Here is a 243,793-nt window from a genome sequence, read left to right on the forward strand (position 1 = left end):
TTCACTTTATGAAAATTTAAAAATTAAAAAAATTTAAAATTTCTATGCATCCCAAATAATTTCCAAAGTGTTAATCATAAGTAATTTGGTTGGTCTCGTGAAAGTCCTTCACCCAGAAAATTTGAATTTAAATTATTTCTAAAATATTTTTCAGCTACAGTAAAACCTCCCAACACCGAACACCGACGGGGAACCATTAATTATCCGTTGTGGAGAGGTGTCAATAAATGGGAGGTGGAAATTTTAATGTAGGTTTTGTTACGTTCTTACAAAAATGTCCGTTGTGAAGAGGTGTCCGTTATTCGGAGGTGTTCATTCGGAATTTTTTTCTAATCTGGTCTAGACTATCAGCTTTTTTATCGTCCTAAAGCCTTAATTATTAGACTTGAATTGAATTACAATAAATTTATTGCAAGTTATGAATATTTTGATTTCGAGGTGAGGAAAATAAATTGGACTAGCAAAATGATCCTTTTGACGCAGCAGCAGCATCTCCTGTGTGTGCGCTCTCGGCGCCTGCTTTTGCAAAGTAATTAAAACCCATTCCGTCAATTCTCTTTTGATTAATTGTGAACACAAGCGACTCCGAGGGGTCCGGTAGCGACCGGGGACGCAGGTCTATCTCCAGGCCCACTCAGAGAGCGCTGTTTATCTCTGTGGACCAGCTGGAGCAATTTCCATCTCAATCGTTACTTTTAATAGCACACCGAATTGTTTCCTTGATTGCAGTGACACGTTCAATCACTTTTCATTTAGTAAGATGACTCGTTAATTGAGTTTTAGGGAAATCACTGTTCGTTTTGTCTCCACCAAGTCGCTACCACTGCTACACCAGAGATAACGCCCAATTTAGGCAAACTTTTCCAACGACGGCCAAATGACGACTCAATACTTCTAGTATTAATTTGTCAACTCGACTCGGTTTCCTTAAAAATTATTCGAAACAGAGGCAGTAATTGAGATATTTATTCAACACATGGTGGAAATGGGCGCATTGGCGCCAACAGGAACACCACCTCGTTTTGTTTTTTATAAAAATTCTGTTGCAGACAAACGACTCCATTTATAAACTAGTGTAAAAATGTGTTTTTCTCATTTCGTAAATTCGCGCTCGGCGATGAGCGATGGATGGATGGAAGGCGGGGACTTTGATACGGTTCTTTGAACAGCGTTTCTCGCCTAATAAACTGGAAAATATTTACTTTCGACAAATAAAATATTTAGAGTAAACATTAGTTAGGTCGGTCCTTATTAGCCGTCTTTGAGTCCGCGGCCGGATGTCGCACAGCACTGACAAACGCGTCGTCGTTTATCATCGTAAAGTGGCATCAAAGAGGACGACGTTTCAACTTGTCCTAAAAATGTTATCGAGAGAAATGATGCGCAGGAAACGCCTGACAAATGCTTGCTTAATTATTTTTCACGCAGACATATTGATGTCGCGCGATCTAGGGCCAACACAGGTAATTAATGAATGGACTGTCGAAGTTAAGGTGCCTCCTAATGGCGCATCGCCGTTATTTATCGACGACATAAAACGCAATTACCTGGGCACGGTATCCATAAGACTAGAGGCGATATACAATTTATTAACTCTTCATTGCGTGATTAACGATATGATTAGGGCGCTCTTCACGGCTTATCGGCGACAAATCGAACAGAAGGTAAGGCAAATACGCCGTATTTGGCTTTGAAAAAAGTCGAAGCAACAAAGTTGTAGAGCATTTAATTTGTTTCAAACATTCCAAGATACTATTCCTTTTAATATCTTCAATACTTTACTGACTTATTATCATTGGCTTGTCTTCCAAGGCCGCAAAGTAACAACTTCTCTCAAAAAAGAAAAAACCAAAAAGACCCAGAGAAAAAATTACAAAATTTATTAGTATAACCGGACGTTGGCCGACAAAAGTGACAAGACTCTTAGTTAAATCACCTACTCATTGATCGATCACACTAACAGAAGATTTTAACAATTAATTGAATTTGAGTAAGTTTTCACTTCGCCAAATTCAAGTCGTTCCAGTATCACAGTTCTTGAACTCTTTGCAAGAAGTGATCATGTTTTTGTTAATTTGATAACCAAAGATTTGGGGAATCTTCTCAACTCAAGCATTTTTATAAGTAGCCTTTTCTACAAAGTTTTATATTGTTTCCTGTTTTTATAAAAACTGCTAAAATTGTTTCCTTTATGATGTTTTCGTGTATCAATTTCTAGTGTAATTTACAATTTGTTAAAAGATATTCTTTTCAGAATGCTATACCTATAGAAAGGATAAGTTTTACTACAACGATCTTCTCTACTCGACTCGATCTACTTGATCTTTTTTTTTCCGAAAAAAAGAAACAACAGTATTTTTTACGACAAAGAGCTCATAAAAATTCCTTGGAATGATGTAATAAAATATAGGGTGTTGTATTTGAAAAAATTAAGTTATTGCCATTTGTAAAAGTTTAGCAAAAATGCGCTAAAACCTAAGAAATCGACTGAAAAAAATTTTAAGTTATCTTAAACAGTTTTAAAGTTAGAAATTTTTCTGTGTACAATGTGAACAAGAATGGCTGTAAGTTACTTATGAAATTTGAACGTAATGTGCCGCTTAGTTTAAATTGTGAATGCCGTCAGTGGCAGATCTGTCAAAATAATGCAAAAATGCTTCGAATGTAAAAACGAAAAAATACAAGTGAAGAAAAGTCACGGAAATATGTATAAAACACAGATCAAGACAAACCCTACACTTGAAATAACTTTGACGCTAAATTCAAAAAAATTAATAAAAAGTTAATTCAAAGATTTGATAGAAATGTACAACGCTATTTTCACACATAAATTAACATAAGTATAAAACTTTGACAAATAAGTCTAAGAAACGCGGGTGCGTTGTATCAACAATTTAGTCGCAAAAATTTAGTTTCAAAAATGTAACAGAAATTTGGAGTTTTATTAAAAAAACAGAACCTATTTGGGTATTTTTATTTTAGGACACCTGTATACAAATTGAAATATTTTTAGAATGCGCCTTATTGTAAAACGTATCGTTTAAAAAAATCAAATTGAACGCTTGCACAGAAAAAGAGTTATGGAACTTGAACATATCCCTGGATCATCCTGTATGTTGATAATAATCCCCAAGAAAATCGATGTTCTTTTGATTGCCGTTTAGGAATTAGGAACTTTACCTTTGAAAAAATTGGATTATAGCTTTTTCTGACCTTCATCTTCTAAAAATCATATTAGCCTTGAATTTTGACATTTGACAATCTTGGATATTCTAGAAGACTCTTCGAACTTTTGCTTACGAAGGGCAAAAAAAAACATATTCACTTAGATATTGCAAGGTGTTCCAGAACTGTAATGTTTTAATGAATCCCTGAATTAACAATTTTGGGTACATTTTACTTGGCTTGAGAAAGCGAATTCAAAAGTGCAACAAAAATGGGTGGTTATCATTTAAAAATTCGAAGTTGATGATAAGGCCAGTCTCTCGTAGTTGTTTCCAGATGAGTTCAGTTATTTTGAAAATAATATTTTGGAAGTTAAATTATTGTATCTCCAAAAAAAATCACTTTGCCTGCGAAAGTCGAATAGAAGAAAGCAGTAGATTTTATAGACGTAAAGGACTCCAGCCATCCCTTTGAAGATTAACCTATTTTGGAAGTGTCTCAAAATTATTCGAAACCTATCCTATCTGATTTGATTTTGATGCGCTCTTACAATATAACAAGATTTTTACTTCTAACTCTTTTAGATTCGATCAAAAAAAATTTTGGGGTACTTATCGCCTTAAAACCTGCCATTTTGAAAAGCTTTTAAGAGCTCCAATAGTTAGCTCCAATAGTTTTGCTGTAATCGATGCTTAAGAAGTGAAAATTACAACATATTTTTTACTAATGATCTAGGTTTTTTTGGATTAGACCGCGTTAATTTAGAGAATAATGGACATTTTTCTAATATGGGCCTAACCCAAAAAGACCTAGATCTTCATTTGACCCTAGCCGCAAAAGCTTAGTTCTTACATAGTTTTTACGTTTTTCGTGAAAGAAAAGCAAGAACCGAGGCAAAATCCAAAAAAGCATCAGAATGCTCCTAAAATGAATTGTTTCCTTGTGAAAGTCCGTGCAGCGACTCCGGTGGTTACTAAAAAAATTGATAACTCGATAACGAAAAGTGTTAGAACGAAACGATTTGTTCCCGCGATTCATTTTACCTAATTATATCTGTTAATCTAGTTTCAATCTAGAATTCTGATTGAAGTCAAAAATTGTATTTCCAAGTTTCCAACCACGCAAACATTCGAAGTTGGTCTAATAATGCAAGCTACCTATCGAAAAGCTCTTGTTAGCTTGCAGTTTTAGATTCATTTGAAAAACAGATTTATTAAAACCATATCAAACATATTCCGCCTCTTGGTGTTCTTTGTTGAGGTTTGTTGTTTTCACTCGCGTCCACCAAATAAATTAATTATTCATTCGTGTCTGCGTGGTAATTTTTCAAGTGCAGCAAACTTGTTCTACACATTTTTTCTCAGCGTTCTATCAATTAAAAATTCTGTTGAAGAATGAAAGAGAGCAAAGCGATCTTCTTGTGACCGTATTCACATCATAATACCTGTTCTAGTAATTTGATAAACATGGTTTTGGTTTTAAGTCTGGCATCCTTTTAGCATAAATGAATTACATAAGGTAGGTAGTAGCGTTAATCATCGCATATTACAGAAAGTTGTGTTAAAAGGCAATGTAACGGTTAAACATTATGTGAATAATTTTGTTAAAACGCTGTTTCCATTAGGAATACTCGATATTCGAGATTAGTGTTAATGAGTTTGATTAGAAAATTTTAAAGCCGGTAGCTCGATCCAGTCATTAAGCGAAGGTCAATGCACATGATTTATTTAGTGTAGGTAAAGAGGTCAGGGGCGGCAAAAATCGTCTTATCAATCAATTACAATGTCCGGAAGCAAATTTGCATGCAACCTTAATGAATTTTCCAATAGTGATAGACGATTTTTTTGGCGACTGAACCAAGTGGGGATGCAATCGGATGAGTTACGATTTCCGCTTAGTTTTGTTCTTTACTGTAAGAAATAAACCTGTCAGTGGCGTACACGGCTGTCCTATAACGTAGAAACTATGATCCGAACTCGACTAGATCCCACTTCGATAAAGTTCAGAAATATAAATTTCAAAACGCTGGCTAAGTAGGTTCGTGCCTTGGTACGAGTACATTTTAATAAGAGTTTGAGGGTGTGTCGAGATATAAACACACACATGTAATGTGTTTTTGTTTGTAGGAACGTCCGTTGTGCCAATATAGGGAGTCGTTTACACGGGTAGATATTAACATTCGCGCCGTATAAGTTGGAATGATCGTATTTTGAGTTAAAATAAAGGCGAGATTTAAAATATCGCAACGCTCCCGCGGCTTGAGACAATTTAATGCAACCCAGGGCCCATAAAGTCCCGCTTCACAAATGTATACCTGCGTATATTTATATATTTATGTTCTACAATATGGAAATATATAATACAAGCCTGGAAAATATATTTCATGCCGTCTTCGCGAATATGACGTAGTGCTTTGTCATGTTATCAGAATGTATCACTGGTATAACAGAAACTTTATGCAGGTATCTGAGGAGCGGATCTTCCAAAATGATAGCGCGTGGGTGGGGCGCATCTGCCTCCACTTCAAGATTTATGCTTAATAGAACGCCAAATATTACTTTTTTTTGAATGCAAAGACGACTTTCATCATCATCAAGGGATGAATACAGCTGATTCTTTTAAAAACTTTTTAACTTCTAATACAGCTAAAGCTTTAAAGTTTTGATCCAAACTTCCGGAACTATGACAAATTGGTGCCAACTTTGAAATGTGAAATGGTTGCCACCTATTTTTATCGAATTTTTGAGTTTGCTTTTTGAAACTGACTACGCTAGTTGTTAGTAACATGAAATCGAAAACAAACGGAATTAGAGCAGGCCGTGCCACATGTCAAAAATTGACAGATCAAGATTTTTCATAAATTAAATTATTCCTAATGGTGTTTACCACCTAACAAAAAGCCTACGCTGTAGAAAACTATTTTAACAAGTAAAAAAATTGGGAGTGGAAATATTCAATAGGTGAATGATTCGGAAAAAATGTCTAATAATTTTTTAACGGTTATTTGCTAATATAGAAACACTATTTCTGGACATCCTGTTTTGAAAAAAAATGTGGCCAAAGTTACACTTCCCTTTCAAGGCTTGCTTTAATTCAGTATGTTTTCGATGCCATGGTACAACTTATCTATCGTATTTTTTGACGTTTATCAGTTTTTTTTACAAATTTTTATTTGCATGGGTTCATTTAAAATATCACATCTCTTGAGCCCATTACGCAGTAAGTGAATATTTTTTTTGCATTTGATAACCAGAGGTTCGAAGGATCTTCTAATATTTTCAGAATTGTCAACTGTCAAATTGCAAAGCTGCTATGATTTCTTGAAAACGATGATCAAAAATGGTTATTGTAAAATTTATGAATTATAACACAGATTTGCAAATTGAATGACGCTGATTTTTCAGTGGCAATCAAAAGAACATCGATTGTCATGGCGACTTTTATCAACATCTTTGATATCCATCTACATTCTAGCTCATTATTTTCATTTTAAATTGAGTAAACTTTCGAAAAATACGATAATTTTCTTTTAATTAAAAGAAATATTTGCTTTAACCAACATTTTCATTCAAAAAGTTCAATATTCGGGAGCAGACTGACTTTATTTTATATGATTCACTAAGTTATAATAAACTATAATTAAATACAGGCTGTTCACAAAGATGAGACGTTCCTTTTAAAACGAGGTACTATCCATTATTCTTAATAGTTTTAGCCTCAATCATCGTAATAAAATGTTTTCAGTAACGGAGATGATTTTAAGTTTGTCTAAAATTTTGAGTCCGATTTTTGAATTTCATGAGATTTGTAAGATTGTTATTATTGTAATAATGAGCCTTTCCAACTAATTAGATGACGATTGTAACAATTTTTGTTGATTCCGCCAATGGTCCTTTGATTTTTCTTATCTGAGTAGGATCGGCTTTCAAATTTTCAAAAAAAAAGTTATTGTATCTTTGTTACTAACATTTTACTAAGGTGTTTTAGGCTAGAACTCTTAAGAACATGCTAACACCTCTTAAAAGGAACGCCTCAACTTCGCGAACATCCTGTATAATTTTATTACTGCTTATTCGATGAACCATTTAAAATCTAATTAAAATGTTGAAGTTCGACAATTGGGGAAATTATTGATCATTTTACAAGGGCTACTTGATTAACGATGTAAATTATGAAGTAAAATCTGTTTTTTGTTATTATTTCAAAAACTGTAAAAAATAGGTACATACTGGCTAAAATTCTAAAATGCGTAACTCCTTGATACAAAAGGATTACAAAGGTGAATTGGAGAATTTCCATTTCAATGTTATTAATGAATTAAACGTGTTTGAAATTTAGCCAAAGTTCTGCGGTACGCCACTGAGATAAACTTCTTGAAATAAACAAGGTGAGTCTCGACAAAAAAATCTTTGCAAAAAAGACGATTTGTCACTGAAATATCTATACTTTTTTATCGCCGCTTACCAGTTGATAAGGTCAGTGTGTCTTTCCGGGGTAGTGTATGAACTTGGTACCGTGTCTTGTGTCGTAAAAATGGTCCAATTTTACAAATGCCGTGCGGAATCTATTGATTTAGACATTATTTTAATCGGTCTGTTCTTAATTCGCGTACGTTTCCATCTGATGTGTCACGGTACCTTTGGACCTCAAATGCTAAAGACGGGAAGAACTGCATATCTATTAGATAAAAATAATCCGACCTTTGTTACCGCAAGATTTATACTGACGTGTAATTTAGTGTGAGTGCTTGGTGCAAAAATCTCGTCAAAAACCAAATTTCACGAATTGTGCAATAGTCACGACACCTTTTTTCAATGTAAGGTACGTCAAGTTCAAGTTTTTTTCGTTTTTTTGTGGGTACTGTCTCTTCGTACCTGTGCTGATACAGACTGATCCAGAAATACTGAGTGTGTTGGCAATACTGGATTAAAATTTTAAAGGATACTAATGGAGTTACTCTTCCAGTTAACAACTATTTAACAATCTTGTGGAGTTGTACGTGAAATAATTGTAAAAAAAATTGAATTCGAAAATCGAAAAATACTTTCAATAGCCAAAAGACTTAGTTTTTCTGGATCAGTCTGCAGTTATCTAAGTGCCATAGGCGTCGTAATTGGGATACCTGAAGGGGACTTAGCCCCACTTGCAAGGACAACTAAACTAACATGCGAAAAATTAGGAAACATACTGTCACTGTGCTCACGATTAAATATGTGTAGTGAATTCTATTTCACCCTGTATATGACGTGTTGAATGTCACCATAAATGTCGCTGTTATTTCGATTGCCATTAAGAAAATAGCATCGTTTCGTTTGAAAAAACTAAGTGTTTTTTGTTTTTTGATAACCATTTTGAAAAAATTATACTAGCCTTGAATTTTGACAATTAACAATTTTGAAAATTCTAGAAGGTTCTTCGAATCTTCGTTTATCGAATGAAAAAAGAATATTCTCCTATCGCAAAGAGCTCATAGGCTGTGACATTCTAAATAAACCCCTGTAAATGAAAATTGACATATGTCAAGACCTATGACAGATAAGTCGATAAGTACAAATAACTAAAGTAAATTCATCGTTCCGGAAGTTCAACCATTTTGAAAATAATTTAGTTGAACTCAGATTAGTTGTAGGTCGTATACAAAATTTTAAAACCCAAGCTAAGCTTATTAGAACTTGAAAAGTTTCTAATAATGTAAGGGTGCATTTGATAGTTTGGCATCTACCTATTTTAAAGGGTGACAGAATAGCTCAAAAAAATATTGCTTTAGCCGAATATTTATGTTTTTGAGATATGGACCGTGAAACCTCCACTTAAGCGTCGAAATATTCGTCAAAAAAAGCGATCTAAACGAAGTTTACGTATTTTGAGTAAGTCGACATGGTTATTAGTCGGTCGTACCTATTTGAAGGAATCAAATTTGGTCGCATCTTCTACAAAAAAATAATGCAATTTTTTCCTTTTTTTATTTTTACTTTTTTTTAATTTGAGGACCATTTTCTAAGATTGTTTTTGCAAATTTTGGCGCAATTTCTTTAATGCAATGTATACTAGGTTTCGGAGAAGTTATTTTGACTTATTTTGAGCTCTACTATCACCCCTTAAAATATATGGAAAACGATCAAATTCACTATGTATAATTGTTTGCTATCGGTGGTGTTGGCAGCTTAGTTGAGCAACACGTGATCGGCGTAAAGGTTTAATTAGGAAGTAATAAAGCCATGTTTAAGAAGCTTCCCTTTATCCTGGTGGCTCATATGATACATGCACCGTTAAGCCTGTAGCGAAGAGTCATCTGTTCCTCGGCGAGCACATGCAAATTGCGCGAGTTAGGACGCCTAATAGACTTAATCTTGTCGTTTATGTTCAACACTCACGCGGGATAATTAGTAGCGACGCAGATCTTTGCACAATGAGGTAGGCTGCCGCTATTGAATCCTGGTGTTTGCGAGTTCTAATTACGAGCCCGCAAGCGACGCGAAATTAAACTTTCATCAGCTATTACCATATGAGAGAACTCTAATTAAGGTGAAGTACGCAGCCATTGTTACTAAGCTTCCCTCTTGTTACCATATACTTGGCTACAACTTGGAAACAAAATACCGCTTGATGAGAACATCAATACTGATATGGAGGAGCAGGAGCGCAATTCACAACAATAATAACGAAAGCAACCGAATAAGACATCAGTTGCATCGCAAAACGTCAACTCATGTAAGAAGCATCATCTGTAAACCTGCTCACAAACAAATCAAACTTAATTGTTTTTCTGTTCTTTTCATCCGTTCGTGTTCTTACCATGTTGGAATGGCCAGCGCACTCATAATAAACATGGCAAAAAGCGAAATTATTGTTGACAATCGATGGCTTTATTGGCCTGCGACTTCACATCGGAAAGATAATTATTCGACAAGATTCAACAAACCAACGAAATCGAACCGAAAACCCTAACATATATACAAAAAAAAATTATCTTGAAATCTGTTGATTGTTCTGTTGATCTGTTGTTGAAATTTCATGGCTGTTACCCTTTTTAAATATTTTTCGAAATCCTCTAAGGTTAAAAGGAATTCATACATTTACTTTTTTCTCTTGAATTTTGAAACACTCAAAATTTTGCTAAAGTCCTTATTTTGGGTTACAATGACAAGGTCAATGATTCGTTGCTTCTTTATACGAGGTGACCAAGTGAGTTTTATTTCAGTCTGGGGGTAAACTCCAACGAAATCATTTTAAAAAATCAGGAGAAATCTTAAAAAAATCATAGGAAATCACTGGAAATCTTAGAAAATCACAGGAAATCATGAAAAAAATACAAGAAATTATGAGGAAATGTGGTGTAGGTACAAAATTTGGGCCTTGTTTTCAAGTATACATAGTGGTTCCAGAAATAATTAAACAATAAATTAAATCCGATTACCATAAACAATAGGGCAACAATTAAAACGGGTCCTAAGGAAAAAAACAATAAAAATTAAGTTAACTTTCATGTTCTCTCCGGGTATTATTCGTCCTTTACTAGGACAAAACAGCTCAAATTTTAATATTTATGGCGGGTGTTCTAAAAATCACAACAAATGATCCGAGGTGAAGAAACAAAACCAACAAATAGAAAAAATTCCATTTACATTTAATTTTTTTTATTTCTTTGTTGCAGTGCGCAGACTCTCTACAATAAAAACTTATGTTCTTACGTCCACAAACCGTTTGACAAATTAGTAAATTCGGTAATAAATTAAATTTGACCATAATTTTGAGACGACATTAATGCCCTTGAAAATTATGATTATCACCAGAAAACATTATTGGTTATTTAGGGCAGGGAGTAAGAAAAATTTATATTTTTTGCGACGTTTCGATTTTTTATTAAATCTTCATCAGGCTACAAGGTTACCTTATGGAGACCATAATGGAGACAAAATTGCAACAATAATAAAGACTGGAAAAAATAATTAAAACATTGTTAAAAATTAGGTTGCAAGGAAATATTTTTATTCGTAGCTAAACGCCTTTTAGCACCGTTCGAAAATTTTGGTTCAACACTTTTGAATTACCCTGTATATTTTTTGTATTTCTGAATAAAATTATTAATTGGCATTAATGCTTTAAAGCTAAACTTTTATTGGGCGATTTTGCTCAGCTTTAATACGTTTTGTATATTTTGGCGTTTAAAAAATTAAAAAAATTAAAAAATTTTTAAAAACCCATTACGAAAACTCAAAAATAATAAAAAAATTAAAGTGAGCTAGCCCTAAAACAAGTATGAGCTTTAGGGCTTGTTGTTAGTTTGAGAAGTTGAAAAATGAAGTTTCTTAAAAAAATAATAATAATTTCTAAATGGAACACCCTATTCTCTATTTTACATCTAAAAGGATTTAAACCGACTTTCTAAAAAAACAAACATTTAGCTTAATGTCTCTTATGATAGATACAAAAATGATAGGTATTTTTCGTTGTCCGGGTGTTAATATAGGTATTTTTCGTTGTCCGGGTGTTAATACAGAGTGCTCAAAAACTGGCGCACTAACTCAGTGGTACGTTATTGAGAAGCAAGTGCAGATTACGGGAAAAATGTTGAAAAAATTCCTAAAGTTATATTTTTTAAAAACCTGGAGCTACAAACTTATTGTGTTAACTTCTTTAGTTTTCATTATTTTTTTATATTTTTATGTTTCATACCAGGTAATCGTTCCGTAACAAAACGGAATAATTATTTTAAAATTTTACAACTCAATGGTATGTGTAGATTACGGAAAAAATGTTTAAAAAAAAAGTCATATTATAAAACATCTGGAGCTACAAATTTATTTTCTAAACTTTTTCAGTTTTCATTATTTTTTAATGTTTCTGTTCCACACTAAGTAATCGTTCCCTAACAAAACTATTAATAATTATTTTTAAATTTCCAATCGAACTTTAGCAGTTTTTTTAATTTAAAAAAATTAAAATTCATCCAAAAAAATCACAATGTGTAGATGTGCCAACACTGGGAATTATTTCCTAGGAAACCGTTTCAAAAATAATTTATTTTTATTGTTGCTCAAATTCTATTGCGATCATGACTGTTAGACAACGTTGCCACATATCATTTATCTAAATTCCGTTATTTATCAATAACTTTAATACAAAGAATTTTTTTACTATTTTTACCTTGATGTGTAAGCAGTTCTCTATCACATTCCATTGAGTTGGTGCGCCAGTTTTTGAGCACGCTGTATAGGTAGGTAGGTACTAACGATTTTATGTAATAAATTATGTATTTAATGGACGTCATTAATGCACTCTTTTTCATTACTGCTCTCATTGTAATTTTGACGTTTAAAAATTTACCTAATTCCTACTTTATGGGACTTCTGAGGCTTAAAGAAAGCTTCACAAATCATCTCCTATCCCTTCAAAGTTAAAAAGTGTGCATAAACTGTACACAAAACGGTCCGTTGAGGTAAAATTTCTGTGGCTTCTGGCGGCCAGTTTTTAGACACAAGCCTTGATACTCCTAAAAATCAGAGAGAAACTTATTCTTAGTTGTTTAAACTTTGAAATATTTTATCAAGACTTGTTAATAATAGATTTTTGTGGCCGCAAATCTGGTCGTTTCACTTATAAACGCATAAAATCCTTTAATTCGTTTACTGCCGTGCCAATTACGCTCATAAAAAAGGAAGAGTTCACCCTTGCTTTTAGGCTTAATTAAAACGAATGACAATAAATTAGCTGATTTCTTTATTATCTCGTCTCAAGCTCGGGGATCAATTTTAATGTTTCGGGTGGAAGCAAGTCTTCCAGATTTGAGACGTGTGAGGTCCCGCATGGGACCCGTCCGCCCGCCGTGGTCTAGCCCCCGTACAAAAACTGACTTCATAAATCGCTGCATATAGATTGATATAAGAAAGTTTGTGTCTTCATTATGCCGGTGGGTCGCGGCCTTATAGGGCTAAATTGGTCTCGTCTGACAACCGATGACAACATCATCAGCAGACTCCCCATTCGAGACATAGTTTTTGAGCGCATGAAACATTCATCGCGGTCGCATTGTGACGTATGCCGCCGTCGGGCGGTCATAATTAATCGCTGATAATAAATGCAGTTAGTAGAACATGTGCAGACATGTGCAGGGCGCCGCATTCCGCCGAAGAGGACGCTCCATAGCACATATCTCACTCGGCTAATTGGAGAGCGTTTTCACGGTTGACGCGGCTGTCAAACAACGGCTCTACCGACAGTTTATTTTATCTCTTGCCGAGACCGTTTTAGAAACGATAAAAAATACTCACAGGAATGACGACTTTCTCGCCGTCTGATACAATTATTTTAGCCATTTGCCAGAGGACTAAAAATACTAGCATTGAACCCAAAACTGCAACGAGGAAGGACATCTGCTCACATGCAGACTCACATGGTAATAATTAGGCGCGTTTTTTACAACAGACAAACGCACACGAGATGCGACAAACAGGGGCCAATAACGCACAAAATTTAAATGATACGTCAATCACTTGGTATATGATACATTGATATGAGTGATATGTAAACCCAAAGCCTAAAAATTAAAAAACTCTTCCTTTTCTGCATTGTTGTAAGGTCTACAAAAAAACTAATAACAATTGGTGCTCCAGATAAATGAACAATTAAAATTTTAATAATCTAGAGATGTTCATTTGCTAATTTGAATTATCAAAGGTTTGATTTACCATAGTTCTCATGTAATAAAGGAGTAGAAATGTCGAAAACAATAATTAGAAGCATATTTTAGGTAAAAATATTGTAGAACACTGCAATAATACTGGGATAAAAGATAAAAAAATTGATATGTATCTAAAAATTCACGATTCAAAAATCTAAGACAAAGAATAAGAAAGAAGACGAGGCAAGGACCTACAGATAATTTTATTTTTTTAGCTAAGGGAGCTTAGAAGCAATTAATATGAATTTAAATCTGACACAGAGGATCAAAGGATTTCAATAAAAACTAAAAAAATTATATTATTGTAATAGGAAAGATCTGAAGATCTCTAAATAATAAACACTTTTTTTTAAATAACACAAAATAGATGTAAAAATCTAAAGATCAAGACTATTACGTATTAGGAGCAAATAAGTACCTACATGATAACAATTAGACTGGAAAAACCTTTCCAAAACATTAAAATCTAAAAGAAAGCAGCAATGATGGTGAAATAAAAGATTAAGAATTTGGTACTATGTTGAAAGTGTCGTAGAAATCAGAAAAATAGAAAATTTCGTACTTTTTCTGCAGTATAGTATCTTCGTAGAATTTTTATTTAGAAAAAAAACCTACTACTCAAAACACTCAAATGTAAAACAAAAGAAGAAACACAAAGAAAACAGAAGAACTACAGAAAATTCGTTTTTAAAAATTAATAAAAATTTAAGCAAGCTTGATGGAGTAGGAACAAAAAAGAGATGAAGAAGAAACAGACTTATTGAAATAGCAAACACAATAACAACAATAAAATTGAAAAAATGCCAAAATCTGAAGAAAACTGGAAGTATTAAGAAAAAAGATTTAAAAAAACCAATACAATAAAGGCATTTGCAACTTAAAAAACAACTTTATCTAAAATATTAGTACTGAAAACGGTTATTTCACAGTGAAAACCGTTTCTCTCTCTAAGTCAAGTTATATAGATTTAAAGTTGAAATTATGACGTCATAACCGCCTATCGAGCATTTGGTCAAATATTAAGATCATTTTTTTTGTTTTTAATTGGCACTGACAGAGTTTATCAAAACTTAAGAAACGGTCTCAAATGTTTTCGCGAAGTTCAAGACAAAATTTGTAACAGAAATTAGTCCAAGAAATAGTTAATGTTTGACTTTGTAGAAGATATATGAAAAATATTTAAATATCTGTCATGTTTTTGATGATTAAGAGGGTTCGGTGATAAGATGATTCTATGATAAGAGGCGGTTGTGATGTCAGGATTTTTTTTTTTTTTTGGAAGCGATTATCGCGCTTATTTTTCATCGTAAGAAATTTTGAAAAGAACCTACTAATACAGAACGAACGATATTTTCAATTTTCGTTAAGGGCAGGTAACTTAAAAAACAACTTCGTCTTAAATGACAAAATGGAAACCGTTTCTCTGTTTCTACTCTAACTCAAGTTATTCGATTTAAATTTGAAATTCTGACGTCGTAACCGCCCATCGAGCATTTGATCCAATATCAAGATAAAAGGGTTTTTGACAAAATTTTGCAATGTTTTCGTTAAGTTCAAGACAAAATGTAGAACAGAAAGAGTTGAGAAAGTAGTTAATTTTTGATTTTGTGGAAGATGTGTTTCAGTGATAAGATGAGAGGCGGTTATGACGTCACGATTTCTTCCTTTCGAAGCGATCATCTTGCTTATTTCTCATCGCAGAAATTTTTGAAAAGAACCTACTGGTACAGAACGAACGATATTTTCAAATTCCGTTAAAACATAAAACAGGTAAAATAAGTTAGCTAATGCCTTTACTTAATTTAAAGATAATAATAGCGAATTGCCATGTATTGTTATAAAAATAGAACCAAAAATGGTATTCTTGTAAGGTCTTTTAGAAATATTGAGTTGTAGGACGCGAAATTTTCGTATTTTGTGAAAATCGACAAGTGTGAATAATCCATTTTAAGGATAGAGCTGTTTGTGTGGAAGCCGTTGCTGATTTATATGTGGAATTTGAGTGGTAAAAATGTTGTCTGCACTTTATCCGTAATATATTTTAGTGCGATGGAGTGGGTAATTCAAAAGTTTATTGTTTTTCTCCAAACCGGCACTGTACTAAAACTTTTATACGAAATTTAAGTCTGTTTATTAAAGTTTATAATGCAAAAAATGTCAAACAGTTTACAACACTCCAATAAAAATTTATCACCACTTAGTAAAAAGTACCATAAACGCCTCGCGTTGTTGTGGATACCTTTGGTGGCGCCCTGCGGAGCTAGATCTCCTGGCATAGTAATAAAAGAATAAAACGGCTCCTATCTGTCTTTTATCTGACCTCATTAGAGCAAGATTCGTTAGATGCGAATACCAAAGTTGGAAATTACCGGCGTCAAGTGCGCGCGCTTGGAAAAACTCCACTCGTGTCTGGCATAATAATTTCGGTTTTGTCAAACATTCGTGGACTCTTAATTTCGTGCACGGTTTGATGCATTGCAACTCCGCTCCAAATCGCTGTCCTCGACTGGTGGTCCGGCGGAGATTTGCACCGGGGACATACCTCTATTGTCAGCGCATTCGGAACTTGATGCCGGGGACCGCACAAACAGACGGGATGGCTAAATAAAACAATCTAATAAATAATGAACGATTTACTTTATTGCAGCGTCAACACACGACCGGGTAAATTGGAAATATAAATACATTGTTTAAACTGCTGATATGTCTGCTGGAAAAAATACTCGTGTGTGGTGATTTGCACAGGCCGTTCCCTCCAACTCCACATTGCAATCATTGACTGACTGTTCTAACACGATATTCATCCAAAAACTTGGACACAGACATAATCAGTTCAGTCCTGCCCAGGAAAATACTTTCAGATTTTCTACACTTTTCTAATTTTTTTTTTTGGATTTACACTTGTTACTACAATACATTGTGAGTTTTTAAACGAGCTTTGTCAATAAACAATGACCTGCTTTGGAATTTTCATATTTTTCCGTTATTTTCTGTAACATTAAATTTGCACGTTTTAAAAAATCACCTTGTGAATCTATGTTTAAACATTTTAGAAATAACCAAAAGTACCAAAAGTAAAGCATAAAATACAGGTTGTTCGTTCCATCTAAAGCCCATATTACAAAAATTGAACGCTCTGACAATGATATATTTATCTGAAAATTGATGTACAGCCATAACCCATTGGGTCCTTTTGAATGAAAATATTTTTGAAGACGCTATCAACTTTCTTATTTTAAATGGTAAGATGTGTTTTTAACTGCGTTTCTGGATTTCTCGAGTTACTTCAAAGGGATTTTCGTCAGTTTTCACTATACCTGAGTTTAGCCATTTTCGAAATATTCAGGATTTTTCGAAAATTTTTGGATTTGCATCTTTCACTTCATGGTAATTGGTAATACTGCTATTTTCAGTGTTGTAGAAATCGTATTTGGACAATCAAAAAAGAAAGCCTATAGCTTTCCTTCAGTGTGTTCAGAATTAAAAAAAAGTTAACAAACTCCAAAATCTTAACGTTATTTTTGAACAACAAACGATAACTCAATTTTTTCCAGTGGAATGCCCCAATTTTTAATTCACTAGATGGACGTACTGTTTGTGATAACTTTGAAGTTGTGCTTTTTTTTGTATTTTTCTGGGAATACTTTACTGCGATAGCTATTTTTGTAGAGTTTGACAAAAAAAACATTTCTGATTGAATAAACAATAAGTTTTCTTCAAAATCTTGGTTTCCTTTTCGTTAAAACATTATAAATTCATTAAATTTGGATTTGAAAAACTTTGATTTATTATACTTTACTTACATTTGCACGGCAACTTTTGCGAAAAGAGATATGGCTAATAAATTTCTTAATGGCAACAAACAAAAAGTTCGTATAACTTGAAAACAATAAATATAAAATAAATTAAGCACAGGGAATGCTAATACAGATCAAAAATTATGGCATTTCATTTGAAAATTTTGGGTAAAGGTTAATGTTTGCAAAAATTTTGGGTTTGCTAACTTTTTTAGTAATTTGAAAACACCAGAGAAAACATCTTAATCTTCTCTTTTAAATAATACAAAAAGGATATCAAAATTTTTATAAACGGTAGAGTTATCGATTTTTGGAGTCAAAGATGCAAATCCAAAATTAATAAAAAATTCTAAATATTTCGAAAATGACTAAATTTAGGTAGGTATAGGGAAAGCTGATAAAAACCCTCTCAAAAAAATCGAGTAATCCAAAAATGCAGTACAAAACATAACTTTCCATTTAAAATAAGAATCAATCAAAGGATTATGATTCAATTTTCAGATGACTATCATTGTCAGAACTCCCAATAATTTTAATGTGGAGTTTAGACGGAACAGTCTGATATACTTTTATGGTGCTATAACTCAAAAACCAACAACATTACAACTGTTGTTATGGTGTCAAAAGGTAACATTTACCAATATAAAACCAACCTGTTCAAGAGTTTTTTTGAAAAGTGTCCATAGCTCACATAAATTTTGGACGTTTTTTCAGTTGGACTTAGACCTGCCTTTTCAAAAATCAATAACTGAGTATGATGAAATCATATACAGGCATTAAAGGCATTTGGAAAAAAAATAAATATTTCCTTTGGTAGGTACACTCACAATTGAGAAAATTAGTTAACAATCTTCCAAACATTTTGGACAAATTCTAAACTTTTAAAAAAATATGACTTTCTACTTAAAAGAACAAAAGATTGCGACCATCTTAAAATATTTCCATTAAAACGGACTTATTTATATGAATTAAGCCCGTATGCAAGTTTTGAGATGAATCAATTTTTTTGTTAGACTTACCACCATAGTTGTAATGTGCGGTGTAGAGGGAAGATCCTGTAGTACAATGAATACAGTATAGTTAATTTCCACGTACGGTTTTGAATGTATATTGTTCTTAATAGTACACATTATAATAACAAATATCTGCTTATGGGTCTAGGCTAGGTACATACATAGATACAAGTTTTTATACTGCTGCCGATGGCAGTCACTTTATTTACAAGAGAACGAACTAAGGCGCCGGAACGGTCCAGCGCCTCTAGAGACTGGGACCAAAAGAGAGCAAAAATCCTAGAATTTCAACATCTAAAGACCCTGGACCGTAAACTAAGGAACCGAAAGGTATATATCACATTGACTGTACAGCACACTACGGGAATTTGCGTCCGTTATTGTCCACATTGGTCATCATGCACACTGCCGAGGTAGATCAGGGCCACAAACCCGCCACAACGGTCGTAGGTCAAGCCTTATTCAGCGCCACCGGCTTCAAGGGCGTCTCCGAGCCGGACGACAGCGACGACGTCGACGACGGCGACAGCCGCGAACTCGTGGTCAGCCCCAAGGGGCCATTGCTCGCAATGGACGTGGCCGTCGCCAGATTCGCCTTCGTCAGCACCGACTGCCCGGCGAGGGTCCTGGAGTACGTTTCGAGGAGAGAGGCGTCGGGAGAGCCGCTGCCGGCCATCCCAGGCCCGTACAGACTCCGGTAGAAGTCGTGCGGGCGGGCGTAGGGGGCGGTGTGGAGGCCCGGGGGCGGCAAGCGGAGGCGGCTCGCCGCCGTGGAGTATAGCGAGGAGGCGGTAGACGGCGGCGGACCGTCGCTCTCCTTGCTGGCCATGTCGGCCAACGACCAAATCCGGGGCTTGGAGCTCACGGACGCCGAGATCTGCGGCGGAGAGCCGGACGAGCGCGGCGGCAGGAAGGCGGGGTGAGGGGGGCGCTCGTAGCACTCGGGGCTGTCCGGGCCGCTATCGGGGCGCGATTCGCTCCATTCGCTCGCTGTGTCCGGAGCGAGACGCGAATGCGGTGGTCGGTCGCCGTCTTCGCTGGACGCGGTGCCCGAATCTTTAGAATCTAGAAAGAAAACAAGAAATTTCGTCACGATTACTCGGCTAAAGAGGACGTTGGAGTTAAACCAAATGTGCTATAAGGACAAACATTTTTCTTTTGACTGAACTGATTTCATAATGAGTCTTCCACATAGAGCGGAGAATTGTATTTTTCAGCCAGACAACACTGATCGACAAAATTATCACAGCACATGAGAAAATTGATTTTTATTGGAATAATGCTTAAAATACAAAATAAATTAATCAAAAATCAGTTCTTTGCCTTGGATAATACGAGCCTGGATAACTGCCTCCATTCTACATGACATGCTATGAATGAGTCTTTGGAGAACTTGTTAATCCATTTGTTCCCATTCTACATTTTTAAGGTCTCGACTAGCCTATTAAGTGTCTCAGGACGATTTACACGTGCCTTGCCTTTTGACAAGCTTATCGATAGGGTTATAATCGGGGCTCCTAGCTGGCCAAATTAACGTGTTTTATTCTCTTAAAATCTGCTAAAGACTATAACTCCTAACATTCAATAGCTAATAGAGTTCTATAAATAAATTCCTCAAAGTCCTTATAAATTCTAACAAAATTGATATTCTCTAAGCCTTTCTGGAAACATCCAAGTCATAGCTCTATAATTACCCATAATTATTGACGCTCTATAGATTGAGTAGATGCTCCGCCACATTAAATTAAATTTAAATTAAATTATAGTGGTTCTGGCTTCGTTTTGTCCACCTAGTCGGAAGTATGGATAAACAATTTATTTGACGTTCGTAATAAATAATTTGTAGAAATTTATCAAATGAAAAAACAACACTAGGGCAAAATATAGACGACTTAAGGTCGTCAGTTAAAACTGGCGGTGGCGAAGGAGAAAAAATAAAATTGGCTCTTCAAGAAGAAATAGAAGTTGCTGTAACTAGAGTTCCTATATTGGGATTTTAGGAATTTGTCTATGCATTTATAAAATACGTAGATACTTGAACCCAAAATTGGTTCTAATTTTTAAGAAAGTTGAACCTGTAGCTGCTTGGCCGCCTTTAGCATCTACGTGAACTTTAGATTCTGTTTCAAATTATGAAGTTATTGGGAATTCACGATTTTGTTACGTTTTTCATACGAGAACACCTTCAATGTCATTTTTTAGAAAATTTAGAAAGACGACAGGAAATATGAAGGGTTCTTGATGACCAATTTTTGGGACGAGATGTTTAACTAAAAATTGGGACTGAAAGAAAAGCATTTTTAGCATTGAAGTATGTTTTAAGTTATGTATTTAATACATATCGAAAAATTTCATAAATGTGAACATTAATATTGGTAGGTATTCAATTATTTTCTTTTTTTAAATAGTATTCCCAAAATTTATACGTTTTCTACGTCCCTGGTTAAATTTGACGTAAAATTATGTCATTTTATGCATTTCACAAAAATTATAACCTTGAAATTATTTTCGACAAAAACCTCTGTAATAATTTACTAACAAAAATTTTAATAAAAATGGATAGAAATATACACTTTATCCACATAATACAAAATTGGCTCGGTTTGACGTTCAAGAGTTCCCAACTCTCCCAATAAAGCAATTCTAGCTGTAACTGGTTTCTGTAGAGTTCCAGAAGGATTTCGATAATTTAGCATTTAATCAGCAAACAACGATTCAACGATTTTTTTTGAAAAATCCATAGCCATCTAAGGTACTTGAGAATGCTGCCACTCTATATCATCAATTTGAATACATATTTTCAGAACTCTTAAGCTACAAAACCTTCCAATTTACGTGATGCAATAATTTTGATTTTGAGTTGAATTTGTCATACCACACTTGGTTTGTAAATAAGTAGTAAATAAATTAGATTAGAGTTAGGACAGTACCTAGAATGTCTTTGCCGTCTGTGCTCTTGTGGTCGTCATCGTCGTTGTTGTTGTCCTCATCTTCGACTCTGTTTCGCGGCTCCCACGTCATCTTGTTCTCCTTCTTGAGTCGCCTCCGCGCGTTCGCGAACCACGTCGAGACCTGCGTCAAGGTCATTTTTGTAATAATGGCCAACATAATTTTTTCGCCTTTGGTTGGATACGGGTTCTTTTTGTGTTCGTTAAGCCATGCCTTGAGTGTACTGGTCGTTTCTCTGGTGGCGTTTTTTCGACGCGCACCATTGAGATCCATCCCATATCTGGAACAAAAATTTAATAGTCTTAAATCGTGGAAATGTTACAGGGCATTACATGTCCATACAACAATGCCTATTCACATATTACAATACGAACAGCTTGTGAATATCAATTTACCTTTATTGTCAAACACGTCGGTTGATTAAGCGTAGGCCATCGATCAAGATTCAGTTTTTTATGTCTTCAAAACACATTAATATGTACGTTATGTATCAGCGATAGCTGAAAAAGTCGCGGTTATGACCAGAGGGCTCCAGTTTTGGAAGAAATGGCACTGTGACTATCATTTCTAAGGAGTTGTGACGTATTAAAGTTTTCGCAGAAAACGATTGCATTAGACAGTGCCTACAAAACGCCTAATTTCCTAAAGTTCGCAAGCAGTTCAACTTTTTTTATGAGTAAAGAATTACGGTTAATAACAAGGAGATGCCGTGATTTTTTTATTTAGAAAAACTAAAATACAATCAGTTCAAAAGTCAAAGGTGTCAATTCGTATGTATTGAGTAAAGAATGCAATTATTTTCGGGAAAGTCTTTTGATCATGAACCAATAGAAGTCGATTTTGACGTATGGTTTACTACCTGATTCAAATATCTAATTCGAAAATGTCAAGAAGTTTTAATAAAATTATCATTTCGAGCTTGGTTACGCCAAAAGTTCCACTAAAATGTCAAAAAAAGCGAACGCAATAGACGAGTGCAGACCATTTCATTGGAAAAAATGACATTTTTTGTGGGACAATTTTTTTTCCTTTGTGGGATCTTATGTCGGATTAGGTAATTCAATTGAATCCAAATTGTATCATTCTGTGAAGGAATTAACTTATTTATAGGGAAAACTGAAGGCAGATACACAATTACGAAGAAACAAAATTAATACTAAAAGATAAAAAATGTAGTTTGAAATAAATAATAGATACAAATTTAAAAATCTTTGTTTTATTTTCACGGAATGATGTACTAAAATGAAGAGACCACAATGCTAAATTTTTTATTATTACAAATTTCGCGTACCTGCCGATTTTTAAATAGTGCTCATTACCACAGATCACCTTGTAACATTTTGGATTAGTATGCTTCATTCTAAGCTTCTAGTTTTATTCCACTATCACACTTTTAAAACAATTTTTTGTTAATTTGATAAAACATCGCAAAAATTCACTAGTCATCACTGTCACTGTTTATGGTGAAAATTTTGCGCTGTTATTTAACAGAGAATGTTAATGTAGAAATGTTGCTAGTAGAGGGTAACAGAAGTTTACGGAATAGAAATTTAGATAATAGCTGTAATTTTTACAGTAATAGAGTAATGGAGCTTATTCCAAATCTGGTGGCGAACTGACATTGTCAAAAATGACTGAATCTTGGCATTAAACATATGTCTACTATTGAAAAAAAAAATTGCCCACAGGCGTCGTAATAAAATGATTTTTAAATCCACTGATAGTCTTTAAAAATTATAATGAGAGACATAAGATGAAGAATAATGAACAAATTATTAACAATAATAGTAATTTTTCTATGTATCCTCGTCCTCAAAATTTATTAATGTTAAAATGACAATTTAGTAAATTTTAGCGAAATAAATGCACGCTCATGTATTTCATTATATTAACGAAGTGAGGGCATTTCAAGAGACTATTATGTCACTGTCAGTTCACCACCAGATATGGAACCACATCTGCCAATCCAAGTGATTTTTTAAAATTTTGATCTAGATATCCATGACAGTTATCTCAGCAGTGAAATGTATTGCGTAAATAACTTCAGCATCGCTTTATCTGTCAATATGTTCAAAATATTCACCGAAGAACATAAAAAATGTATGTTGGAATCTTATTTTCGTAATGGACATCGGGTATACGTAATCGTCATGGCTAACTAGATTAGAATTTTAGAAAATCGCATAGTAGTAACGGAAGTTAGAGAATAGTACCATTAATATTGTAGTTTTTTAATGTTAACAAGACAGCATTACATTTTTCGACAAAGATAGTTCTGGAGGCAAGACTACTGATTTCCGACTAGAGATTTATTTCCAAAAAAAAATCTATATTAGAGACCGCTATAACACTCTAAAGCTTGCTCTTTTTAGAACACCGTTGTATACGAGTAGTTTAGTGGTTTAGATAAAGTGTGTCTTTAAAACGTTTCAAAACCTGGAGGATTTCAAAACTACATTTAGATTCGGCGTCAGCCGAAATCGATGTCAAACAAAAAAAACATTTTTGAAAAAATTTACGAAATATCCAGTATACCTATCATTGACATTTGCGTTTTTTGAACAAAAGCCCACAATTTTTTTGGATTTTTGGAGATTGTGTTTTTCATGTGATTTTTTTTTATCCTAACTACACAAAACCTTAAAATCAAAATTCTGTTTTTTAACCCTTTTTTGGGCGTTTAATAGGGCTTAGGGTCGTGTGTGATCCAGTCTGTTGAAATTTGTCTAAATCTCCCTCGACGGCGTTAAAGTCTTTCAGACAAAGGTGTCATTCCTGTTAATAATATGACGTCGGGTATGAATAAAGGGCGTCGCAATCCGGCAATATCACCGCGACATCCGCGGGGATCTGCAGACAGGTAATCGATGATACGTTGTCGGACATGGCATTCGCATTTCACACTCGAAAGATAGCTGCTGTTTTATTCATCCATGATTGTGAGTTTTGCAAGTTTTAAAAGCTGCCCTGGCCGCTATTTAGCATCGCCAATTGGCAAAACGGTAGTGAAAAGTGCCCATTTCGTCGGTGGTCGCGCGCGCATCGGCGTCGCGACGCCGTTCATTGGCACTTTTCCGAGCGGAAGCAATCCGCATGGCGCACTCCGATTAGCAATTGCTATGGAAACAAACTGATAATGCGATCAGGGAGCGACGAAACCTGGCATGCCACTCGGATTTTTAAAACCATCATCCATCCCTCGTTGTGCATTTTAAAATGAACGTCATTTGCGTCTGCAAACATCACGCTCTCTCGCAGCCTCATCAGATTGAAATGTTCCGCACGGATGCGTCGCTCCGCTGATAACTGACAGCTTTATTAATTTCCCATCTATAACCCTCCCCTTTTCACGACATGTCTGCCTCTTGTTTGATGCAAAAAAATAATCAAATGCGTCGTGTTCCTTTTTTCATATCGCCTGACAGCTTGTTTCAATTTTCAACCGTTCGCTCGCTCAAGATGCCTCCATCAAACGCACGAGGTACCTACACTTCCAGACTGTCAATTTGTTTCGTGTTTTCGCCGATTTTTCATCGCCGGTAAATTGATAGATCCCTTCCTTCGCAGCGCTCCTGCGAGCAAGTCCTTTGCGTAAGCCGGCTTGGCTTGTGGCAGTAGGTAGCCGCTATTCCCTGTTCTACAAACCCGTAGTTATAAAATCATGAAGTAAGTAGTTGCGGAATCCATTAAACGATTAAGCCAACTCCGTTTATCTAGAATTTATGTTTGCACTAGCGGTAATCCCTGAGTTGCACGCCGTCTAACTGGAATCAATCACGTATGCAATAACACTAAATCTGCATGCTGGTCGTGGGCCATGACTCACTCCTAATAGACATTCAACATGCAGCCGCAATGAGAGCCTGTAAGGAGAAGAATCGGCTTGTCCGCTTGTCGTTACTGTAGTTCCCGGTGTGACAATGCCGTGTAATTGGTAGTCTTTTCCGTCCACGTGCGAGGGCACGGACCTCGCGACCACCAAATCCACCGATGGCCACCAGGAAGTGACAAATGCCGCTTCCGAAACGGACCATTGAATAGCAATCACGACCCCTTCGAACTTACACTCTTTACTTTATCAGTAAAGACTTGACAATTCATTGGCTGGCTTACAAAAACTACTAGAATTTTTTTCTATTTCTGTATCTGTTACGAGTATTTGTGGTCAAAATAGAGTCCAGTTAAATAATAAGCCTTCAAATTAAAAATAATGTTTAATTTTTGTTATAATTACTAGTATGTATTTTTTAAGTGTTTAAAATCAACGATTAGATAGGTAGTGTTCTATTTTTATAATTTTCAAGTTTGTTTTTACGTTGTTCTAATATTCTACATTAAAATTCTTGATTGTTTATTTTAACGACTGCTTTTGGAGTCGCTTCAAACTTTGTTGCATCAGTTACTCTCAAAGAAGCCATAATTGCGGCATGCGTCCTTGAAGAATTAATTTTCAAAGAAATGTTGCATTTGCAGATTTACTTGTAAACGATTGGTTGTTTATATTTTTTTTAATGGGAAGTACGTACATTTTTACGAAATGTAACAGAATTAAGAAATATTTGACTGTTCCTGAAAGAAGTAGTAGTCTGTCAATTGAATTAAAAGTGCTAGCAGCCCTTAAATTTTATGCATTTGTAATTACCACACCGACATATTTTTTCACGACATTTCCCAATTTTGTCAAGAAATTTTTTCAAAAACAAATCAAACGCTGGACCTGACTTCCTTTACTAAAATTCCTACGAATGAATTGGCTATGGTGCCAATGTTAGATCAATGTTAGAAATAGCTAAGGGAAGTTGGAGTGAGTCGTTGGACGGTATGAAGAATTTTGAAAGAACCTCTTCTTTATCCGTACCATTTACAAAGAGTTCTGTTTATTTTGTAGGTCATGAATTTATTAAAACTTATTGTTTCAATGCACAGTTTGATATAAATAAATAAAAAGCTTGATCTTCGAATAGTCTTTAGCAGGAAATAATCTGTGTTGTTTAATATTTGGTCAATAGGTACGTAAATTTTATAAAAGCTGCAGTCATAGTTCAATTCTTCACAAAGCACCTTGATTGCTTACATAGCGACTGTTTCAGTAAAAATGCAAATTTGGAAAATTTTGATGAATTCTGCACGGGAATTTAAAAAAACAGAAACGTGACATTACTCGCGAAAGTCTGTCAGAAAATGATTGTTCGTTTTTTCGTTGCTAAGTAACAAACTTTTCTCAACAAAACGATTGCATTTATTCATTAACTCAACAATAAAATTATACAGAAGCTGTCAGTGGGGCCGATTTTAAATTATTTATTTTTGAGAAAACCATTCATGTAAGGAAAAAAATGGTATAAAGGTTTTCGTATAGACTCACCCTAAAATTCTTGGAAAACCACTCCCTAACACCTGTATTTAACATGGTTAAAAAAACATCCGTTACGTAATATTTTCTGCACCCTGTTACTATTTTTAAAATTAAAAAATATTTAAAAAATAAAAAATACTTCATTATTAGTTTTGTTTTAATTCGTATTCATTAAAATTTCATTAAATTCAAAATGTGTAACAAGGAAAATAAACGTCCTACCAAATTTTTCGATTTTAAAAGGAGTTCGCAAAGGGAAAGGATCCTATTAGAAAATTTTCCTATCAGTTAGAGAATCATAACCTTCGAGTGTATATTGCAGTACTTTTAAATTGCAATAACTTCAGTACCTTACTTAAGTGCTACAGATATCGAAAAAGTAGTATTTGAACTATTAGCTTCATTTTTTCATCTCGATTATGAAGAAGTTTTTCTTTTAAACTAAAAAAATTCTCGAATCTCAAAAATTTCCGTACATAAACTTAACAAGTTACAACAAGACTGTAATTTTCTCAGTTTTTTTTGTTAAAAGTAATGCTCGTGTATATATAAAATCTACATTCATTGAGGTATCTTTAGAAGTTTCTAACTTTATCTAGAAGGATGTAGATATGAGAATGTAAACACAAAATTTTCCCAAAATCCCAAAATTAGAAACGATTTACATATTGCATTCAGCTGAAAATTTTATAATTTTATTCAATGATTTTTCCAAGTTAGCAATGTTATTCCTTTACTTCTAAACACTCTAACTCTATTGATTGTAATAATACCTACCAAAAAAGTCAGTAGTCAAAAGCACATTTTTTCGTAAAGTTTTATGCTTTACAATTTTTATTAGGAACTATTTTCCTAGTTCTCACCTGTATTATTAAATAATCTTTAAAAAAAAAATTAACCCTTTCTGGCTGATAATTTTTTTTATGTGGATTATTAGCATCATACCTCAGATCATTTCATAATTATTATTCACCTAGTTTTTCTTAGATTTTTCACGTTACAATTTTCACTGTCTTCCGTTCTATCCTCGATCAAAAGTAGCTTTTAGGCACAAAACACTTTTAGTTTTTGGTGAAAACTAATTTGTTTCTTTGATAACGATAGTAGTTTACTACTATTATTACTATTATTTAAATAATTATAAAATACTGAGTGAAATTGAATTCACAACACATATTAAAAGGCGTAACTCCTTGACATAAAAAGGATACAAAGCTGGATTGGAAAACTATTTCAATGTTATTAATGTTTTATATTTAGTCAAAATTCTACCGCGCGCCACTGATATAAAGTTGTGGAAATAAACACGCTGCGCCTCGACAAAAAAATCTTTACAAAAAAGACGATTTGTCATTGAAATATCTACCTTTTTTCATTGCTTACTAATAGATAAAGTCAGTGTGTCTTTGCGGGGTGGTGTGTGAACATGGTATCGTGCTTTGTGCTTTTACAAATACTGAAAACTTTGGCTTTGGCCCTCAAGTACAAGATAACCCCGATGTTTGGTGCCCAATATGGTTAAGTGTCGAATTTTCAGAATTGCGTAATAGTCACGACACCTTTTTTCTATACGGTAGGTGAAGAAAGTTTTTGTTTTTTGTGGGTACTGACATACTGATAACAGTGATAAGTAATAACTCTTTGCGCGTTGATATTTTTGATATTTTCGTACGTGCGAAGGGGGCTTTGCCCCACTCTTGCATACAATTAACATGCGAAAAATTAAGATACACATGGTGTCAAAAATTCAATCCTCGAAAATTTTGCTTTGGAGGCGAATTTGCCCGGTCTTGCAAGCGATGACCTCAAGGCCACTTTGCTCTCCCACGTCCGTAAACCAAGCTGGCAGAGCAATGACAATCGGCAACGACACGTTATGTATAAGGTAACATTAAGCTCTTTGGCGATGGTCGCGATAAGGCCGATCCGCGCACCGATAAGCGAGTTGGCTGTTAACGAGGCCCGTGGATCGCCGCCAGGTGCAATCCGAGCCACGCATTTCTACACGAATAAACATACGGACCCATCTGCCGTCCGCCGCCGAACTGGATAACATTTACATACATCCGCCCCGCGTGACGGATTATCCACTGTGTTGGAAAAATCCCGATAGAAAATACCCAAAAATGTAATTAAATATCGATGCATCACTGCTAATTTACATGGGGCGACACCAACGGAAATATAATTACTATACGATGACGAGGAACGACAGAAACGCACTAATGATGCGTGGAGGAGCCTAATTGTGTGAGGTTTCTTCCAATGTACATAAATTTAAGCTTGATTAGGACGAGATCAGCCTTTTTACATTTATTTCGACGCGACCGAATTTAATGCAAGACTTAACATGACATGTGGCTGCTACTTTCCGATTCGATTTATGGACCCAACTACGATTATGTAAGTGTGGACTTTCTGCAGGTGACACTGACAAAAACAATGACTTCTCATATGGGACGTGTTTCCGGTCTTGGAAGCTCATGCCACTGTCGTAATTAATTTGGCGCTCGTTGAAGCACACGAATCGGCAAAAATAAATAGTAAACAAAAATGTCGAAAAAATGAAAAAATAAACTCAAAAATGTCAACAAAAACTACACAAACACAATTATCAAACGTTTTTCTGAAACAAACACGACAATGATAGTATCAGTGGCGCACTCAGAAATTTTTTGGAGGGAGGCAAAAATTTTATGTTTTAAATACAGCGTGACCCAGCAGTGTGTAATCGGTCTATAACTTTTTTGCTATTTGAAATATTACCATTCTGTTTTTATTATCCGATAGATCGACTTAAAGTCCACAAACTAAAAATATTTTTATTATGCACAGGGTGTTGTATACAGAGTGGTGAAGCAAAGTTATATTTATTTAAATGGAACACTCTATATATTTTTACGTAATTGGAATCTACGCCAAAAAATACTGTAATTTTATATAAACCATTATGGGTCTATCCCTTTTCGTTACGGAATTATTCAACTTTTCGTTATAAAAAAGACCGATTTTCTAAAAGTTACTGTAAAGTCGCTTATGAACATTTTCCAATAAATTTGCAACAGAAAAATTCAGAATACCTTGTAGTTTTAGTAAATAGACAACTTTTAGTTAAAGCACGCAGATAATATACAGGCTGTGTCAAAACGCAAAAAGGTGAATCTCATTTTTTTCAAATGAAACACCCTGTATTTTATTAAATGTGTCGATAGCATTTTTGATAAACTTTCTAACGGTATAGGGCTTGCATAACAAATTTAAAATATTTTTCGAGATTTTTCAAAAAAATTTATTTTATTACAAGACAATTTGTTAGCCTAGAATCTGATAGTCAAATGGTAATTAATTTTTTGACATGTACTAATGTGACTAATTACACAACTAATTTAATTATTACCTGATACATAAATGAATTTCACCCATCAAGAATTATTAATAAAATAAATAAAAAATAATTTTTTTTGAACACTAAGAAATATTGTAAATTTGCTATAAAAACCGTATATCAATAAAATGCTTATGAAAAATGCTGTCGATACGTGTAAAGAAATACATGGTGTTCCATTTAAAAAAATAAGTTATTCAACTTTTTGCATTTTGGCACACCCTGTACATTATTTCCGTGTGACAAGTAAAAGTGGACTATTTCCTAAAACTACAAGGTATTCTGAATTTTTCTGTTGCAAATTTGTCAAGAAATATTCATAGGCGACTTTGCAGCGATTTTTCAAAAATTGGTCTTTTCTATAACAAAAAGTTGAATAATTCCGAAACGAAAAAAGATAGACCCATAATAGTTTATACAAAGTTACATTATTTTTTTGCGTAGAATCTAATCATGCAAAAATATATAGGCTGTTCCATTTAAAAAAATGTAACTTTGGTTCACCACCCTGTATACAACACTCTGTGTACAATAAAAACATTTTTAGTTTATGGACTTTAAGTCGCTCTATCGGATAATAAAAACAGAATCGCACTATTTTAAATAATAAAAAAGTTATAGACCGATTATGCACCCCTGGGTCAAACTAAAAACAACTGATTTGTCACATAAAAAAATTCAAATTCATGCAAAAATTAAAAAATTAACAATTAGTCTGTTTTTATTTTTTTATAAACACATTTATGGTCCCTTGGGTACGCCACTGGATAATATTACAAATATAAAACCTATAGACAGTGGAGTGGGTTGGCGGCACCAAGGAATTGCTGTTAGAATTCGTCTAGGAAACAGCTAGCTGCTTATTAGGCCTATCGTAACTCCTGGCCATAATTGCGTTCGTTGATGAGACATTGTTGCACTTACGACGGACATATAAGCTGTAATTAGCCATTTGTTGTGACGTTATATATCCATCCATAAGTCGCAATCGCGTGGTTGTAAAGTTGCCTTTTGAAACTAATTCAATAGTGATTTTATGGCACCAATAAAAATTGCTTCTGGTATCGTCTTGACTCGTCAAAAAATAGGAACATAAAATTGTTTATTTATGATGTCGTGACGACTCTTGATCTAGCAGTAAATAAAACAAATTTCCTAGTTATAAAATTACAATCATGCAATGTGTGAATAACTGCCACTTGATCATAGGATTTTATCCCTACGTTTCGATTGTCAGCAGTTTTGCTCATTTAGTAAGACAATGTTTCAGCACAACTGTCCAACACTGTGTTACTCTATGGTTAAATTAGCGGATGTTGGAGTTGGGCCAGGTTTGGGGTAACAAATGTAGTGATTGATTGCCCCAACATCAAAGAACTTGTTCATCTTCTATGTTTAAAAGCGTAGGATTTTTTCTTTGATGTGTCGATTGTTTTTGCGAAGGTCGCTGAAAATTGCATGAAAAAAGCCATAATGAACCGGGCAGGGTGGAGCGATTTCCATAAACATTTCACCAAATGTTTTTCGGCACGCATGGTGAAGCTGCTCTTTAAAAAACTGTCCCTCGTTACGGACACGAAATTTCAGTACATTAGCAGAAAACAAACAGTCTAACACGACATAAACAACGTCGGTGATAACCCTACAAGTGACCCGAACCGGATCATAGTTGAAATAAATTTCAATTAGTAGTGGAAAAGGAAACATCCAAGTCGAGAGAACACACAGAGAGCTAGCTTCAGCATCATTTTTGCCCCTTCATATTGCTCAATTAGACAAATCGTTTTTCGAAATAAATCTTGCGTAAAAATTCAACTTAATTGACTGAGTTAATTTTGTAATTATTTAAAATGTAAACAAAAATGTGTTTATTGAATATGTACTTATTCTGATCAATGGTAGCGATTTAGAACTCGATAAGAAATTGTTGAGCTTCGTTTTCTCGTTTTAATGAGATATAAAACAACCAAAATTTCATTGAAAAAGCTTTTTTTACAAAATTTCAAACTGAAAAAACACCCTCGCATCTCAAAAAAGACAAATGTATTTTTGTTATATTTTATAATATAGAATGTTTTTACTTTTATACCGGGTGTTTCAGTTTCTTATTCGCACCCTTGTAACTTTTCTATTTTTATAGGAAGGCTTAACAAAAGGGATACTAGTAGAATATTCGGGTAAATATTTTGGAAAAATTTCAACTTACTTCCTACACTGTATATTTTTTGTACCATTTAAAAAGATAGAACTAAGTACTTCTAACTTTGAAGATGTGGCACAATATGACAAAATAATAGTAAAACAATCAGAAGAAATAATACATAAAGTTCATGTCATTGTTCAAAATATTCAGGTTGAATTTATTTTGTGTTAACATAACATTTTTATATGTATTTACTCCAAAATTTAGTACGATACTGAGCTATGACGTCATTTTACTTTTTTAAATGGCAACCAAAAATTTTGTCTTGTTTACAGTCCTTTATTTGCCTGGTAAAAAAGTAAAAAATATCATCGATGGTTATACATCGCTATCTCTGTCTTTGCCTAACTTTGAAAAGGTTGTATTTTATTGTACTATTTTATTATCTAAATTTTGTGTTTGAATATTATATCGAAAAATATTATATGAAAAAAGAAAAAAATTACCTTCGTGTGCAGTTATTATTATAAACTTCTTTATAGTATTATTTCATAATTTTATTTGTATGTATTTAGTATTGACAATAAAAATAAAACAATGTAGGGGAAACTAGGGACAAAAGTAACAATTTGCCCATTTATGATAATATTTTTTTTATTAATATAAATATTAATTTAATTTGCGTAATATCAATAACTCATTGTTTGTCTTTCTCGTGAACTAAAGTAAAATTAAAAGTACAATACGAATTTACAAAAATATTAAGTTCCAAATGTTCCTACCCCTAGAGTTAGTAGTGACAAGTAAGAAAGAATTTCAGTAAGTAACAAATTAAATCAACATAAAAAAGCATTCTAACAAATTAACAAAATATTGGAAAAAAAAAACAGTGAAAGCAACCAGTGACGACACTGTACATACCTACTGCTCATTTGGTCTGCGGTTGAAAAACGATTCTAAACTAACAGAAATATTCTTGGTAGTCTTCTTCAGAACAGTCGTTTTCACCTTTCTTGTTGTTTTTTCTTTAGTATATTTTTTCCTTTTTTTTCGACTACATGTATTCTTTTTTTCTAAATTGTTTATTCATTGCCTTGAATTAATTTTTGACTAACTTTGGTTTATATTTTCGTTCTTCTTTTCCTATTTCTAATTTCGTTGGCATTCTCGAAGAGTCAGAGAAACACTCAATAGTACTTTGAATAGTGAATAAGTTGAAATTAAACTCTACTGAGGTGGTAGAGGGGTAGAAAAGGTGATAAACAGTGGTGTGCATGGTTGCATATGTAAAATAGATTATTATAAATTATCGTGGTTGTTATGTTTGTCCCGTGATACTTTTGTCCCTAGTCTCCCCTACTATCGAAACAGTAAAAAAATGTTGGTTGCCATAAAAAAATAAAATAACAAATAACGTCATAATTTTTAGAATAATGTTGAAATGTAGAATTTACAAAAACAAAATCGACCTATTAGAAAAAAAATTTGAAAAATGACCAATAATAAAAGCGTTATTTTAAATTCATTCTACGAGGACATGCTTTATAAAGTTTAAATAAAATTCCATTTTTAAAAATGTGTCTTTTTTAAAAAGGAAACGTTTCCATGTCGAGAGAACACACAAAGTGCTAGTTGCAACATCATGTAGATTGAGACAGTCATATGCTTCGCAATAAGACCAAACCGAGATTATGATTTTATGTGACGTATGAATCTCTCTAAACACACATAAATCGCGCTGTGTGTGTGGCGGATTCTCAGAAGCTCGTCAATTAATTATGGAATTTGTTGGTGCTATCTAATCGTTATTACTAAGATAGTGGATTCAATTAGCGAAAAAAATAAACAAATTGCTCCTCTCTTGGAAACAAACAACAGAAGCACTCTCCGGCATAAATCCAATAAATTTCTTCAGCAGCGGTTAACGACCTTAAGCTGGTAGATTTTTCTCTGATGCACTAAATGGGTTTAAAAGTGGAGGTTGCATTTCAATTAAAAGAATCTAATCTGATAATGTTTTATTCAGTAGTCTGACTGAGTGCTCTAGGGATTAGCCGAGGCGATAGCTGGGGTGTCCCACTCGTTATCGCTCTAAATAATAAATGACATACGTCAGGGTGCTGGCCACGGCCGGAGGATTCGTGGCCAACCCAAGACATTAACGCGTCGTTACTCACATCCGACCCAAAGCGAAAAACCATCGATCGTCCGCAAAATTGCAAAAAACGCCGAATTTTTGGTAAATTTCGGAGGAAAACAATTCCATTATGCCGCGATAACTCACCCATTAAATGGATATCCTGCGAAGGCGGTATCATAGGGATGATAAACGGAAGGGTAGGGCCATGTCGCAGCCCCCGCTGCCAAGTTTTCTTTCAATTCTAAACCGGCAGCCTGTAAAAAACAGAATCATTGTTATGATGCGATAAGAGTGCCTATGTTATGTCAGCACTTGAAAATAAATTTATTATCAATTATTGAAGTGCTAATAAGTCATTATTTATGGAGCTGTCAACAATTATTTCAATGAAATGTGGCATTTTTATCGCTGGTTGGTCACTCTGAACCTGAACCTTTGAACTACATCGCTAATTATGCTATCGGAGAAAACAGCCATACTTCAAATCCGATGCGAAATTATTAATAAATAATTTATCAATATTGTTGTGATTGCTGCTTAAGTACCCTTTCCGGGAATTGAATTTGTAAGGAATTACAAGTAATTGACTTAATGAATGGAGGCAACTAGAAAACTTGTTCTGTGGCTTTTAGCTCTAAGTAGACTTATACATAAATGTGTAAAAGTAAATCGTTTGCTATAAAATCGCTAAAGGATGGTTATTTACACGGAGCGACTTAATTGCTTGAATTAGCGTTAATTTCGTACATATTTTTTAACAAATTTGTTTAATTTTGACATAAAAAGCAACGAGCGGAACTGCTAAGCAAGTCATCGCGATTGATATTTACATTCATATCTTAATGTGTTTCGCTAATTACGAAATTAAATTTCATATTAACTGGAATCGAATCTGCATTAGTTCTTTGTTCCCGTTCCATTAAAGAGCTTTGACATTTAACACGCTGTGATAATTAAGAAATTGCGAAATCCGATTCAATTTTTGCATGTTGTCACTGGACTGTTGAAATTTTAATGACTTTTGTAAAACCACGAGATTATAGATCTGTTCATAATATTATAGTTGAAACATTTAATCGACGAAATGCCTTTGCGTGTTTTCAGCCGTACAACACACCGGAATAGTGTCAATTTGCGTGTTACGTCAAAGTTAAGTCGCTAAATATTTATTTATCGAATGTTCTGCATATTTGATAATGTGTAAAAACTGCAAAAATTTGCTCTGCGTTATAATCCATGTTTCAAATGCCACTCGGTAATTTATTCCGGGTTCGTGCTAGGCCGGGTACTAATACGGCTTTTTTTAATCAATAATACCGCCATGTGAAGAAATTTCAATAAATAAGGCCACATTTGCAAACAATGTAAATTACTAAAGAAATGACCAGGATAAGAATTGGCCTCCGAGCCATTTTTCCTTTGCAAATATTTTGGAACCCAAAAACAGTAAATAATCGCAAAATCAGTTTATTTACGCATGAAATTAACCCGACTTTTTTCGGCGAATCTTTTCGAAATCGTTGTTTCTGCTTCAAAGATTACTAAATCACGAGGAAATCGCATGAATAGGAATTTTATTTTATTTTACATTCATGTGTGCTCTATTAATTTTCCGTTTTTATAAAAAAAAATTAAATAGGTTGATCAAAGTGAGTTTCTATCAAAAAAGCTCGACAAGCGAAACTCAGACTTAGTTTGGTATGACTTTACCATTTCGCTAAAATTTTGCAAAATAAGTGAGATTCTCACTCAGAATTGTCTAAAATAACGTAATTTTCTCGGAATTTGGTTTTGGGCGTCGTAATCTAATGAAAAAAAAAATCGCTTATATTTCGCAATAGAGCGACTTTTCAAAGATAATCAACCGAGACTTTAGCAACTAAAATTTTTTAATTTTAATTTTAAAACACGAAATTACACAAAAACGATTAATTGTGAATTTTGTATTCTTCGCTTTTTCGGGAGTTATAAGATTAACAAGTTTCGGATTTTGAACAAAATTTTAACCCGAAAAATGAAAGAATTCTTATTTTACACAAATATTTATGTATAATTTTTTCAAATTAATTTCGACACACATTTCAAGGCGAGTCTTTTTACTATACAGGGTGTTATGGAATAGTTGGCTTAGCCATATTTCGTATGTGATCAGACGAGTTAAAAACCGTTATATTATTTTTCCAAAAAGCGCGTTCTTTCTTCAGAAAATTTTATTAACCCACCTATTGAGAGCCACTGTGTGGCTTATGGTAGTTTATTAGCAGTTAATTTTTTTATTAAACAAAATGTAGAAGGTGGTCCATGGGCGTTTTGAGAATTTTTCAAAATTGTGACTAACATGTTCATTTGTGTAGAAAAATTCTAATCCCGGTCCTGGCAAAAAAAAATTTTTTATTAAAGCTTAACTAAACACAAATTGAAATAGAAGAATAATGTAGTGGACCAAGAAGTTAAATTACTGTTTTGTCAATAATATTAAAATTTACGCTAATTTGTATAATTCTAGTTCAGCAGTTCCCAAAATTTAATTTCAGAACGATTTTTTTAAAACTATGTATTTTTGATTTACATAAATTTTGTTTAATAGACTTGTCTTGCCATTCTCTATCTAAACCATTACCTAACACGCTGTATATCTCAAAAACTAATAATAGTCACAAAGAAATCAGTCTCTTAAAGGGGCCATGCTTTTGAATTTTTTGAAAATTTTTCTACATTTCCTTATGGTATTTATGCAAGAAATTATTATTAGTAACGTTAGTTTAGGAAAACTAATAATAGTCACAAAGAAATCAGTCTCTTAAAGGGGCCATGCTTTTGAATTTTTTGAAAATTTTTCTACATTTCCTTATGGTATTTATGCAAGAAATTATTATTAGTAACGTTAGTTTAGGACAAGCTTTGCTTGAAAGTTGTTTCACATGCATGGAGAAAGACATGAAATCTTAAATAACAAACACTGACTTCTGTTTATTAAATTTTGGGATATGGTAGGTAAAAAATAATACGTTAGAGATTGTCTTCGAACGGCCTGTATATTTTGGCATCCGAATCTGAAAGTTCCAAATACGAAGTTTTGCTTTTCGATTTTCGTCAGTTTTTCTGACTGTGAAATGAGTTTATGAGTTTGAATTTAGTCAATTTTCCCTTGGATAAGAGTTCTTAACTTTCTCCTAGAGTTTGGTTTTCGCGTTGTTTCCTCATCGCGTCTCTTGCACTCGATAATTATTTGTTTCTAATTAATCCTTTTTAAATCCGCTTATCTGTTGGAGCTCTCATCTAATTAATTTGTTGCGTGCCTAAGAAATCCCAATTAACATCCATCTCCAACTACCGTTAATTATAAGTCAATAGCAGCGAACTGTACCCGTGTATAATTTTAAGTAAACAACAGTACGTTCCATAAAAGAATAGCTTCCCGCGTGGACATAAAAGTGTAATTAAGGCGTCTCTTAACTGAATCTTGAGTCTGTGTGAGAACGGACAAAACGGAATAATTTAGTTAACATGACAGTTAAAATTTAATTATGTGTCCAAGCTCGCTCTATGAATATGAATGTGTTCATTGTAAATCTTGGCCCAAGGGATTAACCGCGAGAGGAGTCTTGTATATAAACACGCCTGAAGATTATACAAAATGAAATGTGTTTTGTCATAAATCAGGATTGGGACGTGTCTATATAACTTCATTACGGATTATTATATTAATCACGAGATGCTTGTGGTTTAACAATGGCCCTGACAGCTCTCCTCTTTATAGCCAACCGTACGAAGCGTTATGTGTTTGGCCTTTAAATTATTTTAAATGTTGTTCGTTACCTTGCTTTGACTGCTGTTAATCACAGAGAATGTCTTGTTTGTGGTTGCGTCAATACAAAAATACATGTCAACATTTTTGCTCCAAAAGGGAGGATAATGAGTTGGCAAAGTGGATAGATATCAGGACATGATGTCTGCCACTAATCACCAACTCTAGCAAGGCTAGACCCAATCAAACTTTCAGGACGGAACACATGTTTACATGCTATTTGGATTGTCTTTAAACCCACTCGCTGCTGGTATATTAATACTGTTTCATTTAGAACTTGTGTTGTGGTCACCCCGTTTGCGCTAGAGAGATCTACAACAAACGCTGCCACATTCTCGAGCCAAAAGCTCATTTCTGCTGCATTTTTTATTTTAAAATCGATGATTAGCTATTTTTTTATTTCTTCTCTAAACAACCTTATGAATTGTTGTCGGATTTAATTTATTGTCAGATTTGCAAATTTGTTAATTGTTTTACCACAAGACACAAATTAGCGATTTTTTTTGTTAATTATACAAAATCCACCATTTCCGGAATTAAATTCAAAAAAATATATTGTGAAGGGGCAAAAGTTAACCCAAAATTTAGGCTTTGAAGAACTAAATCTCGTGAAAAAAGGCGCAAACAATTTTTTGTCAGAAATATTTACCGCAGCTAAATTTTTTTAAAATAAGACGGGTCCTAACATTGCAATTTCCTGTAAAAAAAAAACTTTCTAAAATGATCATTTTTCAGCTCGTTTTTGACATATCAGCTAGAAGAAGGCAAAAATTTGTTTTTCGGTCTTGTTTTGACAAAATCTTTCAAGTTGTACAAACACTTTCCAAATTAAGCAGTTTTTCTCATTGGAAAATATTTTCGATCCATAAAAACAAGAAAAATAACACATTAGCATTACAGATCCACTTTTACACTTTTTTTTCTGTGTAAAATACGTTTTACATTTTCGAAAAATTCATTTTTAAAAGCTTTTATTCAACTTGCTTTGTTGTCTGTCTGTCTGTTTCATATTTTTGGAGCCAAATTTGAAAGGGTTTCTGTTGTCCAAACAAATTGAAATTTTGCATATTTACTTGATCTTCGTGACAATGCAATCCTATGTGGTTAAATGCCACCTAAAAAGGTTAAATGGGGTTTTGAAGTTGTGGTTATTTTTGCAAATGGGTTTTCGATGTATACATACCGTAACTTATACCAATATTAATAACGGTATGTTGGTCATTGGAAAATATATTAATACGTAATTATTTTTTTATGTTTTGTTACAAACAAATGTCGCTATTTTTTTTAAAATTCATTTATCTTAAACGATAGAGTATAGACATCGAACAAAGGTTAGGATGTGCTTTCAATGCTAACAACTGTTTTCTATCACATACACTAAACAAGTTTGCACAAATCAGCAAAACAATAATTCGGGGAAACTAAATCACAGAGGAAAAGACGTTTAGAATAAGTAAAAATTAAAAAACAATAAATAAAAAATCAAAAAAAATTAAAAAAGCTTTTAATTGAAAGATGCACTAAAAAATTATGTTTTTCTATCAGAGGAGAATATTTTTGCTTACAAATTAGGATTTTAAAATTTATAAAAGTTTTGGGAACGGTCATGTCATAACAATATGGCATTACATTACCGATGGTAAATCATTGTTCATTTGAAGCAAAACAATGTGACTTTGTATGTATTATTTATCTAATTACGAACTGTGCATAACAACCAAACTATTTAATCAATTTTGTTTCTGTTTATATTACAACCGTTGACTGTCCAATCAATTACAACTGATCCAAACATCAAAAATATTTTTGCAGAACGTAACAACACACCGTACTTCAGTACAGAAAATAACTCAATAACAGAGTTGGTAATCAGATTTAGAAGTCCAACAAATAGGTTAATCGCGGCATTAACTAGTGAACAAATTAATCTTAGTAACACCAGACTAGGTCGCCAATACGTTGTTGCAAAAGTGAATTAAACCGTTCCATTCAATGCAAAAATTTTCGCCGATATGATTTGTTCGAGAAGTCTTGTTTACACTTCTGTTGTAATTGAATTCGGAATTTGGCAAATTAGCATTTCGTGTCCTTATTAAATTTGGCATTCTTGAAGCTTAGCATGCTTTACATTGAATCGCCGAAAATTATGTTAATTGTTAATTACCATACAAAGTAAGAATCGTATAAGCCAACAGTTCCTTTATTGTCCAGTTTTGACCCAGTTACGGTTCCGCCGTTGATTATTCACGGTGTTAGAAAAACAACCCATATGCCCATTTTAAACATCCATTAGCGCCACATTTACTGCATTATTAAGTGGTAATAAATTTAATCGACGGATTAAGTTTAGTGGCGAAATTTTTCCATAAATTTGCGGCAGCTGTCTGACTTACCGTCGAAGTGTAGAAGGGGGCTTGGTCGGCCCCCAGCGCTGGGAAGTAGGCCGCCATTCCTTCGGGATAGGGCGCGCTGTACATGGAGAGGGCCGGGAGGCCCGGGACTCCGCCGGCTAATCTTTGATATCCTAAAAGTTCATACTGACACGAGCACACACTTTGACCGGTTAGCGGGTCGGTGAAAAGAGGTCTGCCGGTATCACAGCATCTTTGAGACGGAGCGGGCGGACTTCCCGGAGTTGGAGCCGAAGAGGTTACTGCCATGCTTGAAGGAGGAGGTGAAGGCTGACTAGGTCCCGACGATACTGCACTCTGCAACAATATACTCAGCTCAGGATTTTTATCCAAAGCGGAAATCTAACAGATATGTACGGCTGACTTGGAACACGCATAGAGATAGGTCGACGGGTTCCACGAAATTCAAAATCGATCAGTACACTGAAATAACACTGGCTGATTCAAATTGGCGATCTGTTCAGTAACTAGAGGTCAAAAAAATGAGAAAATGACAATTCGGGGTCACTTTATGAATGAATTACAGTATAACTAGGGTTCCTAGTTCAAGGTATAAGCGCCCAGGTTTGCTGTAAATAGCACATTATAGCAAAAATATGTGTCGTAGAACATTTTAACCGATTGTATCGTGTATGGCTTTTGATTTTAGATCAAGCACATTTCGGCGTTGAACACGTTTACTATTTTTGAGAAATTTAAAACTTTTTTTGTAACTTGTAAGAGTGCCAAAAAGTCATTTGCGCCATATTAGAATTTTTTATTTATTCAAAATTGTGGGCGATTTCTGTTATCTGGAAATTATACGCCAATAATTCGGGGATTATTAATAGTAACTCCAATAAGTTTCGTTTGAAAAAACATTCTTCTCCGAGTAACAGTTTTCGAGAAAATTGGTAGGTAAGTGGGATAGAATAACAACGAAACGCCATATAAAATAAAAAAATGTTTTTATTCTTGTCTTAGTATTGTCAAGAATTAAGACAAAAGCTGAGTTAATAATTTCAAGTCAAGACAAGAAGCAATGATCAAGAATCAAGATTTCTTGTCAAGAAGACTTGAAATCTTCACTCTTTTTAGAATTTGTGAGTTGTGGTTATAGTGTAATGTTGAATATCGCTATAAAAACTACTTCACATACACTAAATTTAATAATTAATTGCAAATAACTTTTATTTTGTGAATAAAATTTATATTTTGACATTTTTTTATTATAAATGATATTAATTAACTGTTTATTTTAATTTTCGTCGTCATATTTAATCACGTAGTATATATTGCTCAATTAATTTTTCTCCAAATGTTTTCGTCATCTATTCTACCACAAACAAGAATAATAATAATTTAAATTATGTTCATTTTCTTAGTCGTCATAATTGTTGTTTTTTGTAAAACTCTAAGTAAATCTTCTATTTCTGCATTAGCTTATAATAAAAGTTTATATGAACTATTACCAAATCACTAATTGCCCTCTTATTCATAGTTTTTCTACACTCAGGTGGTTTATTAAATGTTACATTTTTATGCCGAGAATTAATACGATACAGTTGGAGTTTTCATAACCTTTTAAAATTATATCTCTTGCTCAAATCATTTCCGTAGAATTGATCAAATAAAAGACCTTCGAATTAAAATTTTCATCAAAATTAAAGTAAAATCAAATAACATGATGGTAGTCTAAAGTGACCTAGGAATGTGACGTTTTTCATTGACGTGCTTACGACATTCTTATTTGTTGTTACAATTAAATTTTATTTAACAGAGAAATTATTCTAGTGTTTTTCAAATCTTATTCTACTATTTCGGAGTTAAAAATATACCTACTTATAATAGTAACAATTTTTTTGCAATTACATTACTCTGTTTCTACACTGTTTACGTAAAAACAGGTAAATTTATATTTTTTTATAGATTCCCCAGATCATTCTACGTAGGTGTGCATTAAAATAATACATAGTTCCATTTTTTGAATAGTTTAAGTAAGTAGCTAACTAAAAAAAATAGAAAAAATTGAAATTTTATAAGGTTAAAAAAACCTTCGATTGAAATCCCTTTTATGTGATAGACTGATAGATTTTGATATGCTCTTTACGATGGAAAAACTTTTTGTCTTATAAATCTTTTATTTTCGACATAATCGGCGTTCAAACAGTGAAAACTTTTTGCACGTTTTAGTGCATTTTTTTTCGGAAACTATAAGACTTAAAGAAAAACTAAAAAAAAATATTACATTGCGCTTCAAATTATCTCCAAGAGGAAATCCGGAGCTGCTCCGGACAACAGAAGAAGCATGTTAAAAGTAAAAGAACAGAACAGTTTGTTCTCCGGTTCAATCCACAAATTCTGTCTTCTAATTTTTTAAATCACGTCTGTTTTTGATTTTTTGCCATAAATTATAATGGTCCAAAAATAAAAAAATAAAAAACTCGTTGTAGGCCTTTAAAACACTTTATAGTTCCTAAAACGGCAACAAAACGTCAATAGATTTTAAAATGTTTGATTTTTCCAATTTTTGATTTTCAGTAGCAATAACTCCACAATTTTTAAACATAATCCCATTAAGTTGTGCAACATCGCTGGAAAGCCCTTTTATTTTCTTTTTTCCATTGCCTTTCTATTTTTTATTTTCTTTTGCAACAAAGATCGTTGTGCTGTGATTGATAATTTTCGAAAGACAAAATTTATTTAATTTTTTTTTCAAAATTTTTATTTGTTTCAGGCACCCAGAGATTCGTCAACAGTGTGGATGGAACAACGTGTCGTAGCCCCCTTCGCAGTTTTTGCTACAATGGGGTGAGTCAAAAACAATACAAGCGCTGGATATAAATATTTTGATTGTATTAATCTAAAATGCGGAATAAAAAATTAGCAAAAAGGACTAATTAAACTCTGTAGCAGATTTATGATGTTTCATCAACGCAATTTTTTGCCAATAAAATCTCCTAGTTATGCACATAAAACCTCATGTTTATGTACCGAAACAAATTATTCTTCTACCAAGTTTATTTAATTACCAGCTAATGTACGAGCGTTGCTACTGTATGGATTGGTAATTAACGTAATTACAAGTTTAGTACAAAAACGATATGAATACTTGTGCAGTGATACCACCACAGAAAACAAAATCGCTGTTTATTTTCCCATTCCTTTTGAAGCAAAATTCCCGATCAAATTAATTAGCGATGACTCTCTACAAATGTAAATATTTTTACTAGTTCAAATGTGCACATCCTGCAAAAGATAAATGGTTCATTTAGCCGCTATTAATAATCCGTGGGAACGACTTGAAAATTTCATCAATAAATTAATAAACACATTACGTCGCCGGGTGGGAGGAGGGCAGAGCCAGGCCCAAAAAGCAGATTTATTTTTAATAATGGCGAACGAATACGAGATCGCATGAGTGCACATCCCCGGGGTAAATAAATAATGCGGTTATTACAGCTCACCGAGTATCACACAGTACCGAGTTGAGGCGCAACCGACACGCCATTTTGACTCTTGTAACGTTTTGTAGAAAGGCGCAAATCATAAACCAAACACCGAATAACACGTTAGTGTAATTTGAGATAATTTAACGTCTACTCTCATCCAGTTGGGTAAGATGCTTTAGGGTAGATAGGATGACGCTTTAACGATAGGTGAAAGGGAGCGTCGAGGGGAGATTTCGCACAATCGACGGGGCCGTGCCCGCCTTTATTTCCACCGACGTGTTTTGGAAACTATTACGACCTCTTCAGGGACAGCTGCCCGAATTCAAAATATGGATTCCAAAGCCCAGAGACATTTGTCATTCATTTCTAGTGAACGATTCAATTTTGAACATTCTTGGACGCACTGTGTCTATTTAGAGTGAATTAATCTGCGTTAGCCACCTACTTAAAAATTTCTTTAGAAAATAAAAACACAAAACCAAAATATTAACGGAAAATATTTCCCTATACCTATTCTTCTATTTAGTTTAACTTAAAAGAAAACTCCTTAATTTTTACTCTTTTGAGAAGTTGGCCCAACGTTGTCAACACCTAATTTTTTGTAGAAAATTTCGAAATTGTGATAAATAAAGAGATTTTAAGCAAAAATGTTAAGTATCTAGGAGTTTAATTAAAACCCGTTTAAAAGCTTAACGTTAAAATATTAGTTGTTTCAAAACTATAAAAACGCCAACATCGCGTTTTCTCGCAAAATTAGATGAAAGATATAATCATTAATAACTATTTTACAATTTTGTCAGTCTTATTTAAAAAATAATTCAATAAAATGTGACGTCGTTTTAAACAGGTAATAAGTACCACAAAAAAGTTGGCAGTTCCAGTCTTTCATTTATTTTGGAAAAAATGCCATTAAAAGTCAACAAAATAATCGTCTAAAAAAGTTTAGATAAAACACAAAGACAGAGAGGAATTTTGGTACCGCTAAGAATTTTTGTTTTGGAGATGGAATGTGTGGTCGTAAAGTGTTGGAATTAAATACTAAGAATAAGAAATGCAGATTTGCAATATCTATCTTCTCTGATTTTTATCAAGAAGTTGACGAGAATACAAAATAATCATAGGAGATGAAAATAAAGCAATTAAATAAGGGTGTCTGGTTGTGGAACATGTTAAAAGTGACAATTTTTAAATTAAAGCTGAAAATGCTCTTAATATCAAAGAAATTACACACATTTTTAACAATTGTTTATAACTTTTTTTAGACATATTTTTTGTTAAATTATTATTTTTTGTAATATTGGATTTCATTTTCATTCTATTTTACTTACTTCTTAGATACAATATAATATCTATCCTACCTATTCAAAAACAACACTTTCAAGGGAAAGAAATGCCACACAACTCATAAAAGAAAAAAAATCAACAAAAACCCATACTTTTGCCCTGCAAATCATTTTTGTCTAAATTACTATTAACTGTAAATAGTTAGTACATTATCAAATCCCTTAAAATGTGATAATGTTTTGGAACTCCTTTTAATTACCGAGTTGTGCAAAATTTTAATTTTTGGAATGCCACCCTACTATGAAAAAAATTTGTGAAGAGCTCGGAACACTACTTTTATTAAAAAACACACTGGTTTTAAAGATAAGATTATTTAGTTAGTTAAACAATTTTTACAGCATAAAAAAATTAAAAAAGTGGTGCCATTAAACAAAATTGCAGGAATCCTGTTTAGATTTTCAACAAATTACAGAGATAAAAACTAAAAACTCATAAAAACTAAGTATTTTCTCAATCAAATTTTGACATTTAATTAAAAACGAGCTTTTTTCAAAATATGAATACAGACCGAACATCAAACTTTTGCTTTTAATTTAAAAAGTTCTAATTTAAAAGTAAAAAAATCACAGGTAATTAATTATAATTGGATTCATCAAATCTAAAAATATCTGATATAATAACGATTCTTTAGACATTTGTAATTTTTAGAAACAGGTTTACAAAATAAAAATCCCAAGTCTTCTGTATTTTCCATTTATTAAAAACCCATTGTATAATATTCGGCGGATTTTATATCAAAATAACATTATAAGTTGTGCAAAAAATATGAATAATTATCGAGTTAAAATTTTAACATTTGAAATGGCACCCTGCTGTAGAAAATTTTTGTGAGGAGCTCGGAACGCTACTTTTATAAAACAAGACACTGGTTTCAAAGACAATATTATTTAGTTAGAAATCATTTTTATAGCAAAAAAAACCTAAAAAAACACCATTAATCAAAATTCCATAACTAAAAAATTAGGATTTTCAAAAAATGTTACTCTTTTTAATGGACTTGTTAAATATTCTTTTTGTAAAATAAATATAGTTTAGACAAATATGCATGATTCCATTACTTCTGCCTGACCCTTAACAAAAAAAATATTTTTTTAACAAAATTTATAGACAAAAACAAAGAAACACAAAAAACAATTTTTAGATTAGTTAAAAATTTTTTTTCAAAATATGAAAACAGACTTAAATTCGAACTTTTGCTTTTAATTTAAAGAGTTCTAAATAAAAAGTAAAAAATCACAGATACATAATTAGAATTGAATTCGCTAAAACTAATAATACCTAATACCTAATTCTTGGACATTTATTAGTATTAAAAACCTAATTTTATAATATTTATAAGGTCCCTCAAAATAGCATTAAAAGTTGCGCAAAAATACTAGTAAACATTTGAAATTGTGTCTAAATAAATTTTTGATTTCTGCAAAACATTTTTGTAGTTTTTTTTTTGGTCAAGAATATCTAAACATTTACCACAATCCCCAGTAGTTAATTCTTTCACTTGTCTTCATAACCACAAAAATACAGTTTCTAAGCAGTTTTCGAGAAAAAATAAACATGTTAATAAAGATTTGTTCTGGTTTCATAAGTAATTTGCTCCATATATTTAATTATTTAATTACATTTAAATTAGTAACAAATTCGAATGAGATTCAAATTTAACTTTCTTGTTCTCATCCAGTTCATTTAACTAGAATATAAGAATCACTTGTTTTTTCCGAGTTAATTATCAGTCAAATTCCTCCTCCTCCTATCAGCCCACGATCGTATTTCACAGACAGTCGCGTGAGAGTAAAAAGTGCTCCTCCGGTGTCATAATTCACGAAACACGTATAAATTTAGTTATGGTAACGTGATTCAAACTGCAGATCAAACGGTAGCAATGACGGAGAATGATTTATCGCCGGATTATACGCGATTTCACCAGTCTGAAAAAGCTCTCGTGGCATGATTTAGGATCAGTGACATTTATTCGATCTTGTTTCGTAAAATTAATTCTTCGCCTAATGTTTAACACCTTTAGATGGAATGCCTCGCTGTGTGTATTTGTATAAAATGTTTGAAATATATTAGATTACACTGTTCTATCCTTATTAACATTATTTATAGCTTCCTCCGGCTAAGAAAGCATACATAATGTGCTTAGAATGAATTATTCAAATTTTTAATTTAACTGGAAGGGAACTAATAAAGTCGTAGCTGCGATGGTTTACCTTGGTATACGCGTCTAGACTTTGGCAATCAATATTCATACGAATTCCTGCATTTGACACACTTATTTCGCGACCAATTGAAGATCCATCAACTTCTCATTACCAAAAAAATGCCATTGCCTTATTAATTAATCGGTTTTTTATGCAAATGCCGGAATTTGATAATTATAACCGGCGGATACATATTTGTAATGAGGTTTCACACTACGTTAATTTAATTAAATGCAGCGATCAGCAAATGGTCACTTGTGTTTTTTGTTAAGAAAAATTCCAAAAACTACAACCGTGACGCGCGTTAAATTTGCAAATGTATTCGCGATATTTGCATTATTACATTTTTATTGTCTCGCTTGTATTACTTGTGTAAATAGTATTTTTCGTTATGTTTCACAGTTAGTTTAAATAAAAACCCTTATCAAGCCGTGTTTCAGTTATGAAATTAACATATCTGCTGTGAATTTTTAATTTTGAAGCGCAAACAATGGGAATAACATCACAGGTTTAATTTATTTTCACATTTATCATGCCCGGGACGAACTAAATACGTAATAAGTTTTTTGTGTGTGAATTTGAATTTTCGCCCAGAAAATAATTCGGGTCCTGTTGTAACAACGCTGTGGCATTGACACGTGCCAGATATTCGGCATTGCTAATATTAATGAGCGCTTAAAACCGCATGCGATTACCTAAATTTGGCGAATGCGAGATTTAGTGTCTCATAGAAAAGCAGTAAAAAGCAATTCGTCTGACAAAAGGCAAGTGCGCGAGCGAGAGCGGCCCTTGTGGCCCTCGGCGGAAGGCCGTTCCCGTCCCTGCCATTAAATATAATTCAGCAGATGGTTGAACCCTCCGTGAGTGTTAGTAACGCCGAATTTCACCCATCAAAATAAATATTAAATCGTTATAAATCACGCAGGCTGGGGGCCCATGATCGATTGTTTTTGGGCATATTTGGTGGATGGTCGTGCGTTGGCCATTGCGACGGCAAAAAACGTCCCCGAAGAACAAGTTTGGAAAACTGCTCGCGATCATAAATATTGAATGCAATGTGGAGCGTTTTTATATTTTAATTAATGGTAACAAGGACGTTTTACAACAAAATGATAATTAATTTTAAAACTGTCTACGTGACATGGTATTAGTGATGACTTGGCTGTAACCCAGTGGTAACTTTGTTGTTACATTAATTGCTACCGTTTTTCTTGCATTTAATTAATCTAAAATGAAAATGAACTCGCTTTACAGTTGGCTTTAATTAGGGATTTTTTCGCTGCCAAACATGGACGCGCCAAACCGTCGAAAATCGCTTATGATTCACGTGCTGGGTTATTTACTACTTAAAACGGTCGCAATCAGTGTTACAACTAGCCAAACTAATAGCCGATAATTAATGCTACATTTATATTTATTGACTTACTTATAAATCATTATAATCCGCAAATTTATTAGCCGCTTGATTGGATTTGAAGCACGCACGCACATTAATATTAATTCCCTTTTTCTCCACTCAACAAAAACCTATTTGTTCAGTGTTGTTGTCTCAAGACAAATACACACATTTAAATAGGAGCGACAAGCAATAGGTAAACACCACTTCACAAGTTTATACTTTTGCGCCACGTACTAAAATCATTGAATGAAATTAACGCCAGCTCACGTCTCTGAACTAATTGGCAGCTAAACACAACCATCAAAAATTGCGTTTTTCCCGCTTTCGTCCACATTTTTCGAATCGTAATAAGCATAATATATCAACGTGAGCTTATCGGTATTTTGATCGCAGGAAATGCTTTTTAAACGCGCTGCTTACAATAATACCTGACGTGAAACCTAACTCGCCACAGCTGTATTTCTTTAATTCCCCTTCGGTTCTAATTAATCAAAATTTTGCACAATTCGAAGCTGTTTTGTAGGCGTTTAGCGGAAAGTGTCGGAAGTTAAAAGGCGTTTTCCACCTGACTCATCAACTTCTATTAACAAAACCGCCTACTCTTTCCAATTGAGATAAACTCTTGCCAACAATACATTTCCAACGTTTTGATACCGTTTTCTCACAAGTGTTTACACACGTCGGTGAGGCGCAAGTCGTTGTCGAACTAATTATGGCCATTCTGCAGCAGGATAATTGCGGACAATGATGACGGTCGTTAAAAAATAATAAGATGATAATTTTGAGTTGATTTTAATTGGGTTAATGGCGCTGCAATCTGCTCTTTTCTTATCACGTCACCAGCGTTTGTGAAACGAAATAAAATGGAACACGTCATTTTAGAAACTATTCCTAGAGCTTATAGAGTTTAGAACAATTTTGGTAATTTTGTTATACCTACCTATAACGAAATCAATCATTGCTGTTTAAACTCTATAAAGTAGATACATATTTTACACTGATTAAAAAATTTGATTTATTAATTTGTGTAGATATAAAAATACACCACATATTATTTTTATACACTCATTAAATGTATTGCCAATGATTATTAAAGTTATGAAAAAAAAATCTAGTAAAACTTTTAACCATACCTTTTGTTTAGCTATAGATGTCAAACAAAGTATGAAAGTTACCTTGACTTTCTGACGTTTACCTATTGACTGACTGACATATTTTGCTAATCATTTACCTAATTTTATAAAGTCAAATTTGCTTCATCTAAATACACTTCTGTTCATTGAAAAAGCGTAGGTACAGTTTCATTTTGGTTGTGTAATTTAATCTTTAATTGTTGATTTGGCAAAAAATTGTTAGTATTGTCACTGTCACAAAATATGTTTTGATTTTGAATTTGAACAATGATTTTTGAAGTTCGAAATTCCATCTCAATTAACTAGTATTCAAAAAGCACAAATTGTGGCCAAACTTAAATGCGAATGGTCAATGCGAAGGTTGACGGCAGATTTAGTTGTAAATAAGTTTAGAAATCAGTCATCATACTCTAAAATACCGGCAACATAGTAGCAATAATAAAAAATCAGTTTCACAAAAAAAAATTGCAAAATTGGCATTCACCTCTTATACGCTTTTTCAGTGAAGTGTACTTCAAGTTTAAAACCATTTTAAAAAATATCATTTTTAAAGTAGGAGGTTCAATTACAAAATTACCTCTCGTCTTGTTTTTGCAATTTAAATATCTGGTTGAATTAATATTGTCCAGAGATAGTTTATAGTTTAAAGTATCTAAAAGTGTTTTTTGCAACAGTTACATATTATTTGCAAAAATTGTTTAGAAATTGCATTTATATGCAGATTGCAGTTTTATGCATTTGGTTAGATCTCATTTTTTTTAAATACAGCATAACTGATTCCGCCTGTATGTACCTACTTAAAAATGCCTTGAACATTGAACATTTACTTAATAACTTAGGAGTTTGGACGCTAAGAAAAAACTTAATAAGTTAGGAAAGCAAAGACTATTTTCAGGGTGTAACTTTTGGATTGTCATAGAAGACAAAAATTGACAAGAATTTATTAATAACACCCGTTAAAAATCATTGATTGCAATATCAATCAAACTTGACTTATAATATATTATATGTAAATAATTATAATTTTTATAAGCCTATTTGTAAAAAACTAAATTCTTCCGATGTGAACTTGTGATTTTTCAACTCATACAAACTGTTATTTGGTAAAGTTTAGTTCAACTGCATACATAATATACACTAAAAATTGATGTTTTTTTATAAAATAATTTTATATTTAATTATGCGCTAAAAGAGACTTTATTGTTACATGAACACTGTGTTGTAAACACTTGTCTCTCACATCTCACTACATTTTTAGACACCACTGTATTTTCATGAAACTTTGTTTTATTTTCAAAAATATGTTAGTGGTGTGTTATTTAAAAATTTGGTAAAAAATATGAACCAACTCGACATAAATCTTTTTCTAATTAAAATCCCTGTAACCAGATTGAATTATAATTTAATGTCGGCATATCATACAAAATCTAATTTTTAATTTATAGGTACATAACCAACCATACAACTGAACATTCTTAAAAATTGTAACATTTCCTTGTTCTGAACACTTCATGGAGTTTATTTTTGGAGCCACAAATAGCATTTACACCACTAGAGGCGACAAATTTGCGATTTTTTAAATAACAAGTAGGAAAAAAACGACATTTCTGCTCTATCAAAGCTTGTTTTATTTTCAAAAGACAGGGACCTATTCACAAACAGATTTGTTCATAAAAAATGAGACATTTTTCTGTTAAAGAATTGGATATATTACCTACACTTCTTATATTTTTGTAGTTGTTATAGAACAAAAAGTCTCGTATGGTGGTTTATTTAATAGTTTCAAAATATTTTGGATTTATTGTTTGTTATTATCATTTTTAGTTCGTATTAGTTCCTGATGGGGTTGTTATTGTTGTTGTTGTAATTAGTCTGAAATTTTGCGTTTCGGGGAATCCCCGGCGGTTGGTCGTGAATATCTGCAAGTTTGTCTTGTCCCGATGCAAATTTATGTAAAGCTCTGTAGTTGGGTTAAATTGGTGTGGTCCGGGTGCCGACTTAAGTGCGTTGGTATTAAGGTCATCGTTAGGTGTAATTAGTAGTAGCAAAGCGTGGTAGTAGGTGGTGGCGTTGCGGGGTGTGCGCAGACACCCCCGTGAGAAGAGAAATAGTACCTGAGTATTCGGCGATGCTCGGAAGCCAAACTGGGACATGGTGTGTGTCCCAGTCGCTGCTGCACTCACTGAGTCGTCGCCAAAGGAAGCATGGCTTCCTGCACACCCGCACTAGGTCACAGCAACAAGAAGAAATAGATTCGGTGGTCGTCCGTCCGTCCTCACCACTCACATCAACTAGCGCCACGTGTCCGCGTCGCGAAAAATCCGGTAGCGCCGCTACCGTAACGTCGGTGCACCAGGTGATAATTGCGGTCGGCCTGGGCTTCTTTCGGTCGGATTTTTGCGAGTCTGCCCAGTGGGTGGAGCGGAGTGGGGCAGTGGGAGGGGGCTGCGGTCGGCGTCTCCGACGAGTCCTGTTTTTGCCACCGACAGAACGCGACTACTGATGTCACGGAATTCTTTTAACGGCGACAAATTGTCGCGATCACACAACACAAGCGCAGTAGTCGCGGCGATCCGTTAAAAATTGTCGCGAGTGGGGACTGAGCAGAGCGCTCTTTCTGAGATACATTTTTGTGGGGCCTCCCCTCGGCCACCGATTCATCCACCACCACTAAAAATCGCGCCCTACTTCTTTTTCTGTCCCCTCCTGCGGCGCATTTTTCCCCTCTGGAGGGCGAGCCGGCGGCGGATTGAAGAGCACCAAGCTCCGCCCTCCAGTCTCGCCCAATCCCTGCGACCGCGTGATGGATCGACCGCGTGCAAAGCACACACAAACCGACGTGGTGTGTTTGCACCTACAGACACCGCCGGAACGCCGACGACGACGACGCCGCCGCCACCAAACATCAAACATTACTACGTCAACCGATACTTCTTTTCGCAACTCAATTCATTTATTATTACTTGATTTAATTAACTAATTATATATTCTCCGTTTGAAACTTATTAAGTAAAGTTAGCAAAAATTTGTTTATTATTCAAAATTATTTTGACTCAGATTTGCTGAAAATAATTTATGTCTACTTAATTTTATTCGTTTCTAACGAGACGTACAGTGGGTCAAAACCATAGTGTCGTGTCTCTCAGAGTAAAGACCGCAACCAGAATACAGTGTTTCAATTTTAAGCTTAGAATGTGAACTGGAGCGGATGTGGACGAGTGTAGTAGATCACACTGTTCACATTCGACTTACAGTTGAAACTCTGTAGTGCGATCTTTACTACAAGGAAACACGACATTATATTGTTGATCCACCGTACACAACTCATTTATGGGTGAACCTTAAAAATGACAGAAGTATAACTAAAAGCATGACTCAGGAAAAAAGACCATTGGTACTCAGAACAATGCATTGATTATTTTTTTTATTTACCTATAGGTACTTGCTACAATAAGTCCATCGCACCTACAGGGAGATTCACAAGATGTCAGACAATCTCACTGGTGGTGATAAAGTATATCAAACTTAATTAAAAGTTCTTATGACAAAAAAAAACGTTTGGGTCTTTTTTCACGAAATATATAGCTCTTCAAAATAAATTTTTGAATTCAGTTTTTGGACATTCCAAAATTTAATAATTTTTGTACGGATACATGTTGATAAAATTTACCAATTAATGTCTTCTAATGTGTACAAAAGAATAAAAAAATAAAAAACTTGACAATTCGACAATGAATAAATTTCGACATCATATGAAATAAAAGTGCACTGTTGCTAATGAAAACAAATTAAAAATCGTACTATAAGTATAAAAAATCAAGAATGAAGTTGGCATGATATATACTATGAGACTAGAGATAGGACATTGCGGACTTGTTAGCGATTCTAACAACAATATTTAATTAATTAATAAGCAGCACACAAGTTCTTGTTTTACGGACAAAAAAACGGGTTGTTTCTCGTCAATGTTTATGTGTCGATATATTCAGTTGCAATAATTACAACAACAAAACTCTTTTACCATAAATTGGTTTGGAATTTTTACCGCAATATTGCACCAAAATTTACCAAACAAAAAAATTATTCCATCTTCATTTTACATTACAAATTTTTGCTCTACACCGTAAAGTAAAAACACAACTACAGAAGCACAGTTGCAGGCAGGATATCTAGTTTTTGAAATATTACGAATTATGTTCTACAAAGACGATTTTCGGATATTAGATTTATTATTTTCCTCTCGCAAATGGTTTGCTTATAACTATAACAGCAGTTAAGTCAGGTCAGGTCAGGTGAGGTCGGTTTATGGACACGACATTTTTAATTCTTTCAACTGTACTATAAAAATTACCGCGTGTAATAAGTTATAAACTTATAATACATATTTAATGAACCGATTTAGGACTTTTTACTAACTGACTAATCCACACAAAAACATTTTACATTGAATTCAAAATTTAAATAAGAAGGTCTTCTAAGCAAAATCGTATTGAGCTAGTTTGGTTTAGTGTGTTTAATGGATTTCTTTCAAGTTTTTGAATATGAACTAATACAAACAGTAAATAACAAATTGGTTGTCATTATGACTTACGGCGAAAAACAAAAGTAACGCAGCAGTTTGCAAAAAATAATATAAAATGAATTACCCACCTATTTATTGTTGACAAGTTGATACAATTAAATACTACATCCTAGATCGATTTCTATTAGTTTCTGCTATATCGTTAAAATTTCTTCCTTAAAATTATAATCACCTATACAGGGTGCTCAAAAACTGGCGCACTAACTCAGTGGTACGTTATTGAGAAGCAAGTGCAGATTACGGGAAAAATGTTAAAAAAATTCCTAAAGTTATATTTTAAAAAATCTGGAGCTACAAACTTATTGTGTTAACTTCTTTAGTTTTCATTATTTTTTTATATTTCTATGTTTCATACTAGGTAATAGTTCCGTAACAAAACGATGAATAATTATTTTAAAATTTATTTAAATCAGATTTTAGTAGTTTTTTTAATTTAAAAAAAAATAAAATTCATCCAAAAATTCACAATGTGTAGATGTGCCAACACTGGGAATTATTTCCTAGGAATCTGTTTCAAAAATAATTTATTTTTATTGTTGCTCAATTTCTATTGCGATTATGACTGTTAGACAACGTTGCCACATATCATTTACCTAAAATTACTTATTTATCAATAACTTTAATACAAAGATTTTTTTAACTATTTTTACCATTATATGTAACCACTTCTCTACCACACACCATTGAGTTGGTGCGCCAGTTTTTGAGCACGCTGTATAATAAATATTACAATTTATTCATAATATAAAAAACATTTTTACACCGTTAACAGCAATAAGTATGTGTTCAATGTATGATTATTTGACACCTATACCTCTAATAATTATATTTCGTATCAAAACATAAAATTAGAAAGAAAGATCAAAAAATCAAGATTAAATCAAATTTAATTTCAGTTCACCGAAACTAAGGCACGATTACTGTCCAACTTTAAAAAATTATAAATAATTAGACACAAAGAAAAAAAAATAAAGGAAAGACAAACAATTGTTTCTGTTTGCATAAGACCATTTATACAATGTCATTTCAAACGGTTATGAATTTACCTTTTAATATGTAAGTAACTAATTAATCAGCTTTTTACGAATATTATTAGAATATCTACCTGCTTCGTATAAGTAAAATTAAAATTAACAAAATTTATCAGTCTAACAATCTCTCGATGAAAAAATCTATCTCCACTTGAATATGCATTTAGAACAGAAAAATTCAAATTTATGTTATTGCTGTTGTTAGCAATTTTTAAAATACCAAATTAAGAAGAATTTTCTCAATTTTGATAATTTTATTTATAATTATTCTGCTATTGCAAATTTTAATCCCATTTTGTTCTCCTATTAGGAGTAGGTCATTGAAATATTATTAATAATTTATTATTATTATTATGTTTAGAGAAAGCCTTGTTTATTATTTAGTAGGTAAATATTATTTATATTTGTATACCTACTTATACATTTTGTCTTTCTTGGAAAGGAATCAGAAATTATTAAGTAGGTACATTAAAAAACAAGAGTTTGTGGTAAAACTAATACAAAACGTTAAACCGCAAATCTTACACAACTTCAAACCACTGAATATAATAGATCTACATTACATCGATTTGTGCAATAGGTAGATTAAATGATTTAGAATATTGTTTATGTACACCATAACTTTCCACCGAGATAATTTAAATCGAAACCGAAATAATTTGATTTTTGTAAGCTTTTCGTGATTGTTTTTTTTATCAGATTTTTGAACTACGGATCCAAAATTGGCATTGTTTTTTTCATTTGACACAGTCAAGTATGCGTTAAACATCTGCCAAGTCAAGCATTTGTTTATCTCCGTTGAATTGAATGTCTTGCAGCAAGTGCAGCACGGCTGAATGAGCGCTCTTGTTGCGTTAATTAAAAACAATATCAAGACATTCTCCGTAATGGAGTCAAACCGTTTGTACAGCGTCGGCTTCTCTCTTTATCGAACGAAATAAACACACAACTAATCTCTGAAACGGTTCAACCGTACGTGAGAAACGCAGATTAAAACTCTTTGCGTTCGTGTTAATAAAATAAGTTGCGTCGATTTCCGCTGATAATCGCGCCAGGAGCAGCACCGTACAGTCAAGGTATAGAAAGAGGGGGGCAAAGTGCCCGGAATGGGGGTACACTTTTTGTTCTCAGCTAGTTAGCGGAACCGCCGCTTAGCGTCGTACGCTAGAACAAGTCGACACGCTCTCCAACTTGATAGAACAATGTCAGATGTGCGATCTACTTCATGCTCAAGTTTTAACATTAATCTTTGGAAGATTGATGAGCTTCAGCTCGCTCGACTCGAGCTGAAAACGAATTTTCAGTTGACACGGACAGGATACGACGCCAGGACGAAAATAGGAGCGATTATGACACGTTTGATTTGTAAAGTAGGCAACCAAAAAAACGAAATGTACCTGAGCGAACACGTGGACGGTGCACGTGGGTTACTACTCGCCAAATCTATTGTAAACAAGTAAACATCTAATTACAATGTTTCCTCCAAAAACTCTTTTTCATATCATGGTTTATCACTTTCAGTAACTACACCTTTTTCAACCGTATTTCAGCTGATAACAGCAAATGAATTTCAGAAAAGGTCAGCTGTAATTCAGTGTAACAAATATGATTTAAGAAAACATATTTCAGAAAAGGCCAGCTTTAGTTTCAAAATGCATAAACTGCTGGCTATTAAATATCCTTTATTTTAAAATAAAGCTGTTACATAAGCTAAGAAAGAAGAAAAAAGCAAAAATAAAGAACATCAAGAACGGTGACCAGAAAATAGCCCACAAACATAAATGCCCACAAGAAAAAAAACCCACACAGAATAAAGCCCACATCAAAAAAACTCACACGAAAAAAAGCGCACAGTAAAAAGAACCCACATGGAAAAAACTTACACCAAAAGCTCACAGGGAAGAAAGTTCACACAGAAAGATACCCACTTACAAAAAACCCACAGAAAAAGAAAATCAGTATAGGCTGTATTGATCTACATTTCTTCTCTAGTTTTTTTTTCGTTGATAAACTTTTTTATTGTCTTTCTCTACTTAAAGTCTGCTATTTTTTTAACTTTCAAGCCAGTTTTTAACTTTTAAAATGTAATATTCATTTTCCATTTGTTATGTAGGTAATTTTAAAAAAAAAATTATCACCTATTGCTGACGATGATTTAATTAATTAAATTGTAACTAGTCTTTATTTTAATTTTTTATCCCAGTTGAATCACCGTAGTTGGCGTAGTTATACGAGTGATAAAAATTTAAAGAAAAAAATACAAATGATCAGTTTTTCAACTACTTAAAACCGCTTTTTATTTTGGTAGATATGTTATATAATTTCTGAGATATTTAGATAATCAAATTTTTTCGAGAAAGTAGAGCTAGCTTGTTTTTTCCCTGTAAGTTAATTTTGTATGAGCTTTTTGACACTTGGGCTTTTTTTTCTGGGTGGGCTTTTTTCATTGTGGGTTTTTTCTTTCCGTGTGGCCATTTTTCTTATGGGCTTTTTTGTGCGCATTTTTCGTGTGGGCTTATTTCATGGAATCATCAAAAACATTTATATTTATATTTATAAAAAATATATTAATTTCAAATAACGCGGTCTGAAAAACACCTTACAATTCAAAATTATTATAGTACAGTCACGATCAAGAAAAATGAAACCCCCAGCAACCGGACCAGATAGCAAAAGAACGACTAAAATCTATTAGGTCATAAATTTTAACAAATAGGCTAGTTTACAATCTGTCCAGCTAGTTTAAACAATGTCCAGCTAGTTTATAAACGAACACATTAACTGTATCATGTCGAAAAGATTTGTGGCTGCGGTTTAAGGGTGTCATTCTTCTTGATCGTGACTGTACATACTGTAGGCCCGGTTTCAGCAATGCGACTTAAGAACAAATTCCCAAGGAAATGAATAAAAAAAAACTATACACAAGCATTAGACAAAACACACTTTATGGACAGTTTTATAAATTTTTCAGACTATATTTTGAGTTATTTTATTGATTTTTTCGTTCACTGTTCGGACGGTTTCTACAAAATCAATTTTGTATTATGTCTAACTACTTCAAATTCCAGTTTCTTAAAAAAGTAGTTTATTAAATACTCAAACGAAATAATATGTGGTGTATCTGCTAAAAATATATTTTTACTGCAATAGCCCGGAAAACTTATCACACACAATTCAGCATTTGCTATTAAATACTTTACCTATATTTTTCTATACGCTTCTCAATGTTTTTTTCAGAATTGTTTCTACAATTTGTTATTGGCAAAATTAATTAATTTGTGTTACATTTCTGAACAAAAAAAAATTCTTATGTAATTCTGAAACAAACGATGTTTTGTATAAAAAAAAGAAAACATTGACATTAGCCCTCAAAATTAATTAGTTAGATAAAAATTAAAAATTCAAACAATTTTTTTCACATATTTTTCACAAAACGTTTTTTAAGCATCGTTTGTTTTAATTTCTTCAACTGTATCAAATATCTCTCACACGTGGTAAAGTGATGAAAGACGGTTTCAATTGCATTTTACAAAAAATGTAATATCTTTTTGAAAAATTTTAAGCGAAAATTCACGACTCAGCAGATGCGAATGTGATGTGAGACGAAAAGTGCGTATCGATTTTAACTAGTGACACCGATATTTACATCCAACAATCCTAAAACCCTTGAGTTGAGTGTAAACACGAAACCTTAAAAGCTCACTTTTCGCCACTAAATTTATGTGTTTTTTTTGTCTAAAAAAACTCTAAACAAGAAATGGAATGTTTGGCTTTGAATCCGCTTTGCTTCTAAATTTTCTATCGGTATTAAATAACAGTTTATAAACAAAGTAAATGATTCAACCACTTGTTTACAATAGAAGCAATAACAAAGCAAGTTGTAATTCTTGTTTCATGTTGTTATTTACTGCTGATTATGGTTACACACACCTAAACAATACATAAACGTCCTCTATTCTATATACTGTGAGCATGATTTCTATTAAGCGAATTATTCTTGCAAGCAAACACAAATTTGTTTGACTTTAGAGAATTACTAAACCGTCAAGGAGTAAAACTAATTTATTGGTCATTGTTCTGTGCAAAGAAATGAAGAATAACATTTGCAAACACATCGCAGTTAAGTAATTTGTGTAAATTTGTAATATAACCACCGCTTTGATTCGAAATATGCGAACAATGGTCGGTGCCTCAACACAATGTGTTTTAATAATAAATTGTTTTTTATATTCACTTTTAAGTACCTTGCTGGCTAGTACCATCCTCGTGGACTTGGCTCATATTCGAACTCCAAATGAATAAAAACTGTCACAATTTCACTCGGAACAAAGCACTTGCTTCCAAATGAATGTAAAGCAATAAACTGCTTCGTAACAATCAACCATGCAGGTACTTAATCATGCGATAATAAGTGCTAATAACCTTATAGGTTACAGTCACAATGTATATCATTACTGTTTTAATTTTCAGTGTGTCAACTAATATGAAATATTAATACCCATTGTAGTTAACATTCATAGAACCGTTGCATTAATGTAAACAAATGGAAAGTTTGTAGAATGCAAAAATCATTGTTTTTATTCGTGTCAATTTGAATGCATTTAGTCGCTGGAACGAATTAACTCGTTCCTTGCTTCAGTTCGAGCAATTATCTTTTATCATAAAGGCCCCAAATGTAAACAATATGTGAATGTATAATGTCGCCTCGCTGTATCTCTGTTGTTTCACTCATGTTTCGTCGATTACTAAATAAGGCAACCCGCTCTCTAATGATACTGTTCCAAACACTGTAACGAAGTACACGCTCTGTAAATAATGGACAGCTCACGATTTAAAGTTAGGATTCCAGGTTAAATGTAAAAGGGAATCAAGAGAATCTAAACATGGTACAAGTTCAGCATGGGACGTCTATTTTTTTTTAACATAACTAAAGTGTAGTGGAGTCGGGTCTGGACCAATGAGAGAAGAGTTGAAGGCAATGGGAGGCCTCTTCTCATTAGGATGCACTTTCTGTAAACGCCTCTTTCTGATTACACGTCAGGTGTGACTGATTACCTGGACTCAGCGCCGGAAGTACACAGGGATCTAGTACTGGTCCTGATAATCCGGTTTTCAGATTTGTTTCAGTCGAGAGATGGGCTCTGCGTGCGTGAAAGGCTGCCTATAGGTGGAAGGCATTTCACCAACAAAACCAAAACCAACAAACGGGCGGTAATAAGCATTTTGAGATGGTTAGATAGTTAAAAAAGCGAGAATGAAACAATAAAAATGGTTTTATAGCGATTTTTTTCAAAAATCGTTACTAAATTTGATGGAAATCTAAAAGAGCAAAAATTGGAACAGTAATTTGAAACGTCAATTCAACATTCTACAAAATAGAGCTCTTAGAGTTTCGTTGCGTAGGCGATTTTCCAAAGTTTTCTATTTAAAGTATTTTTTATTAAAGCCCAAAGTACCATTAACAACATTAAAATAGAAACCCGTCTTTGATCTTGGGATAGAGACGATGATTTTGAGTCATTTGTAAATGAACGTTGTGTTTTTGTGTAATTTCTCAAGCTTTATTATTTAAATGTGTTATTGATTAGCGATTAAGAGTTCTTAGAGTTATTTTTTTGAGTTTAAATTTTAAATTTTCACGAGGGTTTTAACTAATTACTTTTTCATTTTTGTTTTATAACAGTTAAATAACAGTTTTATGTAGAAACAAATTTTAGGTACACATGTTGCTCCAGCCAGTTGGTAAAGTAGCCTTTATTCATATTTAATAATGTACTGGTTGCAATTAAGCACGTAAAAAATTAAGTTTGCCAAACCTTAAATAACTTAAATAACTTTAAGAGACACTTAAATGTTAATGTTTTTGCAAAGACAATTTAAAATCCTTTTAAAAGATTCAAAAATAAAAAATATCGTTATTCAACTTTTAAGAGACTTCATCACATTTTTTAACTTTCCGACTGCAACTCTAAACAATATAGATATATCTATTGAAGCACTAAAGCTTATATACCTACTTTACATTAGCTGACTGAATTATTATTATTTTTTTTATGTTGGGATAACAATGGATCAGTGGATTTTCTTCAAAAAATCTATCCAAAAACTTAGCAAAATTGGCCAATAAATGTTTAATTTAAAAATATTAGTATTTAAAGTTGCATACAGCAGAAAATGGAAAAAATATATAGGGTATTTCATTAAAAAAACACAGTTTGTACTAATAATACACTCTGTATATTTTAAATAGTTTTAGATGCTGCATTTGTAGAAATTGTACAAATACATTTAAATGTGTTAGTGGACTTTTCTAGCTTTATGGGACACAAAGCAAAACAATTTCGAAAATACTGACTTGATATAACAAGAAAAAAATATTCAAATTATTGCTTTTTAACTTTTACATTTGGTTTGGTATAAAAAGATTATTTTGTGTATTATCTTTTTTCTCTTTTGTATTGCTTTTCTCCGATTTGAAAAGTATTTTTTATAGAGTAATTTTTTGACGCAGATAAAGTCTAGTAAAGTAACTAGTTTTCAAAACATTTTTTTTTCTTTAAAGAATTTTGGGGTGTATACGACAAAAGAACCCCAAAAAGCTATATAAAATAAAAATTTACATAAAACAAAAAATCATTCAGTTTACATTATTTGTTTGCGACCTGCTGCTTCTAATACAACTTTAACAAAAAGTAATCAAACAGAAGAGCTCTGAATTTAAATTTTAGTCACTAAAAGCTAAAGTAAAGCCAAATAAAATGATGACAGTGTCAAAAAAGTGTTGTTTCTCACTGGCGTGCTAAGATAATCTTCTTGCAACAATTATTTTTTTTAACAGAGAAATTATTCCATTGACCCTTAAACCTCGTACCAATACTTCGAAGTTAAATAATAGCGGAATGTTACAATTTCGTGAGATTTTTTTACAGTTAGCCTTTTTCTACACTCTTCTAAGATCAGGACAATTTTCAACATCAAGACCGTAAACATCCTGTATGTACCCAAAAGTACTATTTTAAATTCGAAGGTACCATTTTTTCTAAGTACGGAATAGACAAAAGAAAACGAAGATAATATCTTTTATATCATCAAAAAGATAACTTTCTCTTCTCTTGTTATATAAATAACTACTTCGCAACAAATGGTAAGAATTTTAAGAATCAACGATTGATAATTTCAAGTTAAAACAAAAGCTACTTTATTCTCAAAAATCTAAGTGCCAAGAGTTCGTTATTTTCATTTTAAGAATCACAGATATCGGAAATAATGTTCAAAGAGCACCAATTTTTAATCAGTTTTCAGTATTTTTCCCCAATTAAATAAAGCACTGATTGCATTTTAAAAGACTTTCGCTTGTACAGTCCAGGTTGAAGACTGTACCCTCTAAAAAAGTTTCGAAAATGATATTGTAAACGGCTGTAAAACTTTTCCGCAAATTTCTGTTTTAAGAATCTTTTGTGTCTTTATAATTAGTACAATGTGTTCAAAAATGATTGTTTATCCAGTCGACTATGGAATTTAAATGCAAAGTGCCGCTTCGTTCAAATGACTATTGAAATCTCAATATTGTTATTTCTGTCAATTCGTTTTTTCCTCACTTTTTTGCATTTTTCGGCAAAGTTGGGTTTGTATTCATTTGTATTTTATGTTTCCGTGATTTTTGTTGTTATGTACTCTTTATAGTTATTTTATAGTATAGTTATTCGAAGCCTTTTTGCATCATTTTGACGGATCTGTCACTTTGACGGCATTCACAGTTTAAATTAAGCGGCAAATAACGTTCAAAGTTCATAGATGACTTGATGAACAACAATTTTTGAACCCATTGTATTTAAAAAACTTTTAACTTTACCAACAATTTTTAATGGGCATTTTTAAAAATGTCCAAAAAGGGAACGGAAAACATACATTAGCATTATTGTTAAGATAATGCAAAAAAATACTTTTTAAAATGCCTAAAAAATATTTCAAGATATTGAAAAATAGATAAGAAAAACGTGAAGAATATTTTATTTAAAATATTCGATTCTCTTCGTTCAGCTCTCGAGCTTTAGGTACAGGTTCAAAATTTTAAGAACTAAAAGATTGTATGGGTGGCTTGATTAGTGGATTGTCGACCCAAGTCGCGGGTAGGCCTGCTCTTGACACGACGCAAAAAATAAAATCCAATTAGGGTCGTAAAAGTCGTTTTGCAGTGATTAAATTTGAGGCGTGGATTGAAGGTGAGGCCATAAAATTTAATATTCCATAAAGTTAAACAAATTCATAAGCGAAACAAGAGTCGGCAAAGGCCAAGTTTTGATTTATTCGTAAGATTTCCCAGGCGCGACAGTTTTGCCGTCGAGCACAGGGGAAGGGTTGGATTTTATTAAAACAACTTGTTAATTCAGAACGTCGAGTGTTTAGAACTTTGCACGAGACATATTGCTATAGTGTGGAGAGAAAACTTACTACAACTTTACGATTACTTGTTGGGAATCAGGCTGGCAAGCAGGCGTCGTCGAGCGAAACGAGACGACTCTATATAGCGTTAGGGAGAACTTCCCGGAGTACCCTTCTTGCGCAATAACTTACACTAATTAATATACATCAACGCATAAACGCATTAATTAAATAGCAGCTAATAATTATCGAACCAAGTGTCGCCTACGCTCGCCTGCCTCAGATATCGTAATTATGCGCTGCAGCGACACTATGGGGATCTCTCTTATTTTACGGCTTATCGCAACACGCCTAGGTGAAAATTTTATTGCTACTACTAGTTGTACATAAATTATTACACCATTTAAGCGAATAGATGTACCATAAAATTGATTATTGGCCCAAAGTCGATCGCGCAAAGCGAAAAATTATAAACAGTTAATCCCAACAAGACATTTAAATTTAGTACTTTTATTAACTCTGATTGAAATCACCAAGAAATGCGCAATCTTCTCTGCTTCAGCAAGCAGCAAGAATCTGCTGTTAAACTACTGCTTTCCGCCCAAACCTATCAGCATATCAGGAAACTATTATGATAGTAGCAAATCGACATTTTTCGAATTGCTTGAAGTGGGTCTAGCTTTTAATTATAAAAATTGATACTAATAAATGTTCACATTTAGATATTTACATTTATTTAGGGATAAACTTTGATTGCACTATTGGTATACCTAGTTGGTGGAATTATTGATTATTAATTTTGGAAACACATATTTGGAATTATATTTAGAATTATTTATTGTTTGCTGCATCCAATGAAGCATATTTTCTTATTGACAAATATTATACCGACTGTTTATAAAAAAGTGTAGGATCTCAGGTGGTTCTGGAATTTGAATTTATCGCATTTAATTATTTTATTTCTATGAAATTTCTGAAAAGTACCAATTTTTATCAATTCAAGCAACCAGACCAAATTTTTCATAAAGATACTAACATTGTTTGTTTTGTCTTAAATGAAGCGGCAAACTTTTAATACCTACTACGATCCTTCGTCATTTATAGACAGATTGTATTAGTTGTTGAATTGACAAATAAAAATTACTATACCCATCTACCTATTGAAAAAAATGGATAAAGAAAATGTTTATTCATAAGAAAGTTGACAGTAAAAAATATAAAGTTAGTCTAAATTGGGAGAAAGAAATGCAATTAAAAGGCTTTTTTGTTGATCGTTTGTTAATGTGAATATTAATGAATAAGTACAAGATGGTTTTAAATTAAATCATTGTAATAGTAGTAATATGAGGATCAAAACAATTTTTGTAATAGGTAGGTATTATTTATTAATATTGCTTTTTAGATTTTATGTATTAGTTAGTTTTATTTAGATTTCTATGACTTTATTTGACAACGCATTTTCAAAATATTCTTTTGTGTCTGACTGTGTTTACTTTCTTTGATATACCTACCGAAAATTACAAAACAAAAACAGCATTTGACAAAAGATTTAAATTTAACAAAAAAATTATTACAATTAGAGAAATTTTTATTATTTTAATAGGGAATATAGGTACTCCTACAGTAATTAATTTACGCAAATACGAAAAAATAATACAGTAAAACCTCATTTAGTGAACACCTCCGTATAACGGACACCTCTTCACAACAGACATTTTTGTAGGAATGCACCAATAGCCTTGGAAAATAATGTAAGAAAACCTCTCTACAACGGACCCTCCGTATAGCGGACACGGAGAAAAATATCTCTAATTACAATAATATCAAACAAATCTATCTCTTACAACGGACAGACCGATAGAGTGGTGATTCAAACAACGAACATTTTTTTCAAGAACCCTGTAGAAATGGATGAAAAATTCTATACCGAAAATCCAGAATTAAATAGCTATCAGTGTATGATTTTTTTTTTTAGAAAAGATTGATGAAGACGATTGTGATAAAAGGAAAACTTGCCTTAAAACCACATTAAACTCATGCAGTTTGAATATTTTGAACCTGTTAAAAAATAGCTAAATTGTGTCACGTACAAAATTATTTTAAAAAACAGGGCTCCTAAAAACTACCAAATAAAAACTAAAGATTTTAAGTTAAAAATCTGTTTGTTTCCATTTTAAATAATTTTTTAACTTTATTTTGAAAAGATTTTTAGATATAATATACCTAAGAATAAAAAGTTTAAAAACAAAATGTTTTTACTGTTAAAGTTCTTACAGATATCAAAATGGTCATACAATTGAAAAAATTAATACACCTGAAGCTCTACTAAAGAATATTTAATCTATGTAACATACATACTTCATTTTTTGAATACGTTTGGCGCATAGCTTATGGAATGATACTTAAAAGTATTTATTTAACATTGCCCACATCTCATTAGTGGACACCTCTCCACAACAGACAGTTAAACGTTCTCCACCGGTGTCCGTTGTTGACAGGTTTCACTGTATTAGAATATATTATTTAATGTAATACAGACCATAGATATCAGATAATTTACTTTTATTGTTAATGTGAAATTGTGTAGATGTTTGTAAAATTATTTGATACTAATAATTATGGATAATCGAGATTCTACTGTATATATCAGTTGACTCACGTGATAAGATAACGCGCTTTACAAAAGTAAAATACAAAACAAGACTTATTACCTTAAAAATCCGATTTTGAAAATTATGCACAGAGAAAAATGATCGTCGCCAGCTGATAGTCGACTGGCGTTAAAACCGCTCAGGATCAATATTATAAATAAATGTTGGTCTATTCCATACTAACAAGGTATAATGAACCAGGCGGTGTATTATCACGTGCGCGAATCTTCCTTAAAGACCACCCTTCCGGTCCTCGCAACAATGTGACTTCCTGCATTACGTGCAATTTTGTCACCATGTTTACATCTGTAATATGTGGCTTCCGTTACTTGCGACAATCCACAAAACATTGTGTTATTTCTGTCCAACCACCTGCAATATCATTTCTAGATGCATAAAAATGCGATAATACCTGCTTTAATTAACTTTATTTATATCGTTTTACATGCACGCGCTTGTTTTGACGCTGATTATTTATGTATATTTACTGTTTAGACTAAATTCAATTAAATTAATTGCGCTTTGCTCCAGGGAGCTTATGGAAATTTTACTACACACTCTGACCTATTTTTGTGATGCGAGACAAGGTAAATACGATAAGTTTTAATTATTACACTGCGACATAGATTACTTGTGTTCAAGTTAATTAATAGCCGCGGTTGTGCGGCTTTTGCGGACACCGAACAAGGGCGGATAAAAATAACCCCGAACACACTTTCAAGCGTTCATTTTACACAGAGTGAACCAAAATCTGCGCTACAACTATGTGCCCCGACCCACGAAAAATGTCGATATTGTTAATTCCTTTTAGTAAAAAAACACTTTACCTTTGTTAATAGTTAGTTAAGTTATGAACGTAATTTGTACCCAAGACACGATCTGCTGAGGTAAAATTTTCGTGGCTCCTGGCGGCCCATAACTAATTATTACCTAATTTCTTCAGTCGCTCGTTCGTGCTTAAAACAATATCGATTATTAATCGGCTTCAACAAATTAGCTCATTAAAAATAACTACTGACAAAATAAAATGTACAGGATATTTTTAAGTTTTGAATGCTCTGCAGGTATTAAAAAATATGTTCGTCTCAAAACTAAATGAATAAAGCAGTGACTTTAATTTTGAATTTGGCTCATTTAGGTGATTTGGTATACATTTATGTATTTCTTGTGTTGTCAGCGCCGTGTTAAAGTGCTGAATATTTGAAATATGTCAGCAAGGCGCGAGTCCTTCGTCGAATATTTACAACTTTTGGAAAATTAATATTACACGTTCTGACACGAATTAACATCAGTTTCTGTGGCAATTATTTCCGTCAAATCAAAGTCTGTCGGAACGTAGTCCGTTGATTTACACGCTGAAGGGAAGAATGTTTTTGAGCTTTTCGAGATGTGCGAGCTTTGGGTTAAAAAAAATCCATTCGCATTCTAAACGTGACAAAACATAAATACTGAATATGTACGAGCGCGGTTTCTTTTTACGTTTAAACATTTGACAAATATTCAAAACATATTTGCCTACACTGGTTTTACAAGTCGTGTTTTCATAAGGCAACAAAAGTCAAAGTCGTGTGCGTTTCATGTTGACAGTGTAGATGCGCTGTAGTAAAACATTCCTCGAGACAAGAAATATTAAGAAATCCCGATGTACTAATTTAGTGAATCATCATCTCCCGGCAGGTGGCTCTCCACTCGGATATTTCGGAATATTAATTTCGGTAAATGTGCAAGACCGTTTTCAGCTGCAGCTCTTCCGCTGTTATAAATTCAGCAGCAATTCTTGACAAATTCCGAATATTACCTCTGGGTTCTATTCTTATTCCGACGCTTGTGCACGTTTTTTCCTCTCATTTAACCTTAATTGCGTTACAACGTAAAAAGCAAAAGACACGACTCGGATTTATTACCCCCCATTACATCCCCAAATAATTCTTTTTGGGGACATGTGCTCCAGCCTGGAAGTCTTGTGTGATTTTTTCCGTTAAGTTTTTTACTCGCACTGTTGTGGATTGAAACATTCATATAAACAAGCGAGTGAGTTCGTGTGGTGACAGAATTATGAGGTACGCAGGCAGTGAGCTATGGAAGTAGCGGATATCTCCGTTGGCAGCGCCACACGGCCTCTGCGGCGACGGCACCAACTTCATAAATATGTATACCTCGGGAAATTATACGTGTAGATGTGCGATAGATATCAATATGCATGTAAACATTCTGCGCCCCATGTTAGAACTGAATTATTGGACTCCTAGATGGGCATGTATCATTCTGAAATGTGACCGTTTACACCCAGCTTGTACCTTTGTCCATTATGCAGGCAACGGGGACCCAATGAAATTTTAACGAGTGCCGCACCACGCTCGTTCGCTCGCTTATTCGCAACAATTAACTATTGACAAGTTTATTCGCACTACTCGCGCGCTTTTTATTCGCTCATTCGCTTAGTTTCTATCTAAAAGTCAAGTTAAATCAAGCAAACAAAATGAAATACTACTTTGAATAAAGACAATAACTTTTAATGAATCTATTATTTTCTTAAAAAAAATTGTTCGCTTAGTCACTTCTATCATTTGTTGTATAAATAAAATTATACGCCTCATGTATCCAATTTGCTCATTTTTACTCTTATTTTCTTCAAGTAGCTAAATGGTCGATAAATTGTTCAGTAAGTGGTTTGTATAAATCAGTAAATGAATTCGTAGAAAAATACTTGTTTTATAAGTAGCTTCATGTTCTAACTAAATCATTTTCACGATTTTATCAACGATAAATAAATTGTCAGTTATTTGTCCAATATTTGTTTTTGTTTTAATTAAAAAAATTTTCACCAAACTTCTTTTATAGTTATTATAGTTAGTTACTTAAATACAATATCTTTAGTAGGAGTACAAAAAGTGTTAAATTTGAGATTTGTGCCGTTAAGTTGTTGAAAAGAATAACTAAATTGAGTCAAAATTGCAAAAGAAAGAGCAAAAAGAATACAACTTTTTGGAAGAAGCAAAGGAATTTTAGTAATTACAAAATAAAAGTGTCAAAAATTGGTCAGTTAAGGTACTTGATAACTAAACTCTAACTTAAATTGGTGAAACACAAGTCCTACATTTATCTTAAGTTAATTAAATTAAATTTAAATTTATTTAAAGACATTTATTTTATTTAACTGGGTGAAAGCAACCCTTAGGGCCGGTTTATACAAAGTTTTGAGAAAATTTAATCCGGTGTTAAAAGTTAACACCAATCACATTTGTTCAATTTGGTCACGTGATCACGCATTTAATTGCGAATTAGATTAATCACGCTTCTGTAAACCGGTCCATAGTTTTTACATTGGGTAAATCAATGGCTTTCTACTGCTATTTTTGTTATAGAATTTTTTCGTTTCATTCGCTTTTTTGCTCAAGTTTTTTTTACGAATCAAATTAACTTTTCCAAGTTATATATTTCGTTTTAAAATTAAGTAATGACAATAATTTCTTCATATTGTGTATTTTGATAAATCGTTTAGTGGCTTCTATAATTCGCTGTGAAAAAGTCAAGATTGCAATAGAAAGTTGAGTTCACTTTATTTATTTCAATTTTTATTTTTTTTACAACTGCTCAGTTTGTTACTATATTTTTTAAACGCTGGTTTGCATCATTTTTGACCAATGACTACTGATAAAAAATATTTTCTCGGATTGCATTAACATTTTTGATGTTATAGGGTTATAATTTATAATATATAAATAAAAATCCGTATCATACGATAAGTGATTTTTTTCCAACCCAGGTTTCCACCCTATTTAAAAGTTATCTTCAGGGGGCTACAGACAGTATCCATAAGATTTTTTTTACATAATTAACAGTCCTTACCTAACAGAAGTTGTCAAAAGTTATACTGAATACCTACATTGTAGACATTACGACAAACAATTAAATTAAAAAAATGTTTGTTATATTTTTCAATTGTAAAAATGGACGAAAATATGTTCTGAAGGAAGAATTTCTTCTAATTAGTGGCTTAAAAGGCGATTGATCTGACTTTATTAACTTCGCTATTCGGACTTGCTAAATAATTAGAATAATTTTTTTGTTCTTGAGATTCTACAGATTTAAGTAATATGTATTCAAAGCTAATGTAATTATTATTCGACTTGAACAAAGTTCCACCTTTCTATTCGCTCGTTAATCGCTTCTCGAGGTACGAGTAAATTGCTTATTATTATCAGTTTCCTCAGTCCCACTAATTTTTCTTGCTATTACTTAATATTTTTACTTTTTTAATTTTATCTTCAATTTCTATTCGTATCCATTTTTTTCATTAAAAAGGCCCCAAATGTGGATTCGACTCAGGTTTTGAATTTTATTACCTTCTAAATCGTTGTTCGCACTTCTCTACTAATAAATGCTACCTGACTTTACTTATCATTTCTCGTAATCTATTATCTAATTGGTTATTTTCTCTATAGCTTTCATTCGCGCGATTATTCGCTGAATCGCGTTATTCGCCCATTCGCCTAAAACCACACACATTTTCCTGCCTGATGTATTAATCCACACACTCACATTACATGAATTACCTTGTAAGTTGTAGCTCGAGTACAGTTGTCTTATTTATTGTCTACCCTTTGTTTTATTAAGGAATGGTAATAAATTTCTCTGTGACCATATAAGAAACCCCAAGAATAGAATAATAACTGTACAGCATGACACAATACGTTTTGAATATTAAACGAAAAGGAAGTGTAGGGTGTATGTCCGGTAGTAAAAGGTGGTATCTAGCGGTTTACACGTGTCGAGCATGTCTGTGCAACCGGAAATTAGCTGTGAATACAAAACACGACGTGTGTTGATTCCAGCTTCCAACAATTACCATTATACCGAGCGTAATATTTGATAATCATCGAGTCAGACAGAAAAATGCTCAATCCGGGCTGTTTTTACGCGATTCACATTCAATTAGCTGGGTTATTAGTGTTTGTAATGAGATTTCCGCTGGTGTTAGTTTGACGCGTTTGACAAGTGGGTAATTAGTCGAGGTTTTATAAAATAAACACTCAGTATATATGTATTGGATAGTTTACGGCGGAGTCTATAAAAGTTTATAGCAAGTGTAGCGGTTGTTTGTCTTCTATTTGGTCGATCTGAATACCACACGAGCACTTACATTTATGTTTAATTAAAAATTATTACATTCTTACAAGATTTCTTGAGTAAGAAACATGACAAGTCGCTGGTTTACAACAAGCTGGAAGGGAAAATAAACAACGAGTAAGATGTATAGTGACACTTCCTTTTTGTACGTTTCTCAGCTGAAATATTGGAAAATTCAGTGTGGGGGCAAAATTGGCCTTGCCGTTTTAATCACTTCGAAACAATCTTAATGAGGCAGAGATTCCTTGATTCCTCATTAAGCCCGTCGGAAATAAGGAACACAGGACAAATAAACATTTTAACGATCAATAAATTCTACTATTTGTGAAAAGTGAATCCACGCAAGGATTTATCAATGAACCTTCTCTCGGCAAATTAACATTTTCGGGATGACAATGCCTCGGCTATTTATTGTCGGAGCTGTTTAGTGAAATGTATGACGCGTTTCTTGACCGAGGCTGGGTGGTCTTGGCCAACAATTAGGGGGCTTGTCATTGTGAATGCACAGATACGGACTTTGTCGAGATTTACAGATGTTTTTATTAGACACAAAGCGGGATGTTCTGGGAGTTTCTTTCACAAGTGGGAAGGAAGAATCGACTGTCATGTTTAGGCCGTTTAAGGACAATTCAATACGGGGTGGCTTCTTTGACATATCTTTTTTTTTTTAAAGAATTATCCACAAAACTGACAGATTTGCAAAATCAATCTCAATAAAGAAATTATCTCAGATTAGAGTAAGTTATAAGTTTTTCTCCAAATTCTCCAAGGTGAGTCACTGTATCTTTAAATAATAATCATAATAAAATCAGCATTTACACTTAAAAATTTTAAATATTTTACTTTTTGCATCTGTTTTTTTTTCAGTATTTTTCTACAATTCCCTGGAATCAAAATTATTTAATTGACTAATATTAATTATCCAAAATAATCTTACCTATTTTTTTTAGAAATACCTACTTACTATGTCAAAAAATTGCCACTTGCCCAAAAATATTTAAATAAACGTCAAAAATTCAAGCAAACGTAAATTTGGGACTGATGACAATTGTTTTACGTTAAGCAATTTAACTTGCTTTGTTGTGTGTCTGTCTGTTTCATATTTTCTGATCCAAATTTGAAAGGGTTCCTATTGTCGGAATGAACTTAAATTTTGCACACTTACGTAATCTGCTTGACAATGCAGTCCTTAGAAAGTTAAATGGGGTGTTAGAGTTTTAGGTTAGGCTAAAAAGGGATTTTCGAGTTAAATAAACCGCATCTTATACCAACATACCGGGTACTCAAAAACTGGCGCACTAACTCAATGGTGTGTAGTAGAGAATTGCTTACATATAAAGGTAAAAATAATAAAAAAATTCTTTGTATTAAGGTTATCGATAAATAACTAATTCAAAAAAATTATATGTGGCAACACTGTCTAACAGTCGTGATCGCAATAGAATTTGATCAACAATAAAAATAAATTATTTTTGAAACGGTTTCCTAGGAAATAATTCCCAGTGTTGGCACATCTACATACTGTGATTTTTTTGATGAATTTTAATTTTTCAAATTCAAAAAACTGCTAAAGTCTAATAGTAAATTTAAAAATAATTATTCATCGTTTTCTCTGGGAACGATTACTTACTGTGAAATATGACAATATTAAAAAATATTGAAAAATGAAGAAGTTAACAAAATAAGTTTGTAGCTCCAGATTTTTTTATATATGACTTTTTGTAGGAATGTTTTCAAGATTTTTTCCGTAATCTGCACTTGCTTCTCAACAACGTATCACTGAATTGGTGCGCCAGTTTTTGAGCACCCTGTATAAGCTGTATCAAAACTATAAAAAAACCAATGTTGCATTTTACTAACTATTTTTTTAAATTAAGATTGATTATTAAATAGCTATTAGATTTGTCGTTGAAACTAAGCTATTAATTTTTTAAAGACTACAAAATAAATAATAATAATTATTTTATTATTACTATTATTATTATTATTTTCCACTTTTTGCAGCATCTTTTAAATAAATGCTTCTCTAATAGTAAGTATATTATTATACGAGTTTTACAAGACGTTCTACAGCAGCACGAATGGTTTTGGAGCACGACGAAGGAGTGCTTTAATAAAATGAGTGCCACAATTAAGTCTTATAGAACGAGTGTAATATACTATTTTTTCTACTTTCAATTTTTGTTATTTGTTTTTGTTTTGTTTAACTTATCAAAATCTGTTTAATTTATTTCCCCTTAATTTTGTTTATTATTCGGACTCTATCCATAAACGACTTGACGCTGTTGACAGATCACACAACTCTTAAAAATTTACTAAAAGGAGATGAACAATTTGTGAAAGCAATGTAAAAAAACATTCTTTCATATATTTTTTTATTTGTATTACAATTGTACTCGAAATCATAAGGAAAATTTTTGTGTAGCTTAGGTTTTCCTAATTCTAAATTTTTCTGTTTCACTACGTTTTTTCAATCTAGGAAAAATATCAATGGCCTGGAAGGAACTTAAATTTAGAATTAAATCAAAATAAATTAATTTGAAAAAAATTATAACGGTTATAATTAAAACGAGTGGTTCGGAAACCCACCGCTCATTAATTATGAAAATGAGTGTATTGTTGGTTGAGGTGCTAGCAACAATGGATCGTAAAATATGCAAAATAACAAATTGGAATTGTTTGAAAAATGAGTGCTTCTGTGCCGTTTCTTGTCGCTTTCCTCTCCTTATTTGTGCAATTGCAGGGTTTGGTGCGCGTAAATTTATGTAATTTATTTGGCCGCGCACTTTTATCTGGAATTAGCTGTACGTGTCATCATCCGCAAGTTTAAAATATTTCGAGATACTTATGTTGGATTTTTCTTGTCGTAATCGTCCGATTAGTTCGAAGAATCTAATTCCAATAATTTATACACTTACCTTTAATGTTGAAAAACAGATCATTAAAGCTCTCACTAAAAGCTTTTACTGTGCCATCGCGGTTATCATTATCTCCTTTGGGCAATAAAAATAGTGTTCACATATGTTAAATTTATTATGTTATTAACTCAAAAGTGGCAGTAAAACGCTGGCCATATGAAACCAGATTCTCCAATATAAAGCTTTACTATCAACATCAACACCGAACGCATTTAATCACCGTTCTTTTACACAAAAGAGATGATGTTTTTGCACTTTGATAACTTTGCAATAAGCGTTTGATGCGAGCCATTCACTACCTATGACTTGTTTTTGATAGCACGAGGTTTGTTGCCTCGATAACTATCAAACTGACTTCATGTCAGCCTCGAGTTTTATTACTGGCAATAATGTTAGGTGTTTCGATATCGAAATTAAGAACATCTTGTTAATGGACGATTATCATTTCAGTGGAATTCGAAATTAGTGTTCAATGGAAAAATCAAAATTGTCTCGTTTATATATACAGGACGATTAGACAAAATCCAGCCATCAATTACACTGACAGCCCGTCACGTCTCGATGAAATTTCTCCCGAATTTCCCCCCACGTTTCGGTTTCATAGCCAATATATTAAAGCAGTCGAATGTAAAAAACAGAGTTCCCCAAAAGTTGCCTAATTGATGTGTTGTTTTTGTTTTGCTTAATACGAGACCAGAACATGGTTTGGCCATTAAAACGTCCGGTATATCGCAGTCCGATCTGTACTAGATAGATGATGGGCCATAAGACAAATGAAGCGCGACTCCGACCATTGCCTAAGTACCACAATGACCATAGTGGCATTTTATTAAAGAAATTCTTCTTTTTGTAAACGTGCTAAATTATGCCAACCGTTTCCGATTCCTGTCACGTGTGGAATCTTTCTGCAAGTTTATTGCCTATTTGCCTGCGTAAAGCACATAAACTATTCCAAGTGCGTTTATTAATTGCTAAATGCGCGATTTAAATCACAAGGGCTGGCTTATTAGACCGATTTCGCCTCAATAAACTTCAAGAAATATCAAAACATGTTACACAGACATCTACAAATAACATAAAAAGACGCAGTAGCAAGGAAATCGCTGTTGAAGAAATTTGTAGTTTCTTGGTTAATTAATTTATTTATGCAAGGTGAGTCTGCTGTGTCTAAAAACTATGAATCACATAGAAATTAGCGTTTGCTTGGTCAGTAGTAAATTTATTTTTTCCCGATTTATCTTATTTTTTCAGAATTGTTTTACTTATTTTTAAAAATTATAATTAATGAAAATAGTTTTACCTAAAAATTGCTTTCCAAACAAGTTAGGTACAAGATTTTTTGTTACGAATCTCTTAAAAAAAATAAAAATTAATATTTTTTATAATTTAGTTCTTTTTTCTAATGGGTTGGTATTGGTAGCAGGTCAAGTATCAAGTATAACTGTCAAGTATCTTAAAAAAAATAATCGTTTCCATCTCAATACTAACGATCACGATTAACTGATCACGTGACCAAATTGAAGCAATATGATTGGTTTTGATTCGCGTTGTTACCTTTGAACAATGAATTAAATTTTAATAGAGCTTTTTATAAACTGCACTTTTAAAAATTGTTTATTAAATTCATGGTAAATTTCACTGAAACTTTCATTTTAATAGTCTATCGTTTTGTGAACATTTTCTTATTCGCTTGGTCGCTCCAATCGCTTCAGTTATTCATTTATTATTTTCTTTTCTTATTTATTTTTATGTAGTTGATAAATTGCTATTTGATATGTTTTCAAATCATCAAATCAAACATTTACTTTATTGACAAATTTAACGAGAAATGCAATTTTTTAAAATCGCTTTGCTTCCAGGTTATCCAATACAGTCTTTAAGTTTCTACCTTTTTTAATTTTGCTTTCTTATTCGCTTGATTTGTGCTATTTTGTAATAGATTTTTTAAGTTAAATTAAATTTTATAGTAAAAATTCTTAACGTAAATTAAACATATTCTTTTCGTTTAAACTTAGTCCTTAGTCGTTCATTTGTAGTTAAAAATTAATTGCAGTAGAGAAAGTTTAATAATTTACCAATTTTCGTTTAAATTTGGAATAAAGCTACAACATAAAGCATCAGCTTTGTACTGCTTTTTTTTCCCTTTATTTCAATGCGATTTTACGATTTAGGTATTTTTTCAACTGTATTTACTGTTTCAGTCCTATACAGGGTGAGTCTGCTAAAAGTGTTTTTTGCTGTATCTCATAAAGTACAAATCACTTAGAAATCAGCGTTTACTATTAGGTGAACACTCAATTTTCTTCTCTATGCCATTGAATTTTGTCAGAATTTTCTACAATTCTTTATAATTAAAATATTCATTAAAAATAGTAGTGTTAATAAAATTAAAAATATTAAAATATTCATTATTCGAAATTTTATATCATAACTACACGTATAAAACAAACGATACTTTAGAGAAATACTGTAGTGTGATAATTAGTTAGTAACTACTGCTTATTGTATTGTACAATACAAGGTAAATCTGCTTAAAGTACCTAGTAGTTATACCTATATTATATTTTTCAGTAATCAGTCCATTGCATTGTTCGCTTCTTTTTTATTTATTTCTAATCATATTTGAAAACATACAATGTGTTTTGAAATGATTCTTATCTAGTTAACTTTGAAATTGTTGTACATGTAAAAAAAATTGTGCCAATCTGCTCAATTAAATTCTCTGTCAACAAATGTCAGTTGTGAAATTTACCAATTGTCAATTAATAATTTTTTTAAATTTCGTTAAAATGCAATTAAAGTACTACACTGTGCAGGAAAACACTTTTATTGTCGAAGCTTATTTCTTAATTAGACACTTAATAAATTAATAAATTAATTCGATAAAGTGGCATTTCTGATTTTACATGGGAAATTCACAGACGACAAAATGAGAATCATTTAAAAACACAATATATTTTGGTAATTACGTTTTTTAAATCAAGGTATTGGAAATATCTGTAATATTTGTGGGTTGGAATTGCTTCAATAAATTATAAGAAATTACAAAAAACAAGTTATGTAGACTTTTGAGTAAATATTTAAAAAAATTGTCAAGAAAACTGTTGTTGGAAAAATTGCTTAGTAGGTATTTTTTTGTAGTAGGGTGTTACATTTTTAGTTTATCTTTGAATGCGATTCAGTAAAAACCTGCCGCTGGAAGACACAAACTTTTACAATGAATGAGTTAGTTATACCAAGAGGGGAATGTTTGTGTAGAATAATTGTGACACAAATTAAGCGTAATTAAAGCATACATTTGTAATGAATTCAACTTGGCGATTAAAAATCAGTGCCTGAAAAATGGCAAAATGAAAATCCATTAGCGTTATTGAATAATTCCAGATCGACAGATTGTGATTTTGTAAAAGTGTGAATAAACACGTGATGTGCATAATTTGCCATGTCTGTCGGAGTAGTTTTGATTGAAATATTGATGATCTCCTGGTAGGTGATAATATTCATACCAAGTGTCAATATGTAAAACACAAAACGCCACAATTCGAAACAAAACTATCACAAAACGATAGGCGAGAGTTGCTGGTGCAGTCGATTTATTTCTGTCCGCCCCCAAAGTGAAATAACGTCCTAGCAAATTTATTTGAAAACAGAATGAAGCAACCCGTCATTATTCATGGCCGGTATGTGACTGTACGTATAACAGATGGGGTTATAAATTTTACAATTTCTTAATGACTCCAGCTGAAATATGTGTTACTCGCATCTTTCACGAGGAAGTTTCCGATCCATTTTTCACGCCGCTATTAAACTAAATATTTATAATGAGCGCGGGAGACTTCATTAGTTGGCAAACTCGAAACGGGGCTAAGGTTATTGTGTTATAATCGCAAAGTGTACAAATTTGCCATCGCAAGAGAGCGAATATTTTCTTGTCGCGTCGAGATACAGTGACAAATTACGTGATGTATAACAGCCATTAAAAATATAATGCAGCGCATTACGGGCATTTACAACTAAAAGAGCTCCTATCTCGTGAAAGTCGCAAACACGAACAAGGAAGTTCAAAAGTTGAACTCGTTATCTGTGATATTTTGATGATAAATCTGCGCCATTACCGGCCAACAATAAAAATTCGCCTGACTGGAGTGAGTTCCAAATTCGACACGGAGTTTGACAGTTTTAGGAAATGCCATGTCAGTGTTATCTTATCAGCTCGCTGGACTGTCAAATTAATTACGTCCACATAATGATGCCAGTATTGGGCATGATCCTGTGGGGTGGCAGGTATAATAACCTGGTCCGTGGTGGCGCCAGACTGGAGTATTAATGAAGGTCCGGCTACCATACCCGAGTCCGGTGCGGTTCCGGTTATTACAGTCAGCGAACCGCGAGTCCCATAAACTATGGACAACGAAAAGGTGTATTGTAACCGGACTCCAAAGCGATGAGCTACGGTCGTAACTGGGTTTATTGGCGTTATTACAGAAGGCTGCTCGCATTTATTCCGCCAACAAAGGACCAAATCAAGTGCCTCTCGAAATTGTTTTTTTTTAATTAATCCAACTAAATAAATACTACTACTAAGCGGAAAAACTATTTTTATAATAACTTTATTGTAAAACAAAAATTTCCAAATAGGCATTTTGAATTACGTTGAGCCTCTTGTTTCCAAAGTATTTCTGTTTAAACAAAATCGAAAAGGCTGGCTTATCACCTAATTTTTTCACAATACAAAATTTGCTAAAAAAGATAATAATACTACTTGTAAAACGCTATACCTACCTAAGCATTTAACACTCACTTCCTAAACTACTAGACATTGGACTAACAACAATTTTTAACGTGAAGATTCGGTTAAAATCCATGTATTTAAAATATACTACGTTTTTTCTCAAAGAGCTTAAAGGATAGACTAATCTATAATGGCGTATTTAGTGATAGCGAATATAATTTTATAATTTTTACCTTTACATAGCATTTACGATTTATACTTAGGAAGTGTACTCAGCGTTTAATGACAATAACTTAGCGTTTATTTTTTCGCTTAGAGATATGAGAATATGAAAATTAGAAGCAAAAACTAGTTTCATTCTAATGTTTCAATTTGCTTTCAATTCCAAATAAGAATAATAATAATCTAAAATCTAAAATCTCCCAAAAAGTTTTTATTTAGTTTCCTTAATCTACAACACATTTATACGACAAACGTTGTACCTACTTACACATAAAAATTTATATAAAATTCTATAAAAATATAAATGGAGTATAGTGTTACTTTCTGACTTTAATTTTTTTTGTTTAAATATAAAAAAATCGTAGGTAGGTGATTTTATTATAGTTTAGATTATAGAAAATCTTGACCAATTTGTAAAATGTTTACTTGTAGTATAATAAGAGAAAAATATAAAGTTTTACCGAATTACATGTGATTACTAGCTTTTAAGGTACGATAAAATTGCCCTTTTGGTATGCATACTATATCTAATGACAGAGCAGTGGCGCATTTGGGTCAATTGTCGGCCCAGAGCTAGTTAGTTTTGCCGTCCCTGCCTATGATATTTCTAAAAAAACATTATTAGTTAATTCAGAAAATACAATACAATATATAAAAATACAAACCCTGAACATAGACAATTTTTATTGACAGGGGGACTTTTTTCTTGTATTTTGAAAATTTGTAGCATTTAACTTCTTTGTAATAAAAATCACCCTTTAAAATTTTAAAAGGTAGATTCTAGATACCACCCCTTCTCCCTTGTGCCATTTTTTAATAGAATTGTTATACCTCCTGCTCAAAAAATGTTAGGAATATTGGTCTTTTAACATGCTCTGCTCTAGAATAGTTTACAGAAGTCTAATAATTATTATTCTAACATCAAACACATTCTATCAATTTTCGAGCATTGGAATCTGATAAAAACAAATAAATACATATATATGTAGTTATCTGCTTTTAACTTCATTCTTTTTATCAGTTGATTTTCTCTAAAATCCATTAATTATTGCCTTAATTTTTTTTTAATCAGTGTATTTGAATGAAATAGCAAACACAAGTTTTCTACAAATGCAATATAGTAGACCTAAAAATTAAACTAAAAACCCAAAAAAGTTGTTTGTAATGTCCCCAAACATGCACTGGATTTTTAAATGTCTTCTTTATGTTCTAAGATATCCATTAAAATTAAAAAATCAGCCTGTATTTAATTAAAAAGTATTTGTTTTCCATAAAACGTAGAAATTTTTATACTTTTTTTGACTTTTTTCAAATACATTTTTCTGTGTTGTATACTACACAGGCTTTTATAGTATTACTCGTCGGGAATTTTGTTCTACTAAACTACTAAAAACTTCTAAAAACTCATTAATCAAACAATTAAGATTATTTAAAAAAATACTACGAAAACTAAATCTGATCAGTTGGTTTAAAAAGAGTTATTTATTCAACGAGTGATAACGAGAGGTTTACCATCCACGTGGTGAAATAAATGAACCGATTTACACGTAAACAAGTTGAATACAACATTTTATTCTTCGAATTAGACTCAACAAGGCTTAAAATTGCTTAAAATCTGTTAAGAATAATCTGACGTTTCGTATTGAGAAATGCCAAACAGTTGTCAAAACTGTCTTACACAGGAGAAAAATCCGAAATTTTGACAGTGTCGAAGAATAATAGTGATTTATTATACAAGTAAAGAAAAGTTGTTTATTATCTGTGAGTGATGTGAAAGGAATCATGAGCAGATAATGCTAACTTTTCTTTACGTGTATAACATAACGTTTTCTCTTATAGGTACATTGATAAATTTTTGTAAAATTTTTTTCACTGATAGAATAAAAAAATCACCAATAAAATAAAGAAATCACCAAATGACTATAACAGAAAATATATTTACTATTGTTTTAATGAAATTAAAACATATATTTGCTGCCCCGAAAATTCTGCCATACTGGCTATAGCTCATCTATCCCATAATAATATGTAAATGTGTCACTGACAAGAAGGCATGACAAAAAACAAGTCTGAAAAAAATTTCAAATTATATCATCTTTACATAAAGAAGAATCTTTTGTTTCCAAACTGAATATTGTAAAATTAAATTATGTATAAAAGTATAATGAATTAAAAAACCTTCAGTTCATATTTTGACAATTTTTGTAGTTATTGTCTCATGGTTTGTTTTGGAATTTTTGGGAATTTGTGGGCGTGTAGGGAGACAATGTGTTCCAGGTTTAAGTTCGGCTGTAATGCGGGCAGCTGGCACATTTCGTGTAAGATGTGAAATAAATCAAATTTGAAATTAGTCATTGCCTAAACAAAATCTTGACAAGATCGATATACGTCAATGCACAGATGCAAGCCCGTGAATAATTATGTGAGAATCAATTATAGCAACGATTTATCATGCATTTCTGGAGTTAGCGCGTCACCCTAATGTCGCAACATCAATCATAACCTGTTTTAATCACGTTTATAATTTTGTATCAAGTTTATGAAATATTTAAATAGCATCTGCTATAAATTTATAAAGTCTTGAAGAAATTAATCGGCCCACTTAGCGATAATTTAATTAGAAATCGTCGCGTCACCTGCTCCAATAAATCCTCGCCACAAAATTTCAACAACCAATAGCTAAATAAAAACATCCCGAACATCGTCTCTCTCGAAATAGTTCCTTTGGGTCAGCTCGATTGTGTGAAACAGGGACCCCATGCGGCGAGGCCACCGTGAAATTTCTGTAGGAAAATGTTTGTCAACAGAGATTTCTTGTGTAAATACACAGACAATAATGTCGAGCCGGACGGCCAGTCTCAAGAATAATAGCGCAAGTGACAGAGAATGATGACTTCGTGTAACTAAATGGGATGACAACCTAATTTCAATAAACTTGGCACAAAAATCGCGTAATCCGGCGGCTTGTATACGTATGACGTGTTATTATTATCATGGTGGTGCACTTTGGTGTCAGTTTGCATGATGATGTTTCCAAGTGGGCGGCAAATAGTCGTGTAGTTGAACTGGTCGTTATCTTTGCAACTGCTGCACGCCAGGAAGTCTCTCTTGCTCCACCCTCTGTCTATTTGGCTAATTTCACTGAAACCGTATATTTTACAAAATCATGTGGCTCAAGCTACCAAAAAACTGACACCGGGGGAAGATTTAGTGGCTTCCACGAAAAGGACGCATAAATTTAACGTCAATTTGTACTACAACGAAAAGAAAGGAATTTTTGAGTGGGAAAAGCCAGAAATGCTGATAGAAATCTAAACGAGTAATGAGCCCAAACCCTATTTTAACCACCAACTAGAACACCATTACCAAAACCCCATTGAATGAAGAAATTTATTCACAAATGGAATTATGTGACCTAAGCTTTCCTATTTTCATTATGTTCAGTGTGAAATATGTAGTAGTTAACTCAAAATGAGAAAATCAACGTTTGAAACATACAGGGTGACCCATAACTTTTTGTCTAGGCAAGCTATCAATTTAATTTTTTTTTAAACGATAGACCTTAAAATAAGACAGGTTTTAAAAATTTTTTAATCAATATACAGAGTGTTTCAAAATAAAATTCTCAACTAAGTTCTGTTTTTTTTAATGAAAACCCCAATTTTTTATTATATTTTTGAAGTCGTGACTAAATTGTCGATATAATATACCCGGGGTTTGTAGACTTATCTGTCATAGTTTTTGACTTATGATTATGACATATAATGTATGAAAATTGCGTCGTGCATAAACCCACAAAAAAATTATAACTTCAGAACCATTTAAGATAATTTAACAATTTTTTTCCAGTCGATTTTTTAAGCTTTAGCGTATCTTCTGCAATAAAAGCGAACTCGAAGTTAATATTCCAGCGCCTACTAGGATTTTCTGAAAATGACAAACTTCAAATTGCAATGACTCGATTTTTTCAAATGCAATACCCGTTATTTTATTGCACCATTGCATGGCATTTTCTATGCGGTTTTTGCGGATATAATAAGATTTGTGAGATCTAATTTGTAAAATATGTAAGATTTTTGCGAAATGAAAAATATTGATGTTTTTTTCGGAAAAAAATCGAGTAGGCCGTTGTTAAATTTATTACTCTCACACCAGAAAAAGCTGAACAAAAGTATTACGAATATTTCTGTCATTACTTTTGCAGCTGAGTGGTGATTGATTGTAGGTATTATAAAAAAATCAAATAAAAAAAGATGTTTAGTGTTATTGTACATTATTATTATTATTAATTATTAGTTATTACATAAAAATTTTAAATAAAATGATATGAAAGAAACACTTCTTCATTGCATCACTTGTTTTGCAATTACTTTAAAACATAAAATTTGGATTAATTCATATTTTAACATTTCAATAGTTATTAATAATACGAGTGCGAAAGCACAAGCTTAAAGTTCGAGGGCTGTCGTTATGCAACGAGCGTATGCGAGTTGCATACTTAGACACCTGAAAATTTTAAGCGTTTTCGCATGAATGTTATTTAAAATGTTTTTTGTTGGAACATTTAAATTTAAAACACGTTGTTATGGAAAGCGTGTTTTAAAATAGTGTTTATATTCTAGGATTCAGATATTAAAACGAAGGCTTAAAATGTTACCAACAAAAAATTGTGTTAATATTACAATTTTTAATTAATTAACATTTGCAATAAGGAATTTTAGAATAATTCTAAAAAAAAATCACAGGGAAAAAATAAAATAGTTGCTTCCTATTCAAAATCGACTTTTTTAGATTGATGTGTGGCTCATTGCGCGACTTCCCCCAGGTTTTGAATACCGAGCCTTCATAAAATCGAAATGATTTATATTTACGAGTCCGAGCGGCGGGCGGGAAGAATTTGAGAGAAATTTTTTGTAAATTCATGAAATGCTGAAAATTCCTGTAAAACCCTTAGCGTAAAATAAGACCCTCGCGCATCAATCTGCAGGAGCGGGCAGGCAGGCAGGCAGCAGCAGGACATGCACGCCAACAATTATACGGAATAAACAAAGTGATGTCGCCGTGTTTTATTTCCCCCATTGTTTCATTGTTTGTGCGATCGTGAGACGCCTAGCGGGGGCTCTGTGATTTATCGGGGCACGTGGGGAATGCAGCCGGCGCCACCGGGGGCGCCGCGGTCCCTGAGACTGCCTTATTGTATTTGTTACATGTTCTGATGGACTATTTCGGAATTTCTATTGTTTCACCACTTCACTCTTCATTATTTTACTAGAGTTGGGATACGGTTTTTTGCTGCCGCCGCCACAGCCGATGGCGTGCCCTGAATTTTACCAATTCGGTTTTATTAGCGGTGGGCATTTTCAGCATCGGGAGGACCACTGCAAGCAAGCTAAATGGCATTATTTGGTTTTATGGCCTTGCTGCGACATGAAAGGGGATAGGTACGGCAACATGCTGATGGGAGATTTCGATCCAATTTTTAGCGACAAGTCCACTTCAGAGACTATTTCAACAAATTATTACAAACAACATAGTAAAACAAAAATTTTGTTAAAAAAATGTTTACAGTTTTAGGTTGATTATGAAGAAATGACCTTCTTTATTTTGTTTCCTTTTAAAAACAATCAATTTATCCTATGGTTTCGATGACAATAATTACGAAATGTGATAAGAAAAGCTTAGTTCTTATTTAATAAACTAATTTCTTAATGAATGCGATTAAACATCGATACTCTTTAAAGCATAAACGAGCGATACCGCTGAGTTCCTTTAGTGAATAAAGTGTCCAAGGGGCCTACCTTACCTAGATTACCTATTACAGATTATCTTAGCACGTAATGTAGACACCGTTTTTTTTAATGTTTCCGTCCTCTTAGTAGGACAAAACCCGTTTCAACAGATTTTTGTTACTGTTGTGTAAGTCTCGATTTGTTAGGACCAATAGCAACTAAGTTAAATGAATATATTTATTTGTCATTATAAGTTTCTTTAGTACAGTGGCGGGTCATAGTCAATAAATGTGACATGGGAATTTACTCTAGAAAATTGCCCTTTTATTCGACGATTGTAAAATCCAACCTTACTAAGACTACAAGTTTTGACGACAAATCGAATTTTAATAAATAGTGTAAAGCAGATTTGGTAATAATAATTATTTGAATGTGATATACAGGTTTTTCAAAAACTGGCGCAAGTCATATTTTAAGAAATATGGAGCTACAAACTTATTTTGTTAACTTCTTTAATTTTCATTATTTTTTAATGTTTTTATGTTTCACACTATGTAATCGTTCGCCAACATAATGATGAATAATTATTTTTTAATTTTCTATCAGACTTAAGCAGTTTTTTTAATTTAAAAATCCGCCAAAAAAGCACGATTTGTAGATGTGCCAACATTGGAAATCATTTCCTAGGAAACCATTTCAAGAATAATTTATTTTTATTTTTGATCAAATTCTATTCGGAAATAAAATTAACTAGACGCCCTCTGGTGATGACTTTTGAACTATGTCGAAAACAGTAAAGAAATTTTCGTAATGCCACATTTAACTGACATTTAATGAATTGTTCAACAATTTTGCGTGTATAATGTTAATTACTTACAATAGAAAGAATTACTTTAAAAGTACGTGGTGGTAAATACTAGCGTTGACTTTGGTTCTGTAGTTTTTCGTGATATAAAGTGTTTATTGTTGGAACTTGAAAGTGGATAAAAAGTGAAAAATATTTAAATTTTGATTACAAAGTGTTATCAAACAGTTGTCTAATTAAAGATTATAAGTAATGGATCACAGCGAACACAAAGTTTGGCTCAAGAAACCAATAAATTAGTGAAGTGTTATGAATTTTAGGTTATAATTTTCCACTGAAAAAATCATGAAATGCTGCGGTAAATCTACAAAACTACAATAAAGATTAACAACTGCTGATACATTTAAACGTAAATTATGCCAAAAGGTAGGCTTTTCAATGTCTTTGTAATAATTTTCCAATAAAGAAAGTGAACCAAACAGTCATTCGTTATTCGTGTTTTCCTCGTCATCTCTCATTTGTCAACATAAGTTTCTTGCATCAAAGATGCAATAATCATTCCGCATAGGCAATGTAATAATTGTGAAGCCTCAAAATTCGTACAACGCTCAAAATATCCGAATAAACATTTTCCCGCCATTTATGGTTACTGTTTTCGACCTAGCTCAGTGGCGCCCCCAACGGTAATTTTATTTCCGAATTGCGATTACGACTGTTACACAAGTTGCCACATTCGTTATTTATTAATAACTTTAATAAAAAGATTTTTTTTATTACTTTTATATGTAGGCAATTCTGTACCACACACTACTGAGGTGGTGCGCAGGTTTTTAAGCACCCGGTACAAAGGAACTTTAACAAAAACTAACTTCGTTATGTTAATGTAAACTAGAATTATTAAATTCAACCCAGTAGCTAATTTTGTATATCATTCGTAGATTCATTAAAAAAACACAAACATACCTACTAAGTAGGTATAATAAAAAAAGCAAAATAATTTTTTACCATTATGCTTTTGTTTTAATTGCACCCTATAATGTCTATTTGAAGTTAATAATCTTTAATTAGATATATACTATTATTTTCGTATACTGTGCCCATGGAATTTAATTTTGTACTGCCACTTGCCAGTTGTCAGAAGCGTCCTGCTGACAGGACAGTACCATTTAAAAGTTTCGTCTATTTAGCTGTCCTGCCGAGAGGACGAAAAAGCGTCCTTCTGGCAGAACAAGTGCCTGGACGTTCTATCGTTAGGTAGGTAATACAGGGTTTTTGAGGATTACGCTCACGTATTCTAACCACTAATAAAAGAATGGGTTATGAGAAGTAAATGTGAAGACCAAACAAATTCTGTATTCAATTTTTTTTGCATTACCCTTTCATGAATTTCGCGAGTTAGGTGCAAGTAAAAATATCAGGGAGCATATACACACCAGAAATGTCTAGAGATATTGGTAATTTTTCTGAATTGTTGTAAGAAATGCAATTTTTGCATTCTTTTAATTTGGAATTATTAATTTATTAGTATAACTTTCTAAGATGCTGTGGAAATGATATATAAAATGATATTTGTGGTAAATAATGTGTAACCTTCTTTACTGGTTACTACAGCTCTACATCCACATCGCCGTTGCAAAAACATTTTTTCTACGTTGCACTGGAAATAACTTCTGGTGATTTTTTGTGGAACATTTGTCCGTAAAACTCTTCTTTGGTGTGTATCCTAAACATGTTCAAGTCAGAAGATTGTTCTGACCACAGTAAAACAGAAATTTCTTCCTCAAACGCACTTGAAGTGTGCGGTTGGCAATATCTTGCATAAAAATCATACTATCACCGTAATTTCCAAACAAGAGGTTAAGAAATAAGATCCTTGTACCAATTTGTGGTTAAAAATGGTTTAAGCGAAACGCTAAGCCAGACTTTCATGGTCTCAGGAATGTGATGCCTCTAATTTGCAACAGTAGGCTAATGTTTTGTTGACGGATGAATTCCGGTTGGAATCCACCCGGATTTAAAAAGAATACGTATTTAAAAAAAATCTGACAGAAAAAATCTTTTCCAACATGTCCAGGAAGTGAGTACTTGCTTCAGTGACACAAACATGGTCTAGGGTGGAATACAAACCGGACGAAGATCCGATCTCGTTTTAATTAAAGCATTTTCAACCGCTTGTCTTGCCTTACACCAAAAATTAACGTAATGGTTTGATTTTTATGCAAAATATTGCCAACCGCACACTTCAAGTGATTAAAACAAATGTTTCACAAAAAAATCGACAGGAGGTATATGAAACGAAGCCCTAAGTGCAGAATGACAAGAAATCTTCCAAGAAGAGACAGAGAAGTTTATCACGGCGATGTTGAGTTGAAGTAAACAGTAGGGCAGGCCACATTCTACATTATTTACGAAAAATAGTATTTTATTTTTGTTTTTTTTTAATTGCAAGAACGTCACACAAAATCAAGGTATTTATTAACAACTGTTTTTATTTTTGATTTTTTTTACTTGAAAATGTAACAACGGCAATCAACAAATCTTTAAAATTTACGCTAATAAATAATAATTTGTTTAAAGAAAAATGCTAAAAATTTCATTTATTGCATCACTATTTAGAAAAATGATTAATCCCTAGACTTGTGGTGCGTGTAAATTGCATTGAACGTTCACCTTGGAAGTTTTTATGCACAAAAAAGGGATATTTTTGTGCATCAAAAAAATTATCTGGTGTTTACCACACGTCCGGTTAGTCAGTTGCAATTGCGCTTTCGAGTGAATTCAAGCATTTCAATTTGAAATTAAATCATTATGCCCAATTATTCAAACGCCGAATTGTGTGATTTGACTGATATGGTTCTAGTGTACATGGTAGTGAAAAAATCCTCTTCACACACACTTTTACGGCTGTGGTCCAACACTTACGTAAGTTTGAGAGAGAAAAGTTGTTTTTTTTTTAATTTGTGAGCGGTATCCACAAACACCCTGTAAATTGAGAGTATATTTCCACATAGACAGCTACTACGTATATTATTAAAATGTTCCGTGAATTAAATACAAGGAAAACGGTAAAAATTTGGTAATAATGAGTTGTGGGTGATTCAATACAGTTGACTAGTGGAAAAGGTAGTTGATGAACTGTAAAGCGTTTTCAAGCAGGTGTTAAAATTTTGAATGTTAAAATCACAAAAAGAGGTCCAGTCTGGTAACATACTTAACAGAGATAAATATAAACCGCGGTTAAAATATAGTAACACCTTACTAACTGACAAATAAAATTAATTGTAGTTTAATCGTAACAGAAACTCTGCCATAATGAAGAAATAAAGTGTACTTCCATAAATACAACCTTTTTTAGACAAATCTAATTTTAAACTTTTGCAATTTTTGCCAGTTTTTCGAATTTTTGCTTATTATTGTTATTTCGTAATTAACCAGTCATCATGTTCTGAATACATAGTCGGTAATTAATATAGATATTCCAATAGTCTTTTAGAAAATAATAAAAGATTTGTTGCTTTTTAAAGCTTTTTAGTAAAAATTACTTAAATATCAGTTAATATTATTTTTATTTAAGACGAAAGAAGTTATATCTACAAGAGATTCTAATTATTCTTTGTAACTTTAGGCTTTTTATTAACTTAAACAATAACGCTTTGGTTGTTTGTTCAAAAAGCAGCGTTTTTATTTTGTTGTGTTACAAAAAACGTTGCACGAAATAACTCAAACTTTTGTATTTTCACCTTTTCTAGCTTTGCTTTAAGAATTTGAAGTAAAATTTCGGTGTTTTGTAGGCATTTTTGAATGTCAAGTAAATTAATCATTTTTGTTCCTATTGTATGGAAAAGTGAGATCAAACGCAACTGGTATTTCATTATTTCCGCACAAGTAAAACTCTGATCTGACTTCATATGTACAATTTGGCTATACTTAGATCACAGATATTAAAAAAAAACATATTTTAAAAAGTAATGTAAGGTCTGCTCTTTAACCTTGTTTCAATTTTATACTCAAATTGTTTAATAATGACCAAACATTTGAGAAGTAAACGAAATGGTATAGAGAGGTTAAAAACTAGGTTTCTTTACACTTTTAGATTTTCTATTGACGGACTAATAATACGAGTACCTAAATAATTGAAAAAATAAAAAATAATGTACTTAAAATATCTCTAAATTTTTATTCTTTCTAGTTTTGTTTTTGAATATGAACTCAGTTTTAATTTTTTGAAAATAACATTGCAATTTCAACATCTAATTTCAGTTTGTTCAGTTTTTAATTCTTTAATGCACTTAAAAAGTGTCAATATTTTTTTAATGGCTAAAGTAAATTTATCGCAAATGTCTAAGATTTCTCTATCTGTTTCTTCTTTTCTGTTCAAAATGTGAGCTACGAATATTTTCATGTTTTTGAAGGTATTGCAAAATCCACCTTCCTTACCTATCGACTTGTTACAACATAAGATAAAAATCCTTCTCTTCTGGAAAGTGAAGACCACAAATGTTCACTTTCAGCTTTTCCCTTGACAAAATATTAAGATTTGTTTGTCTGGCAATAAAATATAAAACGCCGATTTGCTATTTTTTAAAAACCAGGACCATGTTAAATAAAAAAGCACAATTTTTAAATATATCGCACCAAATCAGGGATGAAATAAACCTAGGGTTCATATTTTCAGCTCTGTGTTGAGCATTTTAAACACTAAGTTTGATTTTTTCTGAAATGTATTCGACATCAATGAAAGCTAAGTATTCTAGTTATTATTTTGGTTTCTCAACTTCGAAGTTTAAATAAAAAAAAGACTAAATAAATCAAATTTCACAAACAAAAAAATTTCACAACTGTTTATTTTATTATTTATTACCTACTGAGCAAAGGGGATTTTAAATTTTTGAAAATGAAGAAAAAAGCGTAGACTATGGCAAAGATTTAATTATGCTTTAACTTCGGTTACTCCTTCTACCGGGTGCTCAAAAACCGGCGCACCAACTAATTGGAGTGTGGTAGAGAATTGCTTAAAGGTAAAAATAGTAAAAAATTTCTTTGTATTAAAGTTATTGATAAATAACGAATTTTAATTAAATGATATGTAGCAACGTTGTCTAACAGTCGTGATGGCAATAGAACTTGATCAACAATAAAAATAAATTATTTTTGAAACGGTTTCGTAGGAAATAATTCCCAGTGTTGACACATCTACAAATTGTGAATTTTTTGATGAATTTTATTTTTTTTAATTAAAAAATCTGCTAAAGTCTGATAGGAAATTTAAAAATAATTATTCATTGTTGTGTTAGGAAACGATTACTTAGTGTGAAACATAAAACCATTAAAAAATAATGAAAACTAAAGAAGTTTACAAAATAAGTTTGTAGCTCCATATTTTTTAAAATATGACTTAAGGAATTTTTTCAAGATATTTTCCGTGATCTACACATGCTTCTCAACAGCGTACCACTGAGTTGGTGCGCCAGTTTTTGAGCACCTTGTATACTAGACTTACCAACCCAAAGTTCAGTCCTTATGACAACACAAAATTATCTTTTTTGTCAATTTTTTAAAATTTTGAGGATTGACATTTAAAATTGTACTTTTAATGAAGACTTTAGCCGGTGTTGAAGTAAACCACTGTAGGTAAATTATTTCCACCATTGCATTTGTCCAGATCCTGGCTGTGTGGAAACAGACAATTGCAACAATGGTACATTGCCCATCTGGTCGGTAAATACAGTGTTCCACGTCTTGGAAGTAAACTGTACCACGACTGTGGCATTCTTCGAAGAATTCCCGTGGCGGCCCCCTGTGGTAGGAAGGAAGTGCCCCCCACTGCTAGCCCCTTTGCTCTAAAATAAGCCATAAAATACGAAAAATGTCAATGCAAACATAACCCACCAAATTAAGATTTAGACCGATCACGATATTTATTATAATACACTCTGTCTGTAAACACTCCAGGTTATCAATTGTAGCGCGGTTCGGACGCAGTCGGCGGCCTCATCGTAAACAGAAAATAACGAGTATGGCTGTCTTAGCCAATAATTATTTAACTTTTTCACGGTACCTTGGGGCCTGCTTATAAATTAACGTAATTAATAACAATGCACGCGCAAATTATTGCTTTGTTTATCAATTTAACACGTGCGGAGCTCGATCCGAAAACAGCAATAAATCGTTTGTCTAATTTGATGATAACAAGTAATTATGAGCGAAATTTATGGTCAAACTGTTGATAACCGGCAAGTAGTGTTCACCCTTTAAACCCGCAAGGATTATCCCCTCTGACAGATTATGTCGTCACCGTAATGCATTTTAAACTCAGATCAAATGAACTGGATAATAGTTTCCAAAGAGTAAAAGACGAAGGCCGGTGATAAAATCTCAATTAATTCTTCATTCTTAACCTGTTTATGATAATTTGTCAGAACTGACGGCTCATTAAGCTTGCCATTTATGCATATTGGATTTAATAGAGTTGATCTACAATTTTTGCGCGATTCCGCAGGTAATTGCCCTAAATAGACCAGGTGATTAATGGCCAAGTCTCAAGTGGCACACTAACTTGAAATCTCTTCTAAAAAATTCAACTTGTCAGATCTGGCCGTAAACACGTCTCTCAGCCAGGAATATGAAGCGTCGTCTATTGAAACGTGTTATCTTCATTTCATCAATGTTTTTTCATTTCATCAACTTTGTGGATGTTGTTGGGAAGCATTAACGCCAACAATTAGCTCAAATTAGTCTCTCTTCAAATAACTCAATTAACTTAATTATTAAGCTGATTTGTGATTGTCATAACGCGCCAAGGACTTTTTTATAATTCTTTCGCTTAATGGCTTACGAAAATAATGAGTTTCCATTGTCTGTTTAAAGATCATAGACTAGCAACCAATAATATTGTTATGGTAATATTAATTGTTCTTTGTCAATATTGCTAAACGTTTGAACTATTATGAACAACTGATTCATATCGTAATGGTTTTGGAGGTTGGAAATTAAATAAAGAATTTATCGCAAATTAATCTCGAGGTTTGCCTAGACCTACGGGCGGGCATAAAAATTAAAAAATAATTTTTGTATGAATTGATTTTGTGCCACTTGACAAATTATATTGGCAAAATCAGTGCTTTTTACTTGACTTGACCTGTCCTGACCTAACCTGACAACTCTATCGAACGGTATCTACAAATGTCTAAAGAATTACTAAAGAATTGCAGTTCCTGACATTTAACAAAATAAAAAGAATCTCTAAAAAAATCCAATTAAACGAATCTAGCGAAAATTTCAAAGCAAATTTTTGTGTACATTGAACTTTTTTTTCAAATAATTTTTAAATAATTTCAATGTATGTTACAAAATAAGTTTAGCCAACAAATAAACTTAGAAACGTATAAACAAGAAAATAAAGATTTTCTTAAAAAAAGAAACATTTTTATTTAACAAAAAAAAGCCACTCATTAAAAATTCTAGAATGAGCTTAACTCTGTCACAAAGTCTACAATTTTTTGCATAAATTAACTTGTTTTATAACAGATCGATTTTTTTCAAAAAGTAAGCTAAATGTGAATTTAAAAAAAAATAAATTTCTTCGATTTAATAACGTTCTCGTATAATAAGCGACTTTTTCTTTCAAAGATGGCTTATTGTAGGTGTGAGTGATATCTATTTTTGCATAAATTCTAAACTAAATCGCAGAACAGATTAATACTCGCTAATGTACAGACAGGATCAAAAGTAACGCACAAAACACATTTTTGTTACGAGTCATCCTTCAAAAAAATCCTAGACAGATCGATTTTATTTTTTTTTAATGCTTCATTTTGACTCTAGGTGTAGGTCATAACATTTCTGTCGTATTGAGTAATCAGGTCATTTTTAACTTTTTCAGTAACAACTAACATTTTTGTTAGTGAGTTAGTACACATTTTTATCTTTCTGGTAAGCATAAACAAATTTAAAAATATTAAACAAAAAAAATTTAAAAATCCAAAAAAATTAGAAAGTTATAAGTAAAAGTTAATGAGACTATTATACAAAGAGCTTTATCTTTTCGTTCTTTCTTTATTTTATACGAGGAGCATGTTTTTTGTTAATTTTTTGTGTTTAGGTGTCATTATGTGTTTTTATGCTAATTATACAAAAAAAGATCGTATAAAAACAATTGCCCATATAAAATAAGAACAAAAAGATAAAGCCCATTATGTTTAATTGTCAATATTTTTTTATTTTATTTAAGTTTTAAAAGCTTTTATTTAACTTGCTTTGTTGTATGTCTGTCTGTTTCATATTTTTGGACTCAAAGTTGAAAGGGTTCCTGTTGTCCCAATGTGTACCGTAACTTATACCAACTTTAACGGTATGTGTTGGTCATTGAGAAATATATTAATACCTAACCATTTTTATTACGTTTCGTTACAAACAAATGTCGCTATTTTGTTTAAATTTATTTATTTTAGAATATTTTTGCTTACAAATTAGGATTTTAAAATTTATAAAATCTTTGGGAACGGTCATCATAAGTTATAACAATACGGCAATACAGAATTACTTTCTTAAATTGAGCACTGTTCTCAAAGCTTTTATAAATTTCAACATTCTAATTTGTATGCAAAACTATTCTCCTCTAACAGAAAAACATTATTTTTGACTTTTTAGTGCATCTTTTAAATAAAAGCTTTTTTCAAAAAAACATTTTTTTATTTTTTTTTTTTAATTTTAATTACATTATTTTATTAATTTTTTCCCATTACTAGAAAGATAAAGGTATGTACTATTTAAAATAGTGAACAAAAATGTCGAATGCTAAAAACAAAATTAAAAATAACGTCACAACTTAAAAACGTATGACATAAATGTCACTATAACATCAAAATGTATATCACTTAAAAGAATAAAATCGACCTGTTCGAGAATTTTTATGAAATAACAGAGATATAAATTTTGCTCGTTACACTTTTGGTTCAGTCTGTATACGTACTACAACTTTTTATCTGTTTAATTAATATCTGTAACAAATATCGCTAAGCCACAGATAGTTAAACTTCTCAAAAATTTGAAAATTTGCAAGAATAAAGAAAAGAAGTTGTGGTTTTCTTTGGGCCTGTTTTTTTTGTTTGATTCAAGCACCAAAAAGTGACGATTTGAAAAATATTCAACAAGAATTGTTGTTAACACCCTGGTTATTTTATTTAGAAACTGTGCTGGAAATTTATGACCCATTGAAAATTGAAAAAGTTGGCGCCCAAGTGTGGCTGAGAAACAACATAAATTTTTGGTTTTACTATTAATAGCAGTTTACACACAACAACATTTAGGATTTCATTTAAGTATTGCTTGTCTTAGTATGAAGAATGACATAGGAAATAATAAATAGCTACTTGTTTACCAAGGCAGGAAAGAAGCTTTCCTCTAGTGTTATAGTAGAGAAATAAATGACCTTTTTCAACAACTTTTTTCCACCTCCAAAATATTCCATAAAAGTAACGTTATTTCTTCTCTAGGAAATAAAACGAGGAGGAAAGTGAAGGAGGAAAATAAGTTCATGGAATACTTAAGGGTTGACAACGGTGTGTTCTGTCCAGGCAGTCGAAAGAAATTATTGGGTGAGTGGTTTTAGTTCTAGGCGATGATTAATTCAGTTTGCGGTGTGTAAAGTTTGTTGAGGGTAATTGTAGTGGAGTTATCAAGTGGAAAAATGAGTAGTGTCATTTAAATATGTGGTGATTTATAGTTGCGGTATTCGTTGTCACGAAAGCTCCGGTTTAAGGGCAATTTTATTCGAATTGGTTTGATAAAAGTTATTATGGAGTGGCAACAAAGTAGCGTGTGACACAAGAGAGAGGTAAAAATAAATCCGAGATTAAGCTTTCCGTGTTAAATATGACAGAGTCGTGTCGACACCCCATTTCAATCGCGTCGTGCCCTCGCCAACCCCCACAAACACATTACTATAAATTTCATCCGAATACTTGAAAATTAACATATTTAAATTTGTGACCGGTGTAACTGGAGAAAGTCGAGTGAGATCGTAATCAGTTATGGTTGTTTTCGAAGTACGTTTAACAGCGGTGTCACGAGGCCTATCTGCATGGGGTTCCGCCGCCACTGTTCAACGGGGGGCTCTCCAACGTCCACCCCGCCACTTGCCGGGTTATTTATGACGTTCTCCAAACTGACTACCTTATTGTTTGACTAACTATAACCTTTGTCACGGTTATCTACAGATGTATCTACCTTTATCTTTTGTAAATTTACTGTTTAGGCCATTTAGCATTTATTATGCTTTATGGATGTCTTTCTGGACATGTTTATTTCTCGACACCTTAATCACACACGCCTGATTCGATCAAGCCGCACGATTTCTTAATACACACATTAGATACGCGATACGACACCATTCCATTCTCTAAAAAACAATTTATTACAAAAATTTAAATTAAAAAACTCATATTACAATTTTATAAAACTAAAAAAATGAAAAAACTTTTCAATCATATGGTTTTGCGAAAAAAATGTAATTTTTTAATTGTTAATTCCAGGAAACATATTGTCTTTTTTTGCCTTGAAAAAGCTTAAATAAGTTAAATAAGAAATATAAGAGATATTCATCTCACATCTGTTGATGTTATAAGTTTAGTTTAATTTAAAGCTCAGTGATCCTGGATTTCTTTAATAATAACAATATTAATTTACAAACGGTATTAAGTCCTGCCTTTACAAGAAAAATGTATAAGGAAATTACTCTGGTTGAAAACCATTTTGAATTTAGATTATTTCCAGATAATTTATAGTTTTCGAAGATTTATGGCAAAAAACAGGTTAAAAAATCGTGATTACGTACTGGCTCGTACCTATACAGGTTGTATTAGAATACGTGTCTTAATTTTAATAGCTTACAAGGCTCAAGAAATAAACCTTTTTTTTATTTGTAATTTTTCTATAAAAGTTTCGACAATTTACTTAAAATTTGGAAAATATAACATATTAAAACTTGTACCCGCCTATGGGTACAAAAATAAAAGTACCGAATTATTTTCGTTGTGATAGAAACGGATGACAATTTAAACAACTTAAAACAGCAATCAAAATTGTTGCTATGAATATTATAGCAACGTTTCTTTGTACACCATAAAGTTTTACAACAGATAATGGTGTTTAAGGTAAGCAACCCTGACAATAAGATGTTTTTAGAAGGGTGACCCAAAAATATTTACGATACCTGACCGCAATAAATCACACAATAAGCTTGCTTGAGTAATTAGCTTGAAATGTCTTTGCGGTTTGGGATAATTATAATAAAAATTTAATGGTGTATAAAGAAAACGCTACAATACAAACAAATTATTGAACACTGACTGGCTCGTTTACACAAAAGAAAGAAGGAAAACTGAAAATAATAAATAAGAATTTTGCAAAATGTTATATAGAAAAGTTGTACTTGATGAGTTTTATTACATGGTAAAGTTGACACACCTATTTCTGATACACCAAAAATGTTTTTTTACATAAAGATTTTATAAAAAACAACACAATTTAAAAAACCTAGAAGAAGAATACGTATTATAAAACCATTGATAACAATAAATGTTACCTCTTATTTCAATTTAAATTTTTTGCTGTATTCTGTTGATAAAATATTCTTATCATCTGCTATTGTACTTAAAAATTATAAACTCTTATTTTAAGAACATTTTTCTAAGTTAAGTAAGAATAACTTTTGTATTTTCAGGAAAAGGTCTTGGAGGAACTTTTTTAGAAAAAGGCTCTATTAATATCAAATATATAACATGGAAGAAAAAATACTTCATATCTGTTAATTTCACAAGTTTAAGTAGTAGAATAAAAAGAACTCAAAATCTATTCTCATCAAAAATCAATATCTTCGTGTATGAGACAAATTAAAAGCTTTGTCAAGTTATTTCACCTACTTTATGTTTTAACACAAAATGAAGAAAATATCTTTATTTTATCTCAGTACAGGGTATTCTTTTCAAAATTTCCTTAAAGATAATTGCTTCGAAAATCAGAAATCGTGTCTTCAAAATCGCCTCTCTTAAACTCTCTCTAAAACTAAACACTAAACACATCTTCTTCATAAAATCTCAAACTAACTTCGCAGAAATCCCTGACAGAATTTGTCAGGTTAAAAAATCTAAAACAACTTAGTCTTAAAATTTGACTAAACTTTAAATTTAAATAACTTGAATTAGCCATCAATTGTATGTATTCGCAAAAAACGTTTTTCACTACTTTTCAGAACGTTTCACATATTTTATTAGTTTTCTAGATCTAGATATCTAGATACTAGATCCTAGATATAGTAGGTGTTTTTTTAAAGTTGCCAATGCGTTTGATATAAAATCCGACCTAATCGTGTTTCTCCAGCTTCATTTTGATCCATATTATGTTTCAAAGTTAGACTAAATTTTGTAACTTTGCAATTGAAAGATGCTTTTTTATTTTTTTTTCGAAATTTTAGAAAAACAAATTTAGTAGGTTTTACTCTTCAAACGTGACGTGGTTTTCTTCTCGGTTTTGTTTAATTCAGCTCGAAAGATAAAAGATAATATGAATTTTTTCGAAATTAAAATGAACTAAGGAATCTTTGTTAAAATTGAAGAAAACCTAAACCGTATGCGATTTCGACGTTATCATTTGAACTGAATTTAACTACAAGATTAAGGACTGATTTATAAAGAACTGAATTAAAGTTGAATTCACTGTTTAAAGTTAATTTGCAATTAGGTCGTGAATCTGAGCATCTAATCAGGTCACTTTGAACACATGATTAGTCAATCAGACGTAGTATTAGAGTTTATAATTATTAAAAAATTCAAAAAATTTCATGCCGATTTGAAGCAGTTTATTAAAAAAATCTTTAAATGTAGAAAAATATTAGAAAAAACAACCTATTAAAAACTAGAATTCTTAAAAATGTTCCCAGAACCCCATTTTTTGTATTGTCTGCCAAAATTTTTGCTGTTAAATTGGGCCATATTTTCTAATTACGCCCTCCCTGTCGCTGTTATTTAGACCCCTCATTTCTCCTAATTCACCCCGCGTTGCACCTCAACTAGTACAACTCGCCTCTAGCTAATCCAGTGGGTCGTCGACTCCTTGTTATCCATATCAATAATAAACGTCAAACGTTTAAAAGCGAACAATGAAATCGGAGTAGTCCCTCGAAAGTCGGCCGTTCTACCTGGAGCGCGTGTGGGACGACCTCCTCTCCTGGAGCCTCATTAATATTACCACTTGTCCGCACAATTAAAATATATAATCGCATTTGGCCAATTTATATTATTGATCGACGATAAACGGCCGTCGCTGATAATTTATCTTGTTTGTACAAGAAAGAAAGAGTCTGGATCACATTTCTGGCTTTCGCTTTCTTTTTTGCTACACCATGCACCACCTGCCTCGATTCGGTTGAATTAAATTAAAAATAGACTTGTTGCGCAAGAGAGGTTGAATAACATGGAGAAAAGTTCCTAAAATGTGTGCTATTAGTTGAAGACGGTTTTAATGATGCGAAGGCTGGTCATTAATATACATTAGTGTCGAAGTGTGCCCTCGAGTGTCACTTGCACGCCCATGTGTTGGCTATTAATAGTTGAGGATTGTAAAGCTCGATTTATTGAACTGGGGACTGGGGTTTGGGAATAAAAGTCGTGTTAAGATAGTCTCTGTTAATATTTTAATCAAGACAATTATAATTATAATATCCTTCTATACACACTGATCTATTTACAAACAGATAAAATAATGTACAATTTGCGGCTAGGAGCCAACAAAATAAATGTTAGTTTAATAATAAATCCATGATATGGTACTTTTAATATACACAACAATTTTCTAATTATTTAAAAGAACGTAACAATAAAATAGGTGAATCCTGAAATACAACTAGCTTGACTTGTGATGATACACAACAAGTTACAAACGTAAGTGCTCGCTTCTATTTTCAAGAAACTACAAGTCCCATTGCCGAAAAACGTCAACGCCACTTGGTAGACATTTTGTTCTTTATCACAGATATAAATAAATGCTTTTACACAAATATACAACAGATTGCAATCGCTTAACACGGGCTCCACACCCACACTATTTGTATTTGTTGCACTTTGCCCATTGGTTCTGGTGACGGGGGCCCTCCGGCGACCATCCATCTGCAACAAAAGACACAATCATTTAAAACGGGATCTAAAATTAGCACAGAATCGAATCAAATTCTCACATCATTCACATCCATTCAATCCGAAAAATTACTAATTACATTTTCCAGGATTTATAGCATAAATTTATAGGAATAATCGTTGAAATAGTTTGACATTAAGATTAAAGGAGAACATGTTTTAATGTGTTTCTAAGTCGACAGATGGCGCAGTATTTTTTTAGTTTTTCTGTTATCTTCCTAACTTTATAAAAAAGGGAAAAAGTCTTGTAGGACATAGAATCTCAATTAAATTTGCGTCAACATGTAACGTTTTTGTTTCTTTCTACCTGCTTGTATTTTTGAAAAAAAAACATCGTCATAATAAAAAGTTAAAAAAAATAAACTAAAGGAATCTCCACTTTTTGCTGATCACAAATGGATTTTTTAAATTCGAAAACGAAAAAGGAATTTTTTTCTCTGTAGCAGTGAACAAAGACACTTTTTTAGAATCAGCTGTATCCATATTAGCCTCATGTAAGATCTTTTCAGTAATATCGGAAATAAAATAGAAATAACATGGAACTACGTGTAAATTGGATTTGATCAAATTTAACTTCGAATAACCGACAAAAAAATTGTGAATTGTGATAGATTACGGGAAAAATCTTTAAAAAAAATCCTTGTTTTATTTTAAAAAATATGACGCTTCAAACTTATTTTTTAACATCTTCAGTTTTAATTTTTTTTATTGCGCACTAAGTAATCGTTCCGTAACACAATAATGAGTGATTATTTTTAAATCTACTTTCAGACTTTTAAGCAATTTTTTTTACAAATCAAAATTTGTAGATGAGCCAACTTTGTGTATTATTTCCTAGGACACCGTTTCAAAAATCATTAATTTTTACTGTTGATCAAATTCTGTTGCGATCACCAATTGTAGGCAACGTTGCCATATTTATTTAAAATTTGTAATTTAATAGATAGATTCTTTTACGTTTTTACCTTTATGTGTAAATATTTCTGTAACACACAGCATTGAGTTGGTGCGCCTGTTTTTAAGCACCTGGTATTATAGGTAAAAGCACAAAATAATTAGTCCTCGTGTCTCAAAAAAATTTTTTGGAGGCTACATTTCGACCACTGAAGATGGCCACTTAATCAGTCAGTGATCATGTAGCTTTAAATAAAAATTTTGATCATGTAGCTTTAAATAAAAATTTTGAGAAAAGAAAAACCAAAATTTTATACTTTTACTTATTTACAAAAAAGGTCTTCCCAAATTAACATACAGTAGAACTCGGTTATAACGAACACCCAAAGGACTTCAGAATTTGATCATACTAACCGATTGTTTGTTATATTTCATTTTTAAGTTAAATGAGTTCTAAAGTTTGAAATAGATACAGGTATTAATCCATTTTTTTAAGAAACATACATAATTACCTACATAGGTATATGTACATAAGATAATATGGCAAATATTCTATTTATTTACTTATTGTTCGTTGTAAGCGAGGATCGTTTGTTCGTTAAAACCAAACCACTTGGTTACTGAAATATGGGACTTTAAAGCAAGACTTTCAATTTTTTTCGTTATACCCAAGCATTCATTAAAGACCGGGTTCGTTATAACCGAGTTCCACTGTACTTTTCAAAAAAAGTAGCTGGACTCGGTTTTGTAAATCAAAGAAAACTAAGTGTTTATAGTTACTTATTATAAAAAACTATAAAGAAATTGTTCGTCTACGAGTGAAAAGGGTAAGTTCAAATGTGATGAGTAAAGTTATTTCACGAGTGGATATAGACAATCTTTATCGTCGTGTATTATACAACATTTTTTTCAATAGTAAGACTGCAAGTTTAAGAGAAAAAGTTATTATTAATCCGTTAATGCTTCAAATTAATATGTTGGAATTTGTGAATTTAGTTGTTTAAAATAAATTTAAAACATTTTATCAACCGTTGCAGTTAAAGTGCTGTTTTATCTACTCAAAAGAATTAATAAAGAAATATGCTTTAGAAAAAAAAAGATTTATCCCAATGTCTAGAAGTCATTTAAATAATGATTTGTTTTATCTCTCTTTATGCACTTTTTGCTTTACCTAGAGGTTGATTCCAGAAGGTGAATTGTTAAAAGTGTTTTTTACCGAAATTATTATCGAATTTCAAGACTTTTCAAAATTGCGATCCGTTGGCGCAAATTCGAAATGTTTTAAAATACTGATAAAAACAGTAAAATTGTTTTCATTATTACTTATCTTTGTGGTCAATTGGTTCAAGTCTGTGAGGTGTTGATGACAGATTTTATAATATTTTTCAACTCAACGTGTTGGCCAAAGTCGCACCCGATTAGGGTCTGGGGTCCAAAAACTTAAAATTTTGTAATCAATAATTCAAGTTATTATGTCAGGGTGTGTATCGATTTTGAGACAATGGATCCCAGCAGAGAGGACAGGTTTGTCCGATTGAGTAAGTTGCGACTAGTTAGTGGTCTGTGCGAGGGCCATTCACTGATCAGAATCTCGTATCATTTGTCAATGTCAAGAAGGTGGCGATAGCGAGTACGGGCATTCCTCATTCACTATAGTCGAGCGTGGGCACACTACACTCACCTAGCGGATGGGTCGATGGGGTCCAGCTGGGAGCGGCTCACACCGGCGACACGAACCCTCCGTTCATGCTTTGGGAGCTGCAACAAAAAATTCGATTAGAATACGGACAGATAACGACATCCGCCATAATTTTATGGGAATGGACCCATCGATTTATCTCGACTTCGAACCGGGTTAATTGATACGCATGGAGGGGCGCAATTTTCACTCCAAGCCAAAAATGAACGTCATGAATTAAGCACTGTCCGTCCTACTGCGACCCAAAGAAAAAGTTTGTCCTTGTCCTTGCATCGCGAAATTCCCTCAAGACAACTATTCCTTTAAAACCGGCCGAAGAATGTGATGATATCGCCACTTTTTTCCCCTCAAACTATTTCTAATATGTTGTAGCTTTTCCCAAGCCCCTGAAACGGCCTGAATTTTTGCCTCAGACTATCGGAATTCGTAATATACACATAAGAGCATTTACAACGTGAAAGTAATAATCTATCAAAGTCGGTTCTAAAAAACACTTACACCTCGAAAGAATCCGCACTATGCGTATTTCCACTTTTTAAAATTGTGTGTTAACGAGAGATTATCTCGGATTATCAGGTTCTAGGCAAAATAACTGTACGATTTTTAGTACCGTAAACTTCGATTAAAAATTTAAAACCTGCATTAATCTTCATTTTTTATCACTAATCTTTGAAAGTAATCTGCTGTGAAAAGAAAACAAACTGGAAATTAATTAACTCGTGTCTAAACATTATTCTATACCAAACCAGCACTTCAATCTCAGATATAAAACAATGAATTCGTGTCTTAATTAATTGAGTCATTATTTACTATAGCAACAATTAGTTCCTCTTGCTGTAACTTCCGTGTTATAGCTTCGGGAAAAATACAGAGAGACGATGATTGATGATGGAAAGGCACGATATTTGAACTCACTTTCAGCTGCTTTATTCCATCTTAATTGAATAACACTTTTGGGTATCGCAAGTGTCATCGCACAGTCAGATTAACCACTCTAATTTGTCACTTGACGGCCTTTAAGGTCAGTTCAGAGAGAATGAAAATGATAGGCATCGTGTACCAAAACTGTATTTTTTAAAAAGAGTCACAAAGTTACAGAAGTTACAGAAACGTATTGGTGGTGCATTCAGAATTTGGTAATTATTTCTCCTAAATCGCCCTGTATGTATGCAAAAACAGTCGTGTAAATTTGCGTCTTCACTTCGTTTTACAAATTCAATTATATTGTTATTTTATATTATTATCTTTTTGTCGTCTAAAATTTCACTGGATCTGTGCTAACACTAAAAAAATTCAACTGATGCACTTAGTAACTTTAAAACTATTTGGAAAGTTAAAAAAGTCGATTAAGTTTTCTCATTTAGATATACCTACAGGGTATTTCAAATTTTACGTAAAAGAATTTTTTTAATTCAGTGTAAAAGTTTAAATGCACTTCCATTACTTTTATACATAAAATATTAAATAAAACGAAATAAATAAGTATTTGCTGTAAAAAAACATGAAACAGTTATAATGTATACTGTGTGAATTATATAGTTAAAAATAACTCAACTTTCTTTATCCGAATCTTTATACTTTCTCAGATATAGTGATCTTTTGTCGGCAAATAAATTTGATACCATTAAAAATTTTAAACAAATTTATAAAAAATAGAAGTATTGTACAAGTATTCTTTGTACACCATAAAGTTTTACAACATATAATGGTGTTTAAGATAAGCAACCCTCACAAAAAGATGTTTTGACAAGGTGACCCGAAAATATTTACGATACGTATCGGTATCGATAAATTAAAAAAAATGTTATTTTTATACATAAAATATGAAATAAAACAAAATAAATAAGTATTTGTTGTAAAAAACATGAAACAGTTATAATGTATACTGTGTGAATTATATAGTTAAAAATAACTCAACCTTCTTTATCCGAATCTTTATACTTTCTCAGATATAGTGATCTTTTGTCGGCAAATAAATTTGATACCATTAAAAATTTTAAACAAATTTATAAAAAATAGAAGTATTGTACAAGTATTCTTTGTACACCATAAAGTTTTACAACATATAATGGTGTTTAAGATAAGCAACCCTCACAAAAAGATGTTTTGACAAGGTTGTTACGTTTGGAAAATCCACCCTGACTTAGAAGGGCGGGTCAGGGTGTAATTTTAATGCCCTTAACGGCGTCAGAGTGAACGGCTGACGTCGGAGCGTCAATGTTCCTGTTCCTTCGGTGATGTCCGCTTTTTTTGTCAACCTTACAAAGAAATGTTTTTTTTCTTCCTTATATGTGGCTCGGTGCGTCCCGCATTCGGTTGTGGGCAAACTTGAATGTCGCAGCCTTTTAGTGCCCACTGTCCTGAAAATGTTTCTGGTTAAAACCGTAGGTTGGTACCTTGATAACTTAGTTGGGAAAATCGTCGGAAATGCTATCCGTTAGGGCCGGATAGCCTCCTTATTTCCTTTTGCCTGCCCTAGGGGTTCCCATGTGGGCTATGGGGGCCTTAGTTTAATTGCCCATGTCATTGTTTACATTTTCTTATCTGTTTTGAATTTGAATCTAACCTGTAATTGTCAATCTTAGTTACCTTTCTAAACTCCCTAGTTTTCCTCTTATCTTCTGTTTAGCGCGTAAATTTTAAATTTTCGTTTCCGTTTCACTTTTTTTCTGAGTCTCGTTCTTTAAAACTCCGAACGGAAATCGTTCTAGCACTTTTGTCCTAGCTCCGTTGTGGGAGTCATCTCGAGTGATCAGATTTTAGATCATCTCACATTATTGTGGAGATTTGCGGTCATCGAGTGTGAAAATTTAAGTATCGTATGGAGTGATTCGTTGTGAGTGCAGCTTCACTAAGATTTTCGTGGTAAATGCTCGCACCATCGCCGTAGCCGAATAGTCGGATTCGCAGGACAAAATTCTTTTGCTAACACGAGGAAGCCGCCCAACATCAAAGGTACCGAATTGATTCTGATGAGCCCTTTTCTTTGTTTTCTTGGTTCAGTGTGTATTTCGATTTAAAGGCTTCAAATTGGGGGGAGTAAAACCTTCGAGGGGACCTAACATCCCATCATCTCTCGTTCCGGACGTGGTCCTTCGCCGTTATCACCAAACCCGCCATCTGCGAGGTCAACAGCTACCTCTGAGGGAGCCCCTCATCGAAAAGACGGTCAGGCAAGCCTTTGTTAATTACGGATGCGCCGGAACCCCCCTAACCTCGAGCCTTTTTGCTGTCTCGTGTGTTCTCTTTCTTCCAATTTTTTTGTTTGATCGCCTCACGATCAAAGGTAATATTGCTGATCTCATTTTGTAATTTAATATATATAATTTCGTTGTAAATCGTCTCTGGACATATCGGTTGGTAGATTCGGTTATTAATTTTGCGCTTATCGATATCAGTCACAAAACATAGATCTATGAGTTTGCGGCCGACAAAGAACAATATTCCGAGCACGTGATCGGTATAAGAGAATCACTTTTCTCCTGTCTACTTGTCCAGCGTAGATAGAATAGTATTTTTTATTTCTTTAATAATTTTTAATTTCCTACATTTTTTAAACCTTTGTTATATAATATTTTAATCCATTAAAATTTAATTTCGGGGAAACCCCTTTTTCTTTCCTTTCTTTTTTTTTCCCCCTCTAGTTGGGGTTATACAACTAGTGGCGCCCAATAACTTCGGTTTATAGTTCTTTGTGATCACCCACGCCCAACACCCAGAGCCGGCTGGCACCAACTTGTGTTACTTAGGTAACATATTTTGGCGCCCAACGTGGGGCCACGTTTTCTGAATTGTGTGGGAATTTGTCGTTGAGTTAGAAATATTCGGGTTGGCCGTTCTGGTCGTTATTACTGTTAAAAGATGGATCCACATCGGTTAGGTCGTGATGAATTAAGATATGAGCTATTAGTAAGGGGTTTTTCCGATGTTAGGGCAGAAACATTGAGCTCGTTGCGGAGGAAATTGTCTGAGCTGCTGCGTACCGAGTCATTCGGGGAACTCGTCTTAGATAGTAGCGTAAAGTTAGATAGGGTGGATGAATTAAGAATTGTCAACACGAAAGTGGTTGAATTAAAGCATTCGTTGGAAGCCGTAGCGCGCTTGCAAAAAAATAGTAATGACTACCGAGTTTTTGAAAGCAAGTTACGCCATCTGTACGGTCGGGTAATTCGGGTGCAGCAGTCTCTTAGCTCGGAAACACCTGACGAAGCTGTCGAAAACGCTATCGCCAACATCCTTCAGGAATTGGATGACATAGACATGTCCCTGAACTTAAAACTCTCGAGTGCCGACCCTTCTGTAGCGATGGGAAGTTTGCCATCCCCAATAGTGGAGGGCGCCCAGGGTTTGCCGGTTCAGGTTCGTAGTCATCCACAACCACCAGTACCGGTTTATAAATGGGGCATCACTTTTACCGGAGAGAAGGACGGACTAAGCGTGAATGCGTTTATTGAACGGGTGGAGGAGTACCGAGTGGCACGCTCCTGTACCGAGGCCCAACTGACCGACTCAATTATAGATTTGTTGGGAGGTAGCGCCCTCATTTGGTACCGGTCGGTTCGGGCGGAAATTTCGACATGGACGGATTTTGTGCAACGGTTGCGGGCGGAGTTTTTGCCCTTCGATTACGAAACGGATTTATGGGGCGAGATCCGATCACGGGTTCAAAGCTCGTCTGAACGCGTGGGCAACTATTTCGCTTGCATGGTGAATTTATTTAATCGTCTCCCCACAAAACCTACCGAGGAAGAGAAACTAAAAGTATTGCGTCGGAATATTTCCCCATATTATATCCGCGGTCTCGGGCTGAGCGATGTAACGAGCGTCCAGCACCTCTTAGAACTTTGCAAAAAGCTGGAAGTTTCTAAGCAATATGCTTCTGTCACTCGTCCGGCAATAAATCAGGTAAATTTATTAGAGCCAGACCTTGCAGGTCCCGGAACTTCGGAGCCAGACATTAAACTTGAGCCGATCGAGAGTGTCTGTTGGAACTGTAACGAGCGGGGACACTACTTTTCCGGATGTAAAAAGCCGCGAAGACAAAGGTTTTGCTATCGATGTGGGAAGAAAGATGTGGTAAAAAGTCAGTGCTCTTGCAGTTCGGGAAACGCGGACGGGGATCGTGGAAAAGCCGGACCACGATCTCAGCAGTAACGGGAGCAACGGCGGATAATTCATGGCAGGAGTGGCTTAACCTTATTCGTACCGAATTTAAAAAGGCCAAGATTGAAGCGCTTTTCGCAAAGCAGACGGGGGATCCGCGACCCTATTTAGACGTATCGATACACGGAATTAAGTTCTCTGCGTTGTTGGATTCGGGAGCCACTCAAACGGTATTAGGTTGTAGTGGGTGGGCTAAAGTAAGCTCATCCGGTGTAGTTTTAGAACCACCAAGTAGTGTTTCAGTTAGGGTTGCAAATGGGGAATGTTGCAAGGTTATGGGGTCGGCCAATTTGCCAATTGTTTTGAACGACCGCGTGAAGTTAATTAAGGTATTGGTGGTGGCCAATTTAGAGAGTGATCTCATCTTGGGAATTGACTTTTGGAAGGACATGGATATTATCCCTTGTTTTCGGACTAATCGTTATTGTTTCGGCTCGAGACAAATACCGGATCACATATCAGCAATCGCTGATAAAAAGGTTTCGGAACAAGGGTTGTTAAAGTTTAAAGAAATGATAGGACAGTTCTTTGAAAGAATGGGGTCGGAGCTAGGGTGTGCACGAGGCATACAACACAAAATCACCGTGGGTGATCACCAACCGATTAAACAGCGGTACTATCCCGTGTCGCCGTTCATTCAGGAGAAAATTAATGAGGAAGTGGATAAAATGCTTACTCTAGGCGTAATTGAACCGTCGCGGTCGGCGTGGTCTTCACCAGTTGTGATGGTGAAGAAGCCAAATAACGAGTATCGGTTCTGTATAGATTTTCGGAAGGTCAATCAGATTACCAAACGCGATGCCTATCCACTTCCCTACATCAACACTATCTTGGATCGGTTACGCAATGCAAAGTATCTCTCGTCAATTGACATAAAGAGTGCATATTGGCAGATTGAGCTGGAGGAGTCAAGTAAGGAAATAACCGCGTTTACTGTACCGGGTAAGGGGCTCTTTCAGTTCCGTCGTATGCCGTTTGGTTTGAATAACGCCCCTGCCACCTGGCAAAGGTTTGTCGACCAGGTCCTGGGAGCAGATTTAGAACCTATGGTTTTCGTTTATTTAGATGATGTGATAATCGCCACTCCGGATTTCGCCACTCACTGTGAAGTAGTGAAAAAAGTTCTAGATCGACTTTCAGGGGCGGGTTTGACACTAAATCAGGAAAAATGCGAATTTTTAAAACCCCAACTTAAGTATCTGGGATATGTTGTGGACGAAAATGGTCTTCGGACGGACCTGTCGAAGGTGGAGTGTATGGTCGATTATCCCACCCCCAAAAATGTCCGAGAAGTGCGGCGATTTATAGGGCTTGCTTCATGGTATAGGCGGTTCATTAAAGATTTTTCGACTATATTATCCCCTTTGGCCAAACTTACTCGTAAATCGCAAAAGTTCGTCTGGTCAAAAGAAGCAGAGGAGGCTTTTTGCAAAATTAAACAGTGTCTCGTAACTGCGCCGATCCTGGCGTGTCCAGATTTCTCCTTGCCGTTTATTCTTCAATGTGACGCGTCACAAGTCGGGTTAGGTTGTGTCCTTAGTCAGAATTTTTCGGACGGCGAGAAAGTCATAGCTTACGCTAGTCGGTCTCTGACCCACGGTGAGTCTCGGTTCTCAACAACGGAGCTCGAATGTCTCGCGGTATTGTGGGGAATAGAAAAATTTCGGCCCTATATTGAGGGGACTAAGTTTAGTGTGATAACCGATCACTTCTCTTTACTGTGGCTCCATAAACTCCAAAATCCTTCAGGTAGATTAGCTCGTTGGTCGTTAAGGTTACAAGGTTACGAGTTCGACATTATTCATCGAAAAGGGAAATCCCATGTGGTGCCAGATGCTTTATCGCGGGCGGTTGAATACATTGATGTTTCTCGGGCGGACCAGGACGACTGGTACAAAGACTTAATACGAAAAGTCACTTCTTCTCCCAATGAATATCCCAAGTGGTGTGTTAGAAACGAAAAACTTTATAAATTAGCTCGTTCTGGACCATGCTCGTCTAATCCGGATAGCGAGTGGAAGCTAGTTGTCCCAAAATCGTGTCGCGAAGCCGTTTTGATAGAGCAACATGATGAACCAACTGCAGGTCATTTGGGGTATTTCAAAACGAAAAAACGCGTTGCTGCTTTATATTATTGGCCTAAAATGGATGCAGATATTGCTCGATACGTTCGTCGATGTGAGGTCTGTCAGAGCCAGAAACCCGAACAACGCCCCCCATACGGGAAGATGGGTAGAAGAGAAGTCTCGCAACCGTGGGAATTAGTATGTACGGACCTTATGGGTCCTTTTCCCCGATCCAAAAAGGGAAATCGGTTTATTTTGATTGTAGCTGATTGCTTTACCAAATATGTACTTCTGTTCGCATTAAAATCGGCAACGAGTAAAGAAGTCGCATATCACCTGGAAAACTTTGTTTTTGGTATATGGAGTCCCAAATTTAATTATATGTGACAATGGGAAGCAGTACGTAAGTAAAAAGGTTAAAGACATGGTTGCGTCTTATGAGTCCAATATAACGTTTAATCCAAACTATCATCCGCAAGCCAATCCTAGCGAAAGGATCAACCGAGTCGCCAAAACTGCAATTAGGTGTTATCTAAAAGACTCTACGCACCAAGAATGGGACGCAAATTTAAGTAAGGTCGGTTTTGCGTTACGAACTGCGGTACATGAGGTCACGGGGTATAGTCCAGCTTATTTAAACTTTGGTAGAGAACTGTTTTTATCGGGAAAGCTCCATAAAATCTTCCAAACTAATGAAAAGGGTGATGTCATAGATTTTGCGGGGAGAGATAGTTTAGCTTGTCACGTAAAGGAATTGCAACAGCTATGCGATATAGTAAAAATGCGGTTAGATCAAGCGTACGCTCATAGTGCTAGGCGTTATAATTTACGGACTCGCCCCCTATCGTTAGAGAAAGGTCAAGTCGTCTGGAAGCGGAATTATGTTTTGTCGAAAGCGGGTGATAATTTTGCGGCCGGACTCGCCCCGAAGTTCGTCAAATGTATCGTACACCGTCGAGTTACGTCCAATGTGTATGAACTACTGGATTTTGAATCAAGGAAAAACCTTGGGTCGTGGCATGTTAAAGATTTGAAACTGAACCGCGGTGACGACTAAATTCTTCCTGGTGTGGGTCCATTTTTTTTTTGGTAAGGGGGGGTTGTTACGTTTGGAAAATCCACCCTGACTTAGAAGGGCGGGTCAGGGTGTAATTTTAATGCCCTTAACGGCGTCAGAGTGAACGGCTGACGTCGGAGCGTCAATGTTCCTGTTCCTTCGGTGATGTCCGCTTTTTTTGTCAACCTTACAAAGAAATGTTTTTTTTCTTCCTTATATGTGGCTCGGTGCGTCCCGCATTCGGTTGTGGGCAAACTTGAATGTCGCAGCCTTTTAGTGCCCACTGTCCTGAAAATGTTTCTGGTTAAAACCGTAGGTTGGTACCTTGATAACTTAGTTGGGAAAATCGTCGGAAATGCTATCCGTTAGGGCCGGATAGCCTCCTTATTTCCTTTTGCCTGCCCTAGGGGTTCCCATGTGGGCTATGGGGGCCTTAGTTTAATTGCCCATGTCATTGTTTACATTTTCTTATCTGTTTTGAATTTGAATCTAACCTGTAATTGTCAATCTTAGTTACCTTTCTAAACTCCCTAGTTTTCCTCTTATCTTCTGTTTAGCGCGTAAATTTTAAATTTTCGTTTCCGTTTCACTTTTTTTCTGAGTCTCGTTCTTTAAAACTCCGAACGGAAATCGTTCTAGCACTTTTGTCCTAGCTCCGTTGTGGGAGTCATCTCGAGTGATCAGATTTTAGATCATCTCACATTATTGTGGAGATTTGCGGTCATCGAGTGTGAAAATTTAAGTATCGTATGGAGTGATTCGTTGTGAGTGCAGCTTCACTAAGATTTTCGTGGTAAATGCTCGCACCATCGCCGTAGCCGAATAGTCGGATTCGCAGGACAAAATTCTTTTGCTAACACGAGGAAGCCGCCCAACATCAAAGGTACCGAATTGATTCTGATGAGCCCTTTTCTTTGTTTTCTTGGTTCAGTGTGTATTTCGATTTAAAGGCTTCAAATTGGGGGGAGTAAAACCTTCGAGGGGACCTAACATCCCATCATCTCTCGTTCCGGACGTGGTCCTTCGCCGTTATCACCAAACCCGCCATCTGCGAGGTCAACAGCTACCTCTGAGGGAGCCCCTCATCGAAAAGACGGTCAGGCAAGCCTTTGTTAATTACGGATGCGCCGGAACCCCCCTAACCTCGAGCCTTTTTGCTGTCTCGTGTGTTCTCTTTCTTCCAATTTTTTTGTTTGATCGCCTCACGATCAAAGGTAATATTGCTGATCTCATTTTGTAATTTAATATATATAATTTCGTTGTAAATCGTCTCTGGACATATCGGTTGGTAGATTCGGTTATTAATTTTGCGCTTATCGATATCAGTCACAAAACATAGATCTATGAGTTTGCGGCCGACAAAGAACAATATTCCGAGCACGTGATCGGTATAAGAGAATCACTTTTCTCCTGTCTACTTGTCCAGCGTAGATAGAATAGTATTTTTTATTTCTTTAATAATTTTTAATTTCCTACATTTTTTAAACCTTTGTTATATAATATTTTAATCCATTAAAATTTAATTTCGGGGAAACCCCTTTTTCTTTCCTTTCTTTTTTTTTCCCCCTCTAGTTGGGGTTATACAACTAGTGGCGCCCAATAACTTCGGTTTATAGTTCTTTGTGATCACCCACGCCCAACACCCAGAGCCGGCTGGCACCAACTTGTGTTACTTAGGTAACAAGGTGACCCGAAAATATTTACGATACGTATCGGTGCGTGTAAAATAAAATGCATCAAAATCAGTTTTTGTATCCGAGGTTTGCTTTGCTATAAGCGATAAATTAAAAAAAATGTTATTTTTGTACATAAAATATGAAATAAAACAAAATAAATAAGTATTTGTTGTAAAAAACATGAAACAGTTATAATGTATACTGTGTGAATTATATAGTTAAAAATAACTCAACCTTCTTTATCCGAATCTTTATACTTTCTCAGATATAGTGATCTTTTGTCGGCAAATAAATTTGATACCATTAAAAATTTTAAACAAATTTATAAAAAATAGAAGTATTGTACAAGTATTCTTTGTACACCATAAAGTTTTACAACATATAATGGTGTTTAAGATAAGCAACCCTCACAAAAAGATGTTTTGACAAGGTGACCCGAAAATATTTACGATACGTATCGGTGCGTGTAAAATAAAATGCATCAAAATCAGTTTTTGTATCCGAGGTTTGCTTTGCTATAAGCGATAAATTAAAAAAAATGTTATTTTTGTACATAAAATATGAAATAAAACAAAATAAATAAGTATTTGTTGTAAAAAACATGAAACAGTTATAATGTATACTGTGTGAATTATATAGTTAAAAATAACTCAACTTTCTTTATCCGAATCTTTATACTTTCTCAGATATAGTGAGTTTTTGTCGGCGAATAAATTTGGTACCATTAAAAATTTTAAACAAATTTATATAAAAAATAGACGTATTGTAGCAACATTTTCTTTGTACATCATAACGTTTTACAACAGATAATGGTGTTTAAGATAAACAATCCTCACAACAAAATGTTTTGTCAAGGGTGACCCGAAATTATTTACGACACGTATCGGTTTGTCTAAAAGACTACAGCCTATTTGCAATAAATCACACAATAAGCTTGCCAGAGTGATTAGCTTGAAGGGTCCTTGCGGTTTGGGGTAATCATTATAAAAATTTAATGTGTGCAAAGAAAACGTTCCTACAATAGAAATAGTATTTTTTAACGAGCGGCAATATTTAAAATACCTACCTACTTTTTTTAAAAGTAATAGTAAATTTTTACTTTTTTATTTTTAATAGTAATAGTAGTTTAGAATAGAATAATATAAAATTAAACTTAAAATTAAAATCGTGAGAAAAATCAAACCATAACGGAAATCTTAATTTTATTGTTTATTTCACATAAATCTAACTGAGCTTTTATGACTTTCACCGACCATTTAAACAACACGGACCATTTGAATACTTAATATAAATTTCTGTAAAAGCAATCGCAGTGCCTCACCTTTTGTAGAAGGGTTTGAAGGCAGCACTGTCCGTCGTGGGGGCGGTCATCTGTGCTTGCGGCGGCGGCGGCCGATGGGGCGACTGCAGCCGGCCGAAGCCGCCCAAGAACCCCGACTGCGAGTATCCGCTATTCGCCGCCGTGGCCGCCGCCGTGCCGATGCAGGGCAGATTCCCCGCCACACTGGGCAGCTTCATGCTGGGCGGCGTCTGGGGCGGCGTGTCCGTCTGCACTTCGGGAAACCCCTGCTGACAGTGACTAGGCAAGAAGCCGCTCCCCGCGTACCTCGAGCTCGGCAAGGCGAAGCCGTTGCTCCCCAGCCACTGCTGCTGCTGCGGCGGCGGGGGCGGCGGCGTCTTGCAGGCGGCGGTGTCCGCCAGCGACCAAATCTTCGGCTTGGAGGGCGGCAGCGGCACGCCGCAGTCCGACGTCTTCATCTCCGGCTTGAGGCCGAAGGTGTTGCCGAGGATGTGGTGCATGTTGTTGCCCAACAAATCGTCCTTTCGGTCGTCGTCGTTCATGTCGTCGTCGTCTAAATCTTTGCCGTTTCGTTCCGATTTTATCCGGCCGTGCATGTCTGGAAATTGGAATGGGTATCGAAACGTTAATTGAAATTAAAGAGCGAAACGCTGCTGCAATTAAGGGTTTGGGAGACGGGGGCACCACGCACATTAACTGTTGATCCGATTAAATGGAAGAGGGTAAGGAAGAAGAGGGCGCAAAAGTCGGGGGCATATTTAACGGACGGTGAAGATGCAATAAGTTGCCAGAGTTGCGCTTTATTCGGGAGCAAATTAAATTGTGGTCGGTTTATGGGGGGCGATTAAGGGGGCCGTTTACAACCATCATCATATCAGCGTTTACGTTAAAAGGTGATGGTTTGTACTAAAATTACACATTTTGTTGGAACAAAAGAGAACGAGGAGATTACGGCCGAAAGGGTAGCGGAAGATTAAAATCTTTTGTTTTTCATGCATCGCTTGGAAACTTGTTCCAGAGAAAAGCACGGCCGGAAAAATGTAACAAGTAAAAATAGGAAAACAAACTCAGGAAGCCCCTCGCTAATCGTACACCTTCACTCAGATTTTATATAATTTACGTATCAACAAAAAAGTGATCACATTTTTTCGTTAAAAATCAAAATTTGTGAACAACCATAATCCGTTAGGACCTGGTCAATAAAATATTGTTAACATGGCGGCACTTCCGGTTATACCGGAAGTCATTATCAACTTTCTTATTTTAAATCGAATGCTATGTTTTTTGCTGCATTTTTTTACTCGAGTTATTTTAAAAACAGTTTTATCAGCCTCTATACCCAAATTTAGTTGTTTTCGAAAAACATATGCAGGGTTTTTTGAAAATTTTTGAATTTACATCTTTGACTTCGAAACTTTGTTGTTTAAAAATTTTGAAATTCTTTTTGACTTAACTGAAACAGAAGGTTTAGATTTTTTCTATGGTGTTTTCGAATTTCAAAAGAAAAGATAACAAATCCTAATTTTTTATTTTTTATTGTTTATTACGTAATTAATAGAACAAAGCAATAATAAACTATGAACAATGAACTAATTGGTAACAGGAAAATATTTAGTCAGTTTAGGTTGTTTATCTTTTCGTTTAAAGAATTTAGAGCCAAATCTCTGGTTTTTCTCAGAATTTTTTTTCGAGCGCTTTTAAACAGCTTCAGCTGCATTTACGTTTTAGTTCTATCATAGCTAAATTTATGTCAATCTCTTCGTCTGTGTCATATCTTTTAATTATTGTCAGATCTCGCCGTTTTGTTTCATGACGAAAATGGAGTAAAATGAATAATAATTACCACTAATCGCCAAATTTGTTCTCAACACATTGCAAGAGTAAATGTAAGCGAATACAAAAGTTTTAAATCGAAAAAAAAATCAGAAAAATGAAAAGAGACAGACAAAAGATCCATGTGTAATTTTTTCAGCGTTCAATCAACTCTAGTTACAAATGCGTATCTCCACTAGTTTTTTGGTATGCCATTCCATTTGTTTATTTAAAATATGTTTGAGTAAAAGATCAAACCATAAACTTAACAACTTGTTTAGACGTTTTTCAAAATTAAACAAAAACGTTTTTCAAACATTCAGTTAGTCGACAAAATTCTGAAGCCAAGAAAAAAACAAAGCAATTTGGTTATGGAAATGAGGACAATCCAGTAACAAATTCTGAAAATTATTCTAAAATTCACGTTTTTTGTTTAGTGTTATCAGGTTTCAATCAGTATCAGCATTTTCCACTATGTATTATTATTATTACTGTTGCCCTTCACTTTCTTCTCCACTTTCTGCTTGTGGAGAGCAGATCTTTTCAGAATTAAAAACTATTAAAAAATATCTAAGAACGACAATGTCCCAAAATCGATTTACTCGTAATAATCTTCCTAACTTTCTGTTATTGCAGTGGAAATGAACTAGATGAATTATATTTAAAAAAAAATGTACCTATACATTTAAAAATATTACAATATTGTTGTTACGAATAGTTTTATTTTTATATAAATATTCTATTTCAAGATATTTTAAAAATAAACACATCTGCTTCGTTTTATTATTTAACTTAGTAAATATAAATACTATTTTAATCATAGTAACGGGCGCTATATTTGGGACCTGGACACGGGCGCTCAATTGGCTTGGCTCGGCCCTGTCTGTGGCTGTAGTGAGAAATTTCCGGCAATGTGAAAGAAATAAAACATTGTTACAGTAAGGTATAGGGAATGCTAATACAAGATTAAATTAACTTATAGCTTGTAGGAGGAGACCAAACATTAAGATTTTCAAGTTTGTAAACCTATTTCCAATTTTGAACATGCAGTAAAAACCATATCTTTCTATTTAAAATAAGAAAGGTGATTGCGATTTTTGGCATAACCGGAAAATCCGCCATGTTAAAGATATTTTCATCCGAAAGAGCCCAACGGGTTATGACTGTACCTACAGGGTGTTCCAAGTTTTATGACCGAGGCAAACATAATTATTTGAACTCGAGTATAATAAAATAATAGTATAAACGATAGAAAATTTTTACGCTGCCATTTGGTACTTTGATATTGTTCAAATTTTTTAAGTGATTTTTTTAGGTATTGGCGTATTTTAGATAAATCTATCATTTTCAGAACATTTAATGCTTCTAACTTCAGTCTGTATTTTTCGAGTCCGTGCGAATCACTCACCTGTGTCGTCCCGTTTGTCCTCTTCATCTTTCTCCTTGTCGTCGCTGTCGGAGACTAAAGCGTCGTCGTCATCGTCCGTTTTATTCTTGGGCTCCCACGTCATTTTGTTCTCCTTTTTGAGCCTTCGTCGCGCGTTCGCAAACCACGTCGAGACTTGCGTCAGCGTCATCTTGGTGATAATCGCAAGCATGATCTTCTCGCCTTTGGTCGGATATGGATTTTTCTTGTGCTCGTTGAGCCAGGCTTTGAGGGTGGCCGTCGACTCTCTCGTGGCGTTCTTCCTCCTCGCCGCCAGATCGTACCCGGCACCGTACCTAAAACCATAAATAAGCCCAATAATTGCCGTGTTTATGCAAAACAGGCGCCCTTTTATTAATATGTACTCCTTGCAAATCAATTAATTGCCGGTAAAAATCGATAATAAATCTCGCGTTCGATTTGCTCGTCGACGAGTTTTTTGTGCCGAGCTGTCAGACTGATGTAGTGGCGGTGCACCCTCGCAGTCGTCCCCCACGCCGGGATTTGATTACGCCTAGAGTGGTTTCACCCCTATTAAGTTCGATACTTTTTCCCGATAGACAAGGGAAAGGCGGCCACCAATGTCGATAAAACGGGGAAAATAAAGTCGCCGAGATTCTGAGACATTATTGATACTACATTCGAGCTGAGCGAGCGATTGAGACGCGTGGCCGCCCTGTTGCAACCCTAAGATTCAATGCGATTGTCAGGGAACGACCGACTCCGGGATATTACTTATCAATAACATCGCTCAACTCCCGGAGTTTTGCCTCACATGACGCTATACACGCATTTTCACCGGAAAAACCCGGAATCGATTCGACGTTTGTCACACAAAATTTGATTCGGCTTGAAAGTCTGTTATTTTACAAATGAAAAATACTGTCAGGTATCTCCCTCAATTTTGGTAATTTTTCACTTATGCAAACACAAAAATTAAAAAGTGATTTTCGATTAAAAAATCAAATTCTAAATTTTACGATATTATCGAAAATAAATACCAATCAGCTTTTGAATTAAACGCACTTTTATATTTTGATATTTGAATGCAGGCAGACATCAGTTTTTGCCAATTTTATTCCGAGACTGTAGATAAGGGGTTTCAAAAAGGTGGGGTACCGGTAAGTGATTCCTTTGTTGGCAAAGTTTACCATCTTCTAATAAATCAGTCACCTGGTTTGTTTTTAAATAAAAAAGACCGATTTTTTAACCAACCAAGTAAAAATTTGTAATTGTGATTAAATTAAGATTTAATTCGTTATTGAACTAATTCGAATTAAGTTGCCTTTTAAAATGAATGGACAATTTCAAGTTGATCTCGAATTAAAATGTGATTGTAATTAAAATCTAATGTAAGGCGGGTCTTAGTGTAAAAACTCAAGTTAACGGTGAATGTCCAAAAACTCACAAAACTGCTACAACTTCATTTACTAACAAAACAAATTAATAAAAATTGAGAGTGTTCCTTATCAATGTACAGTCAGGTGTGTAAAATTTTTAGAATTTTTTTCACTGAAGTCGTGATTTTCTTGGATGCGCGATAAGATCGCCGGACCTGGTATAAGTAGAAATACAGATACTCAGAAATACATATTTGTGTATTTCTGATTTTTTTCTAAAATTATCTACTGATGGAAAACTTTCAATAAATCCTGTAATTCGTTCTGGAATTATCAGAAATAATTTGGAATTACTGAAATTATTTTTGAATTACAGTAAATCTTATTAAGTTGAACCTCGATAACTCGAATAATTCTTGATCCTAATAACTGAAACAATTGAACTTCAATAAACCGAATTATAACAAACTACTTGAAATGAAAATTACTTTTAATTGCTTAGAACTATCAGAAATAATTTGGAATAACAGAAATTATTTTTGCATTACAGTCGAACCTTCAATACCTCGAATTTTTTGATAACGCGAATAATTCTTTATCCTTGATATCGAACAGTCGAACATCAATAAGCCGAATTTCTTGATATAAGTATCGAACCTTTTAGTTAAATCCAGAAACCCAAATTACCTTTTTAAATCGAACTTTTTCTTCTACCACTCATAATTTGGTTCAGGCGACAATTTTTTTACGTATTTTTTGCACAGAACATTTTGAAAAACCTATTTTTTGTCTTAAAATGGTATAAACTTAAAAAAAATTGTTGCAGAGTGCTGTAGTGTAATGACTTATTTTGTAATGGCAGTACCCACTATGTAATGTCAAATTATATTTTTGTTGAAAAGGATGTATTTTTTTGTATCCCCCGCTTGTTATTAGAATTTACCACTCGCATACAAAACTTAACTTTTTTTCTGCTATTTTTTTGATAAAACTATTAGAATAATAACTGGACTTACTTTGCTGACAACTTGAGTGTATTTGAATTAATCTGGTATTAAGTACCAGGTAAGTAGTAGATATCGATTATTAGAATTTACTAGAATTTCGGTAGATTATTGAGGAATTGCACACTTTTTTTCAAAACACTGTAACTACCTACAGATAGACTCTGGATTATTCGATTCCCCCTTATCAAAAATGCTGCATTATCCACAACACAACGCGTTTGCAAATTTACCTTTTCAACCTTTGATTATCATCCTGCGTTTTATCCAAAATTTGACTGATTCTTTCAAGAAAACTAATCTTCAAGACCTAATTTATAGGATATCTAATTCCTTGAATAAAATTAAAGAGTCGTCTAAAAAATTTTGAGCCGTCAAAAGATCATTCAACTGTTGAGACTTGTTTTCTATAATTTTAATTGGCGCAGTCAGTAGTACTCTCAGAACTATTTTGTGGAGAAACCTTTCCTTTAACTTTATTAAGGTGTCAATGAAGAAAATGCCATTTTCATGAACTTTTTTGAACGGGTGTGAAAATAATACACTTCATTCGACTGCAAAAAAGGAACTCCTAGTTTCTAAAAGCAAAGTTAGAAGCCCGACAATTTGACGGGTTTTCGCGATTTCTTTCGAATCTTGTGGATCAGTTTGATCGTGGTATCATGAATCTGGCCGTCCGCTAGGCGCTGTTGTGTCGGCTGATACATATTTGGCCAATTATTCGAAGGCATTGTTTGTAGTTGGCAAGTGAGACCGCAAACTGGTTTGTAGCCGCGTGCGAACGAGTTGGAGCGTGAATCGGGAAATGAGCGGAACCGATTTTATCGACTATAAATACAAATGGTGCATTGCGATGGCAGCCGCCACCTGCGCCGCGACGCCGCAACAGCGCGCCAATCAATAGCGCTCCCTCTTCAGCCATTTTGTCTTGAAGCCATTCCGACGGACGGGACGCCGGGCACTGACACACGGTGCCCAGTGTTTAGGTTGAACTATACACCGAAAATGGGAAGCTGCCCCAACCCGTATAAAAATATACGAAAAAAATACAGTGCAACTTCGATAGATCGATAGGAAAAGGGAGTCCGGTGGCTCCGGAGGCGACGTGCAATTATTCCGGGGATTAGTCCGCGACAACAGTTAGCACGGCCAACAGGAAGAGCGCGCATTACGTTGATATATCGCTCGTTATCTTTGGTCGATCGCGGTTTGAATGGGAGAAATGTGGACGCAGTTAGTACATGCAACAGCGTACCCTCACGCTCAACGCAATCATTCTGCCATTATTCTAGCAATGACACCAAAGCAGTCACGACAACTCCAATTTATTTCCAAGTGATACAAGATTACAAAGTCGATGGCCACCTGCGGAAGTGGACGGAAGTTACAGGGGGACAAAAAATTAAATTTGTACAAAAAATGTTATACAATGAAACGCAACCCGGCTTTTCCTAACGAAATTTTTTATTCTCCTGATCGAGCGAAAATCTAAATCCAGCGCTAAACCGGCTATACCTTTAACTTTCTACACAATATAATGAACGCTGAAAGGTTAACAAGATATTTAAAAAAATATAAAAAACTCCAGTAAGTACTAATTATCCTTAATTACATCGGAGTTTATTTTACGTTCTCTTAACGTCAACTAACTATTTTTATTAATGCTGGTTATGAGTTATGGACAATTAAAATATTATTAACGTTGTTCGCGCAAATGATTAAATTTTACACAGAAATATTGTGCTTTTTTACTTGTTTCAACATTACTTCTTTTATTGCAAAACACATGTCATTTAATTGCCTAGATGTCACTTACAAGGCATTAATGAACAATATACAAGTGAAAGACGTCCTAAATAAACTACAAAAACGGAAAATCAAAGAGAATACAGACAAAAACCGACAGTAATTCTGTCTAAAGAATTCTGTTTATTGAGGATCAGTGTCCTTGTCACTGTTTCCCATTTCTTTAAATTCGACCAAACAACAACTAAAAAGATCTTTCAAAAATGACAGCTGCACTCAAGAATAATACGAATTTTTTTAAAACAATTCCGTATACAGATTGTGCTGCCAAATCGAATTGGTTTCAAGTCGATATATGAGGAAAAAATATGAGTGTAAAAAAGTGCTAAATCACACACTGCATTTTTTTTGAAATAGTATAATTTCTCAAATTTTGTTTAAATATTTTGCAACCGACTTTACGGACGATTTCAGGTTCAAAAAAGTCCGTAAAACAACAAAATTCTTCCTTCAGACGATTACAGAAAAAAAAATAGCTATACCATTTGTTATTAGCAATATCAAAACTAATCTGAAAAAAGAATTACTTGAAAAAAATGTACAGTCACGATCAAAAAGAATAACACCCCTGAAACCGCAGCATCTTTTTGATGTGATGCGGTTAATCTGTACGTTTAGCTCGTTTATATACTAACTGGATATTGTGTAAACTAAGTGGGCAGTTTGCAAACTAACGTGTTTGTTAAAATTTACGACCTAAAAGATTTTAGTCGGATTTTTGCTATGTAGCCTGAATGGGAGTGTCATTCTTTTTGATTGTGACTGTACCTACATGTTAGTTTATGATGCTCATAAATGGATTGTTACGCTTTCGTTTTACTTAAAAAATTAAACTGATTTTGATATTTCGGAAAAGAGATAATCTGGAAATTTTCTTCCAATAATTACAGTGTTTCTCTCTTTTTAATTTTCCTCTTTAAGAAATAGTGAAAAACAGTTTACAAAAGAGGAAAAACTACAGTATAATTTCATTTTACATGTACTCATTTTTTTTTGTCTGATGAAATTTTACGCAAAATCCTAAATTCATAATAATACAAGGTGAGTCGTTAAAGGTTTCTTATTTTTTCTCAAAGTGTTTGTTGCAACAACCTTTTATTTTCTTCTCTGTGCGTGTATATTTTTTCAGAATTTTTTTCAAAGTTAAATATTTCTTAAATTATTTTTAATAATATTCTGAAACAAACGATGCCTGAATTCTGTTTTGAGAAAATTGAAAAAACTGAGAAAAATGTCGCTAGCTTTACTGTTTGTAGCTTGCATTAATAAATGTTACCAAATTCTAATTTGCGAGTAATTTTACGTTTCCCTAGTATTACATATATTGATAATACACAGTGTTTAATTAGATTAAGTTCCCATTTACTTTGCAAAAACTTAAATAAATAGTGAATTTATAAAATTTTATTACGATTATCTAATGTGAAAATGTGAGCTGAAAAATGTAACTAAATAATAAAAAAACAGCGCCTTAATTATTATTCTAGGAAAAATCTGGAAAAAACTCACATGTGTACAGGAAGAAGCAAAGCAATTTCAAACGCTGATTTCAGTGTGATTGTTAATTTTTGAGATACAGACCATTAGATTGAGTTTTACGTTAGTAATTAGTAAAAAGTAGCTCGAATTTGATTAAAAGAAAGTTTGACGTCCAACAGAAAAATGACCATTAGCACATTAGTGCCCAGGGGGCACTTTTTGCAAAAGCACTTCCCAGATTAATTATTGCTTGTGTCATTCTGAAACACGCCAGTTCGAAATTTATTGCCTTTAGTTATACTTCAGCAGCTTTTTAAATCAGTAAAAGTGTAGGTATCTTGTTATCAGAACCTGTTTCAATTATTTACATATAAATATCCAAGTAATCTAATAAGGAAAAATAATTACATGAAACATAAAATTTACAATTCGATTTTATTAAATGTTATACATTCGTGTTATTAGTCCGACACACATTATAAAAATTTCACAAATGCGGGAAAGTTGGCATTTTTGGCGTTTAATGAAACAAGCATCTTTAATGCCCCATAAAGTTCGAAAGAACAACACGGAGCAATTACGCGGCATATTCTCAAAACTCAATCGTGGATAAAGGGCCCAAAATCGATTTTTTGCAATGACTTACCCGTAGGCTGCCAGGGCCGGATCGTAGGGGTAATAACCCGTCGTGGGCTGGAGGCCGGCGCTGGTCCACGCAGACATGTCTGCTGCTGTCCCGCCAGCATCCTTCAAAGCGTAGGGATTGCTCTGGAACGGGAAAAGCGGTCAAAAAGCTGATTTATGCGCGTCAGCAGGAGACAGTCGCAAGCTGCGATTCTCACGGCTCAAGGATCGATGCCTGTCCGCCGCAGTAACGGACCGACATTGAAATTTTATAATCGAAAGCATCCGTTTAATTACGGCAATGATTCGGCCGAATATCCCAATAAAATAAACGGTTGTTAACAGAAAAATATAAAATTCTCCCGTTGTTTTATGGATTCATTACGAGACCAGTTTGGCATTCGAATGCGGGAGCGTCCGCCAGAGGACGAAGCGAAAAATGTCTTCGTGGCGTCACCGGCTTTTTATAGCGGTGGCTTGCCCAACGATAACATCTGCGATATGCCATTCATTCCCTTCGGAGACTATTTAGCGTCGATCGGGTTGTTTATTCGCGAAGCTTGAACGCATCAAGGCTCGAGAGAATCATTTCAGAAAAGTCATTGCAACACATTTAGATAAACAATCATTTGTAACATATCAAACCTTAAATATTTGGACTGAAAGTCGTCCACAACTTGAGATTTGTACTAAACTTGTAAATTGTATATTAGCTTCAGATTAAACTTCCAAACTTCACCCCGAAAATCGTTTAAAATTAAATTAAACTTCAGATTACAAAACTTCCAAAGTTTCAGATTCCATGAAAGTGACTCAGGTCCAAAAGTTGAAAATTCGAGTTTTGAAGAGAAGAAACTTTAGCACTTTTTAAAAACCAGGAAGGAGTTATAAAAAAACAATACTTATTTTACTTTAACGCAGAAATATTTGCTTCACTTAATGTGACAATATTATACGAGTTTTATAAGACGTTCTATTGTGGCACGAATGATTTTGGAGCACGACGAAGGAGTGCTACAATTAAGTCTTATAAAACGAGTGTAATATAGTATTTTTTCTACTTTCGATTTTTGTTGTTCGCTTTTGTTTCATTTAACTAATCAAAATCTGTTCAAACTATTTACTCTTAATTTTGTTAATTATTCGTGATTTATCAGTAAACGACTTCACGCTGTTGACAAATCACACACTAAATTACAGTGAAGGCTGTTGATACCCAGCCCAGCACTCCCAATACAACTCCTAAAAATTTACTAAAAGAAGTTACACAAAAGTTCTCTTTAAGGAACTACTTACAGTTTCACAATGAATAATTTGTGAAACCAAAGTAGAAAAAAATAGTTTTATTTTTATTTGTCTTATGAAACAATATGTTTGTCCATTGAATGAGAAATATTTAAAAAAAACAGGAAAAAGTTGTAAAAATTCGTAGAAAAGGTGTTCCAAACTTTCAAACCTAAATTAAACTTCAGATGTCGTCGTCCCAACCTTCCCCAATATTTGACTTTATGAGAGAATTGAAGATTTTTTTTTCAGTGTTCGAGTCTATCGTAAAGCGTCGAACTTCAATTTTAAACTTTTAAACAATTTTAAACTTTTAAACCTTGAAAGCTATATAAAATGTGCAAAAACTCATTAATTTCCAAACTTCAAAGCTCAAAAGTCGTCAAAATTTACACACTAAATCAGAATTTGGCTGATTTTGAATTTCAAAATGGATAATCCACGAACTCTTTGCAACAACGGTGTTTTTTTTCGTCTTCCTCTCTTGTTAACTATATTTCACTTCAATTTTTGAGAAATAGTGAAATACAATTTACAAGAGGACCAAAAGGAGAACACTGTATAGAGATCACTGTACATCCATTTTTTTGGCTCTGCTAAAAGTATATTCATTTTTTTCATGCCAAAAACTAATAAACACACGGCTATAAATACTTTATTTTTTAATCAATGCGTTTGAGATTTTGGAAAATTCAAACTTAATTAGTTTTTTATTTTTAATGACATTTTGAAACAAACGATGTTAAAGTGCAGTTTTGTGCAAAGATTGTATAAAAAAAATTGTCATTAGCCTCATATTTAGAGCCCATTGTTTCAGTAGTAAGTTAAGTTAGGGTTAAACAACTCTGAGACAACCTAAACCCTTCTGACCCTTGAAATAAATCAGTTTAACTCTATCTTAATTTCTAACTTAAGTCTGAGTTGGAAAAAGTCTAAGGCTAAGTCATATTGTAAATATGTTTGTTTTACTTATGCACTTCATTTTAAATCAGAAAGTTGCATGATTTTGAATTTCATGAGATTTCAGCTTCCATCAAAACTTCAAACTTAGACTTCAAGATTTTTTTTCAGTTTTGGAATCTCGTGGAAGGACAATTTCTTTCAAACTTAGAAAATTGTCTGCATTGTAAAAAAATATTTATTAACTTTCAATTTTCAAAACTTTCAATTTTTAAAAATTACGCTTTTCTCTTGGAAATCTGCCTGATTCTAAATTAAATTTTGGATTTAATTTTTACACTTTTCAAAAGTGACTCAAAGACAAAAGTAAAAAGACGAAAAAAAAGAAAGAAAAAAGTTTTTGTGACTGTTTTGGAAACTTTCTTTGAAGCCAAAATTCGAACTAGACACTAATAGATACTCGTGATTTATTAAAAAGCTCGTATAATTTAAAAAAAAAACGTTCTCTTTACAGGGGAGGTCACGAAATGAGAAATGAGAATGTGTCAGATATTGAAGAGGAGGATGACAAAATGGCACGAACGAAGTGAGTGTTACTAGATTGTTAGATAATGTTAAGAGAGTGTTAGATATTACAAGTCCTTAGGCACTTTCCCAATTTAAAGAAAACCACCAACTTGCTAATTTTTTGCTAAAAAAATGTAAAAAAAAAACAGTAGATAACTAAAAAAGTTAATTGGATTTTAATTTTGAAACTCAAAATTACCTAAAATGTATCTAAAACTCTAAATCAAAGGAAGGTCAAAAGAATTAAATTTTTGAATAAAATTTCGAACTTACAAAGTGGCACATGTTTTGTAATTTGAATAATTTGTAGAATGTAACAAATTTATTATCATATTTTAGGATGCGACAAGACAATTAAAAAATAGAGAAGATGTTCGTGTTTAACAATTTTACATTTTTTAACTATTATTTAATTAAACGTTTGAAATCATTTTGCGCTACATAGTGATGCAACCCAAAATACACCGAAGGATTTGTAGACTAGCGCTAAACTTCTCTGTTATTAATAAATCTGTTTTATTTCGCGACAAGGGGATTTGTATGCTGAAAAAATCCAAACGTTCCACGCATTTAAATATGTAGCTTTTAGAGCCTTTTTTTATCAATAAACGCGCCCCGTAATGCTTTCATATGTATTCGTCGTCTCCACGTTTCGATATACGAGCGTCAACCTTTCTGTCTTTTTTCCACCAACAAACAATTTGACCGATCGATTTCCTAATTGCATTTTCCTCAACAAGTCGTCGGCATAAGCACTTTTCGTTATTTGTCTAAGAGGCGCGAAATGAGCAGTATCAATTGACTGCTGTTTACTGTAGTATAATGCCGGTAATTTAGTGAACAGTGGTTGGAAATGGGCTTTTTTATAGAGGCCGTAACGGCGTGAGGCGCGAAACCCTCGATCCATCTTCCATCCCTGGGGTCTGCGGCGCTCTCCCCCAAACAGTCTTCTTCCCGCAGAAAGATTTACGCACGTAGAATAAATATAGAGTGGAGGACTTGGGGCTGAACACTTATATAAAGTGGATTTCGAAATCATATCCATCAAATAGTCGGATTGCCTGCTTTAAACAAATCGTTAGCTCGACACCCTAATTGACTGTTTACGGACAATAGCATCGCTAATTAGATAAATGACGCTTAATTAAAACTAAAATAATTGGCGACTCTGACGTGTGTTACTCTTGAATACTCCAAGGAGGAATTTGAACGAAATAGGCGTTTTCCTATTCAGGCTCTTGTGACGAGCGGCTGAAATAAATTATTTATAATAACTGTATCAGTTATAATTAGAGTCCTTTTTTGGCTTGGCGCAACCAGTTCCTTCCTCGGGAAAAATTTGCAAGAGCTCTAAATTTCAAGTGGTAAAAAACAAAGCTCTCGACGCTGATAACGATTACAGTCGCTGATAAAAATAACCGTACGGGGAATCGAGAAATCCAATATGGATGAAGGTAAAAAAATGAATGAATCTATGGCCGAAGCGACTGGTTTAAAGTGGCTACCGGTGTGAATTCAACTCCGATTAACTCTATTTGGACGATTTTGTTTTGTTATTTATTAGGTGTTAAGAAATCCAAGTGACTTGTATGGTAAATGCAACCTTCCTTCTTGGTATCAGGAAATAAAACGAGGGCGCTAGATCCGATTTCGTTCTATATAGCATTCCACGAGTGCAGTTGACTGAAAAACATGTCTTGGATTAGATTACGGGACATAAGTTTGTTGTAATGATTGCCATTATTACTTATGGATTTTATTCGACGTTCATTTTGTGATTTTTTCAGCAGAGTCAAGGACTATTTGAAATTATTTATTAGCTTTAATGGCCACTAACATCGATTATTATAACGATAATTTATTAAATAATAAAAGGGAAATAAATGGAGATTTTATTTTATTGTAATCGGAGGCACGCACCCACTGCCTTTCACACTCTGTGGGGCAGCAGGATTGGTGGTACGACCATTTTTCATGACATGGCTCTATTCATTCTCCTACATTCACGATAAATAGAATTAATGGAAAACATTTTTATTTTTATCTAGCAAATTAACCGCAAAATTTATGCGTGGTTCTTTGATATAAATTGAAAAAATAGCAAAGGATTAAAATTTTTGTTCCTTTCCTCTTTTGTAGGATACATTATTTTCTCTTGTTTTTTCTTCTTCCTTATTTTTTCTGAAATAAAGCCTAAATAAAAACCTTGCAAATCCGGAAGCTGAAACTTTTATACCTAATTAACAACTTATTCTTATTTTTATATATTTATTGTTAAGTAGCCTCAATTTTATGTTTGATCTTTAAGATAAAATCGTAATGAAGTTATATTTGTTTGGTCCTTAAATGAAAAACAACTTTGCTCTAACTTACTTATAAGTAAAAAGATGGTAACACATAAAACACAGAAACGAAAAAGTTAAGAGAAAATAGTGAAAAAGCTGCAAAAATTAAATTTTCGGTTTTTTTGTCTGGATTTTTTTAATCTGAAAATTCCCTAAATTTCAGATTTTCGAGTAAAACTGCAAACTGATACATAAGATGTACCTACTTAAAATTGCAGGTTATTTCAAAATTCCAATTTCCGAAAGTCGTCAAAATAGTAATTTCATATTAGAAATGTATACGTTTTGAGCTTCAAAATTCTCAAAAAGCGAATAATTTAAATGAAATAAAAAGAATTTCTAAAATAAAATTCTGAATTACTCATGAACTTTTTCAAACTCAGTAACTTAAATCAGAATAGTGAAAGCCTGAGATTTTTTGCTAGTTTTAAAAACAGTAAAAAAATTGAAAAAAGTTGTAAAAACTTGTAGAAAAGAGGTAAATATGTTGGATCCAACTTCCAAACTTCCAAAATCCAGAAAATCGTTAAAATCCCCAGTTTTGGATCATCAGTATTTTTTGTAGACCAACGAACTTGGATTCTAATTCTGATAGTTATTAATTTTTTTTTAATAAAATTTTCAGTTCAAAATTCAATTCTGAATTACTCATAAAATTCAGATTTCAACTTTCAAACTCAACAACTCAAATCTAATTGTTAAAGACTTGAGATTTTTTCCAGTTTTAGGAACAGTAAAGAAACTGAAAAAAGTTGTAAAAATTCGTAGAACAGAGTTTGGAAAAGAGGTAAATTTGTAGGATACAACTTCCAAAATCCCGAAAATCGTCAAAATAAAATTGACGCGCTAAAAATGACGTAAAATCTTCAGTTTTGGATCTTTAACTCTAAAATTCTGATACTTAGTTTGTTTAAAATTTACAGAAAAGCGTTTTTTTTTTTCATTTTCCTAAAAAAATTAGTTAAGAATTCAATTCATTTCTGAATTAGGTACTCGTAAACTTTAAATTTTAGTTTTAGGGACTTTATTGTTCTTTGAAGAAGACCATGGACTAACTAGGATACAGGATAAAGCAATATTATAAAAAATAGCATAATGAAAAAGCAAAAAACTAACTCTTAATAATAGTTAAAAAGAAGAATTTTAATTTTGAAAATGAAAATAGTGGTTTGAAGGTCAAAAAAAATCTAAAATACGGCAGTTTCTAGTCTAAATAAATCTTTAAAATCGGTTACAAAAGCTTCAAGTTAGAAATGTGCATCTGAATTAAACTTTAGAAAGTAGTGGAAAGTTAAACTCTTCAAAAGTGAAAAAAAACTTAGAATTAAATTCATCTGTATCAAGATACCTACATTTTTTCTATCTGTTCTTTCTTGTTCCTTACCAAACGCTAGCCCTAGTGTACAATTATCCTGATCATACAAATTTTATTTGATGGAAAGAGAGTCATTTTCTAGTTGTTTCATCTTTTTATAACAAAATAATATACAATTGGCTTTGCAAGTCAGTCTTTAAAAGATATATTCAACAGTTTTGAATACAGATTTGTAAAACTGAAAACATTTAGCATAGTAAGAAAAAACTTTATCTGGTATAAAATAATAAACTGTGGATATTTTGCTAATTTTAGTGTTTTTGTGACTTTTGAAAAGTCCAATCTATTGCAAGAGAAACTACAAATAATCACAAAATTTTAATACAGCGAAATGCTAGAGTTATGTTTATTGTAACTGATAATAAACCCTTATTATAGTAAATTTATGCAAACAAAATTTTCTACAGTTTAAAGTAAATCAGTTTTCACAAGCTTTAATATTATCTAGTTAAGAAAACAGTTTGCTGAGAAAAGAAATATTTAACTCAATTTTCGAACTTTTAATAAAAAAAAATAGTTCCAAAACGTTACAAGTCCTTTACAAAAACAACAGAAAAGTGTTGCTTACAACTCGTTGTTGGAAAATTACTTAATAGCTATTTCAAGAGAAAAATAAACACGAAATCTAATGTTTTGTCGAAAAACAACTTGATTTAGATCAAAAGATCAAATTAAGTACTCAAACTCGTGCTGAAGCAAAAGCTGAGAACATAATTAAAAACTAAACCCAAAAACTTAAAAATTCATAATTTTTGGACGTGATTCGAGTTCCCGAACGGAACGGAAGCCCCCACGTCAGCAAACAAGGTTGAAGTGTAGTTTCAATAACAATAACCAATTATTTTAATTACAGCCGACAATAACCACGTTCCTGCTTGCCGCGACATGATTTTAGCGAAGATAAAGCCACCGGTCGCAATGATTGTTATTAAGTGCGGTTACATCAATAATTTCTCCTTGTAAGCACCGTTCTGGGAACAATTCTCCAATTATTAAATCAACGTATCGCGTGTAGGAGTTTCGCAGCCGTGACGATCGCCATTTTAGTCTAGCAATTCGGTGACATTTTTCGATAAACATGATTTATAGTTATCTCAAACTCAGCACACAATTTGTCAGTGATAATCGCTGTTATGTCGCCATTAGATGCCGACAAAGAAATTCAATCACGCCCGATACCTAATCAAACAGTGATAACACCGCTGTTATCAATAGCGGCGTGATTGCCGGCCCAGGTGATGCATGCCCCAAAATAAACATCCAGCTACAAACCCTCTTTTAAAAAATTCAAGCGGGAATTCAAATTAGACGTCAAGTACATGTGTACAACTGCGGTAATAAAAACAATACAATGTAGTTCTTATCTGGAAGAGATATGTGTTTTAGTTTTCGCCTACGTGTTTACAGTTTTAATGGAAAGCTTCGCATGTCGCGAATTCACACAAATCCGATTAAATTTCGCTGTGGAAGACTCCAATTCTAATCGAAAATTACAATATTGTGTGCTACCAGTCTATTCATAAAAAATGTCAAGACATTTTCTTGTGTTATTTGTGTTTATTATTATAGCGCGCAAAACCGCAATCCAACAATCCGAATCGATTTTAATCAAGTGGAAAAATTATTATTATTGTTACACTGTATCTCTTATCGCGCTGTCCGATCCGATTCACTGAGAATTAAAATTCAAATACGCGTACGTAGGCTTTTTCAATTTGTTGATTCCCATTTTTGCTTGTAAGGACATTGTGACCTAATAAAAGAATGTTAAAAAAAGATGAACTAAAATGTAAAATGTAATGTTTCTTAAACATAGGAGGATATGTTTTTCAAAAGTTTATGTGCTTTGGGAGTTATATAGGGTGTCTCACCTAAGATTTTCCAGCCTGATATTTCAGATATTTTTCAACGGATTTTTATGAAATATAAAATCTAGATATTTTAGAAGGTAAAGATTAAAGTCCAATTAATGCAACAACTCGAATCTTAAAAACTTAATTTTTATATGTCTTTTTAAAATGTTTAATCATTTAAGACTTATATTAAAACATTAATTGTCAATAAAAAATGCTGTAAGAAAAAATTCATCCTTGAAAGAAGTTTTTGCATGAAAAACGAAAATTAAATGTTAAATGTGGGTACAGATGTAAAAACGTAGACCTCTATGAAACAGATGCGCACTACCATTGAATTTTGGTCACTCCTGCTCGCACAAACTTAAGTGTCACCTAAGTGACATTTCACATTTTTATCCCTCACCCTTACAAACTTAAAAAACAATATTTTTGACTTACTTTGTTAAACTGGATGCTTTAATTCTTTCCAAAAAGGACTAAAGGACTGAACAACAACTGAAAAATTCTAGACACTTGAACGTTCAGGAGTTTTCATTGTTTCCATTTTCAAAAAAAAAAAAAATTCTGCCACTGTTGTGTGTTTTTAAAGTAATTTCACCAAATTAATACAATTTTACTCTTCTAACAGCGTACACACTTTTGACAGCTTTTTCAGTGGTGCACAAAATGTTGCTTAGCAATGCTTCATCAATTGTTTCAAGGGGTGACTGCTCACATACTTTCAAAATTTGGATTACGTTTTTAATAACAAAATCTAGTTTTCTCCTTGGTTAATTTTTTGTGTGGCCATCTATTTTTCGGGGTTCAATGATCCAATGGTAATTTGGCTTCATTTTGAATAAAAAAACGTGTTTTAGATTTACATTTTTTAACTCGAGGTCATTTTTTGCTCCTAATTGAAAAACCACCTCCTAAAATAAGTGCATTATAAATTTCATAACAATCCGTTGACAAATAACTGAGATATTAAGGTTGGAAGTCTTAGGTGAGACACGCTGTATGTTGGTGAAAGATGCGGTATATACCTAAATAATACCAATAACCATTTGTTTATAACAAAACGTATTGAAAATGATTAGGTATTAATATATTTCTAGATTAAGTGAGTGAACAGTGCGCTTTTTGTTACACTGTGCACCTACGGTGACGTCCTACTGACCAACATACTGTATGTTGGTATAAGTTACGGTATGTACAAATTGAAAACCCCTTTGTGAAAAAAACTTAAAACTTTAAAACCCTATTTAACCCGTTTAGAGGCTAATTAATTGCATAGAATTGCATTGTCACGCAGATTACGTAAGCATGTGAAATTTCAATACATTCCGACAACAGTAACCCTCTTAAATTTTGCTGGGACAAATCAACAGAGCAAGTTAAATAAAAGCAGTTGCTTGCAAGCCTTGAGGAGGGGAATCCCGAATTGGTCGGAATTGCAAAAATTTACAATTATTGCCAATATTTGTCAGCCGATCTTTGGTTTCGTTGACGTTTATGCTTTCCTAATGAGCCGCTATTTGCATAAACCGTCCGTGATTTAATTATGAATGAGCAAATTTCATGTGTCGCTTTTTCCTCTCTCACGCCGTAAATTTAAATCGCGTCTGGGCAAATCTTATCTCATTAGTATTGAATTTTTCAAAGCTGTTGAAAGCTCCCCCATTAGCATAAATATGTGGTACCGAACACTTTGAGCAATCTCGAGAGTATCGATTATTCCACACACGGTTCCGTCGTCGACACACAAACTCCGTTTCTGGGAGAGAAAACTCACATAACGTCACTTCAATTTCCCTATAAGTGCACAAGAACACGGCTACAAATTGCCGCTTTGTAAACGGGATAACTTAACGCGTCCGTTATCCACAAATTCGGAGATTGTATTCTAATTCGGTTTTAGAAAGTCGCAGTTGGGACCAGTTGCACCAATTATTGCGACAGCGAGTCGTTAATTAACGGAAAAAACGTTTTATGATGAAAGTACAATGTGGAAAACGACTGGTTTGTAATTTGTTCGACATGTTTTTTATTTATACGGTGACAAGTTTTGGGATTCGAAAATGGGCGAGAGCCGGGATACCTTATCTATAATGACCTCAAGATTTAATCCAAACGATCGCGACATTAAAAAGTGTTGATAAAAAACGAATAAAACGCTTCGAGATTCGTTAACAAGACGACATTTTTCAAATTGGAGGTTTGGCCAAAACACACATTTTTTACCACTTTCTCTCATTACCGAAGGCGTAGCCACACAAAAATAATTTACGAAAGTTAATGGTTTTATAATCTGGTGTTTCACACGGGACGGTCACTTAAAACGCACTTAATCTTACGGGTTCTGCACGAAATATTAAATGTTGTGAGAACAATAGAGCAATTATTTATTTTGGAATTATGAGAAATGAATAAAATCTCAATAAAACCGAGTTCTAGTGACCCCCAACATGGTGACAAAACACGTGTCGATAGAATTTTATTATTTTTCCCAACGATAAGAGAAAAGTACCAAGTACCACTCACTTGGTAAACAACCAATAGCGGACAGTGTTTCAGGATCACGTGATCACGCACTTCCATATACTGTATCTTTTTTTGGAAGAACCTTTTACAAAACTTGCAAAAACTGGCTTTTAGCTAAAACTCTGATTGGTTCATTTATTCAACATATTATTTTTTTGGAAAACGGAGAATTTCGCACTTTTAGTTCCTATCAAACTTTTATTTTATTTACTTTTTCGATGATTGGAGTTTTTTTTTTGGGCAAATTAAACACTCTTCAAAAATTAAGAAAAATACTGTTCAAGTTTCAAGACTTTTTGACTTATCCAAAAACTACAGAAATATTTATTTATAAAAAAACCTTTCTTGGAGAATTTTTCAGTAGTAAACCAAAACAGTTTAGCAAATTTCTATATCATTCAGAATATTTTATGCGTCTATAGGATAAAGGTTTCTGATTCTAATTTTCCATTGCCTATAAGATAATATGTAAATTTTAGAATCTAATGAATTACTTCAATTTAAATGATTAAAAAAACTCTTTGATCGCAAAATATATTAAAATATCGTGTATTTTGAAAGAAAATTTACATAATACAATTATTGTGAAAATTAATTATTTATTAAAAGTGGCTGTTCTATAAAAACTAAGAAGTAAGTTGAAGAAATCGTTTTCTTAAGGCACTTTTCAGCAGTAAACTGAAATAGTTTAATTTTTCGGGAAAAGTCAAAATCTAATTTAAAAATTTAAACTACTATAACCCACATTTTTTTTCAGGATACTTTACACGTTCAGAGTAAAGTTTTCTGATTCAAATTTTTCATTATCACAAAATTTAATAAATCCAAATGAAACGAGACGATTTAAACGTAAAAATCTTAGGAAATTTTGAATCTGTAATCAGTTCTTGCCTCTTTCCAATAGTTTCTGGGCTATAGTTAGTACCTAATCAAAGTTTGTTATTTTTTTACCAAATATGATCACTGGATGATCAGTTTTTAAAATTGTTTTAAATTTTTGGAAAAAATCTAGAGCCTGAAGACAAGTGAAGATCTCCGAAAAATGATTGCTTTTAGGCAAAACAAGATTTTGTCTCTGGGCTATAATTAGCCTGATCAAAGTTGAGAGTTTTTCCCAAATGTGATCACTGTATAATCAGTTTTTAAAATTCTTTGAAAATTTTGGAAAAAAGTCTAGAGCCCGAAGACAAGTGAAGATCTCCGAAAATGATTGCTTTTAGACAAAACTCGATTTGAATTGTTGATGATTGGTTTATTTAATCAAGACAATATTTAAAAAAACAGATAATTTTGCACTTTTTTCAAATTCTTTGATTATTAGAATGTAGTGGATTTTTATTTCCTTTATTTCTTCGGTAATGTGAATAATCTTTCGTTGTTAAATCAAGCAAAATGCTTAAAAAAAAAAACGTTTGTAGTTTCAGAGAAATTGAACGGCTTGGTTTTAATATCTTTATTTGAATATATTTTAGCACAAAATCTGTAACATTTTTTATTTTGTTTAGTCGTCTGATTGTAATTTTCCCCTGCCACAGGACTGAAATAAAAGGAAACAATTGTAATAATTTCTTGTCTCTTTCCTATTTTTATGGTCAAAATTTAACAAACTTTACAAAAATTCGATTCTTTTCTGGTCAAGTTTACTGACCTTAAAATTTCTCAAACTGAAACGAAATTATTTCACAGCTGATGGTGAAGTGTTTGAAGATCAGTTTTTTGCCCCTTTCCAATAAATTCCAGGCTATAGATTAAAGTTTAGCAATTTTCCCAAAAATTATTTGGAAAAATAATTTTGAGTTAACACAGACAAGCCCTTGATGTTGTCTTCTTTATTTGATATTCAAACACTTGAAGAATGCATTTTGTCATTTGGTCTCGACTTGAAGTATGAATGCACTTAATTTGCCGAATTTACGCGCATTTAGGGTGTGTTTCTGCACGTACTTTATGCCGTTGCAAGCGAGTGCATTTTTGTCGCATAAAGCTCGCATTTTATTAGTCAGCGAGGCATATTTTATTCTAGAACCACTCTGTAACTTCCTTATGCGCTTTTTATGGAATAAATAAGGAAAAAGCTCGTGCACAATACCAACAAGTTGGTCCGTACATAACACTTGGCGTGGGACAAAAAACGTCCGTTTCTTACACAGAATGTTGTACATAGTGTCGCTGAAATAATGGATGAAGTAACTAATTATATCCGTTGTAAAAGGCTGTAAAGTTGGAGCTGAAAAACGCCAAACAATGAGTCGAACCACGGCATGCGGTTGCCGACTGAGCGACAAGAATGTAGAAATTGAATTTTTATTGTCACACTACGGTTTTTAACAATAGTGATGCGTTTTTGCAGAGTTCAACGAATTTTGGGTAATTGCTCGTTTGTTCGTGCGTTTTGCCAAAACAAACGATCTAACTTGTTATTAAATATAATCAGATGGCTCGACTAATGGCCACTCTATGCTAATCCGCGAGATTCCCGAACATAAATTATGAACGCTCATTTTTATGCAGAATTTATGTTTACTTTTGAAAAATGCAAGGTCGTAAGTCACGCCGCTAGTAACATTTCCATTAATGTTAATTAGACACGAAAACGGCTCTCAAGTTACTTGACAAAATTTTAATGGCAATTACACCCAACTTCAAATGTTAACAAGTTTTTTGGAAAGTGAGGAAGTAGCTGCGATCGTTTTTTGCCCGGATCACGTTTCGAGGAATTCCAAACGCCACCACAACAACTGTAATAAATATCAAATTTTTTTGAAATTATTTATGAAATCTCTTTATTGCCGCGATTAGAATCAAACATGAAAATATAATAAAATAATTCCGTGAGTAACAATAATCAACGGACCGAATTATGCCCAGGTCACATTCCTTCAACTCCGTTATCTGTTTTTGTTAAAAATATTGCAGCGGCGGGAATGAGGCCGCCCTTTACTCAAATTTGCGGAAAAAACGTCAGATTGGATCACTCTTTCACAGACAACGCCTCTACAAAGTAATACATTTTTCATGCAATCATTACAACCAACAGCTGTCCCTAAAATATTTACGGTTTAGTTTTTAAATTTAAAATTGTAATTTGCCTCGTAAATGCTCCAGTGCACAAATAAATTATTATCGTTAATATGTAGACATTTGACATTTGATAACCGCCCGGTTAGAAAACAAATTTTTACAAAAATTCACCATCCGTTCCCAAATTCAGAAAACTGATCAAATGCGACAATTTTAGAGTAAAAATGGTGGAGACTTTCAGACGTAATCATTTCCTGTCTCTTTTCAATGTCCAAAATTTGACAAAATTTCTCAAAAATCAGGACCTCCCCTAGTAAGGTCACAAAATTTATTAAATGCAAATGAAAAAAGACGATTTTACCTCTTTCCTTCATTTTCCGGGATACCTACTGAACAAAATTTACAAAATTTTCCAAAAATTGGTCTTTGATCGAATGTTCTGATTTTAATTTACAATGATTACAAAATTCATTAGATAGAAATAAATAAGACAATTTCAACTTAAAATTGTTCAAAAATTCTAAATCTGTAACGAGATCTTGCTTCTTTCCAACAGAGCAGTTAAACAAAATTTGATTTTTTCAAAAAATTAAAATCGCCTCTAGTCAAGTTTTCTGATTCTAATTTTTCATTACATAGAAATGAAAAAAGGTGATTTTAACGTGAAATTGTTCAAGGATTTTGAATTTGTATCCAGGTTTTGCCTTTTTCCTTCATTTTCCGAAATGCTGACCAAAATTTGACAAAATTTCCAAAAATTAGGACCTCCTCTAGTAAGGTTTTATGATCCTAATTTTTTATGGTCACAAAATTTATTAAATGCAAATGAAAAAACACGATTTTGCCTCCTTCCTTCATTTTCCGAGATAACTACTGAACAAAATTTGACAAAATTTTCCAAAAATTGGGATCGTCTTTGATCAAGTGTTTTGATTTTCATTTATAGTGATTACACAATTCATTAGATAGAAATAAATAAGACAATTTCAACGTAAAATTGTTCAAAAATTCTAAATCTGTAACGAGATCTTGCTTCTTTCCAACAGAGCAGTTGAACAAAATTTGATTTTTTCAAAAAATTAAAATCGCCTCTAGTCAAGTTTTCTGATTCTAATTTTTCATTACATAGAAATGAAAAAAGGTGATTTTAACGTAAAATTGTTCAAGGATTTTGAATTTGTATCCAGGTTTTGCCTTTTCCTTCATTTTCCGAGATGCTGACCAAAATTTGACAAAATTTCCAAAAATTAGGACCTCCTCTAGTAAGGTTTTGTGATCCTAATTTTTTATGGTCACAAAATTTATTAAATGCAAATGAAAAAACACGATTTTGCCTCCTTCCTTCATTTTCCGAGATACCTACTGAACAAAATTTGACAAAATTTTCCAAAAATTGGGATCGTCTTTGATCAAGTGTTTTGATTTTCATTTATAATGATTACACAATTCATTAGATAGAAATAAATAAGACAATTTCAACGTAAAATTGTTCAAAAATTCTAAATCTGTAACGAGATCTTGCTTCTTTCCAACAGAGCAGTTGAACAAAATTTGATTTTTTCAAAAAATTAAAATCGCCTCTAGTCAAGTTTTCTGATTCTAATTTTTCATTACATAGAAATGAAAAAAGGTGATTTTAACGTAAAATTGTTCAAGGATTTTGAATTTGTATCCAGGTTTTGCCTTTTCCTTCATTTTCCGAGATGCTGACCAAAATTTGACAAAATTTTTCAAAAATTAGGACCTCCTAGTAAGGTCTTATGATCCTAATTTTTTATGGTCACAAAATTTATTAAATGCAAATGAATAAAGACAATTTTGCCTCTTTCCTTCATTTTCCCAGATACCTACTGAACAAAATTTGACAAAACTTTCCAAGTTTTCTGATTCTAATTTTTCAATACATAGAAATGAAAAAAGGTGATTTTAACGTGAAATTGTTCAAGGATTTGGAATTTGTATCCAGGTTTTGCCTTTTCCTTCATTGCTGACCAAAATTTGACTAAATTTTCCAAAAAATTCTTCTGATTCTGATTTCTAGTGCCCAGAAAAGTGACTCACTGGTAATTGAATGAGACGATTGTGACTAATTTTTGACCCTTTATAATATTTTTCGAGTTATTGATCAAAATTTGACAAATTTTTGCAAAAATGAAATTATGATAACTTATTAAGTTTGTTTCCACTTGCCTTGTAACTGCCGCAGGGCGCGAATAAATAATGATTGCAAATATGTGGACATTTGACAGTTTAATAGCCGGCAGGTTAGTAAAACATAGACAACAGCGTAGTAAAAAATAATTTAGTGCAAACGATTGCAATCTGCAAAAGTGCATTTTATATAAAATTATAGCGTATGTAAAAAGCTTATTAATTGTAGGTTTCTGTGCAAATTATTTCATAAACTCATGCTAACAACACAATTAACACATATCAAGTTAATGTATGCATAACGACCTGGTATGTGTAATCTGCTCGTATAATTGCCCAGTTTTATATTGCGAGCCAAAGTCCGCAGTAAGAAATTTGAAATTTCAGTGGAAATGGCAAAGGTTAAAAAATAGATTTTCGAGTCGACATTAATGGCCAATTGGAGATTAACTTGCAAGGTAAGGAACATAAATCAGTCGTCATTAAACATAAATACACGTGATAATACAATAAACACAAATATTATCAATGAACAAGTGTCGTAAAGATAATTTACAGCTAATAAAATTGGCTTTTTAAGAGGGAAGCTAGGTTTTATTAAAAATACGTTTCCCCGTAAAAATTTATGTGCATTCGATGCGTTATCATTTCCGTTGTGTTGTCGTGCCGGTGATTAATGCATTTTTACATTAATTATCTGTCGTTATTAGAGAAAAAAACGTTGCAGTTAATTCATAATCGATAGCACGCCGTGTGTAATTAAAGTTTTGAGTTGAGATGTTGAGGCGAGATTGGAAGAGCGCCATATATCATGCGTTCTCTAATCACACCTGTATCTACAAGAGAAAGATCAATACAAATAGTAATTTGTACCCTGGATAGGTTCAATTACAACGCGGCCAACCTACTTGCGTTTTAATCTAAACATGCTAGTTCGACGATTGTTTTACTATTATTGCGGTCGGGTTGCTCAATACAGCCGGCCTACGCTACTATGCTATATACCTGTTTCTCAAAATTAATCGATTCATGTTTTCCAATATGAGCCGATAGCGGAATTGAGCGTAGGTATCCCCAGCTATCAGTTCCCAGAGTACTTGAGATGAGGCCTGAGGCTGTTTGAAGGCCAACATCAGCTGAGGACTTTCAAACAAATTCAACGTTTTTGCACAAATTCCAACAGTATTTGCATTTTTCAAACAAACTTGTCTTGTGCAACGTTATGTCATTAGTCTTCCACCAAAGTATCGACAAAATTCCGACAAATTTTTCAAAAAACGTCTTGATTTAACTAAAATTACGCTCCACGTGCTTTTATTTCTTTAAATATTCTAATTATCACAAAATTCGAGATTATTCCAATGGAATCTGCTGATCTGTATGTACAGTTTTTGTTTCTTTCCTATATTTTCGAAGCGACTAATCAAAATTTTACAACCTTTTCGAAAAATTCGGTATGTCACTGATCAAGTTTTGAACTGAGAAAAGCCTGCGGCTTTTAAAGCTGCAATCACCTTTTGCCTCTTGTCAACATCTATCGAATGGTCAAAACCCGGAGCCGCTCCGGGTAACGGTTCCGGCACAGCTAGTTTTTCACACAAAAATTCATAACTCAAAAACTAAAAGTGCTAGAGCTACACGGTTTGTTCCAGCAAGTTCTACAGTTCACTATATGTATGTACAGTCAAACATAGTGAAAATGACGCCGACCCTTCTAACCGCAAGCAGACAGTCGTAAATTATCGGATTGCAAACTAAATGCAGTTTCAAGATAAATTCCTTTAAGTGCCAAGCTTACAGAAAGCAAAATTAAAATTTAATTGAGAATTAAACTAATTCGAATTAAGTTGCCATTTATTTTGCATTAACAAAACGTCAAGCTAAATGAAAATGTAAATTTTTTAATGAAAAAACCATAGAAAGTCAGCAATTTCTTATGTTTATTTTTATTCATAGGTGTTTGAAAATTTTTATTTCCACACAATAGTTTGACAAATCCAACATAAACTGATTCAAATGTAATTTTTTAGGTGTCAAACCTAAAAAAAAAACGTTTGAGTTGTTACTACATAAGCGTCCATTAATAATAATTTGTCTTTTGTCAATTTCATCTTATTAATGCATAATTTTCTTTAAGAAATGGTTTTTGTTAAATTGTTTACTATTTAAAAAAACTCATCATTTATTCATATAATTTAAAAATATTACAATTTTCAAAAAATAATTTTGTAACAGAATTAAGAAATTTCAAATAATTTTTTTTCTGGTTAAATACCGGCTCATAAAAAAACTTACCATGAAATTACGTCCGATATCTAATTTACGACTTTGCCTGCTTGCGGTTAGAAGAGTTCAGCATCAACATCAGGGGCAGGCGTCATTTTCACTTCGTTCGACTGTACTATGCAACAATTGAGTTTTCTATTTTTTTATCGTCTAAAATTGTTGTTACTTTATTTACCTTCAAAAAATAACAAAATAGCAAAAATTTTTATGGACTTGCTTAGGCCTTTAGAACCGTCTAAAGTTCTTAAAAAAGAGTAACAAAACGTCAGTAGGTTGGATTTTTCAAATTTTTGTAAAGATTTTGGTCGTTTTTTCGATAGTCTTTTCGTAGGTAAAATTGTAAGATTCTGCCTCTATGTGGTTTTTATCTCAAACCATTATTTTGCGAAATATTGATTAAAAATCTCGAAAGTCGTCTAATCACCGGAAAGTGTTTCATGGCCATTTTTAAAGTCATAACTAACTCTTGCAAAGAATTAAATTAAATTGGTAATTACTTTGTATTAGCGGTTTTGTAGTTACGATTTCAACTAACCGAGGATTTTTAATTTTTTTACTGGAAGAAGTTGTAAATACGTTTATTTTAAGCTTTGTTAGAACATTCCTGGATGTTTTGTTGCCGAATTCTTTGAATGAAATTAGTTTTACGAGTATTTGGCAAAAACCTCCCTTCCTTTCTTGGTATTCTAATTATACCCTTGCGCATGCATCGGCCCAGGTCGCGCTCATTGCAGTTATAATGGGGGGCAGTAAAGCCGTAAATGACAGTTTAATAAGTGTGGCAGTATGGCAGCGGCTTTTGGGTGGCCAATGGTTGGCTTAATTACTCGATGGCAGTCCGTCGATTGCCACTGATTAACGTGGATAATGGGCGTTTGGTCGATAAAGCGAGACAAAAGCCCAAGGGTTCCCGTTTCGGGCCAACTGAAATCGGCAGGGTTGGAAAAGGAGGGGCTTTTTATATTCCATTATGTGGTTCTTTCGTAGTTAATTTAATTCGGTTACGGTCGATGATCAACTCGACTAAATGAAGTTGTTTGCCTAATAAAAGGAATTGTCAAGTGCCAATTTTGAACTTGTGGCGATATAATCGATGAGCGTTTATGTCCGTCTTCCTCCGGGTTTATTTTTAGGTCGCTAATTAAGCGACTCGTGTTTCCTATTAAATTTAACAAAGTGCAGAATTAATTAAATTGTAAAAACTTGACTTGTGTTAGTTTGCTGGATGATAATTATTTCAAAATATTCCGTACGTATATTATTATTTATGCAAATGGCCGAGGATGCAATTCTGATAAAGTATAATTTCTTTCGAATTGGTAATTAAAAAAGTCGGGTTCTGTAAACGACGCACGTAGTGCATGATTAATTGGCAGTTAATGTCCGCTTCCATCCTCCATAAATTCAAGAAAAATAAAAAAATCGCGAAAAAAATACACCGGCATTTTTGATTAATTATTTTGTCGCAGAACATACTAAAGCATGCTTTTTCTGGTGGTGAAAAATTAAATAAATTATTTATGAAGTTGGCAGATCACAGTTCTTATTTCACTTTCAATCAGTCATATCGCTGGGTGGTCAGAATAATATAAATGAAATACGAGTAAACCCGAGATCAATTATGCTCAAACTTCCAGACTCTTACTCATTCAACAAATACATTATTTATATTTTGGTGTAACGTATTTTTTGTTGAAATGTGTATTTTTAAGACAACCAACTGGTTTCTTAGCCTCCTAAAACGATTAGAATTGTCACAGAAGAATTTATGCCCACAGGTGGCCCGCTCGGGCCAGGTTTAAGGGCGTTCAGACCTTTTTAACGTCGTTAGAATTAATTAATTGGAAATTGGCCACAGAAAAAAATTTCTGGCAAAATTTTTTTTGAAATAGGTACTCCCAAATTTTCGATCATAAAAATGCCACCCAATTATTAGCTGAAAGCAAAAACAGCCAAGTCCAAAATGCTCAATGTTCACGACTAATTTAAAACAAAAATCCTTCTTTAGTAACCAATGTCACAATTATATGAGCGGTTATTTTGTTATGAAATTTTTTGTTGTAAGTGAATCTAGCAAGTTAACAAAAAGATATTTGATTTTATTCTGTTTAACAAAATTAATAAAAGGCACTAAATGGACTTATTTTTTTTGGTGGTAACATTTTAAGCCTTCTTTTTAATATCTGAATTCTAGATTGTAAACACTATTTTAAAACACGTTTTCCATAACAACGTATTTACACTATTTTAAAACACGCTTCCCATAGCAACATGTTTTAAATTATATGATATCATACGAAAACCCTTTAAGTTCTCGGGTGTCTAGGTATGCAACTCGCATGCGCTCGTTGCATAGCGACAGCCCTCGTACTTTAAACTTGTGGTTTCGTACTAGTATTATTAATAACTATTAATGAGCAAAAATAAATTAAGTCCACACTCTAATGAAATTTTATTAAACAATTAAAATAGGATATTTATTAAGTAGTTAATTGTCTTCTGGAAATCTTCAGCATTTTGAACCTAAAGAAAATTTCTGTAATAATCGTGGTATTCCTCTGGTGTCCATTTAAGTTCAAATTATTTTTTTCTTTAACAAAAGTGATGTAACATTCAAATAAATGCTCCAAAAGCCCAAAAAGTCTTCTAATTTCATTGAATACACATTAAAAGAAGGATTTGTATAATTTCTATTAAAATTAGTCCAGTCGTTACCGGTGAAAAAAATTAAAAAATTAAAATAATTTTCCAATGGTCACTATGATTTATAAATAATTTGGACTTAATCCTTTGTCGCTCTAAGTTTGCGCTGGATTTATAAAACTTTCAACATCTGTAGTTTTTGTATATAATGCCGTTTGCAAGATTTTATACATAATTTCAATTTTAATTATTATTTTTTTTTGAAAAAAATTGAAATTTTTGAAAAAAAGGCTGTTATTGTCGCTCTCAGGTACAGTGGAGGTTTTTTCATTTAATTTTTTAAAATACTTTTGATCGGTAATATCACAATCAAAGAGACAAAGTTCCTGTATTCTTTTACATCAAAGAAACTGAAAATTATTGATAATAATCATATATATTAAATTTTAAAAGTTGTGATTTTTATACGTATATTCAGAAATCTACAAAACTGATCTGTAACATTGTAAAAAAATCCGTAGTTAATAATTAAAAATAGAGGTACAAAAGAGTTTTGTATTGATAATTGTGTTAAAAATGAGGATGAATGTTTTTATTATAACATGAGGTCGAAAATATACACAATTAGAGCAAGCCTTGAAAGTGAAGAATAAGTTTAGCCACATCATATAAGACGACATAATTTCAAAAGTGCGGCCGTAAATAAACGGTTAAAATGTGGCTAAAGTTGTGCAGGCACAGCTTGCTCTAATTGAGTATATTTTCTATCTCATGTTATTTTTTAGAGGTTTCCTGAAACATTTTATATAAAACGTACCAGGAATCTTATGCGCTATTTTGTATACACTCTGTATACGCTTTTTTCTAATTAGGAATATTTAATTAATAATAGTACATAGTCATTCATTCACTTATTTGAAATGGAAAAAGATAATATTTATCCAAAAATGATCGAAAATTTTTAACTTTTGTTGGAAGGAATGTTTGTCCACAACATGTGATAAAAGAGGTTCTCTGACAAAAGTTTGACGTTATTTATTTTGGGGAAAAATGTCTACTGTATGCAATTTCGATGCCAAATTTTGCGAAACCCTCGTGCTCCACTTCCAAATTAAAATTTGATAAAATTAGTAGAACCCGATTAAACCACCAGTTTTGTGGCGATAGAACCCAGCTCAAAACAGAATTAACATATTTTAATTTATTAACTCATTTGGTCAGGTACAAGCACCGGAAGTGTACAGGTGTTCCCCTAATCAGAAACGGTGGATCTTCCAACCAAAATGCTCAAAATTTTTGGTCGCGTCACTAAAATAGTCGTCACGAAAGTGGACACAGCGTATTAAATATCGAACAAGCTCAAAATCAAATAACACTACACCGTCCAAACAAACAAAGTGAAATACGAGCCTACTCACCAGGGGAGAGTAAAAGGCCGAACTTTCGACGCCTATACTGGGATAGGGGTTTTGGTCCGTGGAGGGGTAGGGGGCGCCGTAGACACCGACACTTCGGGGGTACTGCAGGGCCGCAAGTCGCGCTGGATCGTACTGACAAGAGCAGACGCTTTGGCCCGTCACGGGGTCCGTGACGAGGGGTCGCCCCGACTCGCAGCACTGCGTCGGGCCCGTCGAGGACGTGCCCCCAGGTGACAGCGTCCCGGGGACGCCCGCCGACCCGCCGGGGCTCAGCGAGCCGCCCCCGGACGCGGGCGACGACCCCGAGTTCGTCGTCGGCTGCCCCGACACCAACAGCTGAAAAAAATGTTTGCTGTTATTAAAACCCCAAGAAAAAAAAAAGGAAAAATTTTGGGCTGTGTTATCTCAAACTATTAGCCCGCTAATGAGTTTTACTAGTAAAGTGGTGTGCCAACATGTAATGCTGATTTTATTTGCGGAAAATCTCGCGAACAGATGTTCCATTATATTTTTATCATTCATTACGACATTATGTAATGTGACATAAAGTGATGGAGTTTGCGAGAAAATGGGAAATTGATGTATCGCCTCTTCACGTTAATCCCGATTGAAATTTTGTCGCAAATTCTCGACAATAAGGACGCTAAATCGACACTAAAACTGCTAGTTTTTACAGAAAACCATAAAATATGACAGAAAAATGACCAAAGTAATTCTAAAATTACATACTTTAAAAAATTGCATACTTTATACAGAGTAGCCACGTTTTCTTTGTACACCATTAAATTTTTATTGTGTGATTTATTGCGGGCAGGCTGTAGACTTCCAGATGAACCGATCGGTATCGTAAATATTTTTGAGTCACCCTTATGAAAACATCTTATTGCTTATTTTAAACACCATTATCTGTTGTAAAACTTTTTGGTGTACAAAGAAAACGTTGCTACAATATACGCATAAACTTAAAGATCGATAGTTTCTGACAAATAATAACTTGCCTAACGTAAAAAAGTTATTGTATAGTTATTTATTACACAAGACGATAATATTTTATTTCATCTTTAAGAGCGTTTGCGAAGATAATGGTGAATTTTACCGTCGTGTACAATACAAAATTTTGTTTCATTCTTCATTATTTCAATTAAATTACTAAATTATTTTGATTGACAATTATAAACATAAAAAAATTCAACAATGAAAAAACGTCAAAAATATAAAAACAACAATGGTTGTGAACTTTATTTCTCTAGACGAAAAAAATTCATTTTACCATGAAGTAAACAGTCTATAAAATACCATTTTATTGTAAATGGCACTAAAGCGGTATAGGTACCTGTACCTTAATGATCTACTTCCTTATTTTGGCACTTAATAATGACAATGCAAAAAAGATGAAAAAAAGTGATAATCAACAATAATTAGCAACATAAATAAAATGAGATTTTTTCTCTTTAAGGAAATAAATAGGTACGTCATAATCCAATAAACTTGCAAAAGTTAAACGGTACCTACTTTTCGAAAAAATCCAACAAAAAAACTAAAACTGTTCCGAAGTTAGGTGCGTCATTTTTCGATGTTTGAGATGTTACTCAAAAATAACTTTTTTAAAAAATTTTAATTTTTTCGATTTTGTAAAAGTAGGTGCATTTTTTAAAAATTTGAAAAAAAATAAACACGATTTTCACACGGTTAAGCGGGTATTCAAATAATTTTGAACCATGGAGGGAGAAACTTGTGGAGAGAAGGTGCCCTATAGGGCTATTGTTGGGTTCTTTGCGATCTACAAACACCTTTTATGACCCATTTTGAATTTCCTACCTAAGAGTACCATCAATACGGATATCTGAACCTGTTTCTAAAAATCAGCTGATACCAGAGGCGTATCGTGAATTGTATATTTGTGCTTTAAACATTTTTTTTAATATTATATTAGTTTTAAATACTGCATTTAATCATAGTGCATTTTTTAAAAATTAGAAAAAAATAAATACGATTTTCACACGGTTAAGCTGGTATTCAAATAATTTTGAACCATGGAGGGAGAAACTTGTGGAGAGAAGGTGCCCTATAGGGCCATTGTTGGGTTCTTTGCGATCTACAAACACCTTTTATGACCCATTCTGAATCTCCTACCTATGAGTACCATCAATACGGATATCTGCACCTGTTTCTAAAAATCAGCTGATACCAGAGGCGTATCGTGAATTCTATATTTGTGCTTTAAACATTTTTTTTAATATTATATTAGTTTTAAATAATGGCACGTGTTAATTTTTAGTATTAACGGTTAGTATTTTTATAAAATGTATTTTGACTATAGTGAGTTGTAAACTTTGGAAGTGTCCCTAAAATTAAAATATGTTGACTACGCCACTGGTTTGAAATTTCAAGTAGGGAAGAAAGTTAGCGCGCGCACGTCATAAAGGTTTTTGTGCAAAGATCACGATTTCTCGCTTATGCTATATAATAAGTACCTCTTTTGCATTTAACTCATTGTTGATCATAACCGAGATCATAACTTTTTCTTCACCTTGTCTTGGTCTTAAGACCTTTCGTAAAGTTTTGACTTGGCCAAATATTTATCATAAGATCAGCGAGAGTGTTACTGTTTTGCTCTTTTTAACGAAACTAAAAATAAAAAATTCTTGTCTTGTTGGCCTTTGTAGAGAAAAGTGCTTCTTATGCAGGTATTTTGAATACAGTCATTATTAGTATGGTGTATAATTTTTTGAAAATTGTCAGGATCCGTCCCTGCGTTTTAGATTCGTTTAATTAGCGCAAGTTTGCCGGCTGAAATATGGCCATCCGTTAAGAAAATAAAATTAATTAGGACTGAAATACTCGTGGCTCGGTGGAAGTGTTTTTATACTAATTAATATATTCTTTAAATCGTAACCCAAATTATCAGTGAAAGTTCCAAGACAATAAAACGAATAATACATTATGGATGGTGCTGATATAATTGGGTGTAAGAAAAAATTGCCAAAAACTTGTTTGGCCGCGACTCAAGGAAAAATCCTGCGAAACACCGAAACTACATTATCACGTTTTGACAAACGAAATTATTACAGCGGGCATTCATGCAACAATTTCAAGTCAAAAATAACAAAAACACGGTGAATTATTGGCTATGCTAGAGAGGTTTCACAAGCGGGACAATAAATAAGACAGATAGATACGTCGCGAGATTAAAGCCAGAAAAAACGTTTTCTATCAACCCAAATTTATTTCGGTTTAAATAATGCCACCTGATGAGAAATGTAAATGTGAATTTGGGTAAACAGCCGTAGTCAAAACAAGCAATTTGTTGGCTAATCGAACCATCCCTTGGTCTAATATTATCGTGGTGATTTGGCGGCTTCAGAAAGAGCGGCATGATGGAAATTACCGGCGAATAGAAGAGTGCTGGGCAAATGTTTGCGGCCCTCTCGCTGTTTACTCAACTCTTCATACGCACGTGAGTTCAATAGCAATCGCTAATTACTCGGACGGGTCAGCGTTTGATGTTTCGACGCAAAACCGTGGGCTTTCCTACGAGGTCATGCATTCAACAAAATACATCAGCCATTTTGTATGCCCGAGAACACAAGCTTCAATTAAAACGATGGCATTTTGATGCATGAGATGGGTGAGGACTTGGCTCAGGGCTCAGAGCGCAAACGCGCAAGAAACTGCACTAAAATGGGGCTAACCTAGAGATTCATTCCTGTTTTCTCACGATGTTTTATGTTTTATCCTCAACTATTCATTTTTTAATAGCATAGCCCATGCATCGTAATTATTTACACTATATTAGCTGTTTCAAAACTATAAAAACGCCAACGTCACATTTTACTATTATTTTAAATAAAATTGATAAAATTGTAAAATAGTTATTAGTGATTAGATCTCTCATTGAAAGTATAAATTACATTAGCTATTACTTTTTTGAAGTACATGAATAATTTATAACAGCTAATTTTGAGAGAAGTTGGCGTTTTTATAGTTTTGAAACAGCTGATAGATATGTAAATTATATTCAATATTTTGTAGAAAAAAATCATTGATTTCTAAAGGCAATACATACTGTCAACAAACGCTTGGTTTCTTTCTTACGTTTTATTCACCCTATACTTATACAGAAAGTTTAAACAAATTTGTCCATTAAATTAAACTTAAACTAACTTATCACCCAAAATTATTTTAAATTAACATACAAATGAGTCAAATTTTTACAATTTTTATGTTGATCATAAAATAATGATAAAGTTTTATTAGCCAATTTTGCTCAAAGCTTTTGAAATAATCTGATTTCGTTAATTAAAACACATTCTTTTAGATTTTTTTAAATAAGAAATAAGTAGGTACTACTTTAAAAAAGACACTCTGTTAATAAACTGTCGTAGAAGAGAACATGATTCAATATTTTCCCGTTTCATTTAGTTTTTTCCAAAAATTATAAACTTGTAAAACCTATCTACTTAAAAACTATATAATATTAAATTCTGTTTTGCGCTCGAGGTATATACCTAATTATTAGTTTACAAAACGTTTTTTGAAAATAAATTCTTAAGAAAATTTACCTTTTTTTTAAAATAAGCCTTTCAGACGCAATATTCTAAGACAAAGTACAATCCAATTTGAACGTTAAGAGCAAAGAGAAAGCGTTCCCGGACTTACCCTATTGTGAAAATATTTTTGTACTAATATGTTATTCCAATTTATTTTATGTTTACACAATATTTATACTTCGATAAGTTGAAAACAACATCTAATTTTATGTTTACATATCTACATAAAATGAATTACAAATAAAAAATGTAGGTCAAATTTTTGTTCAACTAATGCACTTTTTGTGGTAATTGTGGTACAGTTCCGTCTAGAACCTTGACATTTTCGTTTAAAATCCGTTATAGATAGTAGATGTTATCTCTGCATCTGCCACCAAGGCAAAATGACTGGTTTATTGTGAAACAACAAGCAAAAGTCTTACCCCTCGCATGCTGATGATCCGAAAGTGTTAAAATATGACGGACTAGACACTGGGTGTTTGTTTGACGACCGAGTTTACAAAGCGAGTGACACTGTTATTTATGACATTGGACTCGCTACCTTGTTATTAAAGTGTAGTTGTTAATTATTTAAATTTGTGAATAATAGGTGAATTAAGATAAGAACGAAACGGCAATTTTAGTTGACAATTTAATTATTTTCTACAATATATGCGCCCAGATATGACAGCAATAAATATCAATTCAATTCAAAAGAGGAACGAATTAATTTTTGATGTTTATTGCATTATTGTTTTTTGGGTAAACATGCCGTTTCGGTGGGAAGTGACAATAGTTATTTACAAAATCGAAATTGCTTATATTGTAATAAAATTGATAGCAATTTTGTAATTTTAATAGAAAACTAATGCAAGATTTAACGCGCACACGCCCACCGGCCGCGAAATATTGTTTTGTGCAAAGTGAGCGAAAAATTGAGCGCACAATTAGATACAAAATGTCATTTCACAGATTACTGCGAATCATTTTTATTGCAACAATCTGATAACGCTGAAGATCGCCCAAGTTGGTGGCCGAATTAAGAGACACTATCGCACTAATTATATCTCGGAAAAATTTGAAAAAGCGGTCGTAACTCTGCTAAACTACGAACTGTCGCAGTAAAAGCCCAGCAGATGGTTAATAATAACACGACAGCCCAAAAAAACGCTCAATTTCATCAAAATCAATTATAATTTATTCAAGTGCTTCGATACGTTATTTTAGTAATAACATACACTTAATGTTGGTTTAATTTCGCGACTCGGTTAATTATATGCGTCGATTCTGTCATGCATAACTTTAACACAGAATCTTTAATGAAAGATTAGTGCCAGACATCGAATTAAAAATTAATTAAATTTGTCTCGAGGTTTAACAAACTCAGCCGTAATTACAACTTTATGAACGAGTCATTAATGAAGCATAAAGCACAAATCGGCCAGTTTTGCCCATTTAACCAAGCCGAGTGAATTATCAAGTAGGCCAGGTGCCGACGGCTCCTACGATTGTGTACCTGGGCTTATCCAATTAACCGTTCGATCATTTCTCGAATGATGAATTCGATCGAATTTGAGTTAATTGAACCACAACTAATATTTTTTATCATAACATGTTATAGTGTTAAGGTGCCTTTAACGTTAATATGTCAGTTAAAAAATAATTTCTCGATTTTTTTATCAGCATGCGATCTCAAAAACTAGGAGACGAAGTTTGTCTTCATTGTGATTTTTTAAGGTTTGTAGTACAGTTGGAGAATATTAAAATGACCCATTTGACGTACAACTTGTCATTTCAATAAAAATATTTTTTTATTGTGGAATACACTTGTAATACATGTAACGTTATTTAATTTTTACTTTTTTAAACACTCAGATCTTATTCTCATGTTGTAAAAAATATACTAGTGATATTTGTGTCATAAAATTTTATGGCAACTGTGGCAGTGTTTGATGGAAAAGAGTGGTCCAAAAGTGGTGCTTTGGGTGCGTTTTTGCGGTTAAAAATTGCGTGTTTTCGAAGTGAACCTACAGGAAGTACCTGAGAAGCCGACGGATACGAGTACCCAAACTGCGCATAGGCTGCCATTGCACTCAGTCTAAAAACTCGCCCCGAACAAATCACAGTCACCCACACACTAAAAATCCGAGTGGTCCCACAACACAAAGCTTCATGACATGTCTATATTCTCGCCTCAAAATCCATCGTGTCACATGCAAAACAAACACCATACGATCTATACGCCACTGCGATCTGATAGCGACTGGAACAGACAACCAGTGGTGAGTGCGTCGGAGATACGCCGCCCCTGCACCCGCGCCGGAGGGCGTGGCGAGCGCTCGCGACCAGTAACTACACGAAAAAGGCGGCGCTTGCGTTGCTACTCGGCCGACGATTGCGTCCCCACCGCGCGTCGGCCGGCCTGGGGGCGGGGCGCCCCGCCCACCGGGACCGAAATGAGGGGAAACATGCGTGACTATCTTGTTTATGGGGCTCCACAGATCCGGACAAATCCCACTTCTATGCAACAAAAACGCTAACTGAATTTATTGGATACAAGGTGTTGTCGGAATGAATCGCTCGCATCATTTGTATTCGGATTCGGACGAATGATGCTCCGCTTTTTACATGGAAACCCACTTTACACCTCGGCCCAAACGGGCTTATTGTCACATGTGTCTTTACAACACTAAAGATACGGACGCATATGCTCAGATATGTTTATTAAATGGACACTGAGTCCAAGTCGAGTTGAGATAAACTGACACGATGGGGACTACTCTAGTTTTGGGCGGATTTTTTCACGGAAATGGGCTTGGTGATGGGGCACGTTTAATTGGTAATTTATTTTTTTCTCGCCGACGATTTATCAAGCCTACACGAATGTCACGGGACCACACAACAGATAACACAGACCAAACCGTTTTTCGAAAATAAGTGAGTTTGTGGTTGGAATTGCGCAGAGATAGGCTTATATGAAAAGACGAAACATCAAAAAAACATTTTTTTTACCTAGATTGTTTAAAAAGTGAAAAAGTCTATATTTATACTTTGTTTTTTTATACCAGCGGTAAAATTCTGTATTCACCACTGGGCCATACTTAAATAAAAATACTTATTTCCGGTCCGCATTCTTAAATTTTAGGTAAATAGACTGCGATTTTCTAAAAGAAAATTGCAAATAAGTGGTAATTTTTGCCGAAAACACTTTTTTTTTACGTTTGGATTTATTAAGTATTTCTAGATTATAGGTAATGTTAACCCATATAGGTAACCGCGTTTCCTGAAACACTTTGAACCACTTTGAAACTAGATCCCTCAATTTAGATTTTAAATTAAAATATTTTCTATTTTAAGTTCCAAGAAACATTTTTTTTATTTTTAGCTAGGTATGTTGTTGGTATATTTTAAATAAAATTATTCTATTTAACGCCAATTTTATCCCAATTTAAATTCACATTAGTTGGTCTTTCATTTTAAAAGAAATCTTTAAATAAGTATCATTGAATAAGATGTCATTTTATCTTAATAACACCCTGTATTTGGGGTTATACACTAATAGATATTTTTAATTATGCAACAACAAAATGTTCAAAAAATCTTGACTAAGGCCCGGTTTCTGGTACAATTAACTCTCAGTTAAATTTTATCTCTCAGTTAGTTGCTAAGGTATAGCGTATCTGATTGGCGTTGCTATATTTTAACTGGGGTTTAAATTTATCTCTCCGTTAAATACATATATTTCCAAAAATTGTGGCAAAGAATAATGAAGGTTTAATGTAACAATATCCATGTAATTCTTATTGAAAAAAAAAGAGAAAAAAGATTCTTATGATTTTGGAATCCATGCAGGGACTTTTTTTCTGTTGTATATTCCGGTACCCTTACACATTTTTTAAGAATCTATTTACAAAAACAAATTAATCGATTACCTAAAGTCTTTGCCCTTCCCATTTGAGTAAACATTATTTATAATTTTAAATTAAAGTCAGAACAACATTCAACCAAAGTATTTAATATCTGATGAATAAATTTTGCCAATCTTAAGAATTGCGAAAATGTGACAATTTAGGCAGTTCGCATGCCGCTAAGAGTCAGTGAGAAACTACCTAATTAGAATAGTTTTCATAGTTTAACATCCTGTAAATTAAAATTAAAAAATGTCTTGTTTAAATTAATATTTAATTCGTCCAGGTGCTTGTTGCCATTCTGCGTTAAACACAGAAACGTCATGTTGTCAGTCTTGTTTAGCCCGATAAGCGCCTATCTAGTGTTTCCCTGTTGTTACTTCCTTAATTTCGCAATCCGATTGTAGGAAATGGCGTCGAAATTCATAGGGCAATATTTCAATTGGACGTTTATTTACAATTCAAAGCGTTTGCCTAATAATATGCCGAAGTACAACACAAGGTATTGTCTCGGTAGAATTCTACTTACGGGTTATTAAAAAGCAGTTGGTCGTCATTTAAATTCCAGAGTAGTTTCTCATTGTTTTCAATGAATGGACCTCCTCGCCTTATAAATAAGAAATTACAAACTCATTTGTTGCTGGTCCAAACAAAGGCTATTTTCAGATAACAGATAAGGGAATTACAAAACGTTCGTGTGTGAATTGATGTTATTGTTGAAATTTCGAATGAATCGGATGATTGTGAATGATACATACCAACACAAATCATTTGGTTGCGTAAAAAAATCTTAATCTAGTAGCGAAATTACTACGTCTAATTTAAATAAAGTTTCAGCGTTTTGCACGTTTACGTACAATGTCTTTGAGGGTTTTAAGTGACGGAACACGTTTTGCGAATTTTCCCTTGTGACTGGGATTCTGACTCACCTCGTAATTATCTAGTTTTAAAACTGACAGAAAGCGCATCCATCATGCACGCTGCCTGCTTTTACCTCTAATGGAAAATTATTGCAAATATTTTGCTCAGTCTCGATTTTCATCAACAACACTAAAAATCAACCTTTCACTATTTCTTGATCCCATAAGCAAAAATAAACTAATGAAATTTTTCTCTCTTTACATGCATGCTACATATTTGGAGATATTACTATTTTTAGTTTATTTCTATTTCATTTATTTGTGTAGTTTTTGTCTCACAGTCTTTTTGACCACATTTGATCAATTAATTATCTCCTCTTAAGTGTTATTTTGATGAAATTTTTTGTTTGACATAACAAGACATTTATTCTATCAAATTATTCTATTTTAATGAAATTATTTTTAACAAAATTCGCTGCCGTTTCGAGAAAATTTTATGATAAAGAGCAAAATCGTGCTCTACATAAAAAAATTCAGTTTGGCTTTTTGTAAAGCAACATATTAAATGTGATTTCAGCTAGTTCGTAAGTTCTAAGTTCGTCACATTTAGATTCAAGAAATTTTGTTTGTTTATTTATTTAACTACGTATATGTTATCGAAAAGTTAGATAAAGAACATTATATTATATTATTTAATTAAATTTATTGATTACTAAAAAAATATGAACAACGAAATACTTTAATTTTTGGGCTTATCTATTTTTCTTTTTTTTTGCAGTTTTCCTGATCTTTGATTTGCCGTCCTATTCAGCCTGTGCCTAAAAATCTGATACTGCTTGTGGTAAGTTTAACTATTTGTTTTTTCAGTTATGTATTGTTATTATCTGACTGCCTTTCAAAAAGAATGCTTAAAAGATAGGAGTTTTTGAAACAAAACAGTACCTAAAGGTTTGGAGAATGTTTGTCTAAACCCTAAACATTCATATTCTTTTAATGATTGTGTACAAACTTATAGAAAAAAATTTATGAACAAAACGAACAATGCGGGATCTTATCTTGTTGTTAATAACTAAAACGGAGCCAATTTTTGCATTTTTCTAGTTTTTTTAAATAACTTTTCTCGTCAAGTTGAAGCCACCAAACCTAATTTGTTTATCAGACTTAGCAATTTTCCAAAAAGAAAACATGACTGTGTTAATATAGATAATGTTTTTCTTTGAAATAGAAATTCCAGAATTTAATTTAGTTCTTTCAGCAAAATATGATCTTTTTTTAGATGGTAGTAAATGTTACTAATAGATCGTTTGTTTTTTCTACTATTATTGAAAGGTTCTCTATGTGCATAGTAAAAAAACAACGGTATAATGAGATTTATAAGAAAATTCCGATTTTTATGATATTTACTGTTGCGATTTTAATAATTTCCATAATTTGGAGAAGTATTTTCATATTTGATTCACATTACTTCGAAAAGTCACATCGTCGGACTTAGAAGATAAGTTCATAAGTGTAGAAATGGTATAGAGATTGCCCAGGTTCCATCTACTGTTCAGTTCTAAAAAATCTATTTACGTATTTTCTAAAGTTCTTTACAATTTTAGATATGAACCGATAGTTATCAATATTATTTTGAAATTTCTTTGTTAGAAGTCATCTTTTTGATAAAAAAATCTTCTTTTCTGTGAATTTTGTCAAATTTTAGTCTTTTTTATTTAGATACTCGTAGCACATTAATGTGGAAAAATACATATTTCATTGCATGTGACGACGGTATTTCTTTCCCAAAATACAATGTGTTTTTAAATGATTCTCATCTAGTTAACTTTGAAATTGGTTTACATGTAAAAAAAAATTATGCCGCTCTGCTCATTTGAATCCTTTGTCAATACATGTCAAATCTTTCAGTTGAGAAATTCAATTAATTTCTTTTAAAAATTTCGTTAAAATGCAACTAAACTGTTGCACCATGCAAGAAAATACTTTTATTATCAAAGCTAATTTCCGAACTGGGGACATAATCAATTCGATGTCTAAATGCCTATCATTAGTTATATGAAGCGGCATTTTCTGATTTTACGTGAGAAATTCAGAGACGACTAGATGAGAATCATTTAAAAACACACTGTATTTTTTTAACGTCTCGCCTTAGAAATGAGGAATTTTCGGAACTTTATTCCCTTCTTTGAGAAAGTATTACTAATTTTTCCAGGGTCTCGTATGTAAATTTGACAATAGCCTGTGTATTTATTTTTAAACTTCCGACTTTTTTTGTGTTACAACTTTTTATTTTTGTATTTAATATTTCGGGTCGCATCAAGATAAGTCCATAAGTAAATACGGGTTGGCCCCGGTTGCAATTTACTCTCCAGTTTGAAAAAAGTAATTCTACAATTTCGTCTAGACATTTCTTTCCAAAAATAATATTTGTTCCTTTCGCTTCTTCAAATTATAAATTCACTTCTGTATCGAACAAATTGTTCCGTTTGTTGCTTTGGATTTTTCTGTGTAAAGTATTAATTAAAGAATCCATAAAATATAAGCTTACAACTGCTTATTTTTGCCAGCAATTAAATTCTGCTAAAGAAATTACAGATTTCCGTTTATAGCGTCCAACACCTCAACCACACGCGAGATGTTAATACAAAAAATGCCTTCAGTTTCAATCAAACAATGTACATGAAAAAAATAAGACATGAAATTCATAGCCGTTACTATCTCGTTAAATATATTACAATATTTTAGAAGAAGAAGTATAACGGACCCACCGACCGGATACGTCAGCTTAGATACTAATCCATATGCATTTAAAAATGGCAATTTTAATATTTAATGTAATGTAGCACAAGTTGTGTTTGTGTTATTTCGCTGCAATTAAAACTGATGGACTTTTTCAGTGTTTGGGGGGAAAAATGTCACTTAAGCCGGATGTGCACTTAGTATTTTTCAAATTACCTCGGATTAGAGACAATTGATTGCTATCGAGTCAGGGATGTTTGTATTCCACAGGGGGTACTGTCAGTCTATTCATAATATAAGTTTGTCATTCGGAATTCCTATCATTGCTAAGACCATGGGATAGGAACGGGAAATACCAACGCCAGGTAGAAGAGACGATTATGCTTGGCGCCGTCGGAAGTACGCTAATATAATTCAAAAGTTTTACCATCACAACAGACTCGTTGACTTTTATTATGGAATACTTGGGCGCATTTTTGTGGTGCAGATTTTTATTGGCGCTGATTAACAAAGCCGTCGTAAAGTAGGTATTTACAAGTCGAGAGCTTTACAACGCCCATAACAATAAAATGGGCAAAAGAAGCGGTTCCGGTGGAAATTTGTTTATATAGAATAGAATGACAACCAACGATTTATTAAACTGCGGGCTCTCGTCTTTATTAATTTTCTAATGATGACATAAGAAGCCCGAGTTATGCGCATATGCAAATCAGCGACACGAAAAATGCCCAAACTTCAAATAATCCTCCACAATAAGTTAATTTCGTTAGATATGCATATTAGTTCCGCCGAATTCGAATCGAATTAATTCAGAGCCTCGACTTTCAAATTTAATGTTCATTTGATTGGCCTTAAACAGTTTCCTTTATCACAGTTTATGAAGTTATACCATAAAATGTGAAGTATAATTTGAAATATTAATAGATGGTCGACACCTGCCTTATAATGAAAGGTTCTATGAAAATGGTCGGAGGCCGTAATCACAGGTTCGTTTTTAGAGTGTCATTATAGCTTGCTACTTATAAATGATACCATTATTTGCGCGAGTAAAAATAGACAGCTGGAACGTATCCAGAAATGGTGATTTTTGACGATTGCAAGGACATTGGACCCATTTTCGTATGGTAATGGCTCACATGGATATCGGAGATTATCACACGGATACGTGAAAAAATAACACCTGGCCCCTCAAGTGGTTGATGCGTTTTAATTGATGTTGTTACAACGCGGCGGAATTTTTTCATAAAGATAACTTGCGCACAAGCTCGCAAACAAGATTTAGTCAAATTCGTGTCAACCATTTTCCCATAATAAACCCAACTAATTACACTAGTTTACACGATTTATTTATAATTTCGTATGGATTTGGACTTTGGAGGCAGATTAAAAAAAAACATTCTTAAACCGCAAGCAACAAACTAAAAATGAGTAATTTTACTTGATTCTTAGATAACTTTCCTTCATAATAGTAACTTTTCGGCAGAAAATGCTGTTAACATAATGAATTTCATTTTGGATTTTTTTCTAATTTAGTGAAAAACGGTTCCAAATTCACAGCAAATAATATCTACACTTTAGATCTACCTTAACTATTTTCCACTTTGTTTTGGCAAAATCTTTAAAATTCAGTCATTTTCTAGGCACAAACCTCCAACACAAGCGCAAGTAACACATTTCACACTTAATTTACAATTTTCTAAACTTTAGCAAGGTATTTCTAATTTAGTAAAAAAGTCCTTTATTTAACTTCCTAAATACACATTTGGGACCTTATTTAATAATTTTACAAGTTGTTTTGATTCGAAAGCTTTTCTAAAACTGCAAAAACTAACGCGTTTCGGACTTATTTAACGATTTTAATTTTTTTGTCAAAATCTTACGATTTTGAAAGCACTAGTACGATCTACGTTCGATCAGAAAAAAACTCCAAAAACATTTTTTTTTGTCTTTTTGTCAAAATGTCTGCTTTAGAATGAGTAAGTCTTTCACTGAAATTGTTCCTAATAAAAAATATTGCATTGAATTTATTTTTATTATATAAAAGTTTTTTATTTAAATTCCTAAATACACATTTGAGACCTTATTTAATGATTTCACAAGTTGTTTTGATTCAAAAGTTATATTCTAAGGGCCGGTTTATAAAAAGCTTTGTTAAAATTTAATTCGTAGTTAAAAGTTAACAACGCGAATGGACCAGTGAAATTTGTTCAATTTGGTCACGTGATCACGCCTTTAATTGCAAATTAACTTAATGACGCTTCTATAAACCGCCCCTTAAACTTTAAAAAACGAATGTGTTCCAGACTTAACTTAACGACTTAAACTTTTTTTGTTAAAATCTTACGAATTCTGAAAACACTAGATCGATAAAAAAAAATATTTTTTTGTCTTTTTGTCGAAATGTCTACTTTAACATAAGTATCTACTTATAAGGTAAGTCTTTATTTAATAATTATTTATTATTTAATCTTATTTAATAATTTTATAACTTGTTTTGACTCAAAACTTCTAAAACTTTACAAACTAACGTGTTTCAGACTTAATTTAACAATGTTGATCTTTTTTTGGCAATGAATTTATTCTAAAAACACTGTAGATCGATTAAAAGTGACTCAAAAACATGTCTTCTTGTCAAAAAAGTACCTGCCTAGGAAAATATTTTACTGAAAAATGTTCCTAAATTAATAAATAATGAATTCGCGCGATTTTCTGCTTTGTTTTGGCAAAATACTTGTAATTTAGATAGTCACAAAAGTGTTCCTGAATTCGTAGAAAATTTCAAAACTAATTTACCAACGATTTTACACTTTGGTTTGACACATTCTCCCAAAATTTTTAATATTCTTGCTTAAAACTTAAAATTTAAGTTCCTGGAGAGCATATACATTAATTTCTGTTAAATTTCTACTTCGTTTTTGCACAATTTTTCTATATTTAGTAGTGAATTTTCGTCGAAAAAATCAATCACACAAAATGAATTTAATATTAGATTTATTTTCTAATTTAGAGAGTTTTTCACTGAAAAGCACTCGTAAGTTCACAACAAACGATAACCGCTTCCACCTACTTTAACAAGTTTTCGTTATTTTTGGCCAAATATTTAAAATTTTGTAAGTTTATTGTTGAAATACCTTCTTAAGTAGTTAGAAAGTAGAAAGTCATAACACTCACAGTTTAGCGTTTAGTTAAAATCTCTTGAAAGAAGCAAATAACTATAATGAATTTTTTTCGCATTTTCTGCATTCGAATTTAGTGAATTCAGTCAAAAAACGTCAATAAAATGACAAGTAGGGCATTTCCAAATTTTATTTTACAATATTCCAATTTCTTGCAACATATTTATAATTTTAGAAAAAAATCCTATAAGTACCTATTTAAAAGTGTTCCTATATTCACATAAACAACACAGTTTAGACTTAATTTTGATTCAAAAGTTGTCCTGTACCTGATTTTAGAAAAAACTTGTTTCAGACTTAATTATTTTTTTTTTATTTTATAAACATAATACGTTATAATAATAATAATTTGATTAAAGTAGTGAAACAAGTTACTTTTTGTAAACTTGTGCTATCAGCTCTAGTTATTCTTAATTGACAGGATAAAGATCATTCATCATAATTAATGATTTTGTAGTGCTTACAACTCTTACAAGTGTATTTATTTTTTTTGTAACTATTTTTAACTTGTAATTAATTGACTCAAAGATAAGAAAAATCGTGTACCTTTAGTGCAAACATGGTTTACCCAATAATTTAAATGTTCTATTTTGAGCACCTCACTCGTAAAAGGTGAGCAATTACGATTTGTTATGATTTATGGCTTAGTAAAGTCAAAGTATAAATTGGCTATAACTTTACACTTATGAGAACTTATTTCCAAAAGCAAAATTAAATTAGTGATAGTTTATTTTTGAATAAACATGACCACTGTTACATTTTTACGTTTTTGAAGCTTTTATACGTAGGTATAATTGACTGGTCGTTGAGCTCTCCTTCAATAATTAGAAAAATTATTATCGATGGGTGGTTAGCTGGTAGTTGGCGTTTTTTAATAAACATCGGATAATTGTGATCTCCGCGATAATCATTTAATATTTTCCCCATGTTTGCGTAAGTAATTTATGTGCTTGCAAAAGTTCAATTTCCCCACCTATTTGATTCCGAGATAATTGAATAGTACAAGTTGCAAAGTAAATTGTGCAAAAGCACACGTATTCCTGCGAAATTGCCCCATTTTCGATGACAAGATAGCGAGTTTAATAAAAATCCGAGTGAATTAATCGTGCAATCTAATGCATGTTGGCGATAAGCGTTGGCAGAAAAAGGCTCTAATTTTTGCTTGTTGAATAAGTTGCAGTAAGTAAGCCTCAAGACGTTATACAAACACATGTCTGCATTAAAATTAATTATGTGAATTTGCATAAAAAGCAATTAAATAGTCTGAATACGTTAAGTGCGCATAAATTATAATCTAGAATTAGAATAAACAATTAATATTTAAAACTGTTGGTTGTACTAAGTGTTACACTTCCGAATTGGTGTTGCGACACGTCGTAACGAGGAGCTAAGCTTCCCATGAATTTTTAACTCGGCAGAAATTACAAATTGAATAATGCAACAACATTCCGTATTAGTGAAATAGTTCGGTTATTATATGGACGAAATAATAACCGAGCCCCGGCATTATTTCCATAATAATCACATAATAAATTAAAATAATTAACCGTCAATCATTCCAGATATGTGAGTACTTTGATTTTATCTCGGATTATATAATTAAAAGCAGCAGCAACGCCATTGTTATTCGTGGACGTTCAAGTTCGCAGAAAATGTTTGCTGCGAATGTCTACGGCTACGGCAACGACGGCAGTTTTATTTTAATGGCTACCTTTAATTGCATTATTTAAATAACCCCTTTTAAAATTATGTATGTCTGGGTAATGTACGTGTTTTACGTTTCCTTGTGTGTTAATCTTGGAATTCCACTGGCTAATAATCACACGCATGACGCTAAATTATAACTAATTTAATTTAATAAATTTATGGCCCTTGGAACAAATAGCCGTTTTAACAATACATTTCATTAAAAGCGAATTTTTTAATGTCTAACGCTCCCCACTGATCGCAGGTTCTGATACAAACGAAAGAACCTAATTATTCAAAACCACAAACCACAGGAAAAGTTACACAAATGTAACAAAGCTGGATTATTTCAAACGAATGTTACATAATTCAATTTTTTGATAGTTAAAAATATTCTACACGAGCAGAGTTGTCTCCGAAATACAATTTTGCGTTGGAAAGATTAGAAAGTCACGATTCTTTTTTATATTTAGAAAAACCTTCTACAAATTTTTATTTAAAATTCTCCTCAGCTTCTCTCGGAACATAAAAAAATCCTTTCCCATTTACTAATATTATGAGAACTTTTTAAGTAAAACCAATACAGGGTAGATGAATTGTGTGTATTTCTGAAATTTGCTTTTAGATGCAACCAAAATGCTAATCTAAATGCTATTACTAATTACTTGATGCAGCGTCTGATATAGATTGTAAATTAACTTCTACTTCTTCAGCGTGGGAAATGTATCGTATTTATTACCAAATAACTCATGTGAAGAAAAAACTGACTTGGCAAAAGATAATCGTGAATTATTCTTTTCTATTTTTTAAAAATTACAGTTCCAATGAAATCTGGAATTAGTATTTCTGCTTGCATCAAAGAAAATGTCAGAAATACACCACAATTAACTAACCCTGTATCTGAAAATACCAGAATCTTGGTTGTTAAGAAAATCTTTTCACAATACAATGAATACAATTTAGTGTTCAAAAATTGCTTCACTTTTTAATGTTTATTTTTTACTGTACCTATGGTACATAATTGTTTTGAAGTTATTTTTTACCTTTACGTTATTCGGGAAATGAGATTTATTTAAATTGTGATGTGTTGTCACACAAAAAAAACCTTTACTCCGACATTACTGTAAAAGAAATATTCGAAAATAATGAATTGAGTTTTGTGACTGTACATAGCCCTTAACCCACCAAAATCTTTTATTAGTTAAGTCAGAGAAGCAAAAGAATAAGATTAAAAGCCAATAAAAGAGAAATCAAAAAACTAGTACGTGTTTACCTATCCATAGCCAAAATTCCTCTTGACCTCATTTTGAGTAACAACAATTTTTTTTTCAATTCTTTATTTTTAGAGATTTAATATATGTACGACTTTTTTATTATTTTAATTATTCTATAACAAACGATAGTTATTTCGTGCAAAAATAAGTTAAAAAATTACAAAATTACAATTGTTACAACAATGTATTTTTCAAAATTTATCCCCAGGATAATGTTATCCGACGATTATAAAATCCACCCTTACACAAGATTCCAATTTAAAAAAAAATTAAAAATAAAATAATTAAGAAAAAATAATAAAAAAAATATTAAATAGAACTCTAAAACTTCAAACGTCATTTTGTGGCTAGCAGCAGTTTTTTTACATACAAAGTGATTCAAAAGTGCCTTACCATCTCTCGGGTGGTGATGATAAAGGACATTAAGCTGAATTAAAAGTTCCTTGAACAAAAAATTGTTTGAGCCACTTTTTACAAGGTATAGCTCTTCAAAGTTAATTCTTTATGTTAAATTTTTGTCACTTCAGATTATAATTTTTAACTTTAGTTTTCGGAAACGACAGTTGTTGCAACATTAAACAAATACCTGTTAAAAAAATCAACAATTATTGTTTTATGATGTACAAAGCAATTAAAGAACTTGCAAGTTTGACAATAAATTAAATTAGACATTATAGAAAACAAAAAGCAACAATTGATACCGTTTGGAAAAAATTCACTTTAACAGACAAAATTACAACAGTATTTTATAGCAAACGTTGATTTCTGTTTGATTTGTAGATTTTAAGATACTTTTAGCAGACTCACTCTGTAGATTACAATATGAAAAATTAATATTATTTATGTACTTTTAAATAAATCCCATGTCATTTTTTTAATGTTTGGGAATAGTTTCAATTACCTAATTACAAAACTATCATCCGAAAAAGTCTAGCTAAGGCAGAATGTGTAATTGCCCAAAAATTATTTCTTCAATAATTTAGTTCTCTAAAATATTGTTTATAGAAAAAAAGATAAAACTCAAGTGCTTCTACATAAATATCTACAATGTGTTCAAAAATGGTTGTTCATCAAGTCGACTACGCAATGTGCTTCGTTCAAATGACTATTGTCGTCTAAATATTATCATTTCTGTAAAATTTTTGAATTTGCTTTTTAATTACTTTTTTGCATTTTTCGGCAAAATTTCAGGTGTAGGGTTTGCCTTCATTTGTATTTTATATTTCCGTGATTTTTGTTGTTATGAACTCTTTATAGTTTTTATATTGGAAGTCTTTTTGCATCATTTTGACGGAGCTGTCACTTTGACGATCTTTACAATTTAAATTAAGCGGCACATTACGTTCAAATTTCATAGGTGACTTGATGAACAACTATTTTTGAACACATTGTGTTTTCATAATTTATGGTTATGGACGAAAAAATCTTGACAATAGATTTAGCCAAAATTTTGTTGTTTACATTTAAATTATTGCATTTCTGGAATACAATCCAATAATTATCCTTCGTTCAATTTTTTGTGGGTATATTAGGAATGTTGTTATCATCCTTGATCTGTTATTTTAATTAGTGTTATTAAGAGAACGGTAAACTTTTACTACATACGAATTTAATTCGAATACCTGCTTCTTGTCTTTTAATATCATCAGATTATCTAATCGGCCAAAAATAGTCGAAAAAACAAATTTATTGGGACCACTCACTTTGTCGAAATTAGGATTAATTTCGGATGTTTTTGTTTATTTCCAGTCACAAACAATGAATTCAGATCGAAACAATGATAGTCGTACACCGTGCCCCTATTACTATAACAATAATTCAAGCTCTCATAATTTTCCTTTTATTTCATTGTTATATTGAACAGGTTTAGTCAACAGCTCATATTTCATAGGTAACGACTGGAATTCATTTCGCTTAATAAATCATACATTATAAACATTTCCCCATTTTTATTATCCTCCTTTTAGTGATTTAAGTCCAATGGATTTTATTTATTTTAAAATAAAATTTTGTCGGCTTATAAACCGGCCATCAAAGTCAACATCCATAAGTTTCTATTTTATTATAAAGTTACGGCCAAAAATGGCCGATTACATGGGCATCACGTCGAAAAGCTTAACAAACACTATTACATAGGCGGCTTTGATTACATAATATTTTACGAGGATCACACATTTTATTTTTATTACCACCAATATATTCACATCTCGGACAAATTTCGTGATGGGTTCCGCTGTTTCCACATACATGTCTCCCTTAATTACCATAATATTTAAACGAAATTGCCGGCCTTATGAAGAAATTAATAAAGATTAGTCGAGGCAATAAATTAATTAATTGGACAATTACGAAAATCGTGGAGAGCCAGAACGTCTCTTCGGGAACAATGAAGTCGCTAAATATGTGCTTAATAAACAAACACCTTCGAGGTATTTATGGCTACAGGAGTCTCACGCAGGTGACCCGTATGTATTTCGAGGTCAGTATTTTTATGCATTTAACGGAAAGGAGTCATGAAAACGGGAATTATTGCAGGTTTATGATCGGCCATTGTGTGCACTATAAAATAATTTCAATTATCCCGAATAAAGGGCTATTGTTTTTCGGGCCTCGCCCTATAAATCAACTTTATGGTCGCGGTTTTGCTTTTTACCGGTTGAAAGTTTCCCATGGACACGTGTTTTGTGTAAGGAATTGACGCAATTAAGCAACTTCCGGAGTGGACACCTATCTACATCCCTTGCATGTTGACTTGAACTAATCAATGGACACCTGCGCTTCTCCACTATACCTACTTATGGCACTTTATTTAAACCCCTTTAACGAGCAAATAATAGACGGGTAATTGTTATACTAGACTCGTATTTATGGCTTGTGGTAATAATTAAAATTTCAAAAAACATGTACTAATGAAAGCGGCTTGCGGCGGCTCTTTAGGCGATCGCCAGAGTTGATTTAAAATGTTATCCTTTGTAATTATTTACTGCAGAGTATTAAAACAATTAGAGCAAATTTAATTGGAGGATAATTAAACGGCTTGTGTTTTTATTATAAGTTTGCCTTGTTTGCGATAAAGGTTTCCGCAACTAATAAATGCGGATAACTTTGATTTAATATTAATAAGAGGGAAAAACGGATCGTTATTTTATTTATATTCGGTTTTGTAATAATCTGTACGATTTATATTAATTGAAACATAAATTAACATTAAGCAAGCTTAGAGCTTAAGCCTTTAATTTGCTCAAAACGAGTTTTTCTTCCACGTAATAACTGAAAAAATTGTGATTAACATCACTTATTTACAAAACAAATAACGATTCTAACTGGTCTTATAAACTGCATAAAGCTGAAGCTTAATCTAATAATGGTTTTACTAATGTAATTATGTAAGTAGTCAAGAGTGAGAACAAGTCCGTTCGTTCGGTTTTTAATATTTTCTAAATTTGCTAAAAACAACTTTTTCATAAAGAATTTTTTTAATGACTTATTTATTTTGTATATTTATTTTTTTCACCACAAAATTGTTTTTATGTGCTCGATTTTATGTATTGTGCATGTGTGAATAAGAAAATCGGTTTTAGAATAGGTTCAAACATAAAAAAATCGTTTTTCCTAAGAGACCTTTTGAAGTAAGGGAACCACTCTAAAATTGTACTTTAGTATAGTATATAATCAAAATTTCCCAAAAAATCTCCATAAAAAATACACATTTCCCAAAAAATGAGACACCTGATAAGTTTCGAATTCCCATTTCCCATTTTTATTTAACTTGCTTTGTTGTCTGTCTGTCTGTTTCATATTTTTGGAGCCAAATTTGAAAGGGTTCCCGTTGTCTCAACGAATTGAAATTTTGCATACTTACGTAATTTGCCTGACAATGCAATCCTATGTGGTAAAATACACCATAAAGGGGTTAAATGGGGTTTTGAAGTTTTGAGTTACGTTTACAAATGGGTTTTCGATGTATACATATCGTAACATAGCAACATTGACAGTATGTTGGTCATTGGGAAATATATTAATACCTAATCATTTTCATTACGTTTCGTTAAAAACAAATGTCGCTATTTTTTTATATTGATTTATCTTGGACGACAGAGTATAGACACATAACAGAGGTTAAGATGTGCTTTCAATGTTAACAGCTGTTATAAAGCTTTTTTAAATTTTATAATCCTAATTTGTAAGCAAAAATATTCTTCTCTGATAGAAAAACATTATTTTTTACTTTTTAGTCCATCTTTTAAATAAAAGCTTTTTTCTAAAAAAACATTTTTTATTTTTTTTTATTTTAAGCTCGATTTATTTTTCGATCACGAATGTAAATAGGGGAATGTTTTTTTTCATTTGTTTCGAAATTTAAAATTCCTTTAAGCTTAAAACTCGTTTAACATTTTTGAGAAAAGAACCATTTTTTTTTAAGAGAATTTAAATGACTTTGAAGTTCGATTAGAAAATTTATAACAAACATTTTGTTCTACGAGCGCTTCTTGCAAATTTGGACGACTTTGAAGTTTTTCCAGTCACACAAATAATTTAAAAAAATGCAGATTTTACAAAAACATAGTTGATTTCGGGACTCGTAAAGATTTCATAAATACAAAAATTAAAAAAAAAGTAGGTAATCTATTTTTATTTAATCTCATTCTGAATTTTTTTTATTTTTCCTGTTTTTTACCAAACTTTAGGACTTTAGACTTTTAGGTTGTATCTCAGTTGTTAACACCAGAACTATTGGTCCTACACTTTTACGTTTGTAATTTTTTATCTTCTATCTTAAAAAAGACCATTATTAGTTTTTTGACAATTTCCCAAATCTGTGGATAACCCGAAAATTACCCGTTTTTTTGACGCTCCTTGATTCTTTACAACGATAAACTATTATACCTACAACCTCTAGGGCGTAATAAATTAAAAAATAAAATAATTATTTGGATTTTAAAACCATTTTTAACGCTGACTACAAAGTTGTTTCGCGGTAATTGTTGATTGAACTATAATTTTAAAATATCGACTTAAATCTATGTCATCTTATAGATTTTTTCTTATGGATAATTCAGTCTTGATCGTCGCTTTAATAAAGTCGAGAATCAGATTTTCAAAACTCAGTCTTATTTTTCTAAAAGACTCTTGTAAAAAAAATTAAAAACCCCGAATTTCGTTTATAAAATGAAATGAAACCTTGCTATTTGTCTACCGAATGGTAAAAAATCCAACGTCGATATGACATATCAGCAACTCCGGTACGCTCCGGGTAGTTTCCGGGCACCCGAAAAATTCACGTAATATTTCAGACAGCACCCGGAAGGGATCAAATACCTCATAGCTCGTAAAATTTGTAATAATTTTGTTAATAATTATAATTTGGTTTTATTTTCAAACAAATGGAAGAGAGTTTTATGTAATAAATTTCCCCCTTGCCGTATATGTCTTTAACTAACCTGAAAATGTTTTAAAGCCGCTAATTACCATTTAATAAATTATCAACATGTAAAATTAGGTAGTTAACTAAGTGTATGTTGTTATTAATAATGTTGGTTTGCTGTTATGAATGACTATCTAAAATACAGTGTTAGATAATTTTAATATAAACGTTGCGACTCATTAATTTCGAGTAATTTTCGAAAAGTAATTAACGAAAGGTACAAGTCAATGTTGTTCCAGCCATCTGCTTTATAGGAGATTTCCATACGTTCTCTATTCATGAATGTAGACAAGACAATCAGTCCAACCTCGTATATCATTATGTATATTTAAATTGAAAATTAAGAAAGCTGGGACCTCACATAACGAACGAGGCCAAATTTTGGCCAAACAGCACTCGAAGAATCGACATTTAGCTAAATTCGTTTGAGGTGTCTTTATTTATATCGCGCGTTATCTTATAAATTATAGATGAGATGTTGAAACGAGTTTTAAAAGATATTAAATTAATATTCCTGTTTCCTCCACGCCGATTAATAAATTCTTATCTCTGACTATTGGGATATGTATTTTAAGCGCATACATTAATACGAAAGTGCCAATATTTCTTTCATTAGCCAATTCATTTGCTTAATGTCCATACTTGGATCATAAACGTCGCCGTAAATTACAACAATTTCATTTTCATATTTCTCACCAACTTACAAAATAATGCCTCGTAAATTATCGCAAATTATTCAAAAACCATCGGATTTTTCGTGTTCGCAGGCGCAGTGTTGCAACTCACCTATCATTTTTAGTAAATCGCCAAGTGTGCATGCGTTTGTACAATCTCGAACCCATCAGACGAGCTGTCTCCCGATGACTAATTAAAGAAAACGTGACAGTCCCGCCGTTTGTGTTCGATTATGTTGGAGCTGCACGATATGCATATGGAATTACCTAAGTATGACAGATGGGACAATAGAACACAATCTGCGTGGTCGAGCATTGGCGCGTGTTTCGATTTTCGTTTCTATTTTATATCCGCGGAATATTGATTTCGATCTTTTCACAAATACAACATTTATAATGACTCGCCACCAAACACGACTTTATTAATGGAAAATGTGACAGGTGCAACATTTAAAATTAATGTACCGGCGTGTAGATATATCTTTATTGTAATGTTTTTCATTGTTTATGAATTCGAAACGTTTAATTGAAACTATGATCAGCAAAATGAGAACCTCGGACTTTTGTTAGCAGTAAAAATTGATAAATTATTATTAAATTAACGATTGCATGCAAGTTTCCTGAGGCGAACCTTTAGAAACGTATCCTATAAGTTGTAAATATGTAAAATGAGGATAATTTTCACTTGTAGCTTGTGCAAAATTGTCGACAGTAATGCAGTCAAAAACTGATTCAAATTCCTTTGGTCTATATTTCCGTCTGAAAAAGGCCTGCAATCACTGAAACAACGGTAGTTTTGTAACCTGGAGTTTATTTTGAATACCTTAGGTTTAAATTTAGAAAATTGAAAAAAGGGAATTGATTTGATACACATTTGGATCTACTAAATAATTTTAATCGTTTAGCGACAACCTAAACATAACCAAGGATAATTGCGTAATTAAAACTTCACTACTACTACGTGCTACGTGGAAAGCTTGTATTTATTTTCGTTCAAAAGAAAAGAAGGATTATTATCCTGCTTGTTTAGTTATCCACAAAAATTTCAGTTTTTTGAAGTATTCTTTGAATAATTAAAAAAATCGGTACTACTTAACTTTCCGCATTACTAGTTCCCTTTCTCTTCTTTGTTATTTATATGTAATTATTAATATTTTTTACAATTTCGGACTTTATTTGGCCAAAGTTGGGTTGTTTAATATCGGCTTCAAATCTTTTAACAAGTCCAACTTTTTGGAATGAGTCTAAGTCTAAAACATTCTACGGAAGTTTTCGCTGTAAACTCAATAAGTCGAATATTCGATTTCCAAGTTTAAGACTTTCTTCTTAAACTACAGATTTCATAACTAAAGCAAAAATACACAATACACATTAAGTCGACTAAATAATTTTACAACTCTAACTGTTTATCGTAGATATTTTAATTTAGCACCTAATTCATTTTCCATAGAAAAGAGAAGAAATTTATTGAAAAACTGTCAAAAATTTATGTTTTTTATATACGTGGATAAATTTAAAAATACCCGGAAACTACTGATAATTTTCTCTGGATAATTTTACATAAACTTGATTCAGACCGTTTTCTTTTTTTACTTATCATCAAAATATTTTTTTTTGGCTAAAAATGGATTCTTCATGCATTCTCCATGTTTTACTCTGTTTGCCAAATAAACGTACCTACGATTCAGTAGTTCAGAATTTAAATGGGTAAATGAATAAACAAATTCTTCCCATTGTGTAATCTACTAATTATCTTGGATTTATAATAAAAGATTCAAGATTTACGAATTATACGAGTGTCACCTATTATAAAAAAATGTCTTTTTTCAACTTCTGTACTCCAATTATTAAAATATATTAAATTTTAAACTTCGGAAAAAAAACTTTGTAAAACCGCTCCTTTTTTATTTATAAATTATTAACTTATTATTTACTATCCTTGCTTAGACAATCTAAACAAATACCGTCTGCAAAAATTTCAAAACAATAGCTACGGTTTTATTCTTGGTTTAAAGAAACATAATCATGTATCAGAAAAAATTAAGGACCACTGGAATGGTTAAAATTGAAAAGCTTTTTTTATGTCGTTTGTCCGTATTTATTTATCACTTATTCTAAGCATCGAAACTAATCTAAGGAGTAAGTTTCATTCTGTCAAAACCTAATTTAATCTTCTAATTTAAATGAGCTGTCGATGTCACACTTTTGTACCGCATTGTATCAAAGATCATTCACATTATAACGTAGTAATTAGAACATGGTAACAATAAATATATCGAAATTTTTGATAATGAAAATTCAGTATTCGCATTCAAGAGTAAAATTAGGAATTTGCTATTTAATAATTAACTTTGCTCAACAAAATTTACTCATTGATGTTGATAATAAATGACAAAGAATTATTTTTGTTCAATTTTTTCTTTTCTTCTTAAAGAATTCTTTTTGTTTCTCGTTTCATGAGACTCTGTCAATATTTTTTATGGGTTTCATTTTTAGTTTTTAGTTCATAAGTAATTTTCAAATTTATTTTTATTTCTATATTGTTTATAATTCCGTTATTCTATTAGTCTTATTATTTTTTTAATTTCTGTTAATTTTTCTTTGAAGTTAAGTTAAATGGGTATAGCTTCAAGCTAGAAGTCGCCTTCTCATCGGTTCTCTATTGTTTAATTTTATTCAACAAAAGACCCTTTATTTTTATGTTAGTTTGGAACGTCGTGACTTAATAAAATAGACTATAATAGAACATATTTTTTGGTACAACAATTATTAACATTTGAGAAAAATGTCTTTCATAGACTAAGTGCCTCAAACTCAAATGTCTTGGATGATAGTAATAATAATAAAAAAAAATTGCGATGACTTTAGTACTTTGGACGCAAATTTTCGGTGAGAAACGGCGGCAGTTTTAGTTTTTTTGAACGATTTTTCATAAGAGTTTATTAATTTTGAAAATTGCAAAAGCGTGGATCGCTAAAAACGTTTCCCGGATTTCTCCCGGAAACTACCGGAAATGCTCAATTTCAGCCACTACATTATGACTTTTCGTAACACAAGAAATGGCATATTTGTCATAGTTTTGCACTGTAAAAACTCCATTTCAGGAGTTTTTATTCTCATTAAAAGTTTAAACAACTAATTATTTCCAAAAACATCAAAGCAGTAAATACCTACCTGAAATAAAATTTATTATTATTACGTTGTAATGATGTTCATTTGGTTGTTGTAAAAAATAAACCGAGAATGTTCCAGTTGGAATTTTTCAACCTGGACGCTTTCTAAAGTTCACCACAATTTCTCCAGATACGAAAGAAATTAGCGCTGTCGAAATTACACTGGCGCAAATACGAAACAAGTTTGGAGTTTAATACAGCAACGAACTGGGTAATTACTAGTAACATGTAACTAAATGTTGCTACGTTTAAACTGCTTTAAATTAGCGGTAGTTCCGTGAAACCATTCTGATAAGATCATTTTATACTTCTCTATTTATATTATACAAATGTTAAAAAGCAATTAGGAGAATTTGTGACAGGTAGCTAGTTTTGTTGGTTGAAATGAACACGTGTAAATGTTTTCGGTAATAACTCCCAAGCAATTAGAAGATGCAATTATGAACACATCTAGAACAAATTATAGTGGCGTTTTTCGACAACATGGCTGTAATTTCCTTCCCCATGTGAAACGAGATCTGATAGTTCAGGGCTAACACACACGAAAAATCACACAATTCGAAAACTCGTCTGTCGCAATTGTAATTATGCGTAAGCTCAATAAAAATCCACTTGCTCTACTAAAAAACTTGTAAAACAATTTTTACATAAAACGACGATTGCCCAACTGCACTATTATAGTTCCAGTTTGACTTGAGAGCCACAAATGTGTGAAAACTTTCATAAAAAACCCCATTATCTGGTTCAGCATTTCCTACAAGCATCATTTAAAAATCACGCAACGCTGATTGATAAACAAAAATAAAGAGCCCCATTATCCGCTCGATATCAATCGTCACAATTAAGCCAATTTTTGTGTTTCCTGGAAAGTGTCGAACATGCATCGGAATCGAATCACTAGGTCATCAGCGTAAAAAATGAAATAATTAAAGTTGCATGCTAAATTATTCCGCAGGCATCCACATGTTATCTTACGATCAACATGTGTGTCCTAATCAACAATGCAGCACAGTTCATCTAAAATTAAAGACAATACGAGCACCAGAAGGCTAGCCCGAAATTCAGGACACGCTAGCACAGGATTCCTGCTACAAGCGCTGTCCAATCAAAACATGTTTGGATGATGACTCCTCAAGGCTCGAGACCACTTTGAATATTAATCAACATCACAGGATCACTTCTTGGCAATATTTTCTACTATTTAAGTCGTTACTGGCGGTCTTGCGCTAATTAATTACTGGATTTTGTCTCGATGTTGCGACATAATAGCGCATTAAGTGGAGAAAAAGGATGACATTTAAATTACTTTCCTTTTTGGAAACACTCCGAGTGCCAATTCTCACTATACAAAAAATTTAGTTTTCGTCACCGTCAGATAAATAAGGCTTGGTTTGGTCATAGCACAGAATTTTCAGACTTTAATTTTGTTTCTTATTATAGAAAACAGATAACTTAATTATGGTTATTTATTGTTATTTGTTTGTTTATAACTTTCTCGGATATTCCGATTGAATGCTTAGCCTTACCTCATGTCGGTAAACAAATTAAAATTGCTTAAAATACAGCATCCGTATCAAAGCTGGTGGGTTATTGACAATAATTATGCAAATCTCTGGTTCAAAGAACGTATAAAGCAGGCATGACACATTTTATTGTTTTCTAGCAATGTTACATTTTAAAAAGAACCTAATAAATAAAAACTGTTTTTATAGACATTTGATCACATTTTAAATCGGCGTCTGAAAAAATCACTTGAAGACAAAGTTAAATAAAATTTTGATTAATTTTAACTTGTGAAAAGTTAAAAAACGTCGGTTTATAGAAACGTAATTAATTTATTTAATCTGTATTCAAATTTCTGATTAAATGATCACGTGCCCAAATTGAACCAATAATATGCTCGCATTCATAATAATCTACAATGAAAACTATAATAATTAAAAAATAGAATCCAGAACAAGACAGAACAGAAATAAAATATAAGAAGATATGACATAATACAAAAACTTTTTTTTTATAAAAATATGGTGATAAAAAACTTAGCTTTAAAAGAATTGATTTTTGTTGATAATTACATCTTGATAACCAGTCAATCTTTATGCTGATTTTTAAGTAAAAAAAAATTGCAACAAAACCAATATTTCTAAATGAGAACAGATTTCTTGTTGTTATATAACAACAAAACAATTTAAAAAATTATAAAACTAAATTAGGATATCAAATTTTTCATATCTTTTGCTATATGAAGCAAACAAAATTTCTTATCGATTTTACCTGTGCTCAAATGTTTCAAATATTTTATTTATTTTAAAATAGAGTGTGTCAACTGATAAATATTTATATGTTGGATAGAAAAATACGTAATAATTTAAGTATACTTTACGCTGGAATTAAAAGACAGAACAAGATAGAACAACAATAGAAGGAAATAAGGTACGAAACAGCAACAGTTCTGATTCAGTATTAGAATATCCAAAAAATATGATTTTTTCCCCAATTTTTTTGGATACTTGTCTGAACTAAAACTACTAGTAAAACCAATTATGCTTTACGTTATCTTTTTTCTTATTATGGATCATATTAATTATGTCAGAAGTGTAAAAAAATAATAAATGAAATTAATGTTTTACATAAAAAAACTGAATATATGGATCTACCTACAGTCCTAAAATTTTTCATGTCTTTTTGCTCTGAATTTTGGAATTAATTAGATGTTGATTCCGTCACACTATTTATTATTAAATGATTTATTACAGTTGATTTTTTCTTTCGTTGCCTCTGTGAGCTGGTTTTCATTGTTAGAACTTGTGAACAATTTAAAAATCTGAAACACATCAAAATGGTGATAAATTGACATTAATTTCTGGTTTGAAGTATCAGAGGTGTTTGTGTTTCAGATATAAAAGAAAAAGATTCAGCTTTAGCCTAGTCAAGAAACAACAATTACAATTGAAAAATAAGATAAAATTAAAATCCTTGACAAAAAATTACGCGAAATTATTCTTTAGAGGTTCTAGGTACAGTTACGTGTATAAAGAGAGTTCTACGTAAAATTAACTAACTGAATTTTTTTTAGCATCGAAAACATCGAGTTTTGTATGTTGTGCCACCTTCCAGTTTGAGCTTCTTGATGTGTTTTGATTTTGAAACACTGTATTGACTGTTTTATTGGCATTTATTAACAACTGACTTATTTCATGTCACCATGAAGGTTTTTACAATGTTTGGATAAACCCCAGTAATAAGTTCGTGGTATAATTATTAATTACTTAGCTATGCATTGCTGTAAAAATAAGGCAATAAATGTAGTAATTTATTGGAATTTCTTTGAAACATTTACAGCAAAAATGCGATAAATTAACATTAATATTTGTTTTATAAATATAAGATGTCCAAGAAATAATATAAAGAGACAATAGAGTTTCAAAAATAAAGTATAATAAATAACATGGAAGCAAAGAAGTGTTCTTTTCAAAACTACTGAGTTTATTTTCTAAATTGATGCTGGATGAGGAAAGTAACCACATAAGTGCAAATAATACTGTAAGATTTTCTAAAATTTTGATCTAGTTATCCATGACAGTTACGTTAACTCGATGTCCATTAGGGAAATAAGGTTCCAACATAAAGTTTTTATGTTCTTCTGTGAACATTAAATTTTGAACATACGGACAGGTAAAGCGATGCTGAAGTTATTTATGCAATACATTTTACTGCTGAGGTATTTTTTTTTAAATCGCTTGGTAACTTAAGTGTTGTGGTTTCCATTACGTCCGTACTGAAATAGGAAATGTAAGGTAAGGTACAGCTCCACATAGACAGAGTGAATAAAATCTTTGATGAAAATTTGCCGAGGATCATAATTTTAGACCTGAAGCTTTAATAAAACTCAAAGGAATTCAGAAAACAAACTCTGAATGATGAATTAATTTTATTAGATCAATTTTTATTTATTACGAATTAACTGAATCCGTCTAGTTATCTCAGTAGCGAATTTATCTATTACGCAGTTTCTGCCCAATTTTGCTGTTTCTTCTTTTTTATATTAAAAAATTCCAGGTTTGAAAATCTTTCCAGTCCTATTGTATTTTGCAAATATGTTTTTGTTCGTTTTAAAGCATTGAATAATCTTTCACAAGACACCGCAGTCACATGAAGTAAGTACCAAAGGACAGGGAACTTCAGTTCGGACAATTGGTCGTACAAAGGCCTTAATGGGACAATTTTGTTTTATTTTTTTTTATCTTTTTATTTTTATATATTTTTTCTATTTCTATTCTATTGTTGTCTACATTTTTATAATACTGCACTCGGAATACTTTGCAGTACCTATTGTAGCGGAAAGCAATTCATCCGCCGTCTAATTGTCCAACCGTTCTCAACTTTAGAAATGATTCCTATTTTAACCAAATTGCTAATGTAAATCCCATTTCATTTAGAATTTTCTGACAGCGCATTTGAATTTTTTGGACTGAAATAAAGCACAAGTTGATAGTTTCTGTATAAAAAAAGAACTCTGTGTTAAGCTAAATCCCAGCGACAAATTGTGATCAAAAAAAAACCACCAGAAACTCCAAAAATGCAAATGCGTTGTTGCAAAATTCTACAATGAACTGAAATGGGATATAAAATGGAATTTAAAAATTCAGATTTAAGTCCGTACTAATCAACTAAATTTTATCGAAAATCTGCAACAAGACTTGTCTCATTTTATTTTGTCCTCAACTGTACGAGTACTTGAGAAATGATTAGAAGTGGGAACATGACTGAAATACTGTTTAATATTCATATATGAATTTAATAGTAATCTTTCATGTTAATCCAGACGCTACCTAGATTTTCGCTTACTAAGTCATAAAATTTTTTTGGGGTTTTTGTTTTTCTAAAGTCTCCAGGTATTTCGTAATTTACCAAATTACAAGAGAAGTTGGCACTTCCTTCCTATATTTTTTCAAATGTGTTAGGAAAAATTCCACCAGTATTGGAAGGGAACTGGATCCAGAAGTTACCCGTATTTTCGCTTAGGTATTGAAAGTCATCAAAATTTTTTTGGATCTTTGTTTTTCTGAAGTCTCCAAGTATTTCGTGATTTACCAAATTAAAGAGAAGTTGCGATTTGCTTTCCAATTTTTTCAAAAGTGTTAGTATTTGGAAAAATTATACCAGGGCTGAAACGGGTCTAGATTGGCTTCAGTTGAACATTTTGTGTTGAAATTTGCGATAGAATTTTGGGTGTTTGTGGCGTACCTGGTGCGCGAAGTAGTCGTCGTGTCCCCCCATCGCATCCTGATGAGTCCGCATGTCGTTCCTGCCCATTTCCCTGCCCAGTTCCTGCTCGATCTCTTGATGAATGCCCGGATTGAGTTCGGGATGCGAGGCGACTAGTTCCTGATGGTGCGGCATGTTCATCTCGGGGGGCATTTCCTGTCCGTGTCCCGAACACGAGGCGGCGGTTTGCATCTCACCCATCCCCTGCATGTCGCCCATCCCCACGCCCATCACCAAAGGGGATACGTGGGACTCCCAGCCGTCCTCCATCTTGGCCGCCCACACTTTGATCGGCCCACTCGATTTGAATAACTTTATATGCGTAAGAACAATTAATTAATTATGCACGGACGATGTTGGTGGTCGATAACACGCGTGAACCTCCAAAACGGGCATTTTATCCACCGGTAAACTTTTATTAGACGGACGCACTCTTACAGGTGTTTGTTTTGCTCCGGCCGCACTCTTAGGCCCTAGCACCGATCATCGCGCTTAATTGCTTATTTATTATCCCGAAAACCGTAAAAACCACTTAGAGCACTCGAGTATTTTTTTTTAATTGGGCTGGAGCTTTACGCACTGGTCACCGGAATGTCACTGGAAGCACCCCCGAAGCTTCGTCCTCTGGTGCGGTTTGACTCAGGTACGGAGCGCAAGTGTGGCTATAGGTGGAAGGAAGGTTCAGTGTAACAATGTGTGTGTGTGTTGGCAGGACAGCGGTGCCGTCGGCAGCGTGAGGAGACTGCGTGAGGTCGGTGGTGACCGCCCCCCTCTACCCCCACCGTGATGCACCGTGCCAACCCCCCGAACACTATTATAATTAGCTCTCGACTACATGAATGGTCCGCCAGAAATCGCCCGAATTTTACATACGATTTTCCAAACAACGGAAAGGTGAAAGGACGGGAAAAAAGAGAAACACGAACGTGTGGCGATGACAAAACTAACATCTTCCAGGACTGAGATAAATCAACTTGTCCTCACATTGTAACCTGTCGCCGACATTTACATAAATGATAATAATGGGAGAAGGGGATAATTATATTATTGCGGTATAAATAATTGGGCTTTTTGGCAGTGCGGAGCGGTGCGATTTACATATCTTGAAAGGTGCTTTGTCGACAATTTGTCCTCACTACTACCGTGTCAAATTTGCAATCATTGAAACGCTTGCTCGTAACACAGAATCAAAAACTGGTGTTGAAAATCGAAATAAAATTGAAAATTGTTTTTCTTAAGAGCGAACACCCACACAAAATATGAATATCTTTGATTTTTTGTCCTTTATTTCTAAAGTAATAAAGAATATAATACATACCTACTGACATTTCTTTGAAAACAGTAGGCACATTTATCAAACATATAAGTCACAAAACACTATTTGATACAAAAATTCACATTTAATTATTAAATTTTTTTCAGGAACCATTAACATGTGTTTTATTAAAGGGCTTTATGAATATGATTTTGATCTTTTTTAATCACTAACTAATTAAAATGTTGCAATTTTTTGAAGGAGTGAACAAACTAGATAAGACTGTTTAATTTTTAAAAATTTGTTATCGAGTTCATAACAGAATATGTCGGCAGCAATACCGACGTGTGCAGGCTTCGTAAAATTATGTGGAACACTCTGTATTTTAACAAATGACAATTTTAAAACTGTCATGTGTCTTATGACATTAACTACAGTTTCGTCATGTCTATAAGTTTGTTTAATTTTTTTTAATTTTTTGCTACAGAATCTGTCAGCAATTTTCTTTAGGTTGTCAAAAAGTAACATTGATTTTATTGATTAAAAAATTTATATAAAATGATAACAATTATTTTTGAATTAGGACTAATTTTGAGATTTGTTCAGTTATCTACAAGATGTCATGCAAAACTTCTGCAAGTTTATAAAAGAAGTAAATTATCATTGATTTAATTTTTTTAATATTACAGTGCTTTTCTTTCATACAATTTTTTCTTACAAAATTTTTATGATCGTAGGTACGCTATAAAATTTTAGAATGGCAGGCTTCCGTACACAAATTTTAATGTGATTTACTGATTAATGATTACCGTATTGAATCAGATAGAAAAATACTTTACCTGCTAACGTCACCAAAATGATCACTTTTATGACAAAATGCCACAAGTAAAAGTCTTACTTTTGAGTTCTAAAGTAAAAATTTAATTGTTGCGTCTAAGCGTTATTTTTATTGTGACAAAATGCCACAAGTAAAAGTCTTACTTTTGAGTTCTAAAGTAAAAATTTAATTGTTGCGTCTAAGCGTTATTTTTATTGTGGCAACGTTTAGTTTACTTTGAACACCATAAAATTTTAGAGCAGATAATGGTGTTTATAATAATATTGATAATTAGTGTTTTGACAAAGGTGGTTCAAAAATATTTACGATATCAGGCGGTCTGTCTCAAAGACTAGGGCCTGTCTGCAATAAATCAATAAGCGTGCCTGAGTAATTCACTAATTGGCTAGGAGGGTTTTCGGTTTCGGGCAATTATCATAAAATTTTATGGTGTACAAAGTAATTTTTAGCAGTATTGTCTGTTTCTTGTCTCACATCTGGAATTTTTGAAATATTTACATGTCGATAGACAATACGGCAATTTTTTTTAAAATATATGACTCTTTCACCTCAGAATTTTTAATATAGTGGTGTTCTGCTAAAGAATTTTTCCTCATTCTTCATATTATTTCTTCTTTATTTCTTATTTCTTCTTTCTCATTCTTTATTTATTGTTGTAATGTTTTTTTAGAAATTTTAAGAATCTTGTAAGTAATAATCAAACATTAGATCTAAATAGCAACTTAGCTATACTCACAATTACTCTGATTTTTTGGTTTGTTGAAATATAGAAGTACTATTTATAATTTTCCTTTTTAAAACAAAAAAATGAGTTGTGACTTTGTTTATGAAGATAATTAATAGGTACGTTATTTTTTTATTTTATTTTTTAATATACCTACCTATTACTTGGAAAAGATGATTAGTTTTACAAATGAAGACAATTCGTAACATACGTTTTTTTATGTATATTGTCTTGTGTCTGTAATCCTTCTTTCTTGTAGAAAAATTAAAAATGGACAGTGTGTTTCAAATTAAACTTCGGTTGAGAAATGTCGCAATATTTTTTTCACACTTTTAGTTTTTGATAATATTATAAATAAAAAATAACCAAAAAAATTTGAATTTAAGTAGGTAATGAATTTTGGAATAGATCCAAAAAGCAACAAACTGGGTGTTTATAAATTAAACGATCTACGTTCAAGTCACGAATAACCACGTATAAAAACAACTATTTCTACTCAAAGTATTTCTTATTTATTTATTTCACTTTAACGTCGAGATTTTTGATAAGTGATCTACCCACTTACTGGAGACTATTACAGATATGTTAGGTACCTTTAACTTTTGAGTTTACTCAAAAAGGTAAAAATTTTGAAAGTAAAACACAATGGTTTTGTACAACAGTTGAGAAAAATAATCTCTTCATTTTTATTAGAAAACGAGGTTAACCGAAAAACTTTATTAAATAAACGTATAGGAAGGCACTCATTTCGTATTACTGTTGTAATTTTTGGAATTATAATTTTTGTTTGTTTTACCAAAAAAGTATAAATTATTTTTAATCTTAGTATCATTAAAATTAAAGTTTTTTGTCGAAAATACCTGCTTATATTGTTTGACTGAAAAAAAAATTTGTCGAGTTACACGTATACCACGGTTTACTTTCCACATCACCCAGACATCGCCTGAAGGTGTACTGTTTTGAATAAAATTTTTACGATCGCAAGATTAGAAAATTTTGTGAGTCACCGTGTTAAAAATTGTCTTCATTCAGGAATTAATGGAATGCTATAACATTAATTTATTATTCTTATATATCAGCTACAATTTCTGCAAAAAACTAGCCATCACGAATATTAAACGCGAATAAATCTCTCTCGTGAAATAAACCGACCTCGAGAACTATGCGAAAATTGTATTTTTACGTTATGACAAAACAGTTTCGAAACACTAGTTGAATGCCATCGCGGGCAAAAGTTGTCAAACAACGGGATTTTATCAGCGGTCATAATTTCCTATCGACTCATGAATGAATTTGAATGTTTCTTAGCGAAATTAGAAACTTATTTGGGGACGGAATTTTTGTAATCATACCCGATTGACATTAAGCGTAAAATACCTCCGAAAAGGCTGAATTTATTACAAGCGATTCAAGGATTAGCGGTGATAATCCGACTCTAATTTGTGTATTGATCAGTTGACAAATTTGAGAATCAGAATCGACGTTGGGGCCTGTTTTACATAAAAATTTCAATTTGGAGAGTCGAGCCGACGTTTCCTTTATACCCGTATGTAAATCCCAAATTTATTGTCTTTAAATGTTTACCAGTTTATTTAATGACCGTTTATCAACGCTATAATTCTCCGATAAATTTCCTCGTTCCAATCGAAGGTCAAAGGTGACCGTCGAAAGGGACACAGCCTAGAATTTGACCGATTTGATGGAAAATAAATTTCCATAATTATTTACAGAAATTCACCATTAGTTGACATAATTTCCCGCCGTCACGCACACTGTTGAAACCAGCAAAATATAAATTAGGCTAGACTTTGTTAGAATTTTGTGAAGGCGTTGCCAGCGATCGAAACCAATAAATTTTTAGAGCTTGTTCGACACTGTAGTATCGGAAACACGAAAGTTATTCGACAAAAATCTCCAGCAATAAAATTGGTACATTTGGTCGAATCAAAGTTTCGTTACAATGTAGCAATAAAGATAGCTGCAGCACTACCAGTGTTAACACGTGTTTGCTAGATATTTATTTAGTACTCGAACAAATGCTACTTTTCTGGTGGTGGTAGAACTACAGGTAGTAATGAAATTTTACGTTTTTTCAAGTTCTTCCAGCTGAATAAAGCCCGAGGAGAAAATATTTAAAGTAGAAAATTAGACAAAAGTTTTTTTCTGACTGGTTGTTTCGTCGCGATATGAACCCAATTTATTACGAAATGAGGAATAATACGATTTTTTTGTATCTCAGAAATACCTACAGATATCTAAAAATTATTTTTCGGGACTTAAAATTATCAAGTTGGTGGTTTAATCTAAATTGGACTATGCGACACTCGCATATCTGCATTCTTTTTTAGTTGCTTAGCAACGCCTTGGAACATTTCGCTTGCGATTTGGTGATGCGCTGGTGGCGCAAGTGTTGCGCTTGCGGCTCGGTGTTGCGCCGGTGGCGCAAATGTGGCGCCTGCGGCGATGTTTTTTTCATTTTCATTGCACTCACTTCTTTCGTGTCATTTCATTGCTTAGCAACGCTTTTGAGCACCTCGTCAACGACTCGATATTGTGCCTGCGACGTAATTTTACATTCTCATTTTGTTGCTTAGCAATAATGATAACGACATAATCTAGTGTACACACCCCTTTAATTGTAATTTTTAATTTTGTGAAAGGAATAGTAGCCAAATGGTGACCGTTGCTAAGCAATAAATCAAACCTAGCGTTGTTTCTGATAACCTATAGAGACGCTATCTCTCTGCGATTTAAAAAAATATTTAATAAATATTTATATTTATTAATATTATAATAATAATATTATTATTAAAAAAAAATCAAATTTTTACTAATTTGCACTCTGCCTCATATTTTTCAAAACCCTGAGATTACGTTTATAGATACAAGAAATATGTTAGGAAGAAAGTTGTAGAGAATTAGATTTCCTACAAAAATCCTCAAGCGACAGATTTGTTTTATTATACTGGTGACAAAGTATTGGAGAACTTTTATAGCTAAATCGTTAAGGATATAAATTCGAGTATGGTGTTTTTTTTTGTAACAAATTTAATTCCGTTCAACTTTGTTCGTTACAAATTTTTTGTATCTGTAAGCGTATTTGCTGCGTTCGCACCGTCGCATATGTAACAAAACGCTGGGAATACGGTTGAAGGTACAAAAAAGGTGCAAGGAATAAAGTTGTGGAGAATTAAATTTTCTATAAAAAAAGTCTGGGACACCCTATTTATTATATCTTCTACAGTTTATGTGTAAATTTACCTTCCGTTGCTTGACCACCAGTAAAATAGAACGAATCCGTCATTTAAGCGGTTTTCAACGTTTTTGGAGCCTAAAACGTTGAAGATAGAGATATGGTTTGAACTTTTTTAAAGTAGATTTAATTTTTTGCAACTTTCTTTCTAACATTTTTCTTCCTAACCATATTAGCAGCGTTTTTAAAAATATGGAAAAGCGCAAAGTTTGAATCTAAAAATATTTTTTTCACAAATTTCTTACAAAATTTTAGTTGGCACTTTTTCTCAATCTGTTAGGAATGCAAAAAACCTTCCTGCATTTTTGTAGTCTTCCGTACTCAGAAACTAGTACGATAAAATTAAAATATTTAATAATTTAGGACCGGTTTATAGAAGCGTCATTAATTTAATCCGCAATTAAATGCGTGATTAGCTGACCATGTGACCAAACTGAAGCAATTTGGTTGGTCCATTCGCGCCGTTAACTTTTAACAACGAATTAAATTTTAACAGAGCTTTCTATAAACTTGAGCATCGGCTCAGTTAAAATCTGGCTTTAGTTATCAGAAATCTAATTATTGTTTTCTGCTTCAGCTGTCAAACGTTTTCGTTTCAAAAGCTGGTATCGCAATAAGAAACCCAAGAATTATGTTATTACGTACTTCCTTCAAACGCCCGTGAATTAAACATACACGACAATTACATTAAAAGTCAAGTACTTTTTCTAGTTTTCTTTAAGTTGTGTGCCGGTGACATTTCCTTAAGTATTTACTGTTTAGTGTCTTGCTTACAAACAATAGTTAATGCACCTCATTTCTATGCTATCTAAATTATTTGCCAAGTCGTTAAAAGTGGTTAATTGCAATGTGATAATGGATTTAAGATTTCTTAATGATGTCGCTATTAATGCTTTTTTTATTCAAGTAGGTGGTTTATTTTGATGAGAAATAACAAGTGGGTAATAAATAAGCTCCTTTTATTGTATTTTTCAGGTGGGTTAACCCGCACAATTAAAACTGAATAAATGAGTTTATTTTAAAACCGTTTCGCGATCAAAATAATGAAAATTAAAGCTTAAAAACAGTAATTAAAGCCGAGTACATAAACAAAATATGATGAATAACATAATTAAGATGCAGCAGTCGGTCGATTTATGCATATGTATATTTTTCACACAAAGTAAGATAAAAATGAAAAAGCGCTCGGTGAAATAGTCATTTTTAATTGGTGTATTCGCGATTGCATCAATTGTCAGGATGGGAATGGCAGGGAAATAAAACGCAATCATTATTCTATGGATCCACAGGATACATAAAGCATAAAACATGGAGTGCATAGTGGCAGTTGTCAAGATTGCATGTTTTTATGGGCAAAAATTGCGCACAATTAAAAATGCACTAGCGCGCAATTAATTACAGCGACAATCGGTGATAGCAACAGAGGAAGGAATTAAATCTTACGTAAGGAGGAAACGAAATATTCTGACTTTTGGCAAATTTGTGATAGATAATAATCGGAGCTTCAGGTAGTTACCGTCTGACCGTCGTTTAGCGAAGCTCCGGACCGGCACTAATTGCAGGTGTCATGCACGGCTCAGATGCCTCGCTTGATTATGTGCCTCGAAATATTTAATTAAATGCATTTCCCGTTGTAATATTATATTTTGATCTGATAACACGAATTTAAAGCCGTTCCTTTGGCGTAATTTCGGTTGGAATTAAGTCCGCCGCAACTGCATCTATGCACAACTAAATTAACATTCAAATCGTATAAAGAAGAATAAAGTCCAAATCTTGGCCACAGCTGGATGACAACGACTACACCTGGACGGAAAAAATATTACTCGCAAATATGTTGATATTGTGGTGTGATGCATGATTTAACCAGGTGTAGCGACATAAAACTGTCATGTTTAAAAATTAATCCATATTTTTGTGGGTAATTAATGTTTGCATTAATTTGCTCGACTCGGACTGAAATTGTTTACGTAATGTTTGAAAATTAAGCCCTATTATAACTAAAATCGCGAATTCACATTGATAAATATTTGTAATAAATTCATGCTAGTTTTATTTTAAACTGATCATTTGCAACAAGACTATATCACAACACCTTTTCCAATTGTACTTTATAAAGTATCAAATACAGGGAGTCTGTTTTTTGAGCTCCACCCTGAGGACCTCACTTATTATAAGAGATACGGGGTCGGTTAAATTAGGGACAAGTTACCTGTTTTTATGCTGAACAATTATCTCAAATTTTTTTTTATGTCTTTATTATTTACCGTTTCTATTTTTTCAAGCGAAAACTAAAAGAACTGGACGTTTTTAAGTAGAACATTAAGTAGGCTATTTTTACAAGAAATCAAAATCTGCAATCGCCTTTTCTAAGGTGTTCTTGATGTCAAAGTTACAACACAAATCTTTAGTTTTTCTTATGGACGTCATATTTAATAATTTTTGGACCAGTTCGTAGAAGTGTCATTAGTTTAACGTGATTAACTGATCACGTGACCAAATTGAAACAATTTGATTAGTCCATTCGTGCTGTTAACTTTTAACAACGAATTAAATTTTAACAGAGCTTTATTTAAACCGGTTCATATTAAAATAAAAAAATTGTTTTTGCAAAGAGTGCTTTAGACAAAAACGCTACAGATTTTGTTTAGCAAACCAATGTTGGCAGTTCTAATAAATATACGAGCAAAATTATAACTCTGTCTTGCTTTGTTTTGCGAGAATAAATCGCGAATAAATTATTAGCTTATCATCTCTTTCAGTTTTTAAATAAGTACCTAAGCTTGACGGAAATGTGAACCTACCACATCTAAATTCAAAATCTCGTTCGATTAAAAACAAAATTTTTGGGTTTTTTTCAAAGCACTCTTTGCAAAAACGCTTTTTTCTTAATTTTAATCAGCATGTAAAATTTGATCAAATCATGTAATACATCGTTGTAATCAAGAATAAAAACATTTTTCAAAAATACATAATGCGATTATGGTTTCCATAGGGGAAACCAGAGATGAGTGTTGGAACTCTGACATTATATGAACGCTTTGGAATATACGATGACAGATTTAAATTTCTTGTAAAAAAGTGCCTGAAGAACGTTCTAGTTAAAAACGTCTAGATTTTTTAGTTTTTTTTTTGAAAAAATGAAACCAAAAATTACAAATTTTTGTTTTTTTTTCTAATAATTTAAAAACTATAAATGACACATTTAATTTTCTTTTAAATAATTACTCAGCATGAAAATGCGCAACTTTATGGACCTCGTATCTCTTATAATAACTGAGATTCTCATGATGGAGCTCGACGGACAGCCTGTATATTTCAGAATTTGTATCTCAGACTACATTCGGTTCAGTTTCATAAAAACCATTGTGGTGGAAATTGGGTACTCTTGGCATTAACTTTTATATAAGTTGTTATGGTAACAGGTTAGTCAATTCCACCACAATGGTTTTTATGAAAGTGAACCGAAAGTAGTGAAATCATTTGCAAATTCATCTTCTCTAACTACAATTGATACTTTTTCAAATTAAGCTGATAAAGTGATAACTCTAAACTAATTCCAAACTTTTGTGAACAAACCAATCAAAGTGGCCTTTGAGTTTAGATTGGCAACAGTGAATTTATTTGTGTCAGGCAATCCCAAAAAAAAATGTAAAAAGAAGTATTTTTTAATGTGTAGCAAAAGCCATGTGATGCTGTTTTTCTAAAATGTCAATTAAGTTTTAGAATTTATTATAAACGAATCGATACTGTTTTTCATTTATGCTGCTTGGAACTGTATCGAATTATCCAAGTGTAGTGCTTGGCGCTTAATTTTGAACGTGGATTGGTAACCGTGGCGCCTATAACGGTAACTTCTAGTAACTTTCGCCGTCAGACTGACGTTTCGTGCGCGGCATCATGGCATCCAGTGATTTGACGTTAGAACAAATTTACAATTATTTTAAAGAAAATGGAAATGTGGTTAAAAACCGTGAACTCGTTCATCACTTCAAGCATTACTTGACCGATCCTGCATCAAAAGGTAACACAACATATGGCTATTACGTGCCAGGAGCTTTGTTTTGGTGCTTTGTTTACGTTCAGGTTATGACAACAACCTGTGGCATTCGAATTCGTTTTCATGTTTTTTGGTTGTTCCGTGATACTTTTTTAATACTGTGGCTGAGGTTTGGTGGTTTTGGGTGTGTAGAGGCGTTTTTGGGTGAATAATGCGATGGGAATGTGTTGTAAGTGGCCTTATCTTGGAAGACAATGATTGTGGGAAACGAACCTGGATTGATTCTATTGATAATGAATAATGATAATGATTAGTGAGGCGGTTTAATTGAAAGTAAATTAATAACTAACTACGTTTCCGTTGCGTTAATTGGCTTAATTAGAATTGTTGCGCTTTATTAGTACATGGTTGATTTGTCATCAACATAGTTTAAAAATAGCTTAAATTTAGTTAATTAATTCTTTACCTATCAGTGGTGGCTTGTGGATTCATTACTACGTGAAGAGCTAATAAAAATTTACAAAGCAAGTTTGTGGTCTTCGTTTTTTTTACTGTGATTTTACTATGGTTCCTAATTATCAAATTTTTTATTATTCTTGTATTGAAACCTAGAATCACCAGCATAAAAGCGAAATTTTATTCAAACAGGCTGAAAAATCAGCTGTGTTGAAAATTACCTAAATCCGAGCTTTAGGACCAGTTTTTAGAAAGCATTGTTACAATTTAATTCGTTGTTAAAAGTTAACAACGCGAATGGACCCATCAATTTATTCAATTTGATCACGTGATCATTTAATCACGTATTTAATTGCAGATTAACTTAATGACGCTTTATTAAAATTTAATTCGTTGTTAAAAGTTAACAACGCGAATGGACCAATCAAATTTATTCAATTTGGTCACGTGATTAGCACTTAACTGCAGATTAACTTAATGACGCTTCTATAAACCGGCGATTAAAGTCACTTATTAAATTAATTTTGTTAAATTAAATTAAATAAATTAAATTAGGGATTGGTTTCACCTACGTTGGTTAAATTTAGTGAACAGTTAGAAACAATCGTTACTATGATTATTACAATCGTTTCTGTGGATTTATTCTACCAATAAATTTAACTGAGGTCCATGAAACCGACCCTAAGGACCGGTTTAAAGAAGCGTCATTAACTTAAATCGCACTTAAATGCGTGATTAACTGATCACGTGACCAATTTGGGGCACTTTGATTAATCCATTTGCATTGTTTTTAACAACGAATTAAATTTTAACAGACCTTTCCATTAACCGAATCTTAGGGTCGGAAATCTTATTTTGATTTATTATTTCTAGAAGAATGCATCTCGCTCAAAAAAAAAGAGAAATTAGAGTTTAAGTTTAATTTAAGTTAATTTTTTTAATTATCACTGAAACTTAATAGTAACGTTACATTTCTTCATTTTGTCGTTTTGGCATACTTTGTAGCTAAAACTTATTACAGTGAAGTCTCTCTTAAACAACACCTCTTATAAGCGGACCCCACCAATAAACGGACATTTTTGCTGGCTCTGTTTTGAGCTAATGTATATTTAAGTTTTAAGTACATTTCTGGTGAATCTGCGAGTATTGATGAACAAGATGTAGTAAATGCTGAAGAAAAATTAAATTTTTTCCAAGAAATAGTTTATAAGTATTGTTGTATGTACCAATATGCTAGGTCTTTAATATATATTTTTTTTTGGTTTGTATCATTGTATACATTTTTTTTTCTTTAGAGGACATCTCTATTATCCGCTCAAAAATCATGTCACTGTCGGTGTCCGCTTATAGGAGATTTTACTATATGTTTCATAAAATCGTTAGAGCAGGCCAAAGAAATCACAAATTAACATGGAAAATAACATTATTGTCGTCAGATTTACCTATCGTCAAAAATTACTAAATTAGACTTGTTTGGAGTGATGTAGCTTCCTCTATGAGTGATAAAGCCATTTTTTTCGTGAAGTTTTTTTAAAATTACTATTTTGCACTTACAGTTGTTATTTTGCGACATTTCTCAATGAAAATGCGAAAAATTTTATTAATACCTGCTCTAAAATTACATTGTTTTGATCTGTTTTGCGTTTTGTAAGTGAGACTATTTTTTGGGAAATTGTCTTCAAATTCTAAACAATCACGTAATTAATACGAAATGATATATTTTTTTAATCTTTTAATTCCTATTAAAGTTAAAACATATTTTTCGAATTCTTGAGAAATTTGGCTCAAATTGGTCGAAAAGTTATGTTTTTTTTTGCCTTTTTTGAGCTTTATAGTACGTTTTTCAGCTCAAAATTCACTTATACCTACATAATTTCACATAATTTTGCTAGAACAGAACAGAACAAAACTCACACATGAAGGTTTAAAATATCGTAATTAACTAACTTATTTTTCGAAATGTCCTCAAAAAAGTTGATATTTTCTGTTTTCTTTAGCTGATTTTAAAATTTTAAAAATTTGCTGAAGCGATAACGTTGTTACTTTTATCTTTTCCGAGCGCCTTTAATTTTTCAACAAAATACTCAGATATTGTTCCGAAATTTATCTGAAATGTCCTAAAAAAATTTTGCTAGGTTATAATTCACATTTTTTTGAACTAAAGCTTCACTTATTTTACGAATTTTTTCTCTAATAGGAAAGTTTCAGTGACATTAAAAATAGGGTCGCAACAAAGAGAATACCTATAATTTTAATGTGAGCACAGTTTATCAGAGTTTATTAGTGGCGAGCCGCCACTGTTAATTAGTTACATATATTTTGTTAAAAATAACACAATATGACTGTGTGAATTTTATTTTAATTAATTTTTATACCTAGTGATCATTAAGCAAATTTTCTAGAATTACCAAATTTGAACGTTCTGTTTCACAACGCAAAGTTTGGGAATATTTTGTAGTTTAAAAATCCTCTAATGTGGAAAATATTGCATTATGTTATGATTATGAATGACGATGCAGGAAAAAACCGTCAAGGCCTTCAAGTTTATTTATTAAGTGAGAAAATTTTACAAATACTATTACGTTCACGAATGGTTCTTGTTATAATTATTATGAATTACGAAATGCCGTTTGTAATAATAAATAATAAGCTGTCGTGTAATTATTTTAATTTTTACAATTTTTACTGTTAGATTAATTAGATTAAAAAATAATTTTTGCATGTACCTAGTAATTTAAACGAATAAACACTGTTATCTCGCGTATCTTTATTTACATTTTCGCGAGGTGAGACTGCGTTGTACAATTTTGAGTCATTCTTTTACAGAAGACGCCCGAGTTAAGTTCAAAAAATTCGTCAACACCCTCGCACAAACCAAAACCGAAGGCGACGAAAAGTTCCTTATCCTCAAAACCCGATACCAAAACTCTCTCGATTACCCTCGACCATCACAATTGGCCCTCTCACCCCACAGCGACCCCCGACTCGCCCTCGGAATCCCACTTTCCCCAACTCCTTCCGACTACAGTCCTGCGAAATCACCAGCTCATAGACAACCTCCTCCTTACCGACCTCCACCGCCGGTTACTTCCCCAACAAACTCTCTCGACAACGTATCGTTAAGTTCGATAATGTCGCTACAAGATGTTACACCACAAGCGCCACCAAGACGCAAACAAAGGTCCTTCGATGAGGACTCAACTCCGCGACAAATTAACAACCAAGAGGAGGAAAAACAAACCCCGGTTAGTGTCAAGGAGCGGTTGGAGAAGTTTAATCGGATGGCCTCCATGGAGGACGAGTTGAGTCCGAGACAGGCGAAGTCGGCAGAGAAGAAGAAGGAAAAGGTATTTTTTTTTCTTAAGTTTTAATGGGTGTTTAAATCAATAGATAGAGCGGAATTTATTTTTCTGTTTCTTTTGTGATATATTATTATAACTCCATTTTTTACTGATCCCAAATGCAGAGTAAGAACAAAAAGGAACTAAACAATTGCCAGGTCAAAATAAAGCTATTTAACCTAATTCACGCTTAGTGTTGCCAACTGTGCCACTTGCATATTCTTGAACGCGCTTGGTAAAAATCACCATAATTTTTATCAGCAAACGCCTGATAAATTTATTTATTGCACAAAACACTAGCAACAAAAAACAATGTCAACAAAATAAAAACATACATTGTCCTAGTTCTTTCTTTAAAATTCTTAATTCTTCTTTAGTTTCTTTTATAAGTTTATTCTTTCAGATTATTTCCTAGCACTCTAATCGTCTATGGATTTTTCTTAACATTATTTTCTTTTTTTTTTTTAAACCTATTGCTAGAACTGAGATCTGGATTCTTCTGTTGATTAGGTGTTTCATAAATTAATCTTTAGATTAGTTATTTTTTTAATTTTTCTTTAAAATTATTCTGTGGACTTGTTTTATAAACATTTTTCAAATTCTTTTATAAATCTTGCTGTTTTTTCAAGATTTTTTTATAGTTTCGTTTAAAATTTTTCTTCATTGTTCCTTAGCATTGTTTCTTTAGATTTTCCCTAAGATACTACTCAGATTTTTGTGCAATGACGTTTCTATATTTGAAATCAGGCCTCTTTTTTAGATTCTTTTTTACGTTTTCTGCTCAAAATTCTTGTAAAACAGTTTTTTTTACGTTTTTCAAATTCTTTTTTAATTTTCACCGTTTCGTTTAAATATACCTCTGGAGTTTTGTTTAGATTTCATCAACATTTTTAGCATTATTTCTGTATTCTTCTCTCTATAAATTCATCTTTTTGACAATTATTTTCTAGACCTTACTCAAAAAGTTTTATAAACTCTTTTTCAATATTAAATGAATAAATCCTTAAAATTTTTGATTACTATTCAACATGATCTCCTTTTTAACTCAATACATTTTAGACTGTGGTCTTGCAGTGTTTGTAAACTTTTCAAAAAAATCTTCGTCATCGTCTGCTATCCAACGTTCTACAGCTTCCATAACTTTGTTATTGGAATCAATTTAAAGCCGTATGTAGAACTGAAATCTAAAACTTTTTTTATATATACATAATTTTATAAATTTATCTTTAGATTTGTATATCAATTCTTCTCTAAATTCTTCTTTAAAATTATTTTATAGAGTGTATTCGAAATTCTTTCATAAACGCTTCTTCTACCTTTCTTAAGTTCTCTGTTAGATTTCATTTTTGCTTCTTTTTATTTCATTTCTGCATTATGTTTTAGTAGTATTTCAGTACTTTTCTTCTTCAGATGCTCTTTTACAATTAGTATTTTTGAGACTTTACTCAGTTTTTTATATACATTTTTTCTATATTTTTTTCTACAGTCTCCAAATTTTCATTTAGGTTCTATTCTGCGTCTTGACAAAATTTTGTTCTACATTTTTTTTAGTTTTTTTTTAGTGTTGTTTCTGTTTTTCTCAAGATTATTCTCTAATTTTTTTCTGAAGCCTCTTATTTGTAGACCTAAAATCTAAACTTTTTTTAGATATAATTTTATAAGTTCATCTTTAAATTTATTTATAAAATAAGACCTTCTTTAGATTTTTTCTTTTTCTAGATTCAATTTTTTTTTATATTACACTTTGACGTATTTTAAAAATTTCTCTATAGTTTCTTTTAGAATTTTTCTTGATTGTTCTTTAGTATTACTCTTTTACTATTTCCTAAATGTTTCTTGACATGCTTCTCTGATTTTTTTCATCTTTAAATTTATTTATAAAATGAGTCCTTCTCTAGATTCTTTTCTTTTTCTAGATTCTAAGTTTCTTTTAGATTACACTTCAACGCATTTTAAGAATTTTCTTATAGTTTCTTTTAGAATTCTTCTTGATTGTTTTTTAGTATTACTCTTTTACTACTTCCGGAAATGTTTCTTGACATGCTTCTCTATTTTTTTCTAAAACCGACTCAAGATCTCAAATCTAGACTTTTTTTTAGAAAATCCTTTAAATTCTTTTAAAAATGGTTCGTTTCTAGATTTTTTTTACAATTATTGTTGTGTTGACTGTTGTACTCAAATAATTATTTTATAAACATGTCTTCGACATTTTTTACATTCTCCAGATCTTAGATTCTGTCCTGCTTTTTTCAAAAAAGTGGAGCATGGGGTATAATGATTTCTGTAAGAGAAAACACCTCGTGGATTATTATGTTTTAAATTTTTTGAGTTTTGGTTAACGAACATGTAGATTTGCGTCAATAAGCATTTTGCCATGATCTAGAAAATCAAATACATAAAGGTCTCTTTAAGGAAAAAATTCGCACAGGACTAAAGGATCTCTTGAAATAATACTATTGTTTATGTAATTGATTTTCATAGCAAAAGCATACCTGAGCTCTTAAGGTAGAATTTTTTGTTCCCAAAGTTTGTAGGAATACAAAAAAAAAAATGTAATTTATTGTCTTGTGACAGATTATTCTTTACGAGTAGCATTGTTTCTGTACAAAGCATAAATTTTTAAAAACAAGGTGACTAAATAATTTAATTATGGATTTTCTTTCACAATATTGTTATAATAATTTTCAGCAAAATATTTTCAGAAAACAGGCGAATTGTTATCAAAACCACATGTTTTGGTGCAATTTGTTTGTTTTTTTATGTTACTAACCTATTAACAGTTTTAAACATTTGAAGCCATATTATAGTTTTCCGGGTAACGTATTTTGTTTTAGTTTTAGAGTAAAAAATAATTTACGTAGACGTTTTAAAACTTGAAACTGAAAAACCAATATTTTGGGATAATTTCTTGCATCAATTTGTGCACAGTACACGAGGAAGCGGATAATTTAGGTCGAACTAGTGGTAATTCCCTCCGAACGCGTGTAAATATAAATATTGTCCGGAATTCGATAAATTATGCGCGTTAATTCCGCGGGGGATCATCGCACAAATTAATTTCCCAAATGTAAATGACAAAAACAACAAACGCTCGTATAGAAACTGACACCGTTTTGAATAACTGCTGTAAAATTTTAATTCATTTCGTGTATGCGTATGAAAAGTTTATGATTTAACGTTGTTTAATTCAAGTGGGTGAATATTAGCTGAATAACAAGGGTGTTGAATATGTGGCGAATTTTTCCCGCGCGGGCTCTAAAGCCTTCTGTGCGAAATTAGGTCTGAAGGGCGAACACGGCCCGATAACATGGTGGTGCAGCAGGAGCGAATTTATTACCGAAATTAAAAAAAAACTTTCACGAGTGAGTGAATGGCAATTCGTCAAAACCTTGTCGAACATTTATAATAGAGAACACGTTCTCCAGTTTCGATCTATCCGTTCGCGAAAACGCAAGTCATTTGACAGGCAATAATTGATATCATAAATACAAGAGCCATAGTGTTTCGTACCTAGTTAGAACAAGACGGCCTCAACGGCACGTGGGTTCCCGTAAACTAATTTGTGATCGCAGCAGGGATAAACAAACACATCAGAAAATCTTAAATAACTCAATGACTGAACACATTCTTGCAATAGGGTCATTAGTCATTTTTTGATACGTTATCGGAGTGACTAGGTGTACTTTTAGCGCTGATTACAACCAAAGCTACATCGTTAAATGTGCATCTCGCCCATGTTAGATTCAATTACCGACGAATTTTCAACTCGTCTATTTGCACGGGGAAAGTTGACAACTCATGCTTCGAAAAATTCAATTCAATTTAATTTGTAGTCTCTGGCTAATAAATGATATAAGCAAAGACGATAGATGAAGGCAAGGACAATGAAAATTATTTTCTGTTTTTAGCGGAATTTGTATCTCTTATTTTAAATGTAAAAATACAGTTGAGCCTTTTAGACATTTAGAATTTGCGCTATCGAAACACTTTTTTGAAAAAAAAGTCATATTTTTTATCAAAAAATTAAACATACCTATTCATGAAAATATTCGAAAAAGTTGCTTTTTTTCTCAAGTTTTATTAAGAAGCTACATGTTTGGGCCAATAATTAGGTTTTGTCCACAAAAGCAACTGTTCTTTTTGTTTAGCCATAAGATGATGGTGGATATAAAAAAGATTTGTTGCTTGTGAAGATGGCCAAATAATTATTGGCCGAAACATGTAGCTTTTTAACAGAATTTGAGAGAAAAATGTTTAATTTATGTTCCCATTACTAAGAAATGATTGAAATGTAAATAGTAGTTGTAGTAACAATTTTGAAAGTTTATAGCTTCATATGTAGACGGACTGATCTTGCTATACTTCTACTGCATATCTCTCAAAAGCAAATTGCGTAAAAGCACACAGAATTCAAGGTTTACTATTCGGAAGTAAAATTACCGTTGGGGGCGACACTGAGCTAGGTCGAAAACAGTAACCATAAATGGCGGGAAAATGTTTATTCGGATATTTTGAGCGTTGTACGAATTTTGGGGCTTCACAATTATTACATTGCCTATGCGGAATGATTATTGCATCTTTGATGCAAGAAACTTATGTTGACAAATGAGAGATGACGAGGAAAACACGAATAACGAATGACTGTTTGGTTCACTTTCTTTATTGGAAAATTATTACAAAGACATTGAAGAGCCTACCTTTTGGCATAATTTACGTTTAAATGTATCAGCAGTTGTTAATCTTTATTGTAGTTTTACCGCAGCATTTCATGATTTTTTCAGTGGAAAATTCTAACCTAAAATTCATAACACTTCACTAATTTATTGGTTTCTCTACGCTAGTATTTACCACCACGTACTTTTAAAGTAATTCTTTCTATTGTAAGTAATTAACACTATACACGCAAAATTGTTGAACAATTCATTAAATGTCAGTTAAATGTGGCATTACGAAAATTTCTTTACTGTTTTCGACATAGTTCAAAAGTCATCACCAGAGGGCGTCTAGTTAATTTTATTTCCGAATTAAGCATTGTTAATTCTTTTCTCTAGGTATTTTTGTATTTTTTTCCGAATTTTTGTACAGTTTTATATTAATTATTATTTATTAGTTAATTAATTTACTAATATTTAGCCGTTATTATTTCTGATGTTACTCTTGTATAAAAACGATAAAACGATGCTTGGAAGTCTGTTGTTTAGTGCAAAAAATACCTTGAAAATGTCGGTAGCCCTAATAAATAATAGTGGTATTTAATAAAAATAAAAAGTTGGTATAAATGTAGTTTTGAGGCTAGTAACACTGTTTTACGTATTTTTTTCAGAACTTGTTTTAGAATGATTGGAAATTAAAAATTTTGTTTAATAACTATCTTGATACAGTAAAACCTCATTTAATGGACACCTCCGAATAACGGACACCTCTCCACAACGGACAGTTAAAGATTTCCAATCAGTGTCCGTTGTTGAGAGATTTTAGTGTATTTGTTATAAGGAATTTTATTGCAGAAAAATTTTGAAAAAAATTAATGCACAAAAAAATAATAAAGCACTTCACTTTGTTCTTGAAAATTTAATAAAGTTGACTGAAAAATCTTTCAGAATACTTAATTGCATTGAGAATGAATCCTGATGTAAAAATTCGAAAATGACACTTTTTTGATCTGTTTCGCTGGATTTATGGCGCTTTATAAATGAGAGATAATTTTTGCGAAATTTTCTAAAAATGTCATTGAGTTCAATGAATGTTTAAAATTATATTTACCTTTTTCAAAATAATAACTAACTACATTTTTAACTCAAAAACTCACATTTTTCGTCAAATTTTGCTTATTGGTTATGGTTTTGGCATTTTTGAGCGTTTTTGACCGTCTTTTAGTAAAAAATTCACTTAATTCACTTAACATAATTTTGCTGAAACAGCCCAAAAATCACAAATTAAGCTTGAAAACCACTGTTTTAGATGACCATTTGTTAATGTCAATACTAATGATTGATTTTGTCTTAAAAGGATGCATTTTTTGACATTCTTTTTCACTTATACTACACTCTTTTTGTGACTTTGACGTTAACAATTTAAATTTTGCTTTATGGAGCTTATTCTAGTGTTTTAAGTCAGCAAGTAGGTACATATAAATTGCACTCTGTTACCGAATTTCCAGCGGTTTTTTGCATTTAGTTCACAGTAAATTTTAATGATAAATTGGAATTAGAGTCAAATGATGAAAGAATTTTGCGGTGAAAGAAAAAAAGTTGTAATCACTTTATTTATTAAAGAGGATTCTCAATTAATATTAAAGTAATCATTGCCTGTCTCTTGTTTATTTTGCCTCTTAAATGTATCTGTTTTTTTAAAGAACAAATTCGCTTAGGTATTTTACGAAATCACTTTTAGAATGATTTAATTTATTTTAAACCAAAAAATTGCTTAGTGGAGTCGATGATGGTGCTATTTTTTGGCGTTTTCGAACCCTTTATCACGCTTTTGAACTAAAAAAATTGAATGTTGCAAGAAAATATTCCAAAATATAAATTTTGTTTAAAAAATCGAATAAGATCGAAAAATGGCTTGTTCTTCAAAAAGCAAAATTTTACAAGGATTGTGATTGAAAGTAAATAATTGGAAAGTTATTTTTTTTCGGCTCGTGCTATAGTCATGTGGAACTTGTTTTTCAATGCCCGATTTTAAAACATTCTAAAATTCAAATAGGATAATAATACAGCTGTGTCTGTCATTTTTATAGTCAACACCTGTAGGACTTTTTAAAAGTAGGTTTCTAAATCAATTTTTTGTAGCAGTCTTAAGTTGTTCAATTTGTTAGCACAAAGAGCAACGTAATAAATTATTATTTCCCATTACGGTATTAATATTTTCGACAACTTGCCCAACACGCTTTTAATCAATCAATTTTTATTATCGCGCACTAATGAAGGCCGCCAAAAATGTGTCGATAAATTGAAATTTTTGTTCACAGTTGTCACTATTACCAACGAAACTCCCACGAGTGTATTGAATTTGTTTCTCACAAATTGCTTTTGCTATTGGTCTACATGCATTCCTGTCGTCATTTGTTCTCGATAAAATTTATGACCTAATTACAAATCGTTGTCGATTCACCGCTCGATTTTATACATTTTGGCCGGTCTAATTGATATGCAGCGCTTTCAAGTGGGCATTATGTTTTGAAGAAGCCCCCAAACAATAATCCCGGCCTTTGCTCGTTAGCAGACACGTGGATATTGTTCTTTTCTCGATTGTTCCGTCTTGCTACATTTGTAAACTACTAATTCGGTGGCGGTTCGGCCTCGAGTGGCCTATTGTTTATTTTTGGTGGGAGTTTTTTCGTATGGAAAATAGAGAGGTCTGCATGTCGTGCATTAAATGATCCGTGCAAAAATGCGGTTTTGCGAAATTTTGAATAATTCATTCGGGTGTAATATAAGAAATGTGGATATGACGACCTTTGGCCGCAGGGGGCATGACTGTCACGCTGTCACCTCGCAGCTCCAGGCAATTGATTTTGTAATCTTTTCAATTTACTTCGTGTTATTGGTACGACACAATGGAGATGGACAAGGGAGATAAACCGAATCTTGACAACCCGCTGAGAGGATTTACTATGTGGCAGCGCTATGAAAGAGCATAACGGCGCCTAACGAAGCCCTTGCAAACGAATTGATTATAAATAATTGAAATTGACACGTTTCAAAATTACGAATCGAGTGAAGCGCGTCGCTTTTAATTCCCGACTAATTTGACAGATTTATTTCGAGTCGCGTCCTTAGATATAACGTGAGAAGTTGTAGTAAATTGCGCATAAATTATGGGTTGTTGATAATACATCAGTTACCATGCTATAATTTAACAGAAGCGCATATTCTATCGGTTCTTCTTTTTTCGCAGCGATGACCACTCGGCAATAAATAATAAGATAACTCGAAATATGACTGTCATGGCTATACGATCCATGTAAATCATCGTCTTTTTTTACTATCGTCAGCGCATAAGTCAGCCGTGCTGATAGAATCTGCACAAGGCTGGATGCTGTACTCTACGAGTACAGAACTTTAATTTGTATTTGTTTCATGTCGCGTTTGCACACTTAAATTTAAGCGGACGCGGCGCAAAAATATCGAAATTTATTTCGCTGCACGCGATAGCAAAAACCGATCAAGATTTATGGCGAAAATCTCGCCAAAATGCTAATTTCACACCACTTATGAGCAGCAATGAGTGATAATTACCGTTCGCAAGTGCTCGTTTGCATGTAAGTGTGGGTTAAATTACAAAGTCAGTCTCGACGATGATTTTTTTCCGCTATTATCAGATTCGAAAATAATACTTTGCCTGCTACCGAAATGTAAATCTGAGCGTCTCAAAGTGTCATAAATAAGAATCAAGTTGGTGGAATACCACCGCGAATATTTGAAACGATACCCACACGCCATTCGCACGCATTAAAATGCCACAACGTTGAAATTTTGTACTTTTTATTAATGAACCGGTCGTAGGTGTTGAAGCGTTGTAATGTAGTATGAAAGCAAAACGGGAGAAAAAAACTGGAATAATACGCCATGTGAAATATCATCCGACATGTATTTTAAAAAACAACACTTTTTATAGAACTTTTAAATTATAGTGGTTTTAACGCCACATTAACTTACGCTGATGGCATCATTTGTTACGTCTCTGGTTTCGCCAAAATTGCACTTCCATTTGCAATTAGCGCAATGTTGCGTTCGGTTTTAACACAAAGGGACACACAATGAGTACCAGCTAAGAATTTCTGATCTATATTTTGCTACGAATGCATGAAATAAATAACAAAATATGCACAAGACCTAAAACAAACTGTAGTCAGTCTTTTGAACTGTAAAATAGTAGCAATTGTTGTTCTTTATTGTCTTTTTTAAATGCAACAACTTTGGTGAATCTATTTTCTTTAAGTGGAGTAGCATCTTTTGCGGTAAAACTTGATTCATCTTGTACTTTAAAAACATTTTGCATTTGCAGATTTTGTCTTAAAAATTGGTAACTTTCTTATTTTTAAATATTTTAAAAACGTGTTCGGGTACTCGAAAGAAAAAGGCTTAGTCTTTTTTTGTGTTTCTTAATTTCCAACAAAGGTATCAAATTCCAAATTTCTAAGGTTACGTTTGGAGAACTGAAGAATCTAAATATATTTTTCCAAGTGAAGTGTACATATGTTGAAGTTATTTCAATTTGTTGTTGACATTGATGAACTTAATAGTCAACTTTTTTCTTTTACTTTATTACGGAAAAAAATATAAAGCGATCCATAATCAATTTTTTTTGGTCAGTATCAGATTATGAATGATCAGTATTTTATTAATAAACGTTTAGTATTTTGTGCGCAACGGCAACTGTCGTTAGTTAGTTAATGTTAGTTTTGAACTTTCTCTTGTTTTCTTGTTTCTTGAAAAAACATTTACTTAAAATAAAAAGTTATTTGGTTTGTACAGTTTTGGCATGATTGTACCGAAAATGGAGAATCAAAGTTCTTCGTAGTCATAGCGGAATTTTTTGAATTTATTTTGTATTTTTAGAAAATTTTGAACAGAATTTGTCGTGGTTTAGTGAGAAATATTTCTGTGTGAGAAACAGCAATGGTTATAGTGAATTTCCTGCAAAGTCAAAAAAAATAATAAGACATACTAGTGATAAAAGTGAGGCATTTTATTTAGAAAAAATTGAGTGATGGGCACTTGAAATTCCAAATTATCCTCTAAAATTTGAGATTTGTTAATGTTAACTTTTTCGAAATTTAAAAACGCTTTTAGAAATATCTACGCTTTCTTTGTCATATACTCAAACACCATTTCAATATACACAGTGTGTTTAAGTAACAGGTAAAATTCATAGCTTTGTTGTGACTCATTTTCTAAAAAAAACTCCTAGAATAGATCGATTTCAATTTGATAAACTACAATTAGCCATTTATCAAAATTTAAGATTTTGTCATTGTTCTTTAAAAAATGACGTTTTTTTAATGATAACATGTTTTCTAACTTTTGTTGTTTTTATTTTTTTATGTTTCTAACTAATGTAGAAAAATTAAAGTCGATTTTTTCCAGTATTTTTTTTATTGAAATATGCCCAATTGAATAAAAAATTATATGCATCATTGATAAAGTTATCAATGTTAGAAGAGAAAGGTACAATTCCCAAAAAGAAAAAAAAATAGAAATTGTAAATAAATATCTTGTTAACGTCTAAACTTAGGTATAATTTGCTGACAACTTCTTTAAAATACCAAGGCTGTCTCAAAATTGGCGAATTTCAAATTCAGAGCATTGTAGAGAATCACTTAGTAATCCAAATATAGAAAAAAAAAATAAAGATTTGGGACTTCCACACAAAGATAATTTGGTTTCAAGATCACTCTTTGAATTGCGTTTTCTTCAAATGCATCTAGAAGTTTTAGTTTTTATCGGTATTTATTGTGGGGATTAATAATATTTGCTTTATTTTGGAGTAAAAAAAATTAAACCTTGGTAATTTCCGTTTGATTTTGAAGAAAAATTACGAAAATTTAAAATTTTTTTACTCCATAATAAAGCTTATTGTTCGAGAAGTTGTTTTACATTATTATTTTCCACAATCATTTACACTAAACACTGGAATTTTTAGTCTGCGTTTGAAGAAAACGTAATCCAAAATGCACTTGAAGTGCACTTTCAAACCAATGTATCTTTGTGGGGAATCTCTATTTAGTTTCTAGTAATTGTCTACAACGCCCTGAACTCAGAATTCGCCAATTTTGCGACACGCTGTTGAATAACAGGGTGTCTCAGCAATGATTTACCTAGATTAGCAGATATTTCTGCTCTGATAAAATAAATAACAAAACAAACACGAAATTTGCTTGCTACTGTTCTAAATGATTTCGTTATTTATTTTACGACCTATACAGTGATATGCTTTTTTGGTTTGTAATTCTGTTATTCAGAGATAAACATCTGTAACTTCGTGTTTCTAAACTTTTAATGAATATTACAGAAAGAGTCCAGATTACAGAAACAAACTTACAAAAATTTGAATGAATTTTAAATTCTTTTGTGTTTAAACTCGGTTTACCTGGCACAAGAATGACGATTTTCTGTATTTTTTTTACTAAGTCTCATTAAACTACTTTTGGTAATTCTCTCGTTATTTTTCCAAAAACACATGTTGTGGTGTTGATTGGCTAAGAAGATGTGAGTCTGTTATTCAAATTTCCAAAAAAAGTGTCGTTTTTAGTGGCGAATTTGTTTCCTTTGACTGGAGTTTCACCGAGTCTTAAGTCGCATCATTTCATGTCGCAAAATCAATTATCCAACTTGGAGACAAATTACGTCGATGTCTCATGTAATTCGTTAGTAAAAACGGCGTGACTAGTCCTTTTAGCGTATGGCGATGTTATCGCAAGCGACCACTAATTTATACACGATGCTCTTTTGTTTAGTATTGTGTTTTGTCCGCAGGGGTCCGAAGAAGACGACGGCGCCTCGGTCACATCGGTGAGTATTCCTTCCCCACCTCTAAACTTGAATTTTTCTTCAAATTCGATTTACAATTAATAGAGATGTGTATCTGCATTATTAAAACTGTTATCTTATTTTGCCCACTAATAACTTGGAGTTAATGATTGGGATCTCGTGGTGCTTCGAGTAATTAAAATATTGAAACGTTCTCTTTTGCTTACTGATCTTGATTTATCGTCGGTTGCAAAATGAATAAATTATTGTAGGTATACACTCAGGGCGTGATTTATTGGTAATATTATTTGTAATAATAGGCTTGGATTTTTAATCACTGGACGAATAATTGTAATAATTAAGGCAAAAAAGTTGAGATAGAAAAATCGGTAATACATAAATAAGCTTTTTTGAAAAAAGTTGATTACAATGTGTGTCAGGAATAGAAAAAAGGAAATAGATAAATTATCGCGCGGTAATTCATAGTACGTCAAGGATTTATTGTAATCTAAACCTACCTGAGTGTAAATAAATAAAATTTCGTTACGTAACGCCGTTTTGCATACATTATCGAAGCATAATAGATGGACTGTCTTTAAAGCTGCAATAATTTTGGGTTCGTTTGAACAAAAAACCATAAAAGTCAATCCGAAAGGAGAGGCCAGCGAGCCGTCACATAAAAAGCACGAGTTATTGTTACAGTTAGAGCCGAAAAAGTGCATGGAATGGTACGTAACGGCGTCGAAGGGCGACATCCAAGAGCTGCTCAAGCTGGCCCAGGACGAGCCCCGTCTGGTCAACAGAAAGGTAAGCCCATTTTCCGGGTTATTTTTCAATTATGTGTCACCGTAACCTGATAAGGCCCGAAAAGGCGCCCGAAGTCTTCGTCTAGACAACAAAAAAGCGAACGATTTGTCGGCGTTGACGTTACCTGCTGAAAAGGGGATTATTTCGATGCGAAAATGCCTGAAACAATACGGTGTTTTTATCAAAATTGGATTTAGAGGAGAGATGTTTGTTTGGGAAAGGTGCGCGCTTTCAGCTGGAGCTTGTTAATTTCATTACGTACGAAGTTGCGTCGGTTAACCGCAGAAGCAAAAAACGCTTCGTTAAACACACAAACCTTTAATGAATCACACACAGGGGCCAAATAAAATAAATTAAATTTTTTACCGAGCCGTTTGTAAAAAGGGCGATATATCAACCGAAAGCGATCGCGCCCACCTATTATTTAGAGAATCGATTCCCGAGACCATCTCGTAATTAAGATAATATATTATTGAGCGTAATTAAAATCTATTTAGTACAGCCAATATCTGACTACCAGTGATAAATAAAGGCCCTCGTTACTGTTCTCTGGGAATATTTCATTCATTAAAATCGGAACGGTAATGATAAGTAATTTAACCTCGATTCGTTCGGATTCAAAACAAATGAGTTTTATTAGATCGAGGTAATTAAAATGATCGTTACCGTCGAAGAAACCGATCCAGCAATATTTGTTGGTGACCATAGCTGAAGACCACCTAACAGAAACAAGCGTTTTGTGTTCCCGGCCAATTATTTTCTACAAGAGGTGTTATTAAAGCCGCGGCTCGTATTTCAGTAGTAATGAGGCAACACTGGTAGCCTCAATGCTGACGAGGATGGATGGCAGTCCTACCATCTATTCGTCGGGGCCTGACAGCATCCAAATATTTTCTCGAGATAATCTCCGCCCTTTTTTAGACATGGGAGAAAAACACAACAGTTAACTACGCTTTCATACCCACAATGGGAGACCACCGAGTCAAATTATCTTCTAGTTTTTAAATCTTTCATACAATATTTTTGAAAATGTGGGAGCATAGCGTTTTTATACTTTTTTGACGTCGTTTCGCAAAAAAGTTACGCAAATGGACGATGTAGTCCATCTACAGTTAAACTTGATGAGTTATTCGTTTGTGTATCTATTGTAATAACGTGTTACTGTTATTGGTAAGGTAACGTGTTTATTTCCTGACGGCCTAAAACGTTGTTAAGAATTGCATTATTTTATTCTACCCCACACCCTCAAGAACAACGTTTTAATTATATCAAAAAATTGTAGAAAAAAAAGTCGTTCTTAATCTTACTTTTGAAACTTAATAAGTCTTTTTGGGTTAAGATTGCTAAAAACTCGTCAAATTATTTCGAAAATGGTGTTGTTTTGATTTTTATTTTTTGGCGCTTCACGTGTTTTGAATGAACTACGTGAAAACTAAGTAGTGAAAACGGTTGTTTTACATTTTCGGGCGTTTTACTTCATTTTAAAGAAGTCAATTATTTCGCGACAGTTCTCAAAAATTGTCAAAAAAATTTTTACATACCGGGTGCCCAAAAACCGGCGCACCAACTCAATAGAGTGTGGTAAAGAATTGCTTACATATAAAGATAAAAATAATAAAAAAATTCTTTGCACTAAAGTTATTGATAAATAACGAATTTTAAATAAATGATATGTGGCAACGCTGGCTAACAGTCAGATTTTTTAAAATATGACTTTAGGATTTTTTTAAAGATTTTTCCCGTGATCTACACATGCTTCTCAACAACGTACCACTGAGTTGGTGCGCCAGTTTTTGAGCACCCTGTATATTACGAAATCCGATCGACAGTTATTTTGTCTTTTTGTGATTTTTAGCACATTTTCAATCAGAAACGCATTTTGCTAAAAGTTAACGGAAAAGTTTTAAAAATGGTTTAAAAACGGAGCAATTTTCGCATTTTTCAAACGTTTGAGGCACTTTATTACATAAAAACACAGCTTTTGCTAAACCGCACTGAAAAGTGATCAGAAATGAAATGGTTTCATCATTTTTTGTTGTAATAATACGTTTCTCATGAGAAAAGGCGAATTAATTTACAAAATTTTGTGCACAATTACCAAATTGTGTCGAAATTTTGAGCTAAGGCTTAGTTTTAGCCCACGTTTGAAAAATCACAAAGTGAAAATGACATTAATTTTGTTTTTACATTATGGAAAGTAAAAGTAAAACAATATTTTATTTAAACAAATAAACGGTACCTGAACGATCTCTTCATAAAATCGTTAGTTTGTGAATTAAAGTTACATTCAAGATCTTTTTTTCTTTAAATAAATATAACTTATATTTACATTTGATTAATTAAACAAAAAACAGGAAAAATATAAAATCAAACAGGAGCTATCTTTACAATCAACTTAATACAGGGTATTAGGGAATGGCTTAGCAATATTTTGCATGTGAATTTGTCATAATCAAACAAGTTAAAATCTCTTATATCATTCTTCCAAAAAGTGGGTAATTTCTTCAGATATCTTTATTAACCCACCTGTTGAGAGCCACTGTGTGGTTTATGGCACTTGGACGTTTTGAGAATTTTTAAATAGTGTTGCTAGCATGTTCAATTGTGTGATAGGTTCGAATCCAGGTTCTGATAAAAAAGTTTTTTTTTAGTTTAATAACAAAACACAAATTGAAATAGATGAATAGGTGGTCCAGAAAGTTAATTTATCTTTGCTGTTTTCTCAGTAATATTAAAACTTACGCTAATTATTATCATTTAAATTCAGTGGTTCTCAAAATTTGGGACTTTAATTTTAGAACGATTTTTTGGGAAAACTATGCATTTTCGATTTAAATACATAATCAGCCAATAAAACTTTTGACTATGGGTAAAATCACTACGGTTTGCGGGTGGGGATGAGCTTCTTCCCTTTGTTATTCATGCCATTAGGACTAAAAATTCAGTCATAAGTGTGTAAACAAATAGTACCAGGGTCTATAAGAAAATAATATGCTGGAAAATTACATTACATTTGCCGTAGTTTTGCAAAAGTTGTTTAAAATAGCGTGGCACACGCAAACTGTCGTGAGTTTACCTATGTTAGTCCTTTATTTAGGAACATAAAAATCATAGGAATCTTCAAAGTAGACTAGCTTATTAGCTTTAACATATGATAAGATAAATAATTCGAGATCTAAACGGGAAACCTCTTCAATTGCTAACTTGTTATAGTCTTTATTTTTAGTAAAATATGCTTTTAAAATATAAGCTCATCACTAATAGCTCTGATAATCGGTTTCTTATCTTCATCACAAAGTGTCCACAGAAAATCTGTTCATTTTCCGTCGATTTCTTGAGTAAGCTCAGATTTTTCGGAAAGCTTCGCTTGACTACAAACCCTATTGTTAGTTCTGTCTTTTACGAGCGATAACGCAAATTTTTCATTCAGTTAATCGATATTTTACGAACTTTTTTTAAAAAATACCAAAAAAAGGGTTGAAAATGGTGCCAAAATGGTGCCATTCTTTCCTTCAGTTCTTTGACCCCTATTTGAAATGAAAAACATGTCAATCCAGAAGGGATATTTCGTATTTTCAGTGCTTAAAAACAGTAAAACTGCTGTGGTAAAGATGAAATTGCTTAATTTTATTAAGTTTTGTTGAAGTCAGTGGATTTCGGACATTTTCTTGTCAAAACTCGTAGAAAAGATGGAATGGCTTTATTCTGCCCGAAAACGACGATTTAAGGACTAGTTCAGTTGAAAATCTGCTATTCATAACAAATAACAACTTCATTTATGTTTGGCTTAAATACTTGTTGTATTTATTAGTTTTTGATAAAATCTATGCCGCCCCCTGACCTTTGGCACCCGTGTTGGCGCAGCTTTGACTATGTATTGCAAAAATGAATTCGAGTCGGAGAAAGATTAGATCGTCTTGTGTCTTGCATAAAAATGTTGTAATTTCTTTCTTTTCGTTATCGTTTCAAAGAGCTGAGAATCAGTTGAAGCGATCGCATGTCACGATCCATTTCTTCATTTTTAATAAAATCCGGTAATGTAGATGTAGCATTTTCCGTTGCATGCATGTAGCTGCATGATGGATATGGTGTCGTCAAAACCCGGGGGTGTTGTAGCAGTGCACATTTGCCACCTATGCCCCAGGAGGCGCTCGGGGTGGCTGATTGGAGTGCCTTGTTTCATTAGCCGTTCATGTACAGGTATCGATATTGCTATCGGCTCCGTTCGCTGATTGCTAAATTAATGAATGTTCCTCGTTGTCCTATTATTAGTGAGGAATCAAAACGCTTGTTTCGAATTTATTTATTATTCGGTACTTGGCGGTGATTATTACTTGTAGACGTGCCTCCGTGGTGTTTGACGTGTTGGCTTCTTCAGCAGTGGCCATGGGTGGTCCACGTGACGGCTTACTAGCTTCGTCAAACACGCAACAAAAACGTCATAAATATCGTGGTTTATTGCCGTCGATATTATTTGCACGGAGAGCTGATCACGGTTGAAGTTATCACCAGATCGGGGATTTTTGTGGCGCCTTTGTGGCAGATTGAGGATTAAGTCGGTCAAGTCTAGACTGGGCTTTAAAGACCAACTTCTCGTGTTACAATCAGGGACAGATATCTCACCGAGATCAGCGGGATCATCAATTCGAGTCTGTCAAACAATTGACCATTTCACTGACACAACTTTCAAGTATTTTCTATTGTTCACCAAATGTTCATTTTTTTCTCTTCTTTAGCCGTTTCAATTTCATTGCAGGAATTTTGAGAAAATTGTAAAAATGTTTGTTCTTGGCTGTTTACTCTATCAGTACTGCCCTGTCCTGTTTATGCAGAAGCCAAATTTGAAACCAGTTTGTTTCTAACGGTCTTTTTTTTCGTGTAGATTTTTATGATTTATCAAATCCAATGTTACGAAAATGTATCTTCTTAGAGTTCTAAGGTTTGTTTCCCTGAGCTCTCTCAAACCATTGAGGAACCACTAAATGATAAGTACTCCAAAGATTTTGCAGTCAGAATAAAATTTATCGAATGATTTCACTTGCTTTGCAGATTTTATAATTTTCGAGCGTTTTAGTACATTTTCAACTAAAAGCGCGATTATTTAATATTATAATAATAATTTATAATATTTAATTATAATTCTTTTTTTTTAACTAAAAAACTAAGATCAAGAAATTCGTGCACTTTTTGATCGTTGAAGGGCATTTTTGAAATGAAAAGATTTTTTTTCGCAGAATTTTACTGAACCCTAACTGACAATTTACCAATTTTATCACTTTTGAGCTTTGTTGATTGTTTTTTTATGCAGAAACGCAACTACTTTCGAAAGTTAGTCAAAAAGAAAAGTGAATTGATTATGAATATTCTTGCATTTGCCATGCTTTTTGATCTACAAACTTAATTATTTCTTAAAAATTACTCACAAAAATGGCCGGCCAGAATGGGTCTAAATAGTTATGTACTTATTTTTGCGAGATTTTAAACTATAACACGTGGAATCACTGAATTATTAAAAAAAAGCATTATTTTTTCATTTTCTTTAGGCATCAGAAATATTAATTTTTTTTGAAATATTTTATCTAAAATGAGTCGAAAAGTTACGAATCTGAGTACTGCATTTTTAATAATTTTTTCCTGAAAAACTCTGGTAACATCTGGTAACATCACGATTTGAAATGAAATTGTGCTAAAAATAAGCCAGAAAACTACAAAAATTAAGTAAAATAGGATTTTTCGATCGTTTAAAGACGTGTTTGAGATAAAAGCACAGTTTTTTGCGATCCGAAAGCTTACCAAATTGTGTCGATAAGCTTCATTTTATTTACACTTTGTACAACATTTTTCTTTTATACAGAAGCGCAACCATTTCGAGAAAGTTCTTCAAAAATTATCTGAAAAAATCCCTAAGTTTCGTGAATTATTTAAAAAATGGCCGAATTGGGTGTAAAATGTGTTTTATTTGCTCTTTTGTAGTAACAGAAATTCATTTGTATGAAATTTTAAATTGGACGTTAAATCACTAATAAATCACAGAGGATAAAATGACATTATCCATATTTCGAGCGTTTTAGCACGTTCTTTAGGCTGAAACGTAATCATTTCGTCTGAAATAAGCTGAAAGTTACGAATTTGTGGTACCACATTCTTTTTTTTTTTGTTTTTTTTAAGGTTGGGAGCAGACACTTTCAGAACTTTTTTTTTCTCTAAATTCACACTATTAGAGCTCTTAAAAATATAGACCGTATTCCTTTTTGTGTAAAAGAGGGCTTGGTGTTAGACAATGATTGCTGGTGTAAACAACTCGTCGTCACCTTGATGGTACGAATGCTTGTTTTGTTGCAGTAACCTCTTGTCCACCTTGTCATCATTTTTGTAAAACGGCTTTAATGGCTTTATTTACGTTTATGTTTTGTTCGGTGCGAATAAAAGTATCGTTTTCTAAATCCTGATGGGCCAACAATGTGGCAACAAGCTAATTTTTTTGGGAAATAGCGAAAGTGTATTACACGTTTTTTCGAGTTGGTATGGTAATTTAAAACGTTATATCACATATCAACTTTTTACATTTATCATTATCTGATGTTGATTTATAAAGCTCTTCCTTTTTCATGTTATGCCAAACATTTCACATGGTGTGAAATTAATATCTGTTGGCTTTATTTCACGTTTACAATTTGCTCACTAGGCCGGATTTGTGTACTTGTTTCCCGATAATTTATTATCTAAATTTAATCTAGTCGCAATAAGGATTTTGACTTTAATTATTAACCGCTGATTTATTCAATTTCGCTGCTAGTTCACATACAGAGCTGCCATAAAAACGTATTTATATCCGACGATTTTACGAAATGTAAAATGAAGACATTAATATACCACGGTTTAGTGACTTTTTCGAATTGTCAAAATAAAAATGTGCTTCTCAACTTTATTAAGCAATAAAAGTTCAAAATCCTCACCATAAAACGCGTTCTAGGTTGTTGACGTTTTATCTCGAAATTAAAAAGGTAATTATAGACTTGCAACAATCCTAAATCAAGCCAAGACTATGTTACTTAGATTTTACGATTTTTTTCAAAGCTAAAAAATAAAACAGTTAGTTACTACATTCTTCGGTCGGCCAACAGGCCTGAACTCCAACAAATCAAATCGTCCTACGTGAAATCGCTTCTCGGCCAAAATCCAAAATAAATTATCTGCAAATTTTAACAAATGTTTGTTATTTTATATGCAGACGCCTACTCCACTATACCATAAAGTGAAATTTATTATCGTCATTTTGAATTGCAAATGCGTTAAGCGTTTTTTGTTTTGTTCTGAAATAGGGGCATCACTAAATAAATGAAATATCGAATTAAGTTCGTGCGATTAATATTTGGCGATAAGCCATGAAATTTTTGATAAGGCTGCATTTGCATAGTCTGGACCTTTGCATGTTTGACCCAAACCGAAACCATCAATGGGCAAGACGTTGATCTCCAGCAGTTTAGCATAATTTGTTTCTTCGTTTTTGTAATATTCAAATATTACTGTGTGGGTTGGCCGCTTCATTCAGCAGCTTGTCCCAATTTTTTTGCAGAAATAGTACGTAAATTATAATTGGCTAGTAACGTTCACCTGTTCTTTTAATAAAACGGAATGATATCTTTCGCATCGTTATTTCTTGTTAGAACGCGTCTAAATTGCTGTTTTCAACTTCCAATGTAAATTAGCTTGTATCAATTTGACATCTGTTTTGGTCACGTACCCTCGTTTCTCTTGTCTTTGTTGCATTAATAACACGCGAATCGTCACATTGCTGAATAAATACTTTCAAAACCGATCTCATCTTTGTGGTGGGTTGTGTCTAAGTCATAGAATTTCTAGGGCTAATAGAAATTTTCTTAGCACTTTATGAAACATTGAAACAATGATACTACATCAAATTGATCTAAAATTCGGTTACTTTTTTAGATTACGTTCATATTTTGTATTCGTACATTGTGGTGTTGTATGTTGTATTTTTTTAACAGCTCTCAAAACTGAAGTTCCTAATTGTTTGTAGATTTTTTAGCAAACACAAGTTTGATCACAATTTAAGTGAAAAGGAAAAGAGATATTATATAAATTTGTATAATTTTGCTGTAAATGTGTGTAAGAAAATTAAAATATGAAGAAAATTTTGTATACAGATAACCGATATACAAAATGGATACGCTCGCATACGCTCGTTGCATATTTAGACACTCGAGAACTTTAAGCGTTTTCGTATGAGTGTTTTTTCTGTTGTAACATTTTACTTTTTTAAAACATTAATTAAAAACACGTTGCTATGGGAAGCGTGTTTTAAAATAGTGAAAACACGTTGCTACCGGAAACGTGTTTTAAAATAGTGTTTATAATCTAGGCTTCAGATAATAATAAAAAATTTTTTAGAAAAAAGCTTTTATTTAAAAGATGCACCAAAAAGTAAAAAATGATGTTTTTCTATCAGAGGAGAATATTTTTGCTTACAAATTACTGTTTTAAAATTTATAAAAGCTTAACCACTTAAATACTCTTTTTAGGGGGTATTTAACCACATAGGATTGCATTGTCATGTAGATTACGTAAGTGTGCAAAATTTCAATTCATTGGGACAACGGGAACTCTTTCAGATCTGGCTCCAAAAATATGAAACAGACAGACAGACAACAAAGCAAGTTAAATAAAAGCTTTTAATAAGATGTTTCTAATATGAAAATAAATGAAAATACAAATATCAGCAAAGACTTATCTCATTTAACATTTTTGTAAGTTCTGGTGAAAATTTGACTCAAAAAATTGGTCCAAAGACACTTTATCTGATTGGTTTTTGAGAATTTGAGTGGTTGTGCCGTACTTTTCGAAAATTTCGAATAAGCTTGTTTACACACGCCTTAGAGCCAGCTGGTGGAAAGTAGAATTTTTTTAATTGCCGTAATAATTTTCCGAGTAGATAAGTTGTCTTAGATAGTATAACTGTCCTTATTACAACTCGTAGTAAACCGGGTTTTTTACGCAACAACACTCAACTTATTAATCATCGGTGTTGGTTGTAATGTGATATTTGATACAAAACTTTACATATGTACCGTCGTGTTAATTTTATTTTCATTGACGCGTCACGGTACATCAAGTGTAATTCTTCCACGATGATTAATTAATTCGCTTTACATATTAATTTCCATTTTCTAACACAGTGATTAATCTACACACCTAATTATCTCCCTTGTTGATAATTTTGAGTGATTAACTTAATAAAGGCAGTTGATGGAAGAACACACAAATCTTAATAATTCGAGGGCTGTTTTTACAGTAAAAACCACTCGTTAGCAACAAGCCAATAACAAATCGATGTCGAACAGAGTGCCATATATAAAATGTGCTGCTGAACTAACAGCTAAACGGCTCATCCGACAGGAGAACACGGTGATCGATTCCCATTCGTGTCGTATTATGTCTAAGCATGCTATATTTTTTCGCATATTTGGATCGAAGCGACATGTAAATGCACTTACGGTCGACCGGGGCCGACCTGACAGCCTACAAGAATGCACTTATGCAGAACACATCTGCAGCAGACTCCACGCGCGACCCTGTTCAGGCATCAGGAGGTGCCAAAGATCCCGGAGGTGCGCGAAAGCATTTTTCATCCATAAACACAGTAACAAGTAAAAATATATTCAATTTAATAACAATAACTATAATAATAAAAGCCTGTACTAAAGAAAAAATGTGATCAATACTGACCGTATTTTCCAAGTTTGAAAATAAATCTACAACAGTTGTTTTGAATTTTTTGTAAGCTAGACAAGGGTCAAAAAGTTTGTGACAATAATAATTTATGATAGGTAATACAAGTGTTTCACAGAGTTTTTTCTTAACTTGAAATTAATTATACTATAACAATCGCACTTAACTATTTTTTATTAAAAGAGGAACATGACTTTTGAAATGTAATTCTTGATCCTGTAATTTTAAGCTTTTGACAATTTTTAATTTAGAATTTTTAAAATGTATGTTAAGATCAGTGTTATTTAATTTGGGTCCGAAAACTATGAGGGAGCACTTTTCAAGTGCTACTTTATACTAGGTATAATTTTGAGTGCCTTGAATATTGGAGTTTAGACAAAGATTTGCTTCAAAGACTGCGTTGTTTGCCTAAAAGAGTACTCTAGTTGGGTGTCGTCACTAGTCATTAGTAAATGCATGAATGGATGAATGTTAAACAGAATCTGCTACATCGAAAGTATATAAAAGGTACAGTAAGGGCCCTAAGACAGAGCCTTAGGGTGTCCCTAATGTAACTCTTCCACGATATAACAATAAATTATCTAGTTGATCCATTTGGATACGCTTATTTAAATAATGAGAAAAGACTTTTAAGCAGTTTTTTTCAAAAACCTAGAAACTTAAGTTTAGCAAAAAACCATGAATGATGAATTTTATCAAAAGCCTTCGAAAAATTCAGTAAGTAATATCAGCGTTTCTGATTGTCACCTACAATATTGGATAATGAAGCATTTGTTCTAAAACCCCGATTGTGAAGGAAGGATATTTTAAAAATTTACAAAGGTACAAATTTCTTTACAAATTGTTTTTTTTTCCTATTTTAGATAGAGTTGAATTAATACTAATAGGCCTGAGGTCACTACACTTTTGTGATTCACTTACTTTTTGTAATGGCTTCACCAGAGGGTTTTTCCAAGGTTTTGGCATAAATTTTATGTAGGCCTGCATTTTAGTGTTATTCCATCAAAACCTGTCGCATTCGATTGAAGATTAATGATTGTATCATGAATTTCATTAATGGTAGGGAGCTACGAAGAAAATTTAAAATCTTTATTGAGGGTATTTTGTAAATAATAATTAAGTGTTTGTTTATGTTAAATGCTAGGGAATACATGAATTTTCACCATTTTTACCATTTTTTTAAGTTTTCTACTACATTTTATTAGATATCGTTATTAATCTGATTTAGAAAAGCCGTTTACATTTTTAATTTCAGTCACACAAAAGCTACGAAGCTGGTGATATGTTTGTCAATCACTATTAGGTATAGTTTGTTTAAATTTTGTTTTTTTTTTGTAAAAAACTATTACTTGGACTCAATATCATTAATGTAAAACAGTTCATCCTACCTTAAATTTTGTAAATCTTCAAGGAAGTCGGAGAATAAAAAATATCTGTAATCTCTATAAGTAACATAATTTAAAGGTTTTAGAATTTTCAACCTACAATGTTTAAGCTACAATGTTTAATTATCAAAAGTATGATCCATGTTTATATCATCCAGAAGAAATATTTTTTTATAATTAAGAAGTAAAGTAGGTAATAAATTATCAAAAAACTTTCAAAAGAAAACAAAAGACCTAGTTTTAATTTAGAATAAAAGGCATTCATTTTCTACCTAAATCAGCAATAACGCAAACCCACTTGTTGGGAACCTCTCCCTGATGTGGTTATTGGGCAATAACCGCAAGGAGAACAAGGGTTGAAAATATTTTCGGCTTTGTAGCTGCGATAAATCCGTAAATAAAACCTTAGTTTCACCGCTTAATTACTTAGTTGTTTCCAGATGTCTGTATATTTTATCATTACACACATCAAAGAGCAAACGAGGAAATAATTTAACCAGCACTAAATAATTTAGCTGGCAATAATCGTAAACCAAAATCACACTAACGTCAAAGTATCATTAAAAACGAATCTGGAAGGCATAAAACCCCCGGGAAAAGCGTTCCAAATAATTATAAGACACACAATTATCCCGATATTTATTTACATCCGGAATGTAATTCGATATTCTGAAATGGTCAAAATTCCGGAGCGTGGCGTCAACCATCAATCATGGAACGTCACATGCGGGCAAAGGGCCCACTAATCGCCTTTTCTTGTCAACGGATGTGTCTTCACACCGAAAACCCAAATTTCTCGGCCCCACTGCACTGTCTAACAAATTTTTCTCTAACAAATTACTCTAAAAATACCCCAAAAAGCAGTGAAGTAATGTTTCACTGTAGCAAATATGGGTCAAATAGGTCGGTGTGCAAGGTTTGCGTTTGAACGGTTGGTTTTCGTGTCCTTTGGGAGTTCCTCTCATCAGCACGTCTTACGGTGGCGTTGGCCGCAGCGGCGTCTGGTTTCCTGCTTGCGGCCGTCGTACAAATGAACCAATGATAAATGCGTCTTGGTCCTGGAAGGGAAATGGGCGCCGGGGCTCCTTTCGCGTGCGTGTGTCCTGCGATAGCGATCGCGCATGTCGCTTGTTTGTTTACAGCATCAGAGGTAGGCCGGTCCGCCGATAAATCTAATATAAATCACGATTGCCCCGCGCCAAGACGTTTAATTACAATGCTGAAAACCAATTATGAAACACTTAATTTATGGGCGATTTGAAGACCAGACCGCTAGTTTACAACAGAGGCGTCTTGAGCTTCTGTTTGCCGAGAGCAGCGTATGATAACCGACGATAAATTATCGACTTTTTATCAATGGAAATCGAGAGGCGGTACGTTATTATTTACCGAAAGTAAACATGATTAAGTGGTAGCGATTTCGACTCGCAGCTAAATAGAATGCAAATTAATCAAGCGGTGGGTTCAAGTAACTGCTCAGATCTAATCGCACCCAACATGGAAAAATTCGATTTTAACATCGCCTTATCTAATGGGAGTGTAATGGACAATCTGGGATGCGCTGCAATAATTATACCTCCAACGAGAGTAATTAATGATTTTAAGCGGCCATCACCAACCGTTACATCATCAAACAAATGGCGAAACGTTCCCATATCCAAGAATTATTAATACCCGCTTGTCGAGCCTTGATTTTTATCTGGAGAATGATTAAATTTAGATATTGTTCAAACGGTGATAAAAAATTTTGGTTATTCGAAAAATGAACTAACGAGGCGACAATCTCAACTAATCGGATACCACACCAACGAACGGTATTATCCCTTAGCGGACCAAATATTCCACCCTTCATTACGACATCTGATAAGAAGTTGCCAACTGTCGAAGACCTGCCTACATTATTCCAACTTTGTCCACCAGACGCGATCAGCTTAATTCTGATTATTATAATCCGCTGCCACACACGGCGAATAGTTTTTGCTCGCATTTCAGACGAGCGGCGACGATTACCCACATGGAATTCTCATAAAGAAATCACCCATTTTTGGCCAGATTTGGATCGTTAATTTTCACATCGGTTTCTTTCATTTTCTCGTGATAGCTAAATAATTTTATTTCTTTCTAAAATAAAGTTAAAAAATTGACAATTTTTGGCTTTTTTGACAGTACTGAGAATATTTTTCTTAATTTTTCACTTTATTAAAATGAGTTGAAACTGTAAAATTTTGGACGAATTGAAAAAAAAAACGAAGAAAACACGTTTAGTTTTAGTTTCGGCAAAGTCTGAAACAGTGCACAAGAAGGAATGCGTTGAATGATTGAAAAAACTGATTGTAGGGAATTAAGAATTCATAATTCCTTCTTAAAAGTTCTAAGGCAATTTTGACAATCTTTATGATTTCTATAATTAATACAATATTTGACTAGAATAGATTAGTAATAACAAAATATTTTTGTCGTGAAACAGTGAAACAGTGAAACAGCCACAAAATTGTAATTAGAATTATTTACGAAGTACGGCGTCCGATACATTGATAATTGATAAATTAATACAAACTCAGGGAAAAATGCATTATATTTAATTGAATATGACCATTTATAACGTAATTATTTGGCCCTTCAGCTTGATCACAATTATTACATTATCACAATCGGCCTTATCATCCAAATTAAAAAATTGATTAAGCCTACTTTAAATATAAATTCAATTGATCACATGGTGTTTTTTACTCGTGAAAACAGCCACAAAATTGTAGTTAGAAATATTTGCGCGAAGTACGACGTTCGATATTTAAACCGATATTTTTTTAAGTTGTATAACTCTAACCCATGTAATAATAATCAGTATTTAGTACATTGTAATTCCTTATAGCCTCTTTCAAGAAGTTAAATGCCTAATTCGTATCGTAAGGAAAATTTGATAAAATGTGTCTTAATTAAGTACTAATTCAGTAACATTAACATATTTGCGAGTTTGTTATTCACTGCATATAATGAGTAGACCAAAGAATGTTATTTAAAAAAAATTTTTTTTGTACTCATAGTTTTTAGATAGTTTCCTGGTTATGTTCGTTATGTGCGGCGTGCGTAAACAAGCATTTCCCGTACCGCATTATCAAGTAGCGACATTTATTGGATTGGTACCACTGGAAACGATGATTTTTTACGATTGGTTACAATACTTTAAATTTAATAATTCTAGTTCACTAGCCAGCAAAATAAAACTAAACTATCAAAAAATGTTTTTCTATTTTTTTTTCAGTTATCTTGTTACAAAAAATAATGTGCTCGTGCTGCAAATATGGGAAATTATATTTTCGAAACACGTTAAGTAAACAACCAAGAACACCAAATGATCAGATTAATTCTAAGTTGAATTTGATGAGGAAATAAATAAATTTTTACTTTACGGCCTCGTCCCTAAAGAGCCGTTTTATGGGCGCTAAACAGTATCATAAAGTATGGATTAAAGTGGGCACTAATTTAAGATACAAATAAAGCCAAATGTCCATTTAATGTTCCCACAGTGGAGAGATTTTTCCATGTGGTTGTTGGTTGAGTGTCATATTTCGTACCTGCTAAATCACTAGTTTACAACATTTGCTACTTAAACCTTCCTGTTGTGTATTCTGTAGTAATATCCAAGAACCATCAACATCTTGTCATTCTCAATTGGCCATATCCGCAGCTTTAGTGTCAATATTTTTGTTTGCTTCCTGCGGACGAGCTGTGAACATAAATAAAGCCCCGGCGTTGATCTTTGATGTTTGAGCAGGCCGTGTGCAGACACAGCACTAGAATTTGGTCGCGCTTGTCTCAGAAATCTCGATGATTATTATGAGGAAATTAGCATCAGTTAATGGTCGATCGGTTGCAACGATTGATTAATAAAACATGCGGGTAGCGTATAGTGCACAATAATACGAACCGAAGCCGCTCGTTCGCCTCCAAATACGTTCAGATAGACGCATCAAACTGCGGACCGATACAAAAGATACATTAATTCAGCAAATAATGAAACAAATATTAACGAAACAAACAGCCCAATTCGGAATGAAGCTGCAGCCAGTCGGTCGCAGATTAAGATCGCATCTCTTGGATATTTACCATAAATTTCGCGGTCTCTTTCAGGCTTTGATTTGTATGCAATTAGTTGCGAGAGATATACGGCGGGCTCGGCAGACGGCCGTATTAACATATCCCGGGATCGCGGCCCGACGGAGACGACGACAACTGTCGCATCCTCGCAGCGTCCCGGCCTAGGCCTGCCGTATTAATTAGTGGGTGCACGTCGGCCGCTAATTGTAAATTTAATTAAAGACTTTCTTAGCGTTTTATCTGATACAGGCCGGGAGGAAGAAGAATACGTTATTCTCTCCGAGAGCCGGTAAATCGTACTCGGTTTAGTATTGTTTTTGTTGCGGACGCGAAAGCGTTTTCGTGTCGACTAAAACTGACAATAAGTCACTCTCTTACTACTTTTAATAGTTATTACCGTTTTGCCAGCGCGGATGGACGATTTATTACCGTCAATTTCGACGACTGCCACCATTTAATTCCTCGAAAATATTTGATGTCATGCTTGATATACAACAGCTGGGACAAAAATCGGGCTCGAGAACCCCATAATACATTTTAACTCGACAAGCTAAGTTATTAATGTTCAAATCAGTGTTACTATGTTTGTAAATAGTCGAATTCCAGGGCAATTTATATATTTAGCAGCAGATTAATCTCTTGTCGCGTTCCTTCAACGAGCCGTTTTAATCACAAGAGATTTTCTTGTCACATCGCACTCTATTGCTTAAAAATATGTTCAATAACGTATGTCTTTCTTGAACCTTAATGCGAGGGGATATTTTAACCGCTTTATTGCTCTTTTCAACTCGACGCTCCGAGAGGAGAGATTTAACCCAACTTTAACCTATCGGCTCTATTTTCAACAGCAATTCATAGTTAAAGTCTATTTTCGATTACAAAAAATTAAAAAAAGGACAGTTTTTTGCTTGGGCAAAAAATAAAGCAACTCTTTTTTATAGATACATTTTAAACATTTCTAGTCGTGAAAACGGCCACAAACTTATAATTATTAGAAATATTTACGAAGTACGGCGTTCGATATTCAAACCGATAATTATTTAAGTTATTTTTATAATTTCTTTTAAATTACGAATCAAAATTGTTTTTTCAGAAAAATTGCGAAAATGTCATATGTTGAAATCAAGTGTATAGATAGATTAAACAGTTTTGTCGTAAAAAAAAATTTCAAAATTATGTTTTCAATCTGTTGTAGTTTCGTGTGTTAAGATTTTAGAAAAAGTTCTTTATGGCAACTTACTAGTTTCGTTCCAGTTTACTTGCTCAAACGAGGTATCAATTACAACTTTCCTTGATTTTTTTTAATATTGCATTCTCAATTAGTTAATTAGTTTGTATTATATTTTTTATTGATGTTATACTCTTTTTACCATGAGATCGAAAATGTACTGAATTAACAGTACAGGAGACTAAGGAGATGTCCAGAAATGCTGTTCCTGTGTTATCAAATAACCGTTTAAAAAATTCTTAAAAAAATTTACGTATTTCCACTCCCCATTTTTTTTACTTGTTAAATAGCATTCTACAATGTAGGATTTCTGTTGTGTGTAAACACCATTTCGGAATAATTTAGATTGAGCATGGAATCAGTTTTTGAAAAATTCTGATCTGTTTATTTTTGACATGTGGCTAAAATTCCGCAGGTACGGCTTGCTCTAATTCAGTTTATTTTCGATCTCAAACAAGGGTAAAATGATAATACAAATATTAAGCAAGTACGGCTTTCGACGATCATTTTTTGTATAGAAATTAAAAACGTTTTTAGAGAAGTTGTTCGTAGTTCTTTTTTTTAATAGTCAAACTGTCATTCTCAAAATTGTGATAAAGACACACTGTATCACTCAAAAAGTTTATGTTCAACTTCTTTCGAAACTGTTTTCTGTATTTGACATTTTGCGTGCCAGATTTGACAATCGGGACTTAAATAAAGTATTAGGTTAGATTATGCAGTCCCTAAAATTTAAATTTGTTAGCCGTTGAAATAACTCTGTGTGTTGTACGTGTTGTAACTTAAGGACAAATTTATAAAGCAGAAATTTTGAAACTGAATTTGCTAGCTAAAAATTTGCACCAACTTTAATTCAAAAAAATTAACCTGACAGGTTGATTATAGAAAAAAATCGACTATGTACTAGTATGATTCGAATAGGTTTTTTTACGGTTCAATTTTTTTCCGAAATTGGTTCGAAACTCTCACAGATATTCCATTAAACTTTTGAACAATAACAAAGTGTCAAAACTTTTAATAAAAAACACTGTCATAGGATCCAATTGTAACGTAATTAATTCTGTATTGTTTGTTCTTTCATTTTGGTATTTTTTCTCAACTAGAAATATTTATTTTTCGTTGAACCACAAGATTTGGGACACCTGTTATACAGGGACAGTATGCTAAAAGTGCCCATATTTTGACTGTGTCTCAGAAACTAATAATCAGACACTAATCAGCGTTTGGTATTAAATACTTTATTTCTTTATATGCGTTTGATGTTTTCAGAATTTTTCTACAATTTCTTATAATCATAATTAATTAGTGACTCAATTTTTTTAAAGTAAAGTTATTTCTATTTACATGCGATACTGGAATGTTGATTTGTGCAAGAATTTGGAAAAACAATATCACCATCTTTAACAAAAGATCACTCAAAAAAGTGTATTAGTTGTGTAGCTTACATTTCATTGTAACCAAGCAAGCAAAAGGACCTTTGATTGTAAAAATAGTAAACCGAAAATTACTAGTCAGGGTCAGGGTCAGGGTGAGGTCTTTTTTGGCAAATCATCTGTGAAACTGTTGTGATTTTTTGCAGGAAAGAAAGCCTATTAAAAGGCAACCACTTCTTAGGGCTTTAATTTTTTTATTTTCGCAAAATGATTTGACTCTGGCTTCTTTTTAGGTGCATCATCCGTAAAATTGTTATCTCGAAAGGATAGTAGACTGTAAACAAATAATCTATGGTGAATAGTTTTTTTTTCATATATTAGTACGTCTGATCAGACTTTCTCACGTCGGGATGCTTCAAAATATAAAAAATTGTAAACTGATACAAACTTTTTACAGGTTTGAGTTCGCCAGTAGTGTTGCTAACTGATTTACCTTCGAAGAACTTAACGAATTGATTTTTTGGTTTCTTATTTCAATATTTTGTAAAATTATTCGTTGTTTTGCACAGCGGCTAAGAAACGACAAGATGATTAAATGTCGTAGACATGAAACTTTCATAGGTTAAGATAATTATTAATATGATAATAACTAGTAGGAGTAATACTTTTTCCCCTTTCTGTATGGTAATTCTTCACCGTAAATTTTTGTCGGTGTTGTGTGCGACTTGAACACGTGTGGTGGCGTAATATGCACAGCTAAACCGTTGTACCTTGCTGTATATTAATATGAAAATTCGGAATTTCCGGCGAGCTTACTATTATCCACAACTTCACGGAATAACTACACCCCAAGTTCGTGAACAGTATATTGAAAGCCCGAGGCCTACAAGCTCGGTGCGTTTGACTTTTAATAAACTCAAAGAGAAGTTTGCCATTTTGTACTTCTTTGGTTTGTCATTATTTCATTGTTTTGGGCGGTGAGTTGATATTGTAGTGCGGTTTAGCCCCGGGCGATCTGAATGTTCCGGGTTCAACCGTTGTTGTCACAGGAAACAATTCTAACGAGTCCATTATCTAAAGCTAATTGGCTTGCCGCAAGATTTTTGTTTCAATTAATTCCAGATATTCTTGAGATGACAGAAATTTGTTAACATTATTAAAAATAACATTGATAATATCGTAGAAAACAAAGCTTAAGAGCCCGGATTTTTCCGGTCGGTTTTGTCGTGTGTCAATCCTTAATTGTCGCATTCGCGTTGTCACGTGCGATGGCTTGCCGTTACCTTTTTGAGATTTTCAAAGCGTTCCGCTTTGAGTAGCTGCGAAGTAGAATTTCAGGATTTTCGATGTCGGGTTGCGTTGTTTCTGATGAGGCCGTGTCGGGTTACTTAGGACACTTGGCGCTACGTAAACAAAATATATGTCGTCGGCAGTTATAAAAGCAATGCGACGGCCGCTGACGACCTCCCGGATTCCGGTACAGATTTACCGCGAAAGTCCGTGAGAACTCAAACGTGTTTGTTCTAACCTAACGCCCTGCGAGTTTCCACGACGAAATTAAGCACATTAGTGGGATTTACATAAGACTGTGTCGTCTTAAAAACTTTAATGGCTTGTAATTACCGCAACTTTCTTATCATTTTTCCTCGTACATATTTTTTTCTTGTTCATTGTGAAATTGAACATGACATTGCAATCGATTAAAATCTCCTGTGCCATAAACATTTAAATGACAGCCGAGCCATTTATACAGCATTTGAATTTAATTAAATAATATTATAAACCATTTTATATCTGTTTTGCATTCGACTTGATTATAATCATCATGTCTTATTATTCAAAGTGAATGTGGTACATTTTTATTGCAGATCTAATTTATCGGCTATAAAAACATTATGTTGTACACAAGAAAGCAACTATTTCAGCTATGTTGCTCAATTCATTAGCAAATAATTATACAAAAATCGGTTAGATAATTTATTAATTATTTTTCTTTTACATAAATTTGTAAAACTATACAAGAAATACGGTTACAATTGAAAGAATTCTAGTTTATTAATTGAAACACGTGTTAATTTATATATTCAATTAATTATTAAACTGAAGGATCTAGGGTAAGGTTGCGAAAATCGCACCTGTCATACACCAGGTCTTTGCTAAACGAAAGTCAACCAAAACTTTGGCAGGTTTTAAAACAAAAATTATGCTCTTGATCATCGGTATATTTCGGATTTTTGTTCGTTAGATTATTTTCTGAAGTACTATCATATACAAGGTGTCCCAGCGTGTTGGTAAAATCTATTATTGACCATAAAATGTCTAAATTATACAGACCGTTTCAGTAATGATTTTCAGTTAAAACTAAATGTGGCATCTTATGTTTTTTTAATTCGCTATAGCAAAACCGAGAATAATAAAAAAAAAATGAATTAAGGCAGAGGAAAAGAAGAAAGTATGAGCTTCCTAGTACTTTAACATTTTTTTGCAAAGTTGCAGTCGTGAAGTTAAAAAAATTAAGAAGTCTGTTGAAAGTTATCTATAACTTATCTTTTTATTGCAACACCCTTTTTTTAATCTTTGCATCTAATTTTTTTTTAAGTGGTGTTAGTAACAGCTAAGTGTCTCTTACGGAGAAAGCAAAGGATAATTTAATTTCAAAAACATAAAAAAAATCAACTAATTATATTGCAATTTTCAGCTTGAATTTTCAGTAGAATTCGGATTTTTGCTCTTTCGATTATTTTTCGAAGAACTTGCATGTATAGGGTGTCCCAGAGTGTTGATAAAATTTATTATTGACCATTAAATGTTAAAATATTTAAATGTATTTACACAAAATCTACAGATACAAACCCCTGTATTCTGTATCACATAAAATTATTTTAATAAATATACAGGCCGTTTCAGAAATGAGCTACAGCTAAAACTAAATGAAGCACCCTATATTTTATATAGTTTTGGACACTAATGAGTGATAACGTTTTTAAGCTAATTTTTTGTTGGATTATTATTTTTTTTTAATTCACTATAGCAAAATTTGAGGCAGAGGGAAAGAAGAAAGGATGAGCTTTATAGTTATAGTTCTTTAACATTTTTTACAAAGTTGCAGTCGAGAAATAAAAAAATAAAGAAGTCTCTTAATAGTTGATTAATTTAATTTTTTTACTGCAAAAGCCTTTTTTAATCTTTGCATCTAAAAGTTTTTTAGATAGTTTTTCTAAAAACAGAGACAGCTAAGTGCCTCTCACGGAGTAGGTAAAGGATAATTTATTTTCAAAAACATTAAAAATCTGAAAAGCAAATACAAAAAATAGGGTGTTAACTAACTTTTTTATTTTTTACATTGCTAAATAACTAATAGGTACAGTTTTAAGTTTGAACTTTTCCTTTTAAAGTTGTGAAACCCTTACTTCTCTAATAGTATTCTTACTTCTTGTGTAGTACATTTAAAAAAAATCGGTTTTTGTAAAAAACATTTTAAAAACTAAACTGAATCGACCAAAAATGCAATGAAATCAGGGTATTCATATGTTATCAAACTCATTTCTGAAATCCCTGTATATTTGAAAGTAATTTTGGGTGATACTAGGGGTTAATATGTACCTACAGGTTGTATCAGACATACGTGTTTTAATTTCAACAGGTAACAGAACTCAACAAATAAAACATCCTTTCTATTTGTAATTTTTCTATGAAAAACTTTCAAATTTACGTAAAATTTGGAAAAAGATAACATACTAAAACGTGTACCTGCCTATGGGTACAAAAATAAAAGAGCCGAACTATTTTCGTTGTGATAGAAACGGACGAAAAAAAAAGGAAGAAAACAGACTTGTAAATAAGAAGTTTGCAAAACGTTATATAGGAAAGTTGTTTTATTTGATGAGTTTTATTACGTCGTAAAATTAACACAGATATTTGTGATACACTCTGTATAATTTTTGTGTATTACATTTTTTTTAAATGTCAGTTATTGGAGTTTTTCGTTGATTGTTTATAAATGAATGATTTTTTCTAAAAAATTATGTAGTATTTATGGACGTCATTAAAGCACTGTTTATTATTATTATTATTTCAAACTTCGTCACCAGAATAAAGGAAATTGAGTCAATGAGAAAATGCTCTATCAACTTGTTTCCACGAGCCATCGCTCGTTCGTGCATTTAAGTGTAGCGATTATTAATCGCTTTCATTAACAAATTACTTTATTGAATGTATGTTATTGAACTGGTGTGGGTTTAGTTTTTTGCGGCATCATGTCCCGATTTAATTTATCAGCCCCGGACTTACCGGAGTTTGTAGTTTGATGTTGCATTATCCATGATTTGAAGACAATGGTGGAATTTTATGTTGTTAGGAGATTAAAGTAATAGAATGGTTTTGTTTGTTTGTTTTTAATGGCGCTGCGAGGAGACATGACGGGGAAAAACGTTAATGTGGGTCTTTATTGCGCCTTTGTGAGTCACTTGTTGCAGGTCATCTCGAAATTTGCCGTGCAATTTACATACAATCTCTGCACTCGATATTGAGATTTGAGTAAAATGCAAAAGCGGGCAGATAATATTCATTTTGTAATTAATAGCGTTAAAAAACGACTCCGCATCGTTAATTCTTCGAGGAAATTGCGGAAGATACGAATCGAGTTCTTGTGTGCAACACACGGCAGCGGCCACCACCGAGCGTCGTCTCTCCATCGACAAAGGAATTCGACGGATCCTTCAAACAATGGCTCGCTGATCCTCCCGCCCGATATGCTCTCGGATTGCATTAATTAGCATTAACTATAAATAAATAACAGTTTGATGACGTTTGTACATCGTGTTTTTACACGGCCGACGGTAACACCACAAATAAATTACCGACGGCCAAGAACAAAAGAGGGAAGCTTCATTATAATTGAGATTTTTACCATCGCACCCCAATAAATATCCGGCGTTTTTTTTTTAATTTTAATTGAGAGGCCAAATTTGTCATTTCTTGCCGGTGTGTGTATAATTCGCTCGAGTTATTTGTGAGCGCAACGTCACGCTAAACACTCTCTCCCTTCAATCAAGCACTTAATTCCGACGCAAGTCGCAGACAAATTACCGAACCATCTACTCGCTTTCGGAATGCATCTGAGTCGACTCATTTGTCTTTTGCCGCTTTTCACTATTCGCGGCCGCGGAAAGCGCGCACTTTATTATATCTAGACAAACGTTTTAATCTCTTGTCGATATTAATGACCGCTGCCGAGGAGGCAGAGCTTCAGATTGCGTCGTTTTTCATTAAGTTGCGAAAAGGTGCCAAGAGGTGGGACCTGTCCAAAGATGTTGACAGGTACGAAAGATTTTCCGTTTTCATTTTTGTACACGACTGGGTTTGAACTTTAATGACTTCAGATGAAAAACAAGAGGAAACCTTTCTTTAAAACAGAAAGCTTAAACAGGCAAAAAGCCACAAGTGGGGCCAATTTTTAAAAGCTTTTTTGACTTGTTTTGTTGTTTGTTTCATATTTTTAATAATTAAATACATGCAAATCAATAAAAATAAATCAATAAAACGAAAATAAAAATGTTATGAAGTACACTCTCTGGCTGCAAAATTGGTTTTATTGAAATCGAAATTAATATTATTTATTTGTTTTTTTTATAATTTTCTTACCATAAAGCCGTTTTATTATTTTTAGATTTGAGTCGGTTCTTGTAATCAACCCGATCCAATTTGCTTGGAATTGGATGAAATATCAATGATATTTGTTTCCCTAAAATCTCATATTTTTTGCTGCAGAATGAGCTACATCGCTTGAAAATTGATGTACCTTGCGATTTTTTAAAATTTTGATCTAGTTACCCATGACAGTTACGCTAACCCGATGTCCATTACGGAATTAAGGTTCCAAAATAATTTTGTTACGCAATACATTTCACTGCTGGGGTAACTGTCATGGATAACTAGATCAGAATTTTTTAAAATCGTGGTATTTTAGTATAAACAACTATTTTTTAACTTTTTTTGCTGTAATCTGTTGGCTTGAGACCTTGCTTCAAAACGACTTAAATTGTTTAAAATCAAAAGAAGACTAAAAAGAAAAGTGGATAAAAAAGAAAGCAAAAATTGTGAGACTTAAAAATATACAGGGTGACTGTTTAAAAACGAGCTGCCTTGGATTTTTGAGAATACAAACAGAAAATTAGAATACTTCAAGACAGGTCAATTTTCATTTTTAGGGGGACACTTTATAGTGTACTTTTAAAAGTTTTAGCCCTAATAATAGAAACAACTTCTTTAAAATTTTGTGAAACTCGAAACTCAAAGAAAATTCTCTTTATTTAAGATATCACACAGGGATATTTAAAATTTTGAAGGGGTTGTTTGAATTAAAAAGGGGGTTAAACGTATTGTAGCAACGTTTCCTTTGTACACCATTAAATTTTTATTATGATTACCCCAAACCGTAAGCACCCTTCGAGCTAATTGTTCAGGCAAGCTTATTGTGTGATTTATTGTAGACAGGCTGTAATCTTTCAGACGAATCGATCGGTATCGTAAATATTTTCGGGTCCCTCTTGTTAAAGCATCTTATTGTGACGGTTGCTTAAACACCATTATCTTTTGTAAAATTTTATGGTGTACAAAGAAAACATTGCCATAATACACTAAAAGGTTTTGCTTAAAAATAAAAATACTTGTTTCGGGATTTACCTCCAATTTTTTTATTTTCTGAGAAATATAGTGTGGCTCATTTTTGTAACTTTATGATAATTTTATTCTTTAAGAGTTTAATTGGCCCCTAGTGTATATTTTTCTAAAAATATTGAAAATTAAATTAGAGCAAATTACATATAGAATACCTACCAGTAGGTAGGTAAGTAGTATTTCGTATTCTGTAGGAAATGAACCAATCTAAATTTTAGCGAAAGCTTATGTCAGGAAAGCTAGTTTTGATTTTTTTAAGCTATTCTTTTGTAAATGATTACAATTTCTGAAAAAGACTATAAAAAAATGAAACTATTTAGAACATCTTAAAGTGAATTTACTGAAAATTAGAGTCTGTTGTGAAAAGTTAATGGTAGTTCAAAATTTATAATAAATGGAATTAATGGAATAAATTCAACAAAAACTTTAAAGTATTATTTTCCATTGAAGATTCATTTTCGACAAGTTTTTATAAGATAATTGATAAGAAAATCGGTGTTTGAGAAATTGGCTGAAAATATAAAAGTGGCCATACACTGAAAATAAATTTAGAAAGAATAATTTGTGTTCACTTGTGGCTTTTCTCTTTAAATAATGTTTTTTCTTTGTGTCTAAAATTTATGCAATCGTAAAAAGTCGTCTCAATTTAGAATCTCATTAATATCTGGATGATGACGGAGGTCGTATTTTCAGTAGATATACATGGTAGTATTTTTTTCAGAAATTATTTTCAGAATTTTAATTTAAAACACAAAGTCTGTTTATTTTTGAATGGTGTTTTTAATTGTTAATGGAAAAAGTGGGTGTTATTGAGGATTCTCTCAAAATTTGTTGTTTGAAAGTAGAAACTGAGTATAAGAAGAACTAAAAATGTCTGAAATACTTACCTAAGATTGTGAAAAGTTGTTATTTTGCAATAAAAATAGGTATACTAGTACTAGTACTACAATACATTGCAAAAATTGAGAGGTTGAGCTCATGGTAGTACGAAAACCAGAGAACATTAGACCTAATACTTATTTAAAAAAAACCTCCGCGCGCTGAAAATAAATTTTCTTTTTGCTTCATTTTGTGGTTTTCGTGTTAAAAAATGTTCTTCCGTGGTGGTTAAATTTATGAAACCGTAAAAAGTCGTCTTAATTTAGAATCTCATTAATATTCCCATCATGACGGAGGTCGTATTTTCAGTGAACGTAGCAGTTTTTTGAAAATCAAAAAAATTGAAATTAAGAAGTTTTTTTTCAAAATATTTACTTGAGAGACATGTCTATTATTTATTTTTTAATTATTTCAGTGACTTGCCATGATAAAAAAATGGCCTAATGGTATTTTATTGTAATTTTGGCCCCACCTGCAAAATATTTGTGGTTATGACTTTAAAAAAATATTTTTTCGCAAAAAGTCGTCTTAATTTAGAATGTCATTAATATCCGTATCATGACGGAGGTCGTATTTTCAGTGGATGTAGCAATATTTTGAAATTCTCGTGCTGCCCAGAAATTCATTGAGGAGGACACGTAGTATATCTTAACAGCATAACTCGGTAGTTATTTATCCCCAGCATTAAGACCTGGCGAGCTGCCACTTAACTTTAAAGAGAACTAATTTATCGAGCGTAACAAAAATCCGAGTTAAACTGCAAACGCATTCCGCGATTTTTTTCCAACCAACCGACTCACCTATAAATCACCGGTCGATTTCTTAGTTTATTAAATCTTCGACTAGTGTATAATTGCGTTACACATGGCCGTATAAATCATTCCGGGACAAACTGGCATTTATCAGGCAGCTTTGCTATGTAGGTTGCTAATGAACCTCCAGTAATGTTGCAATTCTGCTAACACCGCACCGACAAGCTTGGATTTAATAGGTAATAAGGTAAATTTCCTGCGATTACTTACCCGTGGAGACTACAAAACTACCCATTATGCACGCATTCGACGCTTTTTTATTGGGCCCATTCGGCTAAATTTATGCCACAGCCTGTGGGAGCGAACCTTATCGGTTTGACTCGCCGGGTCCCGGCTTTAAATAAAATTGATAAACTTTATTTTATTATATTTGGGAAATGTCAATTTGTTGATGATAATGCCGGCCGTAAAGATACCACTTAATTACTTACAAATTTTTGAATTAATTCATTCCAATTTATTACTCGAGATATTAAGATACTTGAACGGTCTTTAATTATGGTGTTTTAACGACCCAAACGAATATAATATCCGCAATAAAATCTCAAGGTATCAAATAGTTACGTGGTAATGATACGTTTTGTGAACACTTATTGAATAATAAGCAGATCGGGCCAAATTGTTAATTACCGGAGCGCGGCAGCTGAAGAGTTTTTCTCGCGTTATCTTTTAATTAAATTTTTGCAATTTCGCACGTAAGCATACACCAAATTTCTATTGCCTTCGCGCGAGATCTAATCAAAGGACTAGACCTCCTGCTGGGGGTCGCCTTGTAGGTGAGGCGATAACTGTGACATGCTTCACAAAATTTTTGATTTATTGCTCTCACTTGAAAAACTCGGTAATTAAAAGTTACAACTTTACGACTAAATTACTCGTGCTTGAGGGGGATTTTTTCGATCAGTGTGTGTAGATAAAGCTGTGGAATTGTGTTTTTGACACAATTGCAGCGCTGGCAAAAAGTTACAGATGTAACGTCGATTCTGAGAAAGGCATCCATCCAGCGTTACACTTAATGAAAAATAAACGAGTTGTAACAAAATACTTAACATATGTGGCTAATTAAGCGTAAGATGCCCGTCTCCATCAAGATCAATTCCATGGGACGTCTAAAAAGGGAAAAAAACGTGTCATCGGAGCCCATTTCTGACACCAGCAGGTGTCGGATTCTCATGAAACATTAAGAGTCAAACATCCGTTACAGAAATGATTGATCAATTAACAGCAGTCCGGGATTTGCGGGTTAACGGCATGATTTTCGTGTCCCGAATCTAGGTGATGATAAAATTTAAATTAAACATTTATGTAAATGATTCGTGTCGACAAAATCATACTCGTATGTAGTGTGATTAATTTCGCCGTCACACGAAAGCGCCACCGCGTTGTTATTATGTTTTTTGATCGTCGTTTTATTTGTGGTCATTTATTTATAAGAGGTCATGGCGGGGTTTCGATGGTCAGCGGATTTGAATTTTGGGGATGTTGTGGGTGTGCCAAGGAGCGGTGGCGCCAGCCCCAGACGGGACCCAATTAGCCTCGCGCACCTACACCCTGATTTACGACACCCTCGCTTCTATTTCCTGTTCACACCACATGACGGCCGCGACTAAATTTACCATCGCATTGGCTCGATTATACGCTTTTTATTCCACTTATCTGATTACGACCATTGAGGTGGGAATAAATTCTGAAGGGGTTAATTGGGAAAATCTATACAAAAAATTCTAAACTGTTGTACCATCAACAACAAATACTTGAAGTGGAGTCCAATTTTTTTATCTACATCAGTTATTAACTTGGTTTCGTACTTTTCTCCAAACCGTATCAGAAATCAAGATTAATTGGAAAAAGTACATAGTATTTGTTGGCAAAAATTAGGTCTTTTCACAGATTCAGCTTATAAATGTTTTTGTAAATCAGTGTTGTTTTTCTGCAAATACAGTCTTAATGAGAAATTACCTAAAACATAATAACATTTTATAATGAAGATATAGAAATCCGTATATGGATCGTAGTTTAACAAAGTTATAGAAATCCGTCTAATGATTGAAAAATTGTCGTTATAAATGTCTGACTGGTTATTTTTTATATTATGCCCACGATTTATGTGTTGTCTTTTTATGTGTGATTTATGGGGAACGGGGAAGTAGAATCATTAATTTAAAATGAAACGTAACTTAATAATAAAAATAATAATAATCTTAAACTCTTATTATAAATATAAAGCTACATTTTCAAAAGGAAACAGATAGCAGCTGCTATCTTCTACTATAATAAACTACACAGAAACATCACTAATAAGTAGTAATAATAATAATAGGCCTTTATTAAAGAAAAAGAAAACACAAATAAATATACAAACTCTGTGGGGTGAAGTCTAGCCGAAGGTTATATTTAACTCAACCCCAAAAAGAAATAAAAATAAAAAATATATATAAAAATTGAACAATAAGAAAAATAAAACAAATAACTGCAGACAAGTGTAAAAAGAAAACTAGGAACTAAAGAAGAAACACAAGAGTGAATATGGAAATGGAAAAGTAAAACATTTGACAATAACACATGATTTTTTTTTCTAAACGACTTAAGTGACATCTGTAAATATTTAATGAATCTATTCAATACTTTCATAGTTAAGTAGGAAATGCGTTTGTATTTATTTGTGTGATGTTAAAAAATATAATAGGAATTAGTTCTAAAATTGAATATCACTTCTGCGAATTAAAAAATTAAACTGATATACAGGTTTTTTAATATTAAATGACAAAGCTTGTCAGTGCAGATTCCAAAATTTTTCAGTTGTTGATTATTTTCAATGAATGATCGCTATTCGGAATTCTTTTTACTAATAGTCGCACGGAAATCTGCATTTGTTATTATGTGCTTTGTTTTTCTCTATCATTTGAATTCTCTAAAAATTTTTGTCTTCTTTCAATTTACCGAAATTTTATGTTTTCTAGTGGTATTCTCAAACACCGATGCTTGAATGCTTCAAACAAGGAATTTCAAAAAAATATATTTTTAATTTTTACGTAATTAGTTACTATTTTTTTGCACAAAACGAGATTGAAGTTTTGCTTGTTCGAAAATGATATAAGAAATAATTTTTGTAATGATTTAATTGTAATTAATCAATTAAGTAATTAATTTGCAATTGTAAAAAAAATTGAAAGAATTCAGATGCATAGAAAAAAATATAAACTATTTGATAGAAAATGCTGAATTTGTGTGATTATATTAGTTTTTCGATTATAAAAAAATAAGTACTTTTAACAGACTCTCCACATATACAGGGTTCTTCATCTCAACTTTCGTCCTCTGTAGCTCGAATAATAATAATTACTTAAATTGGCGATTTGATATTTTGAAGACATTATTTACAAGCTAGAGCGCTTTTCAGAAAAATATTTTTGATTATTTAGGTATACAGAAGGTGCCAATAAAGTGACATTATAATGAAACATTTTTTTAATGGTATTATATAATTTTTTTTCACCATTATAGTTATTTATAAGCTGTTTTTTTTTCAATTCGCTGAGAACAATAGTTTTGCACTTTTATTAGTTTTAAAAATTAATCAAAAATACAAGTATTTCTTTAATAGTATTAAGCAGTAGTAATAGTACTATGCACTTATTAAAATAAAGTCTTACACTCCTTTAATCAAGTTTGATTGATTCCATTTATTACAGAGTGTGTACAGTTTAGGTAGATAATATCAAACTTTTCAAACTTGAAGCTTAAATTGGGACCCCTGTTAATTTTTTTTAGATTGTGCGATGGGTATTTAATCAACGAACATTTTTCTCAACAACTTTATCGCAAATCCTAACATAAACTTTAATTCATAAAAAATGTATTAAAATAGTTGTAAAAACGAGTTTTTGACAAAAAAAAATTTTGTGAATAAAAAAAGAAGTTTATTGAGAGTGAACTGAGTACACTGCACACCCTATAAAATAATTCGAATCAATCAAACTTAATTACCAAGACTTTATTTAATAAGTACCTACCTGTTTTAATGTTATCTAAGGGGCAATGTTTTAATTTTTTAGTAATTATCAAATTTGAGAAATTTTTTTTTAGTTTTGATTGTTACAGTAATTCCTTAACGATTTAACGCGCTAATACCGTGGGAACATCGGGGCCTCATAACTTGAATATTGCTTTGTTTTTATTATTTTAATGATAAGGATGAGACAGGGTAGTATAACTTATTTCGATATTGCGATATTTCAATAATTTAACAAAGTACGTTATTCTAAAATTGGTAGTCAAAGGTTGGAACAAGCAAATCTTTTGCTGCACAAATCGTGCCGGGCTTCCATTGGGGTTTCCTTGTGGGAACTCGTGTCCTGTGGGTGTGTTGATGTTCCATAATAAATTATCTGAGGGTCCAACACTGGCGCCAGTTCCGACATGTGTCACTGTCCGGATATTCGTCCTTTCTTGTCACATATCGATGACACCATCTAATAGCCTAAATACGTGGAAGCTGCAGAAAATAATTGTCTGTAACCGATCTGTAAAAAATTCGAAAAATGCGCGTGTCCGGTTACCACAAAACCGTCGGTTATTTCGAGTGTTTCAAAGAAATAAACTTGTTATCTTCTCGACTTAGCATTTGTCGTCATATATCACCTCGTGGTAAAATAACTCGATTTTTCTCTTTTTACAAAATGTTGGTCTCGCGAGCTGCTGCTGCTGGCACACATAACTTATAATTTGAATCCGTTTAAGCGGCAATGAATCAATCACAGTCGACCTTATCTTCCTAAATACCCACGTAAACAAACATGTGTAAGCTACAAGTCGACACCTTATTTTCAGATGAGTTAAAATAAATCCCGCGGCTATCGAAAAACAGCGCGCTATCGCATCCAGCGTTGTCATTGACAAAGTGCTAAACTGAAATAAAGCCGAGCAGCTGCCGTTGTGGCCCAAGAAACGGTGGGCTCGTGTTGTCTGTCACCCCGAAAAACACACACATTCGCTGTATTATGAGAGAATTCATGCGCCTCGAACATTACTTAAAACATACCAAACTCTCAAATTTTACACGTGTAAAACAACAGGCGAGGATTCGAAAGACAAGAATTGCCGTGTTGTGGTATCAGGATTATGCTGTTTTAGATATCGACGACACGGGATTTTCAATTTTTCAAAAATGAACTCGTGGTTTGGCGCGTCGTGGGATTCTTGCTGTCAAATTGACGAAACATTAATTGAGTAATAATTTGCTTTCATTTTCGAGTTATTTGGATGAGAATTGGGATTTAAAACGGATTTATAATTAAGAGTTAATGAAGATTTTCATTTTCAACTGCCTTCCCTGGTTAGAACCGTCTCAGTTTTTTATTTTTGTCGGTGTTGCTTGGAATTTGTTTATTCAAAATAGTACGGTAGAAGGAATTGTCTAAAATTCTTGATCTCAATTCAAAACAAAAATTTTTCGAATTTAATTAGGTACTAAAAAAATTCAAAGAGAGTAGTAGGGACCAGTAAAATTTTAGCTGAGGTAATTAGAAAATGAAGATAAAAATCTCCGAAACATCATAAAGACTTTCATTTTTCTATTTTTGCATCAGTTTATTTATTTATTTATTAGATTTTGTTGAAGGCGAGGCTACCGAACATAACACAGTACATAAAAGTAAAAAAAAGTAAGCTAAAAAAAGGACATCATACAAAAATACATAATCCTAAAAGAGGAAGGAAGTAAGTAAAAAAATTCGTAATATACTAAAATGTGAAAGGACGTATAAATACAACTTCACCACCCTTGTTTTTTTACTTTTAACATCGTCAGATAGCGTAGTTATTATAGATTTTTAGAACATTGAAATTAAAAAATGGTTGTTTTAAGAAAACTTTGAACGCAATACAAACAAAGAAATACTGGCTGATGGAGCCTCAAATTCTCAAAAGTAAGAGATAAAGGCGATAAAGGTAGGTAATGCAAAAATTTTAGAAGCCAATTTTTTATCAATTATCTGCTTTCTTCTCATATTTTTTTAAAATGTGCGAATATGTTTGAAGATACAAAAGATATAGCAGCCATTCCATTTAACGGACGTGACACTTGGCACAAATATTTAGTTTTTATTTTCAGTTTTTGCGAACAGTATTAGTAGAAGCGAATTTTTGTATAAGAACTTAATACCAGACAAATTGTTTGCTACTTACAATTAGGGCCACATTTTTAAAATTTGAAATACGAGTAGAAAAAATAAATACAAATTGATGACGGATGGGACACAAAAAAGACCTCCCATTTTTATCGTTGAACAATCGTTATAAAATTTTGTAGGTTTAAAGGGCACTAATTCTATTTTTGACGTAAAAGGTGGAACTTTTGAAACCACAAAACCGAAGAATAAGGCAATGTTTAACGATTTTTAAGTAATTTATTTTTTGTTTACACATTACGGACGGGACACAAAAATCATGTGTGTGAAAATAGCTCAAAAAAATTTATTCAGACAGGTTTTAATTATTAAAGACTTCAACAATATTAAAATCAAAAAGTGAAAATTAAAAATTCTGGGTTTTGTTTAACTACGTAAGAAATAAGATCATTTTATGTTTGCGATAACGGACGGGACAGCAAAAATTTAAAAATAACAAAGTATTATTAATTAGTTAATTACTAATCAATTCACTTACCGATTTCTATTTTCAAACCTACCAGAAACTAGAAAAATATTCTTCAAAAAAATATTCAACAGTTGTAGTACGTCAGTATTTTATGTTATTTCCTACATGGCATAGTATGTAAATTTTACAATCTAATGAATTACTTCAATTTAAATGATTATTCTCTCCCAAAAACCTGTCGCAAAGTACATTAAATATACACCGAATCGTGTATTTTGGAACAAACTTAACATCACAAAAATCATTTTGAAATTTCGGTGGCAGGTTGCATTTTTATCCTGAAATGGCTGATAGATAATTAAATTTTTCTGCAGTACCAACTTTAGTGATACAACAACCTCCAAAGTCTATTTTTGTAGTCTTTACGGAGTGAGTTTGTTAAAACAGTGATAATAACAAGGACTGTTTGTTAAAAAAAATATATATTTATATTTTATATATAATAATATTTTCTTTATAGTGCGGGTAGATCTTTTTCAGAATTTTGCTACAATTCAACAATAACTTCTGCAATAAAATAATTGCAATTAATATTAAATAATCCAGTAATTCAATTCATTAATATTTTATTATTTTATTTTAGAATTTACCTGTGATTACTATTAATAATACTTTATTTATATTTTTCTCTATATTTTCTGTACCGGGACTTAATACGAATTAATTCTTTAATTTCTGATTATAAGGAATTATAGAAAAATTCTGAAAAAAATCAGATGCAAACCTCGAGAAAAATAAAAAGTATTTAATAGGGAACGCTGAATTCTGTGTTTTTATTAGATTTTGGAATACATATTCTTAAAAAGTACGAGGAATTTTATTATGAAAAAATTATTGCAGTAATTTGAAAATAATACTTTTTTGCATTTTACGCTCATACCATGAACAATAAAGCATCAAATGAAGCATGTTAGAAATTCTATCGTTTGCGGTATATTTTTTTTTTTTTGGGATAACTAGATGTATTTATTTTTTTGACTGGCACTAAAACTTGAAACACCCTGTAGGTAAAGCCATAATAAATAAAAAGTATTTATAGGGAACGCTGAATTCTGTGTTTTTATTAGATTTTGGAATACATATTCTTAAAAAGTACGAGGAATTTTATTATGAAAAGATTATTGCAGTAATTTGAAAATAATACTTTTTTGCATTTTACGCTCATACCATGAACAATAAAGCATCAAATGAAGCATGTTAGAAATTCTATCGTTTGCGGTATAATTTTTTTTTTTGGGATAACTAGATGTATTTATTATTTGACTGGCACTAGAACTTGAAACACCCTGTAGGTAAAGCCATAATAATTAAATGATTAAATGGAAAAATTAATTAGTTGCAGAGTTTTTTTTGAAGTTATAATTGATTATAATCATAGTGATTGAAGAGCAACGAAACCAGAGATACCACATGTTCCCTAAACCGCAAATTTTGGTCCAGAAAAACACTTAAATCTTTCATCAAAGATTGAATGTTTGTTGAAATTTTAAGATATGTTATTTAAATATCTTAAGAAATTCAATTGAATGAAATACAAAACTTAAAAGTTATGGGGCTCCCGTTGCCCCTACGGTTTCGTCGCCCTTGCAGGTGGTTGCATTTACGATCATATTCTCATCGCTGTCGATCCAAAAACGTCTGTAATTTTGTATGATTAAGTGCATAAATAACGTTACACAACGCAGAGCACATAGATTGCTTGTAGCAGCGTTCCTCCACTATTACGAGTAAATTAATTCGCACGAAGAGGCGATCACCAAACCGTCCCGAGACGTGGAGAATTGCATCCTGAAAAACTGTGATCGTGCTAAACAGTCGCTCGGGACGACTTCCACACACAATATTCAGTTTATGGCTTCGGTGTTCGTCGTGCAACCGCAGCTTCCGCCGCTCTGCCTTGTAATCAGCGCAGATCGAACCATTATTGGCAATCAATGATCCGATAATAAACGTTTACTGCACTAGATTGCATGATTTAGTGCGGCTCTCGAACGCTTAATTCGATCAACCAAAAACGACATCGCCACTTTTACCGGCCAGAAATGAATAATCAAAGCGATTGAATTATTTCACTCGGTGACGGATTGCTGACATCTCGGGCCAGACAACACGAAACGAGAAAAAATTGAAAGATAACACTTTTAACACGAGGGATCAAAACCGAAAGCGTGTTCGGGGGCTATTTTCGGATTTGCGACAATGGACATTGCTCAAACTTTTCATATATTTTGTGTATTGTGGAGCTTTTTTGTGGTTCCAACAAGACTGCTTTAAATAAAAATAAAAAATTACTAAATGTGTATTTAAGCGTTTGCCGAACTGATTTATCAACTCGCATTTTAACGCTTTTTTTCTGTTTCAGGATCCATTTACGGTATGTTGCCAAAGGTGATGTCACATCAAAACACTATCAATCATACTTTATCCACTCTGTTGATTCAAGTTTCGCATGTCTGCTGGAAACCGCTGGTTTGTTTTCTCTATTTCTCGAATTTATTTTCAAGAATAATTTTTATCACGCCTGACATTTATTGTGCTTTATTATCTCGAAGTTTCGTTTTAGTGGATCCATAATTACATCCTAATTTTTTACGCCGTTAGACGTGATAATTTACGATCCCCTTAGACAAATATTTTCCGACATAAATCTCGGAAGATATCAGCGTATGTTAATTACGAAATGCAACAATCGTTTGGCAATTCCAGCGCTGTTTACATGTAATAACAACACAAAATTGTACTAAACTTGCAGTCATTTGTAATTTTGGCACGAGCATTTGTCACCTTTTTGTTGAGGATTAAATTTCATATAATGTCGGACGCGGATAACGTTTCGAAAGCAGCGCAACTTTTAATAAACCATAAAAGTGTCGTGAAAGTTTACTTAAATTTCTATAAATGGCCACGTTTCAGTCACATTTCGTAATTTATTGGACGATCGAGGAAGTGTGATGCGCAGCATAAATAACGATTTTTTCGGCTTTTATCGCAAAATCAATTTAAATTTTAACATCTTGAATTACAAGAAAATTGAATTAGATTGAAGGTTACCGAAGATTTAAATGTTAATATGATAATTACGGAAAATATTTTTAAGGTGCGGGGTAAAAGTTGTGCCAAAATTGGGCATGACAGGGAGATATGATTTACAAATCGATCGGACGTTTCAAATTCGCAAAATTGGAGAGTGTTTTTTAATTTATGCTGATGTTTATTTGCCTTATGGAAAAACACTAATCCTGAAATTTATTTACTATAAAATGCGAGTCGTTCCGCGGTTTTTGCAAATGCTAAAACGGGAAAAAATATAGTAGAAATTACTCGTATTTAAAAAATGGAAAAGCCAGGAAGAAAATAACAGAATATTATTTATGACTTAAAATTCGGGTAATTTTACTTTTCTGTTGCTGATATAACAAATTATAAAGAATCGCAGATTAGATGTCATTTTTGTTATTTTAAAGTATCTAAGCGTGTTTTTGAGTTTTTTTCTGGTTGCAATTCACTTAATTTTTGCACTTTTTGAGTATTTTGACATTTTTCAGAAATTATTTTGCAAAAACAAACCGAAAATTTGGTTAAAAAATTGTGCTACTTGTTTTATGACCAAAAAAAAACATCATTTTTGCTTTTTCACTTTGTTTTAGTACGTGTGTCAGACAGAAACTCAATTATTTGGCAAAATTTAACTAAGAACAAGCTAATTTTTTTAAATAGGTCTCAAATGGTGTTTTAAACTTGTGTTTAAACACGTTTTTAAAGTTTTCTTCGAGAAATTTGGCTAAAATTTACCGAAATATCACAAAGAAAAACGTGTTATTTTAACTTTTCTCACTTGATTTGTTTCGTTCTTGAACTATAGATTGATTTACTTCCAAATCTTGTCAAAATAGATTTTGTCTGTTTCCCGATTTAGCTCGTTAAACAATAGCGAGCTAACAATTTAAAAAAGGCAAAAGATTCAATAAAAAGTTTCTTTACCTGAGTTATTAATCTCAGTTTTTTTGCGAATCTTTGTAAAAAATACTTCTGAAAAATTAAGCCGGTAATAATAATTAGATTATTTTTGCTTTTTTCAACGTTTAGCTCTATTTTAAGCAATCATTTTGCAAAATTTTGCTAACAGCCAGCCAAACAGTCACCAGATGGAACCGAAAATGGTGTTATTTTTGCCTTTTTTGCGAGGTTTTACTAAACATTTTGGAAGTTTTTTACGTGATCTAGCTTTTTTAGCTTTGTCAGCTAGAAACTTAACTATTTCGCAAAAATACAAAAGCACAAAAGTTTGTCGAAAATATTTAATTTTTATTTTTTTATCTTCTTCAGGTTCTAAGCTTGTTATGAACTAGTCTCAGGGTTTTTTTGCAAAAGTTCGTTAAAAATACTGAATAATTAAGTTGATAATTAGATTAGTTTTGCTTTTTCGAGCCTTTAGTTGGGTTTTCTGCATATAAGATTTCGTAGAAATTTTGCTAAAAGCTTACCAAACTCGTTACAAAATTTAGCCGAACATGATATTTTTACATTTTTCGCGAAATTTTGCTAAACATTTTTTATGAAAAGTTTGGTCACAAATGCTCTGCTAAACTTGTCTTTCAACTATACAGACGTGTTTTTAAGGTTGAAACTAGGTTTTCTTTGAAAAATTTTGTTAAAACTGGCTGAAAAATCACCAAATAGTTCGAAATAATTGTTGTTACTTTAAGATCTTTAGTTGATTTAGTTCGTTCTTGAACCAAACACTCTTTTATTCTGAATGAGACACTCTCCAAAATGACAAAAATAAATCGAAATGGTTGTTATGTCTATTTTAAGCGAAAAAGTTTCACCACAGATAAATAAGTCAAAAAATAGAAAACTTGGTTGAAAATCGGGTGTTTTTTATCTTTCTCAAGCTCCCAGCATGTCGAATAATTACTCTTACATTATTTTTGCTTTTTTTCGTCCGTTTCATATCGCTTTTCGACAATATTATTTTACAAAATTTACTTTAAAAAGCAATAAAATACTACATTATTTTTGTTGAATTTAGATGAAAAATTAATTAAAATAACGAAAAGTGTCATATGGAAGTAACTAATGTTACAGGTCTTAGGATTTTTTTCAATGATTTTTACAACATTCAAGTCAGAAAAGACACCATTTTGTCGAAAATCGTGTTTTTTATATTTCCCTCAGGATGATTTTGTACATTATTTTTGCTGTTTTCGTCTGTTTTAGTTCGTTTTTCAACAATTATTTTGCAAAATTTTATTTTAAAGACAGGAAAAAACAACATTATTTTTGTTGTAATTTGAACAAAAATTAATAAAAAAAAGTAAATAACAAAATGTGGCATACGGGAGTAATGTAACAGATCTTCGGATTTTTTTATTTTTCAACGATTTCTCATGGAAAAAGCGTCGCCCAAGAACATTTAGTTTGAGAATTAAGTTCCTTGAGGGTTCATCGCTCACAAAACGTTTTAATATTTTAATAATGGCCTGCCGTCTGTCACGATTCGCATCCATTTTGTTTTAATTACTTTCGAATGTATAATTAAAAAAAAATTAAACGCGCGTACTCCGCCGATTATGGGTTGTCTCATTTAACATCCGAGTTTGCTTTATCCTCGGCCAATTAATTGGT

The 243,793-nt window shown here is 32.8% G+C and overlaps 3 protein-coding genes and 1 long non-coding RNA gene across 8 annotated transcripts; 1 reads left to right on the plus strand and 3 right to left on the minus strand.

Annotated features, from left to right (window-relative positions):
- Positions 1-16,464: 16,464 nt before the first annotated feature.
- mirr (mirror) lies at positions 16,465-60,347 on the minus strand. Of its 2 annotated transcripts, none has more exons than XM_064359700.1 (5): positions 60,217-60,347; positions 40,834-41,148; positions 34,774-34,883; positions 21,587-21,885; positions 16,465-19,721 (listed from the first exon to the last, which is right to left on the minus strand). In XM_064359700.1, the coding sequence occupies exons 1-5, from the start codon at positions 60,232-60,234 to the stop codon at positions 19,108-19,110; spliced, it is 1,356 nt and encodes a 451-aa protein (XP_064215770.1). In that variant the 5' UTR covers positions 60,235-60,347; the 3' UTR covers positions 16,465-19,107. The 2 variants fall into 2 exon arrangements, with proteins under 2 accessions (XP_064215770.1, XP_971676.1); XM_966583.4 differs by lacking the exon at positions 60,217-60,347 and adding an exon at positions 52,474-53,010.
- A 23,926-nt stretch (positions 60,348-84,273) lies between these two features.
- On the minus strand, positions 84,274-92,595 carry LOC103312752 (uncharacterized). The gene is made up of 3 exons (XR_511407.3): positions 92,431-92,595; positions 92,042-92,381; positions 84,274-85,396 (listed from the first exon to the last, which is right to left on the minus strand). It is a non-coding gene; the product is annotated as an uncharacterized LOC103312752 (long non-coding RNA).
- Positions 92,596-100,208: 7,613 nt separating this feature from the next.
- On the minus strand, positions 100,209-179,871 carry LOC652944 (homeobox protein araucan). 4 transcript variants are annotated; one of them, XM_008194178.3, is made up of 7 exons: positions 179,134-179,871; positions 146,446-146,781; positions 124,099-124,220; positions 117,806-118,119; positions 114,607-115,183; positions 103,306-103,382; positions 100,209-100,703 (listed from the first exon to the last, which is right to left on the minus strand). In XM_008194178.3, the coding sequence occupies exons 1-6, from the start codon at positions 179,422-179,424 to the stop codon at positions 103,343-103,345; spliced, it is 1,680 nt and encodes a 559-aa protein (XP_008192400.1). In that variant the 5' UTR covers positions 179,425-179,871; the 3' UTR covers positions 100,209-100,703; positions 103,306-103,342. The 4 variants fall into 4 exon arrangements, with proteins under 4 accessions (XP_008192400.1, XP_008192408.1, XP_008192405.1 ...); XM_008194186.3 differs by lacking the exon at positions 179,134-179,871 and adding an exon at positions 153,015-153,255; XM_008194183.3 differs by lacking the exon at positions 179,134-179,871 and adding an exon at positions 153,006-153,255.
- A 9,208-nt stretch (positions 179,872-189,079) lies between these two features.
- sowah (sosondowah) lies at positions 189,080-241,763 on the plus strand. Its single transcript, XM_008194167.3, has 5 exons — positions 189,080-189,248; positions 192,507-193,027; positions 204,505-204,540; positions 205,201-205,305; positions 240,528-241,763. The coding sequence occupies exons 1-5, from the start codon at positions 189,125-189,127 to the stop codon at positions 240,555-240,557; spliced, it is 816 nt and encodes a 271-aa protein (XP_008192389.2). The 5' UTR covers positions 189,080-189,124; the 3' UTR covers positions 240,558-241,763.
- Positions 241,764-243,793: the final 2,030 nt, after the last annotated feature.

This window comes from Tribolium castaneum, chromosome 1, assembly GCF_031307605.1.
Source record: "Tribolium castaneum strain GA2 chromosome 1, icTriCast1.1, whole genome shotgun sequence".
NCBI classification, from domain to species: Eukaryota; Metazoa; Arthropoda; class Insecta; order Coleoptera; family Tenebrionidae; genus Tribolium; species Tribolium castaneum.

Coding starts and splice junctions, on each gene's coding strand:
- LOC652944 (XM_008194178.3), bottom strand. CDS start 179,424: ATGGAGGACGGCTGGGAGTCCCACGTATCCCCTTTGGTGATGGGCGTG. Junction 146,782..179,133: donor ACGACTACTTCGCGCACCAG/GTACGCCACAAA, acceptor CATTTTTTTCAG/CTGTTGGTGTCGGGGCAGCC. Junction 103,383..114,606: donor TTCAAACCCTTCTACAAAAG/GTGAGGCACTGC, acceptor TTTTTGTTGCAG/CTCCCAAAGCATGAACGGAG.
- sowah (XM_008194167.3), top strand. CDS start 189,125: ATGGCATCCAGTGATTTGACGTTAGAACAAATTTACAATTATTTTAAA. Junction 189,249..192,506: donor GACCGATCCTGCATCAAAAG/GTAACACAACAT, acceptor ATTCTTTTACAG/AAGACGCCCGAGTTAAGTTC. Junction 193,028..204,504: donor CAGAGAAGAAGAAGGAAAAG/GTATTTTTTTTT, acceptor TTTTGTCCGCAG/GGGTCCGAAGAAGACGACGG.
- mirr (XM_966583.4), bottom strand. CDS start 52,512: ATGTCCCAGTTTGGCTTCCGAGCATCGCCGAATACTCAG. Junction 34,884..40,833: donor CCCCCTTCTACACTTCGACG/GTAAGTCAGACA, acceptor TGTTTTTTACAG/GCTGCCGGTTTAGAATTGAA. Junction 19,722..21,586: donor AGACGGCAAAGACATTCTAG/GTACTGTCCTAA, acceptor TTTTCTTTCTAG/ATTCTAAAGATTCGGGCACC.